Source organism: Pristiophorus japonicus, chromosome 7, assembly GCF_044704955.1.
Source record: "Pristiophorus japonicus isolate sPriJap1 chromosome 7, sPriJap1.hap1, whole genome shotgun sequence".
NCBI lineage: Eukaryota > Metazoa > Chordata > Chondrichthyes > Pristiophoridae > Pristiophorus > Pristiophorus japonicus.
The window spans coordinates 62883996-63172353 of record NC_091983.1 but is presented as its reverse complement, the minus strand read 5'-3'; the positions used below and the strand labels follow the sequence as shown (position 1 = coordinate 63172353).

Below are 288358 nucleotides of genomic sequence, written 5' to 3'. Positions count from 1 at the left end.
CAGTACTGTGCATAAATTAACGTCGGTTTTGAGCAGAAATGTACAGGGCAGAATGTACACAATGGCTACTGCAGCCCGATCTCAATTGACCAGAGTCCGCCATCATCTGTTAATGCGAGGCAGTTAACACCCTGTTGGCACTGCGGGGGTAATCATCCGCCCCATCAATGCCGCTTTAAGCACTATGCATGCAATGGCTGCAGAACAATGGGACACCTCCAACGAATGTGCAGGCGAGTTGCAAACCCTGCAAACCACCACGTTGCAGAGGAAGATCGGTCCACAGTGGATCAGACGGAATTGGAAACTCGTACGGAGGAGGCAGAGGTGTACGGGGTACACACGTTCACGACGAAATGCCCACCAATAATGTTGAAAGTTGAACTGAATGGTATTCCAGTGTCTATGGAGCTGGACACGGGGGCAAGTCAGTCCATAATGAGTAAAATGGCCTTCGACAGGCTGTGGGGAAAGAAGGCACACAGGCCCAAGCTCAGCCCCATTCACACGAAGCTAAGGACTTATACAAAGGAACTAATCCCGGTAATTGGCAGTGCTGAAGTCAAAGTCTCCAATGATGGAGCAATACACGAACTCCCACTGTGGATTGTGCAAGAGGATGGCCCCACGTTATTGGCAGAAGCTGGCTGGGGAAAATCCACTTGAACTGGGACGACATCCGAGGGCTTTCGTCAGTGGACGACACCGCATGTACCCAGGTTCTAAGCAAGTTCCCATCGTTATTCGAGCCAGGCATTGGAAGTTTCTCGGGGTCGAAAGTGCAGATCCATTTGGTTCCCGGTACGCGACCCATCCATCACATGGCTCGGGCGGTACCATACATGATGCGTGAAAAAGTGGAAATCGAGCTTGACAGGCTGCAACGTGAAGGCATCATCGCGCCGGTGGAGTTCAACGACTGGGCCAGTCCGATTGTTCCGGTACTCAAGGAGGACGGTACAGTTAGAATTTGCGGTGATTATAAAGTAACAATTAACCGTTTTTCGCTGCAGGACCAGTACCCGCTAACTAAGGCAGACGACCTATTTACGACCTTGGCTGGAGGGAAGACATTCACCAAGCTGGACCTGACCTCGGCCTACATGACGCAGGAGCTGGAGGAGTCTTCGAAAGGCCTCACCTGCATCAAAACGCACAAAGGTCTATTTATTTACAACCGGTGCCCGTTCGGGATTCTGTCGGCCGCAGCGATCTTCCAGCGAAACATGGAGAGCCGGCTAAAGTCGGTTCCTTGTACAGTGGTCTTCCAGGATGACATATTGGTTACAGATCAGGACACCATGGAGCACTTGAAGAACCTGGAGGAGGTTCTTAGTCGGTTGGATCGTGTGGGGCTCAGGTTGAAACGCTCGAAGTATGTTTTCCTGGCATAGGTCGTCGAATTCTTAGGAAGGAAGATCGCAGCAGACGACATCAGACCCACCGACGTCAAGACGGAGGCCATCAAGAACGCGCCGCGACCACGGAACGTGACGGAGCTGCGATCGTTTCTGGATCTCCTTAACTACTTCAGTAATTTCTGACCTGGTTTAAGCACCCTGCTACAATCCCTGCATGTGCGACTGCGCAAGGGAGACGACTGGGTATGGGGAAATTCACAAGAGGCTGCCTTTAAGAAAGCCAGAAATTTACTGTGTTTGAACAAACTGCTTGTTCTGTATAACCCAGTAAACGACTAGTGTTAGCTTGCGATGTGTCATTATACAGGGTCGGGTGTGTGTTACAACAGGCTAATGAATTGGAAATTTTGCAACCAGTTGCATATCCATCCAGGAGTTTGTCCAAGGCCAAAAGTGCCTACAGCATGGTTGAAAAAGAGGCTCTGACGTGTGTTTACGAGGTAAAAAAAATGCACCAGTACTTGTTTGGCCTCAAGGTCGAGCTTGAAACAGACCACAAGCCGTTCATATCACTATTCTCGGAGAGCAAAGGGATCAATACCACTGCCTCTGCCCGCATCCAAAGATGGGCGCTCACACTGTCGGCATACAACTATGTAATTCGCCGCAGACCGGGCAGAGAGAACTGTGCAGATGCTCTCAGTCGGCTACCATTGCCCACCACAGGGGTGAAAATGACACAGCCAGCGGACTTGCTTATGTTCATGGAGGCATTTGAGAATGAGAAATTCCCTATTACGGCCCGCCAGATCAGGACCTGGGCCAGCCAGGATCTTTTACTGTCCCTGGTAAAAAAACTGTGTCTTCCATGGGAGGTGGTCCAGTGTCCCAGTGGAGATACAGGAAGTGATTACATAGAAACATAGAAAATAGGTGCAGGAGTAGGCCCTTTGGCTCTTCGAGCCTGCACCACCATTCAATAAGATGATGGCTGATCATTCACCTCAGTACCCCTTTCCTGCTTTCTCTCCATACTCCTTGATCCCTTTAGCCATAAGGGCCATATCTAACTCCCTCTTGAATATATCCAATGAACTGGCATCAACAACTCTGCAGTAGGGAATTCCACAGGTTAACAACTCTCTGAATGAAGAAGTTTCTCCTCATCTCAGTCCTAAATGGATTATCCCTTATCCTTAGACTGTGTCCCCTGGTTCTGGACTTCCCCAACATCGGGAACATTCTTCCTGCATCTAACCTGTTCAGTCCCATCAGAATTTTATATGTTTCTATGAGATCCCCTCTCATCCTTCTAAACTTCAGTGAATACAAGCCTATTCGATCCATTCTCTCCTCATATGTCAGTCCTGCCATCCCGGGAATCAGTCTGGTGAACCTTCGCTGCACTCCCTCAATAGCAAGAACGTCCTTCCTCAGATTAGGAGACCAAAACTGAACACAATATTCCAGGTGAGGCCTCACCAAGCCTGTACAACTGCAGTAAGATCTCCTTGCTCCTATACTCAAATCCTCTAGCTATGAAGGCCAACATACCATTTGCCTTCTTCACCGCCTGCTGTACCTGCATGCCAACTTTCAATGACTGATGTACCATGACACCCAGGTCTCGTTGTACCTCCCCTTTTCCTAATCTGCCGCCATTCAGATAATATTCTGCCTTCGTGTTTTTGCCCCCAAAGTGGATAACCTCATATTTATCCACATTTACTGCATCTGCCATGCATTTGCCCACTCACCTAACCTGTCCAAGTCACCCTGCAGCCTCTTAGCATCCTCCTCACAGCTCCCACTGCCACCCAGCTTAGTGTCATCTGCAAACTTGGAGCTATTACACTCAATTCCTTCATCTAAATCATGAATATATATTGTAAAGAGTTGCGGTCCCAGCACTGAGCCCTGCGGCACCCCATTGGTCATGGCCTTCCATTCTGCAAAGGACCCGTTTATCCCGACTCTCTGCTTCGTGTCTACCAAGCAATTCTCTATCCACGTCAGTACATTACCCCCAATACTATGTGCTTTAATTTTGCACACCAATCTCTTGTGTGGGACCTTGTCAAAAGCCTTTTGAAAGTCCAAATACTTCCACATCCATTGATTCTCCCTTGTCCACTCTACTAGTTACATCCTCAAAGAATTCCAGAAGATTTGTCAAGCATGATTTCCCTTTCATAAAATCCAAGCTGACATGGACCGATCCTGTCACTGCTTTCCAAATGTGATGCTATTTCATCTTTAATAATTGATTCCAACATTTTCTCCACTACTGATGTCAGGCTAACCCATTTTCTCTCTCCCTCCTTTTTTAAAAAGTGGTGTTACATTAGCTACCCTCCAATCCATAGGAACTGATCCAGAGTCAATAGACTGTTGGAAAATGATCACCAATGCATCCACTATTTCTAGGGCTACTTCCTTAAGTACTCTGGGATGCAGACTATAAGGCCCCGGGGATCTATCGGCCTTTAATCCCATCAATTTCCTGAACACAATTTCCCGCCTAATAAGGATTTCCTTTAGTTCCTCCTTCTCACTAGATCCTCGGTCCCCTAGTATTTCCGGAAGGTTATTTGTGTCTTCCTTTGAGAAGACAGAACCAAAGTATTTGTTCAACTGGTCTGCCATTTCTTTGTTCCACATTATAAATTCACGTGAATCTGACTGCAAGGGACCTACTTTTCTCTTCACTAATCTTTTTCTCTTCACATATCTATCGAAGCTTTTGCAGTCAGTTTTTATGTTCCCGGCAAGCTTCCTCTCATACTCTATTTTCCCCCTCCTAATTAAACCCTTTGTCCTCCTCTGCTGAATTCTAAATTTCTCTCGGTCCTCTAGTTTAAGCCTTTCCACAGACACAAAGATGAGCTGTCCCTGCAGGCAGACTGTCTCTTGAGGGGCTATTGTGTGGTCTTGCCCAAGAAAGGCAGAGACACATTTATTGGGGAACTACACAGCACCCATGATGATGAAAGCCATAGCCAGATCCCACGTGTGGTGGCCAGGCATCGACTCAGATTTAGAGTCATGTGTACGCCAGTGCAACACTTGCTCTCAGTTGAGCAATGCACCCAGAGAGACACCGCTAAGTTTATGGTCTTGGCCATCCAAACTGTGGTCAAGGATCCATGTAGACCATGCAGGCCCATTCCTAGGCAAAATGTTTTTGGTTGTCATGGATGCTTACTCAAAGTGGATTGAAAGAGCAAGAATGTCTGGAAGCATGTCCACGGCCACCATTGAAAGTCTAAGAGCTATGTTTGCCACGCACGACCTGCCCGATGTCCTAGTCAGCGACAATAGGCCGTGCTTCACAAATGCTGGATTCAAAGAACTCATAACCCACAACGGGTTCAAACATGTCACATCTGCACGTTCAAGCCCACATCCAATGGCCAGGCAGAACGGGCAGTCCAGACCATCAAGCAAAGCTTGAAATGCATGTCGGAAGGCTCCCTGCAGACCCGGTTGTCCCGGGTACTGCTCAGCTACCGCACCAGACCCCACTCACTCACAGGGATTCCCCCAGCTGAGCTGCTCATGAAAAGGACGCTTAAAACAGGGGTTTCTCTAGTCCATCCTGATCTACATGATCACGTGGAGAACAAGCGGCATCAACAGAGTGTGTACCATGACCGCGCAAACTTGTTACGTGATATCAATGATCCTGTGTTTGTGCTCAATTATGGACATGGTCCCAAATGGCTCTCTGGCATGGTCACAGCCAAAGAGGGGAGTAGGGTGTTTCAGGTCAAACTGACCAATGAACAACGCACAGAAAACACTTGGACCAAATTAAACTGCGGTTCACCAATAGCTATGCACAACCTGAAGAGGACACCACCAACTTTGACCTTCCAACACACACACAAGTGACAACTGACATCATGGTTGACCACAAAACAGAACTCATCTTCCCCAGCAGCCCGGCAAGGCCGGCTGCCCAACAAAGAACTGACCAACCCAACCACACCATCATTTGTACCGAGATGATCAACAAGGGAGCGCAAAGCCCCAGATCGTCTCAGCTTGTAAATAAGTGTATTATTGACTTCATGGGGGAGTGATGTTATGTATTTAATCCCATGTAACCTTGTAACCTGCAGCAAACCTGTTCACCAGAGGGCCTGCCTGTTGGAGTCCCAAGGGATCCCAGCATCCCTTGGGAGTACAGTATATAAGCAGGCCAACCATGAGGTACCTGCACTCTGGAACTACAATAAAGGAGCTAAGGTCACATTTGCTCATTACACACAGTATTCGGTCTGACCATTTATTATGAGTATAACAGTGCTGGAGGTGAAAATAGGCCATGAGTTTGTGACATGGACTAAAGACAACCGGCCGGATTTTCGAGAGGTTTGCGATCGGGTTTTCGCCGCAATTTGACCTTGTGTGGCGAAAACACTGTCGCAAAGTCCGGGTGGGATCCTCGAGTACCTGTTTGCGGCAGCACTTCCAAGTACCGCTGGGGAGAGGTGCGCCAATGTGCAATGACTCTGATTCCGTTTGCGATCGAGTTTCGGCTCTCTTCCGACCCGTACGCCATGCCCCGAACACAGACAGGTCAAACCTGTCAGTGCAGCCCTGCCGGCAGTGGTAAGTCAGAAAACCTGCAAAAATGGTAAGTTCATTTTTAATTTTTTAATTTTGTTGCAGCAATTAATTAGTTAAGGGTCTTGTAAATATTTTTTGAATGTTTTTTTGGAATGTTTTTTTTCTCCTCCCGAGGCCTCTCTCGCAGCACTCCTGACCCCACACTAAAGTTGGCGAGGATCGCGTTTTTGCACCGAGAACACTTGTGCAACACCTCCCTTTGCGATGCGCCCCAAAGGCCGACAGTGAGGCCTTAAATCATCAGCGCAACAAAACGTTAATTTTCACTTATCCTTTGCATTTTCGCCCAAAAACCTCAAAACCCGAAAATCCAGCCTCATGGCTTCGGTCTTCCCAATATTTATTTGGAGAAAATTTCTGCTCATCTGGATGTCGCACAAGCAGTCTGACAATTTAGAGACAGTGGAAGGGTCGAGAGAGATGGTGGTGAGGTAGTGCTGGGTGTCGTCAGCCTACAAGTGGAACTTGACGCTGCGTTTTCGGATGATGTCACTGAGGGGCAGCATGTAGACCAGAAATAGGAGGGGGCCAAGTGTAGATCCTTGAGGGACTCCAGAGGTAACAGTGCGGGAGCAGGAAGAGAAGTCATTGCAGGTGAATCTCTGACTACGACTGGATAGATAAAATTGGAACGAGCCACGTGCAGTTCCATCCAGCTGCACGACGGAGGAGAGGCGTTGAAGGAGCATGGTGTGGTCAACCATCTCAAAGCCTTCAGACAGGTCAAGGAGGATGAGGAATGATAGTTTACCAGTCACAGTCACATAGGATGTCATTTGTGACTTTGATAAGAGCCATTTCACGACTGTGGCAGGGGTGGAAACCTGATTAGAGGGATTCAAACATTCAAGGGCATTGGAGAGGAACGTGAGATTGGAGATTTGCAAGGACTGAGGGTAAAGAGTGTTTTTTTGAGGAGAGGATGATGATGGCAGACTTGAAGGATAAGGTGACAGTACCTGAGGAGAGAGAGCCATTAACAATATCAACTAACATGGGGGCCGGGAAGGGAAGTTGGGTGGTCAGCAGCTAATTATGCATAAGGTTGAGGGAGCCGGAGATGGGTCTCATAGACAAGGTGAGCTCGGAGAGGGTATGAGGGGAGATGTGAGAAATTAGAGAAAGATGCGAGTTCAGGGCTAGGGCAGGGGGGAACCCTAGAGGAAGTCTGGCCTGATGGGCTAGAGAAAGAGAGAGAAGCGGCAGAGGTAGCTGAATGGATGGTCTCAATCTTAGTGACAAAGAGCTCCTCACACTTGTTGTTGGAGGTGAGGGTGGAGGAGGCAGGAGAGAGGAGTTTAAGAAGATGGTGTGCAGTAGAGAAAAAAAGCCAATGATTATATTTGCATTCCAGGATGATTCCTGGAATAGTGAGCCATTCTGGCAGTGGAGAGCAGAACCCAATAGTGTTTTATGTGGTCCAACCAGATCTGGCGATGAACAGCTACACTAGCTGCCCACCACATACGTTCAAGTCTGCGTCCCTTAAAGAAGTGGAGATGAGGGCCGTACCAGAAGGAACAACCAGGGTGAGAGAGAGTAATGGTTTTAATAGGGACTAGGGCATCAAAAGTGTAGGTGAGAGTGTTGTTGAGCAGATCGGTAGCTACAGAAATTTGAGTCAAATGCTTGCATCTTCCTCCCTTACCCCCCTTACATGGATGCCGTTGGGGGACCACCATCACCTTGTTCCACTCTTACATGTCCCGTTGCAGCAAGTACATCATCAACACTAGCTTCTCCTCCCCTCCCCACAAAGACCTCACTTTTGGCTCCCACTGTGCCTTAATTTAAATGTTGCTCCTCAGAGGCATTAGGGTAGATTTTCCCCTTCACTGTACCTGATGAATCAATGTTCCACAGGAGTAGTGAAGGGAAAAAAAGAGACAGAAGCTGGAATTTTAAGGGACTATTCTAGCTCCAATAGGTGCAGGCCTGGAACTCCTATTATAATGAGTCAGGAAGGGGATTCATAATCTCCTGACTCATTTTCTGATGCTTGCGACTATTGTGGTATATTCTTTACGACCTCACAACATACAGACATTACAAGATGGCTCTTAACACAGGAATTTGTCAGGTGACCTGACCTTTTTATTATATACAGCATCAATTGCATTACCACAGTAGTCCACTACGTGGAGCAGTAGTCCACTAGGTGGAACTATATATTACACTTCTCCCTCCATAATAATGAAGTAATTAACAAACAGTCATCATACATAACTTATATGGTTATACATAACAAAAGATATGGACTTATTTTACCATATTTACAAATCAAACTTAACCACAGGTTTTCTGTTTCGAAGAGGATACCTTCACTCTCGAACAGAACTTTCCAAACATGGTCGAACTGAGACTGATCCTGAGGAGAATTTTCCTCCAAGGGAAGCCCTTGACCTACATTTGAACTCTCTATAACTTCAGACTGTTTGTCTGCCTGACTCGGACTCAGACTTAAATTCTGACTTTCTCGTGGACTTGGTTCTAGTACATTTGATGTAGGATATGTTACTGGTACTGTACTTATAATAAGACTATCTGATGAGTATTAAATAATCGAATCATTCCAACATTCAACTCCTTCCACATCTGAAAGTAAAATATGATCAATGTGAACAAACCTAACCTGTCCATGATCAAATATCTTGACCAAATATGTGTGAGGACCACATATCTTCATCACTCTTCCTGGTAACCACTTTAACTATTTATGGTGATGGTTCTTCACTCTCATCTTCGGATTTAATTTGACACTTCTTTCTCTTACTCTACCTCTATCATGATTCTCTTTCTATCATAATTGTTTCTCTTCTACTGACAATACCAAGTTTGGTTTCAACAACGAGAACCTGGTTCATGGCTGTCATTTGAGAAACAATTCTGCTAGTGTTCTACCAGTAGTTGTATGAGGAGTATTATGATAAGTAATTAGAAAATTAGCCAATGTGTGGTCCAATGGCAACTGTAATTTCTTTGGATTTGGATCCAACATTTGTTTGATGAGGGCACATTTTACAAGTTGTACTGTGCGCTCTGCTACACCATTTGAATGGTGGAACCTTGGTATGTCTCACACCATTTTTACTCATGAACTGTGCAAATTTTTCTGAACAAAATTGTGGTCCATTATTAGACACAATTTCTTCCAGGAGGCCATATGAAGAATATAATCTTTGCAAATTGTCTAGTGTTTTACTTATTATTTTCTGCATCTGAAATATCTCTATCCACTTTGAATGGATATCAATCACAATAAACAATTGCTGAACTTCTAGATCAGCAAAATCGATATGTAAACTTTGGCACACACTGGGAAGCCATTTCCATGGCTGTAACAGTACTGATAGTGGTTTCTTCCTTACCGATTGACATGTTGTACACTGACTAACGATGTACTCTATATTTTTATCTGCATGCAAAACTCTTGGTCAAGCACATTCCTAGGTGTTGGTCATGAAAATCTCCAAATAGTTTGAACCTGAATTTATTTGGGATAATCACTCTTGCATCCCACATGATACAATATTTATCCACTGATAATTCATTCTGTGAATGAAATATGGATGAATATCTTTCTCTGATACTTGGTTTGGCCAGCCATTTGCTATGTAATCATACACCTTAGATATAACTGGGTCACGTTTGGTTGCTCTAAAAATCTCTTCAGCTGTGACTGGCAGTTCATCAATGTATGAAAATAGAACACTTCTTCCCTATTGGGTGGAACTTGTGATGGAGAAGGCAACCTAGACATAGCATCAGCAGTACTGTGATCAGTTGATCGTCTGAACTCAATGTCATACAAATATGCAGACAAAATCAAAGCCTATCTCTGCTTTCAGGCTGCAGCTAAAGTTGGAACTGGGGACTTTGGATGGAGAATTGCTGTCAGGGGCTTATGGTGCCTAACGATTGTAAATCTACGACCATACAAGTATCTGTCAAACTCCTTGACCCCAAAAATGAATGCCAAAGCTTCCCTTTCGATTTGCGCATAATTACGCTCACAGGCACTGAGAATGCATGAAGCAAAAGCAGTTGGTCTCTCCTCCCTACTATGTAGTACATGAGAGATCACTGTCCCAACTCCATATGGAGAAGTATCACATGCTAGCTTGATCTCCTTAGATACATCATAGTGAACTAACATGATACTCTCTACCAACTGGCATTTATACTCCTTGAATGCTGTGTCGCATTCTTCTGACCACTTCCAATGGACCTGTTTCTTTCAACAGCTCATTCAGTGGATGTAATACTGTAGCCAAATTTGGTAGGAACTTTCCACAATAGTTCAAAAGACCCCAAAATGATCGAAGTTCAGTGACATTCTTGGGAGTGGGTGCATTTCCGATTGCATCCAGCTTTCTCTAGGTTGGATGTAAACCACCTTTATCTACTCTGTGCCCTAAGTACTCCAGTGAGTTTTGAAATAACTCACACTTGTGAGCAGTCACTTGTACTCCGTGCTTCGCTAGCCGTTTGAACATTTCATTCGATAAGTTATTATGAATTTATCTATTTGGTGCTGAAATTAGTATGTCATCTAAATAACGTACTACCCCTTCAATGCCTTGCAAAATCTGGTTCATCACCCCTTGGAATATGGCGGGGCAGAAGACACTCCAAATGGTAGCCTATTAAATTGATATAGACCTAGATGAGTATTTATAGTGAAGCATGACTTGGACTCTTCATCTAGTTCAAGTTGTAAGTAAGCATTTCTAAGATCCAACTTTGAGAAGATCTGACCACCTGTGAACAAATCTTCTACTGTTGGCAATGTATTGGGGAGATTATCCTCCAGAACCTGGTTTACGGTTATTTTATAATCACCACACAACCTTACCTTACCATCTGACTTAGGTACAACAACAATGGGTGTAGCCCAATTAAATAGATCTATCTTAGAGATAATGTTCTCAGTCTCTAGTCTTTTGAGTTCTTGCTCAACTTTCTCCTTGAGTGCATATAGTACGGGACGTGGCTTGCAGTAAACTGGTCTAGTGTCCTTCTGTACCCTGACACTCGCCTTGAAACCTTGGATTGGACTATCTGTTTCGCAGAACACCTTCAGATACATTTTGATGACATCATCCTTCGATGCCAATCTTGCTTCAACACGAGAAATCTCATTCCTATCCAGCTTCAGTGAACCCAACCAATTTCCACTAGTAAGGCGGGCTTGTCTCCTGCCATCACTAAGAGAGGCAAGCTCTGAGAATGATCCTTGTATTTCACTGATACAGTGATAAGACCTACCACAGGAATGTTCTCTTCCGAGTAGCCTCGCAGCTCTATCTTGGATTTCTCCAATGGGAAATCACACAATTTGTCGAGATATAGCGATTCCAGTACTATGTTCATGGATGCACCAGTCTCGATTTCCATGGGTATCTTGTTTCCTGCAACATCTGCTTGGATAATGATACTTTTTGAATCGCAGTTAGATACCTTCATGCTCGTGATGATGTGCATCTCTTCATCCTGTTGCTTTTCTGCCATGCTATGCAGTTTCTGGGGATTTCTACTTATAGCCTTGAAAGTTGGTTTACTCTTCAGTCGGCATACTTTCGCAAGATGTCCAGTTTTCCTGCAGAAGAAACACTCTGCCTTCACATGTGGACAACTTTGAGCAATGTGTGTCCCAGGCACCAATAGCATGACTTCAATGTATTGTTACCTTGGCCAGTTTCTGAGGCCTTGGGGCCCAACTGCCTTTTACTTTTAACCTGCAGGCGATTCACCTCGGTTGTGATTGGGATTACGGAGACGTGGCTCCAGGATGATCAGGGCTGGGAACTCAACATCCAGGGGTATTCAACATTCAGGAAGGATAGAATAAAAGGAAAAGGAGGTGGGGTAGCATTGCTGGTTAAGGAGGAGATTAAGGCAATAGTTAGGAAGGACATTAGCTTGGATGATGTGGAATCTATATGGGTAGAGCTGCAGAACACCAAAAAACGTTAGTGGGAGTTGTGTACAGACCTCCAAACAGTAGTAGTGATGTTGGGGAGGGCATCAAACAGGAAATTAGGGGTGCATGCAATAAAGGTGCAGCAGTTATAATGGGTGACTTTAATATGCACATAGATTGGGTTAACCAAACTGGAAACAATACGGTGGAGGAGAATTTCCTGGAGTGCATAAGCGATGGTTTTTTAAACCAATATGTCGAGGAACCAACTAGGGGGGAGGCCATCTTAGACTGGGTGTTGTGTAATGAGAGAGGATTAATTAGCAATCTCGTTGTGTGAGGCCCCTTGGGGAAGAGTGACCATAATATGGTGGAATTCTGCATTAGGATGGAGAATGAAACAGTTAATTCAGAGACCATGGTCCAGAACTTAAAGAAGGCTAACTTTGAAGGTATGAGGCATGAATTGGCTAGGATAGATTGGCGAATGATACTTAAGGGGTTGACTGTGGATGGGCAATGGCAGACATTTAGAGACCGCATGGATGAACTACAACAATTGTACATTCCTGTCTGGCGTAAAAATAAAAAAGGGGAGGTGGCTCAACCGTGGCTATCAAGGAAAATCAGGGATAGTATTAAAGCCAAGGAAGTGGCATACAAATTGGCCAGAAATAGCAGCGAACCCAGGGACTGGGAGAAATTTTGAACTCAGCAGAGGAGGACAAAGGGTTTGATTAGGGCAGGGAAAATGGAGTACGAGAAGAAGCTTGCAGGGAACATTAAGACGGATTGCAAAAGTTTCTATAGATATGTAAAGAGAAAAAGGTTAGTAAAGACAAACGTAGGTCCCCTGCAGTCAGAATCAGGGGAAGTCATAACGGGGAACAAAGAAATGGCGGACCAATTGAACAAGTACTTTGGTTCGGTATTCACTAAGGAGGACACAAATAACCTTTCGGATATAAAAGGGGTCGGAGGGTCTAGTAAGGAGGAGGAACTGAGGGAAATCCTTATTAGTCGGGAAATTGTGTTGGGGAAATTGATGGGATTGAAGGCCGATAAATCCCCAGGGCCTGATGGACTGCATCCCAGAGTACTTAAGGAGGTGGCCTTGGAAATAGTGGATGAATTGACAGTCATTTTCCAACATTCCATTGATTCTGGATCAGTTCCTATGGAGTGGAGGGTAGCCAATATAACCCCACTTTTTAAAAAAGGAGGGAGAGAGATAACAGGGAATAATAGACCGGTCAGCCTGACATCGGTAGTTGGTAAAATGATGGAATCAATTATTAAGGATGTCATAGCAGTGCATTTGGAAAGAGGTGACATGATAGGTCCAAGTCAGCATGCTTTGAGGCTGCAGAGCGACTTGGATAGGTTAGGTGAGTGGGCAAATGCATGGCAGATGAAGTATAATGTGGATAAATGTGAGGTTATCCACTTTGGTGGTAAAAACAGAGAGTCAGACTATTATCTGAATGGTGACAGATTAGGAAAAGGGGAGGTGCAAAGAGACCTGGGTGTCATGGTACATCAGTCATTGAAGGTTGGCATGCAGGTACAGCAGGCGGTTAAGAAAGCAAATGGCATGTTGGCCTTCATAGCGAGGGGATTTGAGTACAGGGGCAGGGAGGTGTTCCTACAGTTGTACAGGGCCTTGGTGAGGCCACACCTGGAGTATTGTGTACAGTTTTGGTCTCCTAACCTGAGGAAGGACAGCAAAGGTTCACCAGACTGATTCCCGGGATGGCGGGACTGACCTATCAAGAAAGACTGGATCAACTGTGCTTGTCTTCACTGGAGTCCAGAAGAATGAGAGGGGACCTCATAGAAACGTTTAAAATTCTGACGGGTTTGGACAGGTTAGATGCAGGAAGAATGTTCCCAATGTTGGGGAAGTCCAGAACCAGGGGTCACAGTCTAAGGATAAGGGGTAAGTCATTTAGGACCGAGATGAGGAGGAACTTCTTCACCCAGAGATTGATGAACCTGTGGAATTCTCTACCACAGAAAGTTGTTGAGGCCAATTCACTAAATATATTCAAAAAGGAGTTAGATGAAGTCCTTACTACCGGGGGGTATCAAGGGGTATGGCAAGAAAGCAGGAATGGGGTACTGAAGTTGCATGTTCAGCCATGAACTCATTGAATGGCGGTGCAGGCTAGAAGGGCCAAATGGCCTACTCCTGCACCTATTTTCTATATTTCTATGTTTCTATGTTGTATGACGATTGGAAATGGTACAAAATTCTCGGGAATATTGGTCGGTCATGTCCATTGACATAGCTATCTGACAAGCTAAATCAAATGTCAAGTTAGGAGTTGTCAACAATGTCCTTCTAATTGCTTCATTTTTCATCCCACATCAAAGCGGTCACGCAATGCTCGGTCCTGAAAGTTTCTGAAATGGCAGTGAATAGATGGCTTTTTTAATGTTACAATGTACTCACTGATACTTTCGTCAGGTAATTGATTTTGTATTCCAAAACGATAACTTTCAACAATTTCCAGGGGCTCAGGACTGTAGTGCTGTTCTAACTTGCTTAGAATCTCTAAGTGATGTGTTCTTTGGCTTGATGGGAACAAGCAAATTTTTTCATGGTTTCATACACCTCGGGATCTTCTTTAGTTAGGAAAATAGCCCATTTTTGTTGTAAAACCATCTGATTACTGTTTTCATCATCGGGGACTTTGATGATACTATTTACGGTGAAAAACATTTCTAGCTGCTCCACATACGCTCCGAAAGTCTCTCGGTCACGTTGAAATGCACCCAAACGCTCTATTATTCCCATAGGCACAGCCATCTGGACTTCAGTTCAGCCAACTGTGCTTGAAATTTTCCTTGGATTTTTAGCTATTATTCAAAACAAAGACACCCTCAAAGTCTCTCTTTTGGTTGGCTGAATCAGTCACCAACAAAAATTTCAGCTAGGATATCCAGGAATCCGATCCTTCATCGCCAATGTGGTATATTCTCTATGACATCACAGACACACAGTTAGCTCTTAACATAGGAACTTGTCAGGTGACCGGACCTTTTTATTATATGCAGCATCAGTTGCATTACCACAGTAGTCCACTAGGTGGAACTATATATTACAACTATTATGCACCACAGTGGTTGGGAGCTCTGAGAGACCTGGTGCGTGGGCCTTCCCAAGGATCCCTGCAGACTGGAGAGTCTGCAAAGATCCTAGGGGCAGGCTGATGATGAAGCAGGCAAGATCCAAAGGCCTCAGGACTTCCTGGCTGGTGCTGTCTTTCCAGTCCCTGATGTTTAGGTGCAAAGTCTAGACAAGTGTGGGCCCATCCCTGGAGTGCACTCAGCCCATGCCAGTGGCCTGGAGCAGGAAAACTCATGTACCTGCTTCTTCACAGGCACAACACACCTCTGGTGCACTGGCTCTAGTGAGCACTCAGCTGTACCCATAGAAGAAAAAACTACCCCACTACCTGCGGGCACAGGGTCAGCATTCATATTCATGCTGAAGACCACCAGCTCTCCCTCTCCATACACCAGCCTCAATTAATAAGAACATAAGAAATTCTATGACCATCTCTGCGTTGTCACACAGTCTATCTTATAACAAGTCCTGGATGAGCCACAACTGTTTCCAAACTGAATCTTTCTGAAAATCGAATCCATCTTATTCGACTCCTGCCAAAAACTCCACACCCTAGCCCCTAACACTATCTACCCAATTCCCCCCACCCACCCTCCCAGCTGCTCACTCAAGCTAAGCCAGATAGCATGGAAGCTTCATATCCTGTTTAACCCTGGGCTGAACTTCTAACCCCAAATCCTGTTCATAACTAAGACACCTAGTTCTACTGTTGCAACATTAACCTCTGTCCCTCTCACCACCACTGCCACTGAGACTCATTCTTTGATACCTCAAGACTCACAGGGGGTGAAATTGTCCCTTTTTGCACCTCCAGGGGTGCTAACGGGGTGCGTAACAGGTGACCTGCGAAGCTGGCCTTGATATCCATTCGCACCAGCCTCACAGCCCGCTGGGCAATTTTCCCCACAGGGTGTTAAGGGGTCGGTGCAGGGTGGGGAGAGGTCGCCACACATGGCAATGATGTCATCGCCGGTTACGCGGAGGCCTGGGGCACTGCCATGGCAGCGCCTCTACAAACGCCCGGGCAATTTCACGGGAAGTGGTAGCACCCCGCTCCCCCGGGCAAAAAGTCTCCTTCGCCCGTTAAGTGCCTTTCATCCGTCACTTTGAGATTGCTAGAAAGATACTGGCATCCAGATCAGTGGAGCAGCAGAAGTAGGGCCCATAGGGGTTTCAGGCAAGAGTCATCACCTGGAAAACTCCCTGATGATAGAAGCATTTAAATTTGAAATTAGCCATCTTAGAAAGAAAGCAGGTAACTATTGATAGGTGCCATGTGAAGCCAGGCCAGCCAGCTCTGCCCCCACATGGCGTTCAAACACCGCAACTTCCTCTCACTCCATTGGGTGGGTGTCCAAGATATGCCGATACTGTTTGGGCGCGCACTGGATTTATTTATATTCGGAGACCCCATCCATCACTGAGCAGGTCACCAATGCACTGGAATTCATACTCCACGTTTATGGCAGCAATGCACGATCGTGGAATTTTGGCACTATTATTATAATTAGCTCTCTCAAAGTATGCATAAGTATCTAAATATCCTCCCCACACATTATTTTACAGTTGTTGAAAGATTACCTTGTATAGCCATTATGCAGCAGCATACATCGTGAATTTGCACCTATAACATCATACTCTTAAAAGGATTCACCCAAAATTGATATTACCTTCTCGTTGTAGCAACACAATGTTTGTACATGTTGTCACAACCACAATGGATTCATCATAACAATCATGTATGACTCAATGACAAATTCAGCTTTTCACTTCAACTTCTCTGTTTGCAGGCAAAGCTTGGATATAACTGGAGGAAAAGCCCCTTAAATTCAGGACATTGAGTGATTTTAGGGAAGCCGCCCTCCAGATCGATGGCAGAGGCTCATAGAGGGCACTGCTGGTGGAGCCGTCAGCAGCCTTTCCCCAGCCTGCATTCGTAATATTCTTCGAGCTGTTTCTTCTGACCCACATACTCTTTCCCCATCCAAGTGTGTTACATGGCAAGGTATCTGGGCAAGTTTTTCCTGTGCCAGGAAGGCTAGTGAAATGAGGGGTGGGACGCGGGTTGCCAATCCTCCAGTTTTGCCCTGGAGTCTCCAGGAATGAAAGACTAATCTCCAGGACACGGCTGCGAACAACCCAGGAGAAAAATCATAGTGGCAATAAAAAAAGTGTTTCTTTTTTTTTATGTTTCTTTGAACACTTCTACTTATTAGTTATAAAAAAATACTGGACGTGGGGGGGAGAAAAGGCAATTTAACTGACAGTCAACAATCATCCAATCAGGTAATGAAGAGTCTATTCACTTTCCAATTGGCGTGAGAAGGTAGTGCACAGCAAGGTTGGGCACATTGGTCGACCAATGACGAGCATGTGGGGGCGAGCAGTTGGAGGAAAGAGGTCATGTGTGACATCGCCAGGAATATGTACAACCAGAGATAGCAACCCTAAGAGGGACTCCCATCGGAAACTTCAGCACAGCCTGTCCTCCGAGGTGTCAGCACAGAAGAGCAACACATAAGAAATAGGAGCAGGAGTAGGCCATTTGGCCCCTCGAGTCTGCTCCGCCATTCAAAAAGATCATGGCTGATCTGATCCTGGCCTCAACTCCACTTTCCCGCCTGATATAACACAATGAGCCAGGGAACCCTGCTTTTACCATTCAGAAAACCGGGGCTTAAGGAACCTTTGGGCCTGCTTTTTTCTCATAACAGTTACACTGGAAGAATTACTGTCCTCACTGGAGCTGCTGGAAGCATGGATCTTACAGAACATTTTCTGGCATATTATTTACCATTAAGTGCCTGATTCTATTTCCTTGAAGTAGATCGCAAATTAAAGTGCCAAAAAGAAAAGAACCCGCCTAGCATAAGTTATACAGTATTTCAGCCTTCTTAAAGTCCTGTGCAATCATCTCCAAAAACTTACACAGCTTTGAGTAATTTATGGACCAATAATTAGAGTTATTTTTGTGCACTGTGCTTCCCATCTTCTATGACTTAAATAGAAATATAAAGAATAAACTGCGTATGCTGGAAATCTTAAATGGAAACAGTAATGTTGTCAATGCACAGCAATAGTTGGTGTCTGAAAGAAAAAGATAGGTCAAATGTTTGGGTGGGACCTTACTTCCAGCTGATTATACGGTTCTGATGAAGTGTGCTATCTCAAACATTGACCTGATGGTTTAAGTACAGCTGGACATTCACAATCATACTAAATTTGACAAAACCTTTATGCTTGCATCAGGATTTCTATAAACAGAAGATGGAAATCGGCCCAGACTTTTAGCTGATGCATCTGCTCGGGCATAAATCAGGCTGTGTGTTGCTAAGATGATTTTGATTGTTAGGCGGTAATTTTGACTTTCTGTGATAATATAAAATGGATGATAGTGAATCGGCAGCCCATTTTATTTATCTCCCGATTTTTATTTCTATTGATTTCAATGGAAATAAAAATAAATCAGGAGAGATGTAAAACGGACTGCCGATTCACTATCACCCATTTTACACTGTCCCACAAAGTCAAAATTACCCCTTAGTGTGCTGACCCCGCTTCTGTTTCTGAGCTTAGCCTAATTTACATTCAGTGAGTGAGCTCCCAGTCTCAATAATATTCTCCTTCAATAGGTGGTAAATTACACGCTGCAAAGGTCTCCAGGAGTTTAAAGGGGGATAACTATTTCTTACAGCAAACAATAATCATTAAAGTATAGTAAATTACTGGGATATCTTTAACTGATCATTCCAGCCAAAGGAAACTCTTGATTTTTGAATGGGATTATCGGGAGTTACTGGAGCAAGTGAGCCTTCTTTTGAAATGATGTTTGGCAGGCCTCAGTAAAAGCAACGCAGGGTGCCTGGCAACAAATGTGAATGCCGACTGCACTACTCAGTAAAAGGAGGTGAATGTGGTGTCAATTTATAGAAAGAGATGGAAGGGTAACCCAGCTGTTATGTTTTTGTCTTTTCTACCCTTCTTTCTCTTAACTTTCTTAGACCACTCCTATAAATGAGTCACAACTCCCAATGCCTTCCAAAGTATCTTTGGTAGCCTTGATATCGAGGTAAACTTTTAGTAATGTGACTAAGATAACAAAAAGCTAATTTCCAGTAATTCTTTTTTTCTACTGGAATTATCCTATAGGTTCTCATTTTTGTTAAGTAGTAATGCATCACATCAGACCTCAGACTAGGTTTAAAACTAATTATTGAATTAATTTAATCAAGGCGAACAAACAAATAAATATTATTTTATACACAATATAAATCCTTCTAGCTAGCTCCTTCGGAAAAGGTGGTAAACCGAGGTAGCCAAACTGGAAGCAATACGGTGGAGGAGGATTTCCTGGAATGCATAAGGGATGGTTTTCTAGACCAATATGTCGAGGAACCAACTAGGGGGGAGGCCATCTTAGACTGGGTGTTGTGTAATGAGAGAGGATTAATTAGCAATCTCATTGTGTGAGGCCCCTTGGGGAAGAGTGACCATAATATGGTGGAATTCTGGAGAATGAAACAGTTAATTCAGAGACCATGGTCCAGAACTTAAAGAAGGGTAACTTTGAAGGTATGAGGCATGAATTGGCTAAGATAGATTGGCTAATGATACTTAAGGGGTTGACTGTGGATGGGCAATGGCAGACATTTAGAGACCGCATGGATGAACTACGACAATTGTACATTCCTGTCTGGCGTAAAAATAAAAAAGGGAAGGTGGCTCAACCGTGGCTATCTAGGGAAATCAGCGATAGTATTAAAGCCAAGGAAGTGGCATACAAATTGGCCAGAAATAGCAGCGAACCCGGGGACTGGGAGAAATTTAGAACTCAGCAGAGGAGTACAAAGGGTTTGATTAGGGCAGGGAAAATGGAGTACGAGAAGAAGCTTGCAGGGAACATTAAGGCGGATTGCAAAAGTTTCTATAGGTATGTAAAGAGAAAAAGGTTAGTAAAGACAAACGTAGGTCCCCTGCAGTCAGAATCAGGGGAAGTCATAACGGGGAACAAAGAAATGGCAGACCAATTGAACAAGTACTTTGGTTCAGTATTCACTAAGGAGGACACAAACAACCTTCCGGATATAAAAGTGGTCAGAGGGTCTATTAAGGAGGAGGAACTGAGGGAAATCTTTATTAGTCGGGAAATTGTGTTGGGGAAATTGATGGGATTGAAGGCCGATAAATCCCCAGGGCCTGATGGACTGCATCCCAGAGTACTTAAGGAGGTGGCCTTGGAAATAGCGGATGCATTGACAGTCATTTTCCAACATTCCATTGACGCTGGATCAGTTCCTATCGAGTGGAGGGTAGCCAATATAACCCCACTTTTTAAAAAAGGAGGGAGAGAGAAAGCAGGGAATTATAGACCGGTCAGCCTGACCTCAGTAGTGGGTAAAATGATGGAATCAATTATTAAGGATGTCATAGCAGCGCATTTGGCAAATGGTGACATGATAGGTCCAAGTCAGCATGGATTTGTGAAAGGGAGATCATGCTTGACAAATCTTCTGGAATTTTTTGAGGATGTTTCCAATAAAGTGGACAAAGGAGTACCAGTTGATGTGGTATATTTGGACTTTCAGAAGGCTTTCGACAAGGTCCCACACAGGAGATTAATGTGCAAAGTTAAAGCACATGGGATTGGGGGTAGTGTGCTGACGTGGATTGAGAACTGGTTGTCAGACAGGAAGTAAAGAGTAGGAGTAAATGGGTACTTTTCGGAATGGCAGGCAGTGACTAGTGGGGTACCGCAGGGTTCTGTGCTGGGGCCCCAGCTGTTTACATTGTACATTAATGATTTAGACGAGGGGATTAAATGTAGTATCTCCAAATTTGCGGATGACACTAAGTTGGGTGGCAGTGTGAGCTGCGAGGAGGATGCTATGAGGCTACAGAGTGACTTGGATAGGTTAGGTGAGTGGGCAAATGCGTGGCAGATGAAGTATAATGTGGATAAATGTGAGGTTATCCACTTTGGTGGTAAAAACAGAGAGACAGACTATTATCTGAATGGTGACAGATTAGGAAAAGGGAAGGTGCAACGAGACCTGGGTGTCATGGTACATCAGTCATTGAAGGTTGGCATGCAGGTACAGCAGGCGGTTAAGAAAGCAAATGGCATGTTGGCCTTCATAGCGAGGGGATTTGAGTACAGGGGCAGGGAGGTGTTGCTACAGTTGTACAGGGCCTTGGTGAGGCCACACCTGGAGTATTGTGTACAGTTTTGGTCTCCTAACTTGAGGAAGGACATTCTTGCTATTGAGGGAGTGCAGCGAAGATTCACCAGACTGATTCCCGGGATGGTGGGACTGACCTATCAAGAAAGACTGGATCAACTGGGCTTGTATTCACTGGAGTTCAGAAGAGTGAGAGGGGACCTCATAGAAACGTTTAAAATTCTGACGGGTTTGGACAGGTTGGATGCAGGAAGAATGTTCCCAATGTTGGGGAAGTCCAGAACCAGGGGTCACAGTCTAAGGATAAGGGGTAAGCCATTTAGGACCGAGATAAGGAGAAACTTCTTCACCCAGAGAGTGGTGAACCTGTGGAATTCTCTACCACAGAAAGTAGTTGAGGCCAATTCACTAAATATATTCAAAAGGGAGTTAGATGAAGTCCTTACTACTCGGGGGATCAAGGGGTATGGCGTGAAAGCAGGAAGTGGGTACTGAAGTTTCATGTTCAGCCATGAACTCATTGAATGGCGGTGCAGGCTAGAAGGGCTGAATGGCCTGCTCCTGCACCTATTTTCTATGTTTCTATGTTTCTATGACCTGTCTGCCCCCTCAGATGACAGTAAAAGATCCCTTGGCACTATTTCGCAGAAAAGCAGGGAGTTCTCCCCAATCTCCTAGGCAAGATTTATCCCTCAATCAACATCACTAAAACAGATTATCTGGTCTTTATCATATTGCTATTTGTGGGACCTTGCTGTTTGCAAATTGGCTGTCATGCTTCCTACATTACAACAGTGACTACATTTCAAAAGTACTTCATTGGCTGTAAAGTACTTTGGAACATTCTGAGGTCATGAAAGACGCTATATAAATGCAAGTCTTTCTTTCTTTTGAATAATTTTGTGAGATTCTTCGACTAGTAATCCAGAGGCCTGGACTGATGATCCAGAGACGCGAGTTCAAATCCCACCTCGGCAGCTGGGGAATTTAAACTCAATCAATTAAATAAATCTGGAATAAAAAGCGAGTATCAGTAGTGATGCCTGTAAAACTATCGCATTGTCGTAAAACCACATCTGGTTCACTAATGTCCTTTAGGGAAAGAAATCTGCCATCCTTACCTGGTTTGGCCTACATGAGACTCCAGACCCACAGCAATGTGGTTGACTCTTAACTTCCCTCTGAAATGGAATAGCAAGGCACACAGTTGTACACAATCACTACGAGAATCAAGAAGAAGAATAAGACCGGACGGACCATCCGGCATCGATCTCGGCACCGGCTATGGACACGGTAATGGCACACCAGCCCAGTCGACCCTGCAAAGTCCTCTTCACTAACATCTGGGGACTTGTGCCAAAATTGGGAGAGCTGTCCCACAGACTAGTCAAGCAAAAGCCTGACATACTTATATGCACAGAATCATACCTTTCAGCCAATGCCTCATACTCCTCCATCATCACGTCTGGGTATATCCTGTCCCACCAGCAGGACAGACCCACCAGGGGTGGCAGCGCAGTGATATACAGTCAGGAGGGAGTGACCCTGGGAGTCGTCAACATTGACTCCGGACCCCAAAAAGTCTCATGACTTCAGGTCAAGCATGGGCAAGAAAACCTCATGCTGATTACCATCTACTGCCCTCCTTCAGCTGATGAATCAGTACTCCTCCATGTTGAACACCACTTGGAAGAAGCACTGAGAGTAGCAAGGGCATAGAATGTATGGGTGGGGGACGTCAATGTCCATCACCAAGAATGGCTTGGTAGCACCACTACTGATCGAACTGGTCGAGTCCTGAAGGACATAGCTGCTAAACTGGGCTTGCGGGGGGTGGTGAGAGAACCAACATGAGGGAAAAACCTACTTGGCCTCGTCCTCACCAATCTAATTGTCGCAGATGCATCTGTCCATCATAGCACTGGTAGCAGTCTCATTGCCGAGAGCATGCAGAAAGCAAGTGCAGGCAGCAGAAAGTGTGCGGCAAACCAGATTTCCCACCCACCCTTTCCTTCAATGACTGTCCCATCTGTGACATCGATTGTAATTCCCATATTGGACTGTTCATTCACCTAAGAACTTACTTTTAGAGTGGAAGCAAGTTGTTGAGTATGAATAAAGAGTCTGACCAGATACTGTGAGTTCAAAGTAAAGTGTGACTTAGTCTTTGATTACAGGTCTCCAGAGTGCCTCTCCAGCCTGTGAGGCCTCCTTAAGTACAGGTGCTCCCAAGGGATTGTGGGATCCCTTGGACTCCAGGGGATGAGCCCTCTGGTGGTTACACAAAGTATTTACAGTTTTACAAATCACAACACTCCCCCCCAAAGTCAATAGTGTAACTATTTACAAGGTGAGTCGATCTGGTGCCTTCCTTTCCCTGGTTGATCGTCTCAGTGCAAATGCTGGTTTTGGTGAGTCGTTTGTTGGACCCTCGCTGGGTTGCTGTGCAGCTGGCCTTGCTGGGCTGCCTGGTGTGGTGAGTCCTGCTGGGCTGCTGCGGGTGATGGGTTCTGCTTCGCGGTCAACCGCTGTGTCGGTTGCCACTGATGTGTGTTGGGGGGTCAAAAATGGTAGGGTCTAATGTGGGTTGCTCTGGATAGTCCATGAATCTGAGTTTGGTTTGGTCCAAGTGTTTTCTGTAGATGAGTCCATTTGAAAGTTTGACCCGAAACACCCTACCCCCCCTCTTTGGCCACAACAGTGCCGGGAAGCCACTTGGGACCTTGTCCATAGTTCAACACAAATACAGGATCATTAATTTCAATTTTGCGTGACACATTTGCGCGATCATGATATGCATTCTGTTGAATCCGCCTGCTCTCTACCTGTTCATGTAGAACAGAGTGGACTAACGAGAGTCTTGTCTTAAGTGCCCTTTTCATGAGTAGTTCAGCGGGTGGAATCCCAGTGAGCGAGAGGGGTCTCGTGCAGTAACTAAACAGGACTCGGGATAGGCGAGTCTGCAGTGAGCCTTCAGTTACCCTTTTCAAGCTGTGCTTGATTGTTTGCACTGCTCTCTCTGCCTGACCATTGGATGCTGTTTGAACGGGGCAGATGTGACATGTTTGATCCCATTACGGGTCATGAACTCTTTGAACTTGGCACTGGTAAAACACGGCCTGTTGTTGCTCATAAGGACATCAGGCAGGCCGTGCATGGCAAACATGGCCCGCAGGCTTTCAGTGGTAGCAGCGGACATGCTTGCTGACATTATCTCACATTCAATCGATTTGGAGTATGCATCTACAACCACTACGAACATTTTACCCAAGAATGGGCCTGCATAGTCGACGTGGACCCCGAACCACGGTTTGGAGGGCAAAGACCATAAACTTAGTGGCGCCTCCCTGGGTGCATTGCTTAACTGCGAACATGTATTACATTTGTGCACGCAGGTCTCTAAGACCACATCGATACCGGGCCACCACACATGGGATCTGGCTATCACTTTCGTCATTGCAATGCCTGGGTGGGTACTGTGGAGGTCACTAATAAAGGTGTCCCTGCCCTTTTTGGGTACCACTACCCGATTACCCCACAGAAGGCAGTCTGCCCGTATAGACATTTCATCTTTGCGTCTTAGTACGGCTTTATCTCTTCCTGCATTTCCATTGGGACACTGGACCAGCTTCCCGTGAAGCACACAGTTTTTTACTAAGGATAGTAAGGGGTCCTGGCTCGTCCAGGTTCTAATCTGTCGGGCGGTAATGGGTGATTGCTCACTCTCAAATGCTTCCATTACCATAACTAAATCTGCAGGCTGTGTCATTTCCACCCCTGTGGTGGGCAATAGCAGCCTACTGAGAGCATCGGCACAGTTTTCTGTGCCTGGCCTGTGGCGGATGGCGTAATTGTATGCGGACAACATGAGCGCCCATCTCTGGATGCGGGCCGATGCATTCATATTTATCCCCTTACTTTCAGAAAAGAGGGGTATCAGTGGCTTATGGTCAGTTTCCAATTCCAATTTGAGCCCAAACAGATATTGATGCATTTTCTTTACCCCATAAACACACGCTAACGCTTCTTTTTCAATCATGCTGTAGACCCTCTCAGCCTTAGACAGACTTCTGGATGCATAAGCAACCGGTTGCAATTTCCCAGATTCATTAGCTTGTTGCAATACACACCCGACACCGTACGACGACGCATCACATGCTGTTACTAAACGCTTACATGGATCATGCAACACAAGCAATTTGTTTGAGCATAACAGTTTTCTAGTTTTTACAAAGGCATTTTCTTGGCTTTTTCCTCATACCCATTTGTCTCGTTTACGCAGTAAGGCGTGCAGTGCTTCTAACAGTGTGCTGAGACCCATAAGAAGTTCAGGAGTCCTAGAAACGACTGCAGCTCCGTCACATTCTGTGACCTCGGTGCGTTCTCGATTGCCTCCGTCTTCGAATCAGTGGGCCTGATGCCGTCTGCCGCGAGTCTTCTCCCCAGGAACTCCACTTCAGACACTAGGAAAATGCACTTTGATTGTTTTAACCTAAGCCCCACGTGGTTGAGCCGACTAAGAACCTCCTCCAGGTTCTGCAGGTGCTCGACTATATCGCAACCTGTAACCAAGATGTTGTCCTGGAAGACCACGGTGCGAGGGACCGACTTCAATAAGCTTTCCATGTTTCTCTGGAATATCACCTTGGCTGATCGAATCCCAAACGGGCATCTGTTGTAAATGAAGAGACCTTTGTGCGCGTTAATGCAGGTGAGGCCCTTCGATTATGCCTCCAGCTCCTGCGTCATGTAGGCCGAGGTCAAGTCCAGCTTCGTAAATGTCTTTCCTCCCGCCAGCGTCGCAAAAAGTTTGTCTTTCTTTGGTAGTGGGTATTGATCCTGCAGAGAGAAACAATTGATAGTTACTTTGTATTCACCTCAGATTCTGATGGTGCCATCTCCCTTGAGGACTGAAACAATCAGACTGGCCCAATCGTTGAATTCGATCGCTGAAATGATGCCCTCTCATGGCTGCCGGTCCAACTCGATCTCCACCCTTTCTCTCATCATGTACGGTACTGCTCTCGCCTAGTGATGGATGGATCATGTAGCAGCACTCGTGTGCTGAGGGATTTGCTTGGTATTGTCACTGGTGGCCATGAACGCCTGGGCTATCGCTATGGCTTTACACAAGGTTGGGGTCTCTGCAGTCAAACGTTTGCGAAGTATCACTTCATGGCCAATGCCTAGTACAAAGAAGTCCCTAAGCATGTGCTCCAAATGTCCTTCAAATTCGCAATGTCCTGCAAGGCGACGTAGCTTGCCACTTCCCGGCCTTCAGATGTTTTGTACGTGCAGAACCGGTACCTCGCCATCAGAACGCTTTCCTTCGGGTTCAGATGCTCCTGGACCAGTGTACACAAACCATCGTATGATTTCTCTGTACGTTTCGCTGGAGCGAGCAGATATTTCATGAGGCCATACATTGGTGCCCCGCAAACGGTGAGGAGAATCGCCCTTCATTTGGCAGCGTTCGCTTCTCCTTCCAGCTCGTTGGCCATGAAGTATTGGTCGAGTCACTCCACGAAGGTTTCCCAATCATCTCCCTCTGAAAATTTCTCCAGGATGCCCACTATTCTCTGCATCATTGGGTTTGTCATCTGTATCTCATTGCCAGTTGTTAAGTATGAATAGAATCTGACCAGATTCTGTGAGCTCAAAGTAAAGTGTGGCCTTAGTCTTGTATTACAGGTCTCCAGAGTGCCTCTCCAGACTGTGAGGTCTCCTTAAGTACAGGTGCTCCCAAGGGATTGTGGCATCCCTTGGGACTCCAGGGAATGAGCCCTCTGATGGTTACACAAGGTACATATATAACACAAGTCTTCTTCGATTTCGAGGGACTGCCTATAAATGATGATGGTAGCAGTGACCACCGCACAGTCATTGTGGAGACGAAGTCCTGTCTTCACACTGAGGAAATCGCTCTATTGTGTTGTGTGACACTACCACCGTGCTAAATGGGATGGATTGAGAATAGATCTAGCTACTCAAAACTGGGCATCCCTGAGGCTCTGTGGACTATCAACAGCAGCAGAATTGTATTCCACCATAATCTGTAATCATGATCCAGCATATTCTACCATTACCATCAAGCCAGGGGACCCACCCTGGTTCAATAAGGAGTGTGGAATAGCATGCCAGGAGTAGCACCATGCGTAGCTACAAATGAGGTGCCAATATGGACAAGCTGCAGCACAGGACTACATGCATGCTAAAAAGTGGAAGTTGCATGCCATAGACAGGGCTAAGCAATCCCACAATCAACGGATCAGATCAAAGCTCTGCAGTCCTGCTACATCCAGTCTTAAATGGTGGTGGACAATTCAATATCATCATCATAGGCAGTCCCTCGAAATCGAGGAAGACTTGCTTTCACTCTAAAAGTGAGTTCTTAGGTGACTGAACAGTCTAATATGGAAATTACAGTCTCTGTCACAGGTGGGACAGACAGTGGTTGAAGGAAGGGGTGGGTGGGGATTGCCGCATACTCCTTCTGCTGCCTGCGCTTGTTTTCTGCATGCTCTTGGTGACGAGACTCGAGGTGCTTAACGCCCTCCCGGCTGCTCTTCCTTCACTTTGGATGGTCTTGGGCCAGGGATTCCCAGGTGCCGGTGGGATGCTGCACTTTATCAAGGAGGCGTTGAAGGTGTCCTTGAAACATTTCCTCTGCCCACCTGGGGCTCGCTTGCCATGTAGGAGTTCCAAGTAGAGCGCCAGCTTTGGGAGTCTCGTGGTGGGCATGTGGATGATGTGGCCTGCCCAACGGACCTGGTTGAGCGTGGTTAGTGCTTCTATGCTGGTGATGTTGGCCTGACGTTGGTGCGTCTATCCTCCCAGTGGATTTGCAGGATCTTGCAGAGGCAGCGTTAGTGGTATTTCTCCAGCGCTTTGAGGTGTCTACTGTATATGGTCCACGTCACTGAGCCCTATAGGAGGGCGGGTATTACTACTGCCCTGCAGACCATAAGTTTGGTGCCAGGTCCTGGTCTACAAACACTCTCTTCCTCACACTTGAGGCGATGTTGAACTTCCAGTGGTGGACAATTAATCAACTAACTGGATGAGGAGGCTCCATGAATATCCCTATCCTCAATGATGACGGTGCCCAGCACATGAATGCAAAAGACAAGGCTGAAGCTTTTGCAACCACCTAAACCAGAAATGTCGAGTGGATGATCCATATTGGCCTCCTCCTGAGGTCCCTGTGATATATTCTTTACGACATCTCAAGCACACACCTTACAAGATGACTCCAATACAATATGTGATTTTTATTGTATTTACAATAGCGGTTGCATTACCACAGTAGTTCACTGGGTGGTGCAGTAATCCACTAGGTGGAGCTCTATATTACACTTCTCCCTCCTTAATAAAGAAGTAATCATAACAAAATAATCATTATACATAACTTGCATGGTTAGACACAACAAAATATATGGACTTATTTTGCCATATTTACAAATCAAACTTAACCATCTACTTTCAGTTTCGAATAGGATATCTTCACTCTTGAACAGATCTTTCCAAACATGGTGTCAGATTTAGACTCATTCTAGGCCGAGCCTGAGGAGAGTTTTTCCCCAAGGGCAAACCTTGATCTACATTTAGACTCTCTACAACTTCAGACTGTTTGTCTGCCTGACTCGGACTCAGACTTAAATTGTGACTTCCTATTGGAATTGTTTCTACTGGTACTCTACTTGTAACAAGACTATCTGACTCATCAGAAATAATCGAATCATTCCAAATTTCAACTCCTTCCACATCTGTAGGTAAAATATGATAAATGTGAACAAACCTAACCTGTCCATGATCAAACATCATCATCAAATATGTGCGAGTGCCACATATCTTCACCACTCTTCCTGGTAACCACTTATGCTGATGGTTCTTCACTCTCACCTTCTGATTTAATTTCACACTTCTCTCTCTTACTCTACATCTATCGTGATTCTCTTTCTGTCTTAATTGTTCTCTTCTACTGACTGTGCCAAGTTTGGCTTTAGCAACGAGAACCTGGTTCTTGGCTATCGTTTGAAAAAAAACTCTGCTGGTGTTATATCAGTAGTTGCATGAGGAGCATTATGATAAGTAATTAGAAAATTTGCCAATTTGTGGTCCAACGGCAACTGCTGTTTCCTTGGATTTGGATCCAAAATTTGCTTGCTAAGGGCACGTTTTACAATTTGTACTGTGCGCTCTTGCACCATCTGAAGCAGGGTGGTACGGTGGAAATCTGGTATGTTTCACATCATTTCTGCTCATGAACTGTGCAAATTCTTCTGAAAAAAATTGCAGCCCATTATCAGATACAATTTCTTCCAGGAGGACATATGAAGAAAACAATCTTCGTAAATTGTCGAATGTTTTACTTGTTATTATTTTCCACATAGGAAACATCTCTATCCACTTCAAATGGCTATCAATCACATTGAACAATTGTTGTCCTAGCTCAGCAAAATCTATCTGCAACCTTTGCCACACCCTGGGAGGCCATTTCCATGGTTGTAATGGTATTGATGGTGGTTTCTTGTTTACCAATTGACATGTTGTACACTGACTCACGATGTACTCTATATCTTTATCTAGACCTGGCCACCATAAGTAACTGCATGCAAAACTCTTGGTCAAGCACATTCCCAGGTGCTGGTCATGGCGATCTCCTAATAATTTGGACCTGAACTTATTTGGAATAACCACTCTTGCACCCCACATGATGCAATCTTTATCCACTGATAATTCATTCCTACGAATGAAGTATGGATGAATATCTTTCTCTGTTACCTGGTTTGGCCATCCATTTGTTTTATAAATATATACCTTTGACATAACTGGGTCACGTTTGCTGGCTCTGCCAATCTCTCCAGCTGTAACTGGCAGTTCATCAATGTATGAAAAATAGAACAATTCTTCCCTATTGGGTGTAACTTGTGATGGAGATTGCAACCTGGACATAGCATCAGCATTACTGTGATCTGTTGATCGTCTGTACTCAATTGTCATACATATATGCTGACAAAATCAAAGCCCATCTCTGCATTCGGGCTGCAGCTAATGTTTGAACTGGGGTCTTTGGATGGACGATTGCTGTCAGGGACTTATGGCCAATATTGATGATAAACTTACGAAAATACAAGTACTTGTGGAACTTCCGTCTTCACAGTGGAAGACACAAAAACCATGCCAAAAATTGCTGGTCATAGGAATGTGGGAAGGGAGGACCTTGAGATGATCACTATCACTAGGGAGGTAGTGTTGGACAGACTAATGGGACTGAAGGTAGACAAGTCCCCTGGTCCTGATGAAATGCATCCCAGGGTATTAAAAGAGATGGCGGAAGTTATAGCAGATGCATTTGTTATAATCTACCAAAATTCTCTGGACTCTGGGGAGGTACCAGCGGATTGGAGAGCAGCTAATGTAACGCCTCTGTTTAAAAAAGGGGCAGGCAAAAGGCAGGTAACTATAGGCCGGTTAGTTTAACATCTGTAGTGGGGAAAATGCTTTAAACTATCATTAAGGAAGAAATAGCGGGACATCTAGATAGGAATAGTGCAATCAAGCAGACGCAGCATGGATTCATGAAAGGGAAATCATGTTTAACTAACTTACTGGAATTCTTTGAGGATATAACGAGCATGGTGGATAGAGGTGTACCGATGGATGTGGTGTATTTAGATTTCCAAAAGGCATTCGATAAGGTGTCACACAAAAGGTTACTGCAGGAGATAAAGGTACGCGGAGTCAGAGGAAATGTATTAGCATGGATAGAGAATTGACTGGCGAACAGAAAGCAGAGAGTCGGGATAAATGGGTCCTTTTCCGGTTGGAAATCAGTGGTTAGTGGTGTGCCACAGGGATCAGTGCTGGGACCACAACTGTTTACAATATACATAGATAACCTAGAGGAGGGGACAGAGTGTAGTCCAACAAAATTTGCAGATGACACTAAGATTAGTGGGAAAGCGGGTTGTGTGGAGGACTCCGAGAGGCTGCAAGGAGATTTGGATAGGTTAAGCGAATGGGCTAAGGTTTGGCAGATGGAACACAATGTCAGAAAGTGTGAGGTCATCCACCTTGGGAAAACAAAACAGTAAAAGGAAATATTATTTGAATGGGGAGAAATTACAACATGCTGTGGTGCAGAGGGACCTAGGGGTCCTTGTGCATGAATCCCAAAAGGTTAGTTTGCAGGTGCAGCAGGGAATCAGGAAGGCAAATGGAATGTTGGCCTTCATAGCGAAAGGGATGGAGTACAAAAGTAGGGAGGTGTTGCTGCAACTGTATAAGGTATTGGTAAGGCCGCACCTGGAGTACTGCGTGCAGTTTTGGTCACCTTATTTAAGGAAGGATATACTAGCTTTGGAAGGGGTACAGAGACGATTCACTAGGCTGATTCGAGAAATGAGGGGGTTAACTTATGATGATAGATTGAGTAGACTGGGTCTTTACTCCTTGGAGTTCAGAAAGATGAGGGGTGATCTTATAGAAACATTTAAAATCATGAAAGGGATAGACAAGATAGAGGCAGAGAGGTTGTTTCCATTGGTGGGGGAGACTAGAACTAGGGGGCACAGCCTCAAAATACGGAGGAGCCAATTTAAAACCGAGTTGAGAAAGAATTTCTTCTCCCAGAGGGTTGTGAATCTGTGAAATTCTCTGCCCAAGGAAGCAGTTGATGCTGGCTCATTGAATGTTTTCAAGTCAAAGATAGATAGATTTTTAAGCAATAAGGGAATTAAGGGTTACGGGGAGAGGGCGGGTAAGTGGAGCTGAGTCCACGACCAGATCAGCCATGATCTTATTGAATGGCGGAGCAGGCTCGAGGGACTAGATGGCCTACTCCTGTTCCTAATTCTTATGTTCTTATGTTCTTAACTTCTTGACCCTAAAAATCAATGCCAAAGCTTCTCTTTCGATCTGCGCATAATGCTCAATGGCACTGCGAGTGCGTGAAGCAAAAGCAATTGGTCGCTCCTCCCTACTATGCAGTACATGAGAGATCACTGCCCCAAATCCATATGGCGAGGCGTTACATGCTAGCTTGATCTCCTTAGATACGTCATAGTGAACTAACAAGGTACTCTCTACCAACTGGGTTTTACACTCTTTGAATCCTGCTTCGCATTCTTCTGACCACTTCCAATGGACCAGTTTTTTCAACATCTCATTCAGTGGATGTAACACTGTAGCCAAATGTGGTAGGAACGTCCCATAATAGTTCAAAAGACTGAAAAATTATCGAAGTTCAGTGACATTATTGGGAGTGGGTATATTTCTGATTGCATCCAGCTTTCCCTTGGTTGGATGTAAACCATCTTTGTCTACTCTCTGCCCTAAGTACTCCATTAAGTTTTGAAATAACTCACACTTGCGAGCAGTCACTCATACTCCATGCATCTCTAATCATTTGTGCACGTCATTCAACATGCTATTATGGATTTTCTGTTTGTTTCTGAACTTAATATGTCATCTAAATAACATAATACACCTTCAATGTCTTGCAAAATCTGGTTCCTCATCCCTTGGAATATGGCAGGGGCAGAAGACACTCCAAATTGTAGCCCATTAAACTGATATAGGCCTAGATTAGTATTTATAGTCAAGCATGACTTGGACTCCTCATCTAGTTCAATTTGTAAGTCGGCATTCGTAAGATCTAACCGAGAAGATCTGACCACCTGTCAGCACTGTGAACAAATCTTCTACATTTGGCAATGTATTGGGAAGATTACCCTCTAGAACCTGGTTTACAGTTACTTTATAATCACCACACAACCTTACCTTACCATCTGACTTTGGTACAACGACAATGGGTGTAGCCCAATTACATAGATCTATCTTAGAGATAATGTTCTCAGTCTCTAGTCTTTTGAGTTCTTGCTTAACTTTCTCCTCGAGTGCGTATGGTACGAAAGGTGGCTTGCAGTAAACTGGTCTAGCGTCCTTCTGTACCCCGACACTCACCTTGAAGCCTTGGACCGGACTGCCTGTTTCGCAGAACACCCTCAGTTACTGTTTGATGACATCATCCTATGATGCAAGTCTCGTTTCAACATGAAAAATCTCATTCTAATCCAGCTTCAGTGATCCCAACTAATTTCTATCAATCAAGGCAGGCTAGTCTCCAGCCTTTACTAAGAGAGACAAGCTGTGAAACTGATCCTTGTATTTCACCAGTACAGTGATACGTCCTACCACAGGGATTTGCTTTCCTGAGTAGCCTTGCAGCTCTATCTTTGACTTTTCCAGTGGAAAATCACTAAACTTGTCGAAATATAGCAATTACATTACTACGCCCACGGATGCATCAGTGTCGATTTCCATGGGTATCCTGGTTCCTACGATGTCTACTTGGATGACAATACTTCGCGAATTGATGTTAGATACCCTCGTGCTCCTGATGACGTGTATCACCAGAACCTCCTCGGCCTGTTGCTTCTCTTCAATGTTATGTAGTGTCTGATGATTTCTATTTATAGCATTGAAAGTTGGTTTACTCTTCAGTCGACATGCCTTCGAAGATGCCCAGTTTTCTTGCAGAAGAAACACCCTGCCTTTTACATATGGAAAACTTTAACAATGTGTTGTCCCAGGCACCGATAGCATGATTTCAATTTACTATTACCCTGGCCAGTTGCTGAGGCCTTGGGGCCCGACTGCTTTTTACTTTTAACCTGCAGGCGATTCACCTCGATTGTCTGATGACTGGAAATGGCACAAAATTCTCAGGGATATTGGTCGGCCATCTCCATCGACATAGCTATCTGACAAGCGAAATCAAAAGTCAAGCTAGGGATTGTCAACAATTTTCTTCTGATTGCTTCATTTTTCAGCCCACAAATAAGGCAATGCTCGGTCCTGAAAGTTTACAAAATTACAGAGAATGGATAGCTTTTTTAAAGCTATAATACACTCACTGATACCCTCATCAATGAATTGATCCCGTATTCCAAAACGCTAACTTTCAGTAATTTCCAGGGTCAGGACTGTAGTGCTGAATCTCCATTAGTGGCCTTACCTTCGGCTTGACGGGAAGAAGCAAATTTTTCAGGGTTTCATACATCTCGGTGCCTGCTTCAGTCAGGAAAATAGCCCGTTTTCTTTCTAACACCACCCAGTTATGGTTTTCATCATCGGGGACTTCGACGATATTATTTGCAGTGACAAACATTTCTAGCTGCTCCACATACGCTTCGAAAGTCTCTCGGTCACAATGGAACTCACCCCAAGCGCCCTATTATTCCCATAGGCACAGCCATCTGGACTCTTCAGTTCAGCCAAAGAACCTCTCAAAGTCTCTCTGTTGGTTGGCTGGAACATCCACAACAAAAATTTCAGCGATGGGAATCCGATTATACTATCTTCATTGCCAATGTGCTATATTCTTTACAACATCACAAACACACACATTACAAGATGGCTCCAATACATCATGTGACTTTTATTGTATTTACATCAGCAGTTGCATTACCATAGTAGTCCATTAGGTGGAGCAGTAGTCCACTAGGTGAAGCTCTATAGTACAATACCCTCTATCACAGAAGCCAGTCTTCAGCCAATTCACTTCACTTCACGTGATATCAAGAAATGGCTGAGCACACTGCATACAGCAATGGCTATGGGCCCCGACAACATCCCAGCTGTCATGCTGAAGACTTGTGCTCCAGAATTAGTTGCACCTCTAGCCAAGCTGTTCCAGTACAGCTACAACACTGGCATCTATCCAACACTGTGGAAAACTGCCCAGGTATGTCCTGTCCACAAAAAACAGGGCAAATCCAATCTGGCCAATTACCACCCCATCAGTCTACTCTCAATCATCAGCAAAGCGATGGAAGATTTTGTCTACAGTGCTATCAAGCTACACTTTCTCACCAATAACCTGCTCACCAATGCCATTTTGGGTTCCACCATGACCACTTGGCTCCAGACTGCATTGCAGCCTTGGTCCAAACATGGACAAAAGAGTTGACTTCCAGAGGTGCGGTGAGAGTGATTGCCCTTGACATCAATGCAGCGTTTCACCAAGCGTGGCATCAAGGAGCCCTAGTAAAATTGATGTCAATGGGAATCAGGGGGAAAACTCTCCACTGGCTGGAGTCATACCTAGCAGAAAGGAAGATGGTTGTGGTTGTTTGGAGGTCAATCATCTCAGCCTTACGACATGGCTGCAGGAGTTCCTCAGGGCAGTGTCCTCAGCCCAACTATCTTCAGTGCTTCATCAATGACTTTCTCCCCATCATAAGGTCAGAAGTGGGGATGTTCGCTGATGACTGCACAGTGTTCAGTGCCATTTCCAACTCCTCAGATAATGAAACAGTCGATGCCCACATGCAGCAAGACCTGGACGGCATTCAGGCTTGGGCTGATAAGTGGCAAGTAACAAGTGCCAGGCAATGACCATCTCCAACAAGCAAGAGTCTAACCACTGCTCCTTGACATTTAACAGCACTGCCATTGCCGAATCCCCCACCATCAACATCCTGGGGGTCAGCATTGACCAGAAACTTAGCTGGACCAGCCACATAAATACTGTGGCAACAAAACCAGGTCAGAGGCTGGGCATTCTGCGGCGAGTGTCTCATCTCCTGACTCCCAAAAACTTTTCCATCATCTATAAGGCACAAGTCAGGGGTGTGATGTAATACTCTCAACTTGCCTGCATGAATGCAGCTCCAACAACACTCAAGAAGCTCGACATCATCCAGGACTAAGCAGCCTGCTTGATTGGCACCCCATCCACCACCGGCGTACCATATCTGCAGTGTGTACCATCTACAAGATGCACTGCAGCAACTCACCAAGGCTTCTTCAGCAGCACCTCCCAAACCTGTGACCTCTACCACCGAGAAGGACAAGGGCAGCAGGCACATGGGAACATCACCTGCAAGTTCCCCTCCAAGCTACACACCATCCTGACTTGGAAGTATATCGCCGTTCCTTCATCATCACTGGGTCAAAATCCAGGAACCCCCTAACAGCACTCTGAGAATATCTTCAATACAAGAACTGCTGCGGTTCAAGAAGACGGCTCACCACCAAGGGCAATTAAGATGGGCAATAAATCATGGCCTTACCAGTGACACCCACATCCCATGAATGAATTTTTAAAAAGAACAGTCTCTATCCAATTCATTAATTTGCCTTTTCTCTTTTCAGATGCTGATAGTTCCATTGTGTATTTCCAGCATTTTTTGCTTTCATTACAGAATCTGAAATTAAGCAGTCTGCTTATATGCAACATTTATGGAGACATATGGGACTCAGGAGCCTTTTCTTCAGTTGATGCCCCCATTCCTGGGACAGCTGATGTCATTGTGGCCCCTGCATCCATAAAGTCATGTCCCTTTTAACTACTTGTAGCCTGTTAATAGCTGCACCCTTCAATTTCCCTCCTTCTCAGTGGTAGTTGCCCAATGAGGAGACGTATTACTGCTCAAAACCCATCCCACATACTGAATCAGGGACACCAGAGCAAAAAAAACACAGTGTATAATCAACAGTTAGGTGAGTGGACAAAGGACTTGCCTCTAACTCCAGCCCTTTCATTTTTATTTTTGACTCATGGCAAATAACTTCAATCTAACTTGAACCCGCCTGACAGGATTAGATTGGCTGTCCGTTGAATGCAATGGAAAGCAAAATCAGACAGTTTGTAAAACAGATCTGATCCAGTCTGTTCCCCACCAGGCGGGTTTGGTTAAGATTACCCGCATGCGGTTTTTATCTTGTGTATATTTTCTTCCCCTCCAAAAATGAACAGAGTGAGGCAATATATTCTATTATTTCCCTGGCTCAGCTTATGAATTGCTGATTGACTTATTCACTTGCAGCGTCTATTTGGCTATTCAATGGAGTTTAATGGAATCACTTGAAATCTATGTATTTAATGCACAAATTAAAGTGGTTTAAAAACTGCAGCAAAAAGAATATAATAATGTAGCATTAGAATATTAACACTAATGGCAAGTTTTAACACCAATGATTGACCTTTATAAAATATAGCCCCAGGAGTTTTGGACCTTTAAGTCATTTTAGTGAGTGGTTCCTATTCTTTGTTTAATAACTGAAGTACAGAAAATTGGAAATTTAGAATTCCCTCATCTGTTTTCCATTAGTAATCAGTTATGCTTATAATAAGACAGCAATCCGACGTTAAAGTTTCCTAGATAGCTCCCCTAAAGATTTAGTAGGTAAGTGCATTGCCCAGGGTGGAACTGAGCAATGCACATTAGAAAGGCCCCAAGCTTTGACTCTCAGCCTGTGTTGCATTAACTATTCTCAGCCTGTAACGCTCCCTAGTGCTAATCAAATGGCAGCCTTGGAACCACGTACCCCAGTATGAGTTTGCACCTTCAGGAGAGGAGGGCAGAAAATTGGGAAGGGTAATCAGTGAACTCTTAGAGCAATCTTCCTTTTGTTGTTTGTTAATTTACTTACTCTTACTTGAGTTGAGAAGCCTTTTTAAAAAAAAAATGGAATTTCTTAGAGGCTATTCAGTCCTGGGTACAAGATGATAAGCACTTTGTCCTTCATAGCTGAAGGAATCTTCTTATTTCATTGGACCTTCTCAGGAGAAACTTTCTTTTCCCAGTGCCAATATTTTTGAAATTAATTCAAAATGGTTACTGCACTGGTATTGTTGTTCGATGAGAGTCAATGAGTCATTCTGAGGTCTTTCTCAGGAGTGCAAGTACAATGGAAATGCACCATCTAGTGTGGTATTCTGGTTTGGCTCTAATTAAATTCATTTTCATGCCATTAAGCAGTGAAAAGAACACTGCAATAGGATAAAGGTCCATCTTTTTACCATACTGTCCAGGTATGGGAGATGCAGTTTAGTTCTCCTAGCTTGCCCTAGCAATCTGCTTTAATTCCAAACTTCAAAGACCATCCTGTATAGTAACAAAAATTATAATCAAGTAATTAGCAGATAAATTCCTAGATATAGAATCAGCTATGATCAAGTGCCCCTTGCCAGCACTTGTATCAACCCTTTATGTTCTCAATACCAAGGCAATTCAGCACTCCTGCACACTTTATTCATGCAATCATCAAACAACTTTCCACTAACCAATATATTTCTACCCAGTCACTAAAACCTTTGGTTTATATAAACCCCCTTGTTTGTTTGTTTAATCAGGGACACCTGCGACCACTTATTTCTTAGCCTGGATGGCTGTCACCATGCACTCCTCATGGTCCTAGTGCCCTATGGTTTTGAGAGTGGACGTATACTTCCTCAAACACCATAGTTAGCTTTCCCTTCTTTAGAATCCTTCTTTAGTAGATATGAAACGTCCTTTGTTTTGGTGATCATTTCCAAGCAGCAATCCAAGCCTCAGTTTACTTGCATCCTCCAGCCAAAAGGTCATCTGGGTTTGGTACACATCATGAAACATTTGAACTCCTAGATTCACTAATAGATCAAAATTTGAGAACCATCATATTATAGATCTCTCTCACTGAGATGGTATGTTTTAAGTCATCTTCTGATCCGTTCTGATCATTACGGCATACTCAGGGTGCAGCAATATAAAGGAAGAATTAAACAGAGCTATGGGAGACTATGTTGGAGACCTAGCAATTTAGCATAGATATCTTGTCAGTCATCAAATGCCCAATCCAGGGATATTGGAGGCAGTTCTCTCATCACACATGATGCTGCAAATATTTTCATTTTTCTTAAAATAGTGATTTAGTCAATAAGTGATCAGATCTAAAAGATCTCCCTTCAAAGGAGCAAATCAAGTTTAACTGCTTTCTCATCCTTACTTTCTCCATGTGCAGTCCTCGTGGCCTTGGATGAATCCCTGTATTGAAGTAATTGCCACTCTTGCTCAAATTCCTCTGTGCAAAACATGTCATATGAATTCTGGAACCAATCCTATTCCTTGGGCTTTCAACTTAGGACGAAAGCTCTGAATTGGCTTGTTATTTTCTGGCACATCTATTATTTGTGCATTTTCTCTGCAGATTTCATATGGCCAAAGTAGCTCTAGTCTTTTATTAGATTGCCAGTGGGCAAGGGGTGATTGCATCACGGTCACTGTTTCTTTGGTGTGGGGTTGCTGCTCGTCAGTTCCACAGAGGACACAGTCGCTGTGGGCATCTGCCCCGAGGGCGGGGAAAAGGGACCCAAAGCTGAATATCATGTGCAGAAACAATTGAAATATTTTGAGATGTTTTTGGAAGTTTTCCTGTTTCTTTACATGACGTGGGCAACTTTTAACTTCCAGAGGATTTTGATTGGATAGAATCAATACAACAATGAAGAGGTACCATCATCAGTGAGGCTATCGGTCATCTAACATTATTTCTGTTTTAAACTACTGAATCTTCTAACTTTCAGTGTTGCATTTCATGTGAAACATACTATATAGCATGCAGTTCATTACAAAGCACCCCGTTATCAATTTTACAATATAATGAGAGTAGCGTGTTTTCTTTCTTTGAATATATGTTGGAAACATTATCCTTGCTTGATAAAGTAATCGAGGGCCCACTCTTTTTCTGCGCCGAATGAGCAATTCATTACAGAGAAGAATGGACTGGTGCAACAAAAAAAAGTTGTTCATTTTATTGTTGAATAAAAATGCTGGTATGTCACACGGCAATCCTAAATGCTTTTTTCAGAACATCCTGAGAGCTAACCAAACCACAGGATATTGTGGACCTCGGGGAAAGTGAGCAGCTCCTCTGTGGAAAGTAACTGGATGACTTCCAGCATCCTCGGGGCAGCCAGGCATAAAATTCCTCACGCAGCCACAAAAGGCTGCAGAGGAAGCAAAGCCCTACGACAATGGGGAAGGGCTCAGCAACCACGGGAGTCAAACTAATGAAGCCAAGGGGCTGCCAAGTGATGCAATACATGGAAGAAGAAAAAAACTTTGCTTCTATATGGAAGCATTCATCATTCATCGTGACCTTCCAGGAATGTGCTGACAGACGCAAAGTGTTTTGCATGACATTCTCCCAGTGAACCAGAACTATTTATTCAACATGACAGTTTCCTGTCAAAATAGCACCACCTGCAGTATTTCAAATTAAATGCAAAACAGTTATTTGGCATGAATGAATTGGTGTGAAACTTATAATAATAGTTAAGTCCTATTCAAGTTGAATGACTGTAAGGGTGTGGGGGGGGGGAGGGGCACAAAAAATAGGCAGTACTAAAAGATCATCAAAACTTAACTGAAGCAAGCTTAAGGAACATTACTACCAGGAATGAAAAAAGTGTAGTCATGGCCTTCAACTGCAGGGGAAGAAAATTACCTACTACTCTTCAATGAAAAGACATTTATTTTAAATGGGTTAGTGCCTCTACTAAAACAACAAAGTTCCTACATTAGTATATCCTCATGCAATTTGAAGGTGATTGTGTTCTGTTCTCATTGATGAAGAAAAATAATCAGCATTTCATTGAAGAAAAATTGAACTTGGTTGATTGCATATAACTGTAGATATCGTATTAAAGCTTCAGAATGTTGTATGGTCATTCTTATGTCAAGATGTTTTTAAAAGATCAAGCATGTCATTTTACAATTGGTAGTTAGCAACCCACTGAAGATCTCTTTATAGATCACTATAAACAGAGCCATTTAAAATGAGACAGGAGGGAGTGCTGGATACAACACTTGCTGGCACAGAGGCGCTAAGGCCTGACCTCAAATCTTCATCAATATGAGGGTCCGCAAGTGTCCCAAAAGCGGGCAGAAGAGTTTCAGGTAAGACATCTCTTTCATTTCTAGCATCCCCACCCCATAAAAAAACTTTCAACTTCAAAATGGGTCTTCTGACTGCCAATTTCAATCAGCAGCCAGCAGATCCCAATCAGCAGGCTGCCGCCTGGCCATTAAAATGACAAAAATCCAGGTGATCAGGGAGCTGGATAAGAGCAGCATATTTCTGGAATACAGTTTTGTCTGGGTAGATGAGGCCCAGGTAAGCAGCCATTCTAACTGTAGTGTTGCTAAAAATAGGTTTATTTTGTACTAACACTGCAGTTGTCGCGTAAATGCCGCCTGAATATGGAGTCAGGGTGCATTTACACTACAACTGAACTGACATTGGAGTGAAACTCCTTGAAAAGAAAGTCCCACTTTGCTCTGCCTCAAAGATAGTTTGGGCCTTTACACTGGATTTACACTCCACAATTTTAGTATTGGTGTAAAGTTCAAACTACTTCACACCAATGCTATACCTGTAGTGTAAACTTGACAGCACACTTAGATAATATCAATGGGATTAGACAAAGTCAGCATGAATTTATGAAAGGAAAATCATGTTTGACAAACCTACTAGAGTTTTTTGAGGATGTAACTGATAGAATAGATAAGGAAGAACCAGTGGATGTAGTGTATTTGGATTTTCAGAAGGCCTTTGATTAAAGTCCCACATAAGAGGATAGTGTGCGAAATTAAAGCACATAGGATTGGGGGTAATGTACTGGCATGGATTGAAAATTGGTTAACTGACAGGAAACAGAGAGTAGGAATAAACAGGTCCTTTTCTGGGTACCGCAGGGATCAGTGCTGGGGCCCCAACTATTCACAATATATATAAATGATTTGGATGAGGGAACCAAATGTAATATTTCCAAGTTTGCTGACGACACAAAACTAGGTGGGATTGTGAGTTGTGAAGAGGATGCAAAGACGCTGCAAGGTGATTTAGATAGGTTGAGTAAGTTGGCAAACACATGGCAGATGCAGTGTAACGTGGATAAATGTGAAGTTATCCACTTTGGTAGGAAAAACATAAGGACAAAGTATTATTTAAATGGTGATAGCTTGGGAAGTGTCGATGTACAGAGGTACCTGGGTGTCCTTTATACCAGTCATTGAAAGCAAACATGCAGGTGCAGCAAGCAGTTAGGAAGGCAGATGGTATGTTGGCCTTCATTGCAAGATGATTTGAGTACAGGAGCAAGGATGTCTTACTACAGTTATACAGGGCCTTGGTGAGACCGCACCTGGAGTATTATGTGCAGTTTTGGTCTCCTTACCTAAGAAAGGATATACTTGCCATAGAAGGAGTGCAATAAAGGTTCACCAAACTAATTCCTGGGATGGCAGGACTATCGTATGAGGAGAGATTGGGTCGACTAGGCCTGTATTCACTAGAGTTTAAAATAATGAGAGGGGATCTCATTGAAACGTATACAATTCTGACTGGGTTGGATAGACTGGATCCGGGGAGGATGTTTCCCCTGGCTGGGAAATCTAGAACAAGGGGTCACAGTCTCAGGCTACGGGGTAGGAAATTTAAGACTGAGATGAGGAGAATTTTTTTTACTCAGAGGGTGGTGAACCTGTGGAATTCTCTACCACAGAAGGCTGTCGAGGTCAAGTCACTGAATATATTTAAGAGGGAAATAGATAGATTTCTAGACACAAAAGACATCAAGGCGTATGGGGAAAAAGTGGGAATATGGTGTTGAGATAGAGGATCAGCCATGATCATATTGAATGGCGGTGCAGACTCGAAGAGCTGAATGGCCTAGTACTGCTCCTATTTTCTATGTAAATGAACTGCTAGTTGCATTATTTCTACTTGTTGAACTTTTCTAATCCAAAATATCCCATACCATATTTTTCTATAAATTTATCTGTGTATATTATTGGTATAACGAGCTTTATACAGGGTAGTGTGCTGACGTGGATTGAGAACTGGTTGGCAGACAGGAAGCAAAGAGTAGGGGTAAATGGGTACTTTTCAGAATGGCAGGCAGTGACTAGTGGGGTACCGCAAGGTTCTGTGCTGGGGCCCCAGCTGTTTACACTGTACATTAATGATTTAGACGAGGGGATTAAATGTAGTATCTCCAAATTTGCGGATGACACTAAGTTGGGTGGCAGTGTGAGCTGCGAGGAGGATGCTATGAGGCTGCAGAGTGACTTGGATAGGTTAGGTGAGTGGGCAAATGCATGGCAGATGAAGTATAATGTGAATAAATGTGAGGTTATCCACTTTGGTGGTAAAAACAGAGAGACAGACTATTATCTGAATGGTGACAGATTAGGAAAAGAGGAGGTGCAACGAGACCTGGGTGTCATGGTACATCAGTCATTGAAGGTTGGCATGCAGGTACAGCAGGCGGTTAAGAAAGCAAATGGCATGTTGGCCTTCATAGCGAGGGGATTTGAGTACAGGGGCAGGGAGGTGTTGCTACAGTTGTACAGGGCCTTGGTGAGGCCACACCTGGAGTATTGTGTACAGTTTTGGTCTCCTAACTTGAGGAAGGACATTCTTGCTATTGAGGGAGTGCAGCGAAGGTTCACCAGACTGATTCCCGGGATGGCGGGACTGACCTATCAAGAAAGACTGGATCAACTGCGCTTGTATTCACTGGAGCTCAGAAGAATGAGAGGGGACCTCATAGAAACGTTTAAAATTCTGATGGGTTCAGACAGGTTAGATGCAGGAAGAATGTTCCCAATGTTGGGGAAGTCCAGAACCAGGGGTCACAGTCTAAGGGTAAGGGGTAAGCCATTTAGGACCGAGATGAGGAGAAACATCTTCACCCAGAGAGTGGTGAACCTGTGGAATTCTCTACCACAGAAAGTTGTTGAGGCCAATTCACTAAATATATTCAAAAAGGAGTTAGATGTAGTCCTTACTACTAGGGGAATCAAGGGGTATGGCGAGAAAGCAGGAATGGGGTACTGAAGTTGCATATTTAGCCATGAACTCATTGAATGGTGGTGCAGGCTCGAAGGGCCGAATGGCCTACTCCTGCACCTATTTTCTATGTTTCTATGTTTCTATGTTTACTTCAAAATACAGCATACCAGACTTTACAGGTGAAGAACACAAGAACAGAAGAACGAAAGAATTAGGAGCAGGAGTAGACCATACAGGCCCTCGAGCTTGCTCCGCCATTCAATATCATGGCTTTTCTTCGACCTCAACTCCACTTTCCCGCCCATTCCTCATATCTCTTGATTCCCCTTGAGTCCAAAAATCTATCTATCTTAGTCTTGAATTTTCGCAACGATTCAGCATCCACAGCACTTTTGGGTAGAAAATTCCAAAGATTCACATCCCTCTGAGTAAGGAAATTTATCTTCATCTCAGTGTGAAATGGCCAAGCCCTTATCCTAGATTCTCCAGCCAGGAGAAACAACCTCTCAGCATCTACCCTTTCAGAATCTTATATGTTTCAATGAGATCACCTCTCATTCTTCTAAAGTGGCACTGAATGCCTATATTGAGGAGAGGAATATCGATTTGGAAAGCAGGCCGACCGAATAACAAGATTCATGCTGCAGCACTGGGCCAGAGTCCAGCTTTGAACTCCAAGCTCTGTGCTTTGTTTTTAGCATGAAATGACCTGAGATTTTGCAATTCCATATGAAACTAGTTAAATCTCAACGATTTTAGGCTTGAGTCATAACATTGCATCATATTGAAACCAGGATGAGAGGCAGGTTTATAAACAGCTGTCTGCAGCTAAATGGAGGCGGAGGCTTATGACTTTGAACATCAGAGCGAATAAATTCAAAAACAGGGTGGGTTGAAGTCTTGGTGTAAATTGGAGCTTATTATTACCTTTCTGAGGGTAATTTTCTGAGTGTGCACTGCCAGTAGGCAAGTTTCCCCATCAGCAGCATGTACTGGAAAATTTTAGGTCTCCATGTATATCACTAGTTGTTATTACTTTAATTACAGTCAGTAAACAATATCTGGGGATAAATGAATCAAACTGGGAAATAAGAATTCATAGGGTAAAGATTCACAGGTGGCCAATAAACTAGAAAACATTAATAATAAAGCCTTAATGTATTTCTGCTCATTTATATTAGCAAGTTAGATGCTGTCTCCCTCGATGCTTGATGATTTTTTTTCACATGCTGAATAGACTGTTTGAAACGGAGAAGGAATTTATTGGAAAAGTTTAAGTAAATTACAAGTTTGATATGAATTACAATGCAGCTGCCAAGAAAACTGCTGCAAGTGGTGTTAATAAGAGTTTCAAACTGTGGATATTGCATGTTGAGTTTGATATCTTTCAGCCTCTACAAATCTCTGTATTTTCTCAATGGCTGACACGGACAAAATCCGTTTATGGAATGAATAATTATTTGTGGCTTAAACAAATCGCCAAAAAATGAATATAATAGTTATGGCAGTTAGAACCAGATGTTGCATTTCCTGATTAATCGCATAGATATTAAAAGGAACTAGTTTGGGGAGAAAAAACTGTGACTAAAGTTAAGAAGCTTCATTTATTTTTTTTAACCACACAGTAAAGTTTGCAGCCTTTTGCTATAAGCAGGGAAGGTATACTATGCCACACCAAAAGCTGGATTTCATTGTGGATCAAATTTAAGATTTTCTACATTTTGGTTAATACCTATGACTAGAAAATGCATCCATCTATTGAAAATTAAAATAACATTCTTTTTAGCAATTTATTCTATTCAATGTACTATTATTTTTGTACATTTGAAAAATTTGCAATAATTGCTATTTTATTATGTTGTTTTACAAGAGTTCAGCACACTGTTCTCTACTTATCTGTGCCTTGCATTCAATATATGTGTATATATCAAGTCTCTGGAGAAATACCACCAATGATCCTACAAATCCCCTGGGAGGACAGACGCACCAACATTAGCGTCCTCGACCAGGCCAACATCCCCAGCATTGAAGCACTGACCACACTTGATCAGCTCCGCTGGTCAGGCCACATTGTCCGCATGCCAGACACAAGACTCCCAAAGCAAGCGTTCTACTCGGAACTCCATCACGGCAAGCGAGTCAAAGGTGGGCAGAGGAAACGTTACAGGGACACCCTCAAAGCTTCCCTAATAAAGTGCAACATCCCCACTGACTCCTGGGAGTCCCTGTCCAAAGACCGCCCTAAGTGAAGGAAGTGCATCCGGGATGGCACTGAGCACCTCGAGTCTCATCGACGAGAGCATGCAGAAATCAAGCACAGGCAGCGGAAAGAGCGTGCGGCAAACCTGTCCCTCCCACCCTCAATGACTATCTGTCCCACCTGTGACAGGGACTGTGGTTCTCGTATTGGACTGTTCAACTACCTTAGGACTCATTTTAAGAGAGGAAGCAAGTCTTCCTCGATTCCGAGGGACTGCCTATGATGATGATATATTCATATGGAAGAAGGCTAAGTGGGTTGTGAAGTTCTCAACTCTGCTGAGCAATTTCTGTGTTGGGAGAGACAATCTCAATTTTTGTCAGGATCATGTGTATGAGTGGGAGGTTGGGTCTTGTATTTCTAGCTCGACCCAATGATATTGAGGAAACTTTAGGAATTGACCTTGCAGTGCAGTAAAAGAAAATTTGAAGCTCCTCAGATGGGAAGGTCTTTGCATTTTCTACTTTAACTTTGTAATTGCTAACAGTCACACTAAAAGAGGAGAAGGAACTTATGGACAGGATCGTAATAGTTAGAGAAGACGTACTAAAAAGATCAGCATTACTGAAAGTTGGTAAGCCACCTGGTCCAGATGGAATGCATCCTAAGTTGCTGAAAGATGCAAAGGTAGAAGTAGCAGAGGCATTGGTCACAGTATATCAATCTTCATTGGCTACAAGAGTAGTGACGAAGGACTGGAGGGTTGCTAATGTTCTACCACTATTCAAGAACGGGTAGAGGGATAAACCAGGAAACTACAGGCCAGTCAGCCTAATATCGGTGGTGGGAAAGTTATTGGAAACCATTATCAGGGACAAAATAAACTTCCATTTGGAAAGGCATGGCTTAATCTAGGAGAGCCCGCATGAATTTGTTAAAGATAAATCGTGTCTGACTAACATGATTGAATTATTTGAAGAGGTAACAGAGAAGGTTCTTCAAGGTAGTGCAGTAGATGTTGTATAAATGGACCTTTGGAAGGCATTCGGTGAAGTGCCGCACAGGAGGGTTATTAAGAAGGTGGAAGCCTATGGAATTAAGGGGCAAGTCATGGTATAGATTCAAAATTGGCTCAGTGATAGGAAGCAAAGGGTGCTAAGAAATAAATACTTGCATTTATATAGTGCCTTTCATGACCACTGGACATCCCAAGGTGGTTTACAGCCAATTAAGTGCTTTTTGAAGTGTATTCACTGTTGCAATGTAGGAAATGCGGCAGCCAATTTGCACACAGCAAGCCTCCACAAACAGCAATGTGATAATGACCAGATAATCTGTTTTAGTGATGTTGATTGAGGGATAAATATTGGCCAGTGAGAACTCCCTGGCTCTCCTTCAAAATATTGCCATAGAATCTTTTACATCCACCTGAGAGAGCAGAAGGAGCCTTGGTTTGACGTCTCATCGAAAAGATGGCACCTTAAACAGTGCAGCACTCCCTCAGCACTGCACTGGAGTGTCAGCCTTGATTTTTGTGTTCAAGTCTCTGGAGTGGAACTTAAACCCACAACTTTCAGACTCAGAGGTGAGGGTGCTACCAACTAAGCTACAACTGATATGGCGATGGTGGTGGATGGATGTTTTTCAGACTGGGAAGTGGTTCTCCAAGGGTCAGTTTTGGGTCCATCACTCTGCAATTTTTATAAACTTAGACTCGGGTGTAGGGAGCAGCATTATAAAGTTTGCCGATGTTACAAAACTTGGCAAAGTAGTAGATAGTGATGAGGATAGTTATAGGCTTCAAGCTGACAGAGACAGGATGGTGAAATGGGCAGAAGTATGACAGATGGAGTTCAATGCGGAGAAGTGTGAAGTGATGCACTTTGGGAGGACTAATGTGGAAAGACAGAAATTATAAATGGCACGATTTTGAAAAGTGTAAATGAACAGAGATACACAAATCCTTAAAGTTGATAAGGTGGTCAAAAATGTGTATGGGTTACTTGGGTTTATAAATAGAGGAATAGAATATAAAAACAAAGATTATGCTGGAACTTTATAAATCACTGGTTACACCTCAGCTGGAGTATTGTGGACAATTCTGGGCATCACATTTCAGGAACAATGTAACGGCCTTAGAAAGGGTTCAGAGGAGGTTTACCAAGATGTTACTAGGGATGAGAGGCTTCAATTATGAGGAGAGATTGGAAAAGTTAGGATTGTTCCCCTTGGAACAGAAAAGGTTAAGAGGTGACCTAATAGAAGTTTTCAAGATGATGACTGTTCTCAATAGAGTAGATAGAGAAAAGCTATAACTTCTGGCGAGTGGATCAATAAGCAACAATCATCTTTTTAAAATCATTGGCAAAATATCTAGAGGGGAAATGAGAAGAAATATTTTCACTCAGAGTTGTTGGGATCTGGTACACTACCCGAAAAGCTGATTCCATAAATAATTTTAAAAGGGAGTTAGACAGGTACCTGAGGATGAGGAACTTACGGGGCTATGGACAAAAAGCGAGGATGTGGGACTAAGCACGACTGCTCTTTCAAAGAGCCATCTGTGGCACGATGGGCCAATGGCCTCCTTCTGTGCTGTAATTTTCTATAATTCTGTGAGCATCGGAGATTGTTATATTAGATATGTTATAGAGCAGCATCAGTACTAAACAATCCTTATATCGTCCTGACAGTACACTTTTACCCTAGTCATCATAAAATTGATTCTATACTTCATCATTATGACATTTCTAATCCCCGCACTTTCAGTCTGAGGCCTCTAATCTTTTCCAATTCAAAACAGCTTTGTTCTATATATTGACTGTTCCTTGAATTCCTTTTCGAATCATTAACAACCATGAGAGAGCAGAAGTAGTTATCTACTAGGCAGTAAAATTATTAAATTACCAGCTGAAAATGGCTCCACTTGTCTAATATAATCACCATTTGGAAAGCGGGTCAATGTGGGAAAGGCTGAATTGTCTTCGATTAAATCAAAGTTTGTTAGGATAGGTTTCTGCATTTTCTGTCAGCACAAAGTAAATCTTGAATGATATAAAATAAAACAAGCTATGGTGAAATTTAGCTCCAGGAAACAAAAGATAACATTTTGGGCACCAAATGAGATGGTGTAATAGAGAATCCAGAAGGAGGAAGAATGAGCATTCTCCCTAAATATGTACAATAATCAGGAGAAAAGAGGCTGCTGTTCTTTGGTAACATATGTAGAATGTCGAACAAATGAACACTCAATCAATCGTTGGTATGAATTCCAGATGGCAAGGAAAAATGGGGCCAAGTTAAACTCTATTGGCACCACATTGCAGAATCAGGCCACAAGGAAATTAAAGTGCCCCGAAGGAGGAGAAAGGAAGTGCTGAGTACTAGAAGATACAATTAAAAGTAGATTCTTTGTACTTGAGCACAGAGGATTGGAGTCTACAGCAGTTGGAAATGAAGTATGGAATCTGTGTTTTGCTTTAGTGAAACCATTTTGAAATTGTTGAATCTATTGAACATATCTACACACACAAAGATATTCAATTACTAAAATTGACTGTAGGTCCAGTAGCTAAGTAAATATTCTAATGCTTAAGATTCTATCATTTTACTAAAGTTGCAGCAACGGCCATTTGCCTGTCAATCAATTTCATATATTCAAACCAACCCGCCACCTGTTTACTCGATGATTTAGTATCTGGGCCAATAATATTGAGATTACTAGATGATATGCCATGCTGTTACTCACAGACCAAAATAAACAAAAGTGTCTCTCTCTTTCTACGTGTCTGTTTGATTTCCACTGTCTGGGGATAATTTTAACTTTTTTCACTTGGCAAAAAATGGCTGATAGCCAATGGATTGCCCATTTGATATCCCACTCAATTTTCTTTTCCATTGGGCGGGTGTGAAACAGGCAGCCAATTCACTATCGCCATTTTGCCTGGCGTTAAACGTTAAAATTAACTTCCCTAATTCTTCTTGTCTCCCTCTCTCTGACTTTCTATTTGTCTTACATTCTTTTCCTCTTTGTCTGCCTCTTGCTCTCATTTCCACTCTCTTGCATCTCACCTTGGGAATAAAAACAAAAAAAGGGAATACTATTTGAATGGGGAGAAATTACAACATGCTGCGGTGCAGAGGGACCTGGGGGTCCTTGTGCATGAATCCCAAAAAGTTAGTGTGCAGGTGCAGCAGGTAATCAGGAAGGCAAATGGAATGTTGGCCTTCATTGCGAGAGGGATGGAGTACAAAAGCAGGGAGGTCCTTCTGCAACTGTATAGGGTATTGGTGAGGCCGCACCTGGAGTACTGCGTGCAGTTTTGGTCGCCTTACTTAAGGAAGGATATACTAGCTTTGGAGGGGGTACAGAGACGATTCACTAGGCTGATTCCGGAGATGAGGGGGTTACCTTATGATGATAGATTGAGTAGACTGGGTCTTTACTCGTTGGAGTTCAGAAGGATGAGGGGTGATCTTATAGAAACATTTAAAATCATGAAAGGGATAGAGAAGATAGAGGCAGAGAGGTTGTTTCCATTGGTCGGGGAGACTAGAACTAGGGGGCACAGCCTCAAAATACGGGGGAGCCAATTTAAAACCAAGTTGAGAAGGAATTTCTTCTCCCAGAGGGTTGTGAATCTGTGGAATTCTCTGCCCAAGGAATGTATTCAAGTCACAGATAGATAGATTTTTAACTAATAAGGGAATTAAGGGTTATGGGGTGCGGGCGGGTAAGTGGAGCTGAGTCCACGGCCAGATCAGCCATGATCTTGTTGAATGGCGGAGCAGGCTCGAGGGGCTAGATGGCCTCCTCCTGTTCCTAATTCTTATGTTCTTATGTAATGTCTCTGTAAATTGGTGTTTGTCCCCATCACCTGTTCTTACTTTCTCGCTTTCTCTTTCTATCTTTCCATCCCCTCTTGTCTTCCCTCCGATCTGTGTTTCCAAATCTTTCTGTATGCCTGTCACACGTCTCTTCTCTGTATATCTCTCTTTCTTCCTATCTGGCTTTCATTATAAATGACTCACCACCTCCCTCCCCCCTTCCCATTTCTGTTTCTCTTGTTCTTTCAGTATATTTCCCACCCTCTGCTTTTCCTCTCACCAAACATTGTCTTGTCTCTCCATGGGAGAAATGTGAGCATGTGTGTTATCTTGTTGAGTTTTCATGTATGCCCTTAATCATGGGGATAGGGTAGCTGCAGCCTATCTCATCCTAGATCCCAAGCCTCTCTTCCACACTGGAAATGAATGAGCAGATAGGTTGAAGCTGGAGTGAGTGAGCAGGAAGAAAGCAGGGAGGCCAGTGCTGGGAGAGACTGCTTAGAGCCAGAGGGAGTGAGCAGAGAATCTCACACTGGGCCAGGGGGGGTCCAAATGGAAAAGCTGGGTCCCACATGGAGCTGGGGAAAAAGAAGCAGAATAAGGAAAGATGTTGAGAGAGAGAGAATAAGCAATGAGGTTTCGAATGGGAAAGATTGAGCAGCTGCTATGACAACATTTAAGCATCTTTTCCTTTTATACCTGGAATGGACATAAACTCCACTTTGGCGCTATTGGAGATGAAATTGGCCTTCGCCAGTAGTGGCAAACAGGCTCATAATGAATCGACAACCCCTTTTACACAGCTTCCGATTTTTATTTTTCCCCAAATGAAATCATGCTCGTTTTTTTCTGTCCGGCCCTAACTGAAATCTGACCAGCTACATCTTAATTTCCAGCATAGTCGGAGTCTGCATCTCTCGGCAGACTTCCTAATTGACCTTGAACATGTGGGTCTTTGTTCTTTTGTTGCCGATGTTCACAGCACGTTTGGGGCACGATCTCCAACTCTTTTCCTGTCCAGGGGTTCACCAGTAGAGCTGCCGATTTAATTGGCTACCGCCATCCCACAAGTGGATTTCTGCCAGAAATCCCATGCTGTGTGCACAGAAACACAGTTTTTCCCACCATCTCATGTGTGAATGCCGACTGGAAGCATGTGAAATGAGATAACAAACCTATTATCCCAGATCATTATGGGTGACAGTTTCAATGGCTGGCTCATTAACTCTCGGGTGAGCTCATTAACATACAAATTTGTCTCAGTGACACCAGCCTGTCTTCCTCTGTCAAGGTGACAGAAAGGACGCAGGAATTTTAAGGATTAACCCTTAAAAATTGGCAACTGAGCACTTCTGTAGACTACAAAATCATTAAGTGAGCACTGAGGTGCAGCAGCTGATTGCTTCATGTCTCGTTCTTCCTCCAGAAATGACCCCATTTCCCTGCTGTTGTTATTAGTTTTCTCATCACATGCAACAACACCATAGGGTCCATAGCTATGGTTGCTCATTTGAATCTTGATTTAAAACAGTTCTGAATATTGTACAACACCCGCAGACCTAAAGCCTAATGCGCAACAAACTCGTGAACCAACCCATGTCAACTTGAATAGGCTGCCAAGGGTGCAAAGCATCTTTTAAACATCAACTTCAGACAGTAAATAATGTCATTGAATTATAGTACCAAATATATTGGTAAATAATGTCAGTCCAAGACAAATGCATTGCCTTTGAGATACCCACTGGGCTGAAAATAACATCTATTAAAGCACGGGGACAGGAAGTGCCCCAATTGTATTAGCACACATGGCGGTAATTTTAATCTTGGGTTACAGTGTAAAGCGGGCAATGTCAGATCGGCTAACTTTATACACCTCTTCCGGTTTTCATTTCTATTGAAATGGAACGGAACATTAGGCAGGGTGCAATGTTACTGGTAATGTTTTGTTGGACCACGCGGCCCCTTTAACAGGCTGTGTGGCCCATTGAACATTCCATGCAGGTGCGATTTTTTTTATTTAAAAGCCAGCTCACGGCTACGCAGGACCTTCAGACAGCTTAAAGGGAACATTGGCAGGGTGTATAATGGGCGGCCGATCAAATATAACATGTTTTACACCATCAATGGGTCTATTAACAGCGACATTGTTCCACATGAACCTCTTCCACCCTCACTCTATCCCCCCATGCACTCCCGCCCATTTTCAACTGAGAGCAATCTTTCATCACCTTGGCTTTAATGTCAATGTAAGAATCTTACCTCAGATTTCTGAAGTGGCATGACTGGCATATGTATCATCTGCAAACATTATATAAGGGCTATTATGGCCAGAAACATCCTGCTCGTGGAACTGGGAGTTCTGCTGCACCTCTGGTGAAGATATGCGATTGGAGTGGGAGCAGCTCGGAGGAAATTGCCAGCCTATGAGAAGAAAGAAAGACTTGCATTTATATAGTTCCAAAGCGCTTTACAGCCAGTGAAGTACTTTTTGAAGTATAGTCACTGTTGTAATGTGGGAAATGCAGACACCAATTTGCACACAGCAAGCTCCCACAAACAGCAATGTGATAATGACCAGATAATCTGTTTTTGTTATGTTGATTGAGGATACATATTGACCAGGACACTGAGGATAACTCCCCTGCTCTTCGAATAGTGCCATGAAATCGTTCACATCCACCTGAGAGAGCAGACGGGGCCTCGGTTTAACATCTCATCTGAAAGATGACACCTCCAAAAGTGCAGCACTCCCTCAGCACTGTACTGGAGTGTCAGCCTAGATTTATGTGCTCAAGATCCTGGAGTGGACCTTGAACCGATAACCTTCTGACTCACAGGCAAGTGTGCTACCCGCTGAGCCACGGCTGAAACTATGTGCCAGCCACAAAGAAAGCTAATTTAGTGGGCAGCTTTATGACCATACTTGTAGATGAGCAGGGGAGAGAGCCTCCTTTTGGGTATGCAGGAGTCGACATTATCAAGCCCAGACAACAGGGAGGCAAAATTAGACCACGTTCCACCTGTTTTATAGGCGGGATGCGGGAACACAAAGGTTCATAAAAAGCCTGTTTTAAGACCTCCTTTCTCATATTGGTCAGAGAACTAGAGAGAGCTTGTCCTGTGCAAACTCCAACTAATTTTTTACAGTTCTACAGTGGTGCAGCCAGCGGTCAAGGAATGGATTGTTGTAGGCCACCGAAGAACAGGTACATTTTATGGCTTTAAACTTTTCTCAATGTAGTGGTGCTACCGAGCCACTCTTGGTGATGGACATCGAAGTCCCCAACCTGTAGGATTCACAACATTCTGGGACCCCCTACTCAATGGACATGTGTCTGGAATTTAAAAGGGAACTGTGTTAGACTTTTGGAGGAGAAATGTGGACAGAAATATCTCACTATTAGGCGTCTTTGGACTAAACTAGAGCCTTTTAGATTGAGTTTGGACATTTTAAATTGTATACTGGGTCTGCATTAGGGAAATGGGATCATCATAGGGCTGCTAACCCACCTGGGAGCAGGCCCCAGGGAGACATTAGCAGTCTAACAAAAGCCCACTTACCAGGGACCCAGATACATACATATTTTAATAGTTCTTAAAACAGCTATACAGAAAAACCCTGGCATCAGCAAAACACACAATGGACAGTATCAAGACCTGATTACATTCTAACAGCACCATTCGAAAACCCCATCAACAGCTTTGGGAATCTTGTATCATGCTAATGCTCAATCAGCCCACCAAAATTTTCACAAAGGAATCACATTAGGGTTGATCAGCCTGCCAAAATTGCACAAAAGCAGTCATCAAAAATTAATTGTGCACTCAGGTATAACTGGGGGCCTTTGCTGGGGTTGTCGTGACTTTTGGGCTGAGGAAACATTTTTGAAGAAATGTATCCGAGAGCACTCTGGAAAAGCACTTGGATTCTGGGCTCTTTGACTCTGGCTTTGAAACATCTAACTTGCCACACAAGGTTACAGCAACGCAACAAGAACCTAACAAGAAGCCTCGGAGTCACTGAAAAACCAACAATAATCCAGCACTGACTCAAGGAAAAAACTTATTTACCATCAAAACGTCGACCAGTGCTAATACCGAAGACACCACAACCAGCCAAAGAATCCACAAGATTGAGGAGAGAGAAAGCATTGTGCAACTGGTCTAAACTGTGGAGAAATCCTTTGGTGAGCATAGTCCCTACAAATTCAGAGCCTAGCTTAGTGGTGGGAGGTGTTTTTTTTCACTACATAACCTCTGTACCTGTTGCGTATACGTTTCCCCCCTTTTTCTGTACATTTTGTTATATGCTATTAAGTTAATTAGTGTGGTGTGCTATTTTCGAAATAAAATATTTGTTCTTGCACCAAACAGTTGTCTGTCTACATCTATTACATCCCCTAAAAAATTCCAAGCACTAGAACCAGGGAGTGGGACGATTCGAACCGTCAAGCGCAGAAATGGCCGACAAACCCACCACCCCTACAAACCCAAAGTACATTCTGTGCCCTTGGACCCTCAGTGCTTCTGCCAAGTGGTGTTCAATAATGGAGGAGTACTGATTCATCGGTGGTAGGTGGTAATCAGCAGGAGGTTTCCTTACTCATGCTTGACCTGAAGCCATGAGACTTCATGGAGTCTAGAGTCAATGTTGAGGAACCCCAGGGCCACTCCCTCCCAACTGTGCTGCCACCTCTGGTGGATCTGTCCGGCCGGTGGAACAGGACATACTCAGGGATGGTGAAGGAGGAGTCTGGGACATTGGCTGAAAAATTCTGAGAGTATGACTATGTCAGGTTGTTGCTTGAGTAGTTTGTGGGACACCTCTCACAATTTTGGCACATGTCTCCAGATGATGCGGAGGACTTTGCTGGGTCGACTGGGCTGGGTGTGCCGTTGTCGTGTCCGAAGCTGACGTCACATGGTCCGTCCGATTTTATTCTTATTATTGTTTTGGTTTTTGATACAACTGAATGGCTAGCTATGCCATTTCAAAGGGCAGTTAAGAGTCAACCAAATTGCTGTGGGTCTTGACTTATAGGCCAGAGTAAGGATGGCAGTTTTCCTTCCCTAAAGGACATGAGTGAACCAGATAGGTTTTTACAAAAATCTGGTAATTTCATGGCCATCATTACTGGCACAAGCTTTTTAATTCCAGATTTATTTAATTATTTAATTAACTGAATCTAAATTCCTGAGCTGTCTTGGTGGGATTTGAACTCACTTCTCCAAGTCATTAGTCCAGGCTTATGGATTACTAGTCCTGTAATTTAACCACTATGCTACCATTCCCAATTGGTACAGATAGTTGGTAGGTGAGTAGTTGGTAGTTGGTAGTGATGCAGGTGCTAAGAGACGGCTTTTGAAGATGCAATCATTGACCTTGACCATTGGTATATAAAAAGGAAGAGAGGAGCAAAAGTAAACATATGCCCCTTAGAGGATGGGTGGGACTGTGGAATTAATAATGAGGAACAGAGAAATGGCGGCGACTTTGAACAAATATTTTGTATCGGTCTTTAAGGTAGAAGACACTAAAAACATTCCAATAATAGATAATCATGGGGCTATAGGGAGAGAGGAACTTAAAACAATCACTGCTAAATAAAATGTAATCGGTAAAATAATGGGACTAAAGGTGAGCAAGTCCCCTGGACCTGATGGCCTGCATTCTAGGGTCTTAAAAAAAGTGGCTACAGAGATAGTGGATGCATTGGTTGTAATCTACCAAAATTCCCTGGATTATGGAGAGGTCCCAGCAGATTGGAAAACCGCAAATGTAACGCCCCTATTTTAAAAAGTAGCCAGACAGAAAGCAGGAAACTATAGACCAGTTAGCTTAGCATCTGTCGTTGGTAAAATGTTGGAATCCATTATTAAGGGAGCAGCAGCAGGACATTTGGAAAAGCATAATACAGTCAAGCAGAGTCAGTTTGGTTTTATGAAAGGGAAATCATGTTTGACAAATTTGCTGGAATTCTTTGAGAATGTAGCGAGTAGGGTAGATAAGGGGAACCAGTGGATGTGGTGTATTTGGATTTCCAGAAGGCATTTGATAAGGTGTCAAATAAAAGGTTACTGCACGATAAGAGTTCAAGGGGTTGGCAGTGATATATTAGCATGGACAGAGGATAGGCGAACTAACAGAAAACAGAAAGTCTGAATAAATGGGTAATTTTCCGGTTGGGAAATGGTAACTAGTGGGGTGCCACATGGGATCGGTGCTGGGGCTTCAATTATTTACAATCTATATTAATGACTTGGATAAAGGGACCAAGTGTAATGCAGCCTAGTTTGCTGATGATACAAAGATGGGTGGGAAAGCAAGTGAGGAGGACACACAAAATCTGCAAAGGGATATAGACAGGCTAAATGAGTGGGCAAACATTTGACAGATGGAATATAATGTGGGAAAGTGTGAGGTTATCCATTAAGGCAACAAAAATAAAAAAGAAAATTTTTATTTAAATGGAGAGAAACTACAAAATTCTGCAGTTCAGAGGGACCTGGGGATCCTTGTGCATGAAACATAAAAAGTTAGTATGCAGGTACATCAAATAATCAAGAACGCAAATAGAATGTTGGCCTTTATTGCAAGGGGGATGGAATATAAAAGCAGGGAAGTCGTGCTACGTACAGTTTTAATCTGCTTATTTAAAGAAGGATATACTTGCATTAGAGGCTGTTCAGAGAAGGTTCACTAGGTTAATTCCAGAGATGCGGGGGTTGACTTATGAAGAACGATGAGTAGGTTGGGCCTATACTCATTGAATCATAGGATCATAGAAGTTTACAGCACGGAAGTAAGCTATTTTGCCCCATCGTGCCCATGCCCGCCAACAAGAGGCTATCCAGGCTAATCCCACTTTCCAGCTCTCGGTCCATAACCCTGCAGGTTACGGCACCTCAGCTGCACATCCAAGTACTTTTTAAATGTGGTGAGGGTTTCTGCCTCTACCACCCTTTCAGGCAGTGAGTTCCAGACCCCCACAACCCTCTTCATGAAGAAATTTCCCCTCAAATCCCCTCTAAACCTTCTACCAATTACTTGAAATTTATGCCCCCTGGTTGTTAACCCCTCTGCCAAGGGAAATAGGCCCTTTCTATCCACTATATGTAGGCGCCTCATAATTTTATACACCTCAATGAGGCCTCCCCTCAGCCTCCTCTGTTCCAATGAAAACCAATCCAGCCTATCTAATCTGTCCTCATAGCATAGATTCTCCACGCCCGGCAACATCCTCGTAAATCTGTTCTGTAATCCTCTCCAGTGCAATCATGTCCTTCCTGTAATGTGGTGACCAGAACTGCACGCAGTACTCCAGCTGTGGCCTAACAAGTGTTTTATACAGTTCAAGTATAACCCCCCTATTCTTGTATTCTATGCCTCGGCTAATAAAGGCAAGGCAAGCATTCCGTATGCCATCTTAACCACCTCATAAGAACATAAGAACATAAGAAATAGGAGCAGGAGTAGACCATACGACCCCTCGACCCTGCTCCGCCATTTAATACGATCATGGCTAATACGATCTTGGACTCAGGTCCACTTCCCTGCCCGCTCCCCATAACCCCATATTCCCTTATCGTTTAAGAAACTGTCTATTTCTGTCTTAAATTTATTCATTATCCCAGCTTCCACAGCTCTCTGAGGCAGCGAATTCCACAAATTTACAACCCTCAGAGAGAGGAAATTTCTCCTCAACTCAGTATTAAATGGGCAGCCCCTTATTCTAAGATTATGCCCGCTAGTTCTCGTCTCCCCTGTCAGTGGAAACATCCTCTCTGCATCCACCTTGTCAAGCCCCCTCATAATCTTATACGTTTTGATAAGATCACCTCTCATTATTCTGAATTCCAATGAGTAGAGGCCCAACCTACTCAACCTTTCCTCATAAGTCAACCCCCTCATCTCCGGAATCAACCTAGTGAACCTTCTCTGAACTGCCTCCAAAGCAAGTATATCCTTTCATAAATATGGAAACCAAATCTGCACGCAGTATTCCAGGTGTGGCTTCACCAGTACCCTGTATAACTGCAGCAAGACTTCCCTGCTTTTATACTCCATCCCCTTTACAATAAAGGCCAAGATTCCATTGGCCTTCCTGATCACTTGCTGTAACTGCATACTAACCTTTTGTGTTTCATGCACAAGTATCTCCAGGTCCTGTTGTGCTGCAGCACTTTGCAATTTTTCTCCATTTAAATAATAACTTGCTCTTTGATTTTTTTTCTGCCAAAGTGCATGACCTCACACTTTCCAACATTATACTCCATCTGTCAAATTTTTGCCCACTCACTTAGCCTGTCAATGTCCTTTTGCAGATTTTTGTGTCCTCCTCACACATTGCTTTTCCTTCCATCTTTGTATAGTCAGCAAACTTGGCCATGTTACACTCGGTCCCTTCTTCCAAGTCATTAAGATAGATTGTAAATAGTTGGGGTCCCAGCACTGATCCCTGCGACACCTCACTAGTTACTCATTGCCAACCCGAGAATGAACCATTTATCCCGACTCACTGTTTTCTGTTAGTTAGCCACCTGTCTGTTAGTTATCTACCTGGCCTGCTACTTTCAGAAATCTGTGGACATGCACTCCAAGGTCTCTTTGTTCCTCTACCCTTCTCAGTATCCTATTATTTAATGTGTATTCCCTTTCCTTGTTAGTCCTCCCGAAATACATTGCCTCACACTTCTCAGGATAAAATTCAATTTGCCACTGTTCTGCCCACCTGACCAGTTGATTGATATCTTCCTCCAGTCCACAGCTTTCTTCTTTGCTTTCAACCACACAGCTGATTTTAGTACCATCTGCAAATTTCTTAATCATACCCCCTATATTCAAGTCTAGATCATTGATGTATATCACAAAAAGCAAGGGACCTAGTACTGAGCTCTGCGGAATCCCACTGGAAACATCCTTCCAGTCGCAAAACCACCTATCTATCATTACCCTTTGCTTGCTGCCTCTGAGCCAATTTTGGATCCAACTTGCCACTGTGCCCTGGATCACATGGGCTTTTACTTTTGTGACCGGTCTGCCATGTGGGACCTTATCTAAAATCCATATACATTACTTTATACGCTTTACCTTCATCGACCCTCCTGGTTACCTCCTCGAAAAATGCAATCAAGTTAGTCAGCCATGACGTTTCCTTAACAAATCCGTGCAGACTGTCCTTGATTAATCCGTGTCTTTCTAAGTGAAAATTTATCCTGTCTTTCAGGAATTTTTCCACTGAGGTTAGGCTGACTGGCCTGTAATTACTCAGCCTATCCCTTTCTCCCTTCTTAGATAACTATAGGCTGGTTAGTTTAACATCTGTAGTGGGGAAAATGCTTGAAGCTATCATTAAGGAAGAAATAGCGGGACATCGAGATATCTAGATAGGAATAGTGCAATCAAGCAGACGCAACATGGTTTCATGAAGGGGAAATCATGTTTAACTAATTTACTGGAATTCTTTGAGGATATAACGAGCATGGTGGATAGAGGTGTACCGATGGATGTGGTGTATTTAGATTTCCAAAAGGCATTCGATAAGGTGCCACACAAAAGGTTACTGCAGAAGATAAAGGTACGCAGAAACAGAGGAAATGTATTAGCATGGATAGAGAATTGGCTGGCTAAGAGAAAGCAGAGAGTCGGGATAAATGGGTCCTTTTCGGGTTGGAAATCAGTGGTTAGTGGTGTGCCACAGGGATCGGTGCTGGGACCACAACTGTTTACAATATACATAGATGACCTGGAAGAGGGGACAGAGTGTAGTGCAACAAAATTTGCAGCTGACACAGATTAGTGGGAAAGCGGGTTGTGTAGAGGACACAGAGAGGCTGCAAAGAGATTTAGATAGGTTAAACGAATGGGCTAAGGTTTGGCAGATGGAATACAATGTCAGAAAATGTGAGGTCATCCACCTTGGAACAAAAAAACAGTAAAAGGGAATATTATTTGAATGGGGAGAAATTACAACATGCTGCGGTGCAGAGGGACCTGGGGGTCCTTGTGCATGAAACTCTTTTTGGAGTTAACCTGCAAAAACATAAAACATTAAACGGTGCCACCCAACCTGGGTGACACTCCAGACATTTACAAGGCCCTTTTTTTCCCCCCTTTTTTTTGTTTTTTTTTGTGTTTTTCTTTTTCTTTTTTTTTTGGGGCACTAAAATCACAATTTTCCCCAGTGCCCCCTATAAAAGGGAAGGGGGACACTAAAAGCACCGGCAATTAAAACAAATTAAACTTAAAAAACGTAAAATCAAATTAAAATTTGGTTGCCGGGCGTGATGATGCACTCCAGTCCCTCCGGTGCCCACCTCTCGCGGAAGGCCGCGAGCGTACCGGTGGACACCGCGTGCTCCATCTCCAAGGACACCCTGGACCGGATGTAAGAGCGGAAGAGAGGCAGGCAGTCAGGTTGAACGACCCCCTCGACCGCCCGCTGCCTGGACCGGCTGATGGCACCCTTGGCCGTGCCCAGGAGCAGTCCTACGAGGAGGCCTCCTTGTGCATGAATCCCAAAAAGTTAGTTTGCAGGTGCAGCAGGTAATCAGGAAGGTGAATGGAATGTTGGCCTTCATTGCAAGAGGGATGGAGTACAAAAGCAGGGAGGTCCTGCTGCAACTGTACAGGGTATTGGTGAGGCTGCACCTGGAGTACTGCGTGCAGTTTTGGTCACCTTACTTAAGGAAGGATATACTAGCCTTGGAGGGGGTACAGAGACGATTCACTAGGCTGATTCCGGAGATGAGGGGGTTACCTTATGATGATGGATTGAGTAGACTGGGTCTTTACTCGTTGGAGTTCAGAAGGATGAGGGGTGATCTTATAGAAACATTTAAAATAATGAAAGGGATAGTCAAGATATAGGCAGAGAGGTTGTTTCCACTGGTCGGGGAGACTAGAACTAAGGGGCACAGCTTCAAAATACGGGGGAGCCAATTTAAAACCGAGTTGAGAAGGAATTTCTTCTCCCAGAGGGTTGTGAATCTGTGGAATTCTCTGCCCAAGGAAGCAGTTGAGGCTAGCTCATTGAATGTATTCAAATCACAGATAGATAGATTTTTAACCAATAAGGGAATTAAGGGTTATGGGGAGCAGGCGGGTAAGTGGAGCTGAGTCCACGGCCAGATCAGCCATGATCTTTTTGAATGGCGGAGCAGGCTCGAGGGGCTCGATGGCCTACTCCTGTTCCTAATTTTTATGTTCTTATGTTCTTATGTTAAACAAGGGTACCATATGAGCAGTCCTCCAGTCCTCTGGCACCACACCTGAAGCCAGAGAGGATTGGAAAATGATCATCAAAGCCTCTGCTATTTCCTCTTTTGCTTTGTTCAACAGCCTGGGATACATAGAAAAATAGAAACATAGAAAATAGGAGCAGTAGTAGGCCATTCGGCCCTTCGAGTCTGCACCGCCATTCAATATGATCATGGCTGATCCTCTATCTCAACACCATATTCCCGCTTTTTCCCCAAACCACTGGATGCCTTTTGTTTCTAGAAATGTATCTATCTCCCTCTTAAATATATTCAGTGACTTGACCTCCACAGCCTTCTGTGGTAGAGAATTCCACAGGTTCACCACCCTCTGAGTGAAAAAAATTCTCATCTCGGTCCTAAATTTCCTACCCCGTAGCCTGAGACTGTGACCCCTTGTTCTAGACTTCCCAGCCAGGGGAAGCATCCTCTCCACATCCAGTCTATCCAACCTGGTTAAAATTTTATACATTTCAATGAGATCCCCTCTCATTCTTCTAAACTCTAGTGAATACAGGCCTAGTCGACCCAATCTCTCCTCATACGATAGTCCTGCCATCTCAGGAATCAGTCTAATGAACCTTTGCTGCACTCCCTCCATGGCAAGTATATCCTTTCTTAGGTAAGGAGACCAAAACTGCACACAATAGTCCAGGTGCAGTCTCACCAAGGCCCTATATAACTGTAGTAAGATATCCTTGCTCCTGTACTCAAATCCTCTTGCAATGAAGGCCAACATACCATTTGCCTTCCTAACTGCTTGCTGCACTTGCATGTTTGCTTTCAATGACTGGTGTACAAGGACACCCAGGTCCCTCTGTACATCGACATTTCCCAAGCTATCACCATTTAAATAATACTTAGTCATAGAAACATAGAAACATAGAAAATAGGTGCAGGAGTAGGCCATTCGGCCCTTCGAGCCTGCACCGCCATTCAATGAGTTCATGGCTGAACATGCAACTTCAGTAACCCATTCCTGCTTTCTCACCATACCCCTTGATTCCCCTAGTAGTAAGGACTTCATCTAACTCCTTTTTGAATATATTTAGTGAATTGGCCTCAACAACTTTCTGTGGTAGAGAATTCCACAGGTTCACCACTCTCTGGGTGAAGAAATTCCTCCTCATCTCGGTCCTAAATGGCTTCCCCCTTATCCTTAGACTGTGTCCCCTGGTTCTGGACTTCCCCAACATTGGGAACATTCTTCCTGCATCTAACCTGTCTAACCCCGTCAGAATTTTAAACGTTTCTATGAGGTCCCCTCTCATTCTTCTGAACTCCAGTGAATACAAGCCCAGTTGATCCAGTCTTTCTTGATAGGTCAGTCCCGCCATCCCGGGAATCAGTCTGGTGAACCTTCGCTGCACTCCCTCAATAGCAAGAATGTCCTTCCTCAGGTTAGGAGACCAAAACTGTACACAATACTCCAGGTGTGGCCTCACCAAGGCCCTGTACAATTGTAGCAACACCTCCCTGCCCCTGTACTCAAATCCCCTCGCTATGAAGGCCAACATGCCATTTGCTTTCTTAACCGCCTGCTGTACCTGCATGCCAACCTTCAATGACTGATGTACCATGACACCCAGGTCTCTTTGCACCTCCCCTTTTCCTAATCTGTCACCATTCAGATAATAGTCTGTCTCTCTGTTTTTACCACCAAAGTGGATAACCTCACATTTATCCAAATTATACTTCATCTGCCATGCATTTGCCCACTCACCTAACCTATCCAAGTCGCTCTGCAGCCTCATAGCATCCTCCTCGCAGCTCACACTGCCACCCAACTTAGTGTCATCCGTAAATTTGGAGATACTACATTTAATCCCCTCGTCTAAATCATTAATATACAGTGTAATCAGCTGGGGCCCCAGCACAGAACCTTGCGGTATCCCACTAGTCACTGCCTACCATTCTGAAAAGTCCCCATTTACTCCTACTCTTTGCTTCCTGTCTGACAACCAGTTCTCAATCCACGTCAGCACACTACCCCCAATCCCATGTGCTTTAACTTTGCACATTAATCTCTTGTGTGGGACCTTGTCGAAAGCCTTCTGAAAGTCCAAATATACCACATCAACTGGTTCTCCCTTGTCCACTCTACTGGAAACATCCTCAAAAAATTCCAGAAGATTTGTCAAGCATGATTTCCCTTTCACAAACCCATGCTGACTTGGACCTATCATATTACCTCTTTCCAAATGCACTGCTATGACATCCTTAATAATTGATTCCATCGTTTTACCCACTACCGATGTCAGGCTGACCGGTCTATAATTCCCTGTTTTCTCTCTTCCTCCTTTTTTAAAAAGTGGGGTTACATTGGCTACCCTCCACTCCATAGGAACTGATCCAGAGTCAATGGAATGTTGAAAAATGACTGTCAATGCATCCACTATTTCCAAGGCCACCTCCTTAAGTACTCTGGGATGCAGTCCATCAGGCCCTGGGGATTTATCGGCCTTCAATCCCATCAATTTCCCCAACACAATTTCCCGACTAATAAGGATTTCCCTCAGTTCCTCCTCCTTACTAGACCCTCCGAACCCTTTTATATCCGGAAGGTTGTTTGTGTCCTCCTCAGAGAATACAGAACCAAAGTACTTGTTCAATTGGTCCGCCATTTCTTTGTTCCCCGTTATGACTTCCCCTGATTCTGACTGCAGGGGACCTACGTTTGTCTTTACTAACCTTTTTCTCTTTACATATCTATAGAAACTTTTGCAATCCGTCTTAATGTTCCCTGCAAGCTTCTTCTCGTACTCCATTTTCCCTGCCCTAATGAAACCCTTTGTCCTCCTCTGCTGAGTTCTAAATTTCTCCCAGTCCCCGGGTTCGCTGCTATTTCTGGCCAATTTGTATGCCACTTCCTTGGCTTTAATGCTATCCCTATTTCGCTTGATAGCCACGGTTGAGCCACCTTCCCATTTTTATTTTTACGCCAGACAGGAATGTACAATTGTTGTAGTTCATCCATGCGGTCTCTAAATGTCTGCCATTGCCCATCCACAGTCATCCCCTTTAGTATCATTCGCCAATCTATCCTAGCCAATTCACTCCTCATACCTTCAAAGTTACCCTTCTTTAAGTTCTGGACCATGGTCTCTGAAATTACTGTTTCATTCTCCATCCTAATGCAGAATTCCACCATATTATGGTCACTCTTCCCCAAGGGGCCTCGCACAACGAGATTGCTAATTAATCCTCTCTCATTACACAACACCCAGTCTAAGATGGCCTCCCCCCTAGTTGGTTCCTCGACATATTGGTCTAAAAAACCATCCCTTATGCACTCCAGGAAATCCTCCTCCACCGTATTGCTTCCAGTTTGGTTAACCCAATCTATGTGCATATTAAAGTCACCCATTATAACTGCTGCACCTTTATTGCACGCACCCCTAATTTCATGTTTGATGCCCTCCCCAACATCACTACTACTGTTTGGAGGTCTGTACACAACTTCCACTAACGTTTTTTGCCCTTTGGTATTCTGCAGCTCTACCCATATAGATTCCACATCATCCATGTCCTTATGTTTTTCCTAACAAAGTGGATAACTTCACATTTATCCACATTATTCTGCATCTGCCAATAAGTTTGCTCACTCACTCAACCTATCTAAATCGCCTTGCAGCATCTTTGCATCCTCCTCACAACTCACAATCTCACCTAGTGTTGTGTCGTCAGCAAACCTGGAAATATTACATTTGGTTCCCTCATCCAAATCATTTATATATATATATATTGTGAATAGTTGGGGCCCAAGCACTGAACCCCTGTGGTACCCCACTAGTCACTGCACGCCACCCCGAAAAAGACCTGTTTATTCCTACTCTCTGTTTCCTGTCAGTTAACCAATTTTCAATCCATGACAATACATTACCCCAATCCTATGTGCTTTAATTTTGCACACTAACCTCTTATGTGAGACTTTATCAAAGGCCTTCTGAAAATCCAAATACACTACATCCACTGGTTCTCTCTTATCTATTCTATGAGTTACATCCTCAAAAAATTCCAGTAGGTCTTTCATAAATCCATGTTGACTTTGTTTAGTCCCGTTGATATTATCTAAGTGTGCTGTTATCACATCTTTTATAATAGACTCCAACATTTTCCCTACTACTGATGTCAGGCTAACCGGTCTGTAGTTCCCTGTTTTCTCTCTCCCTCCTTTTTTAAATAGTGGGGTTACATTTGCCACCCTCCAATCTGCAGTTCATCCAGGCCTGGGGACTTATCCACTTTCATAGCTGCTAAACCCCTTAATACCTCGTTTCTCACTGTTTATTTCATCTAATATTTCACACTTCTCCTCGATAATAGCGTCTACATCGCCCCTCTCTTTTGTGAAAACAGATGCAAAGTATTCATTAAGAACCATACCCACATCTTCTGCCTCCACACACAATATGCCCTACCATTTATTTAGTTATCCTCTTGCTCTCAATATATTTAATAAACATCTTTGGATTTTTCTTGATTTTAATTGCCAAGAATTTTTCATGCTCTCTCTTTGCTTTCCTAATATCCTTTTGGAGTTTAGAAGAATGAGAGGTGATCTTATTGAAACATACTGAGGGGCTCGACAAGGTGGATGCAGAGAGGATGTTTCCACTCATGGGGGAATCCAGAACTAGGGGGCATAGTATAAGAATAAGGGGTCGCCCATTTAGAACTGAGATGAGGAGGAATTTCCTCTCTCAAAGAGTCGTAAATCTGTGGAATTCTCTGCCCCAGAAAGTGGTGGAGACTGGGTCATTGAACATATTTAAGGCGGAGATAGACAGATTTCTGATCGATAAGGGAGTGAAGCAATATGGGGAGCAGGCAGGGAAATGGAGCTGAGCTCAAGATCAGATCAGCCATGATCTTCTTAAATGGCGGAGCAGGCTTGAGGGGCCTAATGGCCCACTCCTGCTCTGAATTCTTATGTTCTTATGTTGTGATGGAGGGGTTGGTAAATTCTTTCCAGATGAATAAGCTTAGTTGGGCCAAGTGGTTTTCTTCTTCTGTATCCATCCTGGGATCTCGTGATTAAAAGCACGTGACCCACCCAGATAAAATCGTTTATGGTTGACCAAGTTGGTCAATGAAACCTCAGCCAAAAATGGCACCAGAGAGGGAGGTTTGTGGGACAAGATCACGCTGGGAGGCTTGCTTAGTTCAGCTCACCAACCATGAGACACTTCTCGGAATAAATCCCCCACCCAGGGATCCTGCAGTCTCACGAAGGTAAGAGTCATGTGCTGAGCATCGTACTTCTATGGCGAGTATCACAGTATCCAGGCAGTAAAGAAAGGCAATTGCACAGCATGTACTTCCATGACTGCATAGTAATGTTAACATGTGCTGTCCTCACAGGTAAAAATTCAACAAGTCGGATCATTGGCACCTCTCAGGAGCAAGAAGAAAAGCAATCCCCATCCATATAGTTTCATCAGATCACAGGCAGTCCCTCGGAATCGAGGAAGACTTGCTTCCACTCATGAAATGAGTTCTTAGTGGCTGAACAGTCCAATACGAGAACCACAGTCTCTGTCACAGGTGGGACAAATAGTCATAGAGGGAAGGGGTGGGTGGGACAGGTTGGTCGCACGCTCTTTCCACTGCCTGCACTTGATTTCTGCATGCTCTTGGCGATGAGGCTCGAAGTGCTCAGCGCCCTCCCGGATGCACTTCCTCCACTTAGGGCGGTCTTTGGCCAGGGACTCTCAGGTGTCAGTGGGGATGTTGCACTTTATCAGCAAGGCTTTGAGGGTGTCCTTGTAATGTTTTTCGCTGCCCACTTTTGGCTCGTTTGCCGTGAAGGAGTTCCTAGTAAAGCATTGGCTTTGGGAGTCTCATGTCTGACAAGCGAACTATGTGGCCTGCCCAGCGGAGCTGATCAAGTGTGGTCAGTGCTTCAATGCTGGGGATGTTGGCCTGGCCGCGGACGCTAACGTTGGTGCGTCTGTCCTCCCAGGGGATTTGTAGCATCTTGCGGAGACATCATTGGTGGTATTTCTCCAGCGACTTGAGGTGTCTACTGTACATGGTCCATGTCTCTGAGCCATACAGGAAGGCGGGTATTACTACAGCCCTGTAGACCATGAGTTTGGTGGCAGTTTAGCAATGTATAAAATCATCTAGTTCACAAGGCAACAGTTCTGTTGGTGAGGGCCTGTAACCAAGGAAGTCTTCAGAGAGACTCAGAGTTGCTGAGCGCAGACCCAGCTTCTCTGAATTCTCTCCAGACTCAAATCTGAAATCAGGCCTCTGAGCAGATTAGGTTGAGTTTTTCTGTGTAGGCCCACTTTATTTGGGAGCACAACGTGACAAGGTCTGGCTGGACATAAAAGATCCCGTGACACTTTATCGAAGAAGAGCAGGGGAGCTATCCTGGTGTCCTGACCAATATTTATCCTTTGACAACATTACTAAAACAGATTATCTGGTCATTATCACATTGTTGTTTGTGCGAGCTTGCTATGGCTGCCGCGTTTCCTACACTATAACAGTGACTACACTTCAAAAGTACTTAATTGGCTGTTAAGCGCTTTGAGACATCCTGAGGTGCTATATAATACAAGTCTTTCTTTCAAAAAGGTTTTACCAGTGTGAGGTCTGAAGTGCAGATAGTGCTGTGTAATGTGCTGAGGCATTCTGTGTCCCTCTTGAGAACATGCCCTCTTACAGTGTGAGGCAAGATATCCAGACATAATCATTGTTTGAACTCCAAGTCCAGCACAAGTGTGAGAAGAATATCTTCACATCTCCTGGATGTAGGGACTTCCTAGGATGAACGGGTTGCTCGCAGCTGGAGGAAGAGTCCCTTCTGATCCCCGTTGGTAGATGGGGTGTTTTGCAGCCACTAGCCCCTGGTACAATCTTGGAGACTACAGCTGCAGAGGTAGATTATAACCCCCAGGTTTGAGAAAAAGTAGTAGGACTACAAGAGCACAGTGGTTTACGTGCACAGTAAATTTGGCTCACCCATTCACTTCAAGGTACCCATTTCCATTACGTCATCCATAAATTTGTTCACATAAAGATACCTTTTTACATGTCGCAGTTAGAGGCACAAAGTTAGTGTGCAGTTATGCTACCACTTTTGTGTCAATGCAAAACATTTTCTGTGGTGTGAGACCCCCCTCGGATTGGCTGCCAAGCACTGCTCCAGCTTCACGCAACATGGAGCATAATTCCAGTATGGTGTCAAAACCGAATTAAAAAGTGCTTCTACCTTATAAATCTAAGCAATTTTATTATGTTTTAAAAAGTGTCAAATTTACCCGTTGGACCTCTTTGCATACATAAGCACAATTCCATAAAGGCCGTACAAATTACATGCTGCCAGCTACAAATTGATTCTCAGAGCAGTAGTACAGTATAACTCCAGGCTTAATGAGACAGACAGAGATCCACATAGTAATGCACATTAGCGTTAAATAAATGTTGCCACTAATTAAAACATTAGGCTGCCTATGTCTGCTCTGCAAACCTCAAGGGATATCAGCAGATGCTTATGTTGATGAGTTACTGGTGAGATACAAGACAACAGTGGGTAAGGAGATGAGACAGATCTCATTGCAGCAAACAATAGACAAATGTCCCAGTGCAGCAGCTCAGGGGTAGAAGATATCAATCAAATGCTGCCACTGTGCTCACGCTGCCAGCTCCAGTGGACAGATGTTGTAGCGCCTCCTTGCCCTCCTTTTTCACTGGCGTTTGCTGATCACAAGTAAAATGCATGCTGATGTCTCTGTCTAGTAATATTGCGCAGCGTGCATCACATTGTCACTATTTGTCCAACTTCTTGGAGATCTACATGACGTAGCTGCCAGAACGGTCAAGGCACATGAAGCACTGTGAAGACGGGCCACTGAGGATAGACGATGGAGGAGGATAGGTTTAACAAATGCACAAACAGAACACCAAGGTTGTGCACCAACAGGTTGAGCCAGAATGGACTGCCAGGGAGGGTGATTGAGTCAGAACCAGGAGAAGATAGGTGCTGGTGACAGCTGAAGAAGATGGCTTCAGTCTTGTCAAATTTAAGTTCATCTAGGACTTGTGAGGCAGGCAGATGTTTGGTACAGCAACATCTCTGGAGCCATTGGTAGCAGCAGAGAGGTAGAGTTCGGTATCGTCTGCGTGCATGCAACAGCTGATCTTGTGCTTGTACATGATGTCATCAAGGAGAGCATGAAAATAATGACTAGAGGGGCGCCAGGATGGAGCCCTCAGACACATTGGCTGGAATCTTAATCTGAAGGCAAGTCGGGAGCGGGGCGAGGGGGTGCTAGAAAGCAATAGAACGGGTTTCTCGCACTGAAGTTAACGGCAATATCTGATTAGCAATTCCAAGCTCTATTTCCCACCTGCAGCCAGGTAGGTGGAGAGGCTGGCTGGCAGTGGGCAGATTGGCCTGTGGCACGAGGCCGCAGAGAGAAGGGAGAAAGGGATCGAGTGGGAGGCAGTCATGGGCCAAAGGATCAGGGCTGGAGGAGCATCAGTGGGGGTGGAGGGAGGATCGGAGCCGGAGGATTGGGATCGGCCAGAGGAGCATCTGGCCGGGGGGGGCTGTGATGGGTAGGATCCGGTCTGGTGAATCGAGGCCAGAGGAGCATCGGGGCTGAAGAGAGAAGTCCTGGAAGGCATTCAGAGACTGGGGGAGGGTGGGGGGGCGGTGGGGGGAACCGGAGACCTCGGGAGGAGGAGATAGGAAGGGGTGGGGGGGTGGCGGGGAGGGAGGGCAGTGTCCAGCAAGTTAATGTAAAGGTACTTACCTCCTGGGTCCAGCAGCCCTCGCCTTACTTTAGTTGGTGGATTACACAAGGTCTGAGAAATTTGACCAGCTGGCTAAACCTGAGGCAAGCCAGCATCATTATAATATTAATATGGACATCAATTAGTCTCTTCTTATCTTGGAGACATCAAATATCGATACACTGTTATTTGAATCTCAAAATATTAAACTCCAGCCTAGTTGAAGGGTTATTAACATCAGCAGAAACAAATGCCAACTAACAGCATGAACACGATTCAGTAGGGATTTGAATAACAGTAGCAATAACAGCGGAATCCAATCCCTGCAGTCACTTGTGAACTCGCTGGTGTGTCAGTAGGTTGGGTGACTGAGTGAATCCTTTTCCACACTCAGAGCAGGTGAATGGTCTCTCCCCAGTGTGAACTCGCTGGTGTGTCAGCAGGCTGGATGACTGAATGAATCCCTTCCCACACGTGGAGCAGGTGAACGGTCTCTCCCCAGTGTGAAGTCGCTTTTGTGTTAGCAGGCTGGATGACTGAATGAATCCCTTCCCACACTCAGAGCAGGTGAATGGTCTCGCCCTGGTGTGAACCCGTTGGTGCTTTATAAGTGTGGATGACCGAGTGAATCCCTTCCCACACGTGGAGCAGGTGAACGGTCTCTCCCCAGTGTGAAGTCACTGGTGTGTCAGCAGGCTGGATGACTTAGTGAATCCATTCCCATGCTCTCTATTTTTGATCGGGGCGAGGAGCGGTGAGAGATCGGGGCTCAGGAGCATCGTGATCAGGGCCCAGGAGAGGTGAGGGTTCTGGGCCCAGAAGAGGAGAGGGCCCAGGGCCAGCCCACACTGCGATCTATGGATAGTAGGAGCATGTGTGTGCACTAGGTCCGTGCAGCAAAGCTTGGTCTCTTGGTTAACCCTTGCCACTGGATCAAGACCTATCTCTGTCAAGCCCGTGTGGTGGCTGGTGTGCAACGGCCACCCCACATTAAAAGAATCCACGCACAGGCATCTTCCACCCTTCAATATGTAGTTCGGTACCTAGAATGTCGGGTCCCTCATTGAAACAACTGTGAACTCATCCCATTTTGGCGTGGAAGCGGGTCATCCTCGAAATGAGGGACCACCTAATACTAATACTAATATTTATATAAGCGACTGCATCCTGGGAGCGGGTTGGCTGCTCACCCCGCTGTCCCGCCTCCGTTAAAACCGTAAGTGGGCGGGTTGGGTGTAGGTCAAATAAGAGCATAAAAACATAAGAAATCGGAGCAGGAGTAGGCATTTGGGCCCTCAAGCCTGCTCCACTATTCAATAAGATCATGGCTGATGGCCTCAACTCCACTCCCCTGCCCGCACCCCATAACCCTTTATTCCCTTATCATTCAAAAATCTGTCTATCTCCAGCTTAAATATATTCAATGACCCAGCCTCCACAGCTCTATGGGGTAGAGAATTCCACAGATTCACGACCCTCTGAGAGAAGAAATTCTTCCTCATTTTAAATGGGCGACCCCTTATTCTGAAACTATGACCCCTAGTTCTAGATTTACCCACGAGGAGAAACATCCTCTCTGTATCTACCTTGTCAAGCCCCCTCAGAACCTTATATGTTTCAATAAGATCACCCCTTATTCTTCTAAACTCCAATGAGTATAGGCCCAACCTGCTCAACCTTTCTTCATAAGACAAACACCTCATCTCAGGAATCAACCGAGTGAACCTTCTCTGAACCTCCAATGCAAGTATATCCTTTCTTAAATACGGAGACCAAAACTGTACGCTGTACCCCAGGTGTGGACTCACCAATACTCTGTACAGTTGTAGCAGGACTTCCCTAATTTTATACTCCATCCCCCTTGCAATAAAGGCCAACATCCCATTTGCCTTCCTAATTACTTGCTGTATCTGCATTCTAACTTTTTGGGCTGGATTTTCCGGTCCTTTGCGTCGGAGCAGCGTGACAGACAGCGGTGAGGTCTCCTGCGCCCTATCGTGGTCCTCTGGTCCAGTTTTTCGGCAATGCTGAGCAGCATCGCCGGGAAGAGCTGAGCCAGATGTGCAATGCCTCTGGTTGCGACACAGGCAGTAGTTTTGACTTTTCCCCGATCCGTCCGCCCGGACATGCGCCCGCAATGACTGTCTGGGAAATCAGTGTGGCCCAGCATAGCTGGCGGTGCAGAAGGTAAAGTACTCCAAAGGTAAGTGCGAGTGTTTGTTCTTTAAATTTTTTTTAGCGATTTGTGTTGTGCTGGCGTGGGCAATGTTTTGGGAATGTTTTTGTGGGGTATTTTTAAGGTTCCCCCCACTCCCCCCAGGCCTCTCGGAGTGTTCACAGCCCGACAGTTTAGTTCGCGAGTTTCCCATCGCTGCACCACAAAAAGTGTACAACGCCTCCCTTAGCACTGCGCCCCCTAATAATTTGCTTTTTTATTTTTCCTACCAAAGTGGATAATCTCACATTTTACCACATTATATTCCATTTGCCAAATATTTTCACATTCACAGCCTATCTATATCCCTTTGCAGATTATTTGCATCCTCCTCACAACCTGTGACACGCTATTAGTTACTGTTTGCCAACCTGAAAATGACTCATTTATCCCAACTCTCTGTTTTCTGTTAGTTAGCCAATCCCCTATTCACACTAATATATTACCCCCAACCCCTGAGTTCTTATCTTGTGCAGTAATATTTTATGTGACACCTTATCGAATGCCTTTTGGAAATCCAAATACACCACATCCACTGGTTCCCCTTTATCCATCCTGCTCATTACATCCTCAAAGAACTCCATCAAATTTGTCAAACATGATTTCCCTTTCATAAAACCATGCTGACTCTTCTTGACTGTATTATGATTTTCTAAATGTCCTGCTACTACTTCCTTAATAATGGACTCCAGCATTTTCCCAATGACAGATGTTGGACTAACTGGTCTATAGTTTCCTGCTTTCTGTCTACCTCCTTTCTTAAATAGGGGCTTTACATTTACAGTTTCCAATCCACTGTGACCTCTCCAGAATCCAGGGAATTTTGGTAGATTACAACCAATGCATTCACTATCTCTGCAGCCTCTATTTTTAAGACCCGAGGATACAGGCCATCAGGTCCAGGGGACTTGCCCACCTTTAGTCCCATTAGTTTGCCTGGTACTTTTTCTCTAGTGATAGTGATTGTTTTAAGTTCCCCCCACCCAATAGTTCCATGATTATCAATTATTGGGATGCTTTTAGTGTCTTCTGCTGTGAAAACCGATACAAAATGTTTGTTCAAAGTTTCTGTCATTTCCCTGTTTCCCATTATTAATTCCCCAGTCTCATCCTCTAAGGGACCAACATTTACTTTAACTACTCTCTCTTCCTTTTTATATACCTGTAGAAGCTCTTACTCTCTGTTTTTATATTTCTTGCTTGTTGACTGTCATAAGCTATCTTCTTCTCTCTTTATTATTTGTTTTAGTCATCCTTTGCTGGTTTCTAAAAATTTCCCGATCATCTGGCCTGCCATTATCCTTTCCCTTTGTATGACTTTGTTTTCAATTTGACACCATCCTTTACTTCCTTAGTCAGCTAGGGATGGTTCATCCTTCTCTTAAAGTTTGGGGCAGGATTTAGTTTTGTAACACTTTAACCACATATCCCACCCCAACCACCCATTTTTTATGGTTCAAAGTCTTCCCATTGGAAGCGAATGTTCAGGCACAGGAAGCGAAGCTGTTAGAGGTGATGTACAACAACTGTGTTGTAACAAGTAGGAGTGGAACCACCAGAGTTCAATGCCAAGGAACTCAAGCCCAAAGACGAGACATGGAAGAATAATCGAATTACTAACAGCATCAAAGGTGCCAGGGAGATGAAGGAAGATGAGGAAAGCTGCGGTCGTCATTGGTGACTTTCTTGTTCTGTGCGGATCAGAAACTGAAGTGGAAGGATTTGAACAGGAATCAGTGCGAGAAGTGTGCACTCTTAACTGGTTTTGGTTATAGACTCTTGGTAAAATTCACCAAAAACCTGAGCAGGTGAGAACACAACTCCTTAAAACCAGGATAAATGACTTTATTTGTGTATCGATGATGTCTGCTCCAGTTTGGTTTAGTGCCTCCCTGTGGTTAGTGGAAAACAAGGGTTTCACTAACACCTGTGAGACATGAGGCTCAGATGAACTTAACCTCAGTCTTACCTCATCTCCCCTTTTGTATTTAACAACAAGGATATTGCTGTCTAGACAGTGTCACCATACCCTCAGGCCTGCATTAAAACAATGGTGCTTTGCTTTTACATCTTACTTCATCCAATTAGGTGCCCACTGCAAACACGTGGATTTTAATGCTTTGTTGACAGTTTAACAATTATATACTAAGCACAAAAGTATCTACTTTTTAAATATACAACTGTACTTTTTATTTGAAAAATATTGTGTAAGTTTGACTATATGCAACAGGATATTTATAGTAAATAGTTAGAAAGGGGTTGTTTTCTGTCTGTGAATATTTTAGTGTTAGGTATTTTTCTAAATTAGGAAATTACTGATAAACTAGGGATACAACATAATGTACCAGACCCCAAAAGTCCAACAAATCACTGAGCAAACAGAAGTAGTTTGGCAGCATTTTATAAAATATTCCATGACAGTTTTGGAATGGACACTGAGCACGCCTGCAGTAGAATTGATTGTGCGTCATTGGAATTGTGGAGCCAAGCAGTGGAAAGCAATTACTTGCATAAGGCTGTCTGTGGCTTTCAGACAAAGCAAGTCAAGCTACCCATTTTGAAATAAATACTTATATATGTGGCGGGTTCTCTGTGGGCCTTCATTACATCCAGAATAATGGATACCTGGGAACAATTACGAGGCAGTGAGAGAGTTAGATGACATCATCAACCACATGAGCAAGATTGGCATGGTTTAAAATTGTTAGCTGAAGCCCCCAAAACAGGATTGCAGCCTTGATCCAGAGTATCCAATATATTTTTTAATACTAAGGTGTTGCTCATAGGTTTGCATGGGTTAGTTTCTGAATACCAAAAGAAAATGAATGGAATCGATTAGCAACAAAATATATTTAAAAAAACACAACATAAGTCCACCTGCGTGCAAATGATGATGGTTCGGGATGCAGGGATTAGTTAGGAAATGTAATATGTGGACAATAATCAGCAATGTAAACTTTTAATTAAATAGAATATATTAGCAACAAAACAGAAAGTTTTACATTTTTAAAAGCACAATCGGGCCTGAGGGCTTGGCACCAGCTTCGGAAGATACTGGCTCCCAATGTGAGGCAGTTTAATGACTATTTGCTGATTAAAAATAATACCTTAACTGTCATGTATTCAACCAGCATTGTAACCCATGTATAAACTGACCTAAGTTGTACACCGTGAGAACACTGACCACTAAGTGGGAGACACTCCTAACCTGGACCTTCAGGTACAAAAGGGGAAGCTCCACCCACATTCATCACTTGAGTGCCGAGGAATAAAGGACAGGTAACAGACTGACCTTCTCTCAAGCATGGGCCTCGTGTGCATTTATACTGTATAGTAAGGACCTATCATTAACATTAATGTAAACATTTATTTATACTTAATGAGAGCTGTTGATTTCTACTTAGCCAGTTGGAACACGGACAACATGCCAACCCAAGCTAAAAAGGATGGGGGCAGGAGATAAACTGGAGTGAGGCTGGTGTAATGTATGCACCTGTGACTATGCTCACAGGTTTGCAGAGCTGTTGCCAGGGGGCACTTGTGTCATTTGTATTTTTAGCACCCTAAAAAAGAACAAGAGGGCACTTGTTGGAAAATGTTTGGAGTATCCCCCCACAGGGGGCACTTGATTTAATGATTTAATTGTCTTACAATAAAAATAGTTGCTGAGCTGTTGCTGCACTTCAGCTCCTGATCTTTGGACATCCTGTGCGGAGGGGAGCGGGCAGGCCGGAAGGCCTCCTCGCAGGACTGCTCCTGGGCATGGCCAAGGTGGCCATCAACCAGTCCAGGCAGCAGACAGTCGAGGGGGTCATTCATTTCGACTGCCTGTCTCTCTTCCGCGGTTACATCCGAGCCAGGGTGTCCCTGGAGATGGAGCATATCGGTGTCCACCGGCCTTCCGTGAGAGGTGGGCGCCAGAAGGACTGGAGTGCATCATCACCCCGGCAACCAAATTTTCATTTGACCGTTTAAAGTTTAATTTGTTTAAATTGTCGATTTTAGTAAGGGGGCATTTGATTTACATTTGATTTACAGGTACAACGGAAATAGTTGTAGAGCTGTTGCATTGTGGCTTAGCCAGTCACGTGATGTTCACAAGGCTAAATAAAACCCCAGTCAGTTGAGTCTAGGTTATCAACGAAGAGGTATGCGGTTGTGAGCCTAGTGGATGAACTGATAATGTGTAGTGTGATTGTTAAACCTTTGTTAATAAACCAACTAGTTCTTAATAGCAATGTGTTGCTATGAATTCTTAAGCCATCATCATCATCATAGGCAGTCCCTCGGAATCAAGGAAGACTTGCTTCCACTCTAAGAATGAGTCCTTAGGTGGCTGGACAGTCCAATACGAGAACCATAGTCCCTGTCACAGGTGGGACAGATAGTCGTTGAGGGAAGGGGTGGGTGGGACAGGTTTGCCACACGCTCTTTCTGCTGCCTGCGCTTGATTTCTGCATGCTCTCGGCAATGAGACTCGAGGTGCTCAGCGCCCTCCCAGATGAACTTCCTCCACTTAGGGCGGTCTTTGGCCAGGGACTCCCAGGTGTCAGTGGGGATGTTACACTTTATCAGGGAGGCTTTGATGGTGTCCTTGTAACGTTTCCTCTGCCCACCTTTGGCTCGTTTGCTGTAAAGGAGTTCCAAGTAGAGTCCTTCCTTTGGGAGTCTCGTGTCTGGCATGCGAACAATGTGGCCTGCCCAGCAGAGCTGATCAAGTGTGGTCAGTGCTTCAATGCTGGGGATGTTGGCCTGGTCGAGGACACTAACATTGAAGGACATTAGCTTGGATGATGTGGAATCTATATGGGTAGAGCTGCAGAACACCAAAGGGCAAAAAATGTTAGTGGGAGTTGTGTACAGACCTCCAAACAGTAGTAGTGATGTTGGGGAGGGCATCAAACAGGAAATTAAGGGTGCAGCAGTTATAAAGGGTGACTTTAATATGCACATAGATTGGGCTAACCAAACTGGAAGCAATACGGGGGAGGAGGATTTCCTGGAGTGCATAAGGGATGGTTTTCTAGACCAATATGTCAAGGAACCAACTAGGGGGGAGGCCATCTTAGACTGGGTGTTGTGTAACGAGAGAGGATTAATTAGCAATCTCATTGTACGAGGCCCCTTGGGGAAGAGTGACCATAATATGGTGGAATTCTGCATTAGGATGGAGAATGAAACAGTTAATTCAGAGACCATGGTCCAGAACTTAAAGAAGGGTAACTTTGAAGGTATGAGGCGTGAATTGGCTAGGATAGATTGGCGAATGATACTTAAGGGGTTGACTGTGGATGGGCAATGGCAGACATTTAGAGACCGCATGGATGAACTACAACAATTGTACATTCCTGTCTGGCGTAAAAATAAAAAAGGGAAGGTGGCTCAACCGTGGCTATCAAGGGAAATCAGCATACAAATTGGCCAGAAATATCAGCCAACCCGGAGACTGGGAGAAATTTAGAACTCAGCAGAGGAGGACAAAGGGTTTGATTAGGGCAGGGAAAATGGAGTACGAGAAGAAGCTTGCAGGGAACATTAAGACGGATTGCAAAAGTTTCTATAGATATGTAAAGAGAAAAAGGGTAGTAAAGACAAACGTAGGTCCCCTGCAGTCAGAATCAGGGGAAGTCATAATGGGGAACAAAGAAATGGCAGACCAATTGAACAAGTACTTTGGTTCGGTATTCACTAAGGAGGACACAAACAACCTTCCAGATATAAAAGGGGTCAGAGGGTCTAGTAAGGGGGAGGAACTGAGGGAAATCCTTATTAGTCGGGAAATTGTGTTGGGAAAATTGATGGGATTGAAGGCCGATAAATCCCCAGGGCCTGATGGACTGCATCCCAGAGTACTTAAGGAGGTGGCCTTGGAAATAGCGGATGCATTGACAATCATTTTCCAACATTCCATTGACTCTGGATCAGTTCCTATCGAGTGGAGGGTAGCCAATGTAACCCCACTTTTTAAAAAAGGAGGGAGAGAGAAAACAGGGAATTATAGACCGGTCAGCCTGACATCGGTAGTGGGTAAAATGATGGAATCAATTATTAAGGATGTCATAGCAGAGCATTTGGAAAGAGGTGACATGATAGGTCCAAGTCAGCATGGATTTGTGAAAGGGAAATCATGCTTGACAAATCTTCTGGAATTTTTTGAGGATGTTTCCAGTAGAGTGGACAAGGAAGAACCAGTTGATGTGGTATATTTGGACTTTCAGAAGGCTTTCGACAAGGTCCCACACAAGAGATTAATGTGCAAAGTTAAAGCACATGGGATTGGGGGTAGTGTGCTGACATGGATTGAGAACTGGTTGTCAGACAGGAAGTAAAGAGTAGGAGTAAATGGGTACTTTTCAGAATGGCAGGCGGTGACTAGTGGGGTACCGCAAGGTTCTGTGCTGGGGCCCCAGCTGTTTACATTGTACATTAATGATTTGGAAGAGGGGATTAAATGTAGTATCTCCAAATTTGCGGATGACACTAAGTTGGGTGGCAGTGTGAGCTGTGAGGAGGATGCTATGAGGCTGCAGAGCGACTTGGATAGGTTAGGTGAGTGGGCAATTGCATGGCAGATGAAGTATAATGTGGATAAATGTGAGGTTATTTACTTTGGTGGTAAAAACAGAGAGACAGACTATTATCTGAATGGTGACAGATTAGGAAAAGGGGAAGTGCAACGAGACCTGGGTGTCATGGTACATCAGTCATTGAAGGTTGGCATGCAGGTACAGCAGGCGGTTAAGAAACCAAATGGCATGTTGGCCTTCATAGCGAGGGGATTTGAGTACAGGGGCAGGGAGGTGTTGCTACAGTTGTACAGAGCCTTGGTGAGGCCACACCTGGAGTATTGTGTACAGTTTTGGTCTCCTAACCTGAGGAAGGACATTCTTGCTATTGAGGGAGTGCAGCGAAGGTTCACCAGACTGATTCCCAGGATGGCGGGACTGACCTATCAAGAAAGACTGGATCAACTGGGCTTGTATTCACTGGAGTTCAGAGGAATGAGAGGGGACCTCATAGAAACGTTTAAAATTCTGACGGGTTTAGACAGGTTAGATGCAGGAAGAATGTTCCCAATGTTGGGGATGTCCAGAACCAGGGGTCACAGTCTAAGGATAAGGGGTAAGCCATTTAGGACCGAGATGAGGAGAAACTTCTTCACCCAGAGAGTGGTGAACCTGTGGAATTCTCTACCACAGAAAGTTGTTGAGGCCAATTCACTAAATATATTCAAAAAGGAGGTAGATGTAGTCCTTACTACTAGGGGGATCAAGGAGTATGGCAAGAAAGCAGGAATGGGGTACTGAAGTTGCATGTTCAGCCATGAACTCATTGAATGGCGGTGCAGGCTCGAAGGGCCGAATGGCCTGCTCCTGCACCTATTTTCTATGTTTCTGTGTTTCTATGCGTCTGTCCTCCCAGGGGATTTGTAGGATCTTGCGGAGACATCGTTGGTGGTATTTCTCCAGCGACTTGAGGTGTCTACTGTACATGGTCCATGTCTCTGAGCCATACAGAAGGGTGGGTATTACTACAGCCCTGTAGACCATGAGCTTGGTGGCAGATTTGAGGGCCTGGTCTTCAAACACTCATTTCCTCAGGCGGCCGAAGGCTGCACTGGTGCACTGGAGGCGGTGTTGAATCTTGTCGTCAATGTCTGCTCTTGTTGATAAGAGGCTCCCGGGTTTGGGAAATGGTCCACATTGTCCAGGGCCACGTCGTGGATCTTGATGACTGGGGGCAGTGCTGTGCAGCGGGGATAGGCTGGTGGAGAACCTTTGTCTTACGGATGTTTAGCGTAAAGCCCATGCTTTCTTACGCCTCAGTAAATATATTGACTATGACTTGGAGTTCGGCCTCTCTATTCTTAAGCAAAGGACCAATGAAGCAAATACATTACAGCTGAGAAGGAGCAAATGGCAGATAGGTCAACAACAATAACAACTTGCATTTATATAGTGCCTTTAGCATAGTAAAACATCCTAAAGTGCTTCACAGGACCGTTAACAAACAAAATTTGACACCAAGCCAGATAAGGAGCTAGGAAAAACGTCATTGACCTGAAACATTAACTCTATTTCTCTCTCCACAGATGCTGCCTGACCTGCTGAATATTTCCAGCATTTTCTGTTTTCATTTAAGGAGATATTAGGGCAGGTTGGTCAAAGAGGGAGGCTTTAAAGAGCATTGTAAAGGAGGAGAGAGAGGTTTCAGGAAAGAATTCCAGAGCTTAGGACCTAGGCAGCTGAAGGCATGGCGGCCAATGGTGCAGCGATGAAAATTGGGACTGCGCAAGAGGCCAGAATTGGAGGAGCGCAGATATCTCAGAGGGTTGTAGGGCAGACCCAAAGGTGAGCTTGAAGCATAGAGCGAGTGGACAGAAGGCAGGGCAAGCCCTGGCAGTAAGGTCAACTGGCCAGAGTCACAAAGGAGGCAACAGGACTCATTAGTTGGAATGTTTTATCGTACTTTATGTTTCTTAAGCTGGCTGTAGAGACTGAAGATAAATCGGTGATAAACAGTGAGGAACTTCTCCCGCTGGCTCGAACCAAGCCTTCACACAGTTTTTTGTAAACCTACCTGCTGTAAATGTAAAAGTTTAGACAGTGCAGATGCTACTGTCCACACTCTCTACACGTGTGCATGTAGCTGCACAAGGACAAAATTCTCTCTTGGGCAGGAGAATAACAGTTCCAGCCAGACAGTGCAAAAATAAGATATTGCCTGACTGGAACCAATACTAAAGCTACCAGTCTCAGAGTAGAAACCTGTAATATAAATGTAGCATTAGGTTTAATAAGTATACATACTGAAGATTAACAGTCTTTAGCCTAGAACATCTGCTGCAGCTTAAACTTTCCCGAGCAGCAAACATGGTGGCAAGACACGTGACTGTTTGGAACAGACTGTGGCTGGAGCTGACCCTGCCTGAAAATTCCCAGATCAAGCAATGACATTCCTTTAGAAAGACCGGTTGCTCAGCTTTCAAGAGGAAAATAGTTTGGCAATGTTGCATGCTCCTAATTAATATAAGAAGACCATAAAAAGAAAAAGGTCACTTGGCCCATCAATCTCATTCCCATTTACAGATTACGTGCAAGTCAGCCTATTATGAACTCTTAGCCATTTAGGCCTAGAAATTCATCTCCGGGTGGGAGGGGGTGTGGCACAAAACAGGCAGTATCAGATCGGGCGCCCGTTATATGCAACGCCTGATCTCCAATTCCATTGACTGCAATGGAGCGGAATATGAGACGTTGCGTATAACAGGCGGCTGATCCGATACCGCCTGTTTTGCGCCCGAGACAAATTTCTAGGCCTTGACCTCCTGAGGGTTCCAAAAAGGTACTTCCTGATTCCAAACGTTATCATGCATAATTCTAAAGGTGTTCAGTTATCCTTAAGTTGCTATTCAACTCTGGCTTGCTGCTCTCCACAGATAACATTTCTGCCTGTTAGCAAGCAGCAATCATAATGTCCTGTGGAGTATTTGATCTTCTAAGTTTATATCTATTGTTATAACCTCCAGCCTCATCTCCAACTATCATTTTGTCAACTCTTTTTGAAGTTCATCGGCTCAGCCTTAACTACTTTAATGGCCTAGAACTTGCGATCTGTCAAGAATCTTCTTGACAAATCGTACTAATCCCTGGGAAATGGACATTCGCTGGCGGAGAGTTGGGCAATTACTGCCCAGCAAATGCCCATGAAACACTTACGCCTGATAAAAGCAGGCATAAGGCTTTCTTTTACCAGCATGAGGGTTTGAATAAATAATAATGTTAAAAAAAATTAAAATTATTTTAACATTCAAAAACCTGTAAAATAAATGTTGGTTATTTTTGGCCCTTTGAAAAATGTTTACATTTATTTTTCAAAAAAATATATTTTTCTTTTAAATGTTTAATTAAATTGTATTTTAATTCATTTTAAACATGGAATGATTTTTTTTATTTCAGTGTTGTGTACGTGTATTTTTTGTGTGATTTCTATTACTGTACGTAAATGGAATCGCCATAAGCATAATGAGAATCCCCTTTCTGATTGGTTGGGCAAGCCACATGAACCACATGTGCCTCTGGAATACGTGGGCCTTTAGGCTGGCGAATGCATAGAGACCCAAGAGCGTGCGTCTTTGTGGATCCAGGACCATCAGTTAGTTTTATTGTGGTTCAGAGGCATCCGCCTATGGGAAACCTCCGACCGCAAAATCAGGCCCATTGTAATGTAATTTAACTTAAATTGGAAGAACTGCCCTAGTTATCCACTGCAACTCGATGAACAGGCACAACTTATATGCGGATTCCCCCAAGCTGCAGGAGATGTGGGAGGGAAACAATCTTTGAGAACTTAGTTGCAAAATGAAATAAAAGTGGGGAATAAAAAGACAGATACAGTGATCCATTAAAGGGAATGCCTCCTGATTTAGTGCAAGCTAAAGCCTGTTAATTGAGATGTCTGAAAACGTTAAAATCCCTTTTTATCAGATTATATACACGAAGAAAAGCCCTCAGTACTGATTTAAGTATACTGGAAATCAAGGGTTGCCAAAATTATCCCATAAAGAGATGTCCCTATCAATCATACTCCCATTAACTGACGTCAACTATCATTGTTATTTATTTTACTTCTTCTGTCATTTTTTAAAATAAATACCATACCCTGAGCACCTAAATAAAAAAGAATGAAAATAAAACTGGGCTGTTTATTCTTTAGAGATGCCAGTAGATTCACGGACAGACCAATTAGATTTAAATTTAAAACAAAACCACAGTCTCCGGTCTGAGAAACACAGGATGAGTCACAGGAAGAGGCCATACAGTTGCAGAACTCGTTAAAAGTAATGTTAGACAAAATGGATTTCCTGTATCAAAAATAGATTGCTGTCAGTGGAGAGGTCAACTGATACAGGCTTGGGGATTCTCTGTAATATGAAGAATGGAATATTGATGAAAAATAAAGGTGGCGTATTGTCTGTGAACTGAGCTCACAATTTTAATGCGCAGCAGAAGAAGGGCCCAATAGTTCAACTAATGGACCTTGCTGTAGAATCAGAACATCCAATTTATGATGTATGCCTTAATGAGAGGAAGAGGATGTCCTCATCATTAACAATGCCTCCATAGTGTGGGCACTGGGAATCCTGATTTCCAGGATTTTCAACAGTGCTATGAAAATCATTAACTATCAGGTAGATTTTGTGATATAAGTTTCAGTTTCAGGACAGTAAAACAAAAGGTCCATTAAAAGGGAACTGAGCCTCGGCAGTGAAATCATTGCTTTCCTTTTATCTCTACTTAATTACTGTAACCAGAATCATCCTATCTGAGCTTATTGTGATGGCGATCCTACTTCTACCATAATTACTGCAAGTCTACATTTTCTGCAGGGAATTACACAGGGCCATAATGCCAGTAACACACAACAGGCTGAAGTATCAATTAAACCAATTATCAGGGACAGATCTGACTAAAGTAAGCCGAACTGTAGTTTTTGGGGGGATTTATTGTGTTAAGCACATGTAATACTATGAGGCACATTTGAAATAGGTGTAAGGCCACGGGCCATATGGACAGCCAGCATTTCCAGGGCAATGCTCCCATTCATGGCCAAAAATACCAATGTGGCTCCTGGCATCTATCTCATTGTTGCTGCTGCTCGAAATCGATTGAACACCTTGGCCTGCTGTGGTCATGAATCCTCATGGTAATTAGGAATTCCCACCCTCAGCATGCAGCAACATTCAATCCTTCAGCCAGCACCAGCAGGAGTTAGCAACCAGAATAACCACTGAGGAGGAAGGGAGGCAGAAGAGGAGGGGAGTGCCACCATGAATGGAAGGGCAGGAGAGTGTCAGTTTTAATTGGAGGTGAGGGAGACGTCAATGTCACCGTGAGCTAGGAGGAAGAGATGACCAACATGAAACATGAACTGAGGAGGAAGGGGAAAGGAGAGTGCCAGAGCACACTGGAGCTGAGGGAGAGGGCAGTGCCAACATGAACTGAGGGGAAGTTGGGTGAAGAGCACCAGCACAAAGTGAGTAGGAAGGAAAGTGCCAGATTCAGCAGGGGAGGAGGAGAGTGCCAGCTTGCACTGGATGGAGGGAAAAGAAGAGTGCCAGGATCGACTGTGAAAGAAAAGAAGGACTTACATTTATATAGCACCTTTCACGACCACCAGACGTCTCAAAGTGCTTTACAGCCAATGAAGTACTTTTGAAGTGTAATCACTGTTGTAATGTGGGAAACGTGGCAGCTAATTTGCGCACAGCAAACTCCCACAAACATCAATGTGATAATGACCAGATAAACTGTTTTTGTTATGTTGATTGAGAGATAAATATTGTCCAGAACACCAGGGATAACCACTCTGCTGCTCTTCGAAATAGTGCCATGGGATCTTTTAGGTCCACCTGAGAGGGCAGACTGGGCCTTGGTTTAACATTTTATGCAAAACCTCAGCACTACACTGGAGTGTCATCCTAGATTTATGTGCTCAAATCCTTGGAGTGGGACTTGAAGCAACAACCTTCTGACTCAGGTGAGTGTACTACCCACTGAGCCGCAGCTGGCACTGTGGGTGAGTGGGGGGAGTGTGCCAGCATGATCGGGGGTTTCGGCGGGATAGAAGAGAACTCGCTTGAACTGAAGGTAGCAAGAAGAGTAGCAGCATGAACTGGGGTATTGGAGGGTGTAGATGGTCTGAACAGTGGGAGGCTGGTAGGATGGAGTGGAGACTGACTATGTGAAGGGAGAGAGTGACTGTTGAGGTAGCTTTTGGATAATTGATTGGCTGGTTGGTCTGTTGAAAATCTTTTTTAAAGATTAAAAATCTGTAATTTGTGAAGTATGCCATGCAGGGTTGGGGATGGGAGCACAGCATTTGGAAAGTGTGCAGATCTGAATTTGCCACCTAAAGCCCTGATTGGACTGATTTTAAGGTCAAGACAAAGAGGTTTCAATCCCTATTTGCTATTTGGTTATTTAAAAATTATATATTTTCTCACCAGTAAAAACCATTATTGGGAAGAGAAAATTAAATTAAAATAACTCATTGCAAATGGCAAACAGATTAGTTTTCAATAACATTGAGGAACTATCACCTTTTTGAGATAAAATAAAAATGCAATGCATTTGGTCCATTGTAGATTCCAAAATACCGGAAAATACATCAAAAAAATCATCCCTCACCCGTCTTACAGGTGTGAAATGATCACTGGGCCTACAAATTTCAGGTCGCAACCTCCTGGGCCTAGATTATGTCCACAAATCTCCTTGCTAATATCTGACTCAGAAATAAGAGTGCTATCAACTGAGCCAAACTAACAATAGTTAATTTAAGGATGATTAGCAGCCCAACTCCAAGTGTGGTCTAACCAAGGTTCTTTGCAAGTTCAACATTGCTGCATTGTTTGTCAGTTCTACTCCTCTAGAAATGGAACCCAGTGCCTTGTTTGAGTTCAATTATTCAGTTCAGTCACTTAAACCTGTGTTTGGTTTTAGAGTATGCGCACATGACACACCACATGGATCACCGCTCAGCGATTGAAGCACTGCTGAAGCAGTCCAGTCACATTATAGGGAGGCACCTTCATTAACATAATTATTGGCCCCAAGAGTATCCCTCAGAACAAGTTCTTTGATATTTCATTAAAAAAATTAATTAGAATGGTTAACAATTTTCCTGGATCAAGGATGACATTTTATTTCTAATTTAACAAGACTTCAATAAAAATGGATAAATAATACTGATTTTAATGAGATTGCGTGCGTAACTTTCCAAGGCTGCACCTCCAGCAACAGGGAACCTCATCCATCAGCAGGAAATATGGGAAAATTATAGGTGTGACGCCCATGATTTTCAGGTAGTCACTGCCAGTGGACGTGTTTCTCTGCCAGTAGTTGAGATTCTCTGCCAGTGGGTGAGATTATCAGCCTCAAAATAAGCCAATTTAAAACCGAGTTGAGAAGGAATTTCTTCTCCCAGAGGGTTGTGAATCTGTGGAATTCTCTGCCCAAGGAAGCAGTTGAGGCTAGCTCGTTGAATGTATTCAAATCACAGATAGATAGATTTTTAACCAATAAGGGAATTAAGGGTTATGGGGAGCGGGCGGGTAAGTGGAGCTGAGTCCACGGCCAGATCAGCCATGATTTTGTTGAATGGCGGAGCAGGCTCGAGGGACTAGATGGCCTACACCTGTTCCTAATTCTTATGTTATTCTCTGCCAGTGGTTGAAACTCTCTGCAAGTGGGCGAGTGGACAGAAAGGGAAGTTGGGAGGTCAGCAGTTTGTGGGAAAAGTGTCAAGAAATCAGGTGATGGGTCTCATCAACAAGATAAGCTGAGAGGGCATGAGGGGAGATAGGACAGAAACTAGAGAAAGATGTGTATTCAGGATTAGGACAAGTTGAACCTCACAGGAAGTTTGGCCCGATGTGCTACGGTAAGGGAGGGAAGTGGCAGGGGCAGCTGAATGGATGGTCTCGACCTGTGTAACAAAAAAGTGAATGAACTCCTCACATTTATTGTTGGAGTTGAGGGACGGGAGAATAGTTTAAGAAGACAGTTTTTGGTTGAGTAGAGAAGCCGGGTGTTGTCTTTGACTTCCTGGATGATCTTTGAATAGTGGGCAGTTTTAGAGGCAGAGAGAAGAACTTGAGAATGCTTTATATGATCCAATCAGATCTGGTGATGGATGGTTAAATCAGTTGTCCATGAAAGACATTCAAATCTGCATCCCTTGGACTTAAGGGAGTGGAGATGAGGGGTATATCGGGTGAACAACTAGGAATGGGTTATAAATGGTAGCTTTGCCAGCGATGCACATATCCCGAGAAAGAATTATTAAAAAACAAATATGGTTACTTTTTCAGTTCTTTCTGATTGCCATAAATAATTTTCTGAGATTACTCCACTGGCAGAGACCCTCCTCCACTGGCAGAAACCCTCCTCCACTGGCAGAGAACCTCGTCGACATCATCCAGAAACACAGCTTGAGTTTCCACATGTAAGCTGACAACACCCAGCTCTACCTCACCACCACCTCTCTCGACCCCTCCACTGTCTCTAAATTGTCAGACTGCTTGTCCGATTTTCATGAATGTGCAGAAATTTCCTCCAACTAACTATTGAGAAGACCGAAACCATTGTCTTCGGTCCACGCCATAAACTCTGTTCCCTTGCCACCGACTCTATCCCTCTCCCAGTATCTGTCTGAGGCTGAACCAGACTGTTCACAATCTTGGTGTTATATTTGACCCCAAGATGAGCTTCCAGCCATTGATTCGCGTCATCACTAAGACTGCCTATTTCCACCGCTGGAACATCATCTGACTCCGCCCCGTCTCAATTCATCTACTGCTGAAACCCTCATCCATGCATTTGTTACCTCTAGACTTGATTATTCTAGGCCATTCCTGGCTGGCCTCCCTAGTTCCACCTTCCATAAACTTGAGGTCATCTAAAACTCAGCTGCACGTGTCCTAACTGGCACCGTCACATTCACCCATCACTCCTGTGCTCACTGACCTACATTGGCTTCCGGTTAAGCAATGCCTCATTATAAAATTCTCATCCTGGTTTACAAATCCCTCCATAGCCTCACCCCTCCCTATCTCTGGAATCTCTTCCAGTCCCACAACCCCCCGAGATGTCTGCCTTCCACCAATTCTGGCCTCGTGAGCATTCCTGATTGTAATCGCTCCACCATTGGCGGCCATGTCTTCAGCTGCCAAGGTCCTAAGCTCTGGAATTCCCTCCCTAAACAGCTCTACCTCTCTACCTCGCTTTCTTTCTTTAAGACGCTCCTTAAAACCTACATCTTTTGGTCACCTGCCCTAATATTTTCTTATGATAAGGCTCCTGTGTAGCACCTTGGGACATTTTACTACATTAAAGGAAATGGACTAGATTTTGCACTTTTGTGCAGATCACCCAAAAATGGGCGTTATTTCTGGTGTGGGCGGTAAAAATGGGGTTTCAAATCGCCAGCTAGTCGCCCATTTTCAAAGCCCCAGTCTCCATTTTAAAAATTGGGCATTACCGTGAGCGATCTGAAATGGGCGTTAGTGTTAAATCTCTCTGACCTTCTGCCGTAAAGTGTCGCCGTCCTTAGCAATGGCATGGCAATGGTTTCAACGTCAGTCTAATTGTCTGACCCAATGTCAGCATCCACCTCCTCATCCTCCTCTTCCTCTCTCTCCTGAGGTGGACTGTCAGACCCTTCTGGCAATTCTTGTTCCCCCCTGATAGCCAAGTTGTGCAGCATGCAGCACACCACCACGAATTGAGCTATCTGCTCACCTCCTGAGTGATCCAGGCATCTAAAGCACTGCTTAAGCACCCCAATGGTTTTCTCGATGATATTGCGAGTGGATCTGTGGCTCTTGTCATATCACTTCTCGGTTTCGGTGTGGGTGTCACGCAGTGGGGTCATCAGCCAGGCGGTGAGGCCATATCATTTGTCACTAAGCATCCAGCATTGACCTTGTGGATGATTGGTAAACAATCAGATACAGTGCTCTCACGCAGGATGTGAGCATCATGGATGCTGCCCCGAAATTGAGCATTCGCTGCCTTAATAATTTGTTGGTGGTCGACAACGAGTTGCACATTCAGGGAGTGGAATCCCTTGCGGTTCCTGAAAACCTCTGCATCCTGAAAAGGTGCCCGCATCGCAATGTACATACAGTCTATTGCTCCCTGCACCTTGGGGAAGTTAGCAATTCGGTAGAATCCTAAAGCTCTCTCAGTCTGAGCCTCCCTGGTCATAGGGAAGCTGATAAAGTCCATCCTGCGTGCATAAAGGGCTTCAGTGACCTGTCTAATGCAGCAATTTGTGGCATGCTGAGATATACCGCAAATGTCGCCAGCTGAGGCCTGAAAGGAACCCGACACATAGAACGACAGTGCCGCAGTGACCTTGTCTTCGACGGACAGTATGGTCCTAATGGTGCTGGCAGGCTGCAGATTGCCCCTGATGAGCTGGCATATCTCAGTGATAACCTCTTTGTGGAAGCACAGTCTCCGAAGGCAGGTGGTGTCGCATAAGTTGAGGTAAGACCGCTTCTCCCTGTACTTGCGGGGGGTGTAACATCTGGTCGTCCTCATCAGTCTGGCATATCTTACATTGGGCACATAATGCTATCGAATGTACCTTCTGCCATCTCTAGTGTGCAGCTTGTGCGTGGTCATCAAGAGAAGGTGAGAAATGACAGGCACCATTCCAATAGCTATGTATTTTACACTGATTGTTCACAAAGAATGAATGTCTACACTAAGACACCTAGTAAATTCCAATCGTCCACAGTATGATAAGATGTTTATTCAGATGTTCACATCACCTCAAAACACCTCCAGAGTACATCCGAACACCCCGAGGTTGAAGCAGAGCAGCCTTTTAAATGATGCGACCTGCGATTTAGAACATGGCGTCCATACCACTGTGACTAGTTCCAGTCAGTTTAACTTTTTCACAGCATTTTTTTTCGGCGAGTGATATTGTCGGCGAGATATGTGCGAGGTGCCGAAAGTAAGGATGGGCGATATACTGGACGTTAGTTTCGGCAAATGTGATTTTTACGTCAAAAAACAGTGGGCGGTCGGCATTATTAAATCTCGGCGTTAATTACGTGCCGAAAGTAATGCTAGGCGATATTATGGGCGTTGGGTTCGCCCATTCTGATGATTCTGCCGAAAAAAAGTGGGCGGGCGGTATTATTTTTTCTCGGTGTTACGCACGTGTGGAAAGTAACGCTCGCCGATAAGTAACCGAAAAATGGCCGTCAGTTTCCATTTTGTGCCTAAATGGGCAATATATGAGCGTTACACCTCACTTCAGCGTTAAAATGGACGTTAAGTGGGCGGTATGAATGCAAAAATAATGGAAAATCTAGCCCATAATATCTAAATGCTGTTGTTGTTGTTGTCCTTCAGATAGTTGTGGTGGGCCATCTCTTGAACCGCTGCAATCATAGTAACATAGGATTTGCTAGATGAAAAAAGACCAAGGTCCATCTAATTCATTTCTTACTATTAGTTGCATGATACAATGAAAATGGAACTGTTGACTAACCATAGTAATTAATCTCTATCAATTAGTCTACAACAGACCCAGGAATGATGAGGAAAACCCTAGTGGTGGAAAGCTTTGGGAATTATAGATCCAAAGTCACCTTTTTCCTCCCAACCATGCTACACTTGCCACTGTCATGTCTCAAATCACTTGTCTTTGTGGCGAAGATACTCCTTCAATGCTGTTGAGTCGGGGCTTCCAGGATTTGAAGCAATGGCGATATATGATGGTCGGGATGGCGTGAGACTTGTAGGGGAACTTGGTGGTGATGGTGTTCCCATGTCCTTTTTGGTGGTGGAGTTTGCGGGTTTTGGAGGGACTGCCAAAAGAGCCTTGGTGACTTGCTGCAATGCATGCTATAAATAGTACACACTGCAGCCACAGGGTGTTGGTGATTGAGGGAGTGGATATTTAAGCTCTCATGCAGACATGACAGATAGGGGATTCCCATTCGGAAACCAATTGTGCCAGTAGTGGTGTTGGGGAGAAAAATAAATATTCATTATTTGGCACATTTGCTCAGTGCCTAAATTCTGAGAAATACAATGGCCAAAATACATTTACATTTATATTGGTGTTTATTGTTTTCCAATAGCCCTAGATGTCCATGTCAAATGGATGTTCTTTATATTATCCATCCTGCAAATCCAAACAGTGGAAAACTGACAAGCAGGATGGACATCCCCCCCAAGTACATCTTTAAATTAAGTGCCCCATTTGTTTGAGATAGGCATGTCTACCTGGCCTCTGCAAAATACATTGGAATTTCAACTGATTAGCATTGTGTGACCCGATGTTGGAGCTGATGTTAGGTAAATTTGTATAACATCAAGGGATGATTAGGGCCCTAAGCCCTCAAGCTATTCCATGTCACCAATGATGTCAAAAAGAAAGGATAGAGGGGTGGAGGACAACTGCTGGCTGATGTATCACTTCAAGCTGTCAGATGCAATTAGGCACAACCTCATCATCTTATAATGTGGTGTGATGGAGGATCCTGTAACTGAGATGAAGGGCGTGATTTCGCCTGCGCTCAGTGGGCACGACTGATGATGGGTCGGTTGGGAAATTGACAAAGATTGATAGAGGGTCGGGAACCCGCTGTCAACTTGCTCGAACTCCACTTTCCCAATGTCGGGCCTGTCAATGCTGAGCAGACCCGACCGGCAGCGGTGGGGGAGGCAATTGAGGCAATTATTGGCTTGTTTAAAAATCCTCAACAGTGATATTTTACTCACCTTTTAACTGTATCTGTTCGCCCATGGATTTCACTCTGCTTCTGGACTCCGTCTGTTCATCTAAGGTCCAGTGGCCATTGAAGCAGATGATTGGTGACAGCAATAAAACCTCACAATTTACACCTGCACACTTTCCAAACCCAGAGATTCTTTGGTGTCTCCCCTTGGAAGACAGATTGTGCTTTATGCAGACTCTCCAGCCAGGCTCACCTCATTGCAGCAACCTCTCCCACCTAACATGAGCTCCATCACCGAGTCACACAGTGCTTCTGTCATTTCACCTTCAACTAGTATCTACTCCATTAGGAGAGGAATCATTTACACTCTGTTACCTTCACCCGCAGAATCTGACTACAATGAACCCCAACACCAGCATCACCAGGCACACCGGCAGCACCAACAACAGCACTAATCTTCTCCGCAATCACCTGATGCTGCACAGGGCATCAGCACCAGACCACATTGCTGTCCAGGACACCAGGGATGGTCTCACCATGGCCACATTTACTACACTTGATGCTGCACACCCTGGCTGCCACATGATGTATCAGGTTGACACCACCCTACACCAACATCATAAAGCATCCCTACAATGCCCAAGCCATTCCTTTCACACTCATCAGCATTGTGGGAGGTAGGTGGGGAGGGGGTACCCTTATCTCACACCATTCACTGCAACTCATTAAGCTACTTCCAAAGGTGTACACAAATCTGTTGAAGAAGGCAAAGTGTTCAAAATAAAGATTTGAATGTTTGACAACACATTAACAGAAACTTCACCTGAACATTAGCTAAAACACTCAAGTGCCTAACCTTGAGTGTTGTAAGTTAATATGCTTGAACTAGGATGAGGGTGAGTGTGAGGTGTGGCTAGTGAGATAGAGAAGTGATAGACATAGAAACATAGAAAACAGGTGCAGGAGTAGGCTATTCGACCCTTTGAGCCTGCACCACCATTCAATATGATCATGGCTGACCATGCAACTTTAGTACCCCATTCCTGCTTTCTTTCCATACCCCTTGATCACTTCAGCCATAAGGGCCACATCTAACTCCCTTTTGAATATATCTAACGAACTGGCCTCAACAACTTTCTGTGGTAGAGAATTCCACAGGTTCACAATTCTCTGAGTGAAGAAGTTTCTCCTCATCTCGGTCCTAAATGGCTTACCCCTTAGCCTTAGACTGTGACCCCTGGTTCTGGACTTCTCCAACATCGGGAACATTCTGCCTGCCTCTAACCTGTCCAGTCCCATCAGAATTTTATATGTTTCTATGAGATTCCCCTCTCATTCTTATAAATTCCAGTGAATATAAGCCTAGTCAATCCAGTCTTTCTTCATATGTCAGTCCTGCCATCCCTAGAATCAGTCTGGTGAACCTTCGCTGCACTTCCTCAATAGCAAGACTGTCCTTCCTCAGATTAGGAGACCAAAACTGTACACAATATTCAAGGTGTGGCCTCACCAAGGCCCTATACAACTTCAGTAAGACCTCCCTGCTCCTATACTCAAATCCCCTAGCTATGAAGGCCAACATACCATTTGCCTTCTTCACCGCCTGCTGTACCTGCATGTCAACTTTCAATGACTGATGTACCATGACACCCAGGTCTCATTGCACCGCCCCTTTTCCTAATCTGTCACCATTCAGATAATATTCTGCCTTTGTTTTTGCCACCAAAGTGGATAGCCTCACATTTATCTACATTATACTGCATCTGCCATGCATTTGCCCACTCACCTAACCTGTCCAAGTCATCCTGCAGCCTCTTAGCATCCTCCTCACAGCTCACACTGCCACCCAGCTTAGTGTCATCTGCAAATTTGGAGATATTACTTTCAATTCCTTCGTCTAAATCATTAATGTATATTGTAAATAGCTGGGATCCCAGCACTGAACCTCGCGGTACCCCACTAGTCACTGCCATTCTGAAAAGGAGCCGTTTATTCCTACTTTTTGCTTCCTGTCTGCCAACCAGTTCTCTAGCCACGTCAATATATTACCCCCAATACCATGTGCTTTAATTTTGTACACTAATCTCTTGTGTGGGACCTTGTCAAAATCATTTTGAAAGTGCAAATACACCACATCTACTGGTTCTCCCTTGTCCACTCTACTAGTTACATCCTCAAAAAATTCTAGAAGATTTGTCAAGCATGATTTCCCTTTCATAAATCCATGCTGACTTGGACCGATCCTGTCACTGCTTTCCAAATGCGCTGCTATTACATCTTTAATAATTCATTCCAACATTTTCCCCACTACCGATGTCAGGCTAACCGGTCGATAATTCCCTGTATTCTCTCTCCCTCCTTTTTTAAAAAGTGGGGTTACATTAGCTTCCCTCCAATCCATAGAAACTGATCCAAAGTCTATAGAATGTTGGAAAATGACCACCAATGCATCCACTATTTCCAGGGCCACTTCCTTAAGTACTCTGGGATGCAGTCTATCAGGCCCTGGGGATTTATTGGCCTTCAATCCCATCAATTTCCCCAACACAATTTCATGATTAATAAGGATTTTCTTCAGTTCCTCCTCGTTAGACCCTCGGTCCCCTAGTATTTCTGGAAGGTTATTTGTGTCTACCTTAGTGTAGAATTTACCAATATTTCACAAAGATTCCTGGTACCTTTCCCCTGCAGAGGAGAAGAATTCCTTTCTGGACTTTTAAAATGGAAGAAAAACTTCGGAACACAAATGAGTTTTAAAGGGGGAGACAAAGCCTGCAGGAGATAAAAGGGGATGTATTCATGGAGACCACCGCGCCCCCCCCCCCCCCCGCCCCGGTGTTTGGACTTTTTGAAAAGAGAATTCAAAATGGACCTAAATTACAGAAGCCTGAGATCCCCTAAACATCTATGGGAAGGAGCATATCAATTTTAAGATTCTACAACATTTTGGCTGCGAAAAAGAGTTACTGAATATAGGAGGTGGGGCTAACCTCTGTGAAGCAAATTCGTGTATTAAGGATCCCAGACTGTCTGGAGGAACTATGCAACACCAATTCACCCCCAAGAGATAATCAAATTACCCAATCAAGCACAATGGAAATCATGGGCCTAACTAGATGGTCAGGAAACTGGACAATCCTAAAACAATGCAAAACCAGTGATAGCACATTATCACACCCTAATCGAGTTACTGCTGACTAGTCCACCAAAAACACTGACAAAGGAGACATTTGAAAATCAATGGACAGAACAGTTTAAACAAAGCCCAAGAACTGATTTGGTGCAAAGATAAGGAAGCTTGTTTTAGTATTATTGAAGGCCTGTTCTGGCAGTTAGGTGTGCTTCTAGAGACACTATTAAGTTAGCAGTCTCGTTGCATAAGTTCTACACCAGCCTCGAAAAGTAGGACCCCGGGCGAAAGGAATCACTAAAACCCAGAAGGACAACACCATGACAGCAAACAGGCTGTCAAAATGACTATCGGAAAGTTGTGGGCCATCGCGACCAACCAAACAGTCAACCGGAACCAACCCGACAAAACCGAAGATTTTCCACTCTACAAGCTGATCTTACACTACCAAAGGGTACAGACTACAGAACGTGGACAACTAAGGCGAACCCCAGAGTTGGAACTGTCAAAAGGGGATTGGTGAGCATGGCCCCTGTGACCCCAGAGCTATAACTTAGTTAGTTAGGGAAATTGGGAGGGGGGGAGGCTGGGATAACTTGTGTAAATGTATCTGCATTTTCCTCTTTACCCCATTTAGAGTTTAAGCTGTATTCTTTTCCCCACAGGCTGTAATTTGACATTTTATTCAATGTGTTGTACCCCTCAGTGTGTATTGGTCTGTCTGTGTTATTAAAGGTGTGCCTTTTACTTCTTTTTAGACACAGTAAAGCCATACCTGCTTCCTACCTTGAAACCGATTGTCTGTCCAAGTCTGTCACAGTCCCTTCATAATTCCAGTGTCTAGAACCAAGGGTGTAGGAGCGATTCGGAACCGCTCATATAAGGTCAGAAGGGAAAGCTCACGTCTTGTAAACCACCCCTTAGATAATGGTGACCCAGATGGGACACTGGTGCAAGGGACGTGATAAGAGAGAGACTGGTTTCAGGAAAAGAAGCAAATTGGAAGAGGGGATTTCCTCGTATGTGTTTAAGAAGGCAAATGTGGCTAAGGAGTGGGTACTCGATCTATTGTATGCTGAGCGTCCAGAAGATGCTGCAGCTCAATGGACCGAGAGCAAGGACCATAAAAAGTCGATAGAGAAGGCCATTTGGCTAATTTGCCTTCAGCGACAGATCCGGCTTCGTGATGAGGAGAATGAGAAATTAAAGGGAGTATTGAGGCAGGCAGAAGAGAAGTCCAATGCACGGGCCACAGTCGGGGAAAGGCTGTGGACAGAGGTGGGACAGTTAAAGGAAAGTAGAGAGCTCACTAAAGAAAGGCACAAAACCCAACTGGACCTTTTACAGTGTCAGATTATTGAAGCCAAGAATAGCGAACTAGCATTGTAGCAAGAGAATTCCTGCCTCGCCAAGCAAGTTAAAGAGTACGGGGAGAGGGTGAGAGACATTCAGGTAGCCTATAAGGTAGCCAGTACCAGGAAATTTGAGGTAGGAGACCACGGCCCCTGCCAGCAGCAGATCCAAAGCTTGAACCTTGCTCTATCCCGGGCTAAAGGCATGGTGTGCCTGATAAACCCAGGTTTAGCCCAGGAGCAAGGAGAAACCCCTCAGTCACCACCTGCAGCTCCCGGGAATGGCCCGGAGCTGCAGGGGTGTCAGCCAAAGTGCGGGGCAGGCAAGGATTGCGAACTACCAACACCGGCAGCCCCGAGTTTTAACTTGGCTTGGCAGCAGGGGGAAGCAGGCAAGCCAATACAAGGAGGGCCGGAACCAGGGCCAATACACCCGGTCCGGCAGCAGAAGTTTGGCCCGCCTGGCACCAATGGGACAGCAGAACCCCTAGAAAGTAACTTCGTAGTCCCCCACGACACCCAAAAACTGAGGACTATGATAGGCCACCTAAGTAAGCTCACCCAACAGGGGGATCACCTCGGTACACTCCCTGGAAGTGGAACACACAGGGGATATTAATGGGTGCGATGATTCGGAGCAGGCTAAGCTGTTGCTCTTCTCGCTAGACACCAAGCTGTGCCATTCCCTCTCTGCAGACAGTAGAAAGGGGCGAAACACGTTAAAGAGGGGAGGTTCTAGAGGCCATGGGTATGAACGGCGGGAGCCCTTTCTCCCGAGTGGAGAAAACAGTGCAGCTCTATGGGGAGACTCCACAGGCTTTCGCCGACAGGTTGTGGCCGGTCTATGAAAGGGCCTGTAGTGGAGTTCTTGACCGGGCCCACCTGAACCCTAACGAACGGGCTCACTGGCTCCGCAGCCTGTTGGCAAACAGCCGACCTGGAGTAAAGGCAAAAGCTGAGGTCTGGTTCAATCCAAGAGATCCCAGAACCACCGAGGAGACAGTGGTCAGACAGTTGACCCTAGCTTACTGGAATGGTAAAGGGACAGAGGAGCCCTCCTCTGAAGGGAGAGTCCATGAGATTAAACCCAGCCAAGGCAAGAGAGAGTGGCATCAGGAAGGTGGGAACCCTCCCAACAAAGAGGGCGAGTGTTTTGGGTGTGGGAAAAGTGGGCACTGGAGGAAGGACTGTAGGAACCTCTGGAAAGAGACTAAGGGAAATGCCACTTCAGCCCCAGCCCGTAAGGCCGGGGCAGGAACACCCGACTCATATGATACACTCGTAGCCGCCCTACAGACACTCATAAACAGACAGGGAGCAGTAGCTATCGCAACTGGTGCAGTAGCCGGTACGGTAAAACCCTCTGCTCCAACCCACCCAGATGCATGACTAAGGCCAGCGCAGCCTGTGTACCTGTGTTCCCTAGAGGATGATGCCTGGAAGAGACTGTGCGTTACGATGGAGGTGGAGAAAGTGAAAGGGACCTACCGGCTGGACACTGGTGCATCCAGCACTCTTGAATATGAGATAACCCAGCTACCTCACCTCTATCGAACGGAGTCCCGTACAGTCTAGTGGGGTTCACAGGCAATGAGCAAACTGGTTCATTTTCCATCCCGCTCACCATTCAGTTAGGGACACTCAAAACCAAATGGAAGTGTGTCCTGATGAAATGGGAGCAGAAGGGAAAAGGGATCCTGGGGGCTGATTTTATCATAGGCCACCAGATCCTAGTGGATCCAGGAACCACTGTCTATGGGGAGCCATAGAGACAAACAGGGAAGGTGAGGTGGCGGTGATCCCAGAAAAAGGGGCCAAGGGAACGTTGTGTACCGTGAAGCCAAAGGACGGTTATGACTTGTAATTACTGGTCAGTAACACCCCAGTGGAGTACCAGGCATATGTACGGGCACACCTTGCAGCATTCGCCACCCACAAACATGACTGTGGTAGGGTAACGGGGGTGGAAGTTAGTATAGAAGGGGACCCCATGACCTGACTATAAAAGCAATATAACTTCCCCAGGGAGGCAGAGGCAGACCTGACAACGGCGCTGGGATCACTGGTAGAGCAAGGGTTGTTAAGACCGAAAGCTACCCATGTGAACTCTCCACTGTGGCCGGTTAAGAAATCGGACAACTCATGGAGGGCCACCATGGACTATCGAGTACTAAATAAGAATATCCCTGCCTGTGCACCCACTGTAGCAGCCATTGCGGATCTTATGGGGAGTATTCCAGCATCCACGAACACTTTCACGGTGCTGGACATTTCAAATGGGTTCTGGTCCATTCCTTTAAAACGGGAGGACCAGTATAAGTTCGCCTTTACCTTCAAGGGCCAACAATACACACGGAACTAGCTTCCCCAGGGCTTCCACAACAGCCCCAGCATTTTTCACCAATGCATGGCGAACTGTTTAAAGGGCTTTAGCAGACCCCAGCAGTTGGTGCAGTATGTGGATGACCTGCTCCTGTTCACCGATCAGGGGGAGGAACATGGCCCACTGCTGGCTGAGCTGCTGAAGCTGCTGAAAGAAGAAGGGTTTAAAGTAAACCCCAAGAAGGCACAGATAGGCCAGAAGGAAGTCAAATTCCTGGGGCTGACTGTGCGCGCTGGGAAAAGGGCCATAGACAAGGCTGGAAGGGAGGCAGTACAGGAGTTAGCCCCCAACACAGTGACAGGGGTAAGATCCTTTCTAGGGCTCACCGGGTACTGCAGAGACTTCATTGAGGATTATGCAGCCACCGCAGCCCCTCTGCTCAGGCTCCTACACAAGGGGGTAGAGTGGGACCGGGATGAGGGTTGCGAGGCAGCATTTAATCAGCTCAAGAAGGACTTGCAGACCGCGCCAGCCTTAGGAGCGATAGATGTAGGAAAGGAGTTTTTCCTGGAGGTGGCAGCTAGCGGGGACAGTTTGAGCTCAGTGCTGCTTCAAGAGCGGCACGGCCAGCTGAGACCGGTGGTTTACTCCTCCAGGATCCTCACAGATGTGGAGAAGGGGTACTCCAACTGTGAGAGACACCTCCTAGCCACACATTGGGTAGTGAAAAGATCCTTGATCTTCACGGGAGGGTCTCCTCTAACACTCCTAACCCACCACACACCTACTCAGATGCTCCTAGATGGGAGGATTAAGGACGGGACCGTGAGCAGTGCACGCATTGCTCGCTGGACCCTGCTCCTCTCCCAGATGGACCTCAGAGTAGAAGGCCCCCCGCGAGCCAAGGCTCGCAGCCAACCTAATCTACCCAGGGAAAGCCCACGGGTGCTCCATAGAAGGGGTATGGGAGGTAAACATTGGCCTTCGAGCGGGGTTACACCCTACAGGCCGGGACATCTACGTGGACGGGTCCAACACGGTATCTGCTGGCGAACGACTCACTGGGTGCGGAGTCTATGACCCAAGGGCAGGTATTGCCCTGGCAATCAAGCTCCCCAGCACCATGAGCGCCCAACATGCTGAACTGTACGTGGTGACCCACCCCGAGGAATCCCCGTACACGATTTGATCGGACAGTATGTTCACCTGCAATTCGTGTACGGAGTACCTGGCTATCTGGTCCCGTCGCGGATATACGTCCGCTGACGGGAGACCCCTGGCAATCAAGCCCCTGCTGGAGAAAATCATGACAGCGGTGGGGGAAGAAGGAAAGGTCTACATACATAAGGTGAAGGCCCATTCAAAAACCGAACCCCGTGCAGAGGGAAACCAACAGGCTGACAAACTGGCCAAAGAAGGTGCCCGCATGGGAAAATTCTGGGACCCCTATGACACCGGCCGCATAGCAGCGGTCAAGAATAAGAACAGGGCAGCAGAGAGTACAGGGATAGCTTTGGCCCCGGACTTAAAAACAGTTCAGGTACAGGACCTGGTCCTGAAAGCTGTCCTGAACGTGCTAGCTATAGGAGAGAGAGTAGAAGGTCCGCATGGCACAGCAGCCATTACCGTTAAGGAAGGCATGCTGTTTAAAGAGGGACAATGGGTCGTGCCACAGCAGCACCAGAGGGAATTCCGAAAACTGGCCCATGAGGGTCCAGGAGCGGGACACCCCAGGCCTGAGGCCACCTGGCAACAAGTGGAACAGGCAGGATGGTGGCCGGGACTCAGGGAGGACGTCCGCGAGTTCTGTGCGAACTGCCTGGTGTGTGCTGCGAACAACCCTGACCCCCAGAAAAGGAAGGTGTCCCTAGGACACGTCAGGAGGGTAGAGGGACCATGGCAGTCAATCCAAATTGACTACATCGGGCCCCTACCCACCGCCCAGGGAGGCTACAAATACTGCCTAGTCCTGGTGGACGTGTTCTCAAAATGGGTTGAAGCCTTCCCCTGCCGAACAGCCACCGTACTAGGGACAGCTAAGATTCCAGTGAGCGAAGTGTTCTCCCGGTGGGGAGTCCCACAGTATGTGGAGTCGGACCAGGGGAGCCATTTCACCGGGCAGGTAATGCAGGCAATCCTTAAGGTGCTCGGCATTGAGGGGAAATGGTACAGTTATCGGGTATTGTGGAGCATTTAAACCGCACCATTAAAGAAAGGCTGCGGAAGGAGACGGGAGACTCACCCCAAAAGTGGGTAGAGGTCTTACTGTTGGTCCTAATGGGGATCCGAGCCAGCCAGTCAAAGAGCACGGGGTATTCCCCATACGAGCTCATGACTGGCCGGATCATGCGGACCTCCACCCATGTCCTAGCCCCGGTGCTCACAGAAGGTCAGCTCAGAGAGGTGAACCGGGACCGGTTTGTCAGGAACCTGTTTGAAAACCTCAGACAGATTCACTGGCAGGCTCCTAGTAACATGGGCAGACAGCATCAAAGTAACCGATTGCTGCTAGGACCCAGCAAACACCACGAATGGGAGATAGGGGACCAGGTCATGTTGAGGAACTATGCTCGGGTAGGGGTTTTTGAAGCATTATATATGGGGCCATACAGCATTGTCGACAAGGCAAGCCCGATGGTCTATGCCATAAATCTGCCCCACCGTACTAAGTGGTTCCACATCAACCAGTGCAAGCTGGACTTTCAGAAGGCTTTCGACAAGGTCCCACACAAGAGCTTAATGAGCAAAGTTAAAGCACATGGGATTGGGGGTAGTGTGCTGACGTGGATTGAGAACTGGTTGGCAGACAGGAAGCAAAGAGTAGGAGTAAATGGGTACTTTTCTGAATGGCAGGCAGTTACTAGTGGGGTACCGCAAGGTTCTGTGGTGGGCCCTAGCTGTTTACATTGTACATTAATGATTTAGACAAGGGGATTAAATGTAGTATCTCCAAATTTGCGGATGACACTAAGTTGTGTGGCAGTGTGAGCTGCGAGGAGGATGCTATGAGGCTGCAGAGTGACTTGGATAGGTTAGGTGAGTGGGCAAATGCATGGCAGATGAAGTATAATGTGGATAAATGTGAGGTTATCCACTTTGGTGGTAAAAACAGAGAGACAGACTATTATCTGAATGGTGACAGATTAGGAAAAGGGGAGGTGCAACGAGGCCTGGGTGTCATGGTACATCAGTCATTGAAGGTTGGCATGCAGGTACAGCAGGCGGTTAAGAAACCAAATGGCATGTTGGCCTTCATAGCGAGGGGATTTGAGTACAGGGGCAGAGAGGTGTTACTACAGTTGTACAGGGACTTGGTGAGGCCACACCTGGAGTATTGTGCACAGTTCTGGTCTCCTAACTTGAGGAAGGACATTCTTGCTATTGAGGGAGTGCAGCGAAGGTTCACCAGACTGATTCCCGGGATGGCGGGACTGACCTATCAAGAAAGACTGGATCAACTGGGCTTGTATTCACTGGAGTTCAGAAGGATGAGAGGGGACCTCATAGAAACGTTTAAAATTCTGATGGGTTTAGACAGGTTAGATGCAGGAAGAAAGTTCCCAATGTTTGGGAAGTCCAGAACCAGGGGTCACAGTCCTAAGGGTAAGGGGTAAGCCATTTAGAAACATAGAAACATAGAAAATAGGTGAAGCTTCTCCTCATCTCGGTCCTAAATGGCTTATCCCTTATCCCCAGACTGTGACCTGGTTCTGGACTTCCCCAACATTAATAAGAACATAAGAACATAAGAATATAGGACCAAGATGAGGAGAAACTTCTTCACCCAGAGAGTGGTGAACCTGTGGAATTCTCTACCACAGAAAGTTGTTGAGGTCAATTCATTAAATATATTCAAAAAGGAATTAGATGTAGTCCTTACTACTAGGGGGATCAAGGGGTATGGCGAGAAAGCAGGAAGGGGGTACTGAAGTTGCATGTTCAGCCATGAACTCATTGAATGGCGGTGCAGACTCGAAGGGCCGAATGGCCTACTCCTGCACCTATATTCTATGTTTCTATGTTTCTATGTACAACCCAGGGTCAGCCAAGCACAGAGGGCAGCCGGGAGGGGTGAACCGTCCTCAGGATGGGGACCCTCCGTTGGCCACATCCGATGGTGGAGGACCCACAGGGAATGTGGCAGGCTCAGAAACTGTGCCTATAGGGGCGGTGAATTGCACCACTGGAGGGGCTATCCCACCTATTGTTTGGGATTTGGACCCACCCCCAGAAACCCAAGCCCTGAGAAGGACCCTCCGTACACCACGGCCAAAGATACCTTGGTCACCGGCATCTGAGGCTCAGCAATTCTACCCTCGGAGAAGGGCAGCCCAACAGGAAAGGCCGAAGGTCAGAAGTACAAAGATCGCTCAGAGTAGGGACCCCCAGCCAACCGCCTCCAGCAGTGAGGGTCTCACAGGAGCAGTAGCAACGAGCTGTCCCAGAGACAAGGGTCTCCAGCTGACTAGCTGCGGGAAAACCCTAGCATCCAGGAGGTTATCAGGCCGCACAAGGCATGGGTCTGACCGGGATTAACGTGGCCACCCGGATGTACATAGCTCTAATTTTTAGTTTAAGGCAGCTGACTGCTCCGTTTTACATTTAAAGTTTAGTTTAGAATTAAGGTTAATGTTGCAGTAATGTTTAGGTGATTGTTTTGAGTTTGTTTTGTGTGTCAGCCAGCCTGAGAGCAGTTCTCAAGGGCAGGATCCAGACATTACCGGGTGATGGACAAACCTCAGGAGACCAATTGATGTTGTTTAATTTTAATCTATGACTTTTTTCCTTCTGTAATATGGTTGTACGTTGCCTACATGCTGGTGAATATAATATAACTGAAATGAAATGTAACTGTGCTGAAATGCAATTGTAGTGATTGTACCCCCGTCCAAGCTGGGCGGGTGTAAATGTAAAAAGTTTGTACCTGTAAAGGGGAAAGTGTGTATCTATGGTGATGGTGCAGAAGTGTAATGTATATTTTGGGTATTAGTTTAGTTAATTTACGGGGAAGGTTATCTCTTGGGAGTCAGGAACTTTGCTCACCTGGAAGATGATACCATGGGCCCAAGTTTCCACATGATTTGCGCCTGATTTTCAGGAGCAACTGGTGGAGAACGGACTATTTTAGAAATCGCAATTCTCCACATTTTTTTTTCTGCAGTTCTAGTCAGGTAGAACAGTTCTACTTTAGAACAGAATTTTTTCTTCAAAAGGGGGCGTGTCCGGCCACTGACGCCTGATTTGAAAGTTTCCACAGTGAAAACGTACTCCAAACTAAAGTAGAATGGAGCAAGTGAAGATTTTTGTAGAACTGAAAAAACCTGTTCTACACATTAAAAAATCAGGCACAGGTTACAAATTAGGCGTCCAGAACGAGGTGGGGGGGGGAGGGGGGGGGAAGAGAACTCATTAAATTCGACAATAAATCCTTATTTATACTTCTACAAATATTATACAAATAAATCCAACATTTATAAGCCAAGAAAAGATTAAATAAACCATCTTCCTACCTGTGTGAAAGTGCTTCAGCCAGGGAGAATTCTGCAGCTGTTCGTGTCGCTGAGCGGGAGGGAGAGAGAGAGAGAGAGAGAGGGAGGGAGGGAGAGAGAGAGAGGGGGAAGGAGGGAGAGAGAGAGAGAGGGGGAGGGAGGGAGAGAGAGGGAGGGGGAGGGAGGGGGAGGGAGAGGGGGGGAGCGGGTGTCAGGTCTGGTCCGGAGGCAGGGGGGAGCGGGTGTCGGGTTCGGTCGGGGGCAGGGGGGGGGTGGAGCAGGAGCTGGCCGTGGGAGGAGCCTTATTCATGCAGCCCCAGTGAGGCCATTGGGCCAGGGCTAGGGGCTGCGTGCTTCGGACCCCTCCCACACAGTTCGGCGCCTGGAGCTACTGCACTTGCGTGCCGACTGTAGCGCGCATGTGCAGAGGTACCGGCACTGTTTTCAGCGCAGGGACCTGGCTCCGCCCCCCCCACAGCTCGTGCTGGCTGCGCCGAGGGCCAGAGGACCTACAGGTAGGTGGAGAATACCGAGGATTTTTTTAGGCGCCGTTTTAGGCGCGAAAAACAGGCACCCAGCTCGGAGGGGCGCCCGTTTTTTTTCTTGTGGAAACTTGGGCGCCATAAGTGGTATGGTATCACAGGGGGGAGTGTAGAATTTACCAAATTTCGCAAAAATTCCTGGTATCTTTCCCCTGCAGAGGAGAAAAATCCCTTTCTGGACTTTTAAAATGGAAGAAAAAACTTCGGGACACAAATGAGTTTTAAAGGGGGAGACGAAGCCTGCAGGGGATAAAAGGAGATGCATTCATGGAGACCCCCCCCCCCCGCCCCGGTGTTTGGACTTTTTGAAAAGAGAATTCAAAATGGACCTAAATTACAGAAGCCTGAGATCCCCTAAACATCTATGGGAAGGAGCATATCAATTTTAAGATTCTACAACATTTTGGCTGCGAAAAAGAGTTACTGAATATAGGAGGTGGGGCTAACCTCTGTGAAGCAAATTCGTGTATTAAGGATCCCAGACTTACTGGGGGAACTATACAACACCAATTCACCCCCTAAGAGATAATCAAATTACCCAATCAAGCACAATGGAAATTATGGGCCCAACTAAATGGTCAGGAAACTGGACAATCCTAAAACAATGCAAAACCAGTGATTGCACATTATCCCACCCTAATCGAGTTACTGCTGACTAGCCCACCGAAAACACTGACAAAGGAGACATTTGAAAATCAATGGACAGAACAGTTTAAACAAAGCCCAAGAACTGATTTGGCGCAAAGATAAGGAAGCCTGTTTTAGTATAATTGAAGGCCTGTTCTGTCAGTTAGGTGTGCTTCTAGAGACACTATTAAGTTAGCAGTCTCGTTGCATAAGTTCTACACCAGCCTCAAAATGGGACCCCAAAACATCGGTGAAAGGAATCTCTAAAACCCAGAAGGACAGCACCACGACAGCAAACAGGCTGTCAAAACGACTATTGGAAAGTTGTGGGCCATCGCGACCAACCCAACAGTCAACCGGAACCAACCCGACAAAACCGAAGAAAAACAAAAGATTTTCCACTCTACAAGCTGATCTTACACTACCAAAGGGTACAGACTACAGAACATGGACAACTAAGGCGAACCCCGGAGCTGGAACTGTCAAAAGGGGATTGGTGAGCATGGCCCCTGTGACCTCAGAGCTATAACTTAGTTAGTTAGGGGAATTGGGAGGGGGGGGAGGCTGGGATAACTTGTGTAAATGTATCTGCATTCTCCTCTTTACCCCATTTAGAGTTTAAGCTGTATTCTTTTCCCCACAGGCTGTAATTTGACAATTTATTCAATGTGTTGTACCCCTCAGTGTGTATTGGTATGAATATTCTGTGTGTGTTATTAAAGGTGTGCCTTTTATTTTTTTTTAGACACAATAAAGCCAAACCTGCTTCCTACCTTGAAACCGATTATTTGTCCAAGTCTATCACAATCCCTTCATAATTCCAGTGACTAGAATCAAGGGTGTGGGAGCGATTCGGAACCGCTCATATAAGGTCAGAAGGGAAAGCTGACCCCCTGAAAACCACCCCTTACATTAGTGAAGACAGAACCAAAATATTTGTTCAATTGGTCTGCCATTTCTTTGTTCCCCGTTATAAATTCACCTGATTCTGAATGCAAGGGACCTACATTTGTCTTCACTAATCTTTTTCTCTTCACATATCTATAGAAGCTTTTGCAGTTCCCTGCAAGCTTACTCTCATACTCTATTTTCCCCCTCCTAATTAAACCCTTTGTCCTCCTCTGCTGAATTCTAAATTTCTCCCAGTCCTCAGGTTTGCTGCTTTTTCTGGCCAATTTATATGCCTCTTCCTTGGATTTAGCACTATCCCTAATTTCCCTTGTTAGCCACGGTTGAGCCACAGGCAGCCCCGTTTTATTTTTACGCCAGACAGGGATGTACAATTGTTGAAGTTCATCTTTAAATGGTTGCCATTGTCTATCCACCGTCAACCCTTTAAGTATCATTCGCCAGTCTATCCTAGCCAATTCACGTCTCATACCATCGGAGTTACCTTTCTTTAAGTTCAGGACTCTAGTCTCTGAATTAACTGTGTCACTCTCCATTTTAATGAAGAATTCTACCATATTGTGGTCACTCTTCCCCAAGGGGCCTCGCACAACAAGGTTGCTAATTAATCCTCTCTCATTACACAGCACCCAGTCTAGGATTGCCAGCTCTCTCGTTGGTTCCTCGACATATTGATCTAGAAAAACCATCACTTTTACACTCCAGGAAATCCTTCTCCACCGTATTGTTACCAGTTTGGTTAGCCCAATCTATATGCAGATTAAAGTCACCCATGATAACTGCTATACCTTTATTGCACGCATCCCTAATTTCCTGTTTGATGCCATCCCCAACCTCACTACTACTGTTTGGTGGTCTGTACACAACTCCCACTAGCGTTTTCTGCCCTTTGGTGTTCCGCAGCTCCACCCATACAGATTCCACATCATCCAAGCTAATGTCCTTCCTTACTATTGCGTTAATCTCCTTTTTAACCAGCAACGCTACCTCACCTCCTTTTCCTTTCTGTCTATCCTTCCTGAATATTGAATACACCTGGATGTTGAGTTCCCAGCCTTGGTCACCCTGGAGCCATGTCTCCATAATCCCAATGATATCATATCTGTTAACAGCTATCTGCGCAGTTAATTCATTCACCTTATTACGAATGCTCTTCGCATTGAGACACAGAGCCTTTAGGCTTGTTTTTTAAACACTCTTTGTCCTTTTAGAATTATGCAGTAATGTGGCCCTTTTTGAATTTTGCCTTTGATTTCTCTGCCTCCACTTTTCCTTATCTCCTTTCTACCTTTTGCTTTTGCCCCCATTTTACTTCAATCTGTCTCCCTGCATAGATTCCCATCCCCCTGCCATATTAATTTAAACCCTCTCCAACAGCACTAGCAAACACTCCCCCTAGGACATCGGTTCCGGTCCTGCCCAGGTGCAGACCGTCCAGTTTGTACTGGTCCCACCTCCCCTAGAACCGGTTCCAATGTCCCAGAAATTTGAATCCCTCCCTCTTGCACCATTCCTCAAGCCACGTATTCATCTTAATTTTATCCTGCTATTTCTACTCTGACTAGCATGTCACACTGGTAACAATCCTGAGATTACTACCTTTGAGGTCCTACTTTATAATTTAACTCCTAGCTCCCTAAATTCAGCTTGTCGGACCTCATCCCATTTTTTACCTATATCGTTGGTATCTATATGCACCACGACAACTGGCTGTTCACCCTCCCCCTCCAGAATACCTCGCAGCTGCTCCGAGACATCCTTGACCCTTGTACCAGAGACGCAACATACCATCCTGGAGTCTGGATTACGGCCAAAGAAACGCCTATCTATTCCCTTACAATAGAATCCCCTACCACTATAGCTCTCCCACTCTTTTTCCTTCCCTCCTGTGCAGCAGAGCCACCAATGGCGCCATGAACTTGGCTGCTGCTGCCTTCACCTGGTGAGCCATCTCCCCCAACAGTATCCAAAGCGGAGTATCTGTTTTGGAGGGAGATGACTGCAGGGGACTCCTGCACTGCCTTCCTACTCATGCTCTGCCTGATGGTCACCCATCCCCTATCTGCCTTTGTAACCTTTACCTGCGGTGTGACCAACTCACTAAACATGCTATTCACAACATCCTCAGCATCGCAGATGCTCCAGAGTGAATCCATGCACAGCTCCAGTGCTGTCATGCGGTGTGTCAGGAACTGCAGCTGCATAGTAGTCAGGGACACTTCCAGTGTCCCTGATTTCCCACATAGCACAGGAGGAGCATGACACGGGTCTGGGCTCTCCTGCCATGACTTCGCCCTTAAATTAACTTAATTTGACAACAATGCCAAAGGTTTCTTACTGATAAGAAAAAGAAAAAAGATAAAGAAAAAAGAAATATTACTCACCAATCAACCAGCCAATCACTTACCCTCTAGACTGTGACATCACATTTCAATTTCTTTTTATTTCTTTTTTTTACTTTTGACCCTGCTGCAGCAGCTGACTCCTTCCCGACTGCCGCTGCTCCCCTCTGCCGCTGGGTCTTTTATAGGCCTCGTCTCTCCCCCTCCTACTGCCTGTGCTCCTCGCTGCCGCTGGGCCTTTTATAGGCCTCGCCGCTCCTCCCCGACTATACGTAAGAGAGGGATGGGTGGAGGGACAACGTACGTTGGTGTGAGTAAGGATGTGCAGGAGTAGGGTAGGAAAGGCAGAGTGATGGGGATGTGATGAGTGGCACAGCAGGATGAGGTGGTGTGTGGCTTTGCAGTAATGTTTTGTGATCCACTGAGATCATTGAAAGGTTTGCGCCACTGCAGCCTGGTCTACCTGACGACATCCCTGCCTGTGCCCTCCTGTGCAATTCGCAGCCAGGCTGCGTTGGTCTCTTTGGGAGGTCTCTTCTGCCCATCGGAAGGGAAGAGGACCTCCCTACGTGCTCTGACACCCTCCATAAGCATATGAAGGGAGTCATGAGAGAATCTGGGTGCAGCCGTGAACTTTGTGCGGTGCTTGCCAGTGTTTGCAGCACCTCAATGCTGTAGAACACTAACAGCACAGCTGTCAACATTAATTTGCGCATGGTCCCTTTAAGGAAACCGGCTGATGACACGTTATAAATGATGTTATCAGACCTTCTTCCTTTTAATTGGCCAGGAACCTCGCTGGACGGGCTTAACAAGCCCAATCAAGGGTAAGTCGTGTGGGAGGCCTGGATGAAGCCAGCGGCAGGGTTGTGATCGCCACTGACGTCATCCACCTCGGCCCTGCCTCAGTAGGTGAAATCGCGGCTAAAGTTTTCCTGGCTTTTTCTTTTCCCAATTGTGTTTTATCCTATAGACGTTACAGGTGCAGTGCCAGTACAGCTTACTCCCTCTTTTACCATTTCATTTTCATTCTCCTCTTCAGAGGGTGTGTTCTTCCAGCCATTGTTTTGGATGTAAATAAGTCAATGTAGTAAATATTAAGGTGTATTTTATTAGTCTGATTTAGGGCTGTGCATTATCTGAGGAAGAGTTTTTAGTTACAGATTTCTGCTAAGACATGGAAGTAATTGTTGCATAGCATTAGCCTATATCATATCAAGTTGATTTTTTGGAAATATTAAGGCTCCTATTTCCACTTGATGGATTTTTGGTGCCCGCGCATGTTAACATACGATTTTTTTTTGTACGTTCAGGCCAGAAATAGAAATCGTGACTTTTGCCAAACAAATATTTGGATTTGGCACCGTGCTCTCCCAAGTTGTCTGGGGAGGGAGGAGCTTTAAGTCTGTGCTAAAAACTCTCTGGGCATGCGTGAAAAAAGAAACTTCCTGATCTGGATCAGACATATTTAAAGAGCCTTTTGTGATCGGATCGGTTTTCCTTTTGTGATCAGATCGTGCTGGTTGGATCTTTCTGTAATTTTGAGCATTAAAACCTGCAAAACAGGGCTGAGAGGGAAGTGCAAGAGAAATTCGAAGGAGGAGAAGGAAGGGCCGTTCGATTTCTCCCACACGAAGTGGTATCCCTGCTAGATATCATTGAGAGGAAATGGGATCTGCTGGCAACTCGGGGGTAAAAGCAAAAAAAAGTAAAACCTGCTGTAATGGCTCAACATTGGGATGATGTTGCTGTAGAGTACAATGCAGCAGCCCTCACCCGGAGAATCGGCAGACAGCTGAAAAAGAAGTGGCAGGACCTAGGACAATTAGTTAAAGTAAGTATGCACTGCAATGACATTTGTAAATGTGTGTGTGTGTGTGTGTGTGTGTGTGTGTGTGTGGCCATCACACAAAAGGACCCTCTCTTAAAAAGTTCTGTTTCATCTTTGCAGTTGAAGAATGCAAAGATCAGGAACCACAGGAATCGTACTGGTGGAGGTCCACCAAGTAAGCTGCAATTGAGCCAGCTGGAACAGAGGATCTCTGATCTGATTAAAGCTCACCGGAGTAGATCCACCACCAATGTGGATGCTGGCCCCAGGTCAAAGAGATTGGGTAAGCCCTGCAATTTGCACTGTGGGTTGGCTAAATATTGCGTGGGCTAGCTCGGCTTCAATGTATGTTTTCGATATGTTTTACAGCAGCTGCGTGTGAGGAAGAGGCAGAAGGTGATCCAGAAGGTCAAGCAGAAGGACAAGCAATAGTGGCACCCGGACATCCAGAAGAGAGTTCATAATTGTTTCCAGATTTTGAGCAGGACGATCTGGATGAAGGCCGGCATGAAAATCACCCCACTGATCAGATGGTCATATTGGGCGTGCAGCCCATGGATTAAGGATGCGGGTCCCAGTGTGGTCCAGCAACGCACACCTGTGAGAGGGATGCCCAATAGAGTCGAGGAGCAAGGCATAGGTGGGAGACGGTGAAGGAGGGTGGAAAGGATAGCTGCACCACAAGCGCAGGTAGACATGGTACAACTCATTGAGATGAGTGGGCAGAGTATGCAGCTAACCAGGTCGCTCCTGGATACCACGGTGAGGTGAGAGTAGAAATTGTGGGGCAGTCAGGAGAAGTAGTAACACTGTCTGGAGGAATAGGACCACCACTGGCGGGGCAGATTAGGGAGGGAATGGTGGATGCACTGTCAGGGCAGCTGATGGGGAAATTGTCTAACATATGTGACGAAAATTGTCAGCTGCTGCAATAAGGGAACACATCCAGGTTGTCATTCAACAACTCCAATTGGCGGCATCAACTGCTACCACTCAAATCATCCCCAGACCACCCTCAGGGACTGTCCCACAGGGTGATCCACAGCTTGAAAAAGACGAAGACAAACCCAGATGGGCCTTCCAGAAAAGTGTCTACTAGGTCTGCCTCTGTCCGACCCCACCAACGAAAAACAAATAAATGTAACCTTGGGCTCACCGGGGGACCGAGTAAGTCTGCTGTGCCAACAGACAGGGCTAAGGGTAGTGGCAGCAGGGCGAGCAAGAGGGGTAGTACGCACTAGTGGTCGCTGAATAAGGGGGAGGAGAGATATTTGTATCTTGCTGTTACTTGTTTTGTTAATAGCAAAGTTTGATGCAATAAACGTTTGTTAATTGAAAATGTTAAAGTTTGCAAGAAGTTTAAAGTTTGATACATGTTAATTGTTAATGTTTGATATTTCTTCATTGAAAAGTAAAATGTTTCATTAAAGTTAAGCACAAATGTACAAATGTCTAATAAACCTATTCTTTTAATTTAACCAGAATCAGTGCATTATTATTATCTCCTCCTCCTTCGTCTCCGAATCATCATCCAAATCATCATCATCATCCAAATCATCATCCTCAACCTCCTCCTCCTCCTCCTCCTCATCCTCCTAATCCTCCTCCTCCTCCTCATTCTCCTAATCCTACAAATCCTCCTCTTCTTCCTCCGAATTCTCTGAATCCTTGTCCTCCTCCAAATTCCCCTCCACCTCCTCCTCCAAATACCCATCCACCTCCTCCTCCTCCTCCTCTGAACCCTTCTCCTCCTCCTCCTCCTCCTCCTCCTCTTCCTCTGAATCCTCCTCCTCCTCCTCCAAATTCTTCTCCTCCTCCTCCACCTCCCCCGAATCCTCTGCCAAATCCTCCTCTTCCTCCTCCTCTTCTTCCTCCTCTTCCTCATCCTCTTCCTCCTCATCTCTTCCTCAACCTCCGAATCCACCGAATCCTCCTCCTCTGAATCCTCCTCCGACGAATCCTCCGACGACTCCTCCAAATCCTCTTCCTCCTCAGAATCCTCCTCATTCTCCAAATCCTCCCCTCCTCCTCCTCCTCCACTTCTTCCCCTCCTTCTCCTCCACTTCCCCCTCCTCCTCCTCCACTTCCCCCTCCTCCTCCTCCACTTCCCCCTCCACTTCCCCCTCCTCCTCTTCCACTTCCCCCTCCTCCTCCTCCACTTCCCCCTCCTCCTCCTCCACCTCCTCAGAATTCTCCTCCTCAGAATCCTTCTCCTCCTCCGAATCCTCCTCCGAATCATCCTCGGAATCCTCCTCATCCTCATCCTGCTCATCCTCCTAATCCTCCTCCCTCCTCCGAATCTTCCTCTTCCTCCTCCTCCTCTGAATCATCCTCCTCCGAATCCTGCTTCTCCTTCTCCTCCTCCTCCTCCAAATCCTCCTCCTCCTCCGAATCTATCACCGCCTCCTCCTCCGAATCCTCCTCCTCCTTCTCTGAATCCTCCTCCTCCTCCAAATCTGAATCCGAATCCTCTTCCTCTGAATCCACCTCCACCTCCTTCGAATCCTCCTCCTCCTCCTCCACTTCCTCTTTCTCCTCCTCCTCCTCCTCTGAATCCTCCTCCTCCGAATCCTGCTTCTCCTCCTCTTCCTCCTCCTCCTCCAACTACTCTTCCTCCTCCAAATCTATCTCCACCGCCTCTTCCGAATCCTCCTCCGAATCCTCCTCTTAATACTCATCCTCCAAATCCTCTTCTTTCTCCTCCGAATCCTCCTCCTCCTAATCCTCCTCCTCCTCCTCCTCCTCCTCCTCTGAATCCTCCTCCTTCTCTGAGTCCACCTCCTCCGCCTCCACCTCCTCTGAATCCTTCCCCTCCTCCTAATCCTCTTCCTCCACCATATCCTCCTCCTTCTACTCTTCCACCTCCTCCGATTCCTCCTCCGAATCCTCCTCCAAATCCCCCTCTTCCTCCTCATCCTCCTCCTCGTCCTCCTCCTCTTCGTCCTCCTCCGAATCACCCTCCCCTTCCTTCTACTCTTCCGAATCCTCCTCCTCCGAATCCTCTTCCTCTGAATCCTGATCCTCCAAATCCTCCTCCTCCTTCGAATCCTCCTCGTCCTCCTCCCTCACCTCCTCCTCCTCCGAACCCTTCACCTCCTCCTTATCCTCCTCCACCTCCCCATCCTTCCCCTTCTTCTCCTCCTCCTCCTTCTCCGAATCCTCCTCCTCATCATCCTCGTCCTCCTCCTCCTCATCATTATCCGAGTCCTCCTCCTCCTCGGAATCCTCCTCGTCCTACTCCTCCTCCTCCTCCAAATATTCCTACTTCTACTACTCCTCCTCCGCCTCCTCCTTCCCATCCTCATCATCTTCATCCTCATCCTCCGGCTCCTTCTCCTCCTAATCCTCCTCCTAATCATCCCCCGATTCCTCCTCTACAACCTCCTCCTCATCCTCCTCCCAATCCTCCTCCTACTCCTCCGCCTCCGAATCCTCCTCCTCCTGCTCTTCCTCCTCCCCCTCTGAATCCTTCTCCTCCTCTGAATCCTCCAAATCCTCCTCCTCCACCGTATCCTCCTCCTTCTACTACTCCTCCGAATTCTCCTCCTCCGAATCCTCCTCCCATTCCTCCTCCCCTCCTTTAGCTCCTCCTTTAGCTCCTCCTCCTGCTCCTCCTCCTCCTCACAATCCTCATCCTCATCTTCCTCCTCTGAATCATCTTCCTCCTCCTTCTCCTCCAAATCATCCTCCTTGTCCTCCACCTCCTCCTCCTCCACCTCCTCCAAATACTCCTCCTCCTCATCCTCCTCCTTCCCCTCCTCCTCCAAATCCTCCTACTCTTACTACTCCTCCTCCACCTCCTCCTTCTCATCCTCATCCTCATCATCTCCATCCGCATCCTCTAAATCCTCCTCCTCCTCCAAATTCTCCTCCTCCTTCTCCTCCTCCTTCTCCTCCGAATTCGCCTCCTAGTCCTCCACATACTCCTCCTCCTCCAAATATTCCTCCTCATCATCCTCGTCACCATCCTCCTCCTCCTCCTCCGTATCCTTCTCCATATCCTCTTCCTCGTCCTCCACCTCCTCCTCCTCTGAATACTCCTCCTCCTCATCATCCTCCTCCTCATCCTCCCCCTCCTCCCCCTCCTGCTCCAGATCCTCCTACTCCTCCTCCTCCTCCTCCTCCCCCTCTGAATCCTCCTCTTCGTGCTCCTCCTCCTTCTCCTCCTCCTCCAAATCCTCCTCCTCCTCCCCCTCTGAATCCTCCTCCTCCTGCTCCTCCTCCTTCTCCTCATCCTCCTCGTCCTCCTCCTCCGAATCTTCCGAATCCTCCTCTGAATTATCCTCCTCCTCCGAATCATCCTCCACATCCTCCTGCTCCTCCTCCTCCAACTCCTCCTCCTCCTCTGAATCCTCCTCCTCCTCCAAATACTCCTCCTCCTCCTCCTCATCCTCCTCTTAATCCTCATCCTCCTTCTCATCCGAATCCTCCGAATCCTCCTCTGAATCCTCATCCTCCTCCTCCTCCTGCCCCTCCGAATGCTCCTCCAAATCCTCTTCCGAAACCTCCACCTCCTCCTCATCCTCCGAAACCTCATCATCCAAATACTCCTCCACCTCCTCCTCCTACCAAGTCTCCTCCTCCTCCTCCTACCCCTCCGAATCCTTCTCCTCCGAATCCTCCGCCTCCTCCAAATCATCCTCGTACTACTCCTCGTACTCGTTCTAATCCTCCTCCGAATCCTCCTCCTCCCCCTCCTCCTCCTCCAGCTCCACCTCTTCCACCTCCTCATTCGAATCCTCATCCTCCTCATCATCATCTTCCTGCCCCTCCTCCTCCTCATCCTCATCCTCCGCAGAATCCTCCTCCTCCTTCTCCTCCACCCCATCCTTCCTCTTCTCCTCTTCCTCCTCCGAATCCTCCTGCTCCTCCTCCTCCAAATCCTCCTGCTCCTCCTCCTCCAAATCCTCCGACTCCTCCTCTGCCTCCTCCTTCTCATCCTCATCGTCATCATCTTCAACCTCATCGTCCAAATCCTCCTGCTCCTCCTCCGAATCCTCCTCCTTCTCCCCTCCTCCTCCTCCTCCTCCTCCAAATACTCCTTCTCCTCATTCTCCTCCAAATCCTCCTTCTGCACCTCCTCTGAAACCACCTCCTCCTCCGAATTCTCCTCCTCCTCTGAATCCTCCTCCTCCGAATCCGCCAACTCCTCCTCCTCCTCCTCCACCTCCCCCCTCCTCCACCTCCTCCTTCTTCTACTCCTCCTCCTCCTCACCTTCCTCTGAATGCTCATCCTCCGAATCCTCCTCTTCATCCTCTAAATCCTCCTCCTCCTGCTCCTCCTCCGAATCCTCCTCCTCCTTCTACTTCTCCTTGTACTCCTCCTCCTCCTCCGAATCCTCCTCCTCCTCCTCCTCCTCCTCCTCCTCCTCCTCCGAATCTTCCTCCCCGTCTGACTCCTCCACCTCCACCTCTTCCTCCTCCTCGTTCAAATCCTCATCTTTGTGCCCCTCCTCCTCCTCCTCCTCATCTTCCTGCCCCTCCTCCTCATCCTCCTCCTCCTCCTCTGAATCCTCCTCCTCCTCCTGGTCCTCCTCCTCCTCCCCCTCCTTTTCCTCCCCCAAATCTTCCTACTCCTACTACTCCTCCACCTCCTCCTTCTCATCCTCATCCTCATCGTCTTCATCCTCATCCTCCGAAACCTCCAAAACCTCATCCTCCAAATATTCCTCCTCCTCCTCCTACCAATCCTCCTCTTCCTCCGAATCCTCCTCCTCCTCACCCCCCTCCTCTTCCCGCTCCGAATCCTCCTCCGCGTCCAAATCCTCCTCCTCCTCCAAATCCTCCTCCTCCTTCTACTTCTCCTCCTCCGATTCCTCCTCCTCCGACTCCTCCTCCTCCAAATCCTCTGAATCCTCCTCATCCGAATCCGAATCCTCCTCCGAATCCTCCTCCTCGAATCCTCCTCCTCCTCATCCTCCTACCACTCCTCCTCCTCTTCATCCTCCGAATCCTCCTCCGAATCCTCCTCCTCCAAATCCTCCTCCTCCTACTACTCCTCCTCCTCTTTATCCTCCAAATCCTCCTCCTCGAATCCTCCTCCTCCTCATCCTCCTACCACTCCTCCTCCTCTTCATCCTCCGAATCCTCCTCAAAATCCTCCTCCTCCTCCTCCGATTCCTCCTCCTACTACTCCTCCTCCTCTTTATCCTCCAAATCCTCCTCCTCGAATCCTCCTCCTCCTCATCCTCCTACCACTCCTCCTCCTCTTCATCCTCCGAATCCTCCTCCAAATCCTCCTCCTCCTCCTCCGATTCCTCCAAATACTACTCCTCCTCCTTCTACTTCTCCTCCTACTCCTCATCCTCCTCTTCCTCCTCATCCTCCACCTCCGAATCCTCTTCCGAATCCTCCGAATCCGACTCCTCCTCCTCAGAAAGTACAGTGGGGTCAATGGACATGATTGGCTGGCTAGCCACTGATGAGTTAAAACAAAATCAGTTTGCTTTAAAAATTTTCAAAGAGCTGTAAAATAAAAATGTAATTCTTCATGTTTTCCCTTTGAAGTTTAAACAAGTGCCTTGAAAATAGTATTGTTCATCAGCTTGATTGCTTCAAGCATCAAAGCAACAATGGCGCCTTGCTCCTGACAATGACACTAATCCCAGACCACAATGTACAATGGATCTCAGTTTGTTTAGGGGTTATGGGAACAAAGAGCCATATGCATCTAGCAGCTAACTCGTCCATCCCTGCTAACATTACTCGTTCACCAGTTGCAAACAATATGCTTGTCTGGGAAGCTGATCATGTAATTATCATTTAACATATCCTTTCTCCTTCAAAGAGAACCTTTAAGTCAACTAATTCTGGATCAAAACTTTCTGGGACTCTGATCCAGACAAAGCATCTCCTATTAGCTCTTACTCTCCTATTAGCTCAGTGTAGTGCTTGGAATCTATTTTAGAGCTACCACAAGTTAACAAATATATGCAAGATATATAAGTTAGACAAAACAAAAGTACTATTATGTGCTTAAATATAATATTATTGAATATAAATCAACATGCTATGTTGCAATCTCATGGAAGATTTTATGATCAACCAATCCAAAGGTGAGATATAAACACTAACATGATTGTTTGCCAGCTGGGTGCCTGTCATAAAAATCACGCATGTAACTTTTACATTGTGCAATCAGTACATGGATGGTAGAATTTTCATGGGGGTTATCTTGATCTCCCGCCATTACTTCCTCAGAACATTGGCAGAAACCTTTGTCAAAATGGAGTAAATGACTGGTTACATAATTTCTCCAAAGCTTTCCACAATTTTCTGCTGAAGTTACAGCAGTGGTTTGGAAACCAATAGGAACCATAAGAATCTCACCATTAATGCATAGTGCTTTAAGCGATGCACTAGAAGCTTCACCCAATGGGGGAACATTTCAGAAATCCTGGAATTCATCCAAGTAAATTTTCTGTCCATAGTAAAACACAAATTTGTCAAATTTACACTTAGATCTAAAGCAATTCATAATTTCTACCACAGGCAAGTATAAAGATGATGGCTGGCCAAAACATATCTTGTACTGTGACATAATTAGAGAACTTTGTGGAGTTAGGGGTTCTGCAATAGATCAAGTTAGCTTTTGACGTATAGTTAATGAATATGTAAGCATAGCAAGGTTATTAACATTTGGTGCTTCTAGTCTATATTTAATCAGATATCCATTAATTTCAGTAGCATTTTATTTCTCTAACAAGGCTGAAATTGTCATGTATCCTACATGGCTACTGTTGGTACTATCACAAGGTGTGCCACCAGAGGGCATAGCAGTGGGAGACTCATAGGTTACCTGTACAGGTGTGCCTGGCCTAGTATAAAAGGCAGGCCACCAGGTATGATCCTCACTCTGGAGTTAACTAATAAAGGACTATGGTCACTACAGTTCAAGGATAACACATTGCCTCATGGAATCATTGTTAGAGCATCTAAGGACACAACAACTGGCAACGAGATTACAAACTTTCACGCGGAAATGGCTACCATTGTTACGTTGCAGCAATTCGCCGATGGTGATGATTGGGCGCCTTTGTGGAGAGGCTAGAACACTTTTTCACAGCAAACGACCTGGCAGGAGACGGCCCGGCCACACTGGCTAATAAGCGCCGAGCTATCTTGCTAACCAGTTGTGGGCCCAATGTCTATGGCCTCATCAGGGACTTGCTGGCACCAGCAAAGACAACGACCAAGTCGTACAAGGAGCTTGTAACCCTGATCCAGGAGCAACTCAAACCCAAGGAGAGCACCCTCACAGCCAGACACCAGTTCTATACCCACCGATGGCCCGAAGGCCAGGAAGTCACGTAGTACGCCGCAGACCTCAGGAGGCTGGTGGCACCGTGCGAGTTCGGCACCCACCTCAACGAAGCACTGCGGGACATTTTTGTCATTGGAATTGGCCATGAGGGCCTTCTACACAAGCTACTGTCAGCGGATACCACAGTCACACTGCAGGAGGCTATCTCTGTGAGTCAATCATTCATGACCTCGACCTGCGGCTCTAGGCAGATGTCTCACCCTCAGGACTCAAACCCGGCAGGCACAGAGTGGCGCCGTGGACTGTAAAGCGCGAATCCTCTCAGGCAAGAGAGAACAGGCCCCCAAGTCCCTTAACTCAGAGTCCGCCAAGAGGGGCTAATCGAGTAGCACCATGCTGGCGTTGCGGAGGGAATCACAGGGCTCACCAATGCCGTTTTAAAGACGATGATTGCAAAGGCTGCAGCACAAAGGGTCACCTCCAGCGAATGTTCAGAGAAATAGGACTCACTGTATCGATGAGGAGTCTGCAGATGGCCATGAATCCAGCGTGGATTATAAATTGTTAGCCTAAGAGGCAGCCCAGTCCCATAGGGAGGTACAGAGCATGTTTAACTGCACCAACGAGTGCTCCCTGCTGAAGATGGAAGTCGAGACAGAGGGAAGTCCAGTCTTCATGAAAGTGGACACGGGGGCAAGCCAGTCAGTGATGAATCAAGGAGCCTTTGAGAGGCTATGGGATAATCCGGCTGAACGACCCGAGTTGGCCCCGGTTCAGTCAAAGCTGCACACCTACACCAATGAAATCATCCCAGTTGTTTGTAGTGTGAATGTAAAAATACTCCATGATGGCGCGGTGCACAAGTTACCTCTGTGCATTGTTGCAGGTGATGGACCAACGCTGCTCGGCAGAAGGTGGATGGAGAAGATCCATTGGAAGTGGGAAGACTTTACCCCTCTAGCGATCGAAGCCCTCTGTGCTCAGAGGCAAAGCAAGCCCTCACCTGAGAGTGGACCCGACACTGGAGACCAGACCAGCACGGCACCCGAGATACAGACCACCCAGCACGACTGCGTGGAGATGATCCAGCTGAGACGACCTGAACGCACCTTCCAGGCTTCAGTGGCAGGACTCCGGAGGAAGAAAATCGGATCCAGAGGCGACTTCCCAACTGCGGAGGTAGAACCTAGAGAGAAGAGGATCACCACAGTCGGCATCATGGACGAAGGAAAGATGGCGCCCGAACCACGAGGTGATGTGCTGAAGACAAAGATGGCCACTGCCAGACCCCGAGGTGCAGCACTGACAGAGCAACAGTTGGCATCAAACGGAGAAGCCGATTGGGGTAAAGCAAGCAAGGCTCTCTTAAAGGAGGCCTGCAACCCACTACAATTAAAGGGAAAGTTCCACACATTTAAGCAATGTAACAGTAATTGTAATTTAGAGACAAAAGGTGCAACGGATTATGTAAAGTGTGTAACTGATCATGTAAAATGTGTAACTGATAGTCGGAATTGTATACATGCAACCAGTGAGGAAAAGTCACACGATTATGTACAATGTGTGATTGATGATCTGAACTGTGCATATGCAACCAGCGAGGAAAAGTCGCGCGACCATGATCGGTCTCCCAGAGTGTCCATCATAAGTAAGGAAAAGCTGTGTGATGCAAGATTCCCATTGCAGTGGGGAGGCATCCATCAGGTGCACACAGGTCCAGCAAGCTACCCAATGCTGTAGCCTGTGTCCCGGGGACCAGAGTCATGCACCACAAAGTGTGGCCACAAGCAGCCAACACACACGAGTTGCGGAGCAAGCGACCTCAACCGGGCAACGGCAACGATATTGATACCATGTCCTGGGTCGGCTCCATCTCTCAGGCAACCGATGGCACCAACTGCCATGAGCCTGAAGGAGCAGACTGCACCAAAGCCAAATCCCTAGATGTCGGGTCACCCGCCACTGTTCCCCCAGAGGAAACAAGCACCAGCCAGGATTCCAAACCATACTCAGGCCAGTGAGTCAGCAGTTCCCTGTGCATTGCTAGATGGCAGCTCCTCAGGGAGCATCTGTGACCCCAGGCGTAAAGAAAGGACGGGGAGATCACAGACTTCTGTGAACTGGCCCAACGTTAGGGACCATGGCAACAGCCCCAAGAGCAGGCTATGCGAACCAACTGGGTACCCACTGCCAGCACTGGGCACTGAGCCACCACCAGACTGCAGGGACACAACCCAGCAGCTCCGGAACTAGCTTGTCCTCACACACCGGTCACCGCATCGACAAGGCATCTAATGTATTGTCGCACCTCGGAACAAAAAAAAACCGCAAAACCCACTTACCTGAACTTGAATGTACATGACTGTCAGAAGCACCCACCACATCAGTGTGGGAGGGGGAGGGGGGAGGGGGAGAATGGAATGGTTAGGAACACACACACACAAACAGCAACCACCAGCACCCTATTGCACCAACTACCCACCCAAGGTCGAGCTGGCCCGCCAGAGGTCAACCAGACAAAACGCACATAGAGCTAAACCCAGAGCACAGTCAATGCAGAGGCGATTTGCACTGAGGGTTCAGGGGGGGTGATGTCATGTATCCCACATGGCTACTGTTGGTACTATCTCAAGGTGTGCCACCAGAGGGCACAGCAGTGGGAGACTTGTAGGTTACCTGTACAGGTGTGCCTGGCCTAGTATAAAAGCCAGGCCACCAGGTGTGATCCTCACTCTGGAGTTAACTAATAAAGGACTAAGGTCTCTACAGTTCAAATACAACACACTGCCTTGTGGAGTCATTGTTAGAGCATCTAAGGACACAACAGAAATGTAGCTATATTCTTCACCACACATTTTATGAAAGTGAAACCATGAACACAGATGGTCGTCTTTCACAATTAAATCCAATAATTATCCCTGAAACATGAATCCCAAAGTGAAGGTTACATCTGGTGAAACCTAGAGATGGGAACTTCATCATGCTGCACTTCTGGTGTGATGCACACAGTGACTTTCTTTGTCAGCTGTGGCTCAGTGGGTAGCACACTCGCGTCTGAGTCAGAAGGTTCTGGGTTCAAGTCCCACTCCAGGAACATATAGCACACAAAAATCTAAGCTAACACTCCAGTGCACTACCAAAGGAGTGCTGCACTGTCAGAGATGCTGTCTTTTGGATGAGACGTTAAACCTGTTACATCTATAATAAAGTAAAGTGATTGAGTACTGTAGACGTGAGTAAGTGTGACCTTAGTTCTTTATTCTAACTCCAGTGCTGGTACAGCATGGGAGGCCTGCTTATATACAGTGCTCCCAAGGGATGCTGGGATCCTTTGGGACTCCAACAGGTGCGCTCTCTGGTGGTGGTATAATACTGGTTACATAGTATCACTCCCTCCCAAAGTCAATAGTACACTTATATACAGGGTGAGATGATCTGGGACCTTTCGCTCCCTTGTCGATTGTCTCGGTACAAATGCATGTGTAGGTGAGTTGCTTGGTTCTTCGCTGTGCTGCTGGGCTGCTGGGGATGGTGAGTTCAGCTTCGTGATCAACCGTGATGTCGGTTGCCACTTGTGTGTGTGTCAGAGGGTTGAAGTTGGTGGTGACCTCTTCGGGTTGCTCGTGACTGTCTGTGAATCGCAGTTTTGTTTGGTCCAAATGCTTTCTGCAAGTTAGTCCATTTGCGAGTTTGACCTGATACACCCTATTCCCTTCTTTGACTATGACAGTGCCAGCCAGCCATTTGGGACCATGTCCATAGTTGATTACAAATACAAGGTCATTGACTTCAATATCACGTGACAAATTTGCATGATCATAGAAACATAGAAATAAAGAAAATCGGTGCAGGAGTAGGCCCTTCGGCCCTTCGAGCCTGCACCACCATTCAATAAGATCATGGCTGATCATTCCCTCAGTACCCCTTTCCTGCTTTCTCTCCATACCCCTTGATCCCCTTAGCCGTAAGGGCCATATCTAACTCCCTCTTGAATATATCCAATGAACTGGCATCAACAGCTCTCTGCAGTAGGGAATTCCACAGGTTAACAACTCTCTGAGTGAAGAAGTCCTAAATGGCCTACCCCTTATCCTAAGACTGTGTCCCCTGGTTCTGGACTTCCCCATTATCGGGAACATTCTTCCCGCATCTAACCTGTCCAGTCCTGTCAGAATCTTGTAAGTTTCTATGAGATCCCCTCTCATCTTTCTAAACTCCAGTGTATAAAGGCCCAGTTGATCCAGTCTCTCCGCATATGTCAATCCCGCCATCCCGGGAATCAGTCTGGTGAACCTTCGCTGCACTCCCTCAATAGCAAGAACATCCTTCCTCAGATTAGGAGACCAAAACTGAACACAATATTCCAGGCGAGGCCTCACCAAGGCCCTGTACAACTGCAGTAAGACTTCCCTGCTCCTATACTCAAATCCCCTAGCTATGAAGGCCAACATACCATTTGCCTTCTTCACCGCCTGCTGTACCTGCATGCCAACTTTCAATGACTGATGAATCATGACACCCAGGTCTCGTTGCACCTTCGCCTTTCCTAATCTGCTGCCATTCAGATAATATTCTGCCTTTGTGTTTTTGCCCCCAAAGTGGATAACCTCATATTTATCCACATTATACTGCATCTGCTATGCATTTGCCCACTCACCTAAGCTGTTCAAGTCACCTTGCAGCCTCTTAGCGTCCTCCTCACAGCTCACACCGCCAACCAGTTTCGTGTCATCTGCAAACTTGGAGATATTACACTCAATTCTTTCATCTAAATCATTCATGTATATTGTAAATAACTGGGGTCCCAGCACTGAGCCCTGCGGTACTCCACTAGTCTCTGCCTAATATTCTGAAAAGGACCCGTTTATCCCGACTCTCTGCTTCCTGTCTGCCAACCAGTTCTCTATCCACATCAGTGCATTACCCCCAATAACATGTGCTTTGATTTTGCACACCAATCTCATGTGTGGGATCTTGTCAAAAGCCTTTTGTAAGTCCAAATACACCACATCCACTGGTTCTCCCTTGTCCACTCTACTAGTTACATCCTCAAAAAAATTCCAGAAGATTTGTCAAGCATGATTTCCCTTTCATAAATCCATGTTGAATTGGACCGATCCTGTCACTGCTTTCCAAATGCGCTGCTATTTCATCTTTAATAATTGATTCCAACATTTTCCCCACTACTGATGTCAGGCTAACCAGTCTCTAATTACCCGTTTTCTCTCTCCCTCCCTTTTTAAAAAGTGGTGTTACATTAGCTACCCTCCAGTCCATAGGAACTGATCCACAGTCGACAGACTGTTGGAAAATGATCACCAATGCATCCCCTATTTCTATGGCCACTTTCTTAAGTACTCTGGGATGCAGACTATCAGGCCCCGGAGATTTATCGGCCTTCAATCCCATCAATTTCCCGAACACAATTTCCCACTTTATAAGGATATCCTTCAGTTCCTCCTTTTCACTAGCCCCTCGGTCCCCAAGTATTTCCGGAAGGTTATTTGTGTCTTCCTTCGTGAAAACTGAACCAAAGTATTTGTTTAACTGGTCCGCCATTTCTTTGATCCCGTTATAAATTCACCTGAATCTGACTGCAAGGGACCTATGTTTGTTTTCACTAATCTTTTTCTCTTTGCATATCTATAGAAGCTTTTGCAGTCAGTTTTTATGTTCCCAGCAAGCTTCCTCTCATACTCTATTTTCCCCTCCTAATTAAATTCTTTGTCCTGCTCTGCTGTATTACAAAATTCTCCCAGTCCTCAGGTTTGCTGCTTTTTCTGGCCAATTTATAGACCTCTTCCTTGGATTTAACACGATCCTTAATTTCCCTTGTTAGCCACGGTTGAACCACCTTCCCCGTTTTATTTTTACTCCAGACAGGGATGTACAATTGTTGAAGTTCATCCATGTGATCTTTAAATGTTTGCCATTGCCTATTCATCATCAACCCTTTATGTATCACTCGCCAGTCTATTCTAGCCAAGTCACATCTCATACCATCGAAGTTACCTTTCCCCAAGTTCAGGGCCCTAGTCTCTGAATTAACTGTGTCACTCTCCATTTTAATAAAGAATTCTACCATATTATGGTCACTCTTCCCCAAGGGGCCTCGCACATTAAGATTGTTAATTAGTCCTTTCTCATTACACATCACCCAGTCTAGGATAGCCAGCCTTCGAGTTGGTTCCTCAACATATTGGCCTAGAAAACCATCCCTAATACACTCCAGGAAATCCTCCTCCACTGCATTGCTACCAGTTTGGTTAGCCCAGTCAATATGTAGATTAAAGTCACCCATGATAACTGCTGTACCTTTATTGCACGCGTCCCTAATTTCTTGTTTGATGCTGTCCCCATCCTCATTACTACTGTTTGGTGGTCTGTACACAATTCCCACTCGTGTTTTCTGCCCTTTGGTATTCCGTAGCTCCAGCCATACAGATTCCACATCATCCAAGCTAATGTCCTTCCTTACTATTGCATTAATTTCCTCTTTAACCAGCAAAGCCACCCCACCTCCTTTTCCTTTCTGTCTATCCTTCCTAAATGTTGAATACTTCTTGATGTTGAGTTCCCAGCCTTGGTCACCCAGAGCCATGTCTCCGTCATGCCAATTACATCATATCCGTTAACTGCTATCTGCGCAGTTAATTCGTCCACCTTATTGTGAATACTCCTCGCATTGAGGCACAGAGCTTCAGGCTTGTCTTTTTAACACCTTTTGCCCCTTTAGGATTTTGCTGTAATGTGGCCCTTTTTGCTTTTTGCCTTGGATTTCTCTGCCCTCCAGTTTTACTTTTCCTCTTTCTATCTTTTGCTTCTGCTCCTATTCTACTTCTCTCTGTCTTCCTGCATAGGTTCCCATCCCCCTGCCATATTAGTTTAACCCCTCCCCACCAGCACTAGCAAACACTCCCCCGAGGACATTGGTTCCGGTCCTGCCCAGGTGCAGACCATCCGGTTTGTACTGGCCCCACCTCCCCCAGAACCGGTTCCAATGTCCCAGGAATTTGAATCCCTCCCTTCTGCACCACTGCTGAATGCCACGTATTCATCTGAGCTATCCTGCGATTCCTACTCTGACTAGCACGTGGCACTGGTAGCAATCCTGAGATTACTGCTTTTGAGGTCCTACTTTTTAATTTAGCTCCTAGCTCCCTAAATTCGTCTTATAGGACCTCATCCCATTTTTTTACCTATACCGTTGGTACCTATATGCACCACGACAACTAGCTGTTTACCCGCCCCCTTCAAAATGTCCTGCACCCGCTCTGAGACATCTTTGACCCTTGTACCAGGGAGGCAACATCCCATCCTGGAGTCTCGGTTGCAGCTGCAGAAACGTGGGATACTGGACTAGCTCCCATGGAGGACACAGTTTTTTACAAGGGACATTAAAGGATTCTGGCTGGTCCAGGTCCTGATCTGGCGGGCCGTAACGGTTGACTTTTCATTTTCAAATGCATCCATCACCAAGAGCAAGTCTGCAGGCTGTGCCATTTCAACCCCAGTGGTGGGCAATGGTAGCCGACTGAGAGCATCAGCGCAGTTCTCTGTGCTTGGTCCATGGCGGATTACATAGTTATATGCAGACAGCGTAAGCGCCCATCCTTGGATGCGGGCAAAGGCATTGGTATTAATCCCTTTGCTCTCTGAGAATAGCGATATGAGCGGCTTATGGTCAGTTTCTAACTCAAACTTGAGACCAAACAGATATTGGTGCATTTTTTTTCACCCCGTGAATGTATGCTAGAGCTTCTTTTTCAATCATGCTGTAGGCCCTTTCGGCCTTGGACAAACTCCTGGATGCATAAGCGACCGGTTGCAATGTTCCCGATTCATTTGCTTATTGTAACACACACCTGACCCCGTACGAAGACGCATCACTAGCTAGCACTAAACGTTTACATGGTTTATACAGAACAAGCAGTTTGTTGGAACATAACAGATTTCTGGCTTTCTTAAAAGCAGCCTTTTGTGATTTCCCCCATACCCAGTCATCTCCCTTGCATAGCAGCACATGTAGGGGTTCTAGCAAGGTGCTTAACCCGGGTAGGAAATTACCAAAATATTTGAGGAGTCCCAGGAACGACCAAAGCTCCGTCACATTCTGTAGTCTCGGCCCTTTCTTGATGGCCTCCGTCTTGACGTCGGTGGGTCTAATGTCGTCTGCGGCGATTCTTCTCCCTAAGAACTCGACCTCTGGCACCAGGAAAACACACTTCGAGCGTTTCAACCTGAGTCCCACATGATCTAGCCGACTTAGAACCTCTTCCAGGTTCTTCAAGTGTTCAATGGTGTCCCGACCTGTGACCAGTATGTCGTCCTGGAAAACCACGGATCCCGGAACCGACTTTAGCAGACTCTCCAAGTTCCTTTGAAAAATTGCCGTGGTCGATTGACTCCCAACGAGCATCTAGTGTAGATGAACAGACCTTTGTGCGTGTTGATGCAGGTGAGGCCTTTCGAAGATTCCGCCAGCTCCTGCGTCATGTAGGCCGAGGTCAGGTCCAACTTGGTGAACGTCTTTCCTCCAGCCAGGGTCGCTGCCTTGGGTAGCGGGTACTGGTCCTGTAGCGAAAAACGGTTCATCGTTATTTTTATATACCCCACAAATTCTGACCGTGCAATCGCCTTTGAGAACCGGAACAGTCGGACTGGCCCACTCGTTGAACTCCACCGGCGCGATGATGCCTTCTCGCGGCAGCCTGTCCAGCTCAATTTCCACTTTCTCTCGCATCATAAATGGCACTGCCATTCCTTGTGGTGGATGGGTCGTGTGCCGGGAACCAAGTGGATCTGCACTTTCGCCCCCGAGAAACTTCCGATGCCTGGCTCAAACAACGACGGGAACTTGCTCAGAACCTGGGCACATGAGGCATCGTCGACGGACGAGAGTGCTCGGATGTCGTCCCAGTTCCAGCGTATTTTTCCCAGCCAGCTTGTGCCGAACAGTGTGGGGCCATCTCCTGGTACAATCCATAGTGGGAGTTCGTGCACTGCTCCATCATAGGAGACTTTTACTGCTGCACTGCCAATTACAGGGATCAGCTCTTTAGTGTAAGTTCTTAGCTTGGTATGAATGGGGCTCAGCTTGGGCCTGGGTGCCTTGTTGCACCACAACCTGTCGAAGGCCTTTTTGCTCATGATAGACTGACTCACACCTATGTCCAGTTCCATGGATACTGGAATTCCATCTAGTTCGACTTTTAGCATGATCGATGGACATTTCATGGTGAAGGTGTGTACCCCGTACACTTCTGCCTCCTCGGTTCGAGTCTCTAGTTCAGCCTGATCTGCCATGGATCGATCCTCCTCTGCAACGTGGTGGTTTGCAGGGTTTGCAGCTCGTCGGCACATTCGCTGGAGGTGTCCCATTGTTCCACAGCCTTTGCACATTGAAGCGGCATTGATGGGCTCGATGATCACCTCCACAGCGCCAACAAGGTGTTAACTGCCTCGCATTACCGTTTGATGGCGGACTCTGGGTCATCTGAGGTCGTGCAGCTGCAGGCTTGTACGTTCTGCCATATGCATTCCTGCCTGAAAACGGCGTTACTTTGTGTACAGTACTTGCCGAAACCTCCTTATGCTGCGAAATTTGTTTAATATTTTCGCTGGTGGACATAAATGCCTGGGCTATCGTTATGGCTTTGCTCAGGTTCGGTGTTTCAGCAGTCAATAGTATGCGAAGGATAACCTCATGGCCAATGCCAAACACAAAGAAGTCTCTTAGCATTTGCTCAAGGAATCTATTGAATTCGCAATGTCCTGCAAGAAGCCATAGTTCGGCGACGTAGCTCGCCGCTTCCTGGCGTTCAGACCGTTGACTTGTGTAAAATCGATACCTTTCCATCAGAACGCTTTCCTTCGGATTTAGGTGCTCCCGGACCAGCGTACACAATTCTTCAAACAATTTGGTTGTTGGTTTCACCGGAGCTAAAAGATTCTTTAAAGCCATAGGTTGTTACCTGACAGACGGTGAAGAGAATCGCCCTTCGTTTGGCAGCATTCTCATCCCTTCCAGCTCGTTGGCCATGACGCATTGGTCAAGTCGCTCCACGAAGGCCTCCCAATCATCCCCTTCTGAGAATTTCTCCAGGATACCAACAGTTCTCTGCATTTTCGTGTGATTGTTCATTATCTCGTCGCCAGTTGTTATGTTCATAATAAAGTAATGTAACTGAGTACTGTAGAAATGAGTAAGTGTGACCTTAGCTCCTTTTTTCAAACTCCAGAGTACTGGTACAGCATGGGAGGCCTGCTTATATACAGTGCTCCCAAGGGATGCTGGGATCCCTTGGGACTCCAACAGGTATACCCTCTGGTGGCGGTATGATACAGGTTAGCTTGGGTTGCATACATAACAGTCAGAACAATGAAGTGCATATACTGATATGTAAGGCTGCAGGAGGTTACAGAAGTGGGGAAAGACAGTGGGGCCGGAATTGCCCCTTTTGTTAAGGCCTCTGGCCAACAGAAAGTGGCGGCCACTGAGCGGTGGGAAACGGCTGTCGAGTTTCTGTGGAATGGCCGTCGTTTGCACAATTGCCCTCATGTGTTTTTCCAGCTGTGAGCATATCCTCCCCGCTCCCCGGCCACATCCATCCCGCTGCTGCCGAAGCTCCTTAAGTGTGTCATCAAAGCGTGCATCGCCGAGGACCCACCCCGGAAGTGAAATTCAGCTGAAAAAGTCGTGACCGCTTGACGGTGCCTATGTTAGGTTTTTGTGTCGCAAGTGCTTGATGAAGTCCGCCAGCGGTGTTTAAAGGTGTGTTAGGTTTAGCAGGATTTTTCGGCCACTTTTTCTCTGACTTTTTAAAGCATTGCGAGTAGCCTTGCTGACAGCGTGCTAGATTGACAGTGCTCCAGGCTCTTCAAACTCCACAACATGGAGCCATGATTGAGGAGGTTGGGTTTGGGGAGGAGATCGAAATGGGGGCAGTACTGGCAGGCCAACATCTCCTGCACATTTTGCGTGACAGGGAGGCACACAGGAGAAGGCGGGGCCAGGATTAACGGCTGGAGAGACAACATAGAAATACAGAAACATAGAAAATAGGTGCAGGAGTAGGCCATTCGGCCCTTCGAGCCTGCACCACCATTCAATGAGTTCATGGCTGAACATGCAGCTTCAGTACCCCATTCCTGCTTTCTCGCCATACCCCTTGATCCCCCTAGTAGTAAGAACTACATCTAACTCCTTTTTGAATATACTTAGTGAATTGGCCTCAACAACTCTCTGTGGTAGAGAATTCCACAGGTTCACCACTCTCTGGGTGAAGAAGTTTCTCCTCATCGCGGTCCTAAATGGCTTACCCCTTACCCTTAGACTGTGACCCCTGGTTCTGGACTTCCCCAACATTGGGAACATTCTTCCTGCATCTATCCTGTCTAAATCCGTCAGAATTTTAAATATTTCTATGAGATCCCCTCTCATTCTTCTGAACTCCAGTGAATACAAGCCCAGTTGATCCAGTCTTTCTTGATATGTCAGTCCCGCCATCCCGAGAATCAGTCTGGTGAACCTTCGCTGCACTCCCTCAATAGCAAGAATGTCCTTCCTCAAGTTAGGAGACCAAAACTGTACGCAATACTCCAGGTGTGGCCTCATCAAGGCCCTGTACAACTGTAGTAACACCTCCCTGCCCCTGTACTCAAATCCCCTCGCTATGAAAGCCAACATGCCATTTGCTTTCTTAACCGCCTGCTGTACCTGCATGCCAACCTTCAATGACTGATGTACCATGACACCCAGGTCTCGTTGCACCTCCCCTTTTCCTAATCTGTCACCATTCAGATAATAGTCTGACTCTGTTTTTACCACCAAAGTGGATAACCTCACATTTATCCACATTATACTTCATCTGCCATGCATTTGCTAACTCACCTAACCTATCCAAGTCACTCTGCAGCCTCATAGCATCCTCCTCGCAGCTCACACTGCCACCCAACTTAGTGTCATCCGCAAATTTGGAGATACTACATTTAATCCCCTCGTCCAAATCATTAATGTACAATGTAAACAGCTGGAGCCCCAGCACAGAACCTTGTGGTACCCCACTAGTCACTGCCTGCCATTCTGAAAAGTACCCATTTACTCCTACTCTTTGCTTCCTGTCTGCCAACCAGTTCTCAATCAACGTCAGCACACTACCCCCAATCCCATTTGCTTTAACTTTGCACATTAATCTCTTGTGTGGGACCTTGTCAAAAGCCTTCTGAAAGTCCAAATACACCACATCAACTGGCTCCCCCTTGTCCACTCTACTGGAAACATCCTCAAAAAATTCCAGAAGATTTGTCAAGCATGATTTCCCTTTCACAAATCCATGCTGACTTGGACCTATCATGTCACCTCTTTCCAAATGCACTGCTATGACATCCTTAATAATTGATTCCATCATTTTACCCACTACCGATGTCAGGCTAACCGGTCTATAATTCCCTGTTTTCTCTCTCCCTCCTTTTTTAAAAAGTGGGTTACATTGGCTACCCTCCACTCCATAGGAACTGATGCAGAGTCGATGGAATGTTGGAAAATGACTGTCAATGCATCCGCTATTTCCTAGGCCACCTCCTTAAGTACTCTGGGATGCAGTCCATCAGGCCCTGGGGATTTATCGGCCTTCAATCCCATCAATTTCTCCAACACAATTTCCCGACTAATAAGGATTTCCCTCAGTTCCTCCTTCTTACTAGACCCTCTGACCCCTTTTATATCCAGAAGGTTATTTGTGTCCTCCTTAGTGAATACCGAACCAAAGTACTTGTTCAATTGGTCTGCCATTTCTTTGTTCCCAGTTATGACGTCCCCTGAATCTGACTGCAGGGGACCTACGCTTGTCTTTACAAACCTTTTTCTCTTTTTCTCTTTGCATATCTATAGAAGCTTTTGCAGTCCATTTTAATGTTTCCTGCAAGCTTCCTCTCGTACTCCATTTTCCCTGCCCTAATCAAACCCTTTGTCCTCCTCTGCTGAGTTCTAAATTTCTCCCAGTCCCCGGGTTCGCTGCTATTTCTGGCCAATTTGTATGCCACTTCCTTGGCTTTAATACTGTCCATGATTTCCCTTGATAGCCATGGTTGAGCCACCTTCCCTTTTTTATTTTTACGCCAGACAGGGATGTACAATTGTTGTAGTTCATCCATGCGGTCTCTAAATGTCTGCCATTGCCCATCCACTGTCAACCCCTTAAGTATCATTTGCCAATCTATCCTAGCCAATTCATGCCTCATACCTTCAAAGTTACCCTTCTTTAAGTTCTGGACCATGTTCTCTGAATTAACTGTTTCATTCTCCATCCTAATGTAGAATTCCACCATATTATGGTCACTCTTCCCCAAGGGGCCTCGCACAACGAGATTGCTAATTAATCCTCTCTCATTACACAACACTCAGTCTAAGATGGCCTGCCCCCTATTTAGTTCCTCGACATATTGGCAATCAGAAGATTGACACATCCGAGACAGGTTAACATTTAATGAGCCTGCCAAAATATGACAAAGAGATATCAAGCCCGCCAAAAATTAAACAAAGAATCGGGGCTGATTAGAACAGCTCCAAAAGTATAACTGGGGCCCTGTTTTAAATGAGAATATGAGCATTGGGTGCATAGCACCAGAGAGCATCAAGAAGAGAGGAGAGAGAGACCACCGCAGCAGTTGTAACAAGTCTCTCCAGCCTCAACAACACTACCGGGGCCATATTGCCCTGTTATCGAAAAGAAAGGAAGAACATCACCATCACGGCAGCAACTGACCACAGTCAACGTGGTACCATCGAAAACACCGCGATCGAACAACTCCGAAACAAAACTCCTCAAAGAAGAAACCGAAGATTCGAAAGTTTCCACTCTACAATCTAGGCCTGACTACCAACAGGTGAAAACATTACCTAAAGAGACTTTGAAACCTATTTCTAACCAAAGAAAGTGGGTACTTACCCCATAAGTCCGAAATGTGCCCTACCACATCAGCGGACACCACCCAACTGAAGATTGCGCAGTAAGAAGTCTTCTACTTCGTTCGGGGTACGGCAAGCAGAACCTACAGAATCCAGCGGACCCCGAAATCGCGAACCACCGCCAACTACCAGTAAAGGATCGGTGTGCATAGTCCCTGTTTGCCCTGGAGTTTAACCTAGTCAGAGTTAGACATTGGGAGGTGGGAGGTGTATTATTTCTGTAACCCCTTTGAATGTGTGATATAGTGTTCTGTATTCAAGTGATTATAAGTTTGACATTGTATTTTCCTGTCCTTAATAAAATTGAAGTTCTTTGCACCAAACCAGTTGTCTCTTGGACTTTGTCACATCCCTCAAATAAATCCAAAGTCTAGAACCCAGGAAATGGGAGCGATTCGAACGCTCAGAAGGTCAGAGGCGAACCTGACCCCACACACCACCCTCTACAATTCCGGCAATATCTGCCATGGTCTGAAGGGTGTCCTCCTGACTCTGGCTGCCAGTCGCCTCAAGGGTGTCCGTTTCACTGCGGCTCACACTCAGGGTCTCATCTGCATTAATAAATGGGGCAAGGAGCAGGGTCAGGGTAAGGTGGTGCATTGCACCATGCAGCGAGCAACTTGCACAAGCATTAGCAATTTTTAGGTCGGCGATTGCACTTTCAGGGAGAAATGGCATTGGACGAAAGCCTTCCCTTACCCATGCTGCCCCCAGCGGGATCAGTGTGATCGGTGGCCACAGTGAAGCCAACATGCGGGCCCTCTAGCCGCTGCACTCTCTCCTCTAGATCAATCAGCTTGTTTGTTTCGGACTCGCCCCCACCAGTCATCACTTGCTGGGAACGGTTGTGCGCGACCTTAGCCTGCAAAGCAAAGGTGGCTTTCTGAGCACCTGTGTCATGAGGCCTCGGCAATTAGTGCAAGTGTGGGCCCATTACATGCAGCTGTCAATCTCACATGAAAGGGGAGCCTTCATTGTGAGTGTGCTGACATATATATATACAGGCCTCAGCAATCAAATGGTGCTTCAGTGACTATATCGTGTTGGTGAGAAAGAAGAGAAGGTGAAGAAGAGTCTCGCAGATGGAAGATGAGGAGTTGGGGGAACATGTACTCACTTTCATCATTCGAATTGGATCAATGAGCCTTTCCCGGCATTGAGTGGCGATGCGCTGATGACTGGAGGCCCCTGATACCTCCTCAGCAATTTCTCTCCAGGCATTGGTTAAGTACACTCCAAGTGGGTCAGCTGTATCAGGGTAGAGAATGGGCCTCCTTCCCTCCACAGCTTCCAGCAGGGTTTCGAGCTCCATATCACTAAAGCGGCTGGCCCTCCTCAAAGGTCTGGCATCAGGCATCTTCTCTCAAGCAACAGAGACCAAACTCAGTGCTCAGGGCCTCGCTGCAAATCCTGATCTTTAAGAAGGCCAGGGAGCAGCTGCCTCGTTGTGAGCAATTGGTCGGCAGCTGAATTTCGCGGTCCTAAGGCCACTCCGCACCCACACTGCTGCAAACAGCCCATTTCCGCCAGCAATACCACTCCGCTCTGTTTTACCACCAAAAACCCTAATTTTTGCTCTAATCACCACCACATCCGTTGCAGCAGTAATGAATGCAAAAAAGAGACAGGAGCGCCCCGTTTTGGGCAGAGGGCAATTTTGGCCCCTAAGCCTCAGAAGGGCTCAGAGATGAGAAGAAAGATTTTGAATTTGGTGCATTGAGGAAACTGAGGAAACAAAGGAGGTTGGTAAAGGAGCAGAACTTAGTCTAGAACAGAATCTGGCAGTGGAGTTTTGGATGATTTGTAGTTAGCGCCTGAGGATACTTGGGAGGCCAAAATGAAAAAAGACTTACATTTATATCGCGCCTTTCATGACCACCGGACATCCCAAAGCGCTTTACAGCCAATGAAGTACTTTTTGAAGTTTAGTCACTGTTGTAATGTGGGAAACACAGCAGCCAATTTGTGCACAACAAGCTCCCACAGACAGCAATGTGGTCATGATCAGATAATCTGTTTTTGTTATGTTGTTTGAAGAATAAATATTGGCCAGGACACCGGAGATGACTCTCCTGCTCTTCTTCAAAATAGTATAATGGGATCTTTTACTTCCACCTGAGAGAGCAGATGGGACCTCGGTTTAACGTCGCAACCAAAAGACGGCACCTCCGACACTGCAGCACTCACTCAGTACTGCACGGGAGTGTCAGCCTAGATTTATGTGCTCAAATCTCTGGAGTGGGACTTGAAGCAACAACCTTCTGACTCAGAGGTGAGTGTACTACTCACTGAGCCGCAGCTGACAAAATGGCTTAATAATTATATAGATTTTAGTGCAGTTCATATTTGAATGCTTAAAATTGGTAAAACTGATGTTTAATGTTCTGTTTGTAAAACATACTCAGTGCAAAGTATTGCTAAAAGAGAAGTCATGTTTAAAATAGCATAAAAAAGACTACAATAAGTACATAGCCATTATAGACAGGCTGGACAATTTATAACAAATACACAGAAGGCGAGACAATGTGAAGCAAAATTGTGAAAATGGGTGAAAGGTGATTCTCCTCTGAAATATTATCATAAAATCATGCAAATGTTCACATCTGAAAGCGTGCAATGAATTTTCTGCTCCCCACCTCCTTCCTTTCACTACTTTGCCGATAGATGCTGAAAATACTTGGCTTTACAGCACTTTATCTTTTTTGGTGTTAACTAGTCAGCAGATGCTTGACAGAATCACAGCACGTTGAAGATAAAACTTTTAAAACTGAGGAAACTTTTCTGCAATGTCATTGAAAATGATTACGTCCATACAGTAGCTATGTATGTCACTAAATATAATCCAACAGCAGTTCCAATATCTGCTTTAAATGCAAAATAATTTAAGCCATTAATATTAATTGGGTGTATTATTATATTGATTTCCCAAATAATCCAAGATCCTAAGTGAGGCTGCTGTAATACTTATTGATGTCTCTCAGTCCTTCCTCCATCCTGTGCATTAGGCTTTCAAACTGTTAGTTATAAGAAGCCTCAGAGCTAACATTTTATGTCAAGTCTCCTTGTCAATCAGAACATGAATTAATTGGAATGTCTACAGCTTTCAATATGACTCCACAATGTCACTGAAAAGGGGATTTGTTACAGATTCAGCTTTCAGGTTACTTCTAACCAGAAATTTAAAGCATAAAACTCATGGTCAAGGGACAATCAAGAGACTCCATTAAGTACAACTGTAAGGTTCTGCACCAATTTTCCTTTAAACTAGATGTGTTTTTAAACAGCAGAAATTACTGTATCAGTCGTGCAACATTGCTTTTCGGTCTCCGTTAAAACATTTCTGGTTCGGGTATAAAATCCATGACCCAGTTGCAGCGGTTGTTCTTATATGTGCAGTGTATTTCGAGATGTCAGATGCTGGTCTTCAGTCAGTTATTATCTGTCAAGGGTGAGCAGAGTTTATTAACCTTTGGAGATTTTGAAGCCTCCAGATATAAAGTCAGTTGCGTTAGGAATATAACATTGACCAGTGTCTGTGTTTTCAGACAGGATAATGTAAAAAAACTCTTGCATGAGAACAGTTCCATATGCAAACATGTGATATACTCAAAATCTCCAAAAGGCAGCTGTCACCTCTATAAGCACTGCTTCCTTCAGTGCAGCAAAGATTCATGCTAGAGCTAGGTTTATTTCAAGGATCTCCTTTAGTTTTACTGTCATCCAAGTTTGCTTCATTGAAGTATTTTTGTGAGACGACAGGGTACTGTACTCTCTGTATCCTGTTGGCTTTGAAGATCAAGTACAATACTGGGTAAAATAGTAGGCATATCAAATATGTTGCCATAGAAATGGGTCAGACCTACTGCATGGTTGCATTTCTCCTTGTTAGAATGCCTTTAAAATGGCTGCTTCACAAAGAAGGAGCAGCTCCCCCTCAGTACTGTCACAGTAGAATCGTATTATTAACTTTCTGAACCTAGAAAAATAGTGCTAATCAAATTCATTGTACTGAGTATGTACTCTTTAGCATATTCGAAATACACATTTTGTTTAAAGAGTGGAATCAATCTGTTATGACCATGAATTATTCTGTGTTTAACTACATGTTCAAATACATCGCAGCCAAATTTTCAAGGATAAGATACAGTGCCAGAGTGGATGAAGAACTGTCTCCTCACTGCCCTTTTTATAAACAGCATGCACAGCCATTGCACTGACCAGTACATCTCTGCTCCATTTCCTTTTATTTGCATTGCAATGGGAAAAAGATCTTTTTGTTTTGTATTGAGCGTTATAATATTCTTAAATTACATCTCCAGTTTGGGTAGGAAGTCAAAGATTGAACCCTGCAACCCTAGATCTTCAGGTCATCTCTGGTTCTTTATTCTCGATTGTCTCCTTTAATTAATCTTTTTGATCACTGTTGCTTGCATTTTACTTTTCTGCCTCAGTCACTTCTTTAGAATTTATTATAGTAAAGTTACCTTTACTTAAAAGTGTACAGTTGATATTCGAGATCATAGCAACATGGCAGCTTTAAAAGTAGCCACCATGTTGCTTCCTTGTGTACTTGCTGATATGAATTTTTGATTCTGGGAAAGCCCCTTTAGCATTATTAGACACTATGGGCTAAATTTTCCCCAGTCATTAGTGTAGTTTTTTTGTCGCGCGCCACTTTTTTTGCCCTAAATTTAAAAATCCAAATTGCCCCAAAGATTGTGCGCCAGCGTAACTCAGTTAGTTACGTTTTTTTTTAGGTTAGTATTTTTTTGCGACATAGGGGCTGTAATCTGATGTCTGCGCCAGTTTTTCACAATTATGCAAGTTTGGCCAATTTAAATTTCTCCTAGGACAGCATATGTGACCACTCCCGAAAAACCTTCTGGGCACTTAAGGAAAACCACGCACATGAAAAAATCGGCGCAGAAAGACAAAGTTTTTATGCGAAGTTTTGGAGGGAGTCAAGAACACATTAAATATGCATCATCAAGCTTACATTTTTCCTAATGAAAACGCAGAAAATAGAAGTTTCATGCAATTCTTTAAGTTTGGATTTTTTTTTAAAGTGCAGCGCCACCAGCGAACGTCTCCAAACCGTGCTCGAGGGTTGGATCGTCAGCCGGCAGAATCGAAACCTCGCCTGGACATAGGGGCTCGGGGCTCAGCTTCAAAAGAAGCATGGGGGAATGGGGGGTGGGTGCTGTGGAAGCCGAACTGAAGGCATGAGAAGCCTTACACTATTCAGCAAGCAGCATCAAATGAAGCCCAGGGGCGGTGGGGGAGTTGGGTGGGGGGAGTGGGATGGAAGCCGAACTGAAGGGATAGGAACCCTTACACTATGCCACTATGCAGCAAGCAGCATCAAATGAAGCCCGGGGGGGGGGGGAAATGGGGGGTTGGTTCCCGATGTAAGCAAGCCCATTGCGCATGCTCAGACCTGGGTGTGGTCCATACTAGGGCGTCGACCTTGGGGAGAGAGACAACAAAAAAGCTTGTCCTTCCTGCCGTTTTGAGCTTCTTGCAAAGGTACAATTTAATCATGGGGGCAATACTGAGTGATGCAGACTGTGTCAGAAGGCTGCGTTTCTGCAAAGAAGTTGTAACTGAGATCTGTGAGTTAGTAAGTGCAGACCTGCACCCTAGAAGCGTCAGGAGGACTGCTTTGTCAGTTGAAGTAAAGGTTACAGCTGCACTTTCATTCTATGCATCTGGATCGCTCTAGGCCACAACTGGGGATGTGTGAGCCATTTCTCAACATGCAACACATGTCTACATTCGGCAGGTGACAGCTGCATTATATGCCCGGAGGAATGACTACATAAGTTCCCCATGACCGCCGAGGCAATGTGTGAAAGGGCTATGGGCTTCTCAAGGGTTGCTGGCTTCCCAAAGGTACAGGGCTGCATTGATTGTACCCACAACGCCTTGCGAGCACCTTTGGAGATGTACAGGAACAAAAAAGGCTTCCACTCCATTAATGTGTAGCTCGTGTGTGACGACATGCATCGCATCATGTCAGTTGATGCAAGATACCCTGGGAGCAGCCATGATGCGTTCATCCTACATGAGAGCGCTATATCTGCCATGTTTCAGCAGCAGCCAGAAGGGCAGAGCTGGCTGCTGGGAGACAAAGGGTACAGCCTCGCCACCTGGCTCATGACGCCCCTACGTTTAACCCAGATGGAAGCTGACGGGGAATACAACATGTCGCACATTGCGACGCGCAGCATAATAGAGAGGACCATTGGCATCTTGAAACAGCGTTTCCAATGCCTGGACCATTCCGGAGGCTACTTGTAATACTTCCCTGAGATTGTCAGTCAGTTCACTGTTGTGTGCTGCATGCTGCATAATTTAGCCATCATGAGGCAGCAGCAGCTGGTAGTAGAATACCTACCTGAGGCGAGAGTGGCTGATGATGAGGAGGAAGATACAGATAACGAGGAGAAGGAGGAGGACGAGGAGGCCATGCAAGTACCTGAACCCAGAGTACGACGGCGGAGGAGGGCGGGCCGTCGTGCCACTTTAACAATTGCTTGAGCCTTGCGCTAGCAACTCATCCATGAACGCTTTGCTGCCTGAAGGCTCAGCGGAAACTATTCAAAATTGACCATGTTTACTGTTTGGAGCTGTTCCATAATGTTGTGTTGTGTTAATGGAACAAATAATGGAAATGATTCAGTTATAATTTAAAATATATTTTACTGAATAGTTTAACAAACACTTGTTTCTGCTTAACTTTAATAAAACATATTCTTCTATCGAACTTTAAAGTTTTCAATTAAAATCACTTACAAACTTTAACATCATTTACAAACTCTAAGATCACTTAAAAACTTTAAGATCACTTAAAAATTTATGATCACTTACAAACTTTTAAATTTGTAAATTTACATAACTTACAAAAAACTTTTAATTTGAGAACAGTTTCAACAATAACACCAATAATAATAACAACAACAGGAGCAAAGAAAGGCTGCACCCATCTTTCCCCCACCTTATTCTAAGTCCATCTGCTGCACTTGGTCTTGGTGACTCCACACTGCCCGCAGGCGGTGGCGCAGTGATTCTCGGGTTGGTACCAAGCTTATTCTTTCGAACATCTCGGATAATGCGCACTTCTTGATGGGGGGGGGAGAGGTGGGTGGAGAGTAGCCAGTAATGTGGAGGGCCCGGTTTGGGCCTCTTCAGAGGCTGGTCTGGGGATTAGAGTGGGAGTGGCAGTTGATTCTGTCAATGGGTGCGGGGTCTGGGCGTGTTCCCTTATTGCAGCAGCTAACTCCAACATTCCCTCCCTCATGTGTCCTTACAGTGTGTCAACTACTTGCAACATTCCCTCCCTCATGTTCACTGACAACATTTGAGCTACCTGTGACATTCCCTCCCTCATCTTCACTGACAGCACATCAGCTACCTGCGATATGCCCTCCCTCATGTGCACCGACATTGTATCCGCTGCCCGAGACATTCCTTCCCTCATGTTCCCGGACAGCATTCCCATTTCTTGTGAATGTTGTTCCTTCTCCCAACAGTCCCGATACCTCATCGCCCACCACACTGATGGTGTCCAGGACTGATTGTATAAGGTCAATGCTCTTCACACTCATTACCATCATCTGAACCACATCTGTTACATCCTGCACCTCAGGAGAGCACTGTCAAGCTCTCCTTCCCCTCCTCACCCTGGGTGTGGCTCGCTGCATCCCACTGCAACCCGCAGCCTCAGACAGTGGGGCCTGGGTGTGCCTTGCTGCATCCCACTGGAATCCCCAGCCTCGGACTGTGGGAAACCATGGAATGTTCCAGCAACATTCGTACCACTCAGGAAAGGGGCTGGCACCTCAATGGGCGGCACCTACATCTCCTCCAAAGTCCGTATAACAGTGGGAGCTTCATCCATCCCCTCCCCCTCACCCCTATGCTCTTGGTCTGGAGGGTGAGATTGGAAGATGTTCTCCTCTTCAGGCTCGTTCGCGTCTGAATCTTCTTCTGCATAGTCAGGGCTGGCCTCAAGTTCTGCAAAATATAACAGAACAGACAAATGGTTAGCAGCAGAAGAGGGGGTAGGATGGGTGGCATGAGTAGGCTCACAAAGTCCAGGTAGCAGGTTCATTTGAAGGACCACGATGAATGATAGCACATTGCATCAACCGAAGCGTAGCTGACGGAGACATCCCCAAGAACTGAAGCATGGCTAGCCCGCGCAGTACTTAACATTTAGCAAAGCCAGACTGTGGAATTTGTAGAAGTTACCCTCTCCCTCGAGTGTGGGCCCAGCTTGTGCAGTGCTGGTTGCTTTTCTCCAGGCAGGACCCATCAAAGCAGCGATCCTCTCTTCCAAGGGTGTCAGTGGGTGCAGATTTGCCGGGCCTCCTCCTGTTCGAGTTCTTTCCCGTTTGTTCTGTGCCACTTTCCTCTGCAAAGATGAAAATATAACTTGTTAGAGAGGGTGTCTTTCTGTTGAGTGGGACATATACGGCTGGTCACATTTACAATTGCAATTCCATTGAATCAATAAAAATATTACTTACACTAACTACTTGACCAAAGTCCTGCCACTTCTTTTTGCACTGGCCTCCAGACCTCAGGGTGGTCACCATTGCACAGTAATCTTCTGCAAGTTGATTCCAGCTTTTCTTCATTTCTTTTGGTGAAACTTTTGTGTGACCTCTGCTGGTGTCCAGCTCCTGCCATCTGCCCTCAATTACAGTAACCAGTGCCTCCACTTCATCCTGTAAGAAATTCTTGGTCCTTGAGCCACGTTGCATCTTGTATTGCAGCTCCGATTTTTCCAATGAGAATTAAAGTTCTCACACACAACTGGCTCTTTAAAAATGGCTGAATGCAGACCGGGAGGTGTACTGGGCATGCGCGCACATAGCAGTCATGTCAAAAACGGCCTTTTTTTCCCGTGCAAACGCAGAAGAGGGGGGGCATTGTTTTTTCAGCACAGACAATAGGCTTCACCCCCTCCAAAGCTACAGGACAGGCTGCGAGGCACCAATTTCAAAAAATGGGGAAACTTGCTACTTATTTTTCTGGAGTAGTTGGGGACAAAAAAACGAGCGTAATTCTGGCAATACGGCAAAAAACAGCATTGGGGCAAATTGAGCCCTAATGACTACCCAAGACTTTTTGTCAATTTTCATTAGAATATGGACTGCAAATTGAAGTGCGAGTTATTTTTTAAAATGTTTGTATGAAAACAGACCTCAAAGGTACTTTCCACATAACACTCCCATTTCTGTGGTATCTGCTGCGGCAATTGGAGTACGTCAAGGTCATCAGTGCAGCAGAGTGTGAAGACATGTCAGACTACACAAAGGGAGCCTGAAAACATGGTGCACATGCACAATTGTAAATGTGGAGGAACTGGAAGTAACATTTTAAATGAAACTTGATTTGACTTCAAATGATCCAAATAAAGTACTCCCCCTCCTTCTAGCCTTCCCCTCTTTCCAACTCATCCCAACTTTTGACCCCATTCCTTCCTCCAGCTGTACTGCATTTTGTATTTGTTCATGGCTATTAGTCAGGTACAAGAATGTGTCATAAGTTCTGCATTTGGAGTCACAAGCTGAATATTACTATTTAATTTACTGTATTTCATGTCATTGTCATGTTTCAGCATCAACTAATTGTTCCGTAGAGCAAGGTTTTGGAAAAGCATTACCATTGAGTTGTATTTTAAAGCATAGTGTATTCATGCAAGTTTAAAAAAGGCTGCAAAACAATAAGTAGTCAAGATGCCAATAAGCTCTCTTTGATGTTGTGATGCATAGTCTGTAAATAATAAGACAGTCCTGGCACTCAGAAATCACCTCATACCCATCCTGTTGGAAAGACTTTGATCCCTTTTGGCTCTGAAAAGAGGAAGTTTAATAAGAGACACTTTGGCGGTAATTTTGACATCACTGGAGAGTAAAATCAGGCGGAGTGTAAAACGGGTGACCGACCCATAGCTGTCAGTTTCTTGCTGGGAGGGTGAGGTTAGCATTATCCCCAGTCAGTCAGTCAAGTTTTCATAGCAGAAAGTTGTGAGGCAGGCAGGCCCTGCCAAGAGAAAAAGGTCAGAAATTCAAAGTCATGTTGTTTGAACCAAGTTCGATGACCCAGTGCTGTGTGGAACTGTGGAACATTTCTTGTTTTATATTATTATACAAAATAAATTGTACTGATTGATCTAGGTGAATCTAATCATAACAGCTGTTCTGTATGTTCACGTTACTGTGAAATTAAGCTACCTATTGATTCGTATCTGGTCTAATTTTACCCGCCAACCCTTGGAGCTCATTAAAATTAAGATTATTGATGTGATTCTTTTAAAAAATATTGGCCCTGAAATTGGAATATCCCTATGGTGTACTCTCGGAGTATTCCTTCAAAATTCATTTCAAAGGCCCCGCAACTTCCAGGTTTCCATATGCGTGAAATCCGGAACTTGCGATCTGTTAAGGCAAGTTTTGAAAGATCATCCGAACCACATGGAAAATCAGTACTGCTGGTGCAGGGTTGGGCTATTTGCTCAACAAATGCCCAGCAATTGCCCACGAAACTCTTACTGCTGGTAAAAGCAGGCATAGGGCCTACTTTCATCAGCGCAAGGGTATATATAAGCCTTAAATTAAACATTTAAAAATCAAAAATGATGCACATACACTTTAAATTAGTTTATGCAAATATTGGCCCGGATTATGGTTAAAATTATTTACCAAAAAAATTAATTTTTATTGAGGTTGGTGCAATGAAGGGACTTGTGAATAAAATTGAAATTCAGTACATTTATATTTGTTAGAATTATGTACATTGCATAATTATTTGGGGAGTCCATTGCATATCATATGGGGATTCCCTTCATAAATGATTGCAATGGAATCCTCCTTTGTGATTGGAGGTCTGGGCCCACATGATCCCAGGGACGCTTCTGAACCACCTGCGTCCCTGGGCCTTTACGCTACCGTACGCCTGGAGGCCCGAGACCGGAACTCCACGCAGCCTGAGCACCTGGAGGTAGGTTCAGAAAGGTTTCGCAGGTCGGAGGCATACTCCAGAGGTACACCTCCGACAATGATTTCTAGCCCATTATGAATTACTTTATTATAGATAGAAATTGTACAAAGTTAGCACTTCAGTTGATTTTCCAACAACCGCTTATTGATAACTGCTTAAAATAGAATTGTCAAAGTATAATAGTGATGGATAAAAAGGGTTCTTTGTGACTGATCTTGATCTTTAAATATCTATTAATCTGAGTGAGCTATAATGAAATTTCAATTATTCATCATCATGCACAGCTATTGCAATGTTGTTTTAGACAGTGTTGTATTAAAAGATGTATTCAATTATATTGGAAGAGATAGACATTGTTTTGGTTGCTGAACAAATAGGAGATTCTGAATTTTGTGGATTTGAGATAACTGTCAATACAGAAAGTAATCTCTCCAATTTGTCATCTGCATGGACTCCTAACCAAAAATGATATTGCATAGTAATTACTATGGCATCTAATTAATATTGGCATCTAAAGTGAAATTGTGTTGGGATAAACATTCATGTTTATTCAGGCTCAAACATGGCCAATATTCAGGTCTTTGTATGATTTACAGCACTTAGATCATTGAAAGATATGGATGAAATTGGCTCACCCCACGATGTGCCAATGTTTGGTTGGATACTTGCTTATCACCACACCATCAGGAAGCAGGTTGTTCTCAATATACCATCAACAGTGGGATTTATCTAGGTTGGATGGTAGTTTATTGTCCACATTTTTTAAAAGTAACTTCTTACGGGTGATCTTGGAGCATGGAAAATGTGTATATTGGGAACTTAATTCACTGCAACAGTAATTTTGCTTGATCATCACAGACATGCAATGGATGGGTCTTTCTGTCAACTTGATGGGTACCTGTGATAGATTATTTCACAATTTTTTCTTTAAAATATTGTACTATACAACAGGAATTACACCAAAGACAGATCTACAGATTATCATAATAAACGAAAGGAGCTAAATAAAAAGGTTTCCCAGGTGTCATCTTCATCATCGCAATTGCCACCATGGATTTTGGCAAAAAACATGGTAAAATGCAAAAACTACATACCACTCATTCAATAGAGCCCAATTTCAAGGGTATGCAATTACCTAGAACATTCTAAAACTAGGAGGGAAAATATAATGGACTGTAAAGTTTTTTTTGCTTTGGTGAAATATTAATCATTTTAATTACATCGGATCTTCGACACAGAAACAGGCCATTCGGCCCAGCCAGTCCTTGTAGGCTGCTGATGCTGGAAATCTGAAATTAAAAATAGAAAATGCAGAAAAGACTCAGCACGTGCTCTGACAAAGTGTCATCAACCTGAAAACTTATCCCTGTTGCTCTCTACACAGATGCTTCCTGAACTGCTGAGTATTTCCAGTATTTTCTGCTTTTATTTCAGTAAATCTTGTTTTGCAAGTGGATTTAAATAGGAAAATGATTACAATGCAATTCAATGGATTAATCTGAAAATCATTGTCATAGAATCTTTATCCAACACATTATTAAGTTGGCTTCTACAAATAAGCATATTAATGTAAACAGGTCAGTCAGATTATTTGTAGATTTAGATACCTACTGTAGCCAGAGCATCGCTATCAATGGCATCTCTTCTCACCCCAACTTCATCTTGGGATTTATAAAAGAACCTATCCTTGACTCCTACCTCTTCCTTGTCTATCTGCTGTTCTTTGAGACCATCATCTTAAATTATGGGAAATGATGGACCATTTCCCATATCTCGGGAGTGTTGTGTAGGCATAACTGTTCACTGTCTGATGTCTGTAACACTGTATACAACATTGAATGTACCCTTGTACTGTACACACCTTTCCGGTACACTAAAGGGTGCTGTTGCTGGAGACCCAGGAGTTGCCTGCACACGGCAGGTAACCCAGTATAAAAAGGAACACACAGCTTGTTGTCAGCACTCAGGAGATGCTAATAAAGGACTGCAGGTCTGCACAGTTTAAATACCATACCCTGCCTTGTGGAGTCATTACTAAAGGTGCCTACATATACTACAACTGCCGACAGGAATACGGGATCACGAAATACATGCTCAACATGTCTAACCTCAGCAACTTTCAGCAATTTACAGAGGGGGAAGATTGGGATGTTTTTGTGGAAAGATTGGAACATTTCTTTATAGCCAACGACCTGGACGGGGACACACCGGCCACACTCCCGAACAAACGCAGGGCCATCCTGCTTAGCAGTTGGGGGCCCACCATCTACGGTCCCGTCAGGGACTTACGAGCCCCGGAGAAGACAACCACCAAGAGCTATGAGGAACTTGTAACAATCATACAGGAACAACTAAAGCCGAAAGAAAGCATCCTCACAGCCAGGCACCGCGCTACCTGAGGGCCAAGAAATTGCCACGTATGCTGCACACTTAAGAAGACTAGCTGCACTGTGTGAGTTTGGCAACCACCTTAATATTTGTCATTGGAATCGGCCACGAAGGCCTCCTACCCAAATTGCTCTCGGCTGACATCACGGTCACCCTGCAGAAAGCAATTCAAGTGAGCCAGGCCTACATGGTTTCGGCCAGCGACTCCAGGCGAATACTGACCCAGGACTCTAAACCGGCGAGCGCAGTGCACCGCATGGACACTTCTAAAGGCAGAAATGCTGCCCCGAGTCCCGCAACCCTGAGTCTGCCACATGGGGCAAACCGGATGGCCCCGTGCTGGCGCTGTGGAGGAAAACACAGGGCCCACCAGTGCCGCTACAAAGACTATGTATGCAAAGGCTGCAAAGAAAAAGAGCACCTTCAGAGAATGTGCAGAAAAGGCTGTACTCAGTGTGTCTCTGATGAGTTGGCTAATCACCGGGGCTCCGACACAGATGAAGATGAAGCTGCTCAAACCCTGGAAGAAGAGCATGGAATCTTTACCTGCTCCACTGGAAGTTCTCCGTGGATGATGGAAGTGGACATCGACGGGGTCCCAGTCTCCATGGAGATCGACACAGGGGCGAGCCAGTCTGTGATAAGTCAAAAGACTTTTGAAAAAATTTGCAGGAATCCTGCCACTCGACCAAAACTGTCTCCTGTCCAGGCAAAGCTGCTCACCTATACCTAAGGTAAAATCCAAATCGTTGACAGTGTAGACGTCCAGGTCTCCCAGGGCAGCATGTTAACCAAACTCCCCCTGTGGATTGTAGCCGGCGACGGTCCCACCGCTGCTGGGCAGGAATTGGATGAACCAGCTCCACATCAGGTGAAGCGATGCTGTGGAAGAAAAGAGCACCACAGCCTGCCTGCAACAAGACCACAAAATGACTGTAGCACCACAAGCATGTGGAAGAGAAGAGCACCACAAAATGGCTGCAGCACTACAAGCAGCAGACCTGCATTCAAAATGGCCTCCTCCATGCCACGAGTCAACATGGAGGAGCATCATGTGACATCGAGCAGCCAATCGGATTTGAAGGCTCCCTTAAAGGAGCTCGGTAACCAAAAAAATTTAAAGGGGAAGTTCCAACTATTTGAGTACACGGACTTTAAAGCTAAGGATGCAATTAAAGGGTGCAAGCATGAAAATGTATGCAATGTAACCATGAATTGTGATGCTGGTTTAACTAATGTGACTGATGAGATGAATGCAGATGTCAGTAAGGTTAAGAACAAGTTTATTATGCTTAACACTAATGATAGAGATTGTGAAATGTCTAATGTAACCATGTCTGTTGAAACCAGGACACCCAAAAGTGATGCAAGTGCTAGAATGTATAATGCAGGCTCGACTATGTGTGATCAGAGCCAAGGTGTCATGTATACTGGTAGGACACTGCCAAAGGACATTGGGTCCTACAGGGACCATGCTCATGCCAATGGAATCCCCCTGTGGGAGACCCCCAGGTCCAGCAGGCTACCTGACCATGTAGCCTGGACCTTTGGAACGAATGTGATGCCCCTTGCAGGACACACACACAGGCAGTGGGAGCAGACCCACTACAGGGACAGTGGTCAATAGGCAGCCCGGCCACCACCAATGGCAACCTGCACCAGACCAGCCCTACAGCCCCTGACCACCAGGGCCAACACCAGAAGCATGAGGCCAATACCCTCCAGCTTCCCTGGCAAACCCTGGGATGACCTGACCCTCATCCCCATTGGTGGACAAGGAGCCCACCCAGTCTTGTGGCCCTGCCCACCACCCCACAACTACCCACATCACAGTGTACACACCCCACCCACTGCTGCCGTGGCTACCTCCCCGAGGCATCCCACAACAGTGACACCCACTTGGTTTGTGTGTGAGGGAGGTGAAACGTACAAGGCCAGCCTCAAGCACAGGGGTCACACCTGGCAACCACACAACCCTCACCACAGCCTCCCATAGCCCACCACTGATCACCTCCTCTGGTCATGACAACTAGAATATGAAAAATGCTCAGGGGGGAGTATTGTTGTGTAGGCATGTCTGTTCACTGTGTGATGTCTGCAACACTGTATGCAACATCGAATGTACCCTTGTACTGTACACACCTTACCGGTACACAAGAGGGTATTGTTGCTGGAGACCCAGGGGTTGCCTGCACACGGCAGATAGCCCAATATAAAAAGGAACACGCAGCTTGTTGTCTGCACTCAGGAGCTGCTAATAAAGGACTGCAGGTCTGCACAGTTTAAGTACCATACCCTGCCCCTCGTGGAGTCATTACTAAAGGTGCCTACATACACCACAGGGAGCCTCTTATCAACAAAGGCAGACATTGATGCGAAGATTCAATATTGCCTCCAGTGAGCTAGTGCAGCCTTCGGCCGTCTGAGGAAAAGAGTGTTTGAAGACTAGGCTCCCAAATCTACCATCAAGCTCACGGTCTACAGGGCTGTAGTAATACCCGCCCTCCTGTATGGATCTGAGGCATGGACGATGTATAGAAGGCCCCTCAAGTCGCTGGAGATATATCACCAATGATGTCTCCGCAAGATCCTGCAAATCCCCTGGGAGGATAGGCACACAAACATCAGTGTCCTCGTCCAGGCTAACATCCCCAGTATTGAAGCACTGACCACACTTGATCAGCTTCGCTGGACAGGCCACATAGTTCGCATGCCAGATACGAGACTCCCAAAGCAAATGCTTTATGCAGAGCTCCTTCGTGGTAAATGAGCCAAAGGAGGACAGTGGAAACATCATAAGGACACCCTCAAAGCCTCCCTGGTAAAGTGCGACATCACCACTGACACCTGGGAGACCCTGGCCGCAGACCGCCCGAGGTGGAGGAAGTACATCCGGGAGGGCGTTGAGCTCTTCGAGTCTCAACGCAAAGAGCGTGAAGAGGCCAAGCGCAGGCAGCAGAAGGAGCGTGCGGCAAACCAGCGCCACCGACCCCTTCCCTCGACGCATGTCTGTCCCACCTGTAACAGGGTCTGTGGCTCTCGTATCAGACTGTTCAGCCATCAAAGAACTCACTTAGGGAGTGGAAGCAAGTCTTCCTTAATTCCGCGGGATGACTATGACTGACTGACTTAAGTTATAGGGCCAGCTTTAAGATGTTCACTAACACCACCTAGCTCTACATCGCCACCATCTCTCTTGATCCCTTTACTGCTTCTGTGCTGTCAAACTGTTTGTCAGATATCCAATCTAAGATGAGGTTAATTTTCCTCCAGCTGGGAAGAATAAAGCTACCATCTTAGGTACCCAACACAAACTCCTTACCGTCAACTCCATCGCCTTCCCTGGTCATTGTCTTAAGCTGACCCAGGCTCGGCAACCTGTTCAACCTAAGCAAAGTTTCCAACCCTATATCCTTTCAAGGACATCCTCAAAGCCTCCTTGATAAAATGCAACATCCCCACTGACACCTGGGAGTCCCTGGCCAAAGAGCGCCCTAAGTGGAGCAAGTGCATCCAGGAGGGTGCTGAGCACCTTGAGTCTCGTCGCCGAGAGTATGCAGAAACCAAGCGCAGGCAGCGGAAGGAGCACGCGGCAAACCAGTCAACGACTCTCTATCCCACCTGTGACAGAGACCGTAATTCCCATACTGGACTGTTCAGTCATCTAAGAACTCACATTGAGAGTGGAAGCAAGTCTTCCTCAATTTCGAGGGGCTGCCTATGATGATGATGATGATAATCCTTTCCACCTCCATAACATCACTTGCCTCCATCCCCACGTCAACCCATCTGCTGCCGAAACACTCATTCATGCTTTGGCCACCTCCAAACACAATTACTCCCAATGCTCTCCAGCTGACTTCCCATCCTGCAACTTCCATAAACTTCAGCTCATCTAAAATTCTTCTGCCCATATCCTATCTTGCCCATATCCTATCTTGCTCCTACGGTGGAGGAGGATTTCCTGGAGTGCATAAGGGATGGTTTTCTGGACCAATATGTCGAGGAACCAACTAGGGGGGAGGCCATCTTAGACTGGGTGTTGTGTAATGAGAGAGGATTAATTAGCAATCTCGTTGTGCGAGGCCCCTTGGGGAAGAGTGACCATAATATGGTGGAATTCTGCATTAGGATGGAGAATGAAACAGTTAATTCAGAGACCATGGTCCAGAACTTAAAGAAGGGTAACTTTGAAGGTATGAGGCGTGAATTGGCTAGGATAGATTGGCGAATGATACTGAAGGAGTTGACAGTGGATGGGCAATGGCAGACATTTAGAGACCGCATGGATGAACTATAACAATTGTACATCTCTGTCTGGCGTAAAAATAAAAAAGGGAAGGTGGCTCAACCGTGGCTATCAAGGGAAATCAGGGATAGTATTAAAGCCAAGGAAGTGGCATACAAATTGGCCAGAAATAGCAGCGAACCCGGAGACTGGGAGAAATTTAGAACTCAGCAGAGGAGGACAAAGGGTTTGATTAGGGCAGGGAAAATAGAGTTCAAGAGGAAGCTTGCAGGGAACATTAAGACGGATTGCAAAAGTTTCCATAGATATGTAAAGAGAAAAAGGTTAGTAAAGACAAATGTAGATCCCCTGCAGTCAGAATCAGGGGAAGTCATAACGGGGAACAAAGAAATGGCGGACCAATTGAACAAGTACTTTGGTTCGGTATTCACTAAAGGGGGACACAAACAACCTTCCGGATATAAAAGGGGTCAGAGGGTTTAGTAAGAAGGAGGAACTGAGGGAAATCCTTATTAGTCGGGAAATTGTGTTGGGGAAATTGATGGGATTGAAGGCCGATAAATCCCCAGGGCCTGATGGTCTGCATCCCAGAGTACTTAAGGAGGTGGCCTTGAAAATAGCGGATGCATTGACAGTCATTTTCCAACATTCCATAGACTCTCGATCAGTTCCTATCGAGTGGAGGGTAGCCAATGTAACCCACTTTTTAAAAAAGGAGGGAGAGAGAAAACAGGGAATTATAGACCGGTCAGCCTGACATCAGTAGTGGGTAAAATGATGGAATCAATTATTAAGGATGTCATAGCAGCGCATTTGGAAAGAGGTGACATGATAGGTCCAAGTCAGCATGGATTTGTGAAAGGGAAATCATGCTTGACAAATCTTCTGGAATTTTTTGAGGATGTTTCCAGCAGAGTGGACAAGGGAGAACCAGTTGATGTAGTGTATTTGGACTTTCAGAAGTCTTTCGACAAGGTCCCACACAAGAGATTAATGTGCAAAGTTAAAGCACATGGGATTGGGGGTAGTGTGCTGACATGGATTGAGAACTGGTTGTCAGACAGGAAACAAAGATTAGGAGTAAATGTGTACTTTTCAGAATGGCAGGCAGTGACTAGTGGGGCTCCGCAAGGTTCTGTGCTGGGGCCCCAGCTGTTTACACTGTACATTAATGATTTGGACGAGGGGATTAAATGTAGTATCTCCAAATTTGCGGATGACACTAAGTTGGGTGGCAGTGTGAGCTGCGAGGAGGATGCTATGAGGCTGCAGAGTGACTTGGATAGGTTAGGTGAGTGGGCAAATGCATGGCAGATGAAGTATAATGTGGATAAATGTGAGGTTATCCACTTTGGTGGTAAAAACAGAGTGACAGACTATTATCTGAATGGTGACAGATTAGGAAAAGGGGAGGTGCAACGAGACCTGGATGTCATGGTACATCAGTAATTGAAGGTTGGCATGCAGGTACAGCAGGCGGTTAAGAAAGCAAATGGCATGTTGGCCTTCATAGCGAGGGGATTTGAGTACAGGGGCAGCGAGGTGTTGCTACAGTTGTACAGGGCCTTGGTGAGGCCACACCTGGAGTATTGTGTACAGTTTCGGTCTTCTAACTTGAGGAAAGACATTCTTGCTATTGAGGGAGTGCAGGGAAGGTTCACCAGACTGATTCCCGGGATGGCGGGACTGACATATCAAGAAAGACTGGATCAACTGGGCTTGTATTCACTGGAGTTCAGAAGAATGAGAGGGGATCTCATAGAAACATTTAAAATTCTGACGGGTTTAGACAGGTTAGATGCAGGAAGAATGTTCCCAATGTTGGGGAAGTCCAGAACCAGGGGTCACAGTCTAAGGATAAGGGGTAAGCCATTTAGGACCGAGATGAGGAGAAACATCTTCACCCAGAGAGTGGTGAACCTGTGGAATTCTCTACCACAGAAAGTTGTTGAGGCCAATTCACTAAATATATTCAAAAAGGAGTTAGATGTAGTCCTTACTACTAGGGGGATCAAGGGGTATGGCGAGAAAGCAGGAATGGGGTACTGAAGTTGCATGTTCAGCCATGAACTCATTGAATGGCGGTGCAGGCTCAAAGGGCCGAATGGCCTACACCTGCACCTATTTTCTATGTTTCTATGTTTCTATGTCCTGTTCACCCACGTTCCTGCTGCCCTATATTGGCTTCCAGTCCTCCAAAGTCTCACATTTAAAATTCACTTTCTGTTCAAATCGCTTCTTGGCCTCACTCCTCCCTATTTCTGTAACCTCCTCCATAACCCTACAACCCTCTCTGAACTCTACATTTGTCATGTATGTACTTTTGGGATCACTAGCCACTAGATGGCGTCGGTGTTGGAGGCCATTGGGCTGCACGCATGTGTGTGCAGCCCAAGTATAAAAGGCCAGCCATTTTGTAGATGTCACTTTGGGCATTAATAAAGCAGAGCCAAGGTCATACCTCTTGGAGTTAAACAGTACTCAGTCTAACAGTTACTACATACACAACATTTGGCGACGAGGCAACAAGAACCTTTGCATGCAAAAATGAGCACAATTGGATTGTTGGAGCGATTTATGGAAGTAGATTGGGCAGACTTTGAGAGACGTTTGAGCCAGTTCTTCGTGGCCAACAAAATGGAGGAGGTCGGCGAAGCAGATCGGTGCCGGACGATGTTCCTTACAGTTTGCGGTCCAAAGATTTATGGTCTGATAAAGAATCTACTCCGGCCTGTGAGTCCAACAGAGAAGACGTATGAAGAATTGTGTACACTGGTACAGGACCAACTTAAGCCAGACGAAAGCATCATCATCTCGAGATACAGATTTTATACACATGTTTGCTCAGAGGGCCAGAATGTGTCGGAATTCGTTGCCGACCTGAGACATCTAGCGGGACCGTGTAAGTTCGGGACTGTGTTGGCAGACATGCTGCGGGACTGCTTTGTTATCGGCATCGACCACGAGCTGATCCTGCGTAAACTACTGGCGGTGGAGACGTTGGACTTTAACAGGACCATCACGATCGCTCAGTCATGCATAACGACGGATAAAAGTCTAAAGCAGATATCAGTGACAAATCAAAACTCGGCAAGTGCTTTAAATATGATTGATTCGGCGTTCGCCAGTGCGGCACATGGCAGGGCCTACCCGGCTGCGTAAGCAAAACCTGCGGCTGTCCAAAGTCCGCCAGCGGGAATGCATCTGATTTCTCCGTGTTGGCGTTGTGGGGGAAATCACCGGCACCAGCAGTGCCGATTTAAGCAATATAGTTACAATGGATGTCTGAGAGTGGGGCATCTCCAGCGCAAGTGTCCACAGATGAGCAAGTGTGCTGAGACACACCACATGGAGGATGATGGTCAGACTAGCGCGGATCCGGATACACAATCCGAGATACCGGAGGATAAAGTGTATGGACTGTACTCGTTCCTAACTAAGAGCAAACCGATAATGATCAACGTGAAATTTAATGGGGTGCCGGTATCGATGGAACTGGACACGGGGGTGAGTCAATCGATAATGAGCCAGAGAGCATTCGACAAGTTGTGGGATACTAAGGCTCTGAGGCCCAGGCTGAGTCCAGTCAATGCCAAGTTGCGCAAGTACACCAAAGAACTCATAATGATGATTGGCAGTGCCACAATTAAAGTGTCATATGATGGTGCGGTTCACGAGCTACCGCTATGGATTGTCCCAGGCAATGGCCCAACGCTGTTCAGCAGGAACTGGCTTGAAAAAATCAGATGCGATTGGAATGACATCAATGCGTTGTCGTCGGAGAAAGATACATGTGCCCAAGTACTGAGCAAGTTCCCTCGCTGTTCGAACCAGGTATCGGCAACTTCACGGGAGCCAAGGTGCAGATCCACTGGACTCGGATGCAAGACCCATCCATCATAAAGCTCAGGCAGTTCCGTATATGATGAGGGACAAGGTCGAAATCGAACTGGACAAACTCCAGCGTGAAGGGATCATATCACCGGTTGAATTTAATGAATGGGCCAGTCCCATTGTTCCTGTGCTGAAAAGTGATGACACAGTCAGAATCTGTGGTGACTATAAGGCTACGATCAAGATGGTTTCGAAACAGGGTCAGTACCCGTTACTGAAGGCTGATGACTTATTTGCAACACTATCCGGGGGGAAGTCGTTCACCAAACTGGACTTGATGTCGGCCTACATGACACAGGAGCTGGTCGAGACGTTGAAGAGACTTACGTGCATTAACACGCATAAAGGACTGTTTATCACAGGTGCCCTTTTGGAATTCGCTCGGCTGCAGCAATATTTCAGAGAAACATGGAGAGTCTACTGAAGTCCGTTCCCAGAACCGTCGATTTCCAAGCTGACATCCTGATCGCAGGTCGTGACTCCGAGGAACATCTGAACAACCTGGAAGAGGTTCTACATAATCTGGACAAAATGGGACTCAGACTGAAACGCTCGAAGTGCGTCTTCATGGCACCAGAGGTCGAATTCCTGGGGAGGAAAATTGCTGCTGACGACATCAGGCCCACGGATGCAAAAACCAAGGCCATCAAGAATGTACCCAAGCCGTAGAATGTGACGGAGCTGCGTTCGTTCCTGGGTCTACTCAACTACTTAGGTAACTTCCTACCTAAATTGAGCACCTTAGAATCACTGCACATGCTGCTAAGAAAAGGTGACAACTGAGTGTGGGGTGCGTCTCAAGACAGAGCTTTTGAGAAAGCCACTAATCTGCTTTGCTCTAACAAGTTGCTGGTACATTATGACCCATGTATACATTTAGTATTGGCCTGTGATGCTTCGTCATGTGGAATTGGTTGCGTACTCCAACAAACTAATGAGTCGGGTAAACTTCAACCAGTCACGTATGTTTCAAAAGGTTTGCCTAAAGCGGAATGAGCCTACAGAATGATAGAGAAAGAAGCACTAGCCTGTGTGTATGGGGTTAAAAAGATACATCAGTACCTGTTTGGCCTTCGGTTTGAACTGGAGACAGATCACAAGCCGCTCATTTCACTGTTCTCTGAAAACAAAGCTATCAATACCAATGCTTAATCCCGCATTCAGAGGTGGGCGTTGACATTATCCGCTTATGATTATGAATTGTGCCGATGCTTTGAGCCGTCTGTTGTTGCCCACACCGGTGGTGGAAATGCCACAACCAGCGGACCTATTGTTAGTTATGGATGCTTTTGAGAGTAAAGGAACACATGTCACGGCTCAACAAGTTAAGACCTGGACCAGCCAGGACCCAATTTTATCGGTGGTGAAGAGTTGCATCCTCAAAGGTGATTGGTCTGCCATACCCAAGCAAATGTGCGAGGAGACCAAACCTTATATTCGTCGCAAAGGCGAATTATCTATTCAGTCAGATTGTATACTGTGGGGCAATCGTGTTGTTATGCCCAAGAAAGGGAGAGAGAAATTTGTACGCGAGCTACATAGCACACATCCCGGCATTGTAATGATGAAAGCCATCGCCAGGCCTCATGTATGGTGGCTGGGAATTAACTTTGAGCTGGAATCATGTATGCATCAGTGCAACACTTGCATGCAGCTCAGCAAAGCACCAGTGGAATCACCGCTGAGTTTGTGGTCATGGCCGTCCAAACCATGGTCCAGGATCCACATAGACTTTGCAGGTCCCTTCCTGGAGAAGATGTTTTTAGTTGTGGTAGATGCATATTCGAAGTGGATAGAGTGTATAATCATGTCATCCAGCACATCCACAGCTACCATTGAGAATCTCAGTGTCATGTTCACGACACATGGTCTGCCTGACATCGTTGTTAGCGACAACGGATCGTGTTTCACCAGTCAGAAGTTTCAAGAGTTCATGAAACTCAATGGTATCAAACATGTAAGGTCAGCACCATTCAAACCTGCATCCAATGGGCAAGCAGAACGTGCTGTCCAAATCATAAAGCAGAGTATGAAGTGAGTAACCCAAGGGTCACTGCAGACTCGCCTGTCATGCATACTGCTGAGTTACAGAACAAAACCACACATGCTTACCGGGGTCTCGCCTGCTGAACTAATGATGAAAAGAGGTCTTAAGACCAAGCTATTTCTTGTACACCCTGACTTGAATAATCATGTTGAATATAGAAGACAAAGTCAGCAAGGGTATCATGATCGCGCAGCTGTGTCATGTGATATTTCTGTAAATGATCCTGTATATGTTCTGAATTATGGTCAGGGTCCCAAATAGATCGCTGGTACTGTCATGGCCAAGGAGGGCAACAGAGTATTTATTGTCAAGCTCAAAAATGGGCAAACATGCAGGAAACATATGGATCAGACAAAGCTGCAGCACACAGACGAACCGGAACAGTCGGAGGAAGAGACAATCGAAGACCAACCAACCTACCCCCAGTCATCAGAGGATTCAGTGGTCATCAGTGAATCGGGACTTTCAATCACTGACGTGTTCAATGAATATGGACTTTCAATCCCTGACATGGCCATTGCCACTCCCACCAGGTCAGCCACCCAGCCACCAGTCACAACAGACTCTGAACACTCACCCAAGGCCGGAGTTGAACTGAGACAGTCAACCCGGGAGCGTAAAACACCGGACCATATCAATTTGTAAAATACTATGTTAATATCTCAGAGGGGGTTATTGTCATGTAAGCGCTTTTGGGATCACTAGCCACTAGATGGCGTCACAGTTGGAGGCCATTGGGCTGCACGCACGTGTGTGCAGCCCAAGTATAAAAGGCCAGCCATTTTGTATATTAGTCACTTTGGGCCTTAATAAAGAGCCAAGGTCATATCTCTTGGAGTTAAACAGTACTCAGTCTAACAGTTATTGCATACACAACAACATTCCTCTGATTTGGCCTCTTGTGCATTTCCCCCTTCCCTTTGTTCATTTTTGGAAACACAATCCTAAAACCCCTCTGCCTCTCCACCACCTTACATAAGAAATATGAGCAGGAGAAGGCTATTTGGCCCCTCGAGCCTGCTCCGCCATTCAATATCATGACTGATCTGATCTTGTCCTCTGTTCCACTTTCCTGCCCATTCCCCATAACCCTTGACTCCCTTATCGTTCAAAAATCTGTCTATCTCCAACTTAAATATATTTAATGACCAAGCCTCCACAGCTCTCTGTGGCAGAGAATTCCAAAGTTTCATGACTCTCAGCGAAAAAAATTCCTCCTCATCTCCATTTTAAACGGGCAACCCCCTATTCTGAAACTATGCCCCCTAGTTCTAGATTCCCCCACGAAGGGAAACATCCTCTCTACATCTACCCTGGCAAACCCCCTCAGAATCTTATACATTTAAATAAGATCATCTCTCATTCTTCTAAATTCCAATGAGTATAGGCCCAGCCTGCTCAACCTTTCTTCATAAGACAACCCCTTCATCTCAGGAATCAACCTCGTGAACCTTCTCTGAACTGCATCCAATGCAAGTATATCCCTCCTTAAATAAGACCAAAACCATACGCAGTACTCCAGGTGTGGTCTCACCAACGCCCTTTACAGCTGTAGCAAGACTTCCCTACTTTTATATTCCATTCCCCTTGCAATAAGGGACAACATTCCATTTGCCTTTCTAATTACTCGCGTGCTAACTTTTTGTGTTTCATGTACAAGGATCCCCAGATTCCTCTGTACCACAGCATTTTGTAGTCTGTCTCCATTTATATAATAATTTGCTTTTTTATTCTTCCTACCAAAGTGAATAACCTCACATTTTCTCACATCATACTACATCTGCCAATTTTTTGTCCACCCACTTAACCTAGCTATATCCCTTTGCAGAAGCTTTGTGTCATCCTCACAACTTGCTTTCCCACCCATCTTTGTATCATCAGCAAATTCGGTCCCTTCATCCAAGTCATTAATATAGATTGTAAATAGTTGAGGCCCCAGCACTGATCCCTGCAGCACCCCACTAGTTACAGTTTGCCAACCTGAAAATGATCGATTTATCCAGACTCTCTGTTTTCTTTTCGTTAGCCAATCCTCTATCCTAATATATTACCCCCAATCCCGAGAGCTCTTATCTTACACGGTAACCTTTTATGTGGCACCTTATCGAATGCCTTCTGGAAATCCAAATACACTACATCCACTAGTTCCTCTTTATCCAGCTTCTCCTCCTCAAAGATACTCCTTAAAACCCATCTCTGACCAACTTTTGTTCAACCTGCCTAATCTATTTTTCTTTGCCTCAGTGTCCATTTTTCCTTAAATCTCAGACAATTTTTTATGTTAAAGGCAATATATAAATGCTGTTGTTAAATATAGTGGACAGAGTCTCATACATTTTATAATATTCTGCTTTTATTGACATTCTTATTTATCTACATGGTATAACATCATTGTACTTACAGTAACATTGCAATTCATGGTTGTGTGAAGATAGTTGTAATAATTGTAATGAAACACAACAGATTTGAAAGCAAAGCTTCAATTATTTATCTTTCATAGAAAGAAAATACTCTTTACATTACGCTCTGGGTCCGATTTTTCCCATTTTAGGTACAGCTAAAAAAAAATCAGGCACAACTTGCATGTATCACAAGAAAGGTATTTTCCAATTTGTGACCATGATATCAGAAAATGAAAGATAAAATATAAAATATTCAATTATAGATGCATTGTATTTGCGCTATGCTAGAGGTCTTTTTTGTTGATTCACTTTACATTTCACCTTCCCAATCAGTTGACTTAGTAGTCCTCCTGAATTAAAGGAACTTAAAAGATTACTTTTTGTGGAAATAATACATTATTGTGGAAGAGACTCGGTCTAATGAAATACATAGAGCTCAATGTGCAAGATTTTCCTTTCTAGTTAAATAAAATCTTAAAATGTCTCTTTGCACACAGCTGAGTCCATTTCCAGATTTTTAAATTTTCACTTTGATTGTTGGATCTTTACTGCACCCAGGATGGTTGGAGGAGCTTGATAAAGTTCATCCTCCTACCAAAGACCACAGTGCAGCTCTTGGCACAGGCCAGGAAGCAAAAATACTAAACACTTGTGTGAGGCAATAATCCTGAATTACAGCCTGCAACAAAGGCAATAATCCCATTGCACCGATATAAATGGCATCTGTAGCCTTACATCAAACGGAAAATATAGGCCTCTGTTTTCCAACGATCATGTAATCATACTTGAAAATAAAAACTTCTGCAAGGATTCTAACTTCAAAAACATTTAAGAATTTATATCAGTAGCATGACGTATATACTATATATTTTCCAGAACATTAAAGCAATCATATGCAATAATTGTATGCATAAATTAAAAGACCAAAAAATGATTTGTCCTCACAGAGCAATGCTTTAATCAAATAATTATTTTACAGTTTTAAAAATCCATCAGTACTCTCTTGATGGCTTAGTGAGCAAATGCACAGACCAGGGAGGTCCCAGGTTCAATGTGTATCATGTGCTGAACCAGGGCAAAGCTGGAGAATTACAATTGGCTTCAGTGCTCCTTAGTTATGGAAAACAAAATTGTCTGAGGGTTTTGCACTTGATCATTAACCATTACCCCTGCTGGAGGGGGGGAGGGGGGGGGAGTGTGCACACATAAACAGCAGCTGGCAGCAACAGAACTGTAGCCCAGCAGGAGTCACTGCCCTCATGAGAGAAAAAGGGGGTGGAAGTGTGTGGGGGCGATGGAGAAAAACATCTGCTGAAGACAAACGATTAAGTTACTTGAGCATTTGAAACAGCAGTGTTTATTGATGCATTATGCAAGCTGGATCTAAAGCAAGAATTTGGACTTAATCAAGCTAATTCTCAAAAGTGCATACTATAAATAATAAGAATTCTATATTTGTGGAGAAAAATAACGTGAAAAAATACTAAATTCAATTGATCACGAAAACAATTTTTGCATAAAATGATGAGTGCTTAATAGTGGAGAGTGATCTTAAAGTAGCTGTGGTATCAACTTGGAACAGATGGTACATTAAATGTCACTAACAAAAGCTGCATCTTCACAAAAAAAACTGGTGCTTAAGATGCAATGCACCTCCATCAAATGGCTTCACTTAGACTGTAACAATGTCCTTTCAGAAGAGCAGTTGATGGAGTAAAATGCTCAGTGATATGATAGCAGCTTTCCCACCCCGCATAAAGCCAGGGAGGCAAAACACTACATTACTTTCAGCTTATAACAATGTGAGCAATGACTGCTAGCACTTAAAAGGGATAAAAATCAATTTACAATGTGCAGTAGTGTTTAATCCTGGGAAGCTCGAAGGTCCCGGTTTTCCACAGTTGGCAGCTGCTCTCTCCAGAATGTGAACTGGCTGTAGGTATCTGAGCAAGGGAAGTCGGAGGAATGCTCTCTCTTTAGCAATGGGAACACATGATCAACTATTTCACTCAGCCTTACGTAACTGGAAAAAGAAACAGTATAGTTCCGCATGAGAAACTGAATACACCATCACATTAACACATTTAGGCTGTGCAAGCAGAGAATTTACTGGATTGACTCGCTCTGTGCGTGCATTCTGAAAATAGTATATTATGTCTCAATTTATGTAGTGTATGCCTCAGTAAGACCATGTCTTCATCTGTGAATGTTGTGCCTCTGTTTTTGAGAGAATTATGGGTGTTGGGTGGTAGATGGGTGAAAGTCCCGAATAATAGGCACTCAAGATTTTCCTTTCCTGATTTGTGGTGTTTTTTCATTTGTCTATCCCATCTCCTGGCAACCCAGTGTTGTGTACAAGTCTGAATCCAGTGGTGAGCAAGTCTAGTTGTGAGGAATGCAGTTTTAATTGGCAGAAGCATTGCATCCAACTCTTTGCTGGTCCAGTGAGTCTCTGTCAACCTACACACCAATGTGTTTTATTCAGATTAGAAAATTAGACCGGCTAATTTTTGCGGGGGAGGGAGTGTCAGAATCCAGAATTAATGCTGGTTACTGCCAGGGGATCTGTATTTAATTAAATATAAACTTTAACTTTAATTACAGTAGGTTAAATATTTGCTAAAAACATCATTTGAGTTCCACCATTTCATTCCGATCAATATTTCGATGCTTTTTAAGTTTGAAATGTGTACATTCGCTTTACGTAATTAGAAATTTCTTACTAAAAGAATAATTTTTTATGAATATCTAGAAATGAAACAATTATTATCCAGTCATAGGTAGAGGTTGGGTGAAAGGACCAAGCACCAGGAAGATCAGACTATAGTGGCACGACAATAGCAAACAAATGTATATCAATGTCTATCATTTATAAAATATTCTAGATGTACCTGTGTTCCATGTTTTGCCTTTACAAAGTATTTATATCACCGAAACAGTCCATTCGGCCCAATAGATCCATGCCACTGATAATGCTCCACATGAGCCTCTTCCCACCCTTCATCTGACCCCATCAGCATATCCTTCTATTCTTTTCTACCTTGTGTGCTTATCTCATCATCATAGGCAGTCCCTCGGAATCGAGGAGGACTTGCTTCCACTCCAAAAGTGAGTTCTTTGATGGCTGAATAGCCCGATACGAGAACCACAGACCCTGTTACAGGTGGGACAGACATTCATCGAGGGAAGGGGTGGGTGGGGCTGGTTTGCCACTCGCTCCTTCCACTGCCTGCACCTGACCTCTTCACGCTCTTTGCGTTGAGACTCGAAGAGCTCAACGCCCTCCCGGATGCACTTTCTCCACCTCGGGCGGTCTTCGGCCAGGGTCTCCCAGGTGTCAGTGGTGATGTCGCACTTTACCAGGGAGGCTTTGAGGGTTTCCTTATAACGTTTCCGCTGCCCACCTATGGCTCATTTACCATGAAGGAGCTCTGCATAGAGCATTTGCTTAGGGAGTATCGTATCTGGCATGCGAACTATGTGGCCTGGCCAGCGAAGCTGATCGAGTGTGGTCAGTGCTTCAATACTGGGGATGTTAGCCTGGACGAGGACACTGATGTTGGTGCATCTGTCCTCCCCAGGGGATTTGCAGGTTCTTGCGGAGACATCGTTGGTGATATATCTCCAGCGACTTGAGGTACCTTCTATACATCGTCTATGCCTCAGATCCATACAGGAGGGCGGGTATTACTACAACTCTGTAGACCATGAGCTTGGTGGTAGATTTGAGGGCCTGGTCTTCAAACATTCTTTTCCTCAAATGGCCGAAGGCTGCACTGGCGCACTGGAGGCGATATTGAATCTCTGCATCAATGTCTGCCTTTGTTGATAAGAGGCTCCCGAGATATGGGAAATGGTCCACGTTGTCGAGGGCCGCGCCGTGAATCTTGGTGATTGGAGGGCAGTGCTGTGCGGCGGTGACAGGCTGGTGGAGGATCTTTTTTAAAAAAGGGGACAAGTCTGACTGCGGGAACTACAGGGGAATCTCCGTTATCAGCCACTGGGAAAGTTGCCGCTTGAGTTCTCCTCAATCGTCTTTTCCCTGTGGCCGAGGAGCTCCTCCCGGAATCACAATGCGGATTTCGTCCCCTACGGGGCACAACAGACATGATCTTTGCAGCGCGACAGTTGCAGGAAAAATGCAGGGAGCAGCGCCAGCCCTTATACATGGCATTTTTCGATCTTACAAAGGCCTTTGACACTGTCAACCGTGAGGGTCTATGGAGCGTCCTCCTCCGTTTCGGATGCCCCCAAAAGTTTGTCAACATCCTTCGCCTGCTTCACGATGACATGCAGGCCGTGATCCTTACCAGCGGATCCATTACAGACCCAATTCACGTCCGGACCAGGGTCAAACAGGGCTGCGTCATCGCTCCAACCCTCTTCTCAATCTTCCTCGCCGCCATGCTCCACTCACAGTCAACAAGCTCCTCGCTGGAGTGAAACTAAACTACAGAACCAGTGAAAGCTGTTTAACCTACGCCGCCTCCAGGCCAGGTCCAAGATCACCCCAACCTCTGTCGTTGAGCTGCAGTATGTGGATGATGCCTGCGTCTGCGCACATTCTGAGGCTGAACTCCAGGATATAGTCAATGTATTCACTGAGTCATATGAAAGCATGGGCCTTACGCTTAACATCCTGTGCTTATCTAGCTTCCCCTTAATTGCCTTATTTCATTTATCTTTTAAATCCAACTCCCATATTCTTGTACAGACCATAAAATCTTTCTCTCGCTCCCTTTCCAGGAAGCACTGGCTGATGCACATTTTGTTAAATGGCGCAATTACTTTAAATACAAATTCTCATTCGCTGGTCAGAATAACCTAGTTTTGAGACAAAATGGGTTGGAATAAATTGCAACTATTAAAATGTAGCAACCATGACGTAATGCTGTATTTTAAACTCAAGCCGCAAGTACATGAATGTACTTCATTCGTTTGGTGTAATTTTACCCAGGTATCATCTTTATTCAGTGTCTATCTACCTCCATGGCTCATCCTTCTGATGAAAGACTGGGATAGTCTGGTCTGTAGATTTGCCCCATATCAACAGACAGGAAATGTGTTTAGCAGGGTAAAGTCACACTTGTGATTTTTTCTTTTAGATCTCCTTTCACTGAGAAGCATGATATCTAAGACATGAGATCTAAGACCAAGCTTTGATCACCTGCCCTCATTTCTCCTTATGTGGCTCGGTGTCAAACTTTGTTTTATAACACTCCTGTGGAACGCCTTGGGATGTTTTACTACATTAAAGGCGCTATATAACAGCAAGTAGTTGTTGTTTGGTACCAGAGCATATGCTTTTGGACCAGGAGTGGAGCTATGGCTGAAGGATTATATAGCAACAGGAGCAGTTCATTCAGCCTCTCGAGCCCATTCCACTATTCCATTCGATCATGGCTGATCTGTAACTTAACTCCACTTACCACACCCTTGCTCCATATCCCTTGATACTCTTACCAAATAAAAATCTATCGATCCCAGTCTTCAAAATTTAGAGGGGAAGGGCACTGGGGGGAACCAAAGTCCTGATTTGGTAGACTTGACACAGCACAGTCAGTACAATGTTCTCCAGTGCCACACTGCCATTTGCATCAGGCTTAAAATAGCAATGTGATCAGGAATTTAAAAGTTGAATAAGTAAATGAGCATATTATTTTGTTTTGGTCGAGCCATGACATACAAAATTGGTCACCCTCAAAGTGATTGATACGTGCTCCCTTTAAGCTGCATGGCTGGGACCTCCCATGCACCCAGCTCACCGGCTTTTCAATGATAAAACCCGCGCATGTGCGGTAATTTGAATGGGCCGCACACCCCCATAAAATGAGTAAGAGGGAACATTGGTCACGAGTCCCCTGACAGCCCCCCACACAGCCCCCCCCCCAGCCCCCACACTGGTACTGCTCAAAGCGACGCTGGTTTCCAGGGGTCAACAGGCATCCCTTGCAACCTATGTTGCTATGGCACAAATGATGGGAACATGTGGGCAGGTGTATTAAAGGTCAACATCAGGAATCTAATGGGCTGGATAAAGCCCATCCAATTTTATGCCTCTGCCTACCCAAATTGCATCCAGTGAAGCCAGATGGGGCCTCAGTTTAATGTGTCATAGAAGGACGGTACCTCCAACAGTGCAGCACTCCCTCAATACTGCACTGAAGTCTCAGCCTGAATTATGTGCTCAAGTCTCTGAAGTACAGTGTGAACTTACTCAGAGATGAGGTTGCTACCAACTGAGCCAAAAGTGGACACATAAATATAGACATTTTATGTTGGAAGGTTTTTATATGAATAAAGGGAATGCAAGTTAAATGAATGTGTAGTTTCTGAACGAATTTAATATATTTATAGAGAATAATTGATTTGTATAGAGTTCATATTCACTATAATGTGTATGGAGTATTTTATACATTAGATTTTGATATTTGTAGATTGCGTGCTGGGACGAGAGGGGAGGATTGGTTTTATGTCGGTGAGTGTCTACCAGTGTAACTATCAGGAGGCATTAGGGAATAGGGGCATAGTTTACAATGTAGGTTTCCGGCAGGGAGAACGTTTACTAAATTGCTGATTTTGCATCCATTAATTTCAATGGAAAATCAAATGAATGATGAACCCAACCGTGGCCTTGATGGCCACTATATTCCTAAATATGCCCCTGTGGAAGACTTGTTTTTGATGGGGAATGGATTGTTTTGGAGTTTGCTCTGTGAGTGTTGTGCGAGTGTCAAGCTTAATTTGCAAGGGCAGGAGGGAGAGGGTTGGCAAGTTTGGGTTAAGTGGTGAGAACAAATGGAACATTAGAAGAGGAAGGAGCAGAAAAGACGGCAGGTGCAGACAGATTGGTGATGGCAAGTGGGAAAGAGATTCGTGGTGATAAGTGGGAGTTTTGGTTGAATGACAGGGACGGTGAAAGGTTAGTAATATAGGGGAAGGGGAGTTAGTGCTCTGCTGAGCATGAAGAGCGATTAGTGGTACAAAGTGTGAGTGGGAACAGGAGAGTCAGGGTGCTCAAGAAAGAGAGAAAGGTGAAAGGAAAGGATGTAGGAAATGTTTTCTAAAAAATTGGGATTAAAATTTTGATATGAGTTAGGAATGCGCTTCTGGGTTATGGGAGGATTCAGCATCAGGTCACTGGATATTCGATTAAAAGGAGGGACATCCCATGTTCTGGAAATTGTGGGTGGGGATGCAGTAGGAGTGGGATTACAGGGTGCAGCAGAGATAGGAAGGTGCTCCTGGGCTGTAGGAGAAGTGGAACTGGCATTGTGGGATTTAGGAATACTGAAAGTGGTTTCTTGATAAGGGAATGCTAATGGTGGGGGGGGGGGTTATGGGATGATATAGCTGTACAGGCATTGGGTGTTGGAGTATTGGGGATGTGGGAGTATGCAGTGAATGGGGAGGGGTGCAGAGAATGAGAGTATGGGAAGGGGGTTTCAGGGTGTTTGAATTGGGAGAGCAATCTTGGGATGTTGGAGTAGTTGGAGAGGATACTGGCATTTAGGAGTATTGTGAAAGGGAGATCAGGGTGTGATGAAAGTGGGAAGGGTTTATTAGGGGTGGAAGTGGTCAGAAGAGGAGTCATGGGGATGGGAATGCTGCAATTGTGTGGGGGCGGTGGATATAGCGGGACTGAGTTTGAAAGTTTGGAAGTAGTGGGTTGGCATGTGGTGGTGATAGGAAGGTGCTGCTGGGGTGTGATATTCGGATCTAGGACTACTGGGGTGAGGTTCCTGGATGTAGTAGAACTGAGAGCGGGCGTCATGTGATCTGGCAGCATTGGCTTGGATGTGATGGTCTACGTCAGTTAGGAGAATTGTAGTACCAGGCAATACTTCAGAAGGGAGTACAAAAGGTACAGGGTGGTGGGGAGGGCGGGGGTGTTCTCAGTGTGGGGGGAAACGACATAACAATTGGGGGTTTTGTGAGGGATAAAAGGCAGGGGCAGTAAAAAACAGCAAGAGGAAGTGGAAGGGATGTGGGAGTGGGAGAGGTACTGTTGCTGGGAATGGGAGTAGCAACATGTGGCAGTAGTGAGTATAGAATGGCAAGCAGGGTAGTTGGCATAGGAGTTGTGACAGATGGCAGGGAGCAGGAAAAGGCAAGGTCACTCAGGGTGGGAAGAGGGATGGCATGGCGCCTGGGGTGGGTGGGGCAGTAAGACACAGTAGGAGAGATCAGAGAAAGGCATAGCTGTTTAGTGGGTCCAGTGAGATATGTGGAAGGAAATGCGGTAGAGGGTTTAGGAAAAGAAAGGAAAAATACATTCAAGCATCAGGAAATGCATTAAAGGACGTGAATGCTGGATGCAAAATATTTGACGTAATTAACAATTTACTTAAAACACAATTCTTGAAAAAAATACACATCTCTGATAAATTAAAGCAATGAGCGTCTACTCACGATGATACATTGGTCTTTGCATGCTCCTGTATTAGTTCGCCTTTAGGATTAACTGTAAAAATTCTATTTATTGGAACACCAACTTGTTTATAGGAGTAAACATCCTGTAGAAAAAAGAAAAAAAAACTGTATCAAGAGTTTCTGATTTTAGGTCATTCTTTATGCTATTCACTTAAAGCTCTGAAATAAAGTTCTAAAGCTGCAGATGACATGTTTCTGTTGATTTGTATCACCCTTGGAAATTTATTCATTCAGAATACAGTGTGGGGAGTGGGGGGGGGGGGGAATTATAATACAAATAGATGAAATAAAGGTACACGAGCTGTTATATATGTGGACTTGTATTTACTCTGTACAGCCACCAGAGGGCTTATTCCCCGGAGTCCCAAGGGATCCCGTAATCCCTTGGGAACACAGGTATTTAAGGAGGGTTCACAGGTTGGAGAGGCACTCTGGAGACCTGCAATAAAAGACTAAGGTCACACTTTACTTTGAGCTCAGTGTTCAGTCTGACTCTTTCTCCATCCACAACAACTGGCGACGAGATACAGATAGCGAACCCAAAGATGCAGAGAACAGTGGGCATCCTGGAGAAATTTTCGGAGGGAGATGATTGGGAAACTTTTGTAGAGCGACTCGACCAATACTACGTGGCCAACGAGCTAGATGGGGAAGAGAGTGCTGCCAAACGAAGGGCGATCCTCCTCACCATCTGTGGGGCACCAACGTATCGCCTCATGAAGAATCTGCTCACTCCAGCGAAACCCACGGAGAAATCGTACAACGATTTGTGCACACTGGTCCAAGAGCATTTGAACCCGAAGGAAAGCGTTCTAATGGCGAGATACCGGTTCTACACTTACAAAAGATCTCAAGGCCAGGAAGTGGCAAATTATGTCGCCGAGCTAAGACGCCTTGCAGGACATTGCGAATTTGAAGGACATTTGGAGCACAAACTGAGAGACTTTTTCATACTTGGCATTGGCCACAAAACCATACATAGAAAACTTTTGACTGTAGAGACCCCAACCTTGAGTAAGGCCATAGCGATAGCACACAAGTGCTGCTACAAGTTATGTGAACAAAGTGATGTTGTTTTCGAATTGTAACGTACAGGGCAGGTCACACATACCTGCAGCTGCACGTCCGCAGATGTCTCAGAGTCCACCATCAAGGGTGATGAATGCAAGGCCATTAACACCTTGTTGGCGCTGCGGGGGTGATCATCGTTTCCATTCATGCCGATTCAAAGGATACGTTTATAAGGGCTGTGGAGCAATGGGACACCTCCAATGAGTGTACAAGCGAGCTGCGAAGCCTGTTAAACCTGCAAACCACCACGTTGCAGAGGAGGATCACGACGAAACAGAGCCTCAGATAGAGGAGGCAGAGATACATGGGGTACATACATTCACCATGAATTTTCCCCCAATAATGCTGAATGTTGAACTAAATGGACTCCCGGTGTCAATGGAGCTGGACACGGGCGCAAGCCAGTCCATCAGAGGCAAAAAGACTTTCGAAAGGTTGTGGTGCAACAAGGCCTCAAGGCCAGTCTTAACTTCAATTTGCACGAAACTAAGAACTTACACAAAAGAACTGATTCCTGTAATCGGCAGTGCTACTGTAAAGGTCTCCTACGATAGAGCGGTGCACAAGCTACCACTCTGGGTGGTACCGGGCGATGGTCCCACGATGCTCGGCAGGAGCTGGCTGGGAAAGATACGCTGGAACTGGGACGATGTCCGAGCGCTATCGCCCGCTGACGACATTTCGTGTGCCCAGGTCTTAAACAAATTTTCTTCGCTGTTCGAACCAGGCATCGGGAAATTCCAAGGAGCAAAAGTGCAGATCCACCTAATTCCGGGGGCGCGACCCATCCATCACAAGGCGAGAGCAGTATCGTACATGATGAGAGAAAGGGTAGAGATCGAGCTAGACCGGCTGCAAAGAGAGGGCATCATCTCACCGATCGAGTTCAGCGAGTGGGCCATTCCTATTGTCCCAGTCCTCAAGGGAGACGGCACCATCAGAATCTGTGGCGATTACAAAGTAACTATCAATCGTTTCTCCCTGCAGGACCAATATCCACTACCAAAAGCCGACGACCTCTTTGCAACGCTGGCGGGAGGAAAGACGGTCACGAAGCTGGATCTGACTTCAGCCTACATGACGCAGGAACTGGAGGAATCATCGAAGGCCCTCACCTGCATCAACATGCACAAAGGTCTTTTCGTTTATAACAGATGTCCGTTTGGAATCCGATCACCGGCGGCGATATTCCAGAGAAACATGGAAAGTTTACTGAAGTCAGTCCCGCACACCATGGTCTTCCAGGACAACATCTTGGTCACAGGTCGGAACACAGTCGAGCACCTGCAGAACCTGGAGGAGGTTCTTAGTCGAATCAACCACGTGAGGCTCAGGTTAAAATGCTCGAAGTGCATTTTCCTGGCGCCTGAAGTGGAGTTCCTGGGAAGGAGGATTGCGGCGGACGACATCAGGCCCACCAACGCGAAGACAGAGGCAATCGAGAACGCACCGAGGCCATAGAACGTGACGGAGCTGTGGGCGTTTCTGGAACTACTTAGGTAACTTCTTACCGGGTCTCAGCAACCTGGTAGAACCACTACATGTCTTACTATGAAAAGGGGGCGAATGGGTTTGGGGCAAAAGCCAAAAAAATGCCTTTGTAAAAGTGAGAAAATTGTTATGCTCAAACAAATTGCTTGTGTTGTATGATCCATGTAAGCATTTGGTACTAGCATGTGATGCGTCGTCATATGGCGTCGGGTGTGTATTCAACAAGCTAATGATTTCAGGAAATTGCAACCGGTTGCTTATGCATCCAGGAGTCTGTGTAAGGCCGAGAGAGCCTACAGCATGATTGAAAAAGAAGTGTTAGCGTGTGTCTATGGGGTAAAGAAAATGCATCAATACTTGTTTGGGCTAAAATTTGAATTGGAAACTGACCATAAGCCACTTATATCCTTGTTTTCCGAGAGTAAAGGGATAAATACCAACGCATCGGCCCGCATCCAGAGATGGGCGCTCACATTGTTCGCATACAACTATGCCATCCGTCACAGGCCAGGCACAGAAAACTGCGCCGATGCTCTCAGTAGGCTGCCATTACCCACCATGGGTGTGGAAATGGTGCAGCCCGCAGATCTAGCCATGGTTATGGAAGCATTTGAGAGTGAGCAATCACCCGTCACTGCCCGGCAGATCAAAACCTGGACAAGCCAGGACCCCTTGTTATCTCTAGTCAAAAACTGTGTGCTTCACAGGAGCTGGTCCAGTGTCCCAGTGGAAATGCAGGAAGAGATAAAGCAGTTCCAGCGGCGCAAAAATGAAATGTCTATACAGGCAGACTGCCTTCTGTGGGGCAATCGAATAGTGGTCCCCAAGAAGGGCAGAAACACCATCAATGACCTCCACAGTACCCATCCAAGCATCGTAATGATGAAAGCGATAGCCAGATCCCACGTGTGGTGGCCCGGTATCGATGCGGACTTAAGAGTCCTGCGTTCACAGATGTAATACATGCTCGCAGTTAAGCAATGTACCCAGGGAGGCGCCACTAAGTTTATGGTCTTGGCCCTCCAAACTGCGGTCTAGGGTACACATCGACTATGCAGGCCCGTTCTTGGGTAAAATGTTCCTTGTGGTTGTAGACGCATACTGCAAGTGGATTGAATGTGAAATAATGTTGACTAGCACGTCCGCTATCACTACTGAAAGCCTGCGGGTCATTCCCCATAATCCCTTGGGAGCACAGGTATTTAAGGAGGCTTCACAGATTGGAGAGGCACTCTGGAGACCTGCAATAAAAGACTAAGATCACACTTTACTTTGAGCTCTCAGTGTTCAGTCTGACTCTTTCTCCATACACAACATGAGCAATGCCATGCAGCGATAGCTAGAGCAAATAGGGAGTTGGGTATATCCATAGGACAATTGAGTACAAGACGAGGCATACTGTTTTGTCCTTGTACAAGACCTTTGTCAGGCCGCACTTGGAATACTGTGTCCAGTGTTGGTCTCCTCACATGGTGGGTGATATTGAGGCTCTGGAAAGGGTGCACAGAAGGCCACTAGACTAATTCCAACTTTAAAGCATCTTAGTTATCAAGGTAGGTTAAAAGAGTTGGGACACTTAGCAGGGGGTATGATTGAGATTTATAAGATAATGAAGGGAATGGACAGTGTTCCAACTGACAGTTTATTGGCCCCAAGTTTCCACACGCTACAAAACGGGCGCCCCTCCGAACTGGGCACCCGTTTTTCGCGCCAAAAACGGCGCCTGAAAAAAAACGCGCGATTCTGGAGCGCCCTGCAGCTCCATGTCAGCTTGGCGTGGCGCCCAGGGAGGCGGAGCCTACCACTCGCGCCGATTTTGTAAGTGGGAGGGGGCGGGTACCATTTAAATTAGTTTGTTTCGTGCCGGCAACCCTGCGCGTGCGCGTTGGAGCGTTCGCGCACGCGCAGTGTGAAGGAAACATTGGCACTCGGCCATTTTTGTAGTTCTTTGTAGCTGTTTAATTTTTGAACATTTTTTAATAAAAGCACATTGCCCTTCTATGATCAGCACTGAGGCTTCTTGCAGCAGTGAGAAGGCTGCAGGAAGCCTCAGAAGTTGAGGCAGCCGTTTCCCGACGGCTTCCTGCAGCCTTCTCACTGCCTCCTTCCCCCCCCCCCCCGCCCGCCGTCGGGAACGGCTGCCTCCTCCCTCCCTCCCGTTCGCGGAACGACGCCACACCGCTGAGCTGACTGTAAGGCTTCCACCTCAAGTGGAAGGCTGCTTGCTGCCTGCTTACTGCCCCTCCCTCCCTCCCTCCCTCCCGTTGGCGGGAATGACGCCACACCGCTGAGCTGCCTGAAGCACTTTCACACAGGTAGGAAGATGGTTTATTTAATCTTTTCTTTGCTTATAAATGTTTGTTCAGGTTGGATTTATTTGTATAATATTTGTATAAGTATAAATAAGGATTTATTGTTGAATTTAGTGACTTCCCTTCCCCCCCCTCCCTCCCCTCCCACCTCGTTCTGGACGCCTAATTTGTAACCTGTGCCTGATTTTTTAAAGTGTAGACAAGGTTTTTTCAGTTCTACAAAAATCTTCACTTGCTCCACTCTAAGTTAGTTTGGAGTACGTTTTCACTGTGGAAACTTTGAAATCAGGCGTCAGTGGCCGGACACGCCCCCTTTTGAAGAAAAAATTCTGTTCCAAAGTGAAACTGTTCTAACTGACTAGAACTGCAGAAAAAAAAATGTGGAGAATTGCGATTTCTAAGATAGTCCGTTCTCCACCAGTTGCTCCTAAAAATCAGGCGCAAATCATGTGGAAACTTGGGCCCATAAAAACTAAATAGGTTAGGCAGGACCAGGGGGCACAAATTTAAGTTGTATAAGGCTAGATCGAGGTTAGATTTCAGGAGGTGGTTCTTTTCACAGAGAATAGTGGACCTCTGGAACAAGCTGCCGTTTCATGTGGTGGATGCAGACTCACTGAATTCCTTCAACCAAAAGCTGGATTTGTTTCTGGCTGCGGCGGAGATGACCTCATACAGAAGATAGGTACTGCAGGGAATTTAATGGCCAGAGTGATCTCCTGGACTAGTTTCGATCATCTAGATGGGTCAGAGAGGAATTTCCCAGATTTTTTTCCCCAAATTGGCCTGGGTTTTCTTTTCATGTTTTTTTCCCTCTCCCAGGAGATTACATGGTTTTGGGTGGGGTGGAGTGTACATGTTGTGAAACACAAGGTATCACAATTGTGTGGGACAGACTCGATGGACCAGATGGTCTTTACCTGTCCGTCATTGTTCGCATAATTAAATGGCCATTTTTTAAAATCTGGAGCATTTAAATAACAAGGCGGCAAAGCTTGATGAACATCAGAAAAATATATTAAAACAGCCCGAACAAATGACATTTTTTTCTTAAAACTTTAACAAAACGGTTCACCATGGGGATGTGTTGCAGGGATCTCCTCAGAACTGAGAGTAAATGGGTGCAGAGGAGTTTTCTGGGGTATGAGTGACAGGTTGAGAAAGCTCCCAATTGCTCGCAGTGCCAGCTGTGCTGACTCTGACTGGAGCTGTCTTATGTTCCTGCTGTGACACCTGTTCTCAGAGAGGAAGCCAAGGCTGATAGTGACAAGTCGATTTAGAACAGCCAGAACTGCCTGGCACACCCACACATTGCACACATACTTCTGCCTACAGCCCTGCCTCTGCCACACGTATATAAAAAAAATGGGCAAACAACACTTCTCACAGTCAGCAATCTCACACACCATTCTCACCTCTTAATTATTTTTTTAAATTACAACTGCGTATTTTTAGATACTGGGACTCCCTAAAGAGTGCTGAGAAAAAAAATCAGTTTGAAATGGCTAATTTTATACATTGTTAGCAAATGCTAAATCTATTTTTAAACTTGCAAAGGAAACTACAAAAAGCTGCTGGCTGATGATTTTATATGTCAGTACAGCCATCCCTGGAATTAGTCTGGTGATCCTTCGCTGCACTACCTCAATAGCAAGAATGTCCTTCCTCAGATTAGGAGACCAAAACTGAACACAATATTCCAGGTGAGGCCCCACTAAGGCCCTGTACAACTGCAGTAAGACCTCCCTGCTCCTATACTCAAATCCCCTAGCTATGAAGGCCAACATACCATTTGCCTTCTTCACCGCCTGTTGTACCTGTATGCCAACCTTCAATGACTGATGAACCATGACACCCAGGTCCCGTTGCACCTCCCCTTTTACTAAGCTACCGCCATTCAGATAATATTCTGCCTTCGTGTTTTTGTCCATATTTATCCACATTATACTGCATCTGCCATGCACTTGCCCACTCACCTAACCTGTCCATGTCACCCTGCAGCCTCTTAGCATCCCTCTCACAGCTCACACCGCCACCCAGTTTAGTGTCATCTGCAAACTTGGAGATATTACACTCAATTCCTTCATCTAAATCATTAATGTACATTGTAAAGAGCGCAAGTCCCAGTACTGAGCCCTGCGGCACTCCACTAGTCACTGCCTGCCATTCTGAAAAGGACCCATTTATCCCGACTCTCTGCTTCCTGTCTGCCAGCCAGTTCTCTAACCATGTCAGTACATTACCCCCAACATGTGCTTTGACTTTGCACACCAATCTCTTGTGCGGGACCTTGTCAAAAGCCTTTTGAAAGTCCAAACACACCACATCTGCTGGTTCTCCCTTGTCCACTCTGTTAGTTACATCCTCAAAAAATTCCAGAAGATCTGTCAAGCATGATTTCCCTTTCATAAATCCATGCTGACTTGGACCGATCCGGTCACCGCTTTCCAAATGCGCTGCTATTTCATCCTTAATGATTGATTCCAACATTTTCCCCACTACTGATATCAGGCTAACCGGTCTAGCAGGTGCCTGCAAGTCCCACACAGTGTGGATGCCCCCATCCAGTGAGGACCATTTGAACCGTTCTGGAGGCCTATACACCTCATTTCCCTTGGTGTACCAGCCATCAAACACATGCTGGGTCCCATATGGGCTAGGAAAGCATGTCCCAGTAAAGGGAATGCCTGCCCCCAGCACCTTAACTTCAGTGGCCTTTTAAGGAACAGGCGGATAAGAAAGACTGGGAAATCCAGCATTGGTTGGGGTCTTCCATATTTGGGTCTCGGCCTACTTCTGCGCTGTTCTGCTTGACTTCTGATGGGTGTTACAGTGGGAGTCTGCTGGAAGAGCTGCATAAATTCTGCCCCAAATGATCAGAATAAGCTGGGTAAATGGAATGTTATTCTCTTTTAAGTACGTAAAATGTATGGGATGAGAAAATACTATTCAGTCCATCAAACAGGCTACTTTCATTGTACTATCTATAAATTGCTAATTTGTTCCGACTTTCAACAATTTATTTAATTGCTGAAGTAAAGTAAAATTACATGTAAAGGAAAGTTATAAAATTACTTTTTGAGCACCAAGGTAATTAGGGAACAACTCCAAGATATGAATCCAACATTATTCAACCCAGATTTCAATCTATTAAGTAGCTATTGGACCAGCGGGACAGTGGGAGCAGGAAAATACTCAGTATCTACCATTGACAAAGGTGATGAGATCATTGGGAGGCAAATATGAGGCTTTTCTGAGGTATTTCAAGGTAGGATTTTTTTGTGAGATGGAAAGTGAGAGTGGAGGGTTGGGGACAGGCAAGGGAAACATTAAAAAAAAGAGGAAAAAATGATGATAAATGTTCCTGTTGGTGACGATGTTCCCGCTGAAATATCTCAGAAATAGACGAGCCGTCTCCTGGCAGCAGATTGGCTTCCCCCCCACCATCCCGCCTCCGTTAAAACCAGAAGCGGGCAGGTTGGAAGTGGGTTCGGTTCAGGATTCAGATTTTTAAACACTTTAATTATCCACATGCCCCCAATCCACACGTTTTTTTTTTAGGTTAAAATTCTCATTAACTCTGATCTGAGGAAGGACGTTCTTGCTATTGAGCGAGTGCAGTGAAGGTTCACCAGACTGATTCCAGGGATGGCTGGACTGTCATATGAGGAGAGACTGGATCAACTGGGCCTTTATTCACTGGAGTTTAGAAGGATGAGAGGGGATCTCATAGAAATGTTTAAGATTCTGACGGGACTGGACAGGTTAGATGCGGGAAGAATGTTCCCAATGTTGGGGAAGTCCAGAACCAGGGGACACAGTCTGAGGATAAGGGGTAGGCCATTTAGGACTGAGATGAGGAGAAACATCTTCAATCAGAGAGTTGTTAACCTGTGGAATTCCCTGCCGCAGAGAGTTGTTGATGCCAGTTCGTTGGATATATTCAAGAGGGAGTTAGATATGGCCCTTACGGCTAAGGGGATCAAGGGGTATGGAGAGAAAGCAGGGTACTGAGGGAATGTTCAGCCATGATCTTATTGAATGGCGGTGCAGGCTCGAAGGGCCGAATGGCCCACTCCTGCACCTATTTTCTATGTTTCTATGTTAACTCTGTTTTGCTCTCCACAGGGCTGCTGCCTGACCTACTGAGTGCTTCTGACGTTTTCTGTTTTATTTCATTGTTTCCTTTCTGTTTATTTTATGTCATACAATTCCTCATTTATATCTCACACAAAGGGTTTATATCATGCTTGGTAGAAAACAAATTTGGATGTATGACTATTGTACGTTGCAGAATTTTTAAAAAAACATTAAAATACTTCACTCATCAAAAATCACATTTATAATGTAACCCATTTCAGGAGATATTTGAATTTTTGCATGCAAGCTCATGCTATTTAAAGAATCTTCCCTGGTCATTCCCCTTGGTACAGCCCTGATTTCCGCTCCCTTCAGTCCAAGGGATGCAGATTTGAACGGATGTGGCGGACAACTGGTTTAGCCATTCACCGCCAGTTCTGGCTGGACCAGATAAAGCATTATTGGGTCCTGCACTCGTCTTCCAAAATCTCTCACTATTCCAGAATCATTCTGGAATGTAAAGATAAGCCCCGGCCTCTATTCTCCACCGCTGACCATCTTTTTAAACCCCTCTCCACAATCTCCACCTTCACCTCCGACAATAAGTGTGAGGAGCTCATGGACTTCTTTGTCTCTAAAATTGAGACCATCTGTTTGACTGCCTCTGCCTCTGCCCTACCTTCCCCTAACTCATCGGGCCAAACTTCTTCTAAGGATTCCCCCCTCCCCCAGCCCTGACCTCACATCTTACTCCAGCTTCTCTCCAATCTCCCCTCATGACCTTTCCGAGCTCATCCCGTCCATGAGACCCATTTCCTGCTCCCTTGACACTATTCCCACCAAACTGCTGAACACCCAACTTCCTTTTCTGGCTCCACTGTTAGCTGATATTGTTAATGGTTCTGTCTTCTCAGGTACTGTCCCCCTCTCCCTCAAATCTTCTGTCATCACCCCTCTCCTCAAAAAGACCAACCCTCGACCCCTCCGTCCTTGCAAACTAAAGCCCCATCTCGAACCCCACTTTCCTCTCCAAAGTCCTTGAATGTGTGGTCTCCTCGCAAATCCGTGCCCATCTTTCCCGCAATTCCATGTTTGAATCCATCCAATCCAGTTTCCGCGCCTGCCGCAATACCGAAGCAACTCTCATCAAAGTCACAAATGGCATCCTTTGTGACTGTGACAAAGACAAACAATCCCTCCTCATCCTTCTTGGCTTGTCTGCAGCCTTTGACACGGTTGACCGCTCCATCCTTCTCCAACCCCTCTCTACCATCGTCCAGCTGGGTAGGACTGCACTTGCCTGGTTCCATTCTTACCTATCCAACTGTAGCCAGAGAATCACCTGCAATGGCTTCTCTTCCTGTCCCTGCATCATTACCTCTGGTGTCCCCCAAGGATCTATTCTTGGCCCCCTCCAATATTTCATCTACATGTTGCCCTTTGGCGACATCATCCGAAAACACAGCATCAGTTTCCACATGTACGCTGAAGACACCCAGCTCTACCTCACTATCACGTCTCTCGACCTCGCCACAGTCTCTAAATTGTCAGACTGCTTGTCCGACATCCAGTTCTGGATGAGCAGAAATTTTCTCCAATTGAATATTAGGAAGACCGAAGCCATTGTTTTCAGTCCCCACCACAAACTCTGTTCCCTAGCCATGACTCTATTCCTCTCCCCAACTTCTGTCTGAGGTTGATCCAGGCTGTTTGCAAACTTGGTGTCATATTTGACCCTGAAATGAGCTTTCAACCACATATCCGCAGCATAACTAAGACCGCCTATTGCCACCTCCGTAACATCGCCCGTCTCCGCCCTTGCCTCAGCTCATCCACTGCTGAAGCCCTCATCCATACCTTTGTTACCTCTAGACTTGACTATTCCAATACACCACTGGCTGGCCTCCCACATTCTACCCTACGTAAACTAGAGGTAATCTAAAACTCGGCTGCCCTTGTCCTAACACGCACCAAGTCCCGCTCACCCATCACCCCTGTGCTCGCTGAAGTACATTGGCTTCCGGATAAACAACGCCTAGATTTCAAAATTCTCATCCTTATTTTCAAATCCCTCCCTGGCCTTGCCGCTCCCTATCTCTGTAATCTTCTCTAGCCCCACAACCACCCCCTCAACCCCCACCCCCGCCAACCCGAGATGTCTGTGCTCCTCTAATTCTGCCCTCTTGAATATCTCTGATTATAATCGCCCAACCGTTGGTGGCCGTGCCTTTTGTTGACTCGGCCCCAAGCTCTGAAACTCCCTCCCTAAACCTCTACGTGTCTCTACCTCTCTTTCTTCCTTCAAGACACTCCTTAAAACATACCTCTTTGACCAAACGTTTGGTCACCTGCCGTAAATTCTACTTATGCAGCTCGGTGTCAAAGTTTTTATCTCATAAAAGAAGTCTGTGAAGCGCCTTGGTACATTTCACTCCATTAAAGGTGCTATATAAATACAAGTTGTTGTTGTTGTATAACAATTCATTCCTTCCCAAAAAACAGAATTACAGGAGTAAAGTCAGGACGACCAGCAAACTCAATGCAAGAGAGAGCTCTACCTGGCATAAAAAGTTAAATAGCTTTGAAATGAAATCACACACACAATTTCTCATAGGTTAATTGGTCTTAGTCTTATTTTTAAAGCTCTAAGCTTTTATAAAGCATTGCACTTTTAATGTATATGGCCACGCTGTTTGATTACAATTGGATATTCTGACACCCTTTATAGTGTTTGTGCTTCAATAGTTAAGAGTTTTGACTTACATTAGATCGGTTTCCAAAAGCACCATAGAAGGGCTCTTTATTGGGGTAAAAGAGGTTCCTGATGTCTGTTAGGCACTGGATCTTAAACTTTTCAGGCTTCTTTTCAATTACTTCTCTGAAATGAAAAATGATCAATGAATATACGTGGATAATAATTCGGGAAAACACTTGCAATGGAATTGTAAACTTGAAGGATCAGAGCACCTTGACCATTAAAAGTTGGTTTGAGACACAATAAACTTACAATAATCAGGGCTTTATCAAAAAGCTGCGTTGAGTTGCCCTTTCCATTTTAATATTTTGCTTCCATACAATAGATGTAATTTTAGTGAATTAATGGATCTAATTACGACTCACACTCAACCAGTTTCAGATTAACAAATCAAAATCTATTCAGCACCAGGGCTCAGACTTCTAGCACTCAAATTCAATTTGAAAGGAGAGAGTAATTCTGCTCTGTCCAAGCTGATATTAATAGCAGACACTATGGCAGCAATATTAACATCCAGTTGCAATCTTTTGAACATTATTAGGAAGAGGTGAAGTCTTCATATGGGGCCTTGATTTTCAGCATGAATCACAATGGCTACTGTAAAGATCCATTTACATGAAATTGGAACATGGAATTGAAAAAGAAGACATTAATAAAAGCAATAAAAAGAACGATACCTGTGCAATGCTGAGAACACACTACTGGGACACAGCAACAAAGGGCCTTTCGGCAACACTGTTCCCTTTTCATTAACCCAGTGCAAATATCCTCGAGTCATATCAGCCATCCCAATAGCACGTGCAGAGCAATACAGGAACTTGTACCCATTTCTGCAGAGGAAAATAAAATATTTACAGCACTCAATGATTAGATATTCAGCCATTGCATTTTATTGATTTCCCAGGCCATGAATATCCTGCAGCTGATTGGACAGGGACAATTCTGATCCCTGCCTTGTGCATATATAAAAGTTGCTGCCATATCTTTATTTTTAACTTTGTAATTGACTGGAAGACAGTGATAGCCTAAGCAAGTTCTGTGCGCTCTCTTCCTGCCTAGTTCCATTGTAGTTTAATACAGTGTCTACCAGGGTATTTGTCCAAGATTGTTAAATTTCCTGTCACTCAAGGGAGGTTCCACATCACTAAAAACTGATGCACAGTTGCAAAAAGTAATCAGAAAGGCTAATGGTATGTTGGCCTTTATCCCAAGGGGGTTGGAATTCAAGAGTGAGGAAGTATCTCCTTAGTTGTATAGAGCCTTGGTCAGACCTTATCTGGAGCACTGCGTTCAGTTTTGGGCACTGCACCTCAGGAAAGATACATTAGCTTTAGAGGGAGAGCAGTGCAGATTTGCCAGAATGATACCTGAGGACAGTTTGCATAGACTGGGCTTATATTGCATTAAGTTTAGAAGGCTGAGGAGTGATCTAATCGAGGTTTTAAAATAATTAAGGAATTTGATAGGGTAAATACGAGAAACTACTTTCTCTGATGGGGAATACAAAACAAGAGGGTATAATCTTAAAATTAGAGCAGGACCATTTAAGAGTGAAATCAGGAAGCAATTGGAAATCTGGAATTTGCTCACCCAAAAGGCTGGGTGATAAATTATCAAGATTAAGATCGATAGATTTTTGTTCGGCAAGGGCAGTAAGAGTAATGGAACCAAGGCAGGTAGATGGAGTTAAGATATAGATCAGCCATGATTTAACTGAATGGCGGAACAGGTTTGAGGGGCTGAATGGTCTACTGCAGTTCCCATGTTCCTCTGATCTCCCTTACCCATGCCCAAATTGCAAAAGGGGAGGGAGTATTTAAATAGCTAAATTCAACAACAATAATTTGCATTTATATAGCACCTTTACTATAACAAAACACCCCAAGGCCCTATTCCTGCCAATGCCTGTATCCAACATCCTTTTCAGATCCAGAACATGGATGAATTCTATTACCTGAAATGGTTGAGTAACTTCAACTCAGGTCGGAGTAGTGATAGTATCCCAAAATGCAAATCTGTATTCCAATTGACATTAATTTGGTAAAATCACATTTGGATGTGCAATGCTAGTCAGTTTAGGAGATTAAAAAGTCACAAGAATATGGCAGAGCATTCTTAAGGCTGGGTTTTCAGTCTATTTCATACCTACGTAAACAATGTGTTTCTCTCAGGACCTGCTATTCAAAGGTTTTATTAACTTCACCAAGATAGATGATCACATTCCAGGCCCATGTGTAATACAGTCCGAATGTCCAGGTGCTTTATTTTCACTAAACCTGTGTCGCTATAATTTATCTTCTACACAAGGCAATGGTCGAGTGGTTTTGATTTACCTATTTAAACTATTCACCTTATTTACAAGACTAGAATACAAAGTTAGGATAACATCTGAGGCCCAAGGTCACCTCAAATAGAATTAAATAATCCTCTTTATTCATGACATCCAAATATTTCCTCACCTATGACCCTCACAAACCATTCTAATTTCCTGTCCTGATGTTTTGAGTAGAGAATGTCTATCTTGAGAGAACTTAATGCAGCCATAGAGTACAAAATGCAATTAAATGCTTTATTTCCCACTATTGCCATCATTTACCATGAGGAATTCAAACACAGAAAAGTTATTGTTTTAACAGGAAATGTGATCAAGTTGTTTTAATAACACTTACTATTTAATGTATTAATGCTGCAATGTTAAGGAACTTTTTTTCTCTCCACTCCTCTCACGGGAGATGCTGATGCTTGCTAGGTTATGGCTCCACAGACATTGCAGGCCTCCCGTACCTCACCACCGTGGCTTTTCTTCATGTGTGCTTCGCCCTTGCCTCAGCTGAAACCCTCATCCATGCCTTTGTTACCTCTATGCTTGACTATTCCAACGCATTCCTGACTGGCCTCCCACATTCTACCCTACGTAAACTAGAGGTAATCCAAAACTCGGCTGCCTGTGTCCTAACTCGCACCAAGTCCCATTCACCCATCACCCCGATGCTCGCTGACCTGCATTGGTTCCTGGTTAAGCAACGCCTCAATTTCAAAATTCTCATCCTAGTTTTCAAATCCATCCGTGGCCTCACCCCTCCCTATCTTCATAATCTCCTCCAGCCCTGCAACCACCCCCCCCCCCACCCCCGCCCCAGAGATGTCTGCGTTCCTCTAATTCTGCCCTCTTGAGCATCCTTGATTATAATCGTTCAACCATTGTTAGTCGTACCTTCTGTTGCCTAGACCATAAGCGCTGTAATTCCCTGCCTAGATCTCTCCGCCTCCCTACCTCTCTTTCCTCCTTCAAGACGCTTAAAACCTACGTCTTTGACCAAGCTTTTGGTCACCTGCCTCAATTTCTCCTTATGTGGCTCAGTGTCAATTTTTTAAATCTCATAATACTCGTGTAAAGTGCCTTGGGACTATATAAATACAAGTTGTTGTTGTTGAGTGTGCTTAGACAGTAGGTGGGGGAGTAGCGGGAAGTGTGGCATCAACAAAACTATTCCAACTGAGCCACATCCTGTCCAGCAGGGTCACTCGATAGTAATCAAGGCCTTGGACAGCAGGAGGATAGAATAATTGGCAATGACCCCTATATGTGTAGTAACAGAAATATGTTTATGATTTTGTTGCACATTGGGATCAGAGCAATTTTTTTCCCCCCAGGAATAGCAATGCAAATTGATTTTTTCCTTTCAGAGCTCAAGGGCATAGAGGCAAATTGTGGGGGCCCATTGTTGCCCTGGAGGGTTGGGTTCAGCTATCTCAGCACGCACCAGGCATCAAACTGGTGAACTTCCGAGCCTATAGTGCATAGCAGCAGGCAGAGCAATTTCCCATGCAGCCATCATGGGAATAACGTTGTAGATTTTCTATCAAACTTCTAAATAACTGTCTGTTAGAAGAACTGGTTTTCTAGAAATGGATTTTACAGCTACAAAAAAAACTTCCAACATTCTCTTATTACCATTACTCAATCTCTAAATTCATGAACTGATGCAATATACACAGATGAAGATCTAAAGTGTTGGCCTCATACAGTGGTAGAACACATGCCGAAGTCAGAAGGTCATAGGTACAAGCCGCACTCCAGGGACTTGAGCACATAATCTTCAGTGAGTACTGAGCAGGTGCTGCATTGTCAGAGACGCCGCCTTTCAGATGATATGTTAAAACGAGGCTCGATCTGCCTGTTCAGGTTGAGGTAAAAGATCCCATGATGCCATTCAAAGTGGGGAGTTCTGCCAATGTTGCGGCTTTATCAATTATCCCTCAAAAACCACCACTAAATCAGACTCTCTGATCATTTATGTCATTTGCCATTTGTGGGACCTTACTGGGTGCAAATTGGCTGCTGCATTTACCTACATAACAGTGGCTGCACTTCAAAATAATTCACTGGCCGTGAAGCGCGTTGGGACATGCTGAAAACAAGAAACTATACAAGTCCAAAGGGCCGAAATTGCCGCTGCGGTGAATGAGGTGGCCTCTTGAGCAAAATTCCGTTCTTTGGCTTTTTTTTCCGGCGGTCCAGAAGTCGCTCATAATGGGGGCAGAAGTGCGGCAGTGAGCAAACGAGAGGGTGGATGTTGGGACGGGGTGTAGCGTCCGCCGCTGTCAGTCATCAGCGTAGCACTGATGATGTCATCACAGCACCGCTAACCACGACTCTCCCCTTCAGGTAAAGGGAAGAGCCTTCGCGATTTTTACAGTTTGGTCCACTGGGCCACCAGGGAAGGTTTCGGCCTGACCTGGCAGTCGGCTGACAAAAAAAAACATGGCGTCCGTGGCAATGCGTCCTCCCCTTTAATGGGAGCTGCATCACCATTACAGAAGGCCGCAGCCTCACTGCACCGCCTGAGAAAAGCAGCTTTTGGCACCGCCAGGCGGGAGGAAAATTTTCTCGGCGGAATTTCACCATCGGGGGAACATCTGCGGTGTGCACATAGGACGGATCAACAGCAGTGGAGCAGTAGGGAGGGGGAGCAGATCACCGCTGAGATACCGCAGGAGCGGAATTTTGATAATGGCAGCCATTTCACGAAAAGTCAGTGCCCACTGCACTCTGCAACATAGCCGCTAATTTCCGGTATTAACAGGCCTTAAGGAAAGGGGCAATATCGGCCCCCAAGTTTGTTCTTTCTTTAAAACTGTAGGTGTTGCCACAGAGATGGAACTGGTTTATTCATTTCAGATTTATTTGTGCAGCATCTAGCTGGTTTCAAGGATCAGAACTGGTAGTTGCTGCGATAGTCTGTGTGCCTTAAAAAATACACTGAAGAACATCCAAGATTATAGACCTCTATAAAAGTAACTACAAAACTTACTGGCTAACTTTGTGATACAGTTTTGCGATGCCTTGATGCGTCCAGTCCTTACCCAGTGTAGGTAAAATGTGACCCAAGGCATCAGATCTGTGCAAATATAACAATATAACTTGTTCAGCATTTCACAGAAAGAAAATAGTCTGTACTTGGAAAACAAACTGACTCTACATCAAATTTCTATGTTCAAACATGACGACATGAGAGTAGCTCAGATCAAGCCGTACCTTGTAATTGTTCCATCAATATCAGAAATAACAATTTTGTCATTCCAGTTCCAGAGGTAGATAGTACCTTCACAACGACATGTGCCCTGGTATTGTGTTGTGACACTAAACACTACATCATTTGGACCATCCTTTAGTTGTAGACTTTTCTGTAAATCAGAAAATACAGGTCTATTAACCAACACAACCAGACTGATTCCCAGGATGGCAGGACTGACATATGAGGAGAGACTGGATCGACTGGGCCTGTATTCACTGGAGTTTTGAAGGATGAGAGGGGATCTCATCGAAACATATAAAATTCTGACGGGACTGGACAGGTTAGATACAGGAAGAATGTTCCCAATGTTGGGGAAGTCCAGAACCAGGGCACATAGTCTAAGAATAAGGGGTAAGCCATTTAGGACTGAGATGAGGAGAAACTTCTTCACTCAGAGAGTTGTTAACCTGTGGAATTCCCTACCACAGAGAGTTGTTGACGCCACTTCATTGGATATATTCAAGAGGGCGTTAGATATGGCCCTTACGGCTAAAGGGATCAAGGGGTATGGAGAGAAAGCAGGAAAGGGGTACTGAGGTGAATGATCAGCCATGATCTTATTGAATGGTGGTGCAGGCTCGAAGGACCGAATGGCCTACTCCTGCACCTATTTTCTATGTTTCTATGTATCAAACAGCTTTGATTCACGTGATCTCTTAAAATGACCAGTTTGTGCACTGTAGATTGATCATTTTATTTATTGTATATAATATGAAATGGAGTGCAGTTACTTATAACTACAAACAACAACTGGCTTGGTTTAAATCCACTGGACCCACAGTACAAAACTGGCCCATCTAAATTAGCAATCTCACTCTTGTGGATGTATAGTGTGAGAAGTGTAAGAATTCGCACTGGTCCAGGCATGTTGGTGCAGCAAAATAAAGGGACCCCTAACATTGTGCTTATTTTATGCCTGACCTGAGAGTGTTCAATACCAAGACAGACTGAGAAAATGAAACAGATTTAGGACGGAGGGCAAAAAATTTTTTTGCACAAAGTGTTGTGAGCCAATGGTGGCATTCCTCACTTGATGAGCATAAACGTTCACCAGAAATAAAACTGGATTTCACATGGGAGTTGTGTGCCAGAGTTTCCTGGAATAGGTCTGACATGTCACAACTTTAGTACATTTGCTAATCTCTCACATTCAATCTTTATCACCCTCATTCTAAACCCCTCAACTACTGGAAACAATCTGGCTCATCCCTTCAGAACTTTAAGCAACATTATCAAATCACCCTTAAATCGCCTCTGTCCTGATGAAAAGAGACCCAGTTACTCCAAGTCTTTCCTGATATTCATATTTCCTCATAACAGGCAGCATCCTAGTGAATCTGCACTGTTCCCTCTCTCTTTGCTTAATGTCCTTCTATAGCGTGGAGCCCAAAACCTTCACAAGTTTCCAACTGTGGTCTTACGAAGGTTTTATAAAGATTTTCCATCACATCTCTACATCTTTGTTCTATACCTCTTGCCATAAAACCCAGCATTCCATTAGCTTTTTATTTTATGGCCTTAATTACTGGAGGTGCTGAACCCCCAAATCTCTCTGCTCTTCCACATAACCCAGTTATCCTTCACTCAATGTATTTTTTTTAAATGAAAATGTAAATTGAATTCCATCTACCACCTTTTTGTCCATTCTACCATCTTAATAATATTCCCTTGGTCCTTAGAATTATGGATCATGCCTCCTATTTTAATATTACCTGCTAATTTGGACACTCTCCATGGTACACCACAACCCACCTCCAGCAAATTGGAGACCCGTCTTTAATTCCTGCTTGGTTTCTTCTATTCTAACCAGTTTTTAAATTCTATTTGCTACCACTCCCCCTAATTCTATACCCCGTAATCTTCCCCAATAGTCTCCTGTGTGGTCACACAAAGACTTTCTCAAAGTCCAGTTACACCATACACACTGCATTTCCCCCATCCACCATTTCAGGTTTGTCGAGCATAGTCTTCTTGCTGAAATCCGCGTTGGCTGCTTCCAACTATTTTTTCTATTTAGATATTTAGGCCTGGAATTGGCCCTTCGCCCTGACTGGGGGCAGAGGCCTTCCGGGGCCGGGACTTTCGGCACAAATAAATATGGCGGCCTAGGGCGCTATAGGCCTTCGCTTTAAGGGGCGCCCCGGCAGCGGATGTCCGCGACCCGTGAAGTTGGCGTTGACATCTGCCCGCGTCAGCCTTGCAGCGCATGGGGCAATTTCCCTCTGTGGGCGCAGGGCGGTGAGAGGTTGGCGTGCACGGCGATGACGTCATCGGAAGTTACGCACCAGCCCGGGTCGCACCGCTGCCAGGACAGCGCCCCCCCCCCTGCTCCCCCACCCCCCCAAACCTCCAGGGCAATTTCCCCAGAGGTCCCCTCCCCTGGGCAAAAACACCATTGCGTCCTGTTAGCGCCCCACGGAGGCACTAACAGGGCTATAAAAAACAGCAATTTTGCCCCTTTAGTAATTTAAACTTTTAAAGACTGCGCAGAATGCAAGAAAGCTGGATGCCACCGGACCGGAAAAGTTTCTAAAACTTTCAAATAGCCACAACTCAGATTTTCCTGCAGTTGGTCCTCATTTCCACGACTATGATGACAACAATTTGTATTTATATAGCGCCTTTAACATAGTAAAATGTCCCAAGGCGCTTCACAGCTACCAGCATAAAATTTTAGTCATAGTCCAGATCAACATAATAATTGAAACTCCTTGTATTGGATGCATTCATGCATTTCTAATACCCTGTGTAATGTAATGACCTACAAGATACTTTGTACCCAGTGGCCCATTGTTTACAGGATCATGTTGCTACCAAAGGTGCAACATAACGTATGGACCAGGGCAGACTTTTCAAATTAGAGTTGTTTGAATTTAATAGCATAAACTAAGTAGCACTATAAATGCAAATTAAATGCAAAATGTAGCCACGAAACCTTGGTGTAACATACAGTATTGGACTGAAACTGATCGTTTGACAAGGTATTGCTAAAACAAGCCACATGATGGTAGACTTCTGGAACAACAGTTAGCAGGTAGCAACCTACATCTCTAATCACATGATTTTCATACAGATAACGTGAAACTATATCCAAACACTATCCAATAAAGTATGTTGAACTTACGAGCTGGTCGGAGGGGAGTCGAAGGGATTTCACATATGAAATATAGGATAAAGCCGGTAGGCTGAGATTTTGCTGGCCTGCGCTACTGTTTTGGTGGATCATTCGAACATCTTCATCACTTGATGATGATTCATCTTTTAACCTAACAGAAGTTCAAGCACAGCACAGTACTGACTAGCTACAACAGTCCATTCTGATTCTTTAAGGAAAATAACAAGTTGAAATATACATGTTATCATATTAGAGAAATAAAGGTGGTGTAGACGTCTATCAAACTCACATACTAACATCGTCACTTAGTGAATTGCTCTTAACTTGTTGGTCACCATCAGCTACCATAACTCCACTTTAAAATCTGCATCTTTTTAATTAAATTGACAGAGTTTCAAACATCACACTGTTTCATTAGAACATAGAATTGCCCTGCTTCAAGAATAAAACCATTGGACCAATGCAGAGACTATTGTGCAATTCTGTTCCAGAATATCATGTCAATGAAGCGTGCCTACCTCACATGTGTATAAATGATTTTGCATTAAATGTGTAACATCATTAAATGGTCATTTTGAATGTGAGGATTTCTGGATGCAGTTCAGTGGTGCGATGAATACACAGTGTTTTGGATGTTAGGACAGAAATTTAAGCTTGTTGTTTCCCACACGGAATCTTACGATCTCAATCATGACATTGGGATGACGTACAATGCAGAGGCCAGATGTTTCCTCACAGAGAAGGAAAGGGCTGGTGGAGGGGACTGAGAAGCCAGTGAATCCAGACTATTCTCTCACAGCTCCTCGTGGCCACTACTGAGACAAGACCAAGCAGTGGCCTATGTGTCCTGTCTTATTTTCCCCCTCTTCCAATGTTAGTATATGGCACAGGGTGGCAGATTGGGAAAGTATGAGAATAATAACTATTCATTGCAATATTAAAACATGGAGTTGGACAAACCTGGTACGTGAGAACTGCAGAATTCCTATTCCAAATATAACAATTTAATCTTGTATATAATTTGGAGGGTATTATGAATTGACATGTTTGAAGGTTTAATAGATTTCCATCATTGCATTTTAAAATATTCACAGCAGAAATTTACATAAAATCAATTCCTCCAGGTATTACATTATAAGTAGTATTCAGGTAATTTGTAAGCTGGAAAGAACATTCAGTCCCAGAGGCTTCGATGAGACATTGAAATGCCTGTTCATGTCCCCTTAAAAGAAACATTGTTAACAGTTCTTCAGCAGTGGCAGAAGGACAAAATTAAGGAATGCAGTTAAGAGCAAGAATCAATCAGAATTTCAACAGCTTAATACCTGCTTCCAGGACGTGCAGACTGCTCCCTTGTATCCTGCCCACCTCGAATCTGCTCGATTTCTGGTTCCTAGAGCATCGTAATACAAATAGTTTAGACTTCTGTTTCATCTTTCAAAAATCACAGGTTACATTTCCTGCTTTACATCTATAAAAATGGGAATAATACATGTGATACACGTCCGTTACAAAGTTCAATGAAAGTATTGGATCACTATTGTATCATTACCACATTCGTCCAAGAAGTTTATTAAAAAAAATGGATTCACAAAGATATCCTATTGGAAAAAAATAAGCTAAAAATGAATCCACTATTTGACAATTACTAATAATCATCCTAGCCAATGCCAACTGTAGTATTTTGAGACAAACAATACAACACCCACATATATCACCAGACTATGCACAGATCCTCAACTAGCTCTGCATTCAAATTGTTAATGATCGTGGTCGTCACAATTATAGTTAAATGCAATTGAAAACAGGGATTATTTCTGAGATCTATGACTATCAGTGAGATTTTATGGATTTTTGCTAAATAAAAGGAATTTCAAACGACAGGTTGAACCTCCCTTATCCAGAACGCCCCTATCCGGAACCACCCCTCATCTGGAACCATTCCCAGCCACCGGGTGGCGCATACGCAGAACTCCGACGACATGAACAAATTGAAGTCCTTTCTCGCTGCCGACTCCCACAATCGCTGGCTTGACCCTGCGATCCATCACCCTGCCCCCCCCCCCCCCAACAATCTCTTTGCCCCAAGCCAGCCAGCCCCGATATTTACCCCTTGCTCAGTACCTGTACCATCCAATTTAACGTGACCACCCCTCATCCAGAAAAATCCCTTATCCAGAACAGGCCAGGTCCCGAGAGTTCCAGATAAGGGAGGTTCAATCTGTACTAAGTATTTGAAGGGACATTTAACAGAAAGATATTCCATATATTGAAATATTTATTAAAATGTTCCCTTCTCCTTTGCACTCTAATATTTCCCATTTTTGCATATGTTGTGAGTCAGAAGATAAAGAAAATGATTTTACTGATACCTGTAATGCAGATCAAGAAGACTCCTGCAGTTTTTGGGACAATGCTTAATTGCATAGGAGTTCGCAACAGATGTTAATGCAAGACTTTGCAGCTGTGAGCTTAATACCGCAAAGGCTGGAAACTAATGCAGATTCTAATCGTAACATCTAATGCTTTTGTTTGTGCACACTCTACACTAATCATTTTGCTAGAAAATAGTCAGCTGCAGTTTGCCAACAATGATCATCAATTGGTCACTTAATACCATTTTCCAATCCAGTTCAGTATGATTTTGGAGATAATTCCAAGAAAAAAGGTTTGATGTACCAAAATGCAGTTGTGTTTCCCCTTATTCTAAAACAACTCAACACATCAAAGAAACTTTTTTTTAAGTAGTAAATATTAATATGAAGTAATATTTAATTCTCACCTCGGTATATGGAAAATAAGCCACGTAAAACCAAGTCTCAGTTAAGGGCTCCTAATTTATAAATTTGATGTCTAACATGGTGAATTTCCCATCACCATCTTGCTGGGTTTTCCAACATCAAAATAAAAAAAGCAATCAAATTTAGATAAAGAATATTCCTCCATTGACCATCAAACGGGAAAAAACTTTTTAAACTGTTGCTCAAAAAAGTAGCTCGCTTGCTCCATCTGGTGGTCATTGTCTACAACGCAGCTCAAATTTCTTTTATTCATTGTGTCATCTCAAATTTTAAATTCAGTTCATTTAGATGCTAAAATTATGTGCAATTCATATGGCGACTGTCAACCTAGTTCTCAAATTGCTGTGTTTTTTCAAAAGATTAAGATTTATTGCATGAATTGCACTTTTCTAATGACTCTGTAAGGTGCATCCAAAGGTGCTGTGCAGGGGAATCCAATATATTGTGCAGGGAACTGGACAAAGGTAAATTGAACGTTCAACATGGAATCATTTGAACTACATACATCTGTTTTAATTAAATGTTTGTTTTGTCAAAATCTTATAGAAACTGTTGAATGCCTTAAAAATAAATCCTTTAATAAAAACAGGTTTGGTTTTCTCGTTTTAAAAAAACTTTTCTAGTTCTGTGCCCTTCTGTGTGTTTATTAGGTGTCATGTATTCAACTGTCATTGTAGCCCACGTATAAGCTGACCTAAGTTGTACACCTTGCGAACACTGACCACAGGGGGCGAACTTGTGGGAGACACTCCTAAACTGGACTTTCAGGCATAAAAGGGGAAGCTCCACCCACCTTCATCTTTTGAGGTCTTGGAAATAAAGGTAACAGGTCACAGAGTGATCTTCTCTCAAGTATGAGCCTCGTGTGCATTTATACTGTATAGTAAGGACATATTATTGGTGACAAGAAACTGGGATTTAAACCATGCGAGCATGGCCACTAGCAGCACAGAAGAGAGGTACTGTGTTGGTGATGATTGGGACGACTTTCTTGAGAGACTACAGCAAAGTTTTGTCACTAAGGAATGGTTGGGACAGGATTCGGCCGACAAACGCAGGGCTCATCTCCTGACGGTTTGTGGATCCAGGACGTACTCCCTGATGAAGGACCTTCTAGTGCCAAAGAAGCCGACGGAAAAGATGTTCGAAGAGCTCAGTAAGTTGATCGGGGAACACCTTAAACCGGCGAGCAGCATGGACATGGTGAGATACTGGTATTACATGCACCGGCGGCGAGAAGGGCAAAGCGTTCCAGACTTTGTGGCAGATCTCCGGCGACTGGCGAGCCTATGTAAGTTCCCAGATGCATGCAGAGCGGAGATGCTGCGAGACTTTTTTTTATTGAGGGCATCGGGCACGCTGGGGTTTTCAGGAAACTGATTGAGACCAAAGACTTGACCTTGTAAGCAGCAGCTATGATAGCCCAGACAATTATCTCAGGGAAGGAAGAGACCAGAATGATTTATGGCAACAATCTTGGCTCAAATGCTGCAAACGACCAGGGAGTCAACATTGTTAACGCGGGACACAGTTCTCTCGGCAGACAAGGGCAATCGGACATGCCCCAGCATGTAGTTGAATCCAAAGGGGGAATTCAACAGAGACAATGGCTAGCTGAACGGCGATTCATGCCAGCGCAATGGACAATGCGGCCAGTAATGGGGCCATCAACACCCGTTAATGGTGCGCTTAAGGACAGTTACAGACAGTCAGAGACGATTGACTGGTAATGGACTTTTTGTTTCCAACAATGGGTCCTCTAGCTCATGCTGAAGGTGTGGAGGCAAACACCCAGCCAGAGCTTGCAGGTATCAGCAATGTACCTGCAGAAACTGCAACGTCAGTGGTCACTTGGCACGTATGTGCAGGAAGCCTGCAGCCAGGTTGATGTTCGAGGAGGACGGGTCCGATATAAGCCCTACGAGGCCAAATGAATACTGGGGGAAATCGCTGGAAGCTGAAGTTCAGCGAGTTCATGTGGAGCACATATACAGTTCATATACCAGGACGCCACCGATAATGATGAAAGTGCTCCTCAATGGCATCCCAGTACTAATGGAGCTGGACACGGGGGCCAGCCAGTCCCTGATGAGTATCAAACAGTTCGAAAGGTTGTGGGTGTCCAAGGCCAGGAGGCCAAAATTATTGTCGATTGACGCACTGCTACGGGCATATACAAAGGAGATCATTCCGGTGCTAGGCAGCGCCACGGTAGTCGTGACCCACAAAGATTCAAAGGTCTGCATCTATCCCTGGCCACCAAACGTGTGACCTGGCAATTGCCTCCATCATGACAATGCCCGGGTGCTCATTGTGAAGTTCTCTGATAAACACCTCTCTGCCCTTCTGGGGCATGACTACTCGGGTTCCCCACAGTAGGCAATCGGCCTGAATCGAGAGTTCATCCTTGCGCCTATGAAAGGGTTTAAATTCCTCAGGGCATGCTCCGTACGTGGCTGCCCAGTCCCCATTCAGGACACATTTTTTAACTAAAGACAGTAGCGGGTCTTTATTTGACCAGACTTTAATCTGACGGGCTGTCACAGGTGAGCCTTCGCTTACGAAAGCTTCAACAGCCATGACCATCTCAGCAGCATGCTCAGCTGCCCCCTCAGTGGTGGCTAGTGGTAGCCTGCTGAGTGCATCGGCACAGTTTTCAGTGCCCGGTCTGTGCCGAATTGTGTAGTCATAGGCGGCTAACGTAAGTGCCCACCTCTGTATGTGGGCCGATGCATTCGCATTTATGGCCTTGTTGTCGGCCAAAAGGGACGTTAGGGGTTTGTGATCTGTCCCCAGCTTAAATTTCCTGCCAAACAGGTACTGGTGCATTTTTTTTACTGCATATACACATGCTAGCGCTACCTTTTCTACCATCCCGTAGCCCCTTTCTGCCTCAGACAGACTTCTGGAGGCATAAGCTACCGGCTGTAACTGACCATTGGCATTCACATGCTGCAACACACACCCGACCCCATAGGACGACGCATCACACGTTAAAACTAGTTTCTTACACGGGTCATATAACGTTAACAGTTTTTTAGAGCATGCAATTTGTTATGCTCCATCAAAAGCCCTTTCCTGGCTGTCGCCCCAGACCCAATCGCGACCTTTGCATAAGAGCACGTGTAGCGGCTCGAACAGCGTGCTCAACTTGGGAAGAAAGTTGCCAAAATAGTTCAGGAGCCCCAGGAACGAACACAGCTCCATCGTGTTACGGGGTCTGGGTGCTCTTTGGATCGCTTCCATTTTGGACGCAGTAGGTCTGATCCCGTCTGCTGCTACCCTCCTCCCCAGGAATTCTACCTCTGGAGCTAGGAAGACGCACTTCGCCTTTTTCAGTCGCAGCCCTACCCGGTTCAGTCCGCGTAGCACCTCCTCCAGGTTGTGGAGGTGTTCTTGAGTATCGCAACCCGTGATGAGGATGTCGTCTTGAAAAATCATCGTCCTTGGAATCGACTTGAGGAGGCTTTCCATATTTCGCTGAAAGATCGCGGCGACCGAACGAATCCGAATGGACATCTGTTATACTCAAACAACCCCTTGTGTGTCGTGATGGTGGTCAGCTTCTTCAACTCACTCGCCAGCTCCTGGGTCATGTAAGCTGAGGTCAGGTCTAATTTTGAAAAAAGTTTGCCACCGGATAGCGTCGCAAAGAGGTCCTCCGCACTCGGTAGCGGGTACTGGTCTTGGAGTGACACCCGATTGATGGTGGCCTTGTAATCGCCACATATCCTGACCGACCCATCCGCCTTGAGCACCGGCACAATCGGGCTCGCCCAGTCACTGAATTCGACTGACAAGATGATGCCTTCCCTCAGCAGGTGGTCCAATTCGCATTCTATCTTTTCCCGCATCACGTACGGCACCGCTCTGGCCTTGTGGTATACTAGCCTGGCGTCCGGGTTTATGTGAATCACTATCTTGGTCCCCATGAAAGTGCTGATGCCGGATTGAAATAATGAGTCAAATTTGTCCAGGACCTGTGAGCATGATACTCACTCCACAGAAGAAATTGCATTGACATCGCCCCATTTCCAGGTTATGACAGCAAGCCAACTCCTCCCATGTAGTGCGGGACCGTCCCCCGGGACAATCCAGAGTGGCAACCTGTTTGCAGGTGCAACATGTGTGCTCAGCTGGGCAATGCACCCAGGGAAGCCCCCCTTAGCCCCTGGTCTTGGCCCGCCAAGCCATGGTCACGCATCCATGTGGACTACGCAGGTCCTTTCATAGGAAAAATGTTTTTGGTTGTAGTAGACGCCTCCTCCAAATGGATTGAGTGTGCCATTTTAAATTCAAGCACATCCTCTGCCACGGTAGAAAGTCTACGGGCAATGTTCGCCACCCACCCGACGTCTTGGTCAGCGACAATGGCCCGTGCTTCACAAGCACTGAATTCCAGGACTTCATGGCAGGCAATGGAATCAACCATGTCAGAACGGCACCGTTCAAGCCGGCCTCAAACGGCCAGGTGAACAAGCAGTGCAGATAATCAAACAGGGGATGCTCAGAATCCAAGGGAGTTCCCTACAAAGCCACTTAAAAGGGGAAGCTCCACCCACCTTCATCTCTTGAGGTCTTGGTAATAAAGGTAACAGGTCACAGAGTGATTTTCTCTCAAGTATGGGCCTCGTGTGCATTTATACTGTATAGTAAGGACATATTATTAGGAATGATTGCTAAACCAAGCTGAAAATTCCAGACTTAGAAAGAGCTCTCCCCCTTTGAGGCTATGAGCTTTTTCTCTTTGATATCAGTATGATATTTTCAAGAAACCAACCTGTGCAAATACTATATCTGGAGCCACTCCAACGTTAACAATGGTTAAAAAGTACAAATCACAAATTAAGAACAAAACTCAATTTTGTCAGGCCCAAATATTTAAATCAAAACTCAATAGAGTAAAAGACACCATCAAGAAGTCTAGATTTTGATTTCCACCGAAATGAAAATGGGTCGGTTTCTAAAAAGGACAGCTGATCTGTGACGCCAGTCTTGCTCCTGGCCGATACTTGAAGAAAATACCCCAAAGATTTAATCCCAATCAAATACCAGTCGTTTCATATAGAAATTACATTAGTCTTATTGACAAGACTGAAGAACTAATGGTCAAACACATCAACAGAATAAACAGGGGGTAAAAATCAACTTCAGCGGAGTGCACAACAGACGAATGGACATGCAAATCAGGCAGGGTGTATAATGGGCAGCTAATACACTACCGTGCCTCGTCCCCTCCCCCATCCTGCACCCCCACCAAAGCACAATTGCAGTCCTTTGTTTCCCATGTAGCTCACCAGTATGGTATTAGACAGTCCCTCATATTGAGGATGACCTGCTTCCACACCAAAAAGGAATGAGTTCACGGGTGTTTCAATGAGGGACCTGACATTCTAGGTCCCGAACTACATACTGAAGGGTGGAAGATGCCTGTGCATGGATTCTTTTAACGTGGGGTGGCAGCTGCACACCAGCCACCACACAGGCTTGACAGACCTAGGTCTTGATCCAGTGGCAAGGGTTAAACAAGACGACTGGAGACCAAGCTCTGCTGCACGGACCTAGTCCGCACACATGCTCCTACTATCCATAGATCCATAGATCCATGCTGCCCCTGGGCTCTTCCCTCTTCTCCAGTAGGATATGCAGTCATTCATCTTGTGCTACTCCATCAACAAGAAACACACTTACACTAATTTTTTGGAGTGAGTGGTACAAATACTCAGGCAAGCGTGAATCACAAACAAATCACCCACTGGTTCTTCCAGTTGATATTACAGCACTTTTTATAGCTACAATTAGTGGAAAGACAGTCAAGACCTTCATTTAGAGGCTAATATAACTATTACTGAACACATGAGAAGCTGAAAATAACTAATTTTATAGGCCATCTGTGCCACTTTACTGTGTCAGCTTGATTTAGCTTGTTGTCTGGCTGTCTGGTTCTGTAGATTATTTCTTACAGTCCATCTTTGTTCTTTCAATGAGCGTGTCAATTAGTGCTGTACTCACGTTCATCTTGAGAGGCATAAAGTAATTTCCATACTGAACTAATGCGTAGCTTATTGATTTGTATTGAAAAATATCAAGTTTTTTTGTCATCTTAAAGAACTGTTCAACCCCCATAGTGTGTGCATTGCAGGTTATTTCTCAAACATATTGGTCCAAACAGTCTATTTTCAGAAAATTGACTTCTGCCAATATTGATCATCGGTAAATTCAACAGGAAAAATGATTGCTTTAATTTGTTTTGATACACAAGAGATTCAGACTTCAGCTAGAGGGAAATGACGCAAGGCCATTAATTGACACTGAATATATTTTCATTGGAGAAAAGAAAATTGAGCTCAAACACAATCTGTAAAACTGTAAGAGGTCTGGATAATGTAGAAGAAAAGATAGTTTGTTTGGCTTTTAAATGCAGAATTGCAGGATCCAAATATGAAATTAAAATTCTGTTCTGTTTAATGCCATAGAACGTTATACTATGTGGGGGTTAAATTGGTTAACTCCCAAAACCTGCCGCAGGGATCGCGGGACACGATTAACCCGCGCCCGTTCATTACAATGCAGGCAGCACGTTAAATTCCTGCTGCTTTAAATGATTTCTGCGTGCTCCAGCGATTCCCGCACTGTTCACTGGCTGCACGGATCAGCCGTAAAGGCAGTGAAGGTGCATTGTGATGGCAAGAAATGCTGGGAGTCCTTTGAAAAGTGAATGTGTGCTGTGATACTTTGAGCAATGGCTGGACATATGAGAGCATGTGCACCAAGGTTTCCCGACAATGCATTGAAGGTCTTGGTGCAAGATGTGAAGAGGCGTGACATCCTGTATCTGCAAGAGGCCCTCCTGACAGATACTCAGCAGGCAGTGGGGAGTAGGTGGTCAATATCAGGAACGTAGCTCCAAGAACATGGATGCAGTGTAGGTGGAAGTTTAATGATCTACCACGAATTGTCATGGTGATTGAGTTCAATCTTCAAACGGCATATCCTACCAATTGCGCCAGTAGCCTCATCCACTGCTCAATTCACTACACCCCCATCACCCACCTACCAACAATCTCTATCGATCAGTACTCAACTCTTCAATTCATATACCTTACCTCACCCTCACACACTTAGCACTGGTACATGCCTCGCACCCACAACTCACGGCTCACACACACTGGCAGGAGAGCCACATCACCCAAACATATTGCAGGACACGCACTGACACAGTTCCCTCTTTCTTGCAGGAGAAGATGGCGCATAACAGAAGGCAGCAGGAAAGAACAGGAGGAGGACAAACGCACCTGCATGTTTTAACCCCCATGGAGGCCTTCCTGGGACGGGGCATCGCCAAGGCTGTGGCTATTGGCGGGATCGATGATGAGAGTATGTGCATACCTAATCCTCCCCTTCTCTTTCCACTTCTCCCTCATCCCACAATCTCTTCTGACCCACAAACTGCAGATGGTGGAAGCACGCACTTCTTACTTTCTCCTCTCCTCTCACCACAACCCAACACTTGTCCATTTTTCATTTCAGATACCCAAGAACTAGAACCTGGCCAGGCAGTGGAGGAAGAGGAAGAAGAAAGTAAGGATGAAATGACACCATCACTCGATCTTTCAGTCGCAGCCACCAGACTGACATGGTATGCATTTTAGACTCTAGGATAGTCAAGGGATTTGCACATGGTGAGATACCAAGCACAAATGCACAGGAACCAGGGTGGGGAGGAAAGTATAGCGCAGGTGTCAACTTGCCAGAGGGCAAGGTCACACACTACTTCTGCTGCAGAGGAGTCAGATGAGGATTTTGATGGGCCAGGCTACAGAAGGCGGCTGAGGGGAGTATACCAATGAAAAACCTGCACACAATGTCAAGGAGCATGGAGGAATCCAGCACTAACTTGGCCCAGCGCTTTGCACAGAGCTTGGAGCTCATCCTTTCCAACATGGAGCGGGCAGTCACCTCCATCAGCACACCTGTGGAACTCACCATGATGCAGCTGAAGGCTGCTATTACAGCTTCTATTGCAGCACAAACAGTTTCCATCAATGGTCTGAGTGCTACAGTAGAATTTCAGAATGCTGCCACCGTGGCTCTGGATACCGCTGTTCAAAGGGACTTCCAGGGTGTCACAGCAGTCCATCAATCTGTTCTCCAACAGACCAGTTGGACTGCTGTGGCACCACCCCAGGAGAGTGGCAGCGGTTCCATGGAAACCAGATGTCCTTTCTCTGGATGACAGCATTCATGCTCCCATCTCTGCCACTCCACCGGTGCCCTTGCTGTTGCCTGTCAGCCAGCCAACCCAGGCCAAGATGGTGCAATCTAAAGCCGGGCCCTTTAGGCCTAGAGCTGCTTGAGGTTGTCCTCCAAGGCCATCTGCAGTCTCCCCAATTGAAGGTCAGCTGGCTTCCACCACTCATGCTGCAGCCACTAGGGAAGCACCTTATAGGAACACATGTGTCCAAAGCATTAATAATGGCATAATGAGATCTCATCTTAGTATTGCTACTGAAAAAGTGAATGAGAGTCTGTAACTTAATGTTGGCTTGGCTCGACCAAGTTACACAAATATAGGTAGGCCCAGACCCTTGGGCCTCAAAAACCACCCAGGACTGTTGTCCAGCAGCATAAGTTAGGCACAGGGGTCAGGAATTCTGGTGGAAACCACAAACACTTGGGGGCCAAAACTGCTCCCCGCCTGAAATGAGTTGCACCTACCCTTTTCGATGTGTTCCATCCGTCCCAATGCATGGGGCAGCCAATCGGGAGAAATTCAGCATTTCATGCTTATTTTTGAAGCGGGGTGGAAGTGGCCTCATCATCGGGGCGGAAGTCGGGTGGGGCAGAGTGGCCGTTACTAGCGGGACGGAATTGGGGGCAGGGCAAAATGGCCATCGCTGCAAGTGAACATCATCGCACTGGCGCATCACAACGTCCCTCCCCATCAGTTAAAGGGGAGGGCCGCTGTGAACTCTGTCACTTTAGTGGCAAACACTGGGCCTATACGACTGCCCCAGATCTCTCCTCCTTCCCCAATTATTTGATATCCCCCTACTCCATACTACTGATATTCCTCATGTCCCAATTGTCTCCTTGTATGATCCCCTTCTCTGCTGCCTACTATGTAGGAAAGCAAGGAGGGAATAACAATGTTTGAAATGAATAGCATGAATGGCTGGAGTGGAAATTTCCACACACATCAGGCAAGGAGGTTTCAGATATAAATACAGATATGATCAGGAAGGAGAGGGATCCAGAAGCACTTCAGGAGTCAAAGGTTAGAGGGAGATGGGTAACAGTAATAATACAGAGGCAGGAGAGTGTTGCAAGACATTGAGATGTGGGGAGAATTTCATACACAGAAGAGTTAAAATTAATTGGTTTGACAACCACAAGATGACCAGAACCAACATACATTGCGAGTGAACTGGAGCAATATCAATTTTAATTCAACTGCACATTAGTGAAATATCGGACCCTGTATATATGGTAACATTACTCCACATCCCAAGCTGGCTATTACTCGACAGATTAAGGGTAGCACTGGGAAAACGTACCATTTTCACATTGGTGTTTCTTCCTCGCCACGAAAACCACCATCTGCCACCTTTCTTGGGCATCTTTTCCTTAATTAGGTTTTCCACAGTTACCTGTTATAAATGTACAAAAGTAACTCATGGAATAAAAAACTGAACCTAAATGTTATACAAAACAACATAAAATGCTACTTTCCAAGTGAAAGAAGCAATAATAAAACATACTGGGGGCACAAAACTAATCTTCGCAAACCAAAATGCTGCAACGTTGAATAGTGAGTGAAGGTAACTGAGGCATGAGTACTTGAATGATTTTTAAAACAAATTCAAAATCATCATAAAAGAAAAAAAGAGGGAAAGAGAAAATATTCATTTAGAAATATATAAGCACAGCTTTTTATAATATTTTAACCTTATGATAAATAGAATTTGGCAAGTCTAATCAGACAGACATTTGAATGTCCACATATAAAACAAAGATCATGACTACATAAAGCTTCTAAATAATGGCACACACTAGAGCTTGAATATTGTCTCAAACAAGATAATATTTTGTAAAGAAATTTATTTTCTACAAGGTCTTGTCTTTTGATAATGTGTATGCAAATTCATTAGTACAACTCTTACATATACAGGTTAAACCTCCCTTATCTGGCACCCTTGGGACCTGGCCTGTGCCGGATAAGGAATTTTGCCGGACGAGGGGGGGTCATGTGTTCTACTGTCTTTTACAACTGCCAACCCCCAGCCCCAGCCAGCCCCGATACAAATATCCCCGACCCCACGATCCACTGCACCCCACCATCTCCAAGACTCACTGAAAGTAATGAAGAGGTACTTTATGTTTGGCAGAGCGCCGAGAGCAGCGGGGAGGGGGAGGGGTGGGGAGGGGAGCAGCAGCCAGCCTAAGGAAGAAGCCTGCCGGCCCGACCCCGGCCAGGGCGCGGGAGGCAGGTCGATGGGACTCAGTGCTGAGCCGGGCTCGCATTAACAGCAAGCCCACCCAGTGTAAGTGGAGCTATGGCTGCTCTGTGGTTGCAGGAGTTCCCGGCATCGGGGAGAAAGATAGCGGCCAAGCTCGGCAAAGCGAAAAACTAACCGGGGGGGGGTTTAAAAATATAACTTTTATCAAGCTTTTATTTATAATTTAATTCAAAATATAATTATTAGTAGTACAGATTGAACCTCCCTCTGCCCACCCCCCCCCCACCCCCACCACCGACTTGAATTCCCACCCTCAAGGCCACTTAGGCAATCAGTGCCTTTAGAATCAGACTGAGGAAGGAGTCTCTGTCTTCAGGAGAGCAGAGAATATTGGTGAGTACGAAAAAAAATTATCTGCGCATGCGCCACTCGGCAACCAGGAATGGTGCCGGACAAGGGGTGGTGCCGGATAAGAGAGTCTCGGATAAGAGAGGTTCAACCTGTGCATGTTTTATGTAACAGGTTAATACACTAGTCTAGATTTGTCCCACTGGAAGTCCAGTGATGATTGACCTCCAACATCCACAACCATCTTCCTTTGTGCTTGATATGATTCCAGCCAGTGGAGAGTTTTCTCCCTGATTCCCATTGACTTCAATTTTCCTAGGGCTCCTTGATGCCACACTCGGTCAAATGCTGCTTTGGCGTCAAGGGCAGTCACTTTCACCTCACCTCTGGAATTCAGCTCCTTTGTCCATGTTTGGATCAAGACTGTAATGAGATCTGGAGTCAAGTGGTCCTTGGGGAACCCAAATTGAGCATCGCTGAGCAGGTTATTGGTAAGTGCCGCTTGATAGCACTGTCAACTACACCTTCCATCGGTTTGCTGATGATTGAGAGTAGACTGATGTGGCAGTAATTGGCCGGATTGGGTTTGTCCTGCTTTTTGTGGACAGGACATATTTGGGCAGCGTTCCACACTGTTGGATAGATGCCAGTGTTGTAGCTGTACTGGAACAGCTTGGCTAGAGGCGTGACTAGTTCTGGAGCACAAGTCTTCAGCACAACGGCCAGGATGATGTTGGGGCCCATAGTCTTCGTAGTATCCAGTGCGTTCAGCCATTTCTTGATACACCGTGGAGTGAATCGAATTTGCTGAAGACTGGTTTCTGTAATGGTGGGGACCTCAGGAAGAAACCGATATGGATCATCCATTCAGCACTTCTGGCTGAAGATGGTTACAAATGCTTCAGCCTTGTCTTTTGCACTTGTGTACTGGGTGCTGCCATCAATGAGGATGGGGATATTCATGGGGCCTCCTCCTGCCATGAGCTGTTTAACTGTCCATCTCCATTCACGACTGGATGTGGCAGGACTGCCGAGATTTGATCTGAACCGTTGACTGTGGGATCGTTTAGCTCTGTCTATAAGCATTCTGCTTCTGCTGTTTAGCATGCTTGTAGTCTTGTGTTGCAGCTTCACCAGGTTGGCATCTCATTTTTAGGTACACCTTGTGTTGCTCCTGGCATGCTCTTCTACACTACTCATTGACCCAGGGTTGGTCCCCTGGATTGATGGTAATGGAAGACTGAGGGCTATGCCGGGCCATGAAGTTACAGATTGTGGTGGATACAATTCTGCTGCTTCTGATGGCCCACAGCGCCTCATGGATGCCCAGTTTTGAGCTGCTAGATCTGTTCTGAATCCATCCCATTTAGTATGGTGGTAGTGCCGCACAACACGATGGAGAGTGTCTTCAGTGTGAAGACGGGTTTCCGCTGCGCCCCGTGTTTCCTGTTGTCAGGCATGCGTCGACCACTTACCGCCCGGTGATGACCCCTTTTTGGCCCACGAGGGAAATTTTCCCGCGGGAGCAAAGCGGCCATTACCAGTCGGTGCCCCCGACACCTTCACGCGGCGGGAAGCTGCCAGTGACTGGGCGGCGTGTCCGTCCTTAAAGGGAAGGGCTCACCACCGCGGCCGCCATTTTATTTCAACTGTCGGTCGACTCTGTAGTTGGTTCAACAATGGCGACCATGGGTTCGGCTGGGCCGCCAATAGGCGCCAAGGGGGCCTCGCAGCATCCCTCTCCTTTAAGTGAAGGGGCGGGACATTGCTACGCGTCAGCACGCCGCCGATGAAACCGCCCGCCTTCACCCCCGCTCTTAACTCACTTCCATCCCAAAAGTGGGAAATTTCCCCTCCATTCCCCGCCCCATCAGTACTGGCGGTAATTTGCCAGTTAATTAAAATTATCTGCTCCAAACGGAGAGCGATGTTATTGTTCAAACAATTAATAAATACCCTTGGAAAATTCAATATAAACATTTTAAGTGCTCATACAATAACAATTCTCAATCATTTCCAGGTTATGAAGTTAGCAAAAAGACGCATGGTATATTATCACGTCCCACGTTGCACAAAATCAGCCCGACATATTGTAAGGACATGAACTCGTTTTATATTTTAATTTTTTACTTGAAATCCTCTGCCCATTGGACTTTCATGCTCCCTTTGCCAAGTGATTCACCATTTAAATGTTAACTCACCTTTGGCAATGGTTTCTGGAATGTCTGCACAGCTAGAAGCATAGGAGCAGCTGTTGACCAGTTATAGTACCTATTTTTTGTCAACAGATGAAGATTGTATTAATGTCAGGTAAAATATAGAATCCCAGCAGGTTGAATAATCTTCTATCTACTTCAGTGTTCAACGTTTTACTGTGTGTTAAAGATGCTATATAAATGCAAGTTGTTGTTGTATATTCTTCTAGTTAACAATGAAGCCACGTGATGGAATAATGAGATGCAATGAGATGGACAGTGCTGTAAAGTCAATGAACAGCCTTCTTAGCACCAACCAATTATTAAAACTTAGTTTGTAGGATATATAACAGAATCACAGGTTTATGCATTATGTTGTGCTAAAGTGAATTAAATGAACTAAATCAGATCTCGCAGTGTGACTGGGGCTTTATCACGAGGCAACACAGAGCACAGGAGATGAGAGAGAAGATCATAGAGTCCATGACCGTAGAAGCCAAAGAGAGAGAGCGAGGTCAAACAGAGTTCTGAAAATATAGTTAAAAAAGTAAACAATTGCTATAAAAGTGCCCCTTATTGGGCAAAAATATATGGAAAATATAAATCAATGGATTCCTTTTACTTTTTGATTTTTTTTGGTGTTCCCCTTAGACTCTTGCAAAACATTTGAGCAAGATGCTGGCACAGTGTCGGCTCAATGCAAATATTAAACATTGAAGTCTGCTTCCAATTAATCCTAGAACTCCAAACTGCTGCAGAACCCACTTACAAACTATAATATATTCTGAGCAATCAGTTGGTACAAATTCTGCATTTTGTTTCTCTCATTGTCCAGTCCATTGTACTTACTTGTTTCCAATCTTCACAACCAGATTTGGATCATCAATGATTCCTGGATTCTCTGCAAACATTTGATACGTTACAGAATGTTCTACAAATTGTTCTGCAAGGACAGAAACATTTGTATTTAAAGCCTTTTCACAAAATCACAAGATAATTACAGATCTGTAGGTCATTCGGCCCATTTTAATTAATCTATCCAGAAAGACCCCAAGTTCTCCCATTGCAACACCCAATTGTTTCTTAAAGCATTCCACAGTTTTTGCATCCACTACGCTATCTGGGAGTCTATTCCATGTGTCAATCGCAATGTGTGTGAATAACTTCCTAATATCAACCCTAAATCTACTTCTTAATAGTTTGAACCCATGCCCTCTCGTAATTTAAAGTCATTTTCAAGATTTACCTTTAACAATCTTGTAAATCTCCAGCTCTCAGGTGCCTCTTTTCCAGACTGAAACTCCCAGGATCCTCCAGTCTGTCCTCATAGCTCACACCTCTAACACTAGGGATTAGCTTCCTGACTCCATCTCGGCTCTGCCTCCAGCACTTGAATCTCTCTCGTGTTTTGGCAACCACAAGCAGACAAAGGCGTGGTCTGACAAAGTCTGAACAGGATTTGTTCTGAATTGTACTCTACTGTTTCGGTTAGATATTTGATCGGCTTTGTTAATTACTGCTAAGCATTAGTTAGGCAAGTCCACCAAGATTCCCAGGTTTCATTCAATTTCATCATTAGCTTTTTCAATGTCATTTGTGGATTACGTGTGCCGCCATCCTTCTTATACCCAGCGTCCACAATAAATTGCAGCTCATTGCTTACATATTTTGTCATTTTTGAGTTGCCTTTTCTAAAACCACTGCTCTTCCTAGTTTGGTTATCATCTTCAAATGTGCATTGAGCCACTGATCTAAATTGGAAACAGCAGTGGTCCCAAGAATGATCTCCAAGGCACCCCTCTGAGTACTCCCCCGACCCTTTGACAGCTAAAACTCATTGCACGAGACGAGATTTATCAGAAAATAGTAAAGTAGCCAAATAATACACTGTACAAGAAAAAACCCTAAAGGGAGATATTATCCATTTAATATTCAAACTAAATTGCCAATAGCATGATTTATTTATTTTTGGATTATTTTTGAATAAATTAATTTGGTGAATTTTTCTTCTGTGAAATGAAACATTTTTCCATTTTTATTAACACTCAGTGTAAGCATTGGCAGAGTCAAGTCTGAGGTTATGTGGGTTAGATGCAGAAGAAAGCTCCCTCTGCTCTGTCGTGATCATGGAAAATAATCCCTTACTGCACCTGTGTGCTATTTTCATTTCCACAGCAGCCATCTCTCTGGCTTCTCCTAGCAGGGCATCTTTGTAATTTCATACCAATTAGTTCTCAATTTTGGACAGGATGATGTTGTGGATTTGAGCCCATCAGGAACTGGGATGAGCATACCGAACTCACTAAAATAGGATTCTGTTTTCTCCCCATTAGGAAGTGAAACCTTACTCTCTCCTCAGAAACAGAAAATACTATCTGACTTGTCACACCTGTTCCCCACCACAAACCCTATATAATCTATCATGAACTTTTTGAGGGAGGTTAATAATGACAGGTAAAACCTACAAGATAAATCTCTGTGAAATGTCTTCCAGATCTCCCAAAGTAATTAGTAAAAACCTCAATCTAATGGTACAAACTACACTCTTCAAGCCTGAACAGTTGCACACCACAGATGTTTCTGTAATCCCAACAGCATAGGACACATAGTGGATCATTAATGTCTATACATATCCTTAGAACCTCAAGTATGCTGATAGCCGAATATTCCTCTAGCTCTTTCTCAAAGGAGTTAAAATTGATGAAGCATTAACTACTTTTGATGGGCATCTCTTCCACACATCTCATGTGACTGTGCTCAACACTTTTCTCTGACTGAGGAAGACAGTTTATGACCGATTTACTGTAAATTAGGTCAGTGGAATGTATCCAAAACTAAACTAGAAACATGCCTGATTAAACTTGGTGTTTTCATTTATTAGATATAAAATGATTTAATAGTAAATGATGTGCTTGGTGTACAGGTCACACCTACATTATATCAATGGGTTGATGGACACCCACCTACTAAAACATTTAGCAACTCTAAAATCAAGCCACGCAGCAGTTAGATGAATACATTGTTTGTTGTGTCGTATTTGCAATATATGGATTACATAGAGTGGGTCTTGCTTTGTTACTATATCTGTGACAAGCACAGGTTTAATCCTCATGGAATTTTTACCTTCCGTTATTTCTTTATAGTCATTAAGCCCACCACAGAGTGAAATGGCGATGCTCGGCAAGTCCCCAATAGTGTCAGAGAAGCTGTCAACTCCACTGTCCATTCCAGAGCTTCCCACAGACTGCGGGGACTGATTATCTGAATGTGCTCCATTTTCAGGCCAATTCCTACTGGCTGTGCCATTTTCACTGCGGAAGAATAATTACAGGACTATTTTAGAATGTCAGATACTTTCTAGTTTATATTATGCCAACAACTGAACTTAAAAAGAAAATCAACAACTTCACGGAGATTACCATTTTGGAAAATAAAGTGCTGCAGCTTCAGGATTCATTCCGGTGATATCATCCAGGTAGACGCCATCAGCACCCAGATGACGGCTGCGCTTATCTGGAGAGGGGAAAAAACAATAGATTTATTCTGGACTTCAGCACCAATATCATTTTCATTGTACCTACATGAGAGACATCAATTGGAAGATGGCACAAAAATCCCAATCTTACATATTCCTGTAGAGTTCCAACAAATCTTTCAAATGGACTTTTTTTTGCAAGGGGACATCATCTACGACAGTGAAACCAATCTCTTGGCAGATTGGCACAGATAAAACTCACTTCATTCATGGCAGCACAGTCTCAGTCCTCGGACAATGCTCCAGTTAATCACGCTCCATTCAAGTTCTCTGCATTTTTCTATAACCCGCTCCCCGAACCCACAACGGCCCCAACCGGCAGAACAGAAACAGTTTGCGAAGGAATGTGCTGTATTTTGGAAACATAACTTATGGAACAACAGAAGGAAAGAAAGAGAAAGTCGTGCAGAAGAAAGAAACTGCTCGTTTGGTCAGGAAATCTACAACAGAAATGTTTAACATTCTGCTATGGGAGCTGCAAAAGTATGTGAAACCTTTCAATTTAACACAGAAATGTTTAATGGTGTGAGATCTTGGTTTTTAAAATGCCTGGCAGGAAGTACAGACTTGTAAGTGGATATGCAGCCTCAAATTTTTGTTGCATATTTTAAGAGGGGCCTTGACATGTCACGAGTTTTTTGCTGGCTATTCTGGGCTTTGCTTAGTCAGGATTTGGTGAATGAACCACCAGTGCAGCTGCCAACAGCATTATCTACATTTCAAATTTCTGGCAGCTTATTTGATATTTCATCTGCTACTCAAATGTGTCTTGCAGAGATAAGGGCTCACACTCTGTGGGGAACTGCAGAGGGGAATCTACGTGTAGACTCTCACCTCCAAAAAGGAAATAATTTTCAAATGGAACAGTCTGTAATTTTAGGATTGAGTGGATTTGGTAAATGTTAGCCCCAATGCCCTTTGTGCAGAATTACTAAAAATTGATGAAAAGGTCTCAGATCTTTGAAGTATCCCTAGTTCGCCGATGTTTCTTGTACCAGGGCAAGACCTATGTAGCTCATTTCTAATACTCTAAAGTCAACACTCAAGTTTATCAGTTAATTTCTAAGATTTCAGGACTGCAGCACTCCACTCTGAAAGTGTTCGACATATATATGTATACATACACACACACACATATATATATAAAATATATATATATAGACATATACAGGTATAACGTCCCAAATCCGGCAACCTCAGGACTGAGGCCATGCCGGTTTTCATATTTTTCCGGATTTCGGAGAAGAAAATCCGATGTCCCGAATCTGGCAACCTTGGGGCCGAGGCCGTTCCAGTTTTCATATTTTTCTGGATTTTGGGTCGGACATTAAAACAGCGTGAGTCAGGTCGGGCCGGGTCGAGGGAGCGCGCGAGTTAGGTCGGGTCGGGTCACATGTGGGTCGGGGTCGAGGGTCAATCGGAAAGGTTTGGTCCGATCACACGCCAGACTACTCAATCTGAAATGCTCTTTTGTAAAAAATGTCCGGTTTTCGAAAATTCTGGTTTTCGGAATTCCAGATTCGGGACATCATACCTGTACATGTCCCATTATGTAGTGTTTTTATTCTTTTATGAAAAATTAAGACGAAAATCATGCAGATCCATTTCCCTATCATATCATCTGTAGCATAGTGATTCACTGGTGCCACTTCAGACCATCTTACCTTTCTTCTTGGATGGGGAATCAGTTTTACTGATTGGCTTGATCTGATTGCCAATATGGTTTGACTCCCTATTTTCTGGCACCAATGGAGCCTTTGCTGTTGAGAGTTCAAAGTGTTCTGAACTGGGTGTAAAATTGTCCACAGACTGAGATGTAATCCCTCCTACTGCTAATGGCTCGGGTTTCACTAGTGGCGGGGGAGTCGATGAACTGCCATGAGAGTTTACGAAAGACGCACTCTCAATCACCCTGAAGTGAGTGTTTCCTGATGGAGTGATATTTACCCTGTTAAGTTCTTCCATTTTCTGATGGGTAATGAGCTGGGGAAAAAAGATTCAGGATGATTAACATTCGTTACACTTAATTATCCATACCAAGCATTACCAAAATTGTTTTGTGTCTAATAAACTACATAACAGGTAGCTTTAATAAGAGGGCTTTCACTACTCCCAGGATTGCTGGGTATTGATGCACGAAAAAACACTCGCAGAGTTAGGCAGGCTATGAAGAGAGCGAGAAAAACAAGAGAAAAGGGAGAAATATAAGAGAGAAAATAAAGGGAGAGTAAAAGAGGGAAAAGGAAGAGAAAATAGTGCCACCTGACTGACGAAGCTTGCCACAGTTAACCATGTTAATGTTATGACCGAAAAACACGGCTCACAACTGAAAATATCATACCGTGTTATTTTAACATCTTAAGTTTTAAAAAATGATGTAAAAAATATATCACTTGTGTATAATCTAATCAAATATCTTCTTGCTGGATCGCAGCTCTAATAAATTGGGACAATCCATTTATCAAAACATTAAAATTCTCAATGGGGTGAAGAAGCAGAGATATTACAGGTACAGATATAGATCTTTAAAAGCAGGATTGTAGGTGGGGAAAAGACCCATAGATGTGCAAATGGGATTCTGGGCTCTATATACACAAGAGCATTAAATACAGAAGCAAGGGGTGATGAATCTGTAGAAGATATTGGTTAGACCACAGTACTTGTGTAGTTTTGGACATCCATTGTAGAAAGGATATTGGAGCTCTAAAGAAGTACAATGTAAATTTACTAGGGTGGTGGCAGGGGTAAGAGGATATAGTTAAAATAAGAAATTTAAAATGCTATATTCACTCAAGCAGAGAATGTTAAAGGGATGTCTAATAGAAGTGCACAACATTTTGAAAGGGTTTGAGCAGGTAAATAGTGAAAGAATTGTTCCAGAGTCTGTAAACTAAAAATAAGGGGGCACAAACTAAAAGCAAAAGGGAAAGGGGGAGGGGATTGTCAGAATGTTTCCACACGGGGGTTATTAGAATTTAGAATGCATTAATGGAAGACTGTTGAAGCAAGACATTTAAAAGGACATTAGAGAATCATTTGAAAAGGAAAAACATTAAAGGGTATGGGGAATGAGCAAGGAAATAAGATAGAATAGACAGCGCCAATGTAGAGCTAGCACTGGAATAGGCATGATGGGACAAATAGCCTCCTTTTGCACTAAAATTTATATGACCCTATGACAGTGAATATTGTACACAGACTAACTTCAATGCCCATCTCTAACAGTGTCTCGGTAGTACCACCACTGACCAAACAGATCTAGTAGCACAAATCTGGGCCTTTATGAGACTCTGTGGAACATCAGCAGCAGCAGAATTGTACTCCACCACAATCTAACCTTATGGCCCAGCAAATCCCTCACTCCCCCATCATCATAAAGCCAAATGACCAGTCCTGGTTCAATGAGGAGTGTCAAAGAGCATGTCAGAAACAGCACCAAGCATACTTGAGAATGAGCTGCCAACCTGGTGAAGCTACAACACATGACAACATGCATGCTAGACAGCACAAGCAGCAAGCTATGAGCAGAGCAAAGCGAGCCCACAACCAACGGATCAGATCAAAGCTCTGCAGCCCTGCCACATCTAGTTGCGAATGGTGAGAAACAATTAAACAACTAACAGGAGGAGGCGGCTTCACGAACATCCATAGCTTCAATGGTGGTAGATCCCAACATGTGAGCACAAAAGACGAGGCTGCAGCGTTCACAATCACCTTCAGCCAGAAGTGCCGTGTGGATGATCCATATCGGCCTCCTCCTGAGGTCCCCACCATCACAAATGCCAGTCTTCAGCCAATTTGATTAACTCACCAGAATATTAAGAAATGGCTGAATGCACTGGATACAGCAAAGGCTATGGGCCCCGACAATATCCTGGCTGTAGTATTAAAGCCTTGTACTCCACAACTAGTCACGCATCTAGCTAAGCTGTTAGAGTACAGCTATAACAGAAGCATCTACCAGACAACGGGGAAAATTTTCCATGTATGCCCTGTCCACAAAATGCAGGTCAGATTCAACCTGGCCAACTACTGCCCAATTAGCCGACACTCAATCATCACCAAACTGATGCAAGGAGTCGTCTGCAATGCTACCAAGCGGCACTTACTTACCAATAACCTGCTCACCGATGCTCAGTTTGAGTTCCGCCAGACCAGAGTGAGTCAAATGACCTTTTCTCATTCCATACTTTGAGGTTTTCACAATTACATAATTTTTAACATTTTTCCAGATACCTTGGGAGATTGAGGTAGCTCGCCCCAAGCCCAGTGCATTTCGCTATTTATTCTTTTCTTCCCTCTTTCTGATGGCTTGCTGACCAATTCTGAATCACTGTTAGGAGTAGGAGGGCGAGATCTTGATGCACTGTAAAAATAATTGAGTAAATCGTCAATGGAAATAAAAATCAGGAGAGATGTAAAATGGGCTGCCGACTCGCTATCACCCATTGTAAACTATTGCCCAAAGTTTAAATCGACCCCAATGTATTTTAGTATGGGTAGATGGAAGATTCAACTTCTAACCTTTTTAAAATATATTTTGCCTCTTTTTAACGAGCCCAACCCAGAATTCTCTGTAACTTGCATCTATTAATACAATTAAATACTTGCACAAATATAATACTGGCACACTTTATTAGTGTTAAACGAATACTGACAGTTACTATGTGAACAGCTGATTTTCCACAATTCCTTATACTTCACTGGGATAGAACTGTAATAGTACCCATATAAAAATGTATTACAATTCAAAAATATATATATATCTACACTCTATTATCTGTTAGAAATTAGTCATTATTATTTAGATGAAAATACAGCAGAGGTGGCAAACGGAGTCATTAACCTGCTCTTTAAATGTATAATTATGTACATGGATTAGAAAACAGATACATGTGATAAAGATAACCCTTAACAAACTCATACCAATAGTAATGAATGAGTGGGGGGATTGATAAATGTTCTCCATCTTCAATCTAATTAGTACCAGAGCAGCAGAAATACATGTGCAGAAAATGTGCTTATTCTAATTCACTCTATAAACTGTATCTTAATTCATGCAGCAAATTCTGTTCTTATTCTATTTTTGCCTTATATATTGGGTTGAGATTATTGGTTATTATAAACACAGAAGAATATAATTCATAGGAACAGAAAAAGATCATTTGGCAAAACGCACCTACTCTTAGATAGACAACCCCCAACCTAGTCTTTTCATCAAATCCCTTCTCTCCAGATGAAACATAGAAAATAGGTGCAGGAGTAGGCCATTCGGCCCTTCGAGCCTGCACCACCATCCAATAAGATCATGGCTGATCATTCACCTCAGTACCCCTTTCCTGCTTTCTCTCCACCCTTAATCCCTTTAGCCATAAGGGCCACATTTAACTCCCTCTTGAATATAGCCAATGAACTGGCATCAACAACTCTCTGCGGCAGGGAATTCCACTGGTTAACATAAGAACATAAGAACATAAGAATTAGGAACGGGAGTAGGCCATCTAGCCCCTCGAGCCTGCTCCGCCATTCAATAAGATCATGGCTGATCTGGTCGTGGACTCAGCTCCACTTACCCGCCCTCTCCTCGTAACCCTTAATTCCCTTATTGCTTAAAAATCTATCTATCTTTGACTTGAAAACATTCAATGAGCTAGCCTCAACTGCTTCCTTGGGCAGAGAATTCCACAGATTCACAACCCTCTGGGAGAAGAAATTCTTTCTCAACTCGGTTTTAAATTGGCTCCTCCGTATTTTGAGGCTGTGCCCCCTAGTCCTAGTCTCCCCCACCAATGGAAACAACCTCTCTGCCTCTATCTTGTCTATCCCTTTCATGATTTTAAATGTTTCTGTAAGATCACCCCTCATCCTTCTGAACTCCAAGGAGTAAAGACCCAGTCTACTCAATCTATCATCATAAGGTAACCCCCTCATTTCTCGAATCAACCTAGTGAATTGTCTCTGTACCCCTTCCAAAGCTAGTATATCCTTCCTTAAGTAAGGTGACCAAAACTGCACGCAGTACTCCAGGTGCGGCCTTAACAATACCTTATACAGTTGCAGCAACACCTCCCTGCTTTTGTACTCCATCCCTTTCGCAATGAAGGCCAACATTCCATTTGCCTTCCTGATTACCTGCTGCACCTGCAAACTAACCTTTTGGGATTCATGCACAAGGACCAAAAAGAGTTTCATGCACAAGGACCCCCAGGTCCCTCTGCACCACAGCATGTTGTAATTTCTCCCCATTCAAATAATATTCCCTTTTACTGTTTTTTTTTCCCCAAGGTGGATGACCTCACACTTTCTGACATTGTATTCCATCTGCCAAACCTTAGCCCATTCGCTTAACCTATCTAAATCTCTTTGCAGCCTCTCTGAGTCCTCTACACAACCCGCTTTCCCACTAATCTTAGTGTCATCTGCAAATTTTGTTGCACTACACTCTGTCCCCTCCTCTAGGTCATCTATGTATATTGTAAACAGTTGTGGTCCCAGCACTGATCCCTGTGGCACCCACTAACCACTGATTTCCAACCGGAAAAGGACCCATTTATCCCGACTCTCTGCTTTCTGTTCGCCAGCCAATTCTCTATCCATGCTAATACATTTCCTCTGACTCTGCGTACCTTTATCTTCTGCAGTAACCTTTTGTGTGGCACCTTATCGAATGCCTTTTGGAAATCTAAATACACCACATCCATCGGTACACCTCTATCCACCATGCTCGTTATATCCTCAAAGAATTCCAGTAAGTTAGTTAAACATGATTTCCCTTTCATGAATCCATGCTGCGTCTGCTTGATTGCACTATTCCTATCCAGATGTCCCGCTATTTCTTCCTTAATGATAGTTTCAAGCATTTTCCCCACTACAGATGTTAAACTAACCGGCCTATAGTTACCTGCCTTTTGCCTGCCCCCTTTTTTAAACAGAGGCGTTACATTAGCTGCTCTCCAATCCGCTGGTACCTCCCCAGAGTCCAGAGAATTTTGGTAGATTATAACAAATGCATCTGCTATAACTTCCGCCATCTCTTTTAATACCCTGGGATGCATTTCATCAGGACCAGGGGACTTGTCTACCTTCAGTCCCATTAGTCTGTCCAGCACTACCTCCCTAGTGATAGTGATCATCTCAAGGTCCTCCCTTCCCACATTCCTATGACCAGCAATTTTTGGCATGGTTTTTGTGTCTTCTACTGTGAAGACGGAAGCAAAATAATTGTTTAAGGTCTCAGCCATTTCCACATTTCCCATGATTAAATCCCCCTTTTCATCTTCTAAGGGACCAACATTTACTTTAGTCACTCTTTTCCGTTTTATATATCTGTAAAAGCTTTTACTATCTGTTTTTATGTGTTGCGCAAGTTTACCTTCGTAATCTATCTTCCCTTTCTTTATTGCTTTTTTAGTCATTCTTTGCTGTTGCTTAAAATCTTCCCAATCCTCTAGTTTCCCACTAACCTTGGCCACCTTATACGCATTGGTCTTTGATTTGATACTTTCCTTTATTTCCTTGGTTATCCACGGCTGGTTATCTCTTCTCTTGCCGCCCTTCTTTTTCACTGGAATATATTTTTGTTGCGCATTATGAAAGAGCTCCTTAAAAGTCCTCCACTGTTCCTCAATTGTGCCACCGTTTAGTCCTTGTTTCCAGTCTACTTTAGCCAACTCTGCCCTCATCCCACTGTAGTCCCCTTTGTTTAAGCATAGTACGCTCATTTCTGACACAACTTCCTCATCCTCAATCTGTATTACAAATTCAACCATATTGTGATCACTCATTCCGAGAGGATCTTTTACGAGGAGATCGTTTATTTTTCCTGTCTCGTTACACAGGACCAGATCCAAAATCGCTTGCTCCCTTGTAGGCTCTGTTACATACTGTTCTAAGAAACAATCCCGTATGCATTCTATGAATTCCTCCTCCAGGCTACCCCCTGCGATTTGATTTGACCAATCGATATGTAGGTTAAAATCCCCCATAACTACTGCCGTTCCTTTTTCACATGCCTCCATTATTCCCTTGATTATTGCCCGCCCCACCATGAAGTTATTATTTGGGGGCCTATAAACGACGCCGACCAGTGACTTTTTCCCCTTACTATCTCTAATCTCCACCCACAATGATTCAACATTTTGTTCATTGGAGCCAATATCATCCCTCACAACTGCCTTGATATCATCCCTTATTAACAGAGCTACCCCACCTCCCTTCCCTTCCTGCCTATCTGCCTTAACAACTCTCTGAGTGAAGAAGTTTCTCCTCATCTCAGTCCTAAATGGCTTACCCCCTTATCTTTAGACTGTGTCCCCTGGTTCTGGACTTCCCCAACATCGGGAACATTCTTCCTGCATCTAACCTGTCCAGTTCCGTCAGAATTTTATATGTTTATATGAGATCCCCTCTCATCCTTCTAAACTTCAGTGAATACCGGCCCAATCGATCCAGTCTCTCCTCATACGTCAGTCCAGCCATCCCGGGAATCAGTCTGGTGAACCTTCGCTGCACTCCCTCAATAGCAAAAACATCCTTCCTCAGATTAGGAGACCAAAACTGAACACAATATTCCAGGTGAGGCCCCACTAAGGCCCTGTACAACTGCAGTAAGACCTCCCTGCTCCTATACTCAAATCCCCTAGCAATGAAGGCCAACATACCATTTGCCTTCTTCACCGCCTGCTGTACCTGCATGCCAACTTTCAATGACTGATGAATCATGACACCCAGGTCTCATTGCACCGCCCCTTTTCCTAATCTGTCGCCATTCACATAATATTCTGCCTTCGTGTTTTTGCCCCCAAAGTGAATAACCTCACATTTATCCACATTATACTGCATCTGCCATGCATTTGCCCACTCACCTAATCTGTCCAAGTCACCCTGCAGCCTCTTAGCGTCCTCCTCACAGCTCACACCGCCACTCTGTTTAATGTCATCTGCAAACTTGGAGATATTATACTCAATTCCTTCATCTAAATCATTCATGTATATTGTAAATAGCTGGGGTCCCAGCACTGAGCCCTGCGGTACTCCATTAGTCACTGCCTGCCATTCTGAAAAGGACCCGTTTATCCCGACTCTCTGCTTCCTGTCTGCCAACCAGTTCTCTATCCACGTCGGTACATTACCCCCAATACCATACGCTTTAATTTTGCACACCAACCTCTTGTGTGAGACCTTGTCAAAAGCCTTTTGAAAGTCCAAATACACCACATCCACTGGTTCTCCCTTGTCCACTTTACTAGTTACATCCTCAAGAAACATAATTAGTCGTCTCAAATATTTATTAAACAAATTATTTTACATTTATCCACACTGAACGAATCTGCCATCCATTAATGGTGATGATAAGATTGGGTCATGTCCCTCAACAGTTGGAACTATGAAATAATGGGCCTGAAATCGCACTCCTCACGGGCGGGTACAAGCTGCACATATGCCCGTGAGGTCCCCACAAGTTCCGGGGTTAGGTATGCAACGCGCATGCACCTAAACCCGGAAATTGTGATCTGTCAAGAAATCTCGACAGATCTACCGCTAACAAAACTAAAGAGCCTCAGCGGGTGGAGAGTTTGCTCAACTCCTGCCCAGTGAATGTCCTTCAAATTTTTATGACTGAAAAAAACAGGCGTAAGGCCTGCTTTTATCAGCGTAAGACTTTTAAAGTGCAGAAAAATGCATTTTTTAAAAATTATTTAGACACTTAAAATCCTGTTAAATAATGTAAGTTTATTTTTATACCCTTTAAAATATGCAAATTTATTTTTCAAAAATTTAATTTTGTTTTAAATAATTAATTAAATTCCATTTTTATTTATTTGAAATATGTGATGGTTTTTGTGTTTTGGGGGTATTCCCATTCATACTTATGATGGTTCCGTACATATGTAATCACCATAAGTATGAATGGGGATCCCCCAACTCTGTTAGGTTGGGCCAGCCCACGTGATCCCAGTGATACGCATGAAACCTATATGCTCCTGGGATACGTGTGCCCCTACGAAGGCATTCGTGTAGAGGGCCAGGACCACAAGCCTCCGAACCTCTGGGGCCACCAGGTACTTTTGTAGAAATTTTTGCGGTCGGAGGCATTTGCCTCTGACCACAAATTCTGGGCAAGTGTAGGTTTTATTATTGTATCACACATGGTATAAAGATGATGGCTGGGATGAAATGATTGCTGGAATTTGCAAAATAATTGAATTCCTGCCTTCAATTCCTGTATTTAATCCAAACCTTCGGTGGAAATGCTGCAAATCAGATTTGAGGTAGTATTACCTCATCAATTATTAGATTTAATAAATAATCTGGCATCACTCTTGCTTTATGTTCACCCATATCTGCAATACATTAGATCTTAAATCTAAAGTCTTGGTGTAATAAAATTGTTGAACCTTTTATTTCCCAGTTGGTTTATTAAGAATACTGTCAGAGCATAATTAAGATATTCCCTAGGTATCAAGTTGCCAAACATCAAGCTATGAAACAAAATTTCCTATCACTTCAGGTTTGCGAAATAAATCGGTTGTTTAGCTTCATGCTCACTAAATATTTCTAATATGTAAATCTCTTTCTGAAACAGCTAATGACATGAAATGTTCTGGAAAGCATCACCATAACTATGGTGCAAGCGTGGTGTTACGTGTTTTCTTTTAGGAAACTTGCGCATAATTGACTTCTGTTGGTTTTATGCTGAAATATTGCAACGAGAATTTCCTTGATTGTTGGCAAACAAAGTCTGTAAAAGCCATTTGCTACTCATTTACGTAGCTCCAATGCAAAAGACCAACACATGCGAATTTCCTGGATTGTTGTGCTGCCAAGATTCGGGTGCTGACAGGTCCAAGTCACTCGATATCAGCATAACTGAGATGCGAGCAATTTTCTTTGATTTTTTTTTCTTCGATTTTTCTCACTTAGACCTGCACTAAACTTAACCGAAGTGCAGTTAGTCTCAGAGCACTTGAAATTTTCAGGCCCACATCTCCCACGCATTCCGAATGAATAAACAATTGAAATGACCTTCCAATGAGCATACTGCTGTTCTCCATAATAATGGTAGAGGATGTGTAGCAGAGGCAAGAGGCCCCGAGAGTGAGGCACCGTGGTATAAGGCAGCAGCCCACTCACTAATAACCCTATTGGTGATAGTACACCAATCCACACATTCGGAGCACATGAAGTCTAATGGCTTCGGGTCAAACATGGGCAAGGAACCTCCTGTTGTCTATCCTCCTCCTTCTGCTGATGAATTAGTACTCCTCCATGTTGAGCACTTTGTCGGAACACTGAGGATAGCAGAATATAGACTGTAAGAGGCAAGGCTGAAGCGTTCACAACCATCTTCAGCCAGAAGTGCCAAGTGGATGATCCTTCTCCGAGGTCCTCACCATCACAGATGCCAGTCTTCGGCTAATTTGATTCACTCACCAGGATATGGAGCAATGGCTGTGCACTGGACACAGTAAAGGCTAAGGGCCCTGACAATATCCTGGCTGTAGTGCTGAAGTCCTGTGCTCCAGAATTATATGCACCTTTAGCCTAGCTGTTCCAGTACAGCTACAACGTTAGCATCTACCTGACAACGTGGAAAATTTTCCATGCATGTCCTTGTCCACAAAAAGCAAGACCATTTCAACCCAGGCAATTACCACCCAATTAGTCTACACTCAATCATTAGCAAAGTGGTGGAAAGACTCATCTGCAGTGCTAACAAGCAATGCCTACTCACCAACAGCCCATGTTATTATACCACAGAGTACTGCGTACAGTTCTGGTCGCCATATTATAAAAAGATTATACAGGCACTGGAGAGAGTGCAGAGTGGATTTAACAAGGATGATACCAGAAATGCGAGGGTATACACGTCACGAAAGGATGAACAGGCTGGATCACTTTTTTATTGAAAAAAGGCTTAGGGGTGACCTAATAGAGGTCTTTAAAATGATGAAAGATTTTGATAGAGTGGATACAGAGAGAATGTTTCCACTTGTGGAAAAGAGCATAACTAGAGGCCATCAATATAAGGCAGTCGCCAAGAAATCCAATAGGAAATTCAGAAGAAACTTCTTTACCAAAAGAATGGTGAGAATGTGGAACTCACTACTGTCATGTTTGTAACTACAATGTAACACCACTGTATTACTGTATACACTCAACGTAGATGCACACCTTGACCACAGGGGGTGAACTTGTGGGAGGCACTCCTTACCTGATCACATAGGTATATAAAGGGTGGTCCCACGCAGGGTCACCACTTCTGGAGTCCTGTAATAAAGAGTTAAGGTCACAGAGTGTCCTTGTCCCTGGAATGTACCTCGTGTGGTTTCATGCTGTAGAATAAGGACTTTACAGTGGCGACGAGAAACGGGAATTCACGACCCATGAGAATGGCCACCGGTAGCACAGAGGAACGGTACTGTGTTGGAGAAGACTGGGACAATTTTGTCGAGAGGCTTCAGCAAAGCTTTGTAACTAAAGACTGGCTGGGGGGTGCAGCGGCCGACAAGCGACGGGCTCATCTCCTGACCAGCTGCGGGCCAAAGACTTATGCGCTCATGAAGGACTTACTGGCACCCGAAAAGCTGTCGGACAAAACCTTTGAAGAGCTCAGCAAACTAATCGGGGAGCACCTCAAACCAGCGAGCAGCACACACATGGCTCGACACAGATTCTACACCCACCGACGTCGTGAAGGACAGAGCGTACCGGACTTTGTAGCGGAGCTCCGGCATTTGGCCAGCCTCTGTAAGTTCACAGATGCCTGCAGGGGGGAGATGCTAAGGGACTTCTTCATCGAGGGTATCGGTCATGCAGGAATTTTTCGCAAGTTAATTGAGACCAAGGACTTGACCTTGGAAGCGGCAGTGTTGTTAGCTCAAACTTTCATGGCGGGGGAGGAAGAGACTAAAATGATTTACGCGAGCAATTCTGCCTCTGGATCAGGAAGTCAACATTATAAATGCTACTCGAGCCCCGCAGGCAGGCAGGGGCAGTCCGACATTTACCAGGCAGCAATAGATCCCAGAGCAGGATCTCAACAGAGACAATGGCAGGCTGAACGGCTGTTCATGCCATCACAGTGGACAATGCAGCCCGGGATGGGGCCATTGACACCCACTAATAGGGTACTTAAGAGCAGTCAAAGGGACAGTCAGCACGGAATTCCTGGCCATAGTCCCTTTGTCCCCAACAATGGAAACTTTAACTCATGCTGGAGGTGTGAGGGAAAATACTCAGCCAGATCTTGCAGATTCCAACATTTTGTCTGCAGAAACTGCAATCTCAGTGGCCATTTAGCTCGAATGTGTAGAAAACCTGCAACCAGACAGATATATGAGACAGAGGGACCAGAAGAGGGTTCTGTGAGGCAGGATGACTTTTGGGGCAAATCAATGGACGCCGAGGTTCAGCGGGTCCATGCGGCGAATATTCATACACCAAAACGGCACCAATGATGATGAGGGTTTTGTTGAACAGCATCCCAGTACGCATAGAGCTGGACACTGGGGCCAGCCAGTCACTCATGGGCGTTCAGCAATTCGAGAAGCTATGGTCACTCAAAGCCAGTAGACCCAAATTAGAACGTATTGAGACACAATTACGGACTTACACCAAGGAAATCATTCCAGTGCTAGGCAGTGCAATGATGGCTGTCACAATGGGCTAGTGAATTGGCTGCCACTCTGGATTGTCCCGGGCAATGGTCCCGCTGTGTTGGGGAGGAGCTGGTTAGCCGAGATGAACTGGAAATGGGGGGATGTTCACACAATGTCCTCAGTGGAGCGAAGTTCATGCTCACAAGTCCTACAACAATTCGAGTCACTATTTCAACCAGGCAACGGGACTTTCAAAGGCACTAAAGTAAGGATACACATCATCCCGGACGCCAGGCCACTGCACCACAAAGCCAGAGCGGTGCCGTATGTGATGCGGGAAAAAAAAATCGAGAGCGAATTGGACCAGTTGTTGCAAGAGGGCATCATCTCGTCTGTTGAATTCAGCGACTGGGCGAGCCCCATCGTTCCCATTCTAAAAGCGGATGGCTCTGTCAGGATATGTGGCTACTACAAGGCCACCATCAATCGGGTGTCCTTACAAGACCAATACCCGCTCCCAAGAGTGGAGGATCTTTTCGCCACGCTGGCAGGCGGCAAGCTGTTCACCAAGTTGGACCTCACTTCAGCCTATATGACGCAGGAACTGGCCGACGAATCCAAACTACTGACCACCATCACCACGCACAAGGGACTGTTTGCGTAGAACAGGTGCCCATTTGACATTCAATCAGCGGCTGCAATTTTTCAACGTAACATGGAAAGCCTGCTTAAATCCATTCCTGGAACGATCGTATTCCAGGACGACAACCTCATCACGGGTCGAGATACCGAGGAACACCTCCACAACCTGGAGGAGGTGCTAGGCCGACTGGACCGGGTAGGCCTGCGACTCGAAGTCTAAATGCATGTTTTTAGCTCCTGAGGTTGAGTTTCTGGGCAGGAGGGTTGCTGCAGATGGGATTCGGTCCACCGAATCCAAAACGGAGGCGATTCAACGAGTACCCAGGTCCTGCAACACATCAGAACTGTGTTCATTCCTGGAACTGTTGAACTATTTCGGGAACTTTCTGCCGAACTTAAGCACGTTGTTGGAGCTGCCTGCGTAATGGTTGCGATTGGTTTGGGGGGGACTGTCAGGAACGGGCTTTTGATCGGGCGCGAAACCTACTTTGTTCAAATAAATTGTTGACCCTGTATGACCCCTGTAAACGTTTAGTTCTGACTTGTGATGCATCGTCCTATGGGGTTGGGTGCATGTTGCAGCAGGGTAATGCTGAGGGTCAGCTACAACCTGTGGCTTATGCCTCCAGGTCGCTCTATCAAGCAGAACGGGGATATGGCATGGTCGAGAAGGAAGCGCTTGCATGTGTCTATGGTGTAAAAAAAATGCATCAGTACCTCTTCGGTAGGAAGTTTGAATTAGAGACGGACCACAAGCCACTCACATCCCTGTTGTCAGACAGCAAGGCTGTCAATGCCAACGCATCAGCTCGCATACAGCGGTGGGCCCTCACGCTAGCTGCTTATGACGACTCCATCCGGCACCGGCCCGGCACTGAAAACTGCGTTGACGTACTCAGCAGGCTCCCACTGGCCACCACCGAGGGGGCAGCTGAGCAAAGTGCTGAGATGGTCATGGCTGTCGATGCCTTAGACAGTGCAGGCTCCCCCATCACAGCCTGCCAGATCAAAATCTGGACAAACAGAGATCCCCTCCTATCCTTGATTAAGAAATGTGTCCTGACTGGGGATTGGGTGCCCGCGCACAGAGCATGCCCTGAGGAGGTCAGACTGTTCCACAGGCGGATGGATGAGCTCTCCATCCAAGCCGACTGCCTACTATGGGGCAGCCGGGTGGTCATGCCCCAGAAGGGCAGGGAGGCATTCATCAGGGAACTCCCAGGCATTGTGATGATGAAGGCCATTGCCCGGTCACATGTTTGGTGGCCTGGAATTGATTCAGACCTGGAACACTGTGTTCGCAGGTGCACGATCTGTGCCCAGCTGGGTAATGCCCCCAGGGAGGCCCCGCTCACCCCGTGGCCCTAGCCCACCAAGCCATGGTCACGCATTCATGTTGACTACGCGGGCCCGTTCATGGGTAAGATGTTCCTCATTATAGTAGATGCGTACTCGAAATGGATCGAGTGCATCATCCTGAATTCATGCACGACATCCACCACCGTGGAAAGCCTACGTGCGATCTTTGCAACCCATGGCTTGCCGGACATTCTGGTTAGTGACAGTGGCCCATGTTTCACGAGCTATGAATTCCGGGAGTTTATGTCGGGCAATGGCATCAATCACGTCAGGACTGCGCCGTTCAAGCCGGCCTCCAATGGTCAGGCGGAACGGGCAGTCCAAATCATTAAGCAAGGTATGCTCAGGGTTCAAGGACCCTCCCTACAATGCCGCCTATCGCGCCTCCTGCTGAACTATAGATCCCGCCCGCACTCACTCACGGGGGTCCCGCCCGCAGAGCTACTCATGAAACAGACACTCAAAACTCGGTTGTCCCTCATCCACCCAGTCCTGACCGACATAGTTGAGGGCAAGCGCAAAACGAGTACCATGATCGAAATTCAAGGGGGAGATGTATAGAAAGAAATGATACTGTATTCGTCCTCAATCACGCCATGGGGCCCAAATGGCTTGAGGGTACTGTAATTGGCAAAGAGGGGAACAGGATCATCGTGGTAAAACTCAACAATGGCCAGATATGCCATAAACATCTGAACCATGTAAAAAAAAAAAGGTTCAGCATGAACACGGAGGAACCTGAAGAAGACCATGAGATGGAGCCCACACTATCGCCAGCGAACGTGCAACAAGAGCAATCAGAAGAATGCACAGTCCCTGAGGTCAGCCCGGACAGGCCGGAATCACCACAGGTGACAGACACTCACATCAGCGTCCAACCACCAGAGCCCCAACTGCGGCGCTCCACGAGGGAGCGTAGACTGAACCTATGATCCCAGTAAGACTTTGGGGGGGGGGGAAGGTGATGTCATGTTTGTAACTACAATGTAACACCACTGTATTACTGTATACACTCAATGTAGATGCACACCTTGACCACAGAGGGTGAACTTGTGGGACACACTCCTTACCTGATCACATAGGTATATAAAGGGAGGTCCCACATAGGGTCATCACTTCTGGAGTCCTGTAATAAAGAGTTAAGGTCACAGAGTGACCTTGTCCCTGGAATGTGCCTGGTGTGGTTTCATGCTGTAGAGTAAGGACTTTACAACTACCACAGGGAGTGTTGAAGCGAATAGTATAGCTGCATTTAAGGGGAGGCTAGACAAGAATGTGAGGGAGAAGAGAATAGAGGGTATGCTGATAAATTTAAATGAGGAAAGACAGGAGGAGGCTCGAGTGGAGCATAAACACGGGCATGGATCGGTTGGGCCGAATGGCCTGTTTCTGTGTTGTATATCCTATGTAATCCTGTGCGAAACCTGCTCGCCGATGCTCAATTTGTGTTCTGCCAGGACCACTCAACTCCAGACCTCGGGCTCAATTTTCCCCGGTGATTTGCGTCGTATTTTTGGCACGCGCCGCTTTTTTTGGCCTAAATTTTAAAATCCAAGTTTCCCCAAAGATTGTGCGCCAGCGTAACTCAAGTAGTTATGATTTCAAGTAGTTATGGCCAACTTACAATTCTCCTAGGATGGAGTATGTGACCACTCCCAGAAAACCTTCTGGGCACTTAAGGAAAAGCAGGGCACATCAAAATATAGCCCAGAGAGACGCCATTGTTTTTAGGCAAAGTTTTGGAGGGAGTCAAAAATGCATAAATATGCATCATCAAGCTTAAATTATTCCAACTGAAAACGCAGAAAATGGAAGTTTCTTGCAATTCGTTAAAAAAATTTTTTAAAATCCAAACTTAAGTGCCACGCCAACACCGAGCGTCTCTAAACCTGGCTCGAGGGTCGGAGCGTCGGCTGGCAGAATCGGTCCCCTGTCCGGACACAGGGGTTCGGGGCATGTGGAAGCCGAACTGAAGGGATGAGAACCCTTACACTATGCAGCAAGCAGCATCAAATGAAGCCCGGGGTGGGGTTCCCGATCTAAGCAAGCCTATTGCACATGCTCACACCTGGGAGACCTGGGTATGGTCCATACTAGGGCGTCGACCTTGGGGAGAGAGACAACAAAGAAGCTTTTCCTGCCTGCCATTTTGAGCTTCTTGCAGAGGTACAATTTAATCATGGGGGAATACTGACAATGCCATACCTTGTGCAAGCCTTCTGCATGATGGTGCTGTGGAGGAGACAATTGATTCGATGTCATCGCATGAGGAACCTCAGAGCAATTAGGATGATGGGCAGGAGGCCTTACCAACGTCGGGTATATCGGGACTGGCGTTCGTACCTGCACCCGAGTGATGCAGACTGTGTCAGAAGGCTGCGTTTCCGCAAAGAAGTTGTAACTGAGATCTGAGAGTTAGTAAAAGCAGACCTGTAACCTAGAAGTGTCAGGAGGACTGCTTTGTCAGTTGAAGTGAAGGTTATAGCTGCACTTTCATTCTATGCATCTGGATCGTTCCAGGCCTCAACTGGGGATGTGTGTGCCATTTCTCAACATGCAACACGTATCTGCATTCGCAGGTGACTGCTGCACTGTATGCCTGGAGGAATGACGACATAAAGTTCCCCATAACCACCCAGGCAATGCATGAAAGGCCTGTGGGCTTCTCCAGGATTGCTGGCTTCCCAAAAGTACATCATCATCATCATAGTCAGTACCTCGAATTGAGGATGACTTGCTTCCAAGTCAAAAAGTTCACAGGTGTTTCAATGAAGGACCTAATATTCGAGATCACAAAATAAATGTTGAAGGGTGGAAGATGTCTGTGCATGGATTTTTTTAACGTGTGGTGACCGTTGCACACCAGCCACCACATGGGCTTGACAGAGCGAGGTCTTGGTCCAGTGGCAAGGATTAACCAGGACAACTGGAGACCAGCTCTGCTGCACAGACCTAGTGCACACACATACTGCAGTGTGGGCTGGCCTGTGCTGCCCCTGGGCCCTCGTCTCTTCTGGGCCCCGAACTTATGCCTCTCCTGGGCCCTGATCATGTTCCTCTACAATCTCTTGCCACTCCTTCATCCCAGCCTCCCCGCTCCTGCAATACCTGCCCACACTCCAATCACCGACCTGGACCTTGGTGACATCCCGTTTCGCTGCCGTCATACAGGGCTGCATTGATTGTACCCACGTCGTGTTGCGAGCATCTTTGTAGGATTCTGAGATGTACAGGAACAGAAAAGGCTTCCACTCCATTAATATGCAACTCGAGTGTGACGACATGCATCGCATCATATCAGTTGATGCAAGGTACCCTGGGAGCACCCATGATGCTTTCATCCTATGTGAGAGCGCTATATCTGCCATGTTTCAGCAGCAGCCAGAAGGGCTGAGCTGGCTGCTGGGAGACAAAGGATACGGCCTCGCCACCTGGCTCATGACGGCCCCTATACATAACCCTGACGGAAGCTGACCGGAAATACATGTCGCACATTGCGACGCACATCATAATAGAGAGGACCATTGGCATCTTGAAACAGCATTTCCGATGCCTGGACCATTCCGCAGGCTACTTGCAATACTCCCCTGAGATTGTCAGTCAGTTCACTGTTGTGTGCTGCATGCTGCATAACTTAACCATCATGAGGCAGCAGCAGCTGAGGTGAGAGTGGTTGATGATAAGGAGGAAGATGCAGATGCCAAGAGGAGGAGGACGAGGAAGCCATGCAACTACCTGAACCCAGAGCACGACGGCGGAGACTTGCGCCAGCAGCTCATCCGTGAACGCTTTGCTGCCTGAAGGCTCAGCGGCAACTATTCCACATGGACCATGTTTACTGTTTGAACCTGTTCCATAATGTTGTGTTGTGTTAATGGAACAAATAATGGAAATAATTCAGTTATAATTGAATATATTTTATTCAAAAGTTTAACAAACATTTGTTTGTACTTAACCTAACTTTAATAAAAAATATACTTGTATCAAACTTTAAAGTTTTCAGTTATCACTTACAAACTTTATCACTTTCAAACTTTTAAACTTGTAAATTACTTACAACTTGTAACTTACAAAAAATGTTTTTATTTGAGAACAGTTACAACAGTAACAACAAAAATAACAACAGCCACAGCAAAAGGCTGCACCCATCTCTCCTCCATCTTATTCTAACACCGCCCGCTGCACTTGGTCATGTTGACTCCACCCCTGCCTGCAGGCGGTGGTGCAGCGTTTCTCGGGTTGGTACCAAGCTTATTCTTTTGAACATCTCGGGTAATGCGCACTTCTTGATGGGCAAGAGGAGGGGTGGGGCAGCCAGTAATGTGGAGGGCCCGGTTTGGGCCTCTTCAGAGGCTGGTCTGGGGATTGGAGTGGGAGTGGCAATTCATTCTGTCAATGGGCGCGGGGTCTGGGCGTGTTCCCTTATTGCAGCAGCTAACTCCGACATTCCCTCCCTCATGTGTCCTTACAGTGTCTCAACTACCTGAAACATTCCATCATTTATGTTCACCGACAGTGTCTCAGCTCCCTGCAACATCCCCTCCCTAATGTTGAGCAACATTGTGTCAACTACCTGCGACATTCCCTCCCTCATGTGCACCGACATTATATCTGCTAACTGAGACATTCCGTCCCTCATGTTCCCGGATGGTTTTCCCATTTGTTACTTCTCACGACAGTCCCGATACCTCATCACCCACCCCACTGATCGCCTAAGGTCAATGCCCTCCGCACTCAATGACATCATTTAGCACCACAATGTTAGATCCTGCACCTCAGGAGAGTGCTGTCGAGCTCTCCTTCCCCTCCTCACTCTGGGTGTGGCTCGCTGCACCCCACTGGGATCCCCAGCCTCGGACTGTGGGAAACCATGGTATGTTCCAGCAACAATCGTACCATTCAGGAAAGAGCTTGGCACCTTAATAGGCAGCACCTGCACCTCCTCCAAAGATGAGTGCAACAGTGGAGGTTTCATCCATCCCCTCCTCCTCACCCTCACGCTTTTGGTCTGGAAGTTGGGATTAGAAGATGTTCTCCTCTTCAGGTTCGTCCGCATCTGAATCTTCTTCTGCATCGGTTTCAGCCTCGTCAGGGTTGGCCTCAAGTTCTGCAAAATATAACAGAACAGACAAATGGTTAGCAGCAGAGGAGGGGGCTGGGTGGCTCACACAGGGCAGGTAGCAGGGTGATTTGAAGGAGCACAATGAAAAATAGCTACGCTTCGGTTGATGCAATGTGCTGACAGAGACATCCCCATGAATCGAAGCATGGCTAGCCCGCACAGTACTTAACATTTAGCAAAGCCAGACTGTGGAATTTGCAGGACTTACCCTCTTCCTCGAGTGTGGGCCCAGCTTGTGCAATGGTGGTTGCTTTTCTCCAGGCAGGACTCATCAAAGCAGCAACCCTCTCTTCCCAGGGGGTCAGTGGATGCAAATTTGCCGGGCCTCCTCCTGTTCGAGTTCTTTCTCATTTGTTGTGTGCCACCTTCCTCTGCATAGATGGAAATATAACTTTTTAGAGAGGATGTCTTTCTGCTGGGTGGGACATATACAGCTGGTCACATTTAAAATTGCAATTCCATTGAATAAATGAAAATATTACTTACACTAACTACTTGACCAAGGTCCCGCCACTTCTTTTTGCACTGGCCTCCAGACTTCGGGGTGGTCACCAGTGCACAGTAATCTTCTGCAAGTTGGTTCAAGTGTTTCTTCATTTCTTTTGGTGAAACTTTTATGTGACGTCTGCTGGTGTCCAGCTCGTGCCGTCTGGCCTCAATTACAGTAACCAGTGCCTCCACTTCGTCCTGTGAGAAATTCTTGGTCCCTTGAGCTGCGTTGCATTTTGTATTGCAGCTCCGATTTTTCCAATGAGAATTAAAGTTCACAAACACAACTGGCTCTTTAAAAATGGCTGAATGCAGACCGGGAGGTGTACTGGGCATGCGCGCCCATAGCAATCATGTCAAAAGTATTTTTTTTTTGCGCATGCGCAGAAGGGGGGACATCGTTTTTCAGTGCAGACATTAGGCTCCACTTCCCGAAGCTACAGGAGAGGCTGTGTGGTGCCAATTTCAAAAAATAGAACGGGGAAAACTTAGTTCTTATTTTTGGAGTAGTTAGGACCAGAAAAAATGGGCGTAACTCTGGCAATAGGCCAAAAAATGCCATTGGGGAAAATTGAGCCCGAGCTCAGCCTTGGTCCAAACATGGACAGAAGAGCTGAATTCCAGAGGTGAAATGCGAGTGACTGCATCAAGACTACATTTGACCGAGTGTGGCATCAAGGATCCTCGTGAAACTGAAGTCAATGGTGATCAGTGGATAAAACTCTCCACTGGCTGGACTCAAACTTGGGACAAAGGAAGATGGTTAGGTTTGTTGGAGGCCAATCATCTCATCCTCAAGACATTGCTGCAGGATTCCTCAGGGCAGCGTCCGAGGCCCAACTATCTTCAGCTGCTTCAGCAATGAGGTCATCATAAGGTTAGAAGTGGGGATGATTGCACAACAGTTCCATTCACAACTCCTCAGATAATGGAGCAGTCCATGCCCGCATGCAGCAAGACCTGGACAACATCCAGGCTTGGGCTGATAAGTGGCAAACAGCATTCTGACCATACAAGCACCAGGCAATGCCCATCTCCAACAAGAGAGAGTCTAACCGCTTCTCCTTGGCATTCAATGGCATTACCATCGTCAAATCCCCACCATTCTGTAGCAGGTAGCTCAGTTCCCGACTCCCCAAAGCCTTTCCACCAGCTACAAGATACAAGTCGGGAGTGCGATGGAATTCTCGCCACTTGCTTGGATGAATGCAGCTGCAACACTCAAGAAACTCAACACCATCCAGGACAAAGCAGTCTGCTTGATCAGTACCCCATCCACCAGCTTAAAACATCCACTCCCTCCACCACCAACACAACATGGTTGCAGTGTTTACTATCTACAGGATATTCGGCAGCACTCCCAAACCTGTAACCTCTCTCAACCAGCTGGAAGGACAAGAGCAGCATGGGAACATCATCACCTCCACGTTTTCTTCCAAGTCACACACCGCCCTGACTTAGATATATATCGGTTCAAGAAAAAGGTACACCACCACTTTCTCAAGGGCAACCAATGATGGGCAATAAATATTAGGTTTGCAAGTAATGCCGATATCCAGAGAATGAACATCCATAGCACCACCTTGAGATTTGTATCGGATTGATTTTGATTAATCAGCTTTGAGCACTGCAGAATTATTTCGACTCCAAAATGTTTTTAAAAATTATAATGGCTTCATTTATTTAGGAAATCCTGTAAGCCAATAAATATATTGAATTTCAATGTATTCTTTCTTCTCATCTCATTATTTTCTTTTCCTTCTCCTTTTTGACTGAAATGTAGGGTTGCCAGGTATGATTTCAAAGCTATTCTTAGTCCAGCTGGAAGGACAAGGGCAGCAGGCGCATGGGAACATGCGTGCACAGAAGCAGGCCAGATAGAGTTGGCAGCCCAGTTTATCACTCTCAGAAAGTACCTCACTTTTCTTTTTGATTTGAGAAACCTAGGTGGTTTTCTAAGGTCCATCATACAGGACATCACCAAGGCTGAAATCAGTTCTTGAGGGGACAAAATAAATCAAGTAGTGGTCAAGTGGTATCAAGCTTAGATGTTGCCATACTTTGATAGCATAGCCAAGATCAAGAGTTCTAACTTAATTTTATAATGGTCAACATCAAAAATATACAGAAAATAAGTTTTCACAGTGTATGGATGCTACTATATGATCACTTTTACATGATCAAATATCTGGGGAGCAAAAATGGCTAACCTGACTCCCTAGCACTGTTTGGGTCCCGAAGTGAAACCGGCTACTTCTACGTACCAAGTCACTTGATTCAGGCGCTTCATTGGACAACCTGGACACTTCAGAAACTTAAGCAGAGCCATCTTACTGTTAGAAGTACGTGAACATCCCCACTTGCATGCTGAAAAGGTTAGAAAGTTGTTGCCCATGGAATGAGGAGCTCCATGGGCATGCATGCGAAGGGCTCAGTGCTCAGTGCCAAGACCCAGAAACATACTGCGCTCTGAGGGCCGCCCGAGAGCAGTCGGTGTACTAAACCAGCAACATTACATCTATATTTTAATGGTTACAAAAGGCATTCAGTGCTCCGGTGATTAAACAGTTTCAAGGCAAATATTTTATTTAAGTACCACAAGGTCACATAACACACAATCCAGTCAGTACCACCCAGAACTAAGAACTCAAATTATATATTTCATTTCCGTCAAGAAGAAACACAGTATTTAGTGAAATATCCACTCAGCCTTTGGAGCTAGAGAGAGGAGGAACTTGTGTGTATGCTGGCTGTTACGTTATTCTCTTATGACTTGTCATGTTGTGTTCACCAGATTGACAGAACAAAGTGACTATGACTAGGATATACAATCAGCGCATGCACACAGTGTAAATTACAGTACAGGTATAGTAATGACCAAAATCCTCTTGTGGAACTATTGATTAACTCACCCCAAATCACATACTTTCTAAAACTAAATTGAATTTGGCATTCAACAATCTAAGAAAGTTAAATCCAGGGTACAAGTCAAATCGACATACTTGTTTTTAAGGCCTTGGAATTATAGTATTCACTTTAGAATTCTCCCAATGTTTTTTTCTTTTTAAACAAAAACAGCAACAATAGTGTTTGGGGGCAATGACAAATGAACAGTACACTTTAGAATTGGTACTTGAAAAAGATATGACCAATATTTCTATGAGAGAACACACAACAAAAGTTCTTTAGGTAAATTAAAAAGGTGAAAATCATCTACCTGTATTATCGTGAATGGTTAATTTGTTAGCAGCATCACAAAGGCATGCCTGTGGGGAGTGCGTTAGCACTCTCATACCTGAGCATAGCTGGATAAAGAGACGAAGGCTGTGGACAAGAGCTAGACAAGCCTCCAGCAACGGTAACCAAGAGATGAGAAGTCAGATGTTCACTTTCTACAGGCAGACTAGAGTTTTGCAGTACAGCAAAGAAAGCAGAATTATTTAAGTTGACTGGTTCTTGTGGAAATATCTGAACAGAGAGTGTACAAATGACAAGGACAACAATGCAGCTGGTTGTGACATCATCCCTGCGTTACACTTGCTGTACTGACAATTAAGGTTATGTAAACTGAACGTATTTGAGCTAGGCAAACACAGTACTGTTTTCTATCTGAAAATGGAACAGTACTTTAAGATAATCCTAAATCTGATATAATTGACCCAAATATATATAAAGTATTGGAGAATTAAATCAAACACTATTTGATCCATTTATATAGAACTTGGGTTTAAAAACAAAAACAAAGAAAAGTCTTAAACATTTATTTTATTTTCTGCTGCTGCCTGACCCATTAAATACAGCAGGGGGAGAAAGAGAGGGGACCGGGGATCGGGGGTTGAGCTGTGCCATTAAAAGGATCTGGGTTTGGAGGGGCGGGGGGGAGGGGGGAGCGGAGTGGTCAGAGGTCAGGCAGAGATGCGGGGGGTGAGGGTTTGGGGAGAGAAGAGGATCAGGCCGGGGGAAGCATTGTGCGGGAAGTCAGGCAGAGATTGGGGGGGGTGGGGCAGGAGAGTGAGAAACTCGGGGGCAACCACCGAAGGATCGTGGCCGGCCCTCAGCATCATCGTTTGCGTTGGGTGGGGGAGGGGAGAAGGGAGCCATCGGAGGCCAGGGGCTGGGGGGGGGGGGGGTTCTTCGATCATAGGAGGTGGGTTAGGCAGGGACCCTGGATCCAGGAAGTATGTAAAAAGCCACTTACCTCCTGGATCCAGCAGTCCTCGCCTTACTTTAACTGCCGTGTTTCACGAATTATGTGAATCCAATCCACATGCAGTTAAAAACAAAATGGAGGACAAAATATTTATAATATTTGAATTGATGTACTTTCCCCTGATGGCAGGTTGGTCACTCGGTCGCTCGCCCCCCCCCCCCCCCCCGCCCCCAGTTAAAACCAGAAGTGTGCGGGATCAGGTCGGGAATCCTATTTTTAACAATTGAACTGCCCCAACGGTCCAAACTCACCAGTTTCTTTTAGGTTAAAATTCCCTCCTTTGTGTTGTCTGTGGTTTTAGCAACTGTTGATGAATTCAGGAACAACAACTAATTTTGGAATTTGTTTTTCATCTGGAGAAGCGTGATAACTAATATCTGCCACGAATACTATGTAGCGAGCAGATGAGCAACTAACAAACAGGCATTTTCTCTCCATCAATCGGAATGATTAGGTTATCACCTTTTCTTAATATGTTGATGAATCTCCTGATTTGAGTGACCAGTCGTTGTATCACCCACTGCTTAATCCTACTAACTAGACTTTAAAGGAGCACTGATTTAATAAAAAAGATTTTGCAAATTGTCATCTTCAAACATTTTGCTTGTAACATTACGGTGATGAAAGTGATTCATTTGTGATCCCATGCTGTCCCTATATCGTTGATTGTTTCAATTAAAACCCTCCCCTCAGTGTCACTTGAGTTTTGTAATTGAAATGCAATTTCTTCAACAATTTAAACATATAACAAGTGCTTTTTCAGAATATTTGTCTCATTAAACTTTAAGATACACTCTTTAACATTAATGCTGCTGCAAGAGCTTGCATTTTACAAGTGCTCACCACTTAAAATGATGTAATGTGGCTCTGATGTCATGATATTTTGATTTACAGAAAGATATATATTTTAGAATGTTTCTCCTCATCAACACAGCAGCATTTTCCTGACCAGATGGAGAACACTGACACAGAACTGCTCTCCATGTGTTGGTGCTCCTGTTCCACATCCCCCTCCATAAACAGAACCTCTGTCCTAAATACAGGCTATACAAAAGGAATTCACCCCTCCCCCACTACACCATTAAACCATGAAAGCTTTTTCTTGTTTTCCATCACAAGTATATAGATCTGACAGAAAGTGGACAGAACAGCAGTTGCAATACCTGTTAACACAGGGACGAGTGTGAAGCATTGGAAAACTCACTAAGACTACATACCCATGTCTGGATGAACACTCGCTGTCTGAATGGGGATGCACTGAAGGTTGTGTGAAGGTATCGGAGGTACTGGCCTGCAGTTGCTCGTCACTGTACATATATGTTGAGGTCCTGAAGAGGAAAAGCAATGAATGAATTAGTGAGAAGCTTTCAATGGCAGTTTGCAGTTGTTCAAAGTTGTGAACAATGACATTGCCGGGAATCCCACTTGGGTACAAAAGACACGAATAGCTCAACTTGGTCACTTGGTCTCCCCATCATTATTTTCCAGTTGGACCAGAGCGTCACAATTTTCCATCAATTACGTGAAATGAAAGCTAGAACCAAAACTACCAGACTGTGAGGTCCGCTTTTAGAGCTGATCGGCAATACAAAACTTTGCACACACAATGACAAGTGATACTGTGACGGGATAGAACTCAATATTTCATTTGTCCACCTCTTGGATTTGATGTTGCAAACTCATTTCTGACTTCTTTGCTGTGCAAATCTCTGTCACAGACAGCTAACTGTGTGTTCCAAGTGTCTTTCATTAGTGAATATAAAACAAATTATTCCACAATTGTCAAAATTTAACATACTAGAGCAACGCAGTCAACACTTTAAGAAATGGCAATTTCACTCCATTGTATGGAGAATGTATGAATTGTATAATTGATGAGAAGGCTACACTTATTTATATTTCAGTGAAGATCACCGGCCCAGCTCATGAGTTTCGATTACAACTTGATCTTCACAAATCTCAATACATATGAAGGTATCATCATCATAGGAGTCCCTCGAAGTCGAGGATGACTTGCTCTCACTCTAAAAGTGAGTTCTCAGGTGACTGAAAAGTCCAATGCGGGACCTACAGTTTCTGTCACAGGTGGAGCAGACAGTGGTTGAAGGAAGGGGTGGGTGGGTTGACACATGCTCCTTCTGCTGTTGACGCTTGTTCTCGGCGATGGGACTCAAGGTGCTCAGCACCCTCCCGGATGCTTTTCCTCCACTTTTGGCAGTTGTGAGCCAGGGATTCCCAGGTGTCGGTGGCGATTACACTTTATCAAGGAGGCTTTGAGGGTGTCCTTGAAGCATTTCTTCTGCCCACCTGGGGCTTGCTTGCCGTGTCGGAGCTCCGCATAGAGCGCTTGCTTAGGGAGTCTCATGTCGGGCATGCGGATGATGTGGCCCGTCCAACAGAGCTGATCGAGCGTGGTCAATGCTTCGATGCTGGGAATGTTGGCCTGAACGAGGACACTGACGTTGGTGCATCTACCCTCCCAGGGGATTTGCAGGATCTTGCGGAGGCAGTGCTGGTGGTATTTCTCCAGCGTTTTGAGGTGTCTGCTGTATATAGTCCACGTCTCTGAGCCAAAAAGGAGGGCCGGTATCACTACTGTCCTGTAGACCATAAGCTTGGTGCCAGATTTGAGGTCTTGATCTTCAAACACTCTTCTTTCTCAGGCGACCGAAGGCTGTGCTGGCACACTGAAGGCAGTGTTGAACCTCGTCGTCAATGCCTGCTCTTGCTGACAGTAGGCTCCCGAGGTATGGAAAATGGTCCACGTTGTCAAAGGCTTCGTCGTGGATTTTGATAACTGGGGATCAGTACTGTATGGTGGGGGCAGGTTGATAGAGGACCTTTGTCTTATGGATGTTTAGCGTGAGGCTCATGCTCTCGTATGCTTCGGTGAAGGTGTTGACGATGGCTTGGAGTTAGGCCTCTGAGTGTGCACAGGCGCAAGCATCATCTGCATACTATAGTTCAATGACAGAGGATGGGACGACTTTGGATCTGGCCTGGAAGTGGCGGAGCTTGAACAGATTCCCATTGGTTCTATAATTTAGCCCCACTCCAGCAGGGAGCTTGCTAAGGTTGAGATGAAGCATTGTAGCAAGGAAGATGGAGAAGAACGTTGGTGTAATGATGCAGCCTTGCTTGATATATAGGTACATACAGTGGAATTCTGTTACTATATGTAATGGGCAAGAAAGCTACCTATTCTAGGACAGCTTGTAAAAGGCAGCAGTGAAAGTGTTTGCATATATTAAGTAAAGGCAAGAATTCCAAGCCATCATATTTTAATGAAAGGAAATGCAACTAATTCAATTAATTAAAGGATGCAACAGAATTAATGAATGATGTTAGCATACCGGATGTTACAGTTGTGATTTTTTATTGTTACTTCAAATACCTCCCTCGGGACTTAGCCAACTCCATTAGGTGAGCCCTTGCTCCCCAGAAACTGAAAAATGCCTTTCCCTGCCCAGTATCTAAGGAATTTGGAACAAGCCCACTGATTGAACACAATACCCTCATCACTGTATTGCAGCTTATCAGTCACAGAGTGACTGCCCAGCTGAGAACAGACAAGAATTTTGCTGCAGCATGTTGCATGCATTTTGTTCTAAAAACATAAAATATGAATCAAAATAGAGAGTAAATATATGTCAAAGAGCTCTTCAAATAGTTCAGTCAGTAAAATTAACATGTAGACTGTAGTCGTGTAGACTGATGGCCCAGGGTCTTTACCAGTCACACTCAAGTTTCCTTTTATTTGTCCAATTAGGGATGGCCAATAAATGCCAGCAGTGCCCACCTCCCAGGAACAGATATTAAGAACTAGACGGGAGCAATGCTCACAAGGCTATATTTATTGCCCTTCCATAGTTGCCTTGAGAAAGTGATGGGCCTTTTCCTTCAACCATTGCAGTTCTTGCACAAATGGTGCTCCCACAATGGTGTTAGGTAAGGAAGTCCAGGATACTGACCCAGTGACAATGAAGGAATGGTGATAGTAATTGCCTTGTTGGTCATCATCATAGGCAGTCCCTCGGAATCGAGGAAGACTTGCTTCCACTCTAAAAATGAGTTCTTAGGCGACAGTCCAATACCAGAACCACAGTCCCTGTCACAGGTGGGACAGATAGTTGTTGAGGGTAAGGGAGGGTGGGACAGATTTGCCGCACGCTCTTTCCGCTGCCTGCGCTTGATTTCTGCATGCTCTCGGCGATGAGACTCAAGGTGCTCAGCGCCCTCCCGGATGCATTTCCTCCACTTAGGGTGGTCTTTGGCCAGGGACTCCCAGGTGTCAGTGGGGATGTTGCACTTTATCAGGGAGGCTTTGAGGGTGTCCTTGAAACGTTTCCTCTGCCCACATTTGGCTCGTTTGCCGTGAAGGAGTTCCGAGTAGAGCGCTTGCTTTGGGAGTCTCGTATCAGGCATGCGAACAATGTGGTCTGCCCAGCGGAACTGATCAAGTGTGGTCAGTGCTTCAATGCTGGGGATGTTGGCCTGGTCGAGGACGCTAACATTGATGCATCTGTCCTCCCAGGGGATTTGCAGGTCCTTGGAGGTGATGGCGTTCCAACTACATTGCTGCTCTTGCCCTTCTCGGAGGTAAAGATCACAGTGGATGGGATGCTGTCAAACTAAGCTTCAAATGCTGCACTTCATCCTGTAGATTATACATACTGCAACCACAGTGCAATAATGGCAGGGGACGTGGAGAATCCAGGGGCAGGGGCACCAATTAAGCAAACTGCTGTATTCTGTGGGTGTCGAGCATCTCGAGTGTTGTTACAACTGCACCCATCCAGGTGAGTAGTGAGAATTCCATCACACTCCTCACTTGAGTCTTGTACGTGCTAACGAGCCTTTGAGTTAGTTTCTCGCAGCCAGGGGTACCAGTAACAGTGCCACAAGTGGCCTCAATGCCTCCAAACTCGGGATGAGGAAACTCACCTAGAGTCGCGCTCCTGATCACTATCCAATAACACGTACCTGCTGACCTGATCAGGTTCAGCTGTGGCATTTTTGTTTTTAAGATTGTTTTTCCAGATTCATTCTTGCTGCTCATGGAAAAACATGGCTCCTGGTGGCTGTTTATGCAATCTACCGGAATATATATTATAGTCTGGCTGGCAAAGACATTATGATGCATCTCAAGCTTGGTTTCTATTCAACGAAAGGTAGTTAATCTGCTAATATCAATGGAAGAGGGTCTGGATGTAACTCTGTGGAATAGTGCCCTTCATAGGTGGCTGGACAGTGTATTAATAACCAGCCATTGCTGATCATACCAAGAGATAAGCATCCCTTGAGATTGACATTTGCAGGGTCCTCTGGGGCAGTGGTTTTTATTGACAACTGTGCAGGGAGTAGGTCCAATGATTTTCTGCAATTTCTTTGATGAGTAGCTCTGTGGGAAGGAACTTCCAACTGAGGGTTTATATTTGGCTGCATGAGCTCAGTGGAAGCTAAGCAAGAGACTGAGCTAGGTCTGATCCCATGGTCTTTAATCACAAGGGAATTTGTTTTTTTAAATTAATTTTCAGGATGTGGGCATCGATGGCAAGGCTGGCATTTATTGCCCATCTCTCGTAGCCCTGAGAAGGCGATGATGGCCCGCCTTCTTGAACCGCTGCAGTCCGTGGGATATTCTCCACAGCGGTTTGCTAGGCCACTTCAGAGGACAGTTAAGAGTCAATCACGTTGGTGTGGGACTGGAGTCACGTATAGGCCAGACGAGGTAAAGATGGCAGACTTCCTTCCCTAAGGAACAGTGAACCAGTTGAGTTTTATAACAATCTGACAGTTTCACGGTCACTTTCACTGATACCAGCTTTTTACATCCAGATTTATTTAAATTCCCAAGTCATGGTGGGATTTGAACTCAAATTTGAACTCATGTTCTCTGGTATATTAGTCCAGGCTTCTGGATTAATAGTCCAGTAACATAACCACTAGACTTGTGCATCAAAGATCCATGTTATGTTGAGACAAAGCGCATGTGAAGCACTCTGTTTTGGTATTGCATGGAGAAGAATAAAGATTATAACTACAGTCAATATACTGGTTTGTACTGAGTACTGTTCAGTTAGTTGTTTAGTGTTAAATATATTTAACTGTTAGTTTATAACCTGAGCTTTGGTCCAATAGTGTAGATTCTAATATAGTTGCATTTTTATTTTGAGGTCGTCACTGTCATTATGGTTTTGGGAGTATCTATGGGTGTCACCTATGTGGCTTTTCAGAAGGACAGGTTGCATAAATTTGGTTTGCATTCCCTTAAGTTTAGAAGGTTATGAGGGGGATTATTGAGGTGTTTAATATGATAAAGGGATCTGATAGGGTAGATAGAGAGAAACTATTTATTTTGGTGGAGGAATTCAAAACAAAGGGACATAATCTTAAAATTAGAGCTAGACCAGTTAAGAGTAAACGCAAAAGCACTTCTCCACACAAATAGTGGAAATCTAGAACTCTCTCCCCTAAAAGGCAATCAAAATTTTCAAGACTTAAATCGGACGACTTTGTTCGACAAGTTTATCAACTCACACCAATTCTCGGTCACCCATCACCCTTGTGCTCGCTGACCTACACTGACTCCAGCAATAGCTCACTTTTAAAATTCTCATCCTGGTTTTAAAATCCCTCCATGCCCTTACCTCCCCATTTCAGTAACCTCCTCCAGCACTGCAGCCCTCGAGATCTCTGCACTCCTCCAATTCTGGCCTTAAGTATCCCCGATTTTCTTCCCTCCACCATTGCGGCCGAGTCTTCAGCTACCTACACCCAAAGCTCTGGAATTCCCTCCCTTAACCTCTCCATCTTTCTCTCCTCCTTGAAGATGCTCCTCAAAACCTACTTCTTTGATCAAACTTCCGTTCCTCTGTCCCAATATCTCCTTATGTGGCTCAATGTAAAATTTTGTGTGATAACACTCCTGTGACATGCCTTGGGATGTATTATTACGTCAATGGCACTATATAAATGTAAGTTGTTATTTGTTGATGTTGAATTCCTGGGTCTTGTTACATTTAGCTAGATATTGGACAGGTAAAGAAAACTCTGGTACATAATAGCAGTGAATTCCACTAACAAAAATGATCATCCATGTTGAATCCAAGTAGTATATCTGGTGTATAAACCAAAGAAGTAACAGCCACTATGAATAATAAATTTGCACTTTCTAGGCTCATATATGAAAGATGTTTCTTTGGCAAGGTACAAGCAGATGAGCAATGTATGTTGGACCCCAATAGAATGGAATCGTTTCGGGAGGGAAAGGGAGATTTGAAGAGGACTTTTGAAACACATCAGGAGACTTTCTGGGACACAGTCAAAACTTCAACAGTTGAGCAACATTTATTCCAGAAATTCTCCAAGGAATTCACCTGAAAAGAATCCTGTGCTACCTTATTGGAGTCACCAGGTGAAAGGAGTGCTTGGCCATTGGCATCTTGGTAGGGGTCCCCCTTGGACTATGGGAGGTGGACATGGGGCCATGCAAAGCAGCTCTGCAGGAGAGAGGGACAGAAGGGCAAAGTGGACTCCAACCTGTGCACCCTCTCCCTTGGTCCCTGAGCCTCCTTGAAATGTGCCGCTGCGTCAGCCAGCACACTCCACACCTTCAGTGGAAGTGGGTGCGTGGAGCCCACATATACTACTCCACGAAAATTGCATCTAATCAGCACTTTGAGTGCTAAACCTGCAGATGCCTGGTTAGCACCTCCAGGCAAATTCAAATTATGGTAATCAGCAATTAGGACCAAAATTGCATGCTAAAACTAGACTTTCAAACAGGCATATCTTATTAGCACAGCACCCATTTGGCGCTTGTTTTCACCCTTTCACCAAAATAACCCGCTACAATTATCATGGTGTCGGGCAGAATTTGTAAAGTCAAATGAAATATTCATTCGTACAAGTCTATTAGTAGAATATAGATCCAAGGAAGTGATACGGATACTTTGTAAAACAGTAGACCACTATCTCCATTAGTGGCCACCACACTTCTGTAAAAGTTTAGAAATATAGGAAAGGATTCAGTAAAAGGGCGACAGAAATGAATTCCGTTTTCAAATAATGAGGAAAATTTATGAAGTTATAAGTTAAGTTGAAGAAGTTAAAGGGATTCTCATTGAAAAAGGCCATAAAACAGGAAATGATCCAATTTTTTAAAAATAATGAAGACGATTGGTCAGATAGAGATATTTGTGCAAAAGTAAAATAAAATGGACAGTGGACATGAAAGCTAAAGTATATTGCATTTCACCCTCAAATTAACATATGGAATAGAATGCCACCTGCTACAGGAAACCCAAGTTCAACTAATTTAGAAAAAAGTAGAGTTAATTTCTGATTCAACAAAGAGTAAGAGATGGTTTTTGGTCAAAAAAATTTACAAGTCCAGACCAAGCTGTGAAAAAGGCCTGGATAATGGAGCAAGCTGGCAGTGCTATTGGATATGTTCTGGTTCCTACAAACTTATGTTCTTGTATCTGCAATTAGTTAATAAAGTGAAATCCATGTATGCAGTTTCAACTTTATATTATTTTGATGTGCACGACAATGTAGCCCGGACCAATATTTTCACATGATTAAATTAAAATGCATTAAGATATACTGATTACTGTACTTTTTTCTGGCCACATTCAAAAACTAATGCGTGCGTGCATTAACTATCAGCCCATGCACATGTTAAATGGATACACTTTAACCCATTTGTCATTTGGGACAGTTGATTATTAATGTATATTAGAAGTACAGCAGATTGAGATCTCCAATCTCCAGGTGCTTTCTGCACTGAGGCATATCAGACACTAAGTGGCACTGTACTCAAGTGTTTTCTTTATTTCACTTCCTGTGGCCAAAATTGGAACAAACCATTTCACACATGCATTTTCAGAAAAGTGGAAAAAAACAGAAACTTAATTTATAATTAACCAGTAAAATTCTACTAACCATTTTTTTCTCACATCAAATCTGTAGTTAGTAATTACATGCAAATGAACTCTAAACAATTTGTCTAAGTAAAGAGAGTACATTGCACTGATTATGAAGTCTCTCTGCTCATTCCATTGAACTACCAGAGCCATTTCTATGGGCTCAATTTTCCCCAGTGACATGCACTGTTTAATTGGAGCAGGCTGTTTTGTTTGGCCTGTTAAAAAAAAAGTTTCCCCAATCAATTTGTACCAGCATAACTCAGTTAGTTACATTTTTTTTTAGGTAAATTTTTATTTCAGCCAAAGAGGACGTAACCTGCCACCCGCGCCAATTCTGGCCATTTAGGCATTTTGGCCAACCGAGAGTTACTCTGGTTCTTCTTAGGCCAGCGTATGTGGCCTCTGCAGAAAAACCTTCTGGAGAGTTAAAGAAATTAAAGAAATTGGCGCAACTAAGGAAATCGGCGCAGATAAGTGCAGCAGATGCCCAGACAGCAGCAGCAGGAAAGGTGAGAGAGGGGGAGGTAGAGGGAGCGAGCGAGGCGGGGTGGGGGGGGGGGGGGTGTGTGGGGGAAGCCTTTCGGATGCAGTTAGGGGCGGAGACCAGGAGGGAGGAGGCCACTTGGCCTGGGATAGGGGCGGGGGAGTGGACCGGGAGGCCACTTGGCCTGGGATAGGCACGGGGCAGCGGACCGGCAAGGCACTCGGAGCTGGGGGGGGGGGGGGGTTGGCGGGACCGGCAAAGCACTCGGTGGGGGACGGAGCGGGACTGGCACCAGCAAAGGGCTTAGTGCAGGCTAGAGAAGCAGACTGACAAGGCACTCTGAACTGGTGGGGGGGGGGGGGGGGGGGGGGGGAGGAGCTGGACCGGCACCAGCAAGGGGCTCGGGGGAGTGGGACCAGAAAAGTACTAGGGGATGGGGGTGTGGCGGGATCAGCAAAGCACTCGGTGGGGGAGGGCAGAGCGGGACTGGCACCAGCAAAGGGCTTAGTGCAGGCTAGGGAAGCAGACCGGCAAGACACTTGGGGTTAGGGTCGGGCGGAAGAGCAGGACCGGCGTCGGCAAGGGGCTCAGGGCGGGAGGCCCTTCGGCCTGGGATAGAAGCAGGGATTGGCACCGGCATCGGGAGGGGTGGTGGGGGTGGGGACTTTAATAATTGGATGCAAGTTGCTACAATGTATTTTAATGTGTTTTTTAAGTTGATGCAATGTGCTTTAATGTGTTTTAATGTGTTGCGAGCTGGCTGTATGTTTCACTTTGCAGCCTCAGCTCGCACTGTGTCCCTGGTTACCGTTGCAACGCGATCTTTTGGGTGCAGATCAAGGCTCCACCCCCAAAACTAAAGGCCAGGTTAGGCTGCGCCAAAATGAAAAAATCCACCGGGGAAACGTAGAACATTTTTTTTGCCGTACTTGGAGCCCCCAAAATACGGGTGTAACTCTTCAAGTACGCCATAAAAAAGCTTTGGAAAAAATTGAGCCCAGGGTCTTTCATTTTAGATATTTTGCTTTCTTGCTTTATTTTCGCAACTTAATGTAAAGAAGAAATTTCACTTTAAAAAAAAATTAATTCAAGGTTGTTCGAAAGTACCTCAGGCCAGCAACGTGATAACCTACAAGGGCAGTTAGGGCTTCAATCCTTATTACGTGACATATGAAGTAGAAAGATGACACCAGACGAGTGCTGCGCAATTTTTAGTACATTCAGTTCGTAGGCAATGATCAACAAAACAAATACCAAATGTAATTTGAATAGAGCTCGCTACTATAATTAGTCACTGGCATTCAGAGGAATGAAACCCTCCCACTTGTTCCGCAGCATACAGAGTAAGGTTAGGAAAATAGGTCAGCTGTCATAGAGTCATAGAACAGTGAAGAACTGAAGGACATTCGGCCCATCGAATCGGTGCTGGCTCTTTCGAAGAGCAATCAAGTTAGTCCCACTCCCCGGCTCTTTCCTCTTATCCCTTTTTTATCCAATTCCCTTTTGGAAGCTACTATTGAATCTTCCACCACCCTTTCAGACAGTGCATTAAAAATTCTAACTTCGAGCTCCGTAAAAAAGTATTTCCTCATATTGCCCCTGGCTCTTTCGTCAATCACCTTAAATCTGTGCCCTCTGCTTATCGATCCTTCAGCCATTGGAAACGGGTTCTCTTTATTTACTCTATCTAAATCCTACATGATTTGGAACACCTCTATCAAATCTTCTCTTGGCCTTCTCTGCTCCAAGGAGAACCACCCCAGCTTCTCTAGTCTATCCACATAACTGTAATCCCTTATCCCTGGAACTATTATTGCAAATCTCGTCTGTACCCTCTCCAAAGTCTTCATGTCCCTTCCTAAAATGTGGTGCCCAGAATGGGACACAATTCTCCAGCTGGGGCTGAACTAGTGTTTTATATAGGTTTAGCATAATTTCCCGGTTTTTCAATTCTATGCCTCCAGTTATAAAGCCCAGAATCCCATCTGCCACGTGTCCGCCCATTCCACCAGCCTGACGATATCTTCTTGACGTCTATTACTATCTTCCAAGTTTCGTGTCATATACAAATTTAGAAATTGTGCCCTGTACTCCCAAGTTCAAGTCATTATTGGATAGCAAAAACAGCAGTGGTCCTAGTACTGAACCCTGGGGACCACCACTGCAAATCTCCCTGTAGTCTGAAAAATATCCATTCACAACTCTGTTTTCTATCCCTCAGCCAATCCATGCTGCTACTGCCCTTTTGTTTTACATATCATACAGTTAGGATTTTGGATAATTTTCTTGGGCTGCTCCAGTTCCTGACATTCTACCGCTCTGATTCATTCATTCAGTTTCTTCCAATCTCCATTCTGTAAATCTACCACAACAAGCTATGGCTCGGCTGTCAATCTCCCTTTCAAAAAAGGTTTCTGAAACAGCACAAACTCCAATAGTATGGGTGTTATCTTACATTTATAGAGTGCTTTTAAGTAGTAAACATCCCAAGGCACATCAGGTGACCAGGTGACAATGGGCATCAGACAATGGGAGATGAATTAGGGAAAATGACTGCATTAATAAACAAAGAGATAAGTTTTTGAAGAGGCATTTGAAGGTGGAAGTAGCACGATGCAAGGGCTCAAAGGAAAGTGTGGGGCCAAGAAAGTCGAATGTTTGGCCACTGTAGGAGAGATGGAAGGAGTGGTCTATTAGATAGAATATACAACACAGAAACAAGCCATTCAGCCCAAATAGTCTGTGCTGATGCTTATACTCCACACGAGTCTCCTCCCATTCCATCTTCCTCTTCTCAGCATGTCTTTCTATTCTGTTTTTTCACGTATATACTTGTCCAGTTTCCTTTTGAAAACATCTAAGCTATTTGCCTCAACTACTTCCTGTGGTAGCAAGTTCCACATTCTAACCAGAGTAAAAAAAATTCTCCTTATTTCCCTATTGGATTTATTAGCAACCTCTGAGTCAGAAGGTTGTGCGTTCAAGTCCCACTCCAGAGACTTGAGCACAAAAATCTAGGCCGACACTCCAGTGCAGTGCTGAGGGAGCGCTGCACTTTCCAAGGTGCCGTCTTTTGGATGCGACGTTAAACTGAGGCCCCATCTGTTCTCTCGGGTGGACGTAAAAGATCCCATGGCATTATATCGAAGAAGAGCAGGGGAGTTATCCCCAGTGTCCTGGCCAATATTTACCCCTCAATCAACATCACAAACAAATTATCTGGTCATGTTCACATTGCTGCTTGTGGGAGCTTCCTGTGCACAAATTGGCTGCCTTATATCCTACATTCCAACAGTGACCACACTTCAAAAAAGTACTTAATCGGCTGTAAAGCGCTTTGGGAAGTCCGGAGGTCGTGAAAGGCACTATATAAAAGGCAAGTCTTTCTTTTTTTTTTAAATGGCCCCTAGTTTTGGATTTTCCCACAAGTGGGGACATTCTTTCCACATCCACCCTGTCCAAACCATTCATCATTTTGATGATCTCTATCAGGTCACCTCTAAGTCATCCCTTTTCTAAAAGAAAAAAGACCTAACCTGTTCAAGCTTTCCCACTAGCTGTAATCACTCAGTTCTGGTACCACCCTTGTGTAAAAAAAAAAGCACTTTCTCCAGTGCTTCGATGTCCTTTGAAGATCAGAACTGTGCACAGTACCCCAAGTGTGGCCTGACCAGGGTCCTCAACAAGTTCAACATCACTACTTTTGAATTCTACACCCCTAAAAATAAATCTCAGCACTTCATTAGTGTTTTTAATTGCTATTCTGAACTGCAATGCTGCTTTTAATGATTTATTCACCTTTAACCCTCGATCCTATACTCATTCAGTTTCTTATTTTCTAAGGTGTAGGTGATGTTTCTATTTGTCCTATCAAAGTACATCTTACATTTATCCGTGTTAAAGTTCATTTGCCACTTAACTTCCCAGTCTGCAAGTTTTCTAACATATTTTTGAATTATGTTGCATTCTTCCTCCTCCCATGTCTCTAGCTCAAACACCAGCTCAAAAACTGAACTGGATTGTCGAGAGAGAGATTCATTTCTTGCAGATGGGACAGTCTCATTGTTCACAAACTCCCATGTCTTCATTCATTTATTTATTATCTGTAGTTTATTTCTTGAACTAATTGGTCACTCACTTGAAGTCTAGATTTATTAAATAGGTGGATTTAGCTTGATGTTAGATAAATTGGTAATTAATTCCTGTGATTAATTACATGGCTATTTCAGTTATTAGCATCTTTAAAGGCAGTTAGAATTGCATCACTTAACTCATTTTCCTTTGACTTACAATAACCACTAAAGATACCAAACATAAAGGGATATTTAGATACTGACCTATATACATATCCTAATTTCCACAGGTTCTGCAACTCCTCTGTGTGTTGGTTATTATGTCACTTTGTCCATTTCCTCCAGTGTGGTAATTGACTTATTTACTGCTGCCCCTTGGTTTAAATTACTTGGCACCTTCTTACCCCTCTGCACCAAATTCCACTCACCAAATTCCCATTACCACTCTGTTTACCAAAACACTCCATTTATTAGATGCTCCCAGCTCTGTGCACACAGCTCCAAGGAAGACAGAATTGGAAGAATGCACTGGCATGTGGGACTGGAGGAGGATGCAGAATAAAGGAGGGGTGAGGCCATAAGATTTGTAATTGAAGATTTTGAATTGAATGCGTTGGAAACGGGGAGCCAATGGAGTTCAGCAAGAGTAAATGGGATAGGGCAACAGTATTTATTGATGCATCGGACGTGGGTGGCTGAGTTTTGGAGAAGTTTAGAATAGTTCTCAGGAAATCAGTGAAAAGAACATTGGAGGAGATGTCAAGCCAGGAAAAGACAAAGGCGTAGGTAAGAAAATCTTAGCTCATAAAATTACTTGGCACCTTCTTCTCCCTGTATGGTTATTCTAGCATGGACTTTCCTCCCACATCACTTACTGTGGGGAACAGTTAAAACCAAGACCATTTCTTATTTTAAGGGAAAGTAAATAATATTTATAGTAGAGAAAGGTTGGGGGAGGGGCGGGGGGGGCAGGAGAATAAGGAAGTGGGATTCGTTTTGGATTGCTCTAGCATAATGCCAGTACAGACATGGCCTTTTGGGCTGTAAATCTCGGATGATAAAGATGTCCTGACCTTTGCATGTCCTTAGGGGTCTAAGTGCTTGTTGTACTAAATTTTCAATCATGGGATTAATAAGACAAGAGATTACACTCCTTGCTCCTTAGTCAGCAGCTTCTTAGTCTCAAATATATCATATGTAGCAGAAACTAAGCAAAGAAATTAGTGCATTATCCACAGTGGATGGAAAACTTGATGGTCAGGCAAAAATGTAACTAAGGAAAAAAAGGAGGGAAATGACTAACAAAATGGGTGATGGGGAAGGAAAAAATGGAACATGTATTTTTATTTTCTTTTGCGCGTATTTGAAGTGTGCGCTATATACTCAGCTGACAGTCAATTTTAAAATCATTGACATCACACCCAGGACTGAAATATTAATTACTGCCGACTTTATTGAGCAACTCAGTGCCTGATCTACCACCCAAGCCACATGACAAAATCTTTCCCAACTTTCAGATGTAAAGTGCATAGGCGTGTGGCCGTGCGCGCCCTGGGTGTGAATCTGTTTTTCTTCTCTCTATGGGACTAATTCACACCCTGCTTGTTTCCAGCATTTCACTGTTTCATTTCAGACTTGCATCGACAGGCTTTCTGTACAATTTTTTCAGAAATTTTCTTCCCTTTGTCCTTGGGCGGACCACTCACTTTCTCGGCTTTTGGTGCATTATTTTGCTTCCTGACTGAAATGATTTCATCATCGAACAACACAAAAGCAAAATACTGCAAATGCTGGAATCTGGAATAAAAACAGAAAATGCTGGAAATCTCAGCGGGTCAGGCAGCATCTGTGGAGACGAAGCAGAGTTAACGTCTCAGGTCGATGACCCTTCGTTCATCATCTAACAACCTCCTGTTTTACCCTCAAGCATGTTGCAGGTCAGTCAATCCATTAACTTCCTATGATTGGAGCTCCTGATCTTTTTCCCTCCTCCTTAGTTACGGAGTCTATTCATTTGCTTGTTTATCTTTCCACTTACAAGGGCTCTGCCTAAAACCCTGACTGGCCCTCTTCCCCCCACCCCCCACAGATGCTGACTATCCTGCCGAGTGTATTTTCAGCATATTCTACAGTTTTATTTAATTTGTTTCTCCAGTCGCCAAGACCTGAAATGACAATCGCTGGACAAAGATCCACAATTTCACATTCACTTTGGAAAATTAACTGTCCATCAATGGGTTGATGTTTGCTGCAGTCAGGGTCAGAACTGTGCAGTCCCACCTCGATTTTGCAGACTCCTAGGCTAAAAGATTGATTTGGACAAGCAATTCATATACATTGCCAATTTCTGGAGCTTTCTGGCCAACAAGACTCTCTGAGAGGCTGAGAAAATAAAGTCAGATTTTTTTTGTTGCTGTACCGGTGTGTTCTTTCTTGGTGTATTCACACAGTCCAATATACAAGAAACAGAATGAAAATTCAGAGGGAGTGTAGTGCAGAGGAAGAGATTGATAATGGAAGTAAGGACTGTGAATTATGGCAACACTAAAAATGATTTTTTACATCGTTTTTCAGAAACTTTTTTTTTTTAAAAAGAGATACAATAAGCAAAGCAAATATTATTCAATTTTGCAGCTTGGGCTTAGCTTGGGCTTCAGCAGTAACCTTCAGCTTAGTAGTACACTGGGCGGTAGTGAGACTAACAGGACCAGACCTGAATCTGTGTCAAATTAATACGAAGGTGCAGATAAAGAGAGTACAAGTGACTCAGAAGTCTTTAGTTTATATACAAGAACATAAACAAGTATGGAACAAAAAAACATTTAGCCCATGGACAAAAATAGTCACAATGAATCTGAAAAAGTGGTTTAATTAATCTCCTGAGGGGAACAGCATAAACATATAGATAAAACTCTGAAATTACTTCATGAATCCCAAGTGTAACTGAGTAAAGCTGCAAGTAATTGAACCAGGAGTATATTCTCCATGAATGAATACAACTTCTAGTTGTTTCTCTGGTTTATTGTGCCGCCGTGAATTTTTTTTGTACATACCTTGTCGTTTCAGTGGATTCCGCCTCTTCAGAGCTGATTTCAATAGAAAACATGTCCTCATTCTCCGAAGTATCGTCATTGTCATCTCTCTTAATGCTGTCCACTCTTGACTTGCGCCTCCTTTTTCTTCTTTTCTTCACAGAGCTGCTGCTCAATTGGTTCTCTGGAGAGGCCGGCATAATATGAATAGCTATTGATGTTTGTGAGGATCCAGCAGATTCTAAACTTCTCTGCCTATCAAGTAAGCTTCTCCCCACTGTTGCTTCCATTAGTGCTGCACCTTCGGATGTGATGATAGGTGAGGTGGCCAAATGAAAAGGAACATTTACCTAAAAACAAATAAATAAATGTTTCAATCCCACTGAGATCACATCAGTCAGAAACAAGCATTCTTGTCTTTTGCCATTAGTATATGGCTACTGACCGACTTTGGATCTGTTCAACATTAAAGTAGCTTGCAAAAGGCGTACACATCATCATTAAACCCACCTAGCTAGTGCAAGTAGGGCACATTGATATTGAGGTATGTTTTCTTGGTTGTATGAAGAAAAAGTATTTTACTAAACAGTCACTGGTTTATAGTAACAGCTCAATAAAACATGTTTTCTTTAACTTAACAGAGAAGCAAATATACCCTGGTGATCCTGCATTCACTCCAGTTAGACTATGCTCCGCATAGACAGCAGCACTCCACTTTCCTCCAAAACTTGCAGTGCCACTACCCAGGCCTAGAATTGCACTACAAGTACATGCTTATGCACACATAATGATTCTTATCTCCAAATTTCAACCGAAACAGGGACACCAGGGAGTATGATCCAAGTGCACACATTAAATCTTTTATCAATGTGAATATACAGACCATGAAATTGGACTTGCTGATTAACATAGGAAGTTTTCCAGTCAAGATGACATGAAACACATTGGGTTCCAGGGCATCACGTCAGCTCCAGCTGTTACACTGGAGCTAATACAATTGAATACAAAAAAAAGAAGAGAGATGAAGAAACTTTTTTTTAAAACACGAATTACAATGATCTGGAATTCATTGCCAGAGAGGGTGGTGGAAGCAGATTCAATATTAACTTTCAAAAAGGAGTTGGATAAATAAATACTTGAAAAGAAAAATGAAAATGGAGAAAAGAACTGAGGAGTGAAACTAATTGGACAGCTCTTTCAAAAGAGCCGGCATAGGTGCGATAGGCTGAATGGCCTCCTTCTGTGCTGTATGCTTCTACACTCCATCACACAGCCACCTTTTGGGATGGATCCCAATGGGGCCACAGCAGCAAATTAGAGTGTGATACTCATGCTGCTACAGGAATACATTTGGCACAAAAGCCAGAATATACACAGGTTTTCATGTTAGAGAACACCCATAGCCAAGGACACAAACCGTTGATGTAAATCACGAGCGCTTCTACAATTCACAGTATAATACGAAACTCATACCGCAAGGAAGTTACTATGGGCCCAAGTTTCCGTCCTCTGGAAAAACGGCGCATCTCCAGAAGGTGCGTCGACTTTCTGGAATAAAAAGGGCGCCGAAAACTTACCTTGTGATTCTGCGAGCTCCTCAGGACATCTTCGTGCTCGGCATGGTGCAGCACAAGGGGTTGGGGGCAGAGCCAGGTCCCGGCGCTGAAAACAGTGCCGGGACCTCTGCACATGCGCGTTAGAGTGTGCGCGCATGTGCAGTAAGCTCCTTGCCCCCGAGGCTGCATGGGAGGAGCCTGACCCTAGCCCTGGCTGAATGGGCTCCCCGGGCGAAGATCGGGACTCGGGCCTCCCTCCCGTTCAGCTCCTCCCCCCCTCCCTCCTGTTCAGCCTTTCCCCCCTTCCCTGCCTCCCTCCCCACTGTCGGCGGGGCCCACCCGGCATCTCGCTGGGGCGGGCCCCGCCCGAAGTGTCGGCGGCGGCGGCCCCTTTAACCTCTCTCCCCCCCCCCTCCGCTCCTCTCTTCCTCCCCCCCTCCTCCCTCTCCCTTCCCCTCCCTCTATCTCTCTCTCTCCCTCCCCCCCTCTTCCTCTCCCTCCCTTCCCCCCTCCCCTCACCTCTCGCTGTCAGAAACACAGAGACACTGACAGAGACCAAGAGAGAGACACTGGGGGGCACCATCCCTGCACGCTGTTGGAGGGCTCCCGGTGCTGCCGTAGGTGAGTAGAAACTTAATTTTTTATTGATTGATCGTTTTTTTTTATTTAAATTTTTTTTTTTTTTTTTTTTGATTGATTTATTGGTTGATTTATTTATCATTTATTATTGATGATGGCTCTTTATTTGTAAAAGTGAAGTGTTTAATGTTTGTAAACCCCGCCTTCCACTCGACCCCCCCCCACCAATCGCTCGTTCCCTACGCCTGATTTCTAAGTGTAGGCAAAGTTTTTCTGAGCGTACAAAAATCTACACTTACTCCATTCTAAGTTAGTTTGGAGTAAGTTTTCGCTGTCTAAACTTGCAAAACAGGCGTAGTGGCTGGTCACGCCCCCTTTTGAAAAAAAACTGTTCTAAAATGAAACTATTCTAATTCACTAGAACTGGAGCAAACTAAATGCCGAAAATTACAATTTCTAAGATCCTCCATTCTAAACTAGCTGCTCCAAAAAAAAGGAGCAACTCAGGCCGAAACTTGAGCCCTAACAGTCCTCATTTTACCAGTCACAATTTTCTGAGAAAATTCAATTGCCTCACAGCAATAGTTATGTAATTTCCCTATATTGTAACAGCAAAACTGTTATTGTAACCATGGCCTTTCCTGTCAGGTGATGACTGTGAATACTGCTGCTGTAGTCTCACCTTGTAATGACAGACCTGCAATTATCATTTCAAAAGTTTATAATAATTGTTTATGGATAATAACAGTCAACAGCCATGGTGATTTACAGCTTAGTAACCAGTCATAAGTGTACAAAGACATGGTTTTACATTACTTTTGTTTTTAACAACGATAAAACAGTAATGTAGACAGAATTGGTTTCAATCACCTTCTTGAAAAGCCTGTCTTTTCCCCTCAACATTGCTGATAACATTAGAGAAGGATGGATTTCAGGACCAAGGACATTGTACTGTAAAAATAGGCACATATAAATAAATATTGAGCTTAAAGAATTATCAAGTTTTTAAAAATACAGGCTTTCTTCACAGCGGGTGGGGGTGGGGGTAGTGTGGGATCAGGAGTTTGCTGCAATATAAAAGGCAATATGCTGTTAATGCGAGCATGCAACAAAAGTTGTTAACAAAGCTATGGCTCGGGAAAAAGCAATGATAGGAAGCAATGGTGAGAAAAGGCATGGGGCCTCTCATCTCTGGCGATCGGTTCAAACAGCCGGGGAGTCATAAAACATCAGATAGTGTTGCATCAAGCAAACAAAAGACCATGAAGAAAATAATATAAAGCGATGCCATGTTTTTAATTTGTTAAAAAAAAAAAGACCTCTTGCTGCCTTTGCAACCCGGTGGTGTGAACAGGCTTGGAGAAGCCACCTTCAGGGGTCCTCATTAAAATGCACACACGCGAGTTCCAGATGTGAGGCTAATGTGTGTTACTCAGTATGGATGTTTAACATAAATGTTTTGTCAATAATGAACAAAGCAAATTATCAGACATATTACTGCCTCTAGTTTTACGAATCTGTTTAAAAGGTAAAGGACTCATCCAACAATAAGGACAAATCGTGACTTTATATTATATAAAGCAACAGTTGTGCGAGAGTGAGTTACAGCAAGGGTAGCCAATCTGTGGCCTCAAGGTCACATGCAGCTCTTAGACCCTGGCAATCTGGCCCTTGAAGTCCAATTTGCATGTATAGTTCTTATTTCCTGGTACATCCGGTTTGAATATCATGGGCCTGGAGGTTTGAAGAGGACTGTTTTGGCGCTGCTGCTTGGTTGGTGGTTTCATCCTAAATCAGAACTCCCCAAGAACCATCATCAGCAGCCTGAACATTGGAACATGCACTTAAACTTTACACGTGGTCCTGAGCTCCGTGGTTTCCACCTATGTTACCCAGGAAGCCACAACCATGGAAATCTCTAGTTACGGGACCAATATCCAGCCCATTGCACCGTTCAGTCCAGCATTAGCTCTTCTTGAGATTTGTGGCCTCCTTGAGGCACTTAACTATGAAACGCTAATTAATTAAGAATGTAACAGTCAGGTGACAGTGGATAAGGACAAAAGGACAAGGTCCATTTTTTTTTAGAAACTTAGATGAAGGGTCAAGGCCCAGAATACAGGACACCACCAAAGTTGAAATGAGTACAAGATAAGGTAATTTAAGAATAAATGTTTAAGCCTCACCAAGCTTCAGGTTTAAAATGGGTGAAGAGAAGACACAGAAGGATAACGAATTCCAATTTCTATATGCAGGCTGTATTTTTACCTGAATAGCAAGACTCCAAACCACTTGAAAAGAGTACCCACACTTTATAATTCATGATTGCTACCTCAAGGTGATTTCAGCGTGATATTATTCAACAGCTCATAATCTTCTAATTGATCGTTTTCTGACATTTTCATCATTGAAAATTACAGCCCTTTGCAGTACTTCAGCAGAAATAAAATAATGTTGTATGACTGCACTTAAGCAAACTGCATGCAGATATCGGGCTCAATTTTCCCCAATGCCATTTTTTGGTGTATTGCCAGAGTTACGCCCCTTTTTTCTGGTCCCAACTACTGCAAAAAAGTAAGTACCAAGTTTCCCCATTCTATTTTTCGAAATTGGTGCCACGCAGCCTGTCCTGTAGCTTTGGGGGGGTGGTGGGGGAAGCCTAATGTCTGCGCTGAAAAAACAATGCACGCCTCCACCTTCTGCGCATGCACGAAAGAAAGATTTTTGACGTGATTGCTATGGGCGCAGTACAGCGCCCGGTCTGCATTCGGCTATTTTTAAAGAGCCAGTTGTGTGTGAGAACTTTATTTCTTATTGGAAAAATCGAAGTTGCAATACAAGATGCAATGCAGCTCAAGGACCAAGAATTTCTTACATGATGAAGTGGAAGCACTAGTTATTGTGATTGAGGGCAGATGGCACGAGCTGGACACCAGCAGAGGTCACATAAAAGTTTCACCAAAAGAAATGAAGAAACGCTGGAACCAACTTGTAGAGATTACTGTGCAATGGTGACCACCCCAAGGTCTGGAGGCCAGTGCAAAAAGAAGTGGCAGGATCTTGGTCAAGTAGTTAGTGTAAGTAATATTTTCATTTATTCACTGGAATTACAATTGTAAATGTGACCAGCTGCATATGTCCCACTCAGCAGAAAGACACCCTCTCTAAAAAGTTTTGTTTTTAACTTTGCAGAGGAAGGTGACACACAACAAAAGGGAAAGAACTCGAACAGGAGGAGGCCCGGCAAATCTGCACCCACTCATACCCTTGGAAGAGAGGGTCGCTGGTTTGATGGGTCCTGCCTGGAGAAAAGCAACCACCATTGCACAAGCTGGGCCCACACTCGAGGGAGAGGGTAAGTCCTACAAATTCCAAATTGCTAAATTTTAAGTACTGCGTGGGCTAGCCATGCTTCAGTTCATGGGGATATCTCCATCAGCTACGCTTTGGTTGATGCAATGTGCGATCATTCATCGTGGTCCTTCAAATGAGCCTGCTGCCTGCGCTGTGTGAGCCTACTCATGCCACCCACCCTGCCCCCTCCTCTGCTGCTAACCATCTGTCTGTTCTGTTATATTTTGCAGAACTTGAGGCCAACCCTGACGAGGCTGAAGTCGATGCAGAAGAAGAGTCAGACGCGGACGAGCCTGAAGAGGAGAACATCTTCCAATCCCACCTTCCAGACCGAACATGGGGATGAGGGGGAGGGGGAGTGGATGGATGAAGCTCCCACTGTTATGCTCACTTTGGAGGATGTGGAGAGTGTTGCTGGGACATTCCATGGTTTCCCCACAGTCCGTGGCTGCAGGTCCCAGTGGGGTGCAGCGAGGCACACCAGGGTGAGGAGGGGAAGGAGAGCTTGACAGCGCTCTCCTGAGGTGCAGGATCTAACAGATGTGGTTCAGATGATGGCAATGAGTGCGGAGAGCATTGACCTTATGCGATCACTCCTGGACACCATGAGTGGGGTGGGTGATGAAGTATCAGGACTGTCGGGAGAAGTTACAACACTCTCACCAGAAATGGGAACACTATCTGGGAACATGAGGGAGGGAATGTCTCAGGCACCAGATACACTGTCAGGGCACATGAGGGAGTGAATGTTGGAGTTAGCTGCTGCAATAAGGGAACGTGCCCAGACCCCGTGCCCATTGACAGAGTCAACTGCCGCTCCCACTCCAATCCCCAGACCAGCCTCTGAAGAGGCCCAAGCCGGGCCTTCCACATTATCGGCTGTACTCCCACCCCTCCGCCATCAAGAAGTGCACATTACCCGAGATGTTCGAAAGAATAAGCTTGGTACCAACCCGAGAAACACTGCACCACCGCCTGAGGCCAGGGTGGAATCACCAAGACCGAGTGCAGTGGGCAGTCTTAGAATAAGGTGGAGGACAGATGAGTGCAGCCTTTCTTTGCTGCTGTTGTTATTATTATTGTTGTTACTGTTCTCAAATTAAAAGTTTTTTGTAAGTTATGTAAATTTAAAAGTTTGTAAGTGATTTCAACTGAAAACTTGAAAGTTTGATACAAGAATATGTTTATTAAAGTTAAATTAAGTACAAATGTTTGTTAAACTTTTGAATAAAATATATTTTAAATTATAACTGAATCATTTCCATTATTAACACAACTTTTTGAAGTAAAGAAGAATCATTACTATTATTTGTTCTATTAACACAACACAACATTATGGAACAGGTCCAAACAGTAAACATGGTCCATTTGGAATAGTTGCCACTGAGCCTTCAGGCAGCAAAGCGTTCATGGATGAGTTGCTAGCGCAAGGCTCGAGCAATTGTTAAAGGGGCACAACGGCCCGCCCTCCTCTGCCGTCGTACTCTGGGTTCAGGTAGTTACATGGCTTCCTCGTCCTCCTCCCCAAAACAGCAGGCAGGACAAAGTTCTTTGTTCTCTCTCCCCCCAAGGTTGACGCAATGATCAGGAACCCTCCACCCGGGCGTGTTGTAGGCTTCTTATGCCTTCCGTTCGCCTTCCAGAGACCCCGCCCCTGGGGCTTCTTTTCAAGCCGAACCCAGAGCCCGAGCCTGTGTACGGGCGAGGGATTGATTCTGCCAGCCGACACTCCGACTCTCGAGCCCAGATTGTAGATGTTCGGTGGAGGCATGTCAGTTTAAAAAAAAATGAAAACTTAAAGAATTCCATTGAACTGCCATTTCCTGTGTTTTAAGTGTTAAAAATTTAAGCTTGATTATGCATATTTGTGTGTTCTTGACTCCCTCCAAAATTTTGCATAAAAACAATGGTGTCTTTCTGCGCTGATTTTTTAATGTGCACTGGTTTTCCTTAAGTGCCCAGAAGATTTTTCGGGAGTGGTAACATACATTGTCCTAGGAGAAATTTAAATTGGCCAAACTTGCATAATTGTGGAAAAACTGGCACAGACATCAGATCCCCTATGACGCAAAAAAAAACGAACCCAACTGAGTAACTAACTGAGTTACGCTGGCGCACAAAGATTGGGGAAACTTGGATTTTTAAATTTAGGCCAAAAAAAGCAACGCGTGCCAAAGAAACAGCGCAAATCACTGGGGAAAATTGAGCCCATATACGTGGGGCATCGGTGTATCCTTTGGGGTGAAGTACGATCTGGATGGCTTACAATCGGGTGTCTAATCATACCAGAAAGCAGATCAAATAAAAAAAATGTTAAATCATTCACCATTAAATCTCTTATCTGAAGTTCTATTGAATGAAAATTGCTTCAATCAATCCCAATGCCAAATTATTATTGCTCTATTTCCGGCTAGGTAAGAAAAAGGCCAAATATTTATCTTATCGCGTAGAGGTCTATATGAGCCAATGTAGGCATTGCTAGAAAAGCAAAGCCAGAAAATTTTTTCCATCAGCTGCCCTTTCAAGGAAATGTTAGGTTTTAATTGACCTATAATCAAAATTAATAGTTCAACACAAAAGAGTTCAATCTTTTTGGCATCTAGGAGCATTTGGAAGTTGCTTTTTCAGGAGTTTGAAATTGCACTCGGTAGGTCAGCAAGTAAAGATCCAGCAGTAAGATAACATTGATGTGCCTCAGCCTCACAGCGATATCTTTATACATCTATGGCTATCTCAGCAAGGGCCAAATTATTTAGACCCTGATAAGTTTTACGAATAAGTAAAATTTTACTAATAACTAACATTGCTATGTGAGATATTATAGGAAGCAAAAGGCTCCATTTTAGTTAGCCCATTCACAGGCATCTTTAAAAATAAAGCAGGTGTTCTACATTACTCCTATCCTCCATATAAGCACACAACCTCTCCAGCAGCAAGAAAAAAATATATAATTTCAGCTTTTAGCTCCATCCTTCTGCTCTCTTGTTGTGCGCCAGCATAACTCAGTTAGTTTGCTGACGATACAAAGCTGGGAGGAAAAGCAATGTGTGAGGACACAAAAAAAATCTGCAAAAGGACACAGACAGGCTAAGTGAGTGGGCAAAAATTTGGCAGATGGAGTATAATGTGGGAAAGTGTGAGGTCATGCACTTCGAGTATCCGATTATAACTGCTCAACCATCGGTGGCCGTGCCTTCAGCTGCTTGAGCCCCAAGCTCTGGAACTCCCTCCCTAAACCTCTCCGCCTCTCTTTCCTCCTTTAAGACGCTCCTTAAAACCTACCTCTAATTTCTTCTGATGTGGCTCGGTGTCACTGTTATATATGTGGACTGTACAGCCACCAGAGGGCTCATTCCCCGGAGTCCCAAGGGATCCCATAATCCCTCGGGAGCACAGGTATTTAAGGAGGCTTCACAAGTTGGAGAGGCACTCTGGAGACCTGCAATAAAAGACTACGGTCACAGTTTACTTTGAGCTCACAGTGTTCAGTCTGACTCTTTCTCCATACACAACAGTCACATTTATCTGTTTTGTCTTATAACACTGCCATGAAGTGCCTTGGGACGTTTTACTACGTTAAAAGGCGTTATATAAATAAAAGTTGTTGTTGTTATCGCCTCACACCTGAAATGGTCTTAAATGAGAGAGGGCAAATCAGGTTGGATAAAGGAGAAAGCAATGAGGTAAGCACAGTTTCCTTCCTTTTTAAAAAAAATTTGTTTCTGCAGTTTGTTTAAACTCAAAACTTCTGCAAACCAGCAGCAAGCAGAAAAGGAAGTGGCACCACTCATGTCTATGCAGCTCAGGAATCACTTGTCAATCACAGGCTGGGGTGGAAAGCAATGGGTTTGTAGCTTCACAGATATGTACAAATAAATCCAAAAACATCCATCTACTTTGCCTTCCTTGGTGCTTGTCTGCTTGAGATACAGTGAATCATGTGATGCAACACAACACATGAATGACCCACCTTTATGGTTTCCATGACAAGCCCATACTTGTATATTCAGTTATGATAATCACTATTAGCCAGAGATTTGTTTCTGGTTTGTTTGCTTGGTTCCCCACATCTTATCCATCATCAAGATGCCTACTTTTAAAAAGAAGGCACCTCTGACAGTGCATCAGTGTTAGCCTGGATTATGCCCTCACAAGTCTGGAATGGGGCTTGAACCCATGGCCTTCTGACTCAGAGGCAGGAGTGCTACTACTGACAAGGTCCTCACAAGGAGGCACTCATGTCAGATTATAACTTCCTAGATGACAGTATGGAGGATAGTAACAGACTTCAGGAGTACAATGACAAAGTGGTTAAGTTACTGGACTAGTAATCCAGCGGCCTGGACTAATAATCTGAAGACGCAAGTTCAAATCCCATCACCTCAGCTAGGGAATTTCAATTCAGTTAATTCAATAAATCTGGACTAAAAAGCCAGAGTAATGGTGACCATGAAACTACTGGATTGTCGTCAAAACCCATCTGGTTCACGAATGTCCTTTAGGGAGTGAAATCTGCTGTCCTTACTCGGTCTGGCCTATATGTGACTCCAGACCCACAGCAATGTGGTTGACTCTTAACTGCCCTCTGATATGGCCTAGCAAGCCACTCAATTGTATCAAAGGGAAATTGGGGATAGGCAACAAAATGCTGGCATTGCCAGCGATGCCCAAATCCTATGAATAAATAAAAAAGGCAGACTGGTGAAATGATTGTCATTCAAAGAGGAGAGCAACTGCCATTCAAAAAAATGACTATAACATGGTAGATAAAATTTAACACAAGAAATCGGAAGTAATTCATTTTGGCAGGAAGAATGGGGACAGGCAATATAAACTAAATGGTATAATTTTAGAGGGGTGTAGGAACCGGGGGTGTACATACACAAATTTTGATGGTGGTGGGACAAGTTGAGAAGGCTGTTAAAAAGCATACAAGATCCTTGACTTTATAAATAGAGGCACAGAGTACAAAGCAAGAAAGCTATGCTAAACATTTATAAAAACTGGTTAGGCCCCAGCTAGAGTATAGTGGCCAATTCTGGGCACCACACTTTAGGAAGAATCTCAAGGCCTTACAGAGGGTGCGGAGAAGATTTAGGAGAATGGTACTGGAGATGCGGGATTTCAGATATGTGGAGAGACTAGAGAAGCTGGGATTGTTCTCCATAGATCAGAGAAGGTTAAGGAGAGAATTTGATAGAGGGGTTCAAAACCATGAAAGGTTTTAATAGAGTAAATAAGGAGCAACTGTTTGCAGTGGCAGAAGGGTCGGTAACCAGAGAACACTGATTTAACGTCACTGGCAAAAGAACCAGAGGCAACATGAGGACAAGTTTTAGACAGCAAGTTATGATGATCTCCAATTCACTGTGAATGGGAAGTGGAGCAGCTTCAATGGTAACTTTCAAATAAATACTTGAAGGGGAAACATTAGCAGGGCTATGGGGAAAGAGCAGGCAGGTGGGACTAATTGAATAGCTCTTTCAAAGATCCAGCACAGCTCCTTCTATGCTGTATCATCCTGTGATTCTATAATTCTATGTAAATCCACAGCAGCTTTCTAAGAACACTATTGTTTTAAAGTTTTTTTTTTACAATTCAGGAATTGAAAGGGACCACAGAATGTTGGAACTACTAATTCAGATAGTGCTCCCCTTGTCTTACTCAATCTTGGTTCAGGAAGCACCTACCCTTTGTCTTGGACCTATTCCCCATTATGGTTGGGGACTTGGTTTGATGTTACTAAGGGTGGAGTATTTTTATCACCTTACAGCTGCTCTCTCTGTTCAATTGAGGTAATGCCGTTTAACCCAAGTAGGGAACGAGGGCCAGTGTCTTAGTAGGACTCGCACAACAAAAACCTAAGGCAGGACACGAGTGCACAGGCCTGGTTTGCTTTTAATTTTGTTCTGCATTTTATTTTGGTGCATATAGCAGCTGTTGAGATTCAACGAACAGCACAAATTAAAAAGAATACAAAATTAATTGGGATGTTCAGCTCCAGTCCTGGCGTATTAACTGACCCCAGATTACTGCACAACTTGTGTACACAGCTGAAAAATGCCAGCAGCCTTTTGACAGTGTTTCAGTGACTTTACCTTCTGTACATTCTCCCCTTCTTTCATTTCACTGCTGGTGGCAAAGCCTTCAGCGGCCTCAGCCGCACTCTCTGAAATTCCCGCCCTACAACTCCTGCCTTTCTCTGCTTCCTCTCCTTCTTTAAAAGCCTTCTTAAAGCCCATTTTTTCACATAAGTTTTCACTCTCCCACCGTGACTGGCGTCCTTTTTATTTTTTTCCCTGTCTAAAGTGCCTTAGGACATTTTTCTGCATTAAAGGCGCTGTATAAATGCAAGTTGCTGTTATTGTACTTTGCTGTTCACTCTCTCAACTGGATATGTTGCATACTACATACTACATGCAGTGCATTGTACAGTGGAAGGTTGCAAGCCCAAGTGATCATTGCTGTAACTGTTACATTCATTTATGTTTCTTTCCATTAATGCTAATCTGTTTAGTGGAAGATGTAGGATGGTGAATAATAAAAGAGGAAAGCTGTTATAAGTACTGACCATTGCCATTTCCATAGAAGAGACAGACATGAAATGTTGAGGTGGGGCGGGAAAGAGAAAGAGATTGTTCAAACTTCTCCTTTTATTCTGTCCAGGAGTGCAAAAGGGGCAGTAGAATAGCCTCCCCAGATATGGGAGAGAATGAACGTAATTTCTCCAACAGTTAAGAGCTGTTGATGGGAAAATGTTTGGTACCAAAGAGGAAGTCAACTTCAGCAATGGAGGAAATGTGGAACTTCCATTTTAGAGTGCCAATACACCTTGGCATTTGGCTTAGTCTGAAAATATCTAGAAACAGATTGATCATCATCCCATTAAAGGCAATATCACACATTTGTCAATTGTGGCACATTACTACAGTAAATCAATATGGACGAGTGGATCTCTTACGGAATTTCTCATGCGAGTTGGAGGATTATGCGGTTTTAGCATTTGGCTTGCTAAGCCCTACACATACTAGGGATGTTGTTGGTTATATGAAGGAACATGTGTGTTTCTTTGTGCATGTATTGGAGCTGCATACACATGCCGACTCCTGGAAATTATTGCAACAGAGACAAACTCCTGAAAATGTGCATTGTGTTTTGAGACAATTACATTGCATCTCTGGATATGGATATTGGGGAAGGGTGTACCGAGAGTCCAGGACATTTAGAGATACAGAGTGCATCATACTGTGTAGAAAAAGCAGCTGTTGAAAAGTAGGTAAGTGTCAGATTTCTTTTCCCTCAAATTGTTAAATTTTTGTATGATCAAGTATTTTTAGGGGTATATAGCGAGGTGGGTGAGAAACTGTCATGGTGACGGAGTATCACAGAAATATTATTTGATCAAATTTGATGGCACTAATAACACTAGACATGGTTCTAGGATCATGTTAAGAGGAAACCTCATTATGAAGCTCATAGTTGAATCTTATCCCCTCTATTATGTAGTCTTGCAATGGACAAGATCATTAGATCAGAAACAGATCACCCAGAAGAAGTGCACACCAGTCACTGCACTTCAAAATTAAATCACCAGGTGAAAGATTTTTTATACGTTACAACACAAGGCATTATATAACAAGGAATTACATCAGAGGATAAAGTAAACAGATAGCGATTTTACAGAGGATAAATGCTCTAATGCTGATGAATGACAGAAATCTATACCGCAAGGGTCAACGATGATGCCAAATATCTTGGTTTGACGACCAATAGAAAATCAAGATGACATTTGGAAAAGCAGGACAAAACACTTTCTATGGGACCTCAAGCAAGAATCAGATAAACTGTACAAGAGCCTACAGAAATAGTTTCAGAGATCAGTAGTACAATTGCAATCTTAAGGGAAATGAACATCTGGAGGAAGTGTAGTATCAGCAGTCATCTAAGATCAAATGATTAAAGGCACTGTCCTTCCAGGGTCATGTTGTGTCAATCAGACCTGGCAGCTATCCAAGGTACTTTAAAAGCAATGAAATGGACTAATAATGGAGTTATTAAGAAAACTCTTAAATGTTCGAAGGATGATAAGATTAAGTACTGAATAAAAGTGTACTACAACGGATTGCTTTTTACCCAGTGACAGATGTTTTGTTCAGCAGAGTTCAGTAGTTCAGCCGTGTGAAACAAATGGAAAAGACATCTAAAAGAATGCCAACAGTAAGTTGTAACGAGGAAAAGTAAGGCACCTGAGGTGAGTGACCTAATGCTAGAACTCAATACTTTTACTTTTACTGGCCCCGTGAAACCCGGCAGGTAAAGAGGCGAGAAGGGCCGGATCCATAAAGCCTTTACAGCACGGCTTGTGGGCCAGGAGGAGCAGGAGGTTTCCTCCGGACCCTGTCAATATCCCATCCCTGCACCACCATCCCCCACGAGCTTTCCCATCTACAATCCCTCACGGTCTTCAGCTTCCCCGTTATCACGCCACCCTCAACCATGCTCTACACACTCCTCTCCCAACCACCCCCGCAATCTCTACCCCAACAACCACAAAACCCATCAGCTGCTGCTGCCTTTCTGGGGAACTTCCTTGCCAGAGAGGCAGCTAAGCCTGTCAATCAGGAATCCACAGCATTCGTGGAAACCCATACTTGCAGGTTTCCTGACCATAACTCCTCCCTCTCGCTCTGAAACCCCGTCCCAATGAATATTGGGGCCAAACTTTCTAAGATTATATGAATAAGGTACTTTAATTGGCAGCACAGATTTAATCATAGCATCAGCTGTGGCTCAGTCGATAGCACTATCGCCTCGGAGTCAGCAGGTTGTGTGATCAAAATCCAGGGTGACACTCCAGTGCAGTGCTGAGGAAATGCTGCAATATTGAAGATTCCGTCTTTCAGATGGGACATTAAACCGAGGCCCCATTTGACCGTTCAGATGAATGTAAATTATGCCATGGCACTATTTCAAAGAATTGGTGTCCCAGCCAATATTTGGCCCTCAACCAACATCACTAAAAAATAGATTACATGGTCATTATCAGATTGCTGCTTGTGGAAGCTTGAAGTGCACAAATCGGCTGCCACATTACAGCAGCGACTACTGTACTGTACTGTACTGTATTTTAGCTGTAAAAGCATCTTGAGATGTCCTGCCAAAACATACCTAATGCAAGCTACACAGTCCTTATCCACTGTCCTCCCCATCACATATTTAAATGTAATTCTTCATTTCTTTATAGACCATTAATATATGTACATTTCCTGCCAAATTAGGACAGTTCAGAAAAAGTGTCTTTAGACTCGACAGTAATGAGTTCTATCATTTGGTTACCCGTCTCCTGTGCCTTGTTATCTAGAAGTGGAGGCTGAAATGTATTTATCCATAGAGCTAAGAAAGCAATACTTTATGTTTATTGGAAGAATGTTGTTATCCTGATCCCTACAAGTTTCCACTCTAAAGTAAAATACTTTTCAGTTGTTGGCTATTGCTCAATAACGACCATGAAAATCTTGATTATCAATAGGGTGAACAACACATCTTGCAACTACAATGTCTAGTTATTTCGAAGGCAGTTATCAGCTATTATACAACTATTTCTCCCTAATGATAGTCAAATTCTGTTGAATATGGAACATTTTATTTCAGGGAGCTTGCCCAAACCCTCCCTAGAAATACAAGGGATGTAGCCTTGAAAAGCAATGTCAGTGGACTGAGGGAAAGGGAAGAGGCAACATTTGGAAGAAGTGTACACAATTTTAAATCTACGGTCTACAGCCTGAATATTTTTTTTAAGTTTATCCAACGGCAGATACAGATAAACAAGACAGTACTACTTAAGAGAAAATTAGCTAATTCCAGCACCTGCATCATTCACTAGTTGCCTTGATTTTCCAAATTTGATTTGGATCTGTACTTAGAAACAAAATCTTAGCTTACCTTATTATCTGTTGTCTCTTGAACAAAAAATGCCTCCCCATTGTCTCCAAGCTTCATCTGCAGCTGTACAGGTTCTCCATTGATTTCTATATCCACCTAAAAATTGTAAAATGTTTATAATGTATATGTCAGACGTACAGTTGCAACATTTCCAAATAAAACTATTCATTTTGCTTTTTGGACACACAGTACTTCACATAAATCACTCCTCTATGCATAAAAGTCTAAACAACAGGTTCTGCACTTCATAATGCTCTAGATCACATTCACTATTCAGATTATGTGAAATGCATATGGTGTTGTCACAAATCAGTGTCCAGTTTTATGCATTTATACAATGCTGGCGTAAGACACAAAGCAAAGCACAATTGTGCCTATTGCTCTAAGAGTCAGTAGCTATCCCACTGGTGCTAAATTCTATTCCATTCATTGTATACTTATCAATGTACATTTTTTGATCAGTGTCCATTATTTAACATTTAGCAGTGTTAAATTCATTTGTAATTGATTCTGTCGATAATGAAATCTCTAATTATGACTACAAAATAAATATTTATTTTAGTTTTTGTAGGCTGCGTTCTACTGAATGGATAAAAATTGCTAGACTCATCCAAGCAAATACTTCAGAATCATGTTAGATAGGTAGCCCAATGATGCAACACATTACTGCACCAAGTTATGTACAGGATGGCACTTCTATATTCCCAATAATTCACCTTGATCCCCAACCTCAGAACAGCACCCCTTACTGCACAAGGAGATTTGCATTTTCTACACCAACCATCTTTGTGGTCTCTTAAGTGGCACTTGGTACGGAATGCTGAGATAATCTCAATTCAGTTCCTATTAGTAATCTGTTTGAGTCAACAAAAACAACTTGCATTTATATAGCGCCTTTAACGTAGTAAAATGCCCCAAGGCACTTCACAGGACTATTATGAGACAAAACACTTGACACCGTGCCACATAAGAAAGGTTGGTCAAAAATGTAAGTTTTGAGGAGCATCTTAGAGAAGAAAGAAAGGTCGAGAGGTTTAGGGAGAGCTTAGGGCTCGTTGAGCGAATATAATCAGGATGCTCAAAAGGCCAGAATTTGAGGAATGTTGATATTTTGGTGTGTTGTGGGGTTGAAGATTACAGAGATAGGGAGGGGCAAGAACATGTAGGGATTTGAAAATATTTAAATTAGGGTTGTATAGTTATCAGGGAGAGGAGAATGTTCATTCCATTAGTCTTGGCTGAATTTAAACTCATATGCTAAGCCACTGTGCCACCTATTCCTTGAGCAACTGTTGCTCATTTATGTTGCATTAACCCAAGCTCTTAAGCATAAACATACAACTTGAAATATAACAGTTTTTACATACCTTCTATAACTTTTGACTATCTAAAAATTAATTCTTGGCACCTAACATAGAAACATAGAAACATAGCAGGAAAGGGGTACTGAGGGAATGATCAGCCATGATCTTATTGAATGCTGATTAACACTGGTTATAAAACTCATTGAGAGAGCAGTAATATTTTAAACACCAGAATCCTTCTGTTCTCAATTAGCTAAATACAGCTGAGCAAACTAACTTTGTTTGGATTTTAGATTAATTTAACCTAACTCAACCTTCACCCACTCACTTAACCCTCGGCTCCAGACTGCTGACATTTCAGTCAAAAACTACAAGCTCAGCTCCAAATTGTTTAATATTTGTGAATTCTGATTTGTTGCAAGCATCAATCTTTACAATCTTAAAACAATAATTGAGTTAAACTTATCAGTGTGGCCCACTTCATCCCAATGAAGTTGAACTTAACTTTTCAGCTCGTTACCATACTCATAGAAACATAGAAAATAGGTGCAGGAGTAGGCCATTCGGCCCTTCTAGCCTGCACCGCCATTCAATGCGTTCATGGCTAAACATGCAACTTCAGTACCACATTCCTGCTTTCTCGCCATACCCCTTGATCCCCCGAGTAGTAAGGACTTCATCTAACTCCCTTTTGAATATATTTAGTGAATTGGCCTCAACAACTTTCTGTGGTAGAGAATTCCACAGGTTCACCACTCTCTGGGTGAAGAAGTTTCTCCTCATCTCGGTCCTAAATGGCTTACCCCTTATCCTTAGACTGTGTCCCCTGGTTCTGGATTTCCCCAACATTGGGAACATTTTTCCTGCATCTAACCTGTCTAACCCCGTCAGAATTTTAAACGTTTCTATGAGGTCCCCTCTCATTTTTCTGAGCTCATTTCAATAGAGAATACCATTACCTATTGAGACTTTTAAAGAGCCAGATGACACAACAGCAGCAAAGGATATGTGAAACTAATAGAAATTGAACATTGTGCAAAATTGTGACAATATATTTCTTCTTGGATAAATTCAGTGGCCCAGTGTGTCAAGAGTCCATCAGATGTAATTTAATTCATGTTGACACTCATTATGATGGATGTTTAGCGTTAATGGATATCATCCACGTATTCACCAAATTTTCCAACATTGTGTTTCCAGCAAAGCGCTTTCCAAACCAGGATTTACATTTGAAATTCAGATACGTGCTATGGAGGATTTGCTGACTATTTTGTTTAAATGGTTAGAAAATTATATGCAGCACACACCCATATTTCCAATCTATCTATCCAGCAGGTGAGGCCCCTAACAGGGAGAATAAAGTCAGAAAATTGCTGACATCTAACATCAGCCCCAACATGGCCTTAACCCCAAACTTATTAAAACAATTCCAATGCATCATGAGCAATTATCCATTCCCTTTGTGGTCTCTGAGATTACCAATTGTGTGCCATGGTCACTGTGAACTGGGTTGAAATGACCCAAACTCATTTCATAAAGGGTTCTTACAGAGAGACAGAAGACTTCCATCGCATCAGTTTGGGTTAGACTCGATTCTTGGCTCCAGCAGCTAAAAGATAGTTTGCTAATTTCCTGAACCACCCACGTCCCATCGCTTAAGTTTTGTCTGGTTACTCCTGTACCTACAAGGCAATTTGTTGTCTTAACCTGTATAAATTAAAGGGCTGTTGCTTACTTACCACTTTTTCTTTGGAGCGGAGCACACCTAGTTTTCCAAAGCGAACATGGAATGGGGAGCATTGGAGACTTCCATCCGGCTGTTGAACAACAATGATATCGATGCAGCCGGATAAAGTGGCAGGATTTAATCCCTTGTAAAGCTCTTTCACTGTGACAAACAATTGCCCAACGTAATTCATGGTCTGTGTCTTTAAAACAAAAGAAGAAGTATTTACTTATAAAACTGTCCCATTCTAATATATGAAAGTACCAGACAAGAAGTGTATTGAGATTAGAGATGGTGACATTCAGACAAGGGAAGTGTACAGGAAAATGAGATGCAAGTTTGCAAAATTACTGTTTTGAAATGGAAATTTAGAATGCGCTTTAAATGACATTAGGGTGAAATGGTTAGACCACACTCAGAGCATGGTGTAAAATTATGGTCGCCATATTATAAAAAGAATATAGAGGTACTGGAGAGGGTATAAAAATGATTTACAAGGATGATACTAGCAATACCAGGGTATACCTATCAGGAAAGGATGAACAGGCTGGGTCTCTTTCCTCTTGAAAAAGAGAAGGCTGAGGGGTGACCGAATTGAAGTCTTGAAAATTCTGCAAGGTTTTGATAGAGTAGACACAGAGAAAGTGTTTCCACTTGTGGGGAAGAGCAAAACTAGAGGCCATCAATGTAAGATAGTAACCAAGATATCAAATAGGAAATTCAGAAGAAATCTCTTTACCCAGAGAGGTTTGCGAATGTGGAACTCGCTGTCACAGAAAGTGGTTAATGCAAATAGTATAGATGCATTTAAGAGGAGGCTAGATAAGCACGAGGGAGAAGGAAATAACAACTTGTATTTATATAATGCCTTTAACGTAGTGAAACGTCCCAAGGCGCTTTACAGGAGTACTGCACTATGAATTTGACACTGAGCAGCAGAAGTAGAAATGAGCACAGGTGACCAAAAGCTTGGTCAAAGAGGTATGTTTTAAGGAACGTCTTGAAGGAGGAAAGAGAGGTGGAGAGGTTTAGGCAGGGAATTCCAGAGCTTGGGTCCTAGGAAATAGAAGGCACAGCCACCAATGGTTGAGTGATTATAATCAGGAATGCTTAGGAGGGCAGAATTAGACGAGCGCAGACACCACGGGGGGGGGGGGGGGCTGGAGGAGATTACAGAGATAGGGAGAGGCAAGGCCATGGAGGGATTTGAAAATAAGGATGAGAATTTTGAACTCGAGGCGTTGTTGAACCGGGAGCCAATGTAGGTCAGCGAGCACAGGGGTGATGGGTGAGCGGGACATGGTGCAAGTTAGGACACGGGCAGCTGAGTTTTGGATCACCTCTAGTTTACGTAGGGTAGACTGTGGGAGGCCAGTCAGAAGTGCGTTAAATAATCAAGTCTATAGGTAACAAAGGCATGGATGAGGGCTTCAGTAGCGGATGAGCTGAGGCAAGGGCGGAGATGGGCGATGTTACAGAGGTGGAAATAGGCGGTCTTAGTTATGCTGCGGATATGTGGTCGAAAGCCCAGTTCTAGTTCAAATATGACACCAAGGTTGCAAACAGTCTGGTTCAGCCTCAGACAGGAGTTGGGAAGAGAGATGGAGTCAGTGTCTAGAGAACGGAGTTTGTGGCGGGGACCGAAAACAATGGCTTCGGTCTTCCCAATATTCAATTGGAGGGTTATGCTAATAGATTTAGATGAGGAAAGAGGGGAGGAGGCGCGAGTGGTGCCTGTGCTATATATCCAATGTAATCCTATGAGATACAACCTCTTGAATCTGAAATGTCATCACAGCTAACCTCCTACAGGGGTGTTGCATTTTCCACTATCTATGCATAACCATTTTGTCTAGAGATGAGAGTCTCTACATTATGGATAAAAGAAACAAAATGGCAGTGTTGAGCCACCTGTGAATCCAAAGATAGTGCCCTTTCCATGTTTAATTTAACAAGAAACAGAATCACCTCACGAGAAATATTTATAGGAGGTAAATGCGAATTGACTATTTTTGAATCAAATCATTTGCTTACTGTTTTTAAATTGATAATGCAATATAAGAAGTGATAATATTAAATAATTGTTTACAAATGATTTAATTCAGTTGTTAGAATTTCTTGACAAAATATTGATTGCTCTCATTTACATGGAGTCAATAAATTCTAAACCTAAATGAATCAAGGAACGGTTATAAAAATAGAAATTGCTGGAAATATTCAACCGGTCAAGCAACATGAAATTTTGTTTTTGGCAGAGATGAGAAATTCCAGGATTTTACTAACCAACAACATGCTGATGGAGTAGAACTACATGTAGAACTATATGTAAATAAACATGATGAAAGGTCATTGACCTGAAACATTAACTTTATTTCTCTTTCCACAGATGTAAAACAAACAAAAAAAATCATGGGAGGAGCAAAGATAATTTAGGCCATTGCACATGTTCCTTCAATAGAGCCCTTACAATCTGCTCCACCATGGACTGCATCCAACCCGTGTAGCACCCTTACATTTTACATAATCTATCCTTGCTGTATCTCCTTCACCTTTCTCCACAAGCTTGCCATTCCTACTCCCAAAAGATCATCCCCCTATGATCAAGCAACCTTCTCAGAGCAACAACAATTTCTAGAAATACACAACAGGGCATTAAAATAAAAAAATAGGCAAGCCTTCCAGGTGGATATCCTTTGTCAAAACTTTTTTTTTTAAAGTGTCTCTGCAACTTATCACACTTCTTTCTGATATTAAGGGCCCTTGCATCTCACCGCTGTTGCATTTTCCCTTTATTACTGACACTTTCTGACCCAGTCTTGAACATTACCATCTCCATTTGTTTTTTTTCTTTATCAGCCTCTTCTCTACTTCCCATCTTATTTTTCCTCCTACTTTTGAAACACTTTTTTTTCTCTATCCTGAACACTTTTCAGCACGGTTTACCTGTTCTAAAAGGGATTATTCTGGAAGGTGAGAAACACATCTGGTTTTGCCATGGAGGTATTTAGTCAGGTTTCTACAGATGTCTAGATGTTCTTTGAGCTATCTGTATGACACATTACAATGGCCTATTACTGGTGAAATGCTTTTGAAAACTTTTCATGGCATGAGCTTGGGCTTGTCTTACACAAAACTGAATCAAAAATCCAAAAACATGTAGAAACCTGCCCCAGGACAAACGATTAGTATGATGTTTCAACTAAGATCTAGTTTGAAAAAGATTAAATGCATATTTTACACTTGCACACACAAGTATACCAACATTTAGCAGGCTTTTTTTTCCTTCCTGATAATTTTCTCTCCTCTTGACTCCTTGCTGGTGTACAGTTACACGCACACTGAGAATCTTGTACCTTATTACAGTAATAAGTCATTAGTTTCCATTTAAGTGTTCTCCACAAGGACCACACAAGTGGCCAAAGACTGCAGTCAGCAGTGTACCTCCAGTGTACACCGCCCTCCTGCAAAAGCAATGCACACTTATCTGATGGCAGCACTCCGGCGAAAACTTGCGGTCTGACGCTGCACGTAGCAGGGCAGCATAATGGCCCACGGATCCCAGGAAGACAGCCCTTGCGGAAGCGTACCTGGGATCACATGGGCCTGGTCCTCCAATCAGAAAGCAGATTGTTGTTCATTCATTTAAATTACTAGAATACTCAATGGCGGTCGGAGGCTTCCTGCGGGCGGGCGCCTCCAATCGAAAAAATTTTTAACGAAAATACCTGGTGGACCCGGAGGAAAGTAGGATTGTGCTCGGAGACCTAGTTTCGCAGCCCAGTGTACGGGAACGTGTCTTTCAGGATCGTATGCGTATCCTGGAATCACGTGGGCCTGGACCACCAATCACTATGTCGTATTCTCATTGATAGTAATGGGAGCTCGGAGTACCCATTACTTTCAATGGGAACACTACTAAAATCAAATAAAACACAAACATAAATTAAAAAAACACTTCACTTTTTAAAAATTAATATAAATTGCATTAAATTAAATGTTTGAGAAAAATTTCTTTTTTGAAATTAAAAAGTTTTAATAGTGTCAAAAATAAACTTACCTTCATAGACAGGGTTTTTAATATAAAAATAATAACATAACATTTTTCTATGCTTTAAAGCTCTTATGCTGGTAAAAATATGCTAGCTTTTACCAGACGCAAGAGTTTGAAGGACATTCGCTGGGCGTGAGTTGGGCAATTAGCCCAAATCTCCGCCCGAGAATGTCCTTCCTGCAGGGATGGTGACAGATCGCAAAAACTGGTTCTGGGCACATGCGCATCACGTGCCGAGAACGGTATTTGCGAGGCCTCTTCGGGTGCATGTACACACCCGGAGAGGCCGCAATTTTCGGCCCAAAACTACATACAGCCTTTAAAATACTATCAAATTTACCTTTTATCGTGTGAATCCAACTTATTACTCACAATTCCCACTTGTAAACAAATACTGTGCATGTTGTGTATGGAGAAAGAGTCAGACTGAACGCTGTGAGCTCAGAGTAAAGTGTGACTTGTGTCTTTTATTGCAGGTCTCCAGAGTGCCTCTCCAACCTGTGAAGCCTCTTTAAATACCTGTGCTCCCAAGGGATTATGGGATCCCTTGGGACTCCAGGGGATGAGCCCTCTGGTGGCTGTACAGAGTAAATACAAGTTTACATATATAACAGTGCATAGTGCTGAAAGTTATGAATTTTTTTTTTAAAACCTGCAGTTTTAACATGCACTAGGATTGCTTCTCATTAAAGCTTTTCAATCATTTAATTTTTTTTTTAAAAAGCATTTCTTTCATCTCGGGTATCCCCCAACGCTGTGGAAACAGGCCCTGTGCTTGTTCCCACCAGCCGCAAAATTTCCATCCATAATTACTGGGCAGTTGTTGGGCAAATAGCCCAACTCTGAGCCAGCATTTATGGTTTCGCAGGCGTAGCCGGTGGCCTGTCAACGCGTACGTTGACAGTCCGCAAGTTCCGCAAGTTCGCTTGTGCTTAAATCCCGAACTAACGCTGGATTTCAACGGCGATATGACGGCATACTCTCAAGAGTACGCCGTCATACCCACCGCAATATCCGGGCCAATATGATGTAAATGGAGTATTCCATTGTGTGCCTCTGGTCCTATTGCTATCACATAGCATCAAACAGAAATCCTGGAGAATTCTTCATAAATAGAAATCGGACTACTTGTCCAAAACACTGGGGGTGCAGAGTAAATTATATTAGAAGAGGGTACTTTTCAATTCACACAGAGTCAGCAGAACTATGACCGAGAGAGGTTAGAAATATGTGTCGTAACATTCTCCAAATATACTTTCCACACCTTGAAAGCTATAGCAATTCACTTTGACTTATACAAGATCTTGTCAAAAATGTGGCTTAGACATAGCGCGAGAATTACGTGGAGAGACCCTAGATATTTCAAAGTACTATCAGCTGCATAACACCCATCAGATACAAGAGATACAATTTCACTGATTTATTTTAGGCCCTATGGCCTTCTATAGCATTAGAATAAAGGGCCGCCCATTTAAAACTGAGATGAGGAGAAATTTCTTCTCTCAGAGAGTTGTAAATCTATGAAATTCTCCACCCCAGAGAGCTGTGGAGGCTGGGTAATTGAATATATTTAAGGAGGAAATAGATAGATTTTTGAGCGATAAGGGAGTAAAGGGTTATGGGGAGCGGGCAGGGAAGTGGAGCTGAGTCCATGATCAGATCAGTCATGATCTTATTGAATGGCGGAGCAGGCTCAAGGGGCCAAATGGCCTACTCCAGCTCCTATTTCTTATGTTCCTATGTCCCTCTGCACCATATCATCTTTACCCACAATATATACACACCGGAGTTTAATTTTTTTTCAACACTTTGTTTAAACTGTGTGTACCTATGGTGTGCGCTCTTGATTTGTTTTGTTACACTGTGGAGTGTAGAGTGTAGAGTGTGGAGTGTGGAGTGTGGAGTGTGTGAGAGTGAGAGAGAGTGAGAGTGAGAGTGAGAGTGAGAGTGAGTAGAGTGTGAGTAGAGTGTATAGTGTACATGTGAGTGTGCGTGTGCGCGCGAGAGTGAGTGAGTGGGTGAGAGAGAGACAGACACCTTCTTGGCTTGAGCTCTATGTATCACATAAAAGTGGTGCTGCACTGAATGAACTGAATGAATTCAAGGTGGGGGAGAAAGTGAATAGATTTTTAGCAGAGAAAGCAATTGACTTTGACAGACGGAATAGAGCATCATAATGTTTGAACTCTTGTGCTCCTCCTGGGCAGTCCCAGTGACTATTCTGGTCTTGTACATTTCCATGTTCCAGATACCACAGTCTAAACACAACGGGGGTTATTTTGGTGATTAGGATGAACAAAGGCACCAAGTGGGTGCTGTGCTAATAAGACACGCCTGTTTGAAAGTCTGGTTTTAGCATGCAATTTTGGGACTAACTGGCGATGACCATAATTTAAATGTGCCTGCAGGTGCTAAAACAGACACTTGCAGGTTTAGGACTTAAGTGCTGATTAGGAGCAATTTTCCTGGAGCGGTATATGTAACCTCCACGTACCCACATCTACTGAAGTTCGATTGAAGTGGAGTGCTCTGGCTGACGCACAGCGGCATGTTTCAGGAAGGCGATCTCGGACCGGGGCACGGGGGGGGGGGTGTCCACCTTGCCCACCTTGCCCTCCTGTCCCTCTCTCCTGCAGCAGCTGGTGCTGCTCTGCCTGGCCACATGTCCTCCTCCCATTCCTCCTGCAGTCTAAGGCGGGCCCCTAGCAAGATGCCGGTGACCAAGCACTCCCTTTCTCCTGGTGATGCCTTTCAGGTCTCCAATAAGGTAGAGTAGCACAGCACTCACTTTCTTTAGGTACAGTCTTCAGAGAATTTCCAGAATAAATGTTGACAGAATGTTGAAGTCTTGACAAACTGGCCCAGAATGTCTCCAAAGTCCTCTTCAAACCGCCAGCAGCAAGCGAACAGTGAAAGCTGAGCATGCCTTTAATAAGCACTCGAAATCTTCAGCAATGACTTGTTTATTCCTATTCAGCTGGTCGGTGTTAAGCGAGGACATTAGTTGAAGCGCTAGCCATCAAAAATGCCATGCGGCCCCTTTAATGAGTGCTAGCAGGCAATGCAAGTGGCAATCAGCATCTTAACGATCCTCCGGGCGGCCATTCCTAGTTCACACCCCAACTCCTTTACCAAGATGGTGTCTTGCATTAAACATAAGAATGTAAGAAATAGGAACAACATAGAAACATAGAAACATAGAAAATAGGTGCAGGAGTAGGCCATTCAGCCCTTCGAGCCTGCACCACCATTCAATAACATCATGGCTGATCATTCACCTCAGTACCCCTTTCCCGCTTTCTCTCCATACCCCTTGATCTCTTTAGCCGTCAGGGCCATATCTAACTCCCTCTTGAATATATCCAATGAACTGGCATCAACAACTCTCTGCGGCAGGGAATTCCACAGGTTAACAACTCTCTGAGTGAAGAAGTTTCTCCTCATCTCAGTCCTAAATGGCCTACCCCTTATCCTAAGACTATGTCCCCTGGTTCTGGACTTCCCCAACATCGGGAACATTCTTCCCGCATCTAACCTGTCCAGTCCCATCAGAATCTTATACGTTTCTATGAGATGCCCTCTCATCCTTCTAAACTCCAGTGAATAAAGGCCCAGTTGATCCAGTCTCTCCTCATACGTCAGTCCAGCCATCCCTGGAATCATCTGGTGAACCTTCACTGCACTCCCTCAATAGCAAGAACGTCCTTCCTCAGATAGGCCATATGGCCCCTCGAGCCTGCTCTGCCAATCAATAAGATCATGACTGATCTGATCATGGACTCAGCTCCACTTCCCCGCCCGCTCCCCATAACCCCTTATCCCCTTATCGTTTAAGAAACTATCTGTTTCTGTTTTAAATTTATTCAATGATCCAGCTTCCACAGCTCTCTCAGGCAACGAATTCCACAGATTTACAATCCTCTGAGAGAAGAAATTTCTCCTCATCTCAGCTTAAATGGGCGGCCCCTTATTCTAAGATCATGCCCTCTAGTTCTAGTCTCCCCCATCAGTGGAAACATCCTCTCTACATCCACCTTGTCAAGCCCTCTTATAATCTTATATGTTTCGATAAGATCACTTTCATTCATCGGAGTAGAGGCCCAACCTACTCAACCTTTCCTCATAAGTCAAGCCCCTCATCCCCGGAATTAACCTAGTGAACCTTCTCTGAACTGCCTCCAAACTATATCCTAAGGGGCACAACGGACATGATTTTCGCAGCGCGACAGCTACAGGAAAAATGCAGAGAACAGCGGCAGCCCTTCTTCGACCTTACAAAGGCCTTTGATACTGTCAACTGCGAGGGTCTATGGAGCGTCCTCCTCCATTTCGGATGCCCCCAAAAGTTCGTCACTATCCTCCGCCTGCTCCACAACGACGTGCAGGCCGTGATCCTTACCAACGGATCCATCACAGACCCAATCCACGTCCGGACCGGGGTCAAACAGGGCTGCGTCATCGCCTCAACCCTCTTCTCAATCTTCCTCCCCTCACAGTCGACAAGCTCCCCACTGGAGTGGAACTAAACTGCAGAACCAGTGGGAACCTGTTCAACCTGCACCGTCTCCAGACCAGATCCAAGACCACCCCAACCTCTGTCGTCGAGCTACAGTACGCAGGCGATGCCTGCGTCTGCACACATACAGAGGCTGCACTCCAGGACATAGTCGGCGTATTTACTGAGGCGTACGAAAGCATGGGCCTTACGATAAACATCCGTAAGACAAAAGTCCTCCACCAGCCTGTCCTCACCGCACAGCACTACCCCCCAGACATCAAGATCCACAGCGCAGCCCTGGACACCGTGCACCACTTCCCATATTTCAGGAGCCTTCTATCAACAAGAGCAGGCATCGACAACGAGATCCAACACCGCCTCCAGTGCGCCAGAGCAGCCTTCGGCCGCCTGAGGAAAAGAGTGTTTGAAGACCAGGCCCTCAAAACTGTCACCAAGCTCATGATCTACAGGGCTGTAGTAATACCTGCCCTCCTGTAAGGCTCAGAGACATGGACCATGTAGAAGGAACACCTCAAGTTGCTGGAGAAATATCACCAACGATGTCTCCGCAAGATCCTACAAGTCCCCTGGGAGGACAGGCGCACCAACATCAGCGTCCTCATTCAGGCTAACATCCCCAACATTGAAGCACTGACCACACTCGATCAGCTCTGCTGGGCAGGCCACATAGTCCGCATGCCAGACACGAGACTCCCAAACCAAGTGCTCTACTCGGAGCTCCTTCACGGCAAACGAGCCAAAGGTGGGCAGCGGAAACGCTACAAGGACACCTTTGAAGCCTCCCTGATAAAGTGCGATATCCCCACTGACACCTGGGAGTCCCTGGCCCAAGACCGCCCTAAGTGGAGGAAGTGCATCCGAGAGGGCGCTGAGCACCTCGAGTCTCAACGGCGAAAGCATGTAGAAATCAAACACAGACAGCGGAAAGAGCGTGCGGCAAACCAGTCCACCCACCCCTTCCCTCAACGACTATCTGTCCTACCTGTGACAGAGTCTGTGGCTCTCATATTGGACTGTTCAGCCACCAAAGAACTCACTTCAGGAGTGGAAGCAAGTCTTCCTCGATTCCGAGGAACTGCCTATGATGATGATGATGATGATGATGATGATGATGATCCTTTCGTAAATATGGAAACCAAAACTGCACGCAGTATTCCAGGTGTGGCCTCACCAATACCTTATATAACTGTAGCAAGACTTTCTTGCTTTTATACTTCATCCCCTTTGCAATAAAGGCCAAGATACCATTGGCCTTCCTGATCACTTGTTGTACCTGCATACCTTCCTTTTGTGTTTCATGCACAAGTACCCCCAGCTCCCGCTGTACTGCAGCACTTTGCAATCTTTCTCCATTTAAATAATAACTTGCTCTTTGATTTTTTTCTGCCAAAGTGCATGACCTCACGCTTTCCGACATTATAATCCATCTGCCAAATTTTTGCCCACTCTCTTAGTCTGTCTATGTCCTTTTGCAGATTTTTTGTGTCCTCCTCACACATTGCTTTTCCTCCCATCTTTGTATCGTCAGTAAACTGGCATTGCAGCTATCGACCCCACCTTGGCCACCTCGGAGACTCTTCAGCGTCTAAATTATCTGGGGAAAATCACCCCCAACATACATGATAAACCCACTGAAATATGATACTCATCAAACTGGGGTGGACCCAACATGCCAACACACTGGGCCCAAGTTTCAGGCCGCGCCGTTTTTCGCGCCACAAAGTGCGCCTAAAAATAAATGTACCTATTCTCCGACTCCCCGCAGGTCCTCTGGAGCTGGGCGCGGCACAGCACAAGCTGTAGGGGGCGGAGCCAGGTCCCTGCGCTGAAAACAGTGCTGGGACCTCTGCACATGCGCGCTACAGTGGGCGCGCATGTGCAGTAGCTCCAGGCGCCCATAACTGTGGGAGGGGCCCCGAAGCACGCAGCCCCTAGCCCTGGCCGAATGGCCTCACTGGGGCTGCGAGGATAAGGCTCCTCCCACCCGACCGGACCTGACCCGACCCCCGCTCTCCCCCCCCCCCCCCAAGCGACTCAACCTCTGCTTCCCCCCACTCCCCCCCCCCCCCCCCCCGAGACCCGACGCCACCTACCTGTAAATCCACCCCGAAGTCTTGGGCCCAGCCGTTCAGCCTCCTTCTCTCCCTTCCTTCCCTCCTCTCCCTCCCTCCTCTCCCCCCCTCTCTCCCCCCTCCTCCCTTCTCCCCCGCCCCCCCCTTCACCCCCTTCCTCTCCCACTCCCCCTCCCCCCACCCACTTCTCCCCCTCCCCTCGCTGTCAGAAACATAGACACTGACAGACAGAGAGTGAGAGACACACCCACAGACAGACAGAGAGATAGAGACACTGACAGACACACTGGGGGGGCCGTCCCAGCACGCTGTTGGAGGACTCCCGGTGCTGCAGTCGGTAAGTAGAAAATGTTTTATTTATTGATTTTTTGAAAATTTATTTTTTATTAATTTTTTTTTGATTGATTTATTGGTTGATTTATTGATGTATTTATCATTTATTATTCATGATGGCTCTTTATTTGTAAAACTGAAGTGTTTAATGTTTGTAAACTTCCCTTTAAACCCCCCCACCCCCGTTCCCTACGCCTAATTTGTAACCTACGCCTGATTTTCTAAAGTGTAGACAAGATTTTTTCGAATGTACAAAAATCTTCACTTACTCCATTCTAAGTTCGTTTGGAGTAAGTTTTCACTGCCTAAACTTTGAAAACAGGCATAAGTGGCCGGACACGCCCCCTTTTGAAAATAAAATTCTGTTCCAAAGTGAAACTGTTCTAACTGACTAGAACAGGAGCAAACTAAATGCCGAGAATTCAAATTTCTAAGATACTCCATTCTAAACCAGTTGCTCCAAAAAAACAGGAGCAACTCAGGCCAAAACTTGGCCCCACTATGACCGAGAACTTCCTCGGAGCTGCTCCTGCACCACAACTATAACTGTGCTGGGGTTTGCACTGCACTTACGGCCAACTTATATGAGCAGCTCCAAGGCAATTTCTAGCCTATGATTTTGTGGCCCATGTGCATTATTAAAAAATATAAAGTTTCAATTCACAGTACAGGCTTAATAAACTGACGTCAATCAGGGCAACAGTTAGAGGAATCACACAGCCCATGTGGGCCAAGGAAGGGAGGAAAGCGAATCAGCCAGGCTCCCCACGCCTGATCGCTCTCCAGTGAATCCTGTGCAGCTGTGAACATCAGCTGAGGACAGAATTGAGTTCCTCTGTAACACCCCTAATAGTTAAATAATCTACTATCCAAGAATGGTCACTTGGGCAACAATAGCATGACCACAGCATTCAAAAAGAGGAATGAGAGAATGAATGTGGCGAGAGGTCACTATAGATCAGAAGCATTTCAATTTGGGACAATCCTGGATATGTGAACACATCCTGGGGATTCACAAATTTTGGAAATACAAAATTTAGTGTATTTCTTTAGAACCACTTTTTAAGACGTCCAAGATTTGTTTTTTATCTTCAGAGTCATTTGCTTTTATTAAACTCATATATAAAACATTAGCTGCTTGTTAGAGAACAGTCAGGTCAAGATCTTGCCAATCCCCTGGGAGGACAAACACACCAACGTTAGTGTCCTCAACCAGGCCAACATCCCCAGCATCGAAGCACTGACCACACTCGACCAGCTCTGCTGGACAGGCCACACCGTTCGCATGCCAGACACGAGACTCCCAACGCAAGCGCACTACTTGGAACTCCTACATGGCAGGCGAACCCCAGGTGGGCAGAGGAAACGTTTCAAGGAAACCCTCAAAGCCTCCATGATAAAGTGCAACATCCCCACTGCACCTGTGAGTCCCTGGCCAAAGACCGCCCTAAGTGGAGGAAGTGCATCCGGGAGGGCGCTGAGCACCTCGAGTCTCATCGCCGAGAGCATGCAGAAATCAAGTGCAGGCAGCGGAAAGAGCGTGCAACAAACCAGTCCCACCAACCCCTTCCCTCAACGACTGTCTGTCCCACCTGTGACGGAGACTGTAATTTCCGTATTGGACTGTAAAGCCACCTGAGAACTCATTTTTAAAGTGGAAGCAAGTCTTCCTCGATTTCAAGGAACTGTCTATGATGATGATGGTGAATACAGAATGTAACAAACATGCATGGTAACACTCAGCATTATTTTAGTGCCAGGAGCAGGAACAGGTCCAATTGCCTTCCGCTCAGCTCTCAATCGGAATTACATCAAGTAACATGGCACTGAGCAGAGATTACAGCATCGACCGGCCCTGGAGGGAGCTCAGAAAAGTCACACCTGAATCATCTCAAATAATACCTCCAGACATCAGGGTGTGACCTAACAAAGGTTATTTGCCCATTCATTGGGGTGTATCCGGCCAGGCAGAGAAGGAATAAAACCTAGGAATTTACTCAATTAACTCCAAAGTGAAGCCAAAAAGAACATTGAAAGTGGCAACAGAAAGCACAATCCACCATAACTCTTCAGGTTAAACTTGACAAGTCCAGGGTCTGAGCATAATCAATTGTGTGTTGTAGTTAAAATGGCGAGATTTACTCCCACGGTGGCTCAGTCACTAAGTGCCCTGCCCAGTGTTAAACTGAGCCACACAGAACAGAAAGGATCATTTAAAGAGATGCATTTTCTAAAGTCAAAAATAGTGTGCAAAACTGCTGACACAACTCCTTTACCTAAAAAGGTATATGGCAGCAAACAGAGAGTTTTAATTTATGCCTGTTCTATTTGCAATTCCAAACAATTCTTAAAGAATTAAATGGTAGCCTTCAAAAGGGAATTGGATAAATACTCAGAGAAAATTTACAGTGATAGGGGGAAAGAATGGGGGAATGGGACTAATTGGATTGCTCTTCGAAAGAGGTGGCACAGACTCGACAGGCCGAATGGCCCCCCTTTCTGTGCTGTACTATTCTATAATTATAATGTTTCTATTATTCTAAAGGTTGTTGCAATTGCAGAGGAGGGGCTTGGACACTTTGTAATTTTTTTACAAACCTTTTTAGTTTGTCACCGCTTCCACCCTTTTCCCCCCCAGTCTGTGCATCTTTTTGATCAAAAACATAAATGGGCAAACTTCTCAAAAGGCTTCTGCCAACCCCACTATAATCGGCAGAGGAGTTGGATGAGAACAAACGGAGTTCATTTACCCACCAGTTTTTCCTTCCTCTAAGGAAGCACTTCTGCTTAGACACCAACTTCTAATACCCAGTTGCATAGAAACATAGAAGATAGGTGCAGGAGTAGGCCATTCAGCCCTTCGAGCCTGCACCACCATTCAATATGATCATGGCTGATCATGCAACTTCAGTACCCCATTCCTGCTTTCTTTCCATACCCCTTGATTCCTTTAGCCGTAAGGGCCATATCTAACTCCCTCTTGAATATATCCAATGAACTGGCATCAACAACTCTCTGTAATAGAGAATTCCACAGGTTCACAACTCTCTGAGTGAAGAAGTTTCTCCTCATCTCCAAAATGGCTTACCCACTATCCTTATACTGTGATCCCTGGTTCTAGACTTCCCCAACATCGGGAACATTCTTGCTGCATCTAACCGGACCAATCCGTCAGAATTTTATATGTTTCTATGAGATCCCCTCTCATTCTTCTAAATTCCAGTGAATATGAGCCTAGTTGATCCAGTCTGTCATCATATGTCAGTCCTGCCATCCCGGGAATCAGTCTGGTGAACCTTCGCTGCACTCCCTCAATAGCAAGAATGTCCTTCCTCAGATTAGGAGACCAAAACTGTACACAATATTCAAGGTGTGGCCTCACCAAGGCCCTGTACAACTGCAGTAAGACCTCCCTGCTCCTATACTCAATTCATCTCGCTATGAATGCCAACATGCCATTTGCCTTCTTCACCGCCTGCTGTACCTGCATGCCAACTTTCAATGACTGATGTACCATGACACCCAGGTCGCGTTGCACCTCCCCTTTTCCTAATCTGTCACCATTCAGATAATATTCTGCCTTCCTGTTTTTGCCACCAAAGTGGATAACCTCACATTTATCTACATTATACTGCATCTGCCATGTATTTGCCCACTCATCTAACCTGTCCAAGTTACCCTGTAGCCTCTTAGCATCCTCCTCACAGCTCACACTGCCACCCAGCTTAGTGTCATCTGTAAACTTGGAGATATTACATTCAATTCCTTCATCTAAATCATTAATGTATATTGTAAATAGCTGGGATTCCAGCACTGAACCTTGCAGTACCCCACTAATCACTGCCTGCCATTCTGAAAAGGACCCGTTTATTCCTACTCTTTCCTTCCTGTCTGCCAACCAGTTATCTATCCACGTCAATATATTACCCCCAATACCATGTGCTTTAATTTTGTACAATAATCTCTTGTGTGGGACCTTGTCAAAAGCCTTTTGAAAGTCCAAATACACTACATCCTCTGGTTCTCCCTTGTCTACTCTACTAGTTACATCCTCAAAAAATTCTAGAAGATTTGTCAAGCATGATTTCCCTTTCATAAATCCATGCTGACTTGGACCGATCCTGTCACTGCTTTCCAAATGCGCTGTTATTACATCTTTAATAATTGATTCCAACATTTTCCCACTACCGATGTCAGGCTAACCGGTCTTAATTCCCGGTTTTCTCTCTCCCTCCTTTTTTTTAAAAATGGGGTTACATTAGCTACCCTCCAATCCATAGGAACTGATCCAGAGTCTATAAATGTTGGAAAATGATCACCAATGCATCCACTATTTCTAGGGCCATTTCATTAAGTACTCGGGATGCAGACTATCAGGCCCTGGGGATTTATCGGCCTTCAATCTCATCAATTTCCCTAACACAATTTCCTGACTAATAAGGATTTCCTTCAGTTCCTCCTTCTCGCTAGACCCTCGGTCCCCAAGTATTTCCGGAAGGTTATTTGTGTCTTCCTTAGTGAAGACAGAACCAAAGTATTTGTTCAATTGGTCTGCCTTTTTTTTGTTCCCCGTTATAAATTCACCTGATTCTCACTGCAAAGGACCTATATTTGTCTTCACTAATATTTTTCTCAGTGGATAGGAGAAAACGCTGTGTATTGTGTTCCAAACACAGATGAGACTGCACACAGGGAGGTTAAAGTAACAGTGGCCTCAGTCTTTATTAACACTCCAGAGTGAGGAACAGGCCTTCGGGGCCGGCTTATATACAGTGCTCGCAAGGGATGCTGGGATTCCTTGGGACTTCAGGGGATGCAGTCCCTGGTGGCGGAACATGGGTGTGCATGCTTTACAGATACACAACACTGTGCCCGCACATATATAGTATAGCAATGAGAACCAAGATAAATTCATGCAGATTAGGAAGGTCCAAAGTTCAAATTATAAAAGCCTGTATCTAAGCAGCTGGCACTTTCAATGGTGTGCCGAGAAAATTCTACCTTTGCTTTGACTTTCAAAGCTCAGATGTGTACCCAACACCGGAATATCAATGGCATTTACAGTGCCATTGCTGGAAGCCTTATGAGGACATTGCCTATGTAGTCATTCAACCAAAAAGATGGACAGTCTGGGTGGAAAGGGTGGACGAGGTCAAAAACCAGCCACTTAACAAAACCTCCCAGCTCAGCCTGCATTAGGTTACCATGTATCCCACACACAGACAGGCACCAGTCATAGAAAGCCTCACATCTATACCACAAGATGCAAGTTATCTCCTACAACACCAAGATTCAGGTCCCTTGCCGACCCTTAGAACAGATGCATCCATCTAGCAGAGACCAACTTAAGAATAATACATTGTACTTCTGCAAATGTTGTTATTGGGGTGAACAAAATATCATCATCAGAGAGGAACAAATTGTCCTTTTTCACATTGGCACCATTATTTTTTTTAAATAAACAGCCCAGACAATATATATTCAAATCTAAACTGAATTAAAATTAACGAGCAGTCAAATTTCTGCCCAAATCGGACCATTTTTGACTTAGCTGCTGATCCCTAAGACAGAGGCGAGAAGTTTGCCTTTTCAGATGCGCATGGCTTTGCTGCACTCTGTAGTGAGGAATCCCTACCACAATCTGCTGCAACGTCAGCAAGTTGTCTAAGCAGCCAATCACAATGCAGAATTAGCACAGTACAGCAGGAAATGAGAACCTGCTTTTATCCTGACTTTTAAAAAATGTTACTGAGAGTAAAACAAAGATTGGGGCTCGCACAAGGGGAAAAGATAAATCTGAAATGAACGATCTTTTAAAAAATATTTTTAAAACTTTTTTCAAAAGTTTCTTAAAAATTTTAATTTTTATCATAATGGAGAAATTTGACACTCCACAAAATTTAAATTAATTTTTCAGGGCCATGATGTTTGTTTATCAGTTAATACGCTGTTCATCATATTGAGGATGACTTGCTTCCACGCCAAAAAGGGATGAGTTCACAGTGTTCCAATGAAGGACCTAATATTCCAGGTCCCGAACTACACGTTGAAGGGTGGAAGGTGCTGGTGCGTGGATTTTTTTTTAAAACGTGTGGTGGCCGTTGCAAACCACATGGGCTTGACAGAGCTAGGTCTTGGTCCAGTGGCAAGGATTAACCAAGACAACTGGAGACCAGCTCTGCTGCACGGACCTAGTGCGCACACATATTGCAGTGCGGGCTGGCCCGTGCTTCCCCTGGGCTCTCACCTTTTCTGGGCCCCGAACTCACGCCTCTCCTGGGCCCCGATCACATCGCTCTGCAATCTCTCGCCCCTCCTTCGCTCCTGCTGTACCTGCCCACGCTCCAATCAGCGACCTGGACCTTGGTGACATCCAATCCAGTCGCCCTCTTCACAGCCGTCACTCTCCAGCACGCACTGTACCTTGAAGTTGTATGTTCCTTTGAAGGCGCCGACCTGCTGATGGACCTTGCATCTGTTAAAACCCCAGTTACAACTAATCCAGCACAGCCCAACATTCAATGGGGTATTTAACAGTGATGGGTATTACCGTGGAAAAGCCCAAGTTTCCATCAGTTTCGCTGATGTCACAGATTGACACCTATTGGAGGGCCCACAGCACAGCCAGTGTCGCAGCAGTTAATGACTGACCGAAACTTCAGGATTTCCACATTTTAATGCGCATGGGTTACATGAAGTTGAGGTCAGTTTCAGAGAGGCAACAACAGCGAGCGCTGTTAGTACACAGTTATTACCCACCCCAAATTCTGGCCCATTGTATTCCGTTGCCATACTGTCGCACTGAGCCTTTAACAAAGGTCAATGCCCTTAAATGCAGTATTGTTGATCTATATTATCAGGGTTTTTTTCTGCTTGGGCAGAATTCTGCCACAAGCTTGCTCACCCCGAATTCTGTGCCATGGAATGAGAGGCATGGATTCAATCCTGTAACCTCTACCACAGTTCCTGCTATCACGTGGAAGCATCATGTGTCCATCCACTTTCTCACAGCAGGGGCAATCGCCCCAGACTGCCTTCAGCAAAATAATGCTGAAAGCAGAATCTATGATATCCTTTAATAGTGGATAAATATTTGAAAAAGGAAACATTTAAGAGGGATGGGTAGGGCAATGGGATTACGTGGATATCCGTTTCAATGAATCAGCACAGGAACGTTGGGCGAAAATCTACTGATTCCTCGTAGCTGGAATTGGAATCACGTTGTCAGAAGCCTGGAAGTAACTCAGCTACCCATCCCATTCTCTACAGGGGCTGATACAGGACATGGAGGAGAGAAGGGAGAATAGAATAAAATCAGGGGGCTGATCCCAAAGAGAAGAGGATTTTGAAAGTTGTTAGAGTATTTACAAGTTGGTATCGCAACATTAAAACAAACTGAGGCATTTAATACAATAGGAAATCTCACTTTTCCCAAACAAAACAGTTAAGCACTTCCAAAAAAAAACTGCATACTGAAAAATTCAATTTCATCATTTATAATCGGAGAAGATTTTTGTAACAAGGATGTAAAGGTACTTTTTTTTAAAAAAAGCTCGATGAATAAAAGTAACCATGTTTCACGAACACCAGGCACATTCTCTGAGCTGAAACCACGCTGTTGTGATTGCTGACTGTTACTGCAGAGGCTGCAATGCTCCAGCATTAATATAGCCCAACACTAACCAACAACATCGGGGAAAAAAACACTTTGGAACTTAATCCCTTTCCTACATTAAACACATCCATCTTGTGTGAATATATATAAATCCGTTGAAGAATACGATACTCTACGCAGTCTTACCTCTTCCGGGCTTTCAGTTCACCAGTGTAAACAATAAAGCTACAGCAAAGCTTTCCTGTGATGTGACAGTGGAGTCTCGACACGGTCCGCTGACTCTCAAAACCTTCCAGCAGCGACTGCTGACATCACGACAGCGCAGCCAACACTGAGCTCCAATGCCACCCTGACTCACTCCACTCTGCACCAGGTGCTGAGGGTCCACTGCAGTCTGCAGGGGGGGCACTTGCTTCAAACCCGCTGCCACCCGACTTACACAAGAACACATTTGCATTTAGACCACGCCTGCTCACAGTCAGCGAATAAAACGAGGAAACGCCGTCAGCTCGGTTTCGCCCTCCTTTACAGCACTAACAAAACATCAGAGGAAGCAAAAGGAGCATTTTTCAGGACTCTAAACACACACACACATCTCATTCAAAATACTGATCGCTTTGATTTAGCTCAACAGCAGAGGGACTGCTGTATAACTGCAGTTGCATTTAGTGCTGCAGGGTTTCCTGCTTTGGCTGGGAATTCCCCCTTGCAGAGCCCCTGTTCTGTATCCAGTCATTACCCTGCAATGTGATGACAGATCCATCAGGCGGTGGGAACAACCTGAGGTGATCCGCTCAGCCAATCGAGCAACACTTCTGAGCAAGCCTGATTTGCACGAAAGGTCATTCCAAGGCAACTTTTTGGTTTGCCAGCCACTTGTTTTTGTTTAAATCGAATCAACTCGGGGAAAACTTTTTAACGTACTTCATTCATAACAAGTTGCTCCATGGCTAGTGGTTTTCCAAAATTAATTTAAAAGTTAGTGAAGAACATCAAATGGATAATCGCACCTATTATTTTTAACTAAATTTGTTTAATATTCCTGACTTGTCACGTGGAGGAAAAACAATGCAATACTGTCACTGCCTCAAAATTTAAAAATATGAAAGTGCAAGCCGTATGATTGGCATCTTCTGTTAAATTCAGTAATATTAACATTCATTTGTTTTATTATCTCCATTTCAGATGAATTTTGGAGTATTTTTGTTTGAACTGACATCAACTCAAGGATTACAGAACCTGAGGGTGTGGAGCACTTAAATTAAAATGCAAAGGTGTGCTGTGTTGTGGCATAACTACAAGATGAAAGAAAAGACAACTGAAGTGAGGATAGATGGCTAACAGCACTCCCTGAATCCCGTGCTGCGAAAGAATGCATGATGGAGAAGCACTATTTTGGAGGACTTGAGTGACCAGGAGAGCAATATCGTTGGGGGGGGGGGTGGAGTGAGGGGGAGAATTTGGAGACACGTCTGAGAATGAGAGATGGCTTCCCTGCCAGTGCCGTCGCATTTTATTACCCCTCCATCCCAGGGAGCTCACTCATTCTCTGCCTTTTTCACTCTACCCCAGCCTATTCCATTTAGCTGTGGTTTCTTCTCGCTCCAACCCTCTCTGGTATATTCTGTCGCTGTTACAGCCTTCATTTTGGAAAAATATTGAGACTTTTTTTGGTAATACCATGTCTTTGGCAATTGGAGCCCTCGGAATGCTGAGGCACCGCCCCAGGAGACTGGCCTTGGCTCCATGGGCGAGGCACCTATTGACCTCTCTCAGGATGTCAGCGTACCTGCTCCCCCAACAGACACTCCACCAGTGCCCTTGCGGGTCCACTTAGCGAGCCGGCCCAGACTGCTGCAGCCAAGGCCAAGATTCTGCAGTCTACAGCCGGGCCCTCTAGGCTCAGAGCTGCTCAAGCTTGTCCTTCAAGGCCACCTGAAATGTCCCCAATGGAAGATCAGCAGAAGCACTTCATAAGAGCAACAGGAAAGGACAACAAGTACACAAAACAGGCACGTGGCTTGCACAAGAGTGATTGGTC

The 288358-nt window shown here is 44.8% G+C and overlaps 1 protein-coding gene across 4 annotated transcripts; it reads right to left on the bottom strand.

Moving 5' to 3' along the window:
* Positions 1 to 159077: 159077 nt before the first annotated feature.
* On the bottom strand, positions 159078 to 286680 carry lpin1a (lipin 1a). 4 transcript variants are annotated; one of them, XM_070885007.1, is made up of 22 exons: positions 286504 to 286680; positions 267741 to 267929; positions 264698 to 264793; positions 252272 to 252352; positions 249288 to 249616; positions 233962 to 234072; positions 231830 to 231937; positions 211558 to 211687; positions 208986 to 209304; positions 207206 to 207299; positions 206910 to 207097; positions 204636 to 204729; positions 203793 to 203862; positions 200341 to 200433; positions 189308 to 189375; positions 187992 to 188133; positions 184828 to 184976; positions 184604 to 184690; positions 179966 to 180118; positions 179297 to 179411; positions 167559 to 167662; positions 159078 to 161169 (listed from the first exon to the last, which is right to left on the bottom strand). In XM_070885007.1, the coding sequence occupies exons 2-22, from the start codon at positions 267918 to 267920 to the stop codon at positions 161010 to 161012; spliced, it is 2871 nt and encodes a 956-aa protein (XP_070741108.1). In that variant the 5' UTR covers positions 267921 to 267929; positions 286504 to 286680; the 3' UTR covers positions 159078 to 161009. The 4 variants fall into 4 exon arrangements, with proteins under 4 accessions (XP_070741108.1, XP_070741110.1, XP_070741111.1 ...); XM_070885009.1 differs by lacking the exon at positions 184604 to 184690; XM_070885010.1 differs by lacking the exon at positions 231830 to 231937.
* Positions 286681 to 288358: the final 1678 nt, after the last annotated feature.

What these genes read in the sequence shown, in the direction of transcription:
- lpin1a (XM_070885007.1), bottom strand. Translation starts at nt 267,920, where the DNA reads ATGAATTACGTTGGGCAATTGTTTGTCACAGTGAAAGAGCTTTACAAG. An exon ending in GAGTGTTCATCCAGACATGG is followed by an intron (nt 231,938 to 233,961) that starts GTATGTAGTCTT and finishes GCAAAACTCTAG; the next exon opens with TCTGCCTGTAGAAAGTGAAC. An exon ending in CTTTATCCAGCTATGCTCAG is followed by an intron (nt 211,688 to 231,829) that starts GTATGAGAGTGC and finishes TTATTTTTACAG; the next exon opens with TGCATCAAGATCTCGCCCTC.